The sequence below is a fragment of the Canis lupus genome, chromosome 24 (genome assembly GCF_048164855.1).
Source record: "Canis lupus baileyi chromosome 24, mCanLup2.hap1, whole genome shotgun sequence".
NCBI classification, from domain to species: Eukaryota; Metazoa; Chordata; class Mammalia; order Carnivora; family Canidae; genus Canis; species Canis lupus.
The window spans coordinates 25,423,318-25,697,660 of NC_132861.1; the positions used below are offsets into that span (position 1 = coordinate 25,423,318).

Sequence of the window (274,343 nt, forward strand, 5' to 3'; positions counted from 1 at the left end):
GAATTGCTGCTTCTCCATAATAAGAAATGGTTTTGCCAGAAGTTAGAACATAGTTAATTTTATATACCCTTATGTATTTAGTGAGGAAATGCTACGCTGAAAAACAATTGTGAACTAAGGATGGGATTTATACTTTGTTTCAAGCTGAATGGATTCCATGGTAATAACAATGCATTAGCTTCTATATCTATTGCTATTTAGTTAAAAATATGAATATGATCATGTGACTTTCTAACTGTATTCATTACAGAAGAGGCCTCAGTGAATAACCTAAATTCCAGGATTATTTTGTGGATTAGTAATACAGAACTTTGTGAATTAGTAATATAGAAAGAGATGCATAACATATAACAAACTGGATTTAGCATCAATGAAAGAGAGGTTTGGGCCCATTCTGCTCATGTTCTTGCAAAACATAAAACCGGGCACCTGGGTGGTTCAGTCATTGAGCATCTGCCTTTGGTTCAGGTCATGATCCCTGGGTCCTGGGATCAAGTCCTGCATCGGGCTCCCCTAGCGAGCCTGCTTATGCCTCTTGCCTGTGCCTGTGCCTCTGTGTGTCTCTCATGAATATAAAAAAACAAAACCCAAAAAACCAATGACAATACTTGACACCATTTCCTTTAGGGACAATTAACATGTTTTTTTTTAAAGCCAAAAAATATATAATGGGCACGTAAACATATATTTTGTGATTCTTGCCCTCACGTGGAAACCTTCTATTTCGATTCTTTCATAAGTAAGGAAATAACAATAAAGAAATCCTTTATTGGAACTGGGGCCGTAAAGTCCATGTCAGATACATCAAAACAGCCAAAGACATTTCAGTTATGAAGCCAACTGTCCAGTCAGGGAAGAAGGCCACACTCACCCACTGTGCGACATTTCCTGGCCCAGGCCTTGACATATCTGAAACCAGAACAGAGTTGACGGCAAGGTCTGTCACCAACTGCTTTTGATTCCCATCTTGTTACAGAATCTTTTCCAGGGATGGACAATCCCATGCCCCACCCACCCACATGCCTTCTAATGCTTCCAGATTACATTATTTAGAATTCAGAACCATCCTAATAATATGTGATTATTGTGAACACTGATTTATCCCTGAGAACCTCCTTTGTAAAATCTCTTTAGCTTTCTTCCCCTGGCAGAAATAGAAGGCTACAATACACTTTCCTAAACAGATACTGAAGACAAGGAAATAAGGCATGTCATATAAATTCTGAGAAGGAACACCTCGCAGGGAAAATATTTTTAAGTCGTTCTCCACGATTCTGAGAGTAAACACAAATGGTGAGAGGTAAATTGTACCTCTAACATGGGTGTGTGTGGTGCTCTCCATTCACCTCATCAACAAGCTCCATCCTTGCCATCATAATTCTCAGATGACACCACTGACTGTAATTACTCTATGTGCGAAACTGTGGCGGAGAACACCGAAGCGTGACAAGTGGCCAGTCCTGCCCACACGGCCGATGTCGAGAGATTGCTCTTTGATTTATGTCTGTAGCCTTTGCTTGCAGAACCGGGAGCTGTTTGCAACTCTATTTGGTAGACTTGACATTGGCCTGAAGCTTTTATTCACAGTCACTCATCTCTCCACCTGACACACCAGGCTTGTGTCTGGTACTGTGGCTTCTCAGCAGACAACAGCTCAGGCACATGTTTGATACTTCACTTCACAGAAACCTGGGAACATTTCGTCCACCCCCCCCCCCACCCTGCCAGAAGCAGCCCCCTCTGGCTCACCACACAATAGCCCCCCTGGGTTGCCACAGTCTATCACTCTCCACCTTTGTTTCAGGTCTCCCCCTCTGCCCCCCTCCCTCAACCAACCTCAACTAGTCTGGCTACATTGCAGAATCATACCATTAATGTTTTCTTTGTTTTCTTTTTTTGTTTGTTTTTGTGTTGTTGTTGTTGTTTTTACCATTAATGCTTTTATTCTGACATTTCTCACCTTGGTGGGGGGGGTTGGGGGAGAGCTGAGGGGGAAATGTTTATAACTAAGTGATAGAGGTCCTGGTTTATGCCTGCTGTCCTGTGTATGAATAGTGCCCTTTTTCCTCTTAAAAGTATCCTTGTTTGGATAGCAAATTAGATGGTCACTATAAACCACTGCCTGCTTCCTTGATTCCTTAGGGAAAGTTAAAATGTCCTGTATTTATTGCTTAGAGTCTTTTTTAAAAATTATTTATTTAAACTCAATTAGAGGAATACCTGGGTGGCTCGGTGGTTGAGCGTCTGCTTTCAGCTCAGGTTGTGATCCTGGTGTCCTGGGTTCAAGACCCACATCAGGCTCCTTGCAGGGAGTCTGCTTCTCCCTTTTCTGTGTCTCTGCCTTTCTGTGTCTCTCAATAAATAAAATTTTTAAAAAACTCAATTAAAATTAATGCTTACAGTCTGCAAGAGACCAACTAGTCTCACTCTTTCTTTTCAAACAGAGCCAAACAGAAACCAGTTATATTTGCTGATTGCCTATTGCATTCATATGCGATAGGTTCTTTCCAGATTGCTTCATGGGAGCTTTTCAATTAAGAGTTTTTATACCCACCTAAATCTTTTTGCTAAGATAACTCTAATTGAATTTTTCATGATTTTAAAAATTTATTTGAAATCAACAAAGTCATTTTCGACTCCTCCAAACTAAAAACAGTTAATGATCACCATTAGCCACATTATTAATTCTCGGTATTATGGTACAGGATAGAAATAGATTAGGAAGGTAGGTAGATAGGTAGATACAGTCTTTGCATTACTGGTATTGTTTTTTGAAATGATTTTACATTTAACTCATCCCACCCTATCTCAGAGGTAGATGGTATTACCATCCTTTTTTTTTTTTTTTTTTAAAGATTTTATTTACTCATGAGAGGCACACAGAGAGAGACACAGGCAGAGGGAAAAGCAGGCTCCATGCAGAGAGCCCAAAGCAGGACTTGATCCTGGTACTCCTGGTACTCCAGGATCATGACCTGAGCGGAAGGCAGACGCCCAACCACTGGGCCACCCAGGTGTCCCGGTATTACCATCCTTATTAAATGGAAGGGCTCAAAGTCAGGAGGCTCGCTGGATTGGGGTCAACAGTTGATAGTGGCCATTTTCCATATCTGTAATTATTATTAACTTGTGATGAGTTAATGGCAGAGTCAGGACCAGAAGTCAGCCTCTGTGATGCTGAACCCCGGGCTCCTTCCACTCCCCGCGGTGATTCATACCTCACTATAGGGTCACTGGTTCACAGCAAAACCAAATATGAGACTATTGAGTGACCTCAAAAACACCTCCATTTTTAAACTTTTAATTATGTTTGCTTGTCTCTGCACCTGTTTTTGTTGTTGTTGTTGTAGCTATTATTTTCCACAAGCTTTATTCAAGTCAGAACACCAAAATGAATTTAGCATTAGTTCCCCTTCATGAGATTTTCAGGGTACTTTGAAGAAGTGATCCACTAAAGCTATTTGCATAGCTCTGGAAGAAAATCCTAAAGCAAATACTTGTACTTTGTGATTGTTAATGGGCTCAGCCCTGGGGTGAGGGGAGGGAGCCAGCCACCAAGCAGAAATTGTGCATTTATTTTTCAATAAGTCTCCCAATTGACCCTCTTTTGCTATTCTTACTTCTGAAAGGTTCTGTCCAGCTACCTCTCTTAGCCATTTTAAAACTCTCTAAATGCACTGAGGTGAGCTCTCTCTGCAGCACTGTATTTCTTCTGGGGGTAGTAAATCAGAATATCTGAGTAAGGCTGCTAGATACAGATAATTCTACAATTGAAAAGACAATGTATTGCCTTGTGTCACAGCTCTTAATGTTTTACCACTTGTAAATCCAAGTTAATTTTCTGACACAGTTGTCTTGCTCCTATGCACGGGCTACAGGAGCCTGAGAGAATGGCCCGCTGTGGTCCACCGCTAAACTTACATTGAGAAGAACATATCCAAAAACACTTTGCTTCAAAAATCCTCTTTTTATTAGTCCAGGGTTATTAAACCATAGCACCTGAGGGATTGGTAAAGTGCAGATTTCAGGGCCACACCCCCCGTAGTTCTGATTCATTCTATCTGGGATGGGGCCCAAGAATTTACATTTGTAATAAATTTCTAGGTGATGCTGATCCTGATGGTCTGGGATCCACACTTTGGTGTAGGTCAATAGTCTCGCCATTTCCAAAATACCTTTTTAAAGATAGTTGAGTGTATTTAGAAACCATGGTTATATTTAAAAGCCATCTAGCGGAAATGAGTAAACCCAACTCACTCAAAATCCAAATGAGTCTAACTCAGTTCAATAAATATTTATGCCTCTCTTACAGCTCTTTAAATCAGGATTACAGAGTTAGAAGACTAAGAATAGGCGGTATTATGGTATCGCAGTAAATATCTTTTTAATCACTTACATTTCTCAACTAAAGTGTAATGAATATCAAGACCCTTACCATTAAGTGCCTAGCATTGAGCATCCCATTATTTAGCCTAAACAGCTAGTAAACTTCATGCTACTATAGGATAGTATCAGAAATCAAAAGACAGCATACTATGGTTAAATAATTCACTTAACGTTGTTTTTCATTATATCATCCTGCCTGACCTAGACCATGCTTTTTCTTTAGTTCTGTCTTAGGAAAAGAAACGTTACTTTTTGGTGGCAAATACCTGGCCAAGCTCCTTTCAAAACCATTGTGCAGATAATGACTGAACCATGGTTCCTTTCATCTTTGAAAAATGCTGCAAGTTTAATTAAAAGTCTTTTAAGTGAAACAATATCCCACTATGTTCAACTCAGTTCAGTAACTTCATTAGAAATAGTTGCAAAACACAGAGAAAACCTTAGTACTTCTGCCATGTTGAAACTATGGTTCTCTTGGATTTGTAAACTTCTCTTCACTCAAAATAAATACTAAGATCTTTTTTTAAAGTTTATTTCTCCCTCATCCTCTGTCTCCAAAAATAAAAGTTAACGGAGACTACTTTTCATTTTTTTTTCTTTCAGTTTATTTGAATTTTAACCCCTAATGGCACACAGAGTAAATCTTCCAAATTCCTTTTTCTCCCCATTTTTACCGACCATTTTTCTGTGTGTGTGTGTGTGTGTGTGTGTGTCTACGCATGTGCATGCACTGTAGGTGCATGAAAGAACATATGGGAAAAGGTGTTTTGCTTTACTGATATTTGCTATTCAAATTTCTATCACCCAGCAAATTGTTTGTTACAGAATTTATAAAGTTGTCACGAGCCAAAGCTTCAAGCCACATGTGTTCGGATTTTATGGAGGAAAAAATACATTAGATGCAAAAACTTCTTTTAGGGCAAAATCTAGACAGTGAATCTCAAATCGAAAAGATAAACTTCCATCACCAGGACTTTTGATTCTTTTCAAAGCTAGTAGAACCAAGAACAGTGAAGTTCTAACCAATGCTCCCCTATCCCAGTAACAAAGGGATTAAAGGAGATGGGGAAGTGGCAGGGGGGTGATGTTAAGAGAAAGAAGGAGAAACAGCCATGCTTTATTTTCCTAAAGATATATATTTTTTTTAATGTCCTGGAGGAACCAGCAGGGAAGTGTCGGAGTGAGTGAGATGTCAATGAAATAATCTCATGAAAGAAATGCTGCACTGGAAGCAAGGAGCCACTTCTCATTAATATCTACCCACTGGCAAGTGGTGAGGGTCAGACACAGGCACACACACACATTCTCTAAAACCGCGTTGAGTCAAAGACAAGGATTTATAGAGAATGGGACCTCAAACAAGTATTAAATAACTATGCAGAGTCACTGAAATGTTTAAAATAAAACAATCTCTAGGGCAATTCATCTAGATAATAAATGCCTCTGCTTGAGAAAGGACATGGAGTGGAGGAGGTTCTTTTATGGTGAGTGACAGGAAAGCCTTCACCAAGGGAGAGCTAATGACCTTGTTTCTACATTCCTCAGACATCTGTTGGCTGCCAGAAAACCGCCTGTGGGGTCGAGGCAGTGATGGTTTAAAATGGCCAGGGAGAAAGGCTACAGGAAAAAATGAGCCCGCAGCTTTGGTGGCAGCTTCTAAAGACGTTGATGAATATCTCCACACTTGCTGCCCAGCTGAGCCATTGGCCAAGATGCAAAGATACTCGCAAGGCTCATTGAGAAATTATTCTTCTCCTTCCATTTCTTTTTAAATTCTCCCCTATTTCTATCAATCCTGAGTAAACTTCCTCCAAAAATGAAGTTAAAATATCAGGTGACTTGAGGAAGTCAGAGCATCTTTCTTGTTGAGATAGAGAGAAACTTTAGAACAGCAAAATCCCCCCATCTTCCTTCGCATCATCTTTTATGTTTTACTTTTCCTGGAACTAAGAAAAACTGTTTCAGGCAATGTCAGTAGGTTGGCCTCTTTCTCTGAGGACCCAATGCTCTCTCTAAATTTAATTCAATAAATGTTTGTTGCGTACCAGCACCAGCAAGACTTCACTTTAGAACAAAACGTACAAATAGCTAGGGAAAAAAATGTCTCATTAGTTGTCCAAAAATTCTGTTCCTGCCCTAGCTGTGGCCCTTTCCTCCCATTTGAAACTAGGTGAATCTTCAGCCCCTCTAAGTCTTCTTCTTCATGAGAATGATGAAATATGATAATGAATAAGAAATTGCCATGTAACTTGAGGCAAAATGTAAATGAAACAAGTTAATATTAATGAAAGTCTGTCCTTTAGCAGCTTACAGTGTAACAAAGTGATTCTTAGCATGACTATATTATTCATCGTACAAACCAGATAATTTCTGAGAATGAAATGAGATATTAATAGTTGTGGAAGAAAAATTTGAGAACCAAGGGTGGGGAAACTAGGACATATGGTGATCCTCTTCTTAATGATGCTAGCAAAGGATTTATGGGTGAGATGAAAAAAATTTTTTTAGAACTAGGGGGGAGGGGCAGAGAGAGAGAGAATCTCAAGCAGGCCCCACCCCCAGTGCAGAGCCCGATGCAACAGGGCTCAATCTCTTGATCCTGAGATCCTGACCTGAGCCATAATTTGGATGCTTCCCCAACTGAGCCAGCCAGGTCCCTCTGAAAAGATGAAATATTTAAACCAAACCCACATAGCCAACATTTAGGAGAGGAAAAACATTTTCTTCCATCCTCTTTTGTACAGTTTTGAGGACCTATGAATTAAAGTGATAAAAGACAGATGAGTAAGGAAAAAAAACAGATATAATTAAGTATTTATGTAAAGGAGTACTTAAAAAATGTGACTCAAAGAGACAGAATTTGGGGCTTTTATACCATCTGAATAGACGATGGAGATGGGTAGAGGGGAACTACGGAGAGAGTAAATTTCTTCTCAGAAGGGGAGTTAAAGAGAAGGGTACTTATGAAAAAACAGGTGACTTTTTGGAAATATACATAGGCCCTTAGGAGGATAGATGGCATATAAGACAGTTTGTGACAATGTTTTTTTAGGTGTGGTGCAAACTTCTTGTCTCTAAGAAGAGATAAGAACTTTTCCCCGAGTAGGGCTTTATGACAGTTGAGTTCTTTTGAGTCCTTTCGGGTGGCTCTGCTTTTGGCAGATAAAGGATTTTAATCCTGAAATGTCTTGGCTCAAAATAATTCTATGCCAAGGTGGCATATTTTGGGGTGGCATATCCTGATCCCCTTCAGGGTTCACAAAGTGGATTTGGGTTTTAGTACTTAGATTCTCTTATTGGGAGGTTCTTTGAAATCATGTAGGCTATGTAGTTCTGTTTGCTATTTTTAAGTTTGAGCATGAAGCTTTATCTAAAGTTAAGGTGTTCATGTGCTATTATAGCTAGATTATCATATCTAGGCTATTCGCTGCTTGAAAATGGCCTTAAAATCTTTATTCATCAAATCAAGGTATCCAAAATATCATCATAACCAGCTTAATTTAGAGAATATAAAAGTAAAGACCTTATAAAGAAGGTGCTTTAAAAAGGAAAGATAGTCTTCTCCTCTGTTTTGATATGCAATTATATATACTTAATTAAAACGAAAAAGCAAAGTAGAGCTTATAAAACAATTGAGTTATTAAATATCTCTCAGAACATTAAAGTTACTATTTTGTAGTTGCTTTATGTAGATAGCCAATAGCATTGCGGTTTTGATGAATGAGAATTTGGGATGGAGGTTGCTGTCAGAGACTCTAGCTATAAAATAAACTAGTAAAGAAGGCATTAGGTTTTTATTGCTAATTTACTTCCTTGGTTTTGCATTGCACCAGAGGTAATTCCTCTATCAAAATGTAGTCATAATGCCTGATAGACTTACCTGATATATGTGCCCCAGCTTCAGAATATGTGATGAGCTGTCTTTGTTCAATTTCATTGCATCTTGAGACAAAAGACAATGGGGAAAGGCTACTATGAAATGAAGCTATTTTCTACAGGATGTGTTCCTGACAAGCCATATTGCCTCCCCTACAAAAATAAGGAGACAATATATCATCTGTTTCATAAACCAAACAAACCAACCAAAACAAACAAACCAAACAAAACCAAACATAAGGTGCCTAAGTGCTACTCTAGCAATGGACTTGTGTGGATAGAAATCAGTTTATCTTAAACATGTATGTATTAGATGCCTAAAAGTTGTGTTGAATGATGGATGGATAAATGGAAAGAAAATGCCTACTTCCCTGAGCTATTCTCAATATTTCCCATAACTCAATCTTGAAAATGGAGAACAGAGACAAGAGACAAAATATGTGTGTGTGTGTGTGTGTGTGTGTGTGTGTGTGTGTGTGTGTGTGTGAGAGAGAGAGAGAGGGAGAGAGAGAGGGAGAAAGAGAGAGAGAGAGACTGGGAGAGGAAGAAAAGTGATATAAGTGGAGGTCTGCATTCGAAAGCATGAGAAATATACCTTTACTGGATATTTTGATTGATGTAGTGAGTTATTTCATAATTGCTGCTCCAAGAAAAAAAATGCGACACAATCAAAATATACCCCATTAGGCAGTGAATAGGGGGGAAAAAAGTCTCCAGAGAAGCACACAAATCCCTGCCTGCAGTGAGCCTCTAACAACTCTGAACCACTTAAACTCTCTCATGCGCCAATCCCCCTCTTGGAAGAAGCACATACCAGAAAGACTACCCTTCTTTTTCCCAGCTCATGCTGACACTTCATCTCTTTCTAAATGTACACAGCAATGATATGTCTGAGAGATCATCCGTTGTTAGGGAAAGAAATCTGAGAAAAAGAAAAAAGATCCAATGCAAGCTGGTAAGTATACACATTACATATATAGGGCTTCTTTCTATTCATTGATGGAAATGGAAAATATAGACACATCATATTGAATCCCTTGAAAGAGACATTCATTTTAATGCCTGAGACCTCAGTAGAGCTAAGGCAGAACCTTCCCATGGTGATACGGTTTTTGGCCTCTTGGCTGTTAACGGAATGAGCACTAACCTTTTCTGATAGAGCCTTGGGGCACCAGGTGCTCAGGGAGGGGAAAAAATGGTGGAAGCCATGTAAGTACATTTACCCAATAAATTCGAATTTATTTATTTGCAAGCAGGAATCTGTGATTTGGAAGCTTTTCAGGATAGTGACATTGATTCCTAAAACTAATTAAGCAAGAAGAAATGCATGACACTGAGAAAGGAGGCCAGTCTAAGGCAAACATCGGGCTATAACACAAAGACAAAGGCTTCAGAATTAATGGAAGAAGGTTTCCTGACTGTCCTTGACCTAAGAACTTCACTTCATTTGGCTTGTACTGCTGAATCACACAAATAGAAAATAATCAAAAGCAAGGAAAACAGTAATTGCTTTTTCTAATAGTTACTGTTTTGACCTGATGTGAATTAATATTCTTAAACTTCTCCAAGGCACCTTGCATTAGACCAGCTGTGCTTATTCTTCAAAGTCACCACAAGAACAACGCTTCCCATACATATAGAAAAGCTGGTGTTTTATTTTTGTTTTTGTTTCTAATCCCTCAGGTCACCAACGCTAATTTCACAGAAGTTAAACTTTGCTAACCAGCCCCATAACCCTGAGTGAATGGCCTGATACCTATAATTTGGAATATTCATTCCTAAATTGTACTCTAACATCCCTTATAAATGGAAAGTTCTGCGATTGCATAATAACAATAAAGTTTAAAAAAGGGATCCATGTTAAGCTACCAGAATACAATCTGGAGACTGTGGAACATATTTTTCCCTCCCTTACAGAGTTGGGATAAGAATAATCATTGGCAATGTTAGAGTAAACAAAGTAAGTTTATTCACCATAGAAAAATGAGATAATGAATTATAGAGCCCTTTGATATTACAAGTGGCTGAAGATGTATTAAGTCTATTGGCTATTGATTCATTCATTCAGCAAACATTTATGAAGTGAGTGAATGGTAGAGCTAATCAGACAAGCTCTCAAAAACCTATAATATTGCTTCATGGCAAAGCTTTCTCTTATGAAACTGTTTACATAATTGAATTCACAGAGAGGCCTGTCAGATACTCTCTAAACCTTGCCAGCAGGCTAAAAATCTGCTTATCGGATTACAAAACCACAGCCAGATGTAATGTTTCAAGGAAAACATTCTTAGTAGTAATCTTACTCTCCTTTCCTATTGTTTTGAATAGATGACTGGAGATCTCTCAAAGAATAGGATAAAAAGAAAGGAGAAGAAGATATGAGTACTTTGGAAGACTAACTTTTATAAAATAAAAATAGCTAGTTATCTTCAATATAGGAAGGAAACTAGAGAAAACCTCTCTCCTTCATTCTCCTAAATATTCCCTTCTGGTCCAACCAGCTGAGAGAACATTGCTGTTTCACCCTTGAAGTCCTGACACGGGAGCATGGGAAAGGCACCTCAACTCCTTGCTGGCTCTCCTCATGTTTCTTGTCACAATTGATTTATTAATAACATGCAAAGCTCCCAAGTTTCTAAATTTTGATTGAGTTAAAGGAATTTGAATTTTTCCTAAAATAATATCATTCTCACTCACTCCTCTGGTAGGCTTTCTCAATAGTGTGAGAAAAGGGTATGGTCACAGTTAGTCCTGACAATTGAAGGTAACCCCCGATTCTGACTGTGGGGAGACCACAGGGCATTTGAAGACTCTCCATCACTGCCAACAACAGCACAAAGACTGAGAAGAGACATCTCAGAAATTTAGTTACCAATCTTTCACTCTTATGTGTCTTAGGACCTCTCATCTCTAAGGGTCAATTAGAGATTGAGGCAGAGTAAATGCTTTCCCACCCAAGGCAGGTCCTGAGGAAACAGCATAAGGCTCTAGTGAAAGTTGAGGAATTCACTCAGTTCCAAATTGACAATAAAAAAGCCACCCAGTGGGGACGCCTGGATGGCTCAGTGATTGAACATCTGCCTTAGGCTCAGGTCATGATCCCAGGGTCGTGGAATCAAGTTCTGCATCAAGGTCCCCAAAGGAAGCCTGTTTCTCCCTCTGCCTTTGTCTCTGTCTCTCTTTGTGTGTCTTCAATGAATAAATACATAGAATATTTTTAAAAAGCCAACCAGTGAAGAATAATGTTTAGTCTAGTCAGGCACACATTTCTGATCAAATCAAAATCTTAAGGATCAAATGTTAACTAACTAGGTGGCAATTACTCTACCAACATGAAGCAAGCTTCCACTTTTCATTCACTGACTTCAAATTTCTTCCTAAAATAGATATAGTATAAGCATATCAAACAGCTCACTGGTATTTTCAAACCTGGCAGGAAATGTGCCACCTGTACCGCTATTGGAACGGAAAAACTGTTATCCCAATTGCCAGTATTTACCAATCCAATAAGTAAATAGCGTAGGCTCGATCTTTATAGGCAGTTAAACTGTACAGTGCTTGATAGATATGCCTGTGTGGCAGCCTTAAAGCAAAACAAAGGACAATGCTGGATAACAAGACAGCTGCAAAAAATTAACTTTAGATCCTGGAGGAGATCGGAGTTTCAGGATCACAGGAGCTCTCCCTGGCAAGAAAGATACCTGTTACAAAAGAGCGTTGGTTATTAAAAGAGCAATAAGCCACCGCAGATATATTTAAAGCATTCCACAATCAATGTGAAGATAAGTGACATAGCCTGAAGATGAGCACAAGAAGATAAGTGAAATCTGTGATTCTACTTTATATTTGAGATTCACAGCCTGAGGCAGAAGAGCTGTGCAAAATACAAACTCCGTCTGAATTTTTGTATCAAAGCCCTATGATTGTCTTCCCATTAGCAGCAACTTGGTATCGAAGGACAGTTAAGGAAGGATATTGGTCCATGCAATCGTGGAGTTTAGGGGGTTAGAACGTGGGTCTTCTAAAAAGCGTATAGCTTCTTTTTGCAACCATTTGCAAAATCCTTGCCAGAAGCAGGAAAAATCTATATGCTAATCATATATCCAATTGGGCTGAAACTTAAGAAAGTTAAGAGGAGAGCACAAATCTGATTCAGAGGGCAAAGGGACTGACATACGAAAAGAAATGATTAAAGGGTTCTAAAATGTCCAGCTCTGCTGAGTAGCCACCAAGAGAAGACGTGACTATCATTGGAAAGTGTCCACAGAGTGTAAACAACAGTCAGAGTCATTACTGAGCAGGAGAAGGAATAAATTGAGGTGAAATTAAGGACAGAGAAATTTTTACTTAATGCCTGTAATGAAAAAAAGCTGCCAGATAGTGAAACATCTCCTCGGGGGAACCATGAGCCATCTTCTCAGGAAGCTTTCAAAGGTCAGACTTCACCAAGAACCAAATGAGCATTTTTCCAGTCCTTTGGATTAGAAAAGCCCTTCATAAAAGAGTAGAATTCTATTTTTTTATAGAAAATAATTGCCTAAAATTCCTCTCAAAAAAGGAAAGATCTGTGATGGGAAGACATGGGGAGCTAGTTTGTTTTGCTTTGTTGTTTTTGGTGTTTTTTCTTTCCTTTTTTCTTTTTTTTTTAAATAGGCTCCACACCCAGCAGCATGGAGTCCAGTGTGAGGCTTGAACTCACAACCCTGAGATCAAGACCTGAGCTGAGATCAAGATTCAGATGCTCAAATGGGTGGGCCACCCAGGCACCCCCACAGGGGGCTAGTTTTAAAGGAAGTGAGGTAATAGCAGAATGCTTGGAAAAGAGGTAGGTTGTTGGCCAGCAGAGAAGTGGTAGGAGGCATCGCCAAACTAGACTCTCTAGAAAGACAATCACAGACCTATACTAGTAACGAACTTCTGCAGGGCTTATATGTTGAAGCAATGGCACAGGCATCTTCTTTAGTTCATCAGCACAACTTGATTTTTTCCTAGCAGTGGCCTAAACACTTGGTGGCAACCTACCATTTCAATTCTCTGTGTCCTTAACCTAAGAAGTGTCTAAAAATTCTAATAAGCTGGTCTTTGTAGCATTTTCTATTTTTAACTAACCAGAGTGGTGGCTCCGGATACAAGCTTGCCATCAAGCAGATCCGAATTCAAATTTCAGCTCTAATATTTCCTGTGTGACCACTGGCCAAGTAATATGACTTCTCAATGACCCAAGTTCTCAGCTGAAGATGGGATAATAATATATACCTCTACCAGTCAGTGTTCTTTTTTTTTTTTTTAAGATTTTAATTATTTGAGAGACACAGACAGAAAGGCAGACACATAGGCAGAGGGAGAAGCAGGCTCCCTGCGGGGAGCCCAATGTGGGACCCAACCCAAGACCCCTGAGCCAAAGGCAGATGCTCAACCACTGAGCCACCTAGGCATCCCTACAGCCAGTGTTCTTGGTTGTAAGAATTAACATGGGGAAACTTAAGCAGAAAAGAAATCTATTGGAAGGTTATTGGAAAGTTCAGAGAAGCAACAGTAGAACCAGGTGGAGAAAATGAATGGAAATTAAGTTGCTTCAAACTATGGGCAAGCTTATGGCACAGAAATGGTCTTGTTAGGTTGTCACTACATAAATTGCTGCCACCACTACTGCTGGATCATACACAACTAGACTCTGCTGTCACTCAATACTAGATACTAGTATCCTTTTTTTTTTTTTAAGATTTCATTTATTTACTCATGAAAGACAGAGAGAGAGAGAGAGAAAGAGGCAGAGACACAGAGTGAGAAGCAGGCTCCATGCAGGGAGCCTGACGTGGGACTTGATCCGGAGTCTCCAGGATCACGCCCTGGGCTGAAGGGGGCGCCAAACTGCTGAGCCACCCGGGCTGCCCAAGATGCTAGTATCCATCCACTCACCATGAGGTAAATTTTAAGAGATCTCTGCATCTTGTTTCTCTCACTTGAGTCTAATTCCCTACTGGGAGCATTTGAATGGCTAAATCTAGGACACATGCCCATTTCATAGCTGCCAGAGGAGGCAGAGAGGGAGTATCTTACCTTCTTCATCTTTTGTTGAAGACAGGGCTCTGCCTCCCATGGAGATTTCCTCCAAATTAGAAGGCAGATTTGAGTGCTGGGAAGCCAGAAAAAGGACAAACATCTATTCCAGTTCATGTCTTTGCCTGTCAACTTCGCCTAGGTTATTCTTTCTCTAATTAAGTTTCCCCCAAAGTTCCTACCTAACAAAATGCAACCACCCTTATAAAGTCAAAAGCTCACAAACCCTCTCCCAAAAGGAAGACAGGGCACTGGTTCTCACACCAGTTTAAATCCAGGCTCTCTCAATGTCAAGACCTCTTGTTCTATCATAATCACATCTCAGTATCCAGAAACCAATGACAAATCATAACATGAATAGCTCTACTGCTACCATGTTGGGAAGGCAGAGGAGAGAAAAAGGAAACATGCAGGGATCTGTTTAACTCAAATCTATCAGGTTCTGAGTTTAAAGGGGGAGAAGTCAGACAGCAAGAGATGTTCTTACACATTCACCACAAAGAAGGAAATTCAAGTAGGAAGGACTCCATAGTCATTGTATCCACAACTACATTGTATCAGTCTACGTGGTCATTGGGTCCTGGCTACAATTTGCTGTTCAGGGCTTTGTTTCCTGGTAAAGTCATTCAAATCTTTAAATTTCAGAGGGATCTGGGTTTGGGGTTCCTGCCTCTAGGCAATTGCAGTAGCACTCCATTCAACTTTACCTCTGGCTACAAAAGAAGGAGGAATTACCCCAGAACATCACCTCGATGTCACAACCACAGGTCACCTTCATCTTGACACCTAGGATCAAGATGGGTATCAACATCAAAGCCTTCTATTGCAATGGCAGGAGGAGATCAAAATGGTCAGGTCATAATCACAATTTCCCTTTTTTTTTTTTTTTTTTGTTTATAAACATTTGGAATTTTATTAAAAAAAAATCACAACCATGAACATTGTTACAGTTAGAGGCCCTCTTGGTTCTCCACAATGATACTGAGCATGCTCACAAGGGGTTCCCATTGTTCAGTCTTTAGTCAACTATCTTTAAAAGAAGGAAAAAAAAACTCGGCGCACTACCATTTAACTTGTTTTAATGTTTCTTCACAAATGGTGAAAAATACTAAAGTACAGACAAGGAATAATCATAATGTTGTGGCCAACATTGTAAATATGGAATCATAAATTTAAAACATTTTCTGGTTTAAAAAATAAACCTGGTAGTCCAGGCAGCTCTGTGGGGCCTCTGCGTCTAGCAGGGCTGGTCCCTGCGCCCCTGACGGTGCTCGCCTTTATCCAGTTTTCCAGGTCCTCCACGCCGCCTCTTCTTCCTCCCTCTGTTCCATCAAAGGTCCAGGGGGGGATCCCTGGGTGGCGCAGCGGTTTGGCGCGCCTGCCTTTGGCCCAGGGCGCGATCCTGGAGACCCGGGATCGAATCCCACGTCGGGCTCCCGGTGCATGGAGCCTGCTTCTCCCTCTGCCTGTGTCTCTGCCTCTCTCTCTCTCTCTCTCACTATCATAAATAAAAAAATAAAAATTAAAAATTAAAAAAAAAAAGGTCCAGGGGGGCCCACCAGGACCGCCTCGTCTTCGTCCGCCAAAGCCACCTCGGTCCAAGCCCCGGCCACCACGGAAGCCCCCTCTGTCTCCATCGCGGCCACCCCTGAACATCCCACCGGGCCCACCGCGGTCCCTGAGGCCACCTCTTCCTCCCGGCAGGCCACCAGGGCCGCCTCTGCCCGGGGGCGGGAAGGGTGGTGGAAGGAAGCCTTCAGGCCTCGGGGCCTTACCCTGGTTGCATTCTGTTCTCCAGGCGAAGTTCTGGTTTCCACACCCCGGATTGGGGCACTGCCAGTCCCCAGCTCGGCGCTGGACGGTTCCTCCTCCAGATGGGTTCTCTCGGGAACCCCGGGGTCCTCTTGGGGGAAGCCACCTCTGTCTCCTCCAAGGCCTCCCATACGACCCATGGGGCCCCCAGGACCTCCTGGGCCCCCTGGACCTCCAGGGAGTGGCGGTGGCATCCCTCTGCCCTCACGGGGAGGCATACCACCCCGCATGCTGTTCATTGGAGGTTTCTTCTGAGCAAGAGAAACCTTAAGTTTGCTTCCTTGGAAATCTTTCCCATCAAACCACTCCACAGCAGCCTTGGCAGTTGGTGGATCTTCATAGGATACCGTAGCATCACCTTTGGGCTTTCCTGTTTCCTTGTCCAAGTAGATATGGATCATGGGTTGTCCGGTTCTCTTGTTCATCTTAACAACTCCACACTGCTTAAAGAAGTCAGCCGGATCATCTAGAGTCACATTGTCATTTAAGCCTTGCACATAAATCGCACTGTTGTCAGAGTCTTCATCTGGATCTACAGGTGGGCCTAGATCAAGATCTGGTCCTTCATCCATGGGTCCACCAGGCTTATTGAAGCCACCTCGCTCTCCAGCGCCCATTCCACCGCATCCTCCTCCCCGCCCACCTCTGCTCATGCCTCCACGATCAAATCCCCCTCTTCCCCTGCCCCGGTTATCAGGGCCACTCTTGCTCCGGTTCTCTCCTGGTCCGGAAAATCCTCCAGACTCCTGCCCATAAACACCCATGCTACTGGGGTGGTCCTGTCGGAATGAACTCTGCTGCCCGTAGCTGCTGCTCTGTTGGCTATATTGACTTGGAGCCTGGCTGTAGGATCCAGTTTGGGGGGGATAACTAGTGGGTGGCTGCTGCCCATAGCTGCTTTGTTGACCATAGCTACTCTGCTGTCCATAGCTGCTCGGCTGCCCATAGGTGTTCTGCTGAGAGTAACTGCTCTGATCATAACTAGTCGGCTGTGTAGAGGAGTAGCTGGTAGGAGGATAAGATGGTGGTGCTGTGACTGGCTGCGTGGGGTAGCTCCCAGGTACCTGGGGATAACTGTTAGATAACTGTCCATATCCTAGGCTGGGCTGGTTGTAACCCCCTGTGCTAGATTGAGGTTGACTAGTCTCAGCGGGTTTGTTACCATCCTGTGGTCTTGCAGGTGCGGTGGCTGCTGGCTGCTCATAATCACAATTTCCAATTCAGTGGGACAATTGTTTTGTTTCCCTACAATCACATTCAACCCTTGAGTGTTTTTGGGTTCTAACCAACGGGACCCAGGGTCACATGAATAGAAGCAAAAATTCTGCATTAGTTGTTAGGTGTAGTTATTTATATTCCTTGGTTCTAAGGTTCGTGTACTCTAACCAGGAAAAGCACCATAAATTGGTCCAAGAGCATAAAATTGAAAACTTGCATAGAGTACTTTGCAATGTACCTATGTGCCAGCTAGCACCGTAAGTTAATCTTCAGTAGGTTTTTCTATAGAACCAGCTGCTTCTGGATTGTAGGGAACATGTCAAGATCAACAAATAACTGAGTATGAACCCATTGCCTTTGTTGATTCACTATAAATTGAGTCCTTGGTCAGAGCAAAGTTGTGTGGGAGACCATGTATAACTAAGGTCTTCAGTAAAACCTGTCATCAACCAAACTATTACTCATTGATTATAATGTGTAAAATGTTACATCAGGCCATTCTCCTTTCCAGACTTAAAAGATAAAAAATATGGGCTGCTCAGAGTTCCTCCCTGGGGAAGGACTAACTTTCATCACTCCTTCAGGCCAGCCTGCATGGGCTCAAATTGCACAATACACTTCTGACTCCTGCCAGCCAGGGGTTCAGAACACTAAGTCTAGCTCAAAACGCTTCTTCCTCATTAAAGCAGTCATGGGGAACCCTCATGAGGCCAAACATGTTTGCTCAGTTATAAAATGGGTTTTAGAAGTGTGTGAGGATAAAATGGGATAAGTATTCAAAGCAGTTAGTCCAGAATCTGACAGAATAAAAATCCTAAAATCCAAGCTGTTATTGTTGCCAAATCACATTTAGGCAGGAACCAATATGTGTGGGCAAGCAAATGAAATCAACTACATGTTTTTCCTAAGTCTACATACTTAAATAAGTATATTTATTTATAATGTTCAATAAATACACAGATGGGTACACGCTTAGCATTCTATTAGTATTAAAATTATGCATTTTAAACCAAATTAATGGGGGCAGCCCGGGTGGCTCAGCGGTTTGGCACTGCCTTCCGCCCAGGGCGTGATCCTGGAGACCCGGGATCCAGTCCCATATCGGGCTCCCTGCGTGGAGCCTGCTTCTCCCTCTGCCTGTGTCTCTGCCTCTCTCCCTCTGTGTGTCTCTCATGAATAAATAAATAAAACCTTTAAAAAAATAAACCAAATTAATGTACACACACACCAGTCTCTTTCTCTTTCTCTAAAGAATTACCTGGGGAAAGTAATACAGATCTGTGATATCAAATAAGATGAGAAAATTCTAAGCATTTCTGTACACAGATACTTTTTTACATAGATTTTTTTCTATAGAAAAGTTCACTAGTCTAATCCAGGAGGGTACCAGGGTTCTATTTCTTCCCCCAGATCACTAGCCTTTATCCAACTGTGTAACATTCAGCAGATCCAAACTATGGCATTGAAAAAAATAGCCATCGGCAGAGGTCACAGAGCAACATCTTGAAGAGTCAGACTGTAAGTGTCATCTGTAAAGTCTCCACTCTCAGACAATGTCATCATGACAATTCTATCTCTAGATCTTCACTACCAGATCATTCTTTCTCAAACACTAATATAATTACCATGGAAAAAATGAGCACAAGAGACATCTGGAGAAACTCAGAAACCTGAAGGTGAGAGACTGCTTGTTACACCTCCTCCTACATGATATATTCTAGACCGAAGTTTTTGAGTGTCTCTTATAGCAAGAGTGTTATTTAATCACAATTTCCCCCTCAACGATCAAGTTTTAAAATAACTGAATATTTAATTAATTCTCCAGAGGAATCTAAAATATGCAGAATTGATTAAAGAGTAAAAAATTTGCAGTTTCTCTGTAGCTGTAAACTCATTGAATGCAAACGAAATGCTCCAAAATGCTAGCAGCTTCCACAATCTAAATGATATTGGAAAGTAGAGTTGAATGTTAATTACATCTAGAGGACCTTAGACTAAGACTTCCAGACAGCCCCCATTCTGTTTTTCACAACTAAGCTGTCCCTGAATTTAAAGGAGAGGGGATTAATCATAATCCGTGATTCTGTGAAAATATGTCATTATGCATTTGAAAATGGTAGTTCACAGTCAAATTAAAAAGCTATGTGGTAGATGGTTTTAATGGGTACGTGATTAATTTTATATGGTAATTGAAAATTCCACAACAGGAAAAGAAAAATGACATCCTGGTTCCTACCTCTCTGCAATGGAGCAATTTGACAAAAAATTCACGAGACCCATGCCTTGGCTGAAATAGTGGGCAGCCTCAGACTGATTACTTATCAAACCAGAATGACAAGAATTAAGGCGTATCACCAGGTAACAAAATAGCCTCTATTCAGGTACTGATTCTGCTTGTTACAAGTTGTAACAAAACAATCTCAATTTTGAGATTCCCTGAAGATATGGCAATGATAACAGAAGAGGAAAGTGCAAAGAAGGATGTAACTAAGTGGTGAAATAAAGAGAATAGTGCTAAATTCACATGCTTTAGTCAAAACAGGAGTAGAAGAGTCAAAGAGGACACCCAGGTCCACAGGAGCAACTAACATATCATAGATGAGGCTATATCGGGATGGACCTTCAACATCCAGGTGGTCAAGCAAGTGTTTAAACAACCATAATAATATAAATATAATGTCACCTCTCTACATAAATGGCAAACAAAAGATTTTCCTAACAATTAGCATTTTCTTTTTTGTTTTGTTTTTTAATATTTATTTATTCATTCGTGAGAGACACACACACACACACAGAGAGAGAGAGAGAGAGAGAGGCAAGAGACACAGACAGAGGGAGAAGCAGGCTCCATGCATGGAGCCCAATGTGGGACTCGATCCCAGGTCTCCAGGATCACGACCTAGGCAGAAGGCAGCGCTAAACTGCTGAACCACCCAGGCTGCCCCAAATTAACATTTTCATATAAATGTAGAACATGCACATTGAAATTTGAAACACTGAACTTCTTGTTCTAAAAATAAAATGGCAGGGGCATCTGGGTGTCTCAGTGGTTGAGCATCTGCCTTTGGCTCAGGGTCCTGGGATAGAGTCCCTCACCGGGATCCCCACAGGGAGCCTGCTTTTCCCTCTGCCTATGTCTTTGCCTCTCTCTGTGTCTCTCATAAATAAATAAATAAATAAATAAATAAATAAATAAATAAATAAATAAATTTTTAAAAATAAAAATAAAATGACAGATCATCTGTCATCATTCATTGTACAGTGAACATTCCAAATTTACTCATCCTGAAAACTTGTTTGTTCCAAACTGTGTCAACACCCAGGAAGGTTGGGTTTTGTCTTAACTAAAATTTCTGGGAAGAAACATAAACCTAATTTGACCCCACAGCTGTCTGCATCATCCTGGTTGGTGGGACTGGGTGGTGCCCAGCAGGGGCAGCAGCCAGTGGATTCTACAGAGAAAGTGAGGTTCCAGCAGCTGAACTGGTCGCTGAGGAAATTAATTTACCCAGCACAGATGAAAGCAGCAGAAGCAAAAGACAAAGAGGATCTCCAGAAGAGGGAAGCTGTTTAGTGCAAAAATAACAAAAGCAGGTATGTGGGAGGTGGGGGTGGGGGGTGGGGTAGCAAAAGAGGTTTTTTAAGAGGGAAGGGACCCAGGAATAATGGGCAGAAACAGGAGGGAAGGTACAGTTTAAAACTAGCCAAAGTGGGTTCTTCACCATATAGGTCGGGGGCTGGGTGCAAGATAAATGGGGTAGAAGTGCAAAGCTGGACAGGATGATGTAAAAGCTCGTTACGAAAATTGCCTGTTAGAGAGCACTGAGTGGTATTAGTGGGAGAGTTAATGTGCTGCAAAAACACGGAGTCATTTTGTTTACTTCCCAAATGACACTTAGGAATTCAAGGTCAGGTTTAAATTTGTCTTTTCTTCCCTAAAACAGATGGAAGGGCAAGGATCTTCAGCATCAGTCTGGAATGCAGCTTGTTCGGAAGTCCTGCTGTCATGCTTACGGCAGCCTGCTTTTTCAAGGGAGGCCAGCCAAGCAGGCATTTGTCATGCAAAGAGCAGAGATAGAACAAGATCCACAAAAGGAACATTAAGAGCACAAAATCAGGCCAAGTGGCAATAACCGTGACCTGCTGGGAAGCAGTAGCAGCACCTGGGAGAAAGTGAGTCATTGTGAATACAGGAGCTGTGCGTCGTCCCGGCGGGGGGGGGGGGGGGGGGGGGGGGGGGGGGGCGGGGAACAGAGAACAGCAGGTTTTGCAAACAGCCACCACAGTCACCAAACCCAGGCCATACTGTAGATGGATCTGGGAAGGACTGCATGAAACACACACACATTCTCATACATAAAGAGCTCAGCACTCTTAATAGATATCTCAGAAAGCAAAGTCAGCAGGAAGAGAACTTTTGAATAATTGTATTTTATATCCACAAAGAAATTGTCTCTACTCTATTTTTTTAAGTGGGCTGCATGACCAACATGGAGCCCAACACAGGTCTTGAACTCAGGACCCTGAGCTCAAGACCTGAGTTGAGATCAAGTCGGACACCCAATCCACCGAGCCACCCAGGCATCCCAGAAATTGGCTCTATTTTAATGCTATTTTCTCTCTTTAGGAAATTTCCCCAAAATTTGAATAAAAAATGTTGAAGTATAAATTTAATAGGATTTTCAGGTTATGATTCTATATTTCCAAGACTACTAAATGGATAGATAAATAATAAATGAAAGACTTTCTCCACTCTTACATTCATTCACTCTATTTATTCATTCAACCAATATTTATCAAACACCCAGCACAAGCCAACACTGCAGAGACCTCTGAAGTACAGTGGTGATCCATGTGGGTGTGGTTTCTGTTCCCTTGGAGTTAACATCCCAACAGAGAAGTCAAATACCAATCAAATAATCTCACCATATCATAACCACAAATGGTATGGTTATTCTGTGGTAAAACCAGTGCAAGCTGTGGGAGCACGCAGTGAAGGAACTGTCTCCTCTGTGACCTCAGGAAAGATTTGCTCAAAGAAATGACATTTTACCTAAGTTCCAAAGGATGAGTAGAAGTATCCTTAAGACCTGCCAGTTGAGGCATCATTTTGTTTTTTTGTTTTCAATATAACATGATGTAAGTATCAGGGCCCAGAGAGAAAGATGAGTCAAAAGGCTTTACTGTCCCCTTTATGGTCTCTCAAAAAAAAAAAAAAAAAAAATACTGCACTCAGTGCTTCTAGCTCTCTGTCTAAAGGTGGGATTCTTCCAACATCTTTAAGATTCTGGACATCACTGCAAATGCCCATACCTCTGCAGTGCTGGTGGGTCACTGTATAAAGGAATGGGAAAGGCATTTTGATTCTTTTTATTACCTTCTCTAAGAATTGAAATTGCCAGCCTTTGGTGAAAATCAATCTTTATTCTCTTGCCTTATCCAGGATGCCAAGGAACAAATTTCTCCCGTTTTTTCTAATAATATAAAAAGGCAGGCAAGTGTAATCTCTAAACAAAACAAAACAAAAACATTTGTTTTTGAACACTTGTCTCTGAACAAGACATTCTTATGAAACAAAAGAATGGCTCTGAACAAGACATTCTGAGGGTATGATATTTTCTCTTCTGGGGAAGGGAATTACAGATCTTGGTATAACTTGCTTAAGAAAAACAGACAATAGACACTTTGGTTCCAATTGTTTTCCATAAGAAGAAAACATTTTTGGGGGGGCGCTCAGCGGGGAGCCTGCTTCTTCCTCTCCCTCTGCCCCTCCCCACCTGCTCGTGCGCTAAAATTCTCTCCTCCTCTGTCAAATAAAATAAATAAAATGTTTTTTAAAAAAAGAAACATTTTTTCATAGCAGAAAATGAAGGCCTTCAGGTTTATAAGAGTTATCCTGAGATTTTCCACAAAAATGAGTTATTGGTAAAGGAAGCAAGAGCAAGGAATGGGTATGAATATCCAAGGAATAAGAGATATACATTCAAAGGCCCTGGGGCAGATGACCATGGTGCATATGAGGAGATGAAGAGAAGTCATTGAAGCAGAAGAAATAACAGGATAAGTGGTAGAGATGAGGTTAAAGAGCTGTCAGATGTTACAGGGCTTTAAGGAACAAGGTAATGATTTTAATCTTTTCCTTAAAGCAATAGAGACCCATTGAAGGAGATTTAGCAGGAAAGTAATAACAAATGTATTTTTTAAAGATCACATTTTCTGTAACTTGGAGAAGAGATTCAAGAGGAGCAAAAGTAGATGTACGGAAGAGGTTAGGGGTATAGTAATAGCTTAGGAGGGAGATGATGATAGCTAAACCTAGGATGATGGCAGTACAGATGGAAGAAAATAGATGAAATTAACAGGATTTAGGGGAAGCTGGGTAGCTCAGTCTGTCAAACATCTGCCTTCAGCTCAGTTCATGATCTCAGGGTCCTGGGATTGAGCCCCATGTCTAGCTTCCTGCTCAGTGGGAAGTCTGCTTCTCCCTCTGTTTCTGCCTGCCCCTGCCTCCTGCTTGTGCTCTTGCTCTCTCTCAAATAAATAAAGTCTTTAAAACAAAAGAAATTAACAGGACTTAATCATAGATTGGTTTATAGGTGACAAAGGAGATGGAATTGTCAAGGATGAGTTCTTCATTTTGAGCTTCTTTCCATAAAGGAATGGCTAGTGACAGCATTCACCAAGAGAGTAGACCCTCATACAAATAAGCTGGGCCAGGGGGTGGTAGTGGGAGAAACAATGTGTTTAGCTTAGAAATGCAGAGTCTGCGGTGCTTTGGGGATATCAGGTATATATACATTGTTGGAAAGTAGCATATTTATCCCACAGCTGAGAAATATGGGATAAAGATATTGTACTGGAGTCTTGATGATAGAGACATAAGAACGGATGAGATTGCCTAGGGAGAGAATGTAAAGTGATGCTTTGGGAAGAAGACAGACAGGTAAAGGAGACAGAGAAGATAGAGAGATAGGAAAATCAGAAAAATGGCTTCACAAAGGCTGATGTTTCACAGAGAACTAAAAGCGTCTGCTGGATTAGTGACATGAAGGTTGCTTCTGATGTTAAAAAGAATCATCTCTACAAAAGAGCAGAAACTACTTCAGAGCATGTTGATTAAGGAGTAGAAGGGTGGATAAGTTGAGTGTAGACAACAAATCTTCCAAGAAGTTGGCTGTAAATGCAAGATGAGTACTGAAGAGAAAAGTGGAATGGGGTAGGTCCATAAGAAATATAAATAAGTGGGGCACCTGGGTGGCTCAATGTTGAATGTCTGCCTTTGGCTCAGGGCTTGATCCCAGGGTCCTGGAATCAAGTCCTGCATCAGGAGCCTGCTTCTCCCTCTGCCTATATCTCTGCATCTCTCTCTGTGTCTCTCATGAATAAACAAATAAAATCTTACCAAAAAAAATATATATATATATAAATGGGTGACATTTGAACATACCTCAGTGCTGAACAGAGGGATCCACTGAAAGAAGAAAAAGTCGATGGTACCAAAGGGAGAGTGGATTATGGAAGACATAACTTTTCTAAATCAGCAGAAGATGGGATCCTGACCACATGTGTAAGGACCAAACTTAGAGAAAAGGGAGAAGAAAGTTGAGAACATTCTCTCTGATGGATTCTATCTTCTTTGTAAAGAGTAGAGGTTACGCCCAGAGCAAGAGAAAAGAGGAGGGATTGATGAATTGAAGGTTTGAGAAGAATAGTGGCCTGAGATGGTAAACAAGTTAATCAGAGTAGCATTGATAGATTTCCAGATAATGTTTGAAAGACAACTGAAGGGCAGCCCCAGTGGCGCAGTGGTTTAGCACCGCCTGCAGCCCGGGGTGTGATCCTGGAGATCCAGGATCAAGTACCACGTTGGGCTCCCTGCATGGAGCCTGCTTCTCCCTCTGCCTGTGTCTCTGCCTCTCTCTCTCTCTCTGAATAAATAAATAAATCTTTTAAAAAAAAATGAAAGACAACTGAAGTTGTCTAGTCATGAATTTGTGGTGGTGAATATCTCCCCCACTGTAACATTTTCTCCCATAGTTCTTCAACCAGAATTAGAGGGACATGCATTGAAATGATAGTTCAAAATCTAAGCTAATATATGGAAGAAAGTAAGGATAAAATAGGCTTATGAGCAGAGAGAAGACAGAACTGTTAATAGAATTGATGCCCACATGAGTTTGAAAGATGATGTTAGTACAAGTAATTGAACAAAAAATCTGGCTTTAATCAGACAGAGTGAATGTCAGATTTGTGAGTTAGAATTTTTAAGTGTTGGGTGTTTAAAGCTCCAGGGTGTGACTCATGGATTGGATAGAAGTGAAATAGAGAAGAAAGTCATTGGACAGAAAAGGTCAAGAAAATGGAGTCCAAAGTATGGGGTGGGTCATGAGTTTACATATCATAGCAGAGATTGGGGTGAGATGATCACCATTAGAGCAATACAAAACTCATTAATAATCAGAGTAATGAGGAGGTCATAACAATGAATAGGAAGAATGGCTAGTAGAGCCAAAAGGCAAATGCCTCCATGAAGCATGATAATCAACCAAACTGTGGAAGTGATACAGAAACAGCAAGGAGGACACCAATCCTACCTCTAATCCCAGAGGCACATGGGGTATGAAAAATGAGCAAACTCCTGTTCTCCCCAAAATGGCCATGCCCAAGTCAACCCTAGAGTCTTAGCATCTACCTGTCTGGGCCATCTTCTCTCATTCTTCTAAATCTATCATTTCTGTCTATCAAAAGCCTCTGAAATGATGTAATCATTTCTTTAAAATATATACACTATTTATTGCTTGAAAGATTCATTTTTTATTTAACTAATTGAACTCTAAGATAGTTGATGCTCCCTTTATAGATCTAGCAAGATAATCTCAGAAGCAAATTGGGATAACGTTCCACTTTTTGCAAGTCTAGACTGGAGTTTAACTTTTAAAGTAAGACCTTCAAGGAAAACTCATCAGAGACTCATGTTCATAATCTATTCAGCTGGTATATCTGGATTTGATGCTCAATATGTCTGTAATAGCATACTTTCACACTTCCACATCTCCACAGTTACAAGGTCTTAATCATAATGAGTCATAATGAACTCTTCTTTGGTAAGTGGGATTAACATTCCCACATGAACTTGAGATGCTGAATTATTAATAGCCTCCAAGGCTTTTGGTTTTTTACTGCAATGCCTCCAATGCTTTCATAAAAGTTTAAGATCATTAAAATAAAATGTAGGCTCAAAACCTATTTTTCCCAGTGCGGAAAAAAAAAACTAATAATAAAAGGCTATCATGGGCTTCTCTGCAGGTAAATATTAAGGTAATGAAGTTAATAATACTTTAAAAATGTTATTGCATCAGGCGGGGAAAAAACAAAACAAAACAAAACAAAACAAGACAAAACCTCCAAACATTTTGTTTTCACTATGTGACATTTATGGCTCATCAGTATGACCTCTCTGATAGTTTGTGTTGGCATTAAGCTAATACTACTCAATGACAAGTGAAAAATCGAAGTAACTGTATAATTGCCCCTCCAAAAGACATGTGGCTTCACTGGGTTTTGCCTTTTTTTTTTTTTTTTTTTTTTTACTAGGTTCATTGGGTGTGATGGTGTAAGAAAATGTTCCTGAGAAACTTTGATCACAAAGAAGATGTCTAGGGGAACCCTGGGTGGCTCAATGGTTTAGTGCCTGCCTTCGGCCCACGGCATGATCCTGGAGTCCCAGGATCGAGTCCCACATCATGCTCCCTGCATGGAGACTGCTTCTCCCTCTGTCTGTGTCTCTGCCTCTCTCTCTCTCTCTCTCTCTCTGTATGTGTCTCTCATGAATAAATAAATAAAATCTTTAAAAAAAAAACCAAAAGACAAAGAAGATGTCTAAATGCTGAACATCATTAAAAAGGCAAAGAGGTGAGCCACCTGGGTGGCTCAGTTGGTTAAGCACTTGACTCTTCGTTTCAGCTCAAGTTATGATCTCAGGGTGGTGAGATGGAGCCCCACATAGCCTTCACACTCAGTGGGGAGTCCGACTGAGGATTCTCTCCCTCTGCCCCTGCTCCTTTTCACGTGTGCACATGCAGCACAGCTGCAAGTGCTCATGCACACGTATGCACTCTCAAAATAAATAAATAAATAAATCTTTTTTTTTTTTTTTTAAGGCAAAGGGAAAGGAGGGACTTAGCATAACTATGTTACCTTCTTTATCTTGGAGGGTAAAATGAAAATAAGAAGTCCAAGAAAAATAAAGTTTCTATGAAGGGATTTCCAGACGAGATATAGATTATTCACAATTTTTAAAAATGGACTTCAGGTTGTGAAAAGGTGAAATGTAACAAAATAGGTAAGGATGAGCTAGCACTATATTTACCAAAGAAAAGCAATCAAAAACATGTTTATTTCAAAAGAAATAGCTTTGCAACTGCTAGGATTGGAATGACAGGAGGTGAGGACATTCAGAGTAGTTGTAGAGAAAAAAAGAATAAAACAAGGAAATTAAGAATCCTAGATCTGCAGTGGATGGAATGCTCCAGAGGAGAAAGCAATGCCAAAGGCTATAAATTACAGGATAGAAATAAGAATGGGAAATACATCATCTTATGAAAAGGTGGAACCTGAGGAGTCAAAGTGGGGAAGAAAAGGGGGGTTCACAGAAAATCTAGGGGTGTAACAATGCCATACAATCATGGAAAAAGAAAAACTTTGAATAGCGAGATTTATTTTTTTTTAAAGATTTTATTTATATATTCATGAGAGACACAGAGAGGCAGAGACATAGGCAGAGGGAGAAGCAGGCTTCCTGCGGGGAGCCCAGTGAAGGACTTGATCCCAGGACCCCAAGATCATAACCTGAGCCAAAGGCAGATGGTTAATCACGGAGCCACCCAGGTGTCCCAAATAGGGAGATTTAAAACAAATAGCGCAAAAGCAGATAGGTGGCAAGACAACTACCATGCTCAAGATACATTTTTAAAACTAATTTTTTAAAAACTGTAACACTGACTATGAAAAGATGAAGTAGGAGGTGACTGGGTTCATCTTGGTGACTCTATTAATTTGCTAGTACTGTCATAAAGTACCACAAACTAAGTGCCTTGAACAACAGAAATGTGTTGTCTCATGATGTGGAGGCTGGACATTTGAGATCCTGGTGTGGATAAAATTAGTTCCTTTAGAGGGCTGTGAGGGAAGGATCTGTTCCCAGCCTCTCCTTGGCTAGTAAATGGACATGTCCTCTGTCTCTTCACCTGATTCTTTCTGTGTGTCTGTCTGTGCCCAAACTTTCCCCCTTTTATAAAGACACCAGTCATATCGAATTAAGGAACCACCTACTCCAGGATGACCTCATCCCAATTGGCTATCCAATTTCATCTGTACCGATCCTGTTTCCAAATAAGGAAACATCTGGAGGTATTGGGGATTAGGACTTCAACATGTGAATTTTAGGACACAATTCAACCCATAACAGCGGTCAACAGGGTTGCCAGCATATTGCCAAGCGGAATGAGATTTCCACATGACCTACACGTTACCTAGGGTCCCCTGCTCTTTGAAATTTAAGTATAATCATATTGGAACCCCCTCATGCCCATCAGATATTCAACCTTTCCCAATACATGAGTGACTTCCCTGGGAACTGATATCGTCGAGGCCAGCTCTTATTTCTGGCTCCTGCTCTGATGCATTCTCCATCCTGCTCTGCAATGATCCAGAAGCACAATACACCCCTTACCTCCTCGATGTTCACAAAAATAAAATAAATAAGAGCCCAGCTCTTAGTATCTATGAAGCTAATGGATGTTACTGGAGATCTGAAGGTCATTGGAAGGGAGAAAGGTGGAACAAATGGGAAACACACAGTGAACATATTAATTTTTCTGCTATTGAGTGTCCTTTAGACCAATTGACCACTAGGGTCCAATGACAAGGGTACTGCCTCTGATGCCTGAAAAATCTTCAAGCTGCCAAATCAGCCCTGTGTTTCCTGCAGTCCTCCATGAGCTAGAGTGAGTTATCTGAAGAAGAGGAGAGAGGCCCTGCTCCCTACTTGGTCACATTGCTCATGTTGGCCCCAGAGCAGAGCCACCTGCACCCCTGTATTGCAGTGCCCACCCCTTGTGATTACAGCTCTCTCAGCTTCTCTTTGGAGCCCCTCTCTCTGTAAGACTCATTCATGGGTGAGATCCTGTATCAAATCAAAGACATAAACCCTACTGCCCCCTCCATTCCTTTTCTCTCTCTCCCCAGGGCCCACCATAAAATGCCTTCACCTCATTTCATGCAGATAAAGTTCTTACAGCCCCACCTATGAGTTCAGGCTTGTCTGATTCCCAGAATAGACTCAAATAGGGACTTCTATTTCATTTATTGAAGTTCCTGAAATGGGAGTTTCAGCAATGAAAAACCAAAAAAAAATTCCTGTCAGAAGGAAATTGAAAATGTAAGAGAAATGATCTAAGGGAGTGAGGATCTGTCCTTTCAGTGTGTCAGAAAACGGGAACCTATTAAAATATGATATATAGAAAACTCTCGACAGATTGCACAAAGGCAAAGATTTTAAAGAGCAAAGTAAATATTCCCAACTGCTAGGATATTCAGCGCGTACAAGCTTGAAAATGCGAAGGTAAAATACTGGAGGAAAATATCAAAAGACAACATCCAAGAGACAACTCTGTCAACAGAGTCAAGACTGATAAGAGAAGAAAAGAAATCAAGCAAGATTAAAGACATTACCTACAGATATTTTAAGTATGCAAGAGGAGAATAAAGGATGATAGTAGGCTTAGGACCTAGAAATAGATTGAAGTTTAGCCAGAAGAAAAGAAAAAAGATTTTTAAAAGGAGCACTGCATGGAATTGTTTCCAGAACAAGTTTCAGAAGAGACTGATTGTAATGGAGCTGCGGTGGATCCTATGGGGCCCTCCCCAGATCCCCTGCAACTAGTGAAGCTACCTCAGCTCCCGGGAGCACTGCAGGTCTTCAGCTGGAAGCTCCTTCAAGGATTCCTCGGTTGGGAAGTGAGCCTCACTCAGGATCACATCCCTTCCCAGGACAGCCTAGATCCCATGATGGTTCAATGCAGGGGTAGAATGGCCCAGCCACTTTGACACAACTATAAAGGGCCGTTCCAGTTCCAGATCCCCAGGCAGAGGGTGCCATTAGGTCTGCAGCCCAACTCCACTTCTCCATCCACCATATTCTTTCCTCTTTTCCCTTTCTTATGTCCTGATACTAAAAAGCATTCCTTAATTAATAGTATGCCCACTAAACTCCATCTCAGAGTCTGTTTCCCTGGGAGTCCAACTTGTAAAGGAGGGTGATTCATTTATATGAATAAGCACATATAAATATAAACTCATTTGCTTATTTGAACAAATTTATATGAGACAATAAAAAATGATTGTTCTTAGTCTATTATGGTGCTATAACAAAACACCATAAACTAGGTAGCTATAGACAACAGTAATTTATTTTTCACAGTTTTAGAGACTGGAAAGTCCAAAACCACAGGACCACAGATTGGAGGTCTGATGAGGGCCAGCTTCTCCATCAATGGTGTCTTTTCCGTATAACTTCACACAGAGGAAAAGGCAAGGGACCTCTCTGGAGCCTCCTTACAAGGGCACTGATGCATTCACAGGGGCTCCACCCTTATGACCTAATTACCTCGCAAAGACCTCACCTCAAATTACCACCACGTTTGCAATTAGGTTTTCAACACAAGAAATTTGGAGCAATGCAAACATTTAATCTATTCCAAATGGTGGGAATAAGACACTAAGCAGTGGAAGAACTGTGTTCATAACTTCATTGTTTTATTCTTTAAAACTTCAAGAATTATCTGAGAAAACTTTTGGTTTTAATGTCATATGCAAGAAAAGTCAATAGTTTAAAGAAACAAAAGTATTCCAAATCAAGTGTTAAAGAGAGAGAAGGCAGAAAGGCGGTTAACAGCTGAGGCGATTAACACTGTTGATAATTTTTTTTTTTTTGGTTGATAAATTTCCTATCGTAAAGCCTAGTGTGTATGGTAGAAAGATGATAAACAAGGTGCAATGTTGTGCCCTACAAAGAGGATGGATCTACTATGTTGGCCTGAGGGAAATGCTAGGTTTTATAGAAGAGATTTGGTTTGAAGACTTTTAAAGAATAGGTGGATAATCAATAATTAGAAAACTGTTTTAGGGGCGCCTGGGCAGCTCAATGGTTGAGCATCTGCCTTTGGCTCAGGTTGCAATCCTGATCCTTGGATGAAGTTGTGCATCAAGCTCCCCGCAGGGAGCCACCCGGCTTCTCCCTCTGCCTCTCTCTGTGTCTCTCATGAATAAATAAATAAAATCTTAAAAGAAAAAGAAAAGAAAACACTTTTAAACTGGAGAAGCAATCTCTGGGGGCAGCTTCCTCCTTCCTCTGGTGGAAAAGTTGTTTTCCACCATTAAAAAAGTGTGTTATATCAGTGGCAAATTAAATTCGAATATTAAAAGCATGCTGTAGTTCTGCTAATAAACAAAAGAAATAGATGACATGAAAGATTTCACAATTGCATGTTAATGACTTCATTAACATTAAATACTGTATCTCAATATGTGGATTTATATACCCAGTTATCATTGGATCATGTGATTTTATTTATTTTTATTTTTATTTTGGATCATGGGATTTTAAAGGATATATTTTTTAAATATTTTATTTATTTATTCATGAGAGACACAGAGAGAGAGAGACAGAGACCCAGGCAGAGGGAGAAGCAGGCTCCATGCAGGGAGGGACTCCATGTGGGACTCGATCCCCGGTCTCCAGGATCACACCCTGGGCTGAAGGCAGCGCTAAACCACTGAGCCACCAGGGCTGCCCTAAAGGATATTTTATATATTATTATACTAGTTGAATTGTCTCTGACATTATGCATAATCCATATTATGTTTAATATTGAGGAAATTATGAAATCAAAGAAGAAGGCACAAAGAATCAGTTTTGAGGGAGATTTTACTGTGTAATAGAAATAAAAAAGCCTGTAAGTAAGAAAAGAGAAGAATTTCTCAAAAATGGTAAAATATAAAAGGATAGAACTTTAGGAACAACTTTATTAAAAAGGAATAAAATAAAGTTTTGAGAAATATAAGCTGTTGGGAGACAGTTCTCCATGGATTTCTTACCTTCCTGCTTGGCCTAAGCCTTCTGAGTAAAGGACAAGTTTGAAAGACAAGCAGCCTGGAAGCTACAGATTAAGAGATGTATCTCACCAGAGACATCCCAGGGTTGTAAAGATAAAGCCCTCTTCTTTTTCACCCAAAGACATTGGTGTACATTCGGGGATAATGAGGCATCTCTCTCCAGAGGAAAGAAAGGGATGTCCCAGCAATCCCATTTAGCTCAGAGTCTACCAGTCTTGGGACTCCTCTTCAGTGATGTCCCACTGAATGCACGGGTAACCTCAGTGCCTCACCACATCACCAGGTGGGGATTAGGGTATTGAGAACCAATACCGATAATGATGCTCTGACTACTGTTCTTGCTGTGAGTAAGAAATGGTCTGTTTCTCTGACCCAGGGTTCTTATATTCTTCTGTCAGTAGATACCTAAAGCTGGGACAAGCTAACTCATTATCTTTCAAGAAGAGTAAAATCTTAGACCCTTCACAGTTTTCGACTCATCAGAAACAAAATGTAAATTGTGTTGTTTCATTTTGTGTTGGGAAAACAAATGCAAACACTAACTCTAGGATAATCAAATATAAGTCCTTAAAGTGCAAAATCCTATGCAGATACAAGGAAACAGTTTCAGTATACAATAATTTCAAACTATGATGGATATTGGTAGCATGACATCCTTCAGATGTGATACATCCCTTACTGAATCCATTTTCAACAGATAGCTGTCAAATTTGATGTTTACACACATAAACACAAATTGCAATTGTATATGTCTCCATTCATATATTTCTTTAGCTTTCCTGTCATCTTTTACCAGATGTGGTTTGTTTCATTTTGTCCCTAGCCTTCCTGCCCAGGGCTCGCCCACTCTCTCTTTGCTGGGTCGCGAATGTTGCCTCCACATTTTTGGCACTTTCTCTAGTTCTGAATTTTGAGATGTTCCGTATGCTTTATTTTTCTATGAGGTGTATTTTTTTCAGCCCCTAAGTTTTATGAGTTTCGTCCTGTTTCGCAGGACAAATAACTGCCAACAGCTACCATTGGCTGATGAAAGGAGGTTGCTTGCCCTGTGTATCATCTAGTGACCCCTTTTAATTCTTCTACAATGACCTTACTCCAGAGACTATCTGGACCTTCCTGGTTTCCCCCAAATATCCCAAAAGATAGGGGCACTTGTTGGGAACTTGAATTAAATGTGAAGAATAGCTCTCCTGACAGGGCTCTTAAACTGTTCCAGATACTCTGGCAGTAAAAGCAATTGGAATTCTCTTTATCATCTTCATAGTTGGTCAAGCTGCCCCCTCTCAATTGCTCATTTTTTCAAGATGCAGTTTTATTATTCATTATCAGAACACTTTTGATTGCTTCATTCAAAAGGTCCACATCAAAATATACTATAAAAATGTTTCCTGGAAAATTGACTATTGTTGCTTAAATGCACATTTGTTGGAGAGCTCTGAAGAATTCCTAGTAAGTTTCCACACTTACATAAGATTAATTTGCATCACTGCTCTCACACTTTGAATGCCTTTAGTTTTTCTTTTTCAGTATTAATTTCTTAACCTCTTTTCTTCACTGCATTCTTTAAGACCCCTGCACTCTCCCCTCATCAGTGAAATACCTGGTGGAGTCTTCAGTAGATAATATTACATTTTTTCTAGGACTAGGGTTGCTCGCCCTTGCCTAATTAGGGTATCTTCCATTACCAAGTCTCATCCTACCCACACTAAATATGTTAAACGCTCCCTCCCTTGTTCTGCTATTTAGTTTAACCCTGTGCTGCATGGGAGAGTGGAAAAGGGGAGAAGGATAAAGAGTAGAAGTAGGTCACTGATGCAGTGAAGAAACTTGACTTGGACATGCAAGTGTTTGAAAGAGATAGTATCCATATCAGGATAATTCAGGGAACTTTGTCTGAAATATCTACTCAAGTGAGGCTGAGAAATGGGCATCTTGAGGGTTGGGCTTGGCAAAGTCCTTGAAACCTGAACTGAGACATCAGGGCTTTGGATCCTGGCTAAGAGTTAAATAAGATCTTCCTGTCCATCTGGACTTAGCTTAGGGACCAGCAGAACACTGGAACTAGTGAAGGGCAATGTTGAAATTCAAAGTGCTTTTGTGAGGTCTGCATTAGGATAAGATCAGGTTGGGTCTTGAGATGAAAGGGTATGGCCAACAATGCAGGTATGGTGATATGGGGATGGGGGGATAACCAGAGTAGGCATGGTAAATGGAGGCTGGGGGGCAGGTATTTTTATCCCACTTTTGTTGCTGTTGCTATTCTTCTAATTTGTTCCCCCCCCACCCCAGCTTTTCTTCTTATAGTTATTCCTCCAGTTAACAATCACAGAGCATTGGGATGCAGGGGACAATGTACCAGGCTGCATGCAAATTAGATAAGACCATGTTCCTACTAAGTAAGTACCCTGTTACAAGAGATCATAGTCTAGGCCTCTGTCTCCCAAACTATATGTAAAGAATCATTACTGTCCCATAAGCTATAAATAAATATTTTCTGACATTTTGTTTCTGTAGTCAAAGGAATTTGGAAAATGCCTATAATATTCCACTGTTGGACAATGACAATGTATATTAGCACAGAGAAGGTACTGACATAGCCTGCAATACAGAATTTTTCAACTCATTATTTTTTTATCAATTTATATGACCACAGAACTCTATTTTGTTTCTCATAATAATTTTTAATATCCTAAATGAGGGATAGTCTATGAACATACTTATAATAGGTGATTTAAAGTATTTGCTTAAAAAAATAAAATAAAGTATTTGTTTAAAAATAAATAAATAAATAAATAAATAAAGTATTTGCTTAGTAAGGCCAACATCTGGACTCAGTCAGGGACAATTTCCAGTTGTGAGGCTGTTGGGTTTCAAGGCTCTAGCAGAACTTGGAAAGAGGAACGGGATTAGGGCAAGTTAAAATGTCACCAGGCTTGCTCGGTTCTTAGGTTTTTTTGTTTGTTTGTTTCCTTTTTTGAGATTTTGCCATTTTTCTTGAATAAACATTTCTTAGGTTGCTACAAGCCTTTAGTTAATTTCTACAATTCTGAAAAGAATGATTCTGACAATTTTACTGCTTTGTTGTTGTTGTTGTTTAAAGATAGTATTTCTTTATTTGAGAGAGAGAGACAGAGATGGCAAGAGAGTACAAGGGAGCAGGGAGGAGAGGGAGAAGCAGGCTCCTGGCTGAGCAGGGACCCAGCCAGATGTGGGGCTCAATCCAGAACTCTGGGATCATGACCTGAGCCAAAGGCAGATGCTTAACCAACTGAGCCACCCAGGCGCACCAATAGTTTTACTGCTTTTATGAACAAGTCAGTGTTTGGAGGTCCTTACTCCACCATTCCCTCAAGTATTTTTTTTATTCCACTGTATCTTTATTCTTGTTCTCCATACTAGGCATGTACTTGTCCTCTGTTTATGCTGCTTGGAAAATTCTCTTTCAGGAATCAAATGTCCCATCCTTAGTGCAGCCTCCCTTTCTTCAACTCCTCCCATGCAGAATTAATTATGCCTCATTTGACTTGTTCATACATTTTATAGCTGTGATTGCATAGCCTTATGCTTAGTTGTTTCAGAGTTCCGCATTTGGTTATGACTGTTGTGTACTACACACCCCAGGGATCGCTATTCATAGCAATCTCAAATGTGCCCCCTGGCACATATATAATGAACAGTCTGCATGGCCAAATCTGGGTCCCTTGTGTCTGTCTCTACCAGTTAACATGAAATACTTAGATAGAAATAAGGTCTAATTCAATTTTGTTTGCCCAAGATTGAGTCCAAAATGCTGTTTGGACATACTCAATAATTTAACAAATGAATGAATAGAATATATTCTCCCTATCCTTGTTATAGGTCATAGACAGGCCCTTCCTCAAAAAAAAAAAAAAAAAAAACCCTCATGATGTAGGATATGAACAAGAAACTAAAATAACTGAACTAAATAGCGACCTATAACTGTCATGAGGTTAAGAATAAAATTCCCATTATTTCCGCAGCAAGAGAGAATGATTAGCAAATTCATGAATTAACCTTCTGTTTATTATGAGATTTCTACTTAATTCATGCTTTAGGCCTTAATTATACATGTTTCCATATGTCTTATTAAGAACTTCTTAGGTTGCATGAAACAAGCTGCCTAGAGGCAGCTGAAATAAAGAGGAATTTTTATAAAGAATTAGAGGTATTTCATGGAAACCAAGTGCAAAACTTGAACAGGACCTCTTGACACACTGCAGGTCAGAACTAGAAAGTCCATAGTAAGGTTCTTCTTTCATTTCTCTGAGACCACTCTCTCGGATTCTTATTTCTTCTCCCTGAACATCTGCTTCATTCTTCTCTTTCTCCCCAAAGACCTATTTTCTCTAAGTCAGCATGCACAAGGTCACCACAGCCTAGGCTTCAATACTCTCTCTGTTACACATCACATCAAACTAGCTAGAGTTTCTGAGTCCCTCTTTCTAATTCCCACAAGAGCAAATCTGTTGGACAAGCTTGGATCAGTTGTGAGCTGCTGGGATAAATGGCTGTGCACAGGGAGCAGGGTTATATCACTCGCTTATTAACAACTTAGTCAAGTCTGTGGGAACTTACTCACTAGAAGAAAATGGGCAATGGAGACAGGGCTATAGGTGATGGGGAGTTTAACTGGATAGCCATCTGTATTAGTCTGTTAGAACTGCCATAACAGAATACTATAGACTGGATGGCTTAAACAATGGAAATGTATTTTCTCACAGTTCTGGAGACTAGGAGTCCAAGATCAAGGTGCCAGTAGAGGTTCAGGTGAGGTTTCTTTTCCTGGCTTGCTGGTGGTCACCTTCTTGTTATGTCCTTACATGATCTTTCCTCTCTGGGCCCTGAAGAGAAATTTCCATTGACTCTTCCTCTTCTTATAAGGCTATCAGTCATATTGGACAAGAGTCCCATCTTTATGGTTAACTTTAACTATTTTCTTAAAAGCCCTACCTCCAAATATGGGGATTAGTGCTTCAACATATGTATTTTAGGGGGACACAGTTCAGTCCATAACAGCATCCCAAAAGGTATCCATAATGTCACTTAAAATAATATGAGTTTAATGCACATTGTTTTACTTGCTAATAATGGTTGTTAATGGTCTAGAACTGTTAAAGATGTGTTAAGGAATAAATAATGAATTAGTTTTTCTTCCTTATGACCAATATTCTCACATGTGTATATACATGTGTGGAATATATGGTCATATATATTCAGTTCTCAATTATCCATACTACTGAAGATGTAAAGTGAATATTCAGATGATCTGAAATAAAAAGTATTTTTTTTTAAATCAAAAATATTTTTGCACCTACTCTATTCTTGTAACCAAATGTCCTATAAGAAGTAATAGTAACATTCAGAGGACCAAGAGTGTAACTTTTCCATGACTTTCTATATAGATGACCATACTTTTAAAGAGTAGGAAAGACGCTTTCTGGAGTTATGTAGCTACCTCTATCCTATTTTATTTAGTAGGAGAGATGGTTATATAGCAAAAAGCATGAAACTGAGCCTCAAAATAATGAGTAGACCTAGCAGAAAACTAAAGGAACTCTTTATAGTATCCAATTTAAATATATTTATCCTGGCTCTCAGAGAATTATAACAAAATTTTAAGGGGGGAGCAAAACAATCCTCCTCTAAACAAATGCTATTCAACCACACCACTGAAATCCACTTACCCAAACACAATGATTTATTTAAGTACTATTTGGGTGCCATTCTAAAAGCAAAAATCCTAATATCACCTCAGCTTAGGGATATTTTTCTGCTCCCAACAAATAATTCTAAGTATTTTGGGTCCTCAGGAAGCTAGTAATATGGAAATATAGTTAAATTTCGAGTCATTCAGTGACTACTCTATTGAATGCTGCCCTAATGCTCCTGTGCCCATCTTGGCTGCCTATTAGGAGAAGGAAACTAACAAAGATTGAGCATCTACTATGTAGAAATACATACTACATAGAACATTTTATTTTCTGGTAATACTTCTGATAGTCAGGTAACTCCTTTAAATACAGAAATTAGATACAGAAAAATCTTCTGTATTTGTATAAATCACTATTTATAATTTTATGGTATAGAACTATAGAGTATATGCAGTATAGTATAGTAGTCAGGAATAAGGACTCTGGAATTAAAAATGTCAAGGTTCATACCCCAGCCCTATCACTTACTAACTGTGTAACCTTAGCCAAATCACTTAAGCTCTTCTAACTCCAGTGTGGATTACTAAAAAGGGATAATAATAACTTCTACTTCAAAGGATTGCTGGAAGGATTAGTAAATAACAAATGCAAATGTTTAGAGAAGTTCATGGTGCATAGTCAGTATGATGCTACTTTTTGCTATAATTACAATCTCTATTATTTCCGTGTTAGCTATGATAGCAAGCAGACTCTAAGTCTCCAATGACCTCCATTTGCTGCTATTCACACTCTTGTGTAATCTCTTCCCCTCAAGTGTGGGTAGAACCTATAAGGCACTTCCAACCAATAAAATACAGCAAAGTTGATGGATGTCACTTCTATGATTAGGTTACATGAAGCTGAGACTTTCATCTTGCTAGCAGACTTTCTCTGCTGCCTCCTTGGCTCACATATGTTAATGAAGCAAGCTACCATATTGGGCTTCTTTTTTTTTTTTAAGATTTTATTTTATTTATTTATTCGTGAGAGACAGAGAGAGAGAGAGAGAGGCAGAGACACAGAGGGAAAAGCAGACTCCATGCAGGAAGCCCGACTCAGGACTCCATCCTCGGACTCCAGGATCATGACCCGAGCTGGAGGCAGCGCTAAACCACTGAGCCACCCAGGCTGCCCCTATATTGGGCTTCTATTTCCAATATGACAATGTGACTATAGAGCGCACAAGCCACTTCTTCAGGAGTTGATTGAAGAGAAGCACAAGGCACCCAGCATCTCTTGAAGAAGCAAAACCAGACTAGTGACCTCACCTCTTCCAAGATTTGCAGAAGCAATCCTATCATGAGCATGCTATGAAGGCACATGCATGAGTTGTGTCTTCCCATAGTGTCAGCTTTATTCAATTATAAAGCAAGGTCTGTTGCAAAGCAAAACACCACACAAAGTCACACAACAAACAAGATAACAACCAAGAGTAAGAAGTTAACCAACTAAACTCAAAGTCAGCCTGTGAGCACGCAGTTGAGATGAGGCCTGTCAGGTCAGGGTCGGCTCTTGCTATGTGCTGATAATTACATTCAAGCAGTGGAGGATCTCTGTTATGTTGAGAGATCAATTGGGCAGAGCCTTCCATGGCAGTTGCCTTTTTGATGTGATCAGACCTGAAACAGTCAGTGTCAGGAGAGTCTGACAGTTTGCTGCCAAAATCCTCCTTCTATAAAGGAGTTTAATCAGGTTTGGGCCTTTGTAAACCTGCTCTGGTTCTACTTGTCATCAGTTCTGGGTGTCTTCCCTGTGCTGGTTTTGGTGCTTTCTGGTCTTAGCTGCACTGCCATTAGCTGCTCACACAACTGCTTGACATAAGACACTGCTTGACATGAGTGATTCCATCTTGCTCTCTATATCCACGTGTAAGTAGACCCACAGAGTTCAAACCTGTTGTTCAAGGCTCAGCTGTCCTATTTTTCTCCAAATACTATACAAAGACTTTCAAGATGTTATTACTCTTCTTTCTTCATTTTTTCACCTAGAAAATTCTCGTGCATCAATGACCATTTAATCTGGCCCTTCCCAGTGTGTTTACACTGCTGTCAGGCAATGCTCAGAAGGTCAGTGTTATATAGCTGGTGTCCTATCTTGGGGGACATCTTCATACGTAGCCATGTCTGAAAAAAATAGATAATGATTTCAATAGCTCACAGTCAGGCCAAATGCTATCATTACAATATGCAAAGGAGCCTCTCAAACACCCTTTTCTAAGTTAAGGCTTAGGCAGAAACAGAGCTGAGATTTATGCCCACAAATCTCAAGTTCAAAATTATGGTTCCCATGACAGTCATAACTTACCCTCAAGCACACAGGTAGTATTTTTAGTTGTTAGGTTATAGTAGGAATGTTGCAGCCTAAAATATATGTGTGATATGTTCAGATTACAGCTAATACAAGATTGGCTAATTTAGATTTCCTTTACTCTAAGGTTGTTTATATTTATACCTAAGCTGATTCACTTGAGTGTGATTTTTACACTTAAAGAAATGTGCATTTCAAATTCAAGGGGGTAATAATTACTTGAAAATTTAAATTAAAGTAGTTAGAGCTTAAAATAGGCAGTGTTTGAGCTCAGCACTCAATGACAGGTACTGGGAATAATATAACCTCAGAGCACATTCAAATATTTAAGTTAAGGAGACTCGGAGGAAGGAAGGCTGTCTTGTTATAAGGAAGGAGAGAGGCCTCAAGGTTAAAATAAACCATACAGGTTAGTACGTGTATTACATTCTGTGTCCTCCAGGTACACGCATACAAGTAATTCTTCTAAATGCATTCATGTATTTAGACTCATTCCCTAAAAACATACCATAAGGTGGATATGAACATTTAATCTTGAAAACCAGCATATAATCATGTGCTTGGGCCTGAAAATAAATTCCGAAGAAGAAAGGAGAAACAGGATATGAGACAAAAAGAAGCAGTATATATTTAGCATCCCCCTTCTGTTTGGATTTCTCAGGTACCAGTGGCTACTTTGGGAAAACTGTGAGTGGATTGGCTTCAGTAGATGGTTAAATTATCTGAGTCAGTCTCTGACTATACTGCAGATTGTGTATGTGGCACTTTGGGACCTTTACTCTTAAAGAAATGCAGATTTCTGAAATAATGTGTAGATATTCAAATTCTTTGTCCATAAATACTACATATTTATATATGCAAAGATATCTAAGTAGGCTCATACATACACACACCAACACACATACTAGGGTTTTGTTTTTTTTTCTTCACTTAGAATTTGAACTATGTGAAAACATTGAGTTCTGGAAGGCAACATTGGGTACAAGATTACTCAGGAGCAATAGAAAGATTTTAAATATTTTTAAATGGACAAGAAGCATGACGGGCATGATATAAAACTTAAAACTAGAAGGCACCTGGGTGACTCAGTCAGTTAAGTGTCTGTTGATTTCTTTTCAGGCCATGATCTCAGGGTTGTGAGGCTCATGTTGGGCTCTATGCTGGGTGTGGAACCTACTTAAGATATTCTCTCTCCCTCTCCTTTGCCCCTGCCCTGCATTTTTTCTCTCTCTCAAAATAATAATAATAATAATAATAATAATAATAATAACCTTAAAACGAGCATTTTACTTGGTCTGCCCCTCAGTTTTGAATATCCAATGATCAAAATATTAGGCTTTAGAAAATAAAATTTGTTTGAAATGAACCAAACTTCTGAGATTGGATTAATACAGTAAACTAATCTCGTGAACATGAACATACTATTCTCCAAAGTTTCATTAAACGAAAGGTATATTTTAAAGCAGTGGTTTTCAAAGTGTGGTTTCCTGAGCCAACAGTATCAGCATCACCTGGGAACTTATTAGAAATGCAAATCTCCCCTGCCTGTCTCTCCATCTACTGGAACACTGGAGGGGAGGACCCAGCAATCTGTTTTAGCAAGACCTCCAGGTGATTCTCACACAGACTAAGGTTTGAGAGGCCATGGTTTAAAAAGAATAAATCCAGATTAGCCTCAAAACAGAAGAAAGCACCATCAGCAGAAAAAAAATTGGAGACATTTTTGAGAAATAGCACACTGGACTGGATACTCAAATCTTATCACATGCAGGAGAAAATGTCCACTAGGGCAGAAGCAGTTCAAGGAAAAGATTACTTTAAAAGAAGGGGGGGGGACGGTTCAGGGTTGAGGGGGCTAGAAGCCCTTGGTGATTAATTTAGGTGGTTGCCTTGGAACACCTGGGCAGGGCTGACCACTCTCCTGCGTCTCTGCGCTCCTCCTCAACACTGTTAATGCCAAGTTCCAGGCAGCTGTGGCCCTTACTCATTATAACAGAGGTTGGGGGGTGTGCCAGTTAAGCAGGACTAGACCCCAGGTGACTCCTGACGGGAAAGATAAATGACCCCAGACCAAGGACATGTGGCTGTCTCTCCCCAGAAACAGTTTCTCTCTCCCCAACAATCATTATTGACAAAACAAAGTAATCCCTACAGATAGGCAAGCAGGGGTTCTTAATTAAAGAGATGAGTAGTCAAACAAGAATTATAATTACTTGAAGAGAACCCACACCATGAGAGGAGCACCAAACTCAGTAAGCAGAAGACCTAATAAAATTAATAAAAATAAGCTAGTGGAGCAATCAGTAAAGAACTTTAGAATCAGTTACATTCATCAGGGATTGCAAATGGTTTTGCATAATAGCAAATCCATCTAAAAGTAAACTGAAAATTAGGTTTATTTTTGTTCTATAAAGAATGAAGGGCGGTAGTCCAAAGCTAGTGTAGCATTTCACTGATGCCATCAGGATCCATACTCTTTCCACCTTTCTGCTTTCCCATTCTTAGAGTGTTGGCTTTTGTCCTGATAACTTAAATAACTGCTGAAACTCCAGACCATATATAATTGCATCCTCTGAACGAAAAGACAAGAAATAAAAAGACAGCACCAATAAACTTGGTCAGAATTACGGAAGGTTTTATAAATTACAATACCCAGAATAGAGAGAGAGGAGGTTGTTAACCTACAGAATATCAACCACATAAGTGTAATTATTATATTTGGAGAGGTTTAAGAAGATATTGCATCTGTGATAAATTTTAAATGTGGGGCACCTGGGTGGCTCAGTTAGTTTAGCATCTGCCTTTGGCTCGGGTCATGGTCCCAGGGTCCTGAGATCAAGCCTCAGATTGGTCTCTCTGATCAGCAAGGAGCCGGCTTCTCCCTCTCCCTTTGCCTGCTGCTCACCCTCCTTGTGCATTATTTCTCTGTCTCAAATAAATAAAATCTTTAAAAAAAAATTTTTAAGGTAATTGGCAAAATAAAAACTCAGTCAATGGACTAAATAGCAAAGTGGACAGAGCTGAGGAGCAAATTAGTGAGTTAGGAAACCAAACTAAAGAATGTTAGAAAAAATCCCAGAAATTTAGAAAACCACTAAATTTAAAGCAGAGAAATTGAAAAATATTCATGGAGAAACCATGGAGGAATTCCAAAGAACAAATAAAAAAAAAATCAAAAGAGCTTCTATAGATGCAAAGCAGGTTACTTCCTCATATTAGCTGAGAATAACCCCCCTCTATTGTCTGTTCCTTCACTCTTTAATCACCAAGTAAACAATGTAAGCCTCATAATCCAAGACTACTTGAACTGGTTAAAGACTTCCACCTTCAAGCTGATACCTGCAACAATGTTGTTACTACTTAGATATTACTTGAGCATTGCAAAGGATAGGAAATAAAGACTAGATGAACTCTTTAGCACATGGTGTTTTTCTTTTACTGCATTAACAAAATAAAATTTATGACATGAACCAGAGAGATGTAGGCAGCCCTGGGTTGGGCAGACATTAAAGCAAAAAAAAAAAAAAAGTACGCTAACAGGTAAAAAATAAAGTGATATAAAGAGATTTAACAGACTGATTATGACAAAAGAAAATAGATATTGCAGTATTATTTTAGACCAAATAAAATTTTAAAAAGGGGGCATTTATTGTTTTAAAAAAGGATATATTTTACATTTATAAAAGGTACAAATTGGAAAGAATATTTAACAGTAGTAAACTTGTATGCACTTATGAACACAATTCTGAAACTTATAAAGCAATCGCTAGTAGAAAAACAGTTAGAAATGTGACTTTGATACAGCTCTCTCTTAGAAATAGACTAAGTAGAAAAAAAGGTAATAAGTTTGATCTATATGTAGATCATATATATTTTATATTCTCCTTTTTCTTCTTAATATAAATAAAAGCTAATACTTCAAAAGATCAATAAAATAAACTTTCCTTTTTTTAAAGATTTTATTTATTTATTCATCGCTTCCTATGGGGAGCTCGATGCAGTACTCGATCTCAGGACCCGGGGATCATACCCTGAACCAAAGGCAGACACTCCACCATGGAGCTACCTAGGTGCCCCTAAAACAAACTTTCAACAAGAAAGTAAAAGAAAAGACACAAAATAAACAACATTGGAAATTAGAATGTAGCATGCTTCAGAAAAAAATTTTTTTTTAATTATAAGAGAAAATAAAGCATAATTTTGCTCCAATATATCTAAAAATCTAGATCACATAGACAATTTTTCAGAAATAGATTCAAAACCAGGTAAAAACATTAATACTGTAAGCAAAAACCATAAGAAAATATAAAAGACAAAACAAGAAAAACTGTTAAAAATCTACCAGGATTAGGATATTTTTAAGGCAAATCCATCAAATAAAGAACAAATCATTCTATATCACATAATACAGTCTAGAGTATAGAAAAGTATAAAAAACATGACAGTATGACAGTTAATTTTGACACCAAAGCTGGAAACACAATACAAATAAAAATGTAGGCCAATATCAGTTCTATTTTTTTTTTAAGATTTTATTTATCTATTCATGAGAGACACATACACAGAGAAAGAGAGAGAGAGAGGCAGAGAGGCAGGCAAAGGGAGAAGAAGGCTCCATGCAAGGAGCCCGAGGCGGGACTCGATCCCAGGTCTCCAGGATCAGGCCCTGGGCTGAAAGCAGCGCCAAACCACTGAGCCACCCGGGCTGCCCCCCATACCATTTCTAAATACAGATTCAAATCATAAATAAGGTATTAGAATATAAAATCCATCACTCTATGCATAAATGGAGTTTATACAAAGAGTGCAAGGATGATTCACGACACTAAAGGGACATTTGAGAAAAATAACCATTAAAAAAAAAGGAAAGAAAGAAAAAAAGAAAAATAACCTTTAAACTTGGAACCAGAAGACCTACCTTCTAGTCCTGGATCATGCAAAACACTTAGCCTATCTGAGTTACCTAATATTTATTTTTAAAATCTCTTCCAATTTAAAAATAAATGATGAAAAATAAGATTTTAAAGAATGGGGAAGACTATTTTATAATATTCTTATTAAGGATCATAAAGTTAGATATTTTATTTATTTTTTAAAATATTTTATTTATTTATTTGAGAGAGAGAGCGTGCAGGAGCGCACATGTGGAGGGGGGGAGTGGCATAGGGAGAAGCAGACTTCCCTCTGAGAAGGAAGCCTGAAATGGGGCTGGATCCCAGGACCCTGATCATGGCCTGAGCTGAAGACAGACACTTAACTGACTGAGCCACCCAGGCGTCCTAAGTTAAATGTTACAAATATACTTTTTTTTTTTGAGATTTTATGTATTTATTCATGAGAGACACGTAGAGAAAGGCAGAGACATAGGCAGAGGGAGAAGTAGGGTCCCTGTGAGGAGCCCGATGTGGGGCTCGATCCCAGGGCCCTGGGATCACACCCTGAGCCGAAGGCAGAGACTCAACCACTGAGCCACTCAGGCGCCCCATAAGTACACATTTGTGTAAAGATGAAAGTGCCTCCTCATTCAGAGGTGTAGGGCCATTCCTAAAACTTTAATGGCATACCAAGATTTCTGAAGGAGAGGCGCTCCTGAATCCGCACCTCGGCAAGAGGCCATAGCCAGACGTGCTGGAACCATGTTTGGCAACCAGTATGACAATGATGTCACTGTTCGGAGCCCTCAGGGCAGGCTTCATCAAACTGAATATGCAATGGAAGCTGTCAGGCAAGGTTCAGCCACAGTTGGTCTGAAATCAAAAATCCATGCAATGTTGATTGCATTGAAGAGAGCACAAAGGTTGCAGCTCATCCGAAGAAAATTCTCCATGTTCATAACGATATTAGTACCTCAATTGAGGGACTTACTGCTGATGCTAGACTGTTATGTAATTTTATGCGCCAGGTGTTTGGATTCCAGATTTGTATTTGACAGACCTCTTCCTGTGTCTCCTCCTGTATCTCTAATTGGAAGGAGGACCCAGATACCAACACAACGATATGGCCATATGGTGTTGGACTGCTTATTGCTGGTTCTGATGATATGGGCCCTCACATTTTCCAAACCAGTCCATCTGCCAACTATTTTGACTGTAGAACCATGTCCATTGGAGCCCGTTCTCAATCAGCTCGTACTTACTTGGAGAGACATATGTCTGGGTTTATGGAGTGCAATTTGAATGAAATGGTTAAACATGGTCTGTGTGCCTTAGGAGAGACACTTCCAGCAGAACAGGACCTAACTACAAAAAAATGTTTTCATTGGAATTGTTGGTAAAGATTTGGAATTTACAATTTATGATGATGATGATGTATCTCCATTCCTGGAAGGTCTTGAAGAAAGACCACAGAGAAAGGCACAGCCTGCTCAACCTGCTGATGAACCTGCAGAAAAAGCTGATGAACCAATGGGGCATTAAGTCACAAACCAGTCTATATGTGTATTATCAAATATGTAAGAATGCAGGGGCCCTTACTGCTGACACTAATCTATACTTTGAACCAAAAGATGCAGGGTGGTCTTATGGTATGTTTTAGGAATCAGTCCAGATGTGTTTTTCCAAGTAACTTGTCTGAACCATATAATCGTATGCATTTTTCTTTGAGAGGGTCTATATAATCATTTTCTAGAAAGTATAGTTATCGTACTACTGTTTTTATATGAGGAACATAGTGTGTGGTTTTAAAGACAACTGTGAAATAAAATTGTTTCACCTGCCTGTGTAAAAAAAAAAAATTTCTGAAGGAGAATAAGAATCAAACATTACTTACAATATGCTTATAGTTAAAAAATAATTATAGAAGGTAAATAACTAGGCTAGATCTATAAATTAGCAAGACCTACTCAAGCACATAATTCTCAAGAGTGAATCTACAAAAGCCATTTGAATCTGAAAACATTAAGTCAAGTAATTTAAGTCAAACACAGAGAAACAGAGCCATAGAGAGAAATATCTTTTCTTCTGACACCTTTTAATGCTTCCAGGTTATTCCTCTGTTGTTGACCTCTAGGAGACATTGATTGTGAAGTATTTTATGCAACTTTACAAAGCACCATGACATCCTATGACATCCAATAGATGGGATATTATGCAACCAATAAAAATAAGGTTTATAAAGGACAAAAATATATCTTTAAAGAAAATGCCTCTAAAACAATGTGAATTTTTTTAGCAAGCAGAATACAAAATTGTAAACACAATGCAATACTACTTTATTAAAAAATACACATAATCTTATATATAATTATATATATATATGATACGTAATATATATAAGCTTTGAGTCCTCAACATCTAAAGCCATCTGGATTCACTTTCTTTAAAAAAAAATAATGTCTTCGGTTTTTCTAAACATTCCACCCTTTCATTGATCACCCACTTTTGCACATAGCCCCTCCTCTGGCATTACCTTCTTTAAGCGTGGACACTCCTAATCACATAGCTCCTGAAAGTATCATTAACATAAGGCTATTAAGTGTGAAGATTTTCACTAAACATTAGGCTTAATGGAGGGGAATTGCCATAGCACATACAGGAAACTACTTAATAGTAAGATTTTCTGGGACGCCTGGGTGGCTCAGTGGTTGAGCGTCTGCCTTCGGCTCAGGGTGTGATCCTGGAGTCCTGGGATCGAGTCCCATGTTGGGCTCCATGCAGGGAGCCTGCTTCTCCTCTCTCTGCCTGTGTCTCTGCCTCTCTCTCTCTGTGTCTCATGAATAAATAAATAAAATCTTAAAAAAAATAGTAAGATTTTCCTATTGTGTATTGTCTATTGTAAAGCTACAAAAAGTAACGTTTTGTGGCACTGCATCCAGGATAGGTGGTTGGAATAAATACTATATCCCAAAATTAAATCCAATTTAAAATTAAATCCAAAGTAAGAATTTAGGGTATGCTTAAGAAAGTACTCCAATAAGAAAGAAGCATATTCCTTTCAGTTTTTGTTTTTGGTTTTGTTTTTATTTTTGTTTTAGAGAAGGAGAGGAGTGGGGAAGGGCAGAGGGAGAGAGAGAATCTTTTTTTTTTTTTTTTAAGATTTTGTTTATTTATTCATGAGTGATACAGAGAGAGAGGCAGAGACACAGGCAGAGGGAGGAGAAGCAGGCTCCATGCAGGGAGCCCAATGTGGGATTCCATCCCAGGACTCCAGGATCATGCCTTCAGCCAAAGGCAGATGCTCAGCCACTGAGCCACCCAGGTGTCCCAGGAGAGAGAGAATCTTAAGCAGGCTCCATAGCCAGCACAGAGCCCAACACAGTGCCCCATCTCACAACCCTGAGATCATGACCTAAGTCGATATCAAGAGTCAGCCACTTAACTGACTGAAGCACTCAGGTGTCCCAGAAACATATTCTTTAATAGTCAGCAAGACAACTGGCAAAATATTATTTTGGTGAACTATTTTTTAATTAGGTAAGATTCCCCACCTGACAGTGTATTCCAAGACGAATCTAAAATGGCCTAAAGATTTATATATAGAGGGGATCCCTGGGTGGCTCAGCAGTTTAGTGCCTGCCTTTGGCCCAGGGCGCGATCCTGGAGTCCTGGGATTGAGTGCCACGTCAGGCTCCCGGCATGGAGCCTGCTTCTCCCTCTGCCTGTGTCTCTGCCTCTCTCTCTCTATGTCTATCATGAATAAATAAATAAAATCTTTAAAAAAAAGATTTATATATAGAAAACTAAAACATTCAGTGTTGAACAATAATAAAAGTGAGCATTGATAAAATCATGGAGTAGGGGAAGGAATTTCTGAAACATGAAAGAAAAATTGGATATCTAGAAAGAAACGGGAGAGTACACTTACAAAAAGTTGTTCAAAGGAAATAATTACACACAAAAACAAAGGTATATGTAAAATGATCCTTGTGGTAGGGTTGTTTATATATCCAAATTATGTGAAGGGCACCTGGATGGCTCAGCAAGTTAAGCGCCCAAGTCTTGGTTTCAGCTCAGGTCATGATCTCAGGGTGGTGAGATCAAGCCCCACGTCCCACATCAGGCTCTATGCTCAGCAAGGAGTCTGCTTGTCCCGCTCCCTCTGCTCCTCCCCCACTCATGCATGCTCACTCTCTCTCTCTCATTCTCTCTCTTGCAAATAAATACATACATAAAATCTTTTAAAAATAATGACAAATAAATCCAAATATGTGAACTAATTTAGACATCCATCAATGGGATTTAGTAAAATAAATTACAGTTCTTCCATATATTACATTTAAAAATAATGTGTTTATATATATTTATATGAAAGGACATTCACAAAATGTTAATAAATGGGAAGGGGGAATTATTACAAAACAGTATATAAATATATATATATAAATAGTATATAATTTTTTTAATGTTCAAACATATAAGTAAAATTGCATCATTTCCTCAGTCAAAGCTTCCTATGTCTTCCTAATACCTACAGAACAGCCCAGCTTTCTAGCATAACATTTGAAGCTCCTACATCAAACATTCATTTTCCTCCCTCAAGAGAATGTGCTTTATTCACACAAATCTATTATCCTGTCCCAAAGGACTGTGTGCTGTCACATTTTCATGGAGCTCATGCTGTTCTCTCAACCTGGAAGGAGAAATCTTCCACATTTGCTTCTTAAGGAAATTCTCCTCATGTCTCAAGCTCTGCTCCAATGTCACCTTTTGCTGGAAACTAGCACTAAGCCCACCCCCACTCCCTCCCTACATTCCTACAGCACAATATTTAGACCATTCTTATACATCAGCATTTCTGACAAGCTTCCTCCATACACAATACTGAGTTTAATGCTCATAATGGAGGTTCCAACAAGTGTTTGCTTAAATACAAGGCTTATAAAATTTTAATTATTTGATCAAGTTCTCAAAATAAAAAATAAATCTATCCTTTTTTGGGCATTCTTGTTTCCACTAATTAAAGAAAAATTGAATGAAATGAAAAAATGTAAATAAAAGTATCTCGTAATTTGGCTTCACCCCCCTCAAGGCAACCTCTATTAAGAATTTAGTACATACACCTTTCACAATTTATTATGTGTGCTTCATTTTTCTGTAAAAGTGGCATCATAAAAGGAAATTTTTTATTGGATTAGCAACGTTCCTCTCCCTAACCTTCTCAACAGAAAAATGTAGAATATTGGTTTTCTTCAAAATTCTTCCTGCTTCTTTTTCCTATTAGACAAGCATTTGCTTTTAATTTTATTCAACTCCACCTATAAATCCTCAATTTGCCAGGTGCTTTCGTGATATGGAAGCAATAATTCACAGTGACTCTTCTGGTCTATCTGGACCTGTCTGTCTGTGTGTGTGACTCAGGCCTCTCACTTCATCTTAGAACCTACATTGGGCTGACTTTTGGGCTTTCTCATACTAGGTTTATTTTTTTTTTCATACTAGGTTTAAATGGTGCTAATAAAGTATTAATGGGGTACACACTGAAATTGCACAGCCACTATCTCCTGAGCTGTATCTCAAGGCTTTGCAGAAAAAGAACTCGACTGGTGGGCAAATCCAGAGTATCTCAAGCTCCGCTTCCCACGGTCTTTGTCACAGCAAACCTTTAGCCCTTTACATCTCTGGATTTCAGTTTCTTAATCAATGAGGGATTGGATGGACATCATCAGGAATTTACAAACTATGCTCCAAATAGTGCTGGAACCCTGAGAACATACCCCCAAGGCCTTCGACAGAAGGATAGAGAAGATAATTATTTAATAGGTAAATAATTAATAGCAAATCACAGTTACTCAGCCAAATATCTCATCTTAGTAATTCCTTAAAATGATAAGAAAATGACAAGAGACCTCTCCAGAACCCAGACAGTGTGTGGCATATAAGTGAAACAAAATATCGATTTGTTAAGGAATAGAACTTATGTGCCATTATATTGGAATCTTTAAGCTTGAAAACATATACTTTTATTGTTGTTGTTTCACTTTCTCTCTATACCCCTTGTGTCCGGTTCTCTTTGAGAGGAAGCTTTCACACCAGCTCAGCCTTGTCTGAGTATTCTGTTTCAAAGCTTGCTACAGGAACCCCTGGGTGGCTCAGTGGTTGAGCATCTGCATTTCGCTCAGGACGTGATCCCAGGGTCTTGGGATTGAGTCCCATATCCAGCTCCTGGCAGGGAGCCTGCTTCTCCCTCTGCCTATGTCTCTCTGCCTCTCTCTCTCTGTGGCTCTCAAAAATAATAAATAAAATATTTAAAAAACCAAACTTGCTACAAATAATGAAATAGGAAGAGCACTGGATTCGAACAGGCAGGGAATCTGAGTCTCAGGTCTGCCACTGATTTTTGACCTTGATCAAGTGACTTACCTCTCTGGGACTGTCCCTTTGTGCAACTACTTATCAGTCAATTTGCACCCCTTACCACACACCTGATACTAAACTAAAATATTAGGAAAACTATGACTAACATGACTCCACCCATTCTCCTGGAGCTCACATGGTGATAGGGGAAAGGTAGAAAGACAAATAAATACAGATACGTAAAAGCCAGTGGAACAGCCTCGAGAATGTGTGACCACAGGACTACCAAATCCGTTTCAAACCCCAAAAGTATACAGCTGCGTGGAAAGTAGTTCATGCTCTTAAATACTGTTCATGTTTCCTCCACAAATCATTGAAAAACGGGGATAGAACTTTGGAGCAGGTGCTAGTTGACCCACATTAACGATCCCTTCCAAGCTGGTCTGAAACTGCCAACAATCAGACAACAGAGGTGGGGGTCCATCACCAGCACCGGCATGTGGGAGGGGTTCAATAAATATTTGTTGATTTGTGACTAAGTAATGTCTAGCAGGCCGAGCAGGCCGGAGCAGAGGGAACCTTCCAGCTTTTCTCTATTGGTATGGATTCAGCCAAAGCTAAGACACAGAAAATGTGACCCTGGGGACTGGAGTGGAGCATGAAAGTCACTCCTCGGGACATGAACCTGGGCAGTTTTCATCCTGTTGTGCTTCCAAAGCTGATTTTCCAGCAAAATGAAAATAGTAGTAGTGATGGTGATGATAACTCTGCAAGATTGGAGATAATTACTGTCCTCATAGAATCATAGATGAATGTTTTAGCCTCCGACAGAGAAAAAATTTTCCAACATGAATATGTCTTTACATGAAGTAGGCAGATCTCAGGACTCTAACTCAACAAGGACGTTCCTTTTGGGCAAATCATTTGCAGATGCCTGTGAGCGGCAGGCGTGTAAAGGAAGGATGATAACAGATTTTCTGTGCTGTGCATCACTCAGGGTGGCTTGTCCGGTGACATTCTGGGCTTCCAGGTGTGGCCTCAAAGCCGGAGAGGGTTCCAGCAGGGCTGCGGTCCGCAGCAGCTGCCTGGTGAGCAGATTCAGAGCACAGCTGTTTGGCTCAGAGAATGGCAGATAGGAAGAACGCTCTGCCTGCCACAGAAGTCAGCTGGGACATCTGCTATTCTTGCAAATTGGTCTATATTAAATACGTAATTCAAGGGCTAAAATTAAAACCAAAATGAGCCCACAATTTCTAGAGCAGTCTTCAAACATTCCAGTCATAGCAGCGCTTCTTTTAATACAGCCAGCCATCTTCGGAGATTCAAAAGGAATTTCCTCTAAGCAGAAAAGTCGGAAGAGAGTTCTTCAAAGATCCTTGAGGGAAACTCACTCTGATAGCAGGAAAAGAAAGTTCAAAATGCCTCAGAGACTACATGCATGGAAAAATACTTTAGACTGTCAAGGCAAGAGGAGGTCATGTTAGATGATACCTAATACAGCATTGGGTTAGAAATCCTGCTCAAAACTGTAAGAGCAGAAGTGCTATTAAAGGCATAAGCTTGTAAAGCAAGGATGCAAGAACATAAATACACACTCAGAAAACATTATCTCCATTAATGTATATGTGCATACATACTGATGCAGGGGTGGTGTCCAAAATGTCTAACAACTCCTATGGCAGCAGAGGATGATCAACTATCCCAGTCTGTTTGGGACTAACGGGTTTCCTGGGATATGGAACTTCTAGTACTAACAGCCCTGGGCAGCCCTGGGCAGCTGGGATATTTGGTCACCCTTATTCAAGGGCGCTAAGCAACCTGAACAGCTATATACCCTGGTGGGGCCTGGTGGGTTCTCTATCTGATCTCTCATCCTTGGTCAAGTCTGAGGATGTTTTTGAACCAGATGAACCCTGGGAATCACACAATCCTGTATTTGGTTCCCCTGAATTTCTCACACTTTCTCCTGCCTCTGTGCCTTTGCACAAACCGTTCTCTCCACCTAGAAAATCCCTGGCCAACATCTGTAACTGCCTCCCAGAAGACCTCTTGACCCTTCCAAAACTGAATTAAATACATCTCTGAAGGTCTTCCCTAAGGACTCTATATTTACTCCTGTATTCAGAATTTGAGGGAAAACATGAAGCAGAAAGGCAGCTCCACATAGAAGCTGGATTGTTCATCTCAATTACTTATGAACAAGGAAGAATCAGTGAGCATCTCTCAAATTTCCACCCCCAAATTCCAAACCAAAGTAATTTTTATTGCATTTGATAACATTCTTCAGGAAGCCACTAAAAGCTATTATGGGTTTTTGTACATGCTGCCAGGACCCCAGATGGAGCAGAACATAATCTGAATCTGAGGGGCACCTAGCTGGCTCAGTCAGTACTGCATGTGACTCTTGATCTCAAGGTTGTAAGTTCGAGCCCCATGCTGGGTTAGAGATTACTTAAAAATAAAAATCTTAGAAGAAGAAGAAGGAAGAGGAGGAAGAAGGGGAAGAGGAGGAGGAGGAGACAGTGATTTTTAGGGTCAGTAATGAAGACCCACTGTTTGTGCAGATCTGGGCCACAGCTCTGCTAATAGGAGAAATATTCTTCTTCAGCTTTGGTTAGGCCATCTTGTCGCTGAGAAAATAAATTACTCTTAGTTCTTGAGAGGTGTAATTAGTTACTACGGCATCAGCAGTTCCAGGAGCCATCCTCGGTGGGGAGACCAAGTTGGAAATGGAGGAAAGCTTTGCATCTTCCCCTTCTCCCAAGGCCCACTGCCCTCCCAACTACTGAGCCTGCAGGAATCAGGAAAGACCCAGAGTTGAGCAATATCCTTCTATGGAAAGTAGCAGAGTTTACCCAGAGGGCACAGAAGTCACGGGTGTGAACTGAAGCTAGAACCAGGTCAAGGAAGGGGGAACACCTATATAGACTGGAGTTAGGGTCCCAGCAAGAAACAAATGGCATATTCATAGAGGGAAATCCACGGAGAGTTTGATGAAAGGTCTATTTACAAAGGTGTGGGCAGGGTGTAGGGAAATCACAAAAGATTAGTGTAATTCCTGGGGCTGGTACTATAGGTGTTACCACCCTTAGCTAGACAAAGTGGGGAAATGGTTACCAGATACTTGAGACAAAAAATGCTGAGTGGAAAGAGCCATATGACGAGCTTGGCATCTATGGTGGCAAGACTCGGCGAGTGGGCGGTGACAAGGCAGGAGAGAGCTGATTTCTCTTCCTTTCCCCCTCCAGTCTCTTGCTTATGTTCCCCTTGGGGCCAAAGGGAAGGGAGCTGTCCACATAATTCAAGGTCAACTCCTGGTGCGCAAGACAGGGTGGGGAAATGTACAGAAGATCTGGAGGGAACAAACAGAAGGTGTCCAGCACATGAACACTCACATTGTGAAACCCTGCATCTTGTGGTCATTTCCTTTAAATGCACAAAGAAAATTCCAAACTCAGGGTCCCTGACTGGCTTGCTTGATAGAGCATGCAACTCTTGATCTCAGGGTAGTGAGTTCAAGCTCCTTTTTGAGTGTAGAGCCTACTTAAAATAAGAAAAGAAAATTCTAAACTACAGTTGACTCTTGATCAACACAGGTCTGAACTGCCTAGTACACTTACATGTGGATTTTTTTTCGATAAATACCGCACAGCACTGTAAATGTGTTTATTTCCTCTTCCTTATGATTTTCTAAAAAACAATTTCTTATCTTTAGCTTACTTTATTCTAAGAATACAGTATATGACATACAAAATACGCACTAATTGACTATTGATGTTATCAGTAAGGCTTTCAGTCAATAATAGGCTATTTGTGGTTAATAATATGTGTGTGGATTTTTGACCATGTGGGGGTCGGGGGCTGGTGTCCCTCCACTCCCACATTTTTTAAGGGTCAACTGTATTTAGAACCTGAATCTTGGCAGTGATTAAGAGCATTGGTGAGACTGCCTAGGATCTGGGGCAAGTTGTTTCACGCCTCTACAACATGGTTTATTCACCTATAAAATAGGCACAATAGTAGTACATGTTGTAGAGTTGTCGAGATTCAGTAAAGCATCCAACATAGCAGATGGTAAATAGTAAGCACTTAACAAATGTTAATATTTATTTCCCATTTATTACTATCACTGGGTTTTGCTAAGTATTATATATGCCGTGCCATTTGATGTTTTCCTATTAAAGAGGCTACAGGGTCAAGGGAACAAGGGGAAGAATCAAAGTCTTCTCCATGCCGTTCTTTCTGGTACCAAGAGGAGAAGCCACCTAATCACTGGATGTGCTAAGACACAAAGGCCATCGTGTCAGGCAAGAAACCCAGAATGTCAGAGATACTAGAGACAATGTTTGCAAGAAAGATGGTAAAGCCAAACTCCCCAGTTGACTCATGTAGTTTAAAACATCCACCCTCAGGAAAGGGTTGGGAGGCTCATACATTCCTATTATACTTAAAAGAAAAAATAGACCAGAAAAATGAAATTGAGTTTGTGTAGAACAGTCTATGCACTACACAGAGAGATGAAAACTCTTCAGTGATTCAGTGGTGATTTTACCATGTGTCTGAGAGAGTGAAGAAAGTAGGATACCTCTGACAACAATAAAAGTCATGATCTGCATACACTTATTTTTTTCTTTGTATATAACTGGTCACAACTTAAGCCCACTGGGAGAAACTGATGCCATTCAAGTGTTCCCGACGGGTTGGAAGCACAGGATTTTCTTCTCTACATCCCACCACAAGTATAATCCTTTTGGTAAAATTTTCTGTTTGACAACTTGACATAGCTAAGTTAAAAACAGAGAACTAGTATTGGTGAGTCAATAGCATTCTATGGACTCATGAGTAACTAAGTTCAGTGTCAGATAGGAATGCAGATGCAGGGAAAGCAGAACAGTTTCAGCCGGGGTGATATGAATGAATTGGGAGCAAACAAAGGATTAACACCAAAAATATGCATAATACAATCCTTGGACTTCACATTTTAGTCTCTCATTATCTTACCTGTTTTGATTCAAGAAACTTGCTAAGACATTGGTAGGCTATGACTTTTTTTTTTTTTTGATAGTGGTTTTCAAGTTTATTTTTTTAAATAACACCTTTACTGAAATACAATTCACATACCATACATTTCAAGTGTACAATTTCAAGGATACAATTCTGTGGGATTTTATTTTTTGTTTTTGTTTTTTTTTTGTTTGTTTTTTTAAGTATAGTCACACTTATGTGCAACCATCAGCACAATTTTAGAACATTTTTATCATCTCAGAAAGAAACCCCACACCCTTTAGGTATTACTCCTTTGTCTCTCTCTTCTTTCCCCAGCCCTAAACAACCACTAATCTATTTTCTGTCAATATGGATTTACCTCTTCAGGCCATTTCTTGTAAATGAAATGAGATCTGTTGTTGACGGTCTTCTTTCGCTCAGCATAAGGTTTTCAAGGTTTATCTGCATTGTCATATATATCGGTACTTCATTCTTTTCTATAGCAGAATAATAATCATTTGAAAGATATACCACATTTTGCTTACCTGTTCATCTGTTGATGGACATTTGAGTTGTTTCCACATTTTGGCTAAGATGAATAATACTATAAACATTTACATACAATTTTGGGGAGGACATATGTTTTCATTTCTCTTGAGGGGATACCTAGGAGTGTAATTGCTGGGTTAGATGGTAACTCTATGCTCAACTACTTCAGAAACTACCAGACTATTTTCCAAGATGGCTGCACCAGTTTACATACCCTTGACTCCTTCATCTTTTTTTTTTTAAGATTTTATTTATTTTTGAAAGACATATATATAGAGAGAGAGGCAGAGACACAGGCAGAGGGAGAAGCAGCCTCCATGCAGGCAGCCTGACGTGGGACTCGGTTTCGAGACTCTGGGATCACATCCTGGGCCGAAGGCAAACACTCAACCACTGAGCCACTCAGGTGCCCCTCCAGAGTAAACATTTTGTTCTCACTTCCCCATCTATTCCCAAATGTATGCTGACCATCAATAGCAAGTCACAGTAAATCTTCTGAGGATTCTAATAAAAACTGTGTTGTCCATTGTAGTATCCCTATGAGATGAATTCATTTTATTTATTTTATTCTCAGAAAACAAAAACAAGTGAAATAGTCAGGAAGGGCATAGCTATTTCCATTAAGCTAATTAGGAAACAGAAACAGGAAAATTCATAACTTGCCCTAGGACACGTCTAGGTGCTAATGCTGGGGATAATATCATGTACTTCAATTTCTTCCCTCCAATTGGAATGATAAGATATTAACATCAAAACTAACAATGCAAGATGTATGTGCTATGAATTGAATGGGTGACAAGAGCCAAAATATAAGAAGTATTTTAAAGAGGTGAAAGCAGATGAGGATAAGGGTATACTGGGGACAAAGGAGAAAGACACAAGGGAGATTTCCTAGACGAAAAGAGAAGGTGACACTGGAGCTTGGCCTTAGGGAATGTTTAGAAGTTTGAGGGTTTGACAAGTCAAGTTGAGAGAAGACAGTGCTGGCCTGCAAAGCAGCAAGACCAACAACTTGGAAAACACAAGCAGAGCCAGGAAACAATGGGTAGTCCAGTTGCAACAAAAAATACTCCTTTATGTTAAGCTGAGTAGTAATAGGTTATGGATTCAAAAATAGTTATCGAATTAAAGAATCTGGTCTTTATTCAGTGGACAGTAGAGAAAAATCAACAAAATTTTATTAAAGGATTTTCATAATCAGTGTGGTGTTTTAAGGATATATTGTGGCAGTACTATAAGGAAGCAAGGTAAAAGGATATGTAATGAAAAAAGAAACACTAGTTAAAAGACTATCATAATAATCCAAGTGCGAGATAACAAATGTTTGTCTCAGAGGTTCTTAACTAGGGCATATGTTAACTCCCAGGAGACATTTGCAATGTCTGGGGACATTTTTGGTTGTCACATAGTGCAGAGTCCTTCTGGCATCTGTTGGATAGAGACCAGGGATACAGCTAAACATTCGGCAATGCATCCTACAGCAAGAGTATCTGGCCTACAATGTCAATAACGCCAAGGATGAGAAAACCTGGTCTAAATTAAGGTAGTAATAAAAAATAAAAGCAAATGACAGATAATAGAATTATTTTCAAGGAAGAAGTGATAGGGTTTGATGGTAGTTGGGTCTGGAGGCAAGAGATAGGGAGTAGGTGGTTTATAACATGCTTGACAAATTTCTAATAGCAAAAACAAAAAAAAATTTAAAGAAATTAGTAGGAGGAAGAAGGAAGAGTATAATGAGTATATGTTTTTATCTTCTTAGTATCCTTTTCTTTGGAAACAACCTACTCCTCAAACTGTAATGGCATTTGGATGGGAAAGATCACACCCTCAAGCCACCTACAAGCAGTACTTTTCTGATCTAGGTCTAGCCAAACAGAATCACCATAGATTTGGCCTTACTGAACGTTCTCTTAGTGAGCATGTAATCCAAGCAGATCAATAAGAGTTCTTTCTGAATTCTGCATGTCACAGATATGAAGCTAGCCTATCTGAGAATTAATGAGAGAAAAACCAAGAAACAGGCTCTAAACTATAAAGAACAAACTGATGGTTACCAGAGGCTAGGGTGAGGGGAGGATGAATTAAATAGGTGACAGGGATTAAAGAGGGCATTGGTTGTGATGAGCATCAGGTGCTGTTTGTAAGTGCTGAATCACTATATTATACACCTGAAACTATTATTACACTGTATGTTAACTATCTGGAATTTAAATAAAAGCTGAAAAAAGAATTAAACCATGGCAAGCATAGCAGAGTAAGGAAAGACAGACAGAAAACCATAGACAGAAACAGAGACAGAAATAAAATTTAAGTGATATCATTAAGTTCCTGGATCTAGCTATGCCTGAAATACAAGATTCAGATTTCCCAGTTAGATTTGGCCAACACATTTCCCACTTTTGTTATGCTAGACGTGGATTTCTATTTCTTTCAAATGAAAAAGTCTTAGCTAATAACAAAAGAATGAGATTAGTTTTCAACGTGTTAACAGATGGAAAATTTATCAGTGAGAAAGCAGCTAGAATGTAGAGAACTAAGTTAAGTATTTTGGAATTTATTTTTTGAGAGATGACAGATGCCAGTATAGTTGGGACCATTTTGGAACAGGCCAAAGATCAAAAGACTTGGTATTTCCTTTCTAATTTATAAGAAAATAAAAGGAATCAAATTATTAAGAAGTCTAAATTAATAAATCGTGATCATCTGGAAATAGTAATCCTACTAAAGATATTAGCAACTAGTTAGGAGTTATTTTGAACTATTTGTGGTTTCATCACATGTAGAATAGCTGCAGATTTGTTCAGTTCTGGCCTACCAATTGTTAATCATTTGCCTATTTGCTCTTGGATTTTTTTTCTCTGCTTCTTGTTTCTCTGCTTGTTCTGTACTACAGAGGTTTGATTTCTGCAAAACACATTGCCCAGGCTTCTTTGCCAATTGGCTTCTCATTAGTTTGGCTAATAAAAGTCATTAGCAGGAGTTTGGAGTATGGAAGATGGGGAGAAGCCAGAGTATGTCTCTCCTTCTTTCCTTGCTTGGGCCAGTATTTCTAGCAGTGGTTGTGTCTTCTCCATGGTCCCAGTTCCCACAATCAATCCTATTTTTGGTGGCCTCAGCTCCCACTAAGCCGACCCAGCTCCTAAAGACTGGTGAAAGCTCCTCCTCTTTCTGTCCCTCCAGCCCTGGAAGTGCTGGCAACTTCTTGCTATTACTAATCTCTGGCTTTATCATTTGCTGTTTGCCTTTTTAGCTCTTCCAACACCTTTGTAACCAGTTCCCCATGTTAAATTCTATTAAACCACTTGGTTTGGATTCTCTGATTTTTTTTTTCTGATTCATTTGCTAAGTATTTTAGTCAGTTTGGAATGCTATAACAAAAATACCATAGACTGAGTGACTTAAACAACATTTATTTCTTGAGGTTCTGGAGGCTAGATGTCTAAGGCTGGATGTCTAAGATCAAAGTGCTAGCATGTCAGATTCCTTGTGAGAGTCCTCTTCCTGGTTTATAGATGGCCACCTTCTTGTGGTGTCTTCATATGGTGGAGACACCCTGTCTCTTGTGTCTCTTCTCATAAGAGCACTAATCCCATTCACGAGGGCTCTACCCTCATGACCTATTTACATGCCAAATGCCCACCTCCCAATACCACCATGCTGGGGATTAGGGCTTCAACACATAAATTTGGCAGGGGGTAGTGAGGAAGGTTATGCAAACATTCCATTTATAGCACCTAGTCTTCAATTCACATCACCAGAACTGGGTGATGGACAAAGGAACAAAAGAAGCCCATTGGCAATTTTTAACCCTTAGATTCAATTAAATAAGATATATAAAATGATTATGTTGGTGGTGGATATAAAAGTATAAAATATAGTTCATAAGGAGCCTGTGATAGAAAGCCATACATAAACAAAATAAAAATATGACATAGTATAAGTTTCAGAGTTCAGAGGAGAGAGAAATTGATATTAATTGCAGGCATCAAAAGAAGGCTGGATGAAAGAAATAAGACCAGAGCTGAACTCTAAGGGATGGAAAGCCAAACAGCAGAAAGCAGGATTACAGACAGCATTATATGGGAAAACGGGTGGAGCCTTAGCAAAGAAGCGGGAATAAACACAGTGTGTTCATGGAAGGTCTGACTAAAGTAGAGGCATTTACGGGCAAATTGGTTCAAATAAGTAAGAAAAGGTCACATTGCGAAGTGCCTTTAATAGGCAGAGAACTGTGAAGTCTGTGGGATCAACTCCAGAAAAACTCAATGGAGGGAACATGTCCTTTAGAAGATGAAGGCTATTGCCCCTGTTTTATCTAGTCAATCAAACACAGAACAAAGAGTCTGAAGCCTGGCTTTTATTCCCATTTCCTGACCCATTTTATAATCTTAAATTTTTTTTTTTTAGATTTTAGGTCTCAGTTGCCTAATTACAAAGGAGTTAATACTATGTAAGATTCATCCGAAAAATGTGAAGATTTTTATTGTTTTTCAGGAAGCGGAATACTTTTTTAAAAGATATTTATCCTATATATAATCTTCTGTTAAGCCTAAGCTTATGAGGTCAGTTTTCTTTTTCCCAGTGCCCATTTTACCCCTTCATAATAAAGAAGATGACTTGACATTGCATAAGAGGAACCAGAAAGAAGGGTGTTTCTCCCAGCACCTAGTTCTAAGACATGCTGAATTTAACTCTGACCTTAAAAAACCAGACTGGAAGAAAGCAATAGTTTAACATAGTCTGTTAACTGCTTCTGTTTTCTTTTCCTTTCTTTTTAATTTTTATTTTTTAGAGAGAAAGAGAGAATGCATGTGCAGGTGGCTGGGCAGGGGCAGTGAGGGGCGGGGGGAGAAGGAGAGGGAGAGAGAGAATCTTAAGCAAGTTCCATGTCGAGTGGAGAGCCTAACACTGGGCTCAGTCTCACCATCCTAAGATCATGACCTGAGCCAAAAATCAAGAGTTGAACACTTAACCACTGAACCACCCAGGTACCCCTGTTAATTGCTCTTAAAAAGGAAAAGTATACAGAAACCCAAGAATGGGCATGGCGTTTGAAACTTGATGTGTTTTGAGAGTGAAAATAGAAAGAAACATTATTGCAAAGATTAATATTATTTTAGAACTTGTAAGTGGGTTCGCTTGACAGGTGGCTGATGAAATAAAATTCTACATTCCATTTAATATTAAGGCGAATTTGTTTTGTCATGTGTATTATAATTCACATTAGAAAATCTAGTCATCACTCTGCTGTTAACTTCACTTTCATTGTGGCAAGAATGGGCAAAAGCAAAATTTTAGCTCTTATCCAGTGCCAGGAATGAATTGCAGTTGGAACAAACAAAAGACTTAATTATAGCCTGTAAATGGAAGTGGGAATAGTACACATGGACCTGAAATCTTATCCAAGACAATTTTTTTTTAAGAAAATAAAAGTGAACCGGAATTTTAGCTTTTGGAAGAAGAAATCAAACTTAGCTTCTCCCCTTCCATAAATTGATATCAGTAAAAATTTGGTTAGCATTTGGAGTCTGTGAAAGGATTTTCAGCTGATTTTGAGTATGTTTTGTTGACTTCCCCCAAAATAGTTTTTACGTGCTGCTAAGAAAAAGAATGACACTAGATAAAGTCAATTTAACTTTATGAAATAAAGACATCTGTGACTTGAGCATCGTTTACCAGAACATACAATTTCATTCACAGCTTTAAGCTGGGGGCATGGGGCATTTAGGAGAAAACACATAAAAATAAACCTCTTAATAGAAAGCAAGTCAAATCCTACCAGAGTCACATAATCTTGTCATTTGGTAAAATGAGCAGGCCGGGAAATGAGGAAACATGAGTCCAAAGGGTGTTTTCAGTTCCGAATAACGACATGGCAGGGCAAGTCAGCTTAATTATTGTACTTCTACATGATGATGATACTGAGCAGTCTCCTGAGCTTAACAAGATTTTCAGCTAACCCTTAATTGTTAAGTCATTATGACAACTACTGATGTGTCATCCTTGCTATAATTGCCGTAGGCTCTTTCCAGCACCTGTTTTACATTTACTGTTGTATTCTGAGACTTAACACAAATGTAAAATGAGACTATTACTTCTGTCAAGGGCATATACACATTTGTTGTAAAACATTTTTGAACATGCACACAACACAACGGGAATAAATCTTTTAATGTTGTACAGATGAGACCAGCTGTTGGAGCTCTGAAGGTCAAAAATTGTGAAAAGAAAACAAAATAAGAAAAACAACAACAAAGAAATTCACACAGTCAATCCATGAGCAATTACAAAAAAAAATCGTGAAAAGAGGAGAAAGCAGCATAGATGATTTTCTGTCAGGAAACAGGATTTGCCTCAGTAGTCAGTACACACCCTCCATGTCTCCTAAAAACCCTGCTCACCAACATTGCTCATGTGGCCAAACCTGCTTCCAGCTCAGCCTCACGACCCATGAAAAGACTGGAACATGGAGGCTGAGAAGCCATGAAAAATGGGGCCCCTGGAAGCGGAAGTGAGCCACTTTCTTGCCACATCTGTTCATCTCATCCCACCCTACATACTGGCAAGCAGCTTGTAAAAAGAGAACCCTTGATAATCATCTTTTCACTTTCTTTTTTTTTTTTTTAAGATTTTATTTATTTATTTGACAGAGAGTGAGAGACAGCACAAGCAGGGAGGGGGCAGAGGGAGAGGGAGAAGCAGACCCTCCCCCCCCTCCCGCTCAGCAGACAGCCTGATGCAGTTGACCCCAGGACCCTGGGATTACAGCTTGAGGTGAAGGCAGATGCTTTACCGACTGAGCCACCCAGGCACCTGATCCTTTCACATTCTCAAGCTTTCTCTAAAAACATTGGTCCTTATCTGAATGTGTTTAAACTGAACTTTTGCAGAAAATTTACACACATACTTTGATCCCTACTGAGTGAAGTGGAGGTTTATGGGATCTAAGCAGAGAGCCTCAGTTGTCAAAGGCAAAATACTCTTCATTGGTAACAAAGAGTAGCTCATTACTATCACAGTATGATGGTACCTCTAGGAGAAGAGCCAAGTTATACTTGAGCCAGACCCACCTGAAGGACTTGCAGAGTTCCATCAACCAGTTCCATGCTGGTCCTCACCTTCACGTTGATGCTCCAGTGTGGGTGTGTAACTGATCATCTACAGAGGGAAGGTTTTGAAATCCTCCTGGTATCAAAACTACGCAGTGGCTGGCTGGCTTCCTCTGCACTGGAGCTGAAGTTATTTTGTTTTAAAGTTGATGTTTCAATTCGTTAACATAAAAGCACAGCAGATAAATAGGAGTTTTGAAAATCTTTACCAGAAATATTTATCAAGTCTAGTCCATTTTATCATTACTAGAGGGAAGTTTACAAGGTATACCTTCCAACATGAACACTCTGGAAAAGAAAGAAGTTGCAATAAACTGCTTAATAGGGACGCCTGGGTGGCTCAGCAGTTAAGCTGCCTGCCTTGGGCCCGGGGTGTGATCCTGGAGTCCCGGGATCGAGTCCCACATCGGGCTCCCTGCATGGAGCCTGCTTCTCCCTCTGCCTGTGTCTCTGCCTCTCTCTCTCCCCGTGTGTCTCTCATGAATATATAAAACAGAAATAAAATCTTTAAAAATAAAATAAAACTTTGCTATTAAAAAAATAAACTGCTTAATAGAGGTATTACATTAAAGAGAAACATGAAGGCCCTGCAGCTGCCATTTTTTTTGGGGGGGACACAAAAATATGGAATGATATCAGTAGCTAAAATAGTAGATACACAGGGACTACAAACATAAAGCTTCCAGATAACAGCCGATATCTGGAAGTAAATGAACTTGTGACCCTTAAAATAAAAAAGCCAAAAACACAAAACTTAAAATTTTTATAAAACACTAGGCTGAGAGTTCCCCAAGGTTTGTTTTCTATTCTTATGATAGTAGATAAAAGGTAGTGTATTTTTGCAGAAAGGGAAAACAAATCACAGGACACCAAGAAAATAAGAGAATTATTAGAAATCATACAGCAAGCCCATCTTGCTTTCTAGACTCCAAACGTGAGACTCTAATCCCATTACTGTACAGTTGTCTTAGAGGTGATTTTACATGACAGTGTGTTTTCTTTAGTCGCCAAAGAAAAAGAAACAGAGATTCCCTTAGATGTATCAAAGCAGGTTTAGGTATCAGATGGAAAAAGCCATGGATTGTTTGTTGTAGTTGACTCAATGCCCTATATTCCTCCTTTCTGGATGCTGCAAGCCACTAAAATATATTACTTAGCACCTTCTTGGGAAGCCAGATGAAAGTCAGCATATGGTTTCTTTCACAACAGTTGTGATAGGCACTTTTCCTGATCTCTAACTCTGTGATGGATGAGGTCTAATATTTAACACAGAAATTGTATGGCCAACTGTGAGGATAGAAGAAAGAAACAGGTGTCAGGCAATAGAAAGACACATAATATCAAGTTAGACTTGAAGCATGATTTCCTTTTTTTTTTTTTTTTTTTTACTTTAAAGCCAAGAAAGGGCCTAACTCCCTACAGAGAGGAGACTTTGAAGATGAAAATGCAAAGTTGAGGATTTCAGACTAAACCTGTCTTTCCATCATAGAAAAATGAATGAGTGTTATGGCTTTGGGAGAAGATTAAGGGAGAGAAGGGTCTCAGCAAAAGACCCGTTAAGAATGTGAATTGTTAGGATAGGACAGTACAAGTGTGGCAAATTCTTCTATTTTATCTGAACAGCACGGAAAGACATATAATTGTATCTGTGAACTTAAACGACTCTCTGAAGATTTATGACTTAAAATGAATGTAAAATATGACTCTGGCAATGTCTGCTTTTTTTTTGTAGCTACTGCAGATTTGATTTGCAAATGCATTTGATCCAGAGAAATGGAACTTTGTAATTTACCTGCTGGCATAATAGATGATCCAACACTCATTTAGTCTCTTTTGCCATACTGCTAACAAAATGTATTATGATTTAGGAAAATTACCTGGTATTTGGAGTGGGGGCTAGGGAGATTTAGAGGTGAGAAAAGGTAATATTACAGAATGATGTCTTCTAGGAAATAATCTTGCCTTAGGGTGATATAAAATAAGGAACTGGTGAAGGGAGTTACATATTTGTTTTTTTCAGCTGAGTCCAGTAATACTTGACGACTGGCATTATCAGTACACCCACATAACTATATTGCATTTCCCTTGGCTTTGCTCTCATCTTATTTAATATTCCTTCATAACTTTTCACTTAAAACATAGCAAGGAGATGTAGAAAGAAAATCATATCGGTGCATAAATAATTCATATGCACCTGAAGGCATAAAAATCATGCCAGACAAAAACAAGTAGTAAGGAAGGTGAACAAGAAGTTAAATTTAAATGTTGTTTTAAAAAAAGGAAACCAAAAAACCCAGTGGAACATAACTGAAGGAGTCTGAAAACTAATATAAAATGATATCTCTCTCAATGAGGATATATGTAACCCTGCTCTTTGGCCCACATCATAGTAATTGAACTAATTCATCAGGGATTGTCTTAAACTTGAATAACTTTAGTGACTGTGAGATTATTAAGGTACTGAACTGTCAGCTCAATACAAAGAGATTTGCAACTCTATTTACATAGTATTCTTCTTTACATTCTAAGATAATATTCTCACTCTGTCCCGGCTTCTCAGAAGCACTTGTCAATCCATTTACAAACTTTAATGGCTTTATGTCCCCAGACTTCAGAATAACAAAGGTTCTGGTACCAAATAAAAGAAAGAGACTGTGGATTCTTTTTTTCCTTTTTTTTTTTTTTTTTCTAGGTCATCTTTACACTGAAAGTAGGGCTAGAACTCACAACCCTGAGATCAAGAGTTACATGCTCCACTGACTGAGCCAGCCAGGCATCCCTGTCCATACTTTTTAGAGGTAGTATGTGTTTAAAACATAAGTTTCTTTGACGGAGTAAACAAAACCTCAACAGCTAACAGCTTTAGATTTGATAATACTTTACAAACCTTTTAATCATTTTGTATGTATTCCTGTAAGGTGGTAGGGTTTACTAGTTTATTTTCCCGTAAGTAATGAAGCATGTACAAATATAGAAAAATAATATACAGTAATTAAAATCCCCTAAAATTTATTTTTATTTATTTATTTAAAGATTTTATTTATTTAATCATGAGAGACAGAGAGAGAGAGAGAGAGAGAGGCACAGCACAGGCAGAGGGAGAAGCAGGCTCCATGCAGGGAGCCCGACATGGGACTCGATCCGGGGTCCCCAGGATCAGGCCCCGGGCTGAGGGCAGCGCTAAACCACTGAGCCACCGGCGTTGCCCTAAAATCCCCTAAAATTTAATTGCCAGATATGAGAGGCAGCCAAATTACCTTTTTACTCATTAGTGTTATACTTCCCTATATTTCTTTTTATTCTTTATACTGATAGATTAATGATAATAATAATGGTTAACATATAATATTTACTATATGTCAGATACTATGCAAAGTCCTTTATAAGATTTATCCCATTCAATCCTCCTAATAGCCCTTTGAGTTATTCTCAGTTTATAGAGGAGAGAACCTTGATAAGAAACTCACTCAGTGTGGTAAAGCTAATAAGTGATGGAGCTGGATTCTAGCCCTCTCAATCCTGAATATGTAGACTCTTAAACACTGTATTATTTTCTGCGCTCATTGAAAAAGCAATGATCAGGGCACCTGGGGAGCTCAGTAGGTCAAGATTTGGTAAGACTCTTCATTTCACATCAGATCATGATCTCAGGGTTGTGAGATTGAGCCCCTCATCATGGTCTCCATTCAGCAGGGAGTCCGCTTACAATTGTCTCTTTTTCTCCCTCTGCTCCTCCCCCTACACACACATACACTTTCTCTTTCTAAAATCAATCAATCAATCAATCAATCAATCTTTAAAGGAAGAAGAAATGATGGGATGCCTGGGTGGCTCAGTGGTTGAGCCTCTACTATTGGCTCAGGTTGTGATCCCGGGGTCCTGGGATCAAATCCCACATCGGGCTCCGCTTAGGGAGCCTGCTACTCCCTCTGCCTGTGTCTCTGCCTCTCTCTCTGTGTGTCTCTCATGAATAAATAAATAAAATCCTTAGAAAAGAAGGAGGAGGAGGAGGAGGAGGAGGAGGAGGAGGAGGAGGAGGAGGAGGAGGAAGAGAAATAATGATCACTGGCCCTATTGCAAAATTAGGCATTTTGAGTGGATCTACTGAACTGAAAGGACTTTCAGTTGTCGTTGTTTTTTAAGATTTTACTTTATTTATTCATGAGAGACACAGAGAGAGAGAGAGAGGCAGAGAGACAGGCAGAGGGAGAAGCAGGCTCCATGCAGGGAGCCTGACCTGGGACTCGATCACGAGTCGCCAGGATCACGCCCCCCCGGGCTGAAGGCGGCACCAAACCGCTGAGCCACGGGGCTGCCCAGGACTTTCAGTTTTAACAGGCAGTTATCTTAAATGGATATCAAGGATGATGAAATTATAATTACCTATACATTTACAATTATCTCTATCATTATCTCCCAATCACACTGTATCATTTTTTTATTCAACAATCGTTTTTTGATCAATTCCTATGTGCCTGTTTTTTTAAAAAATAGGAAGGGTGGGATAGGAAATAAATTGTACAGATATTTTATCCAGGTAGACATTGTTCAGCAAGTTTTATTGATATTGTTGTACTCACCTTCACTTAACAGGTGATTAACCAATGCTATTAATGACAAAATTGTCTGAAATACACATCCACTAGACATTCCCTTGCCTTTGATCATTCTTCCTTCCTTGTAAGGAAGGATATCTTGAGCCAAGGAAAAGGGAGATCGTTTGCAAGTGATTGAACAGTCACATCCCTATTTAGAATTTCCTTCCCTGTAATGGTTTAGTTTTGTCTCTTAACCACCTTTGGTTTGGGAGAATGAAGAATCGAGCGGGATAACATCTGCAGTTCCAAAATCATTTCAGACTCTTCGAGGGACTGGAAATTCAATGGGGCACCAAGCACTCTTGCCTAAAGAGGAGGGAGAGAAGGAGCAAAGACACAGGGAGTGGTGGGGGAAAGGGGTGGTATCAGCAGGAGTGCTGACTGGCCCTCCATGTTCTCTACACCAGCCAGTGGCATATATTTATTTTAAATCTCACGTGCCCTCTCAAAGATGAAAAAGACTCTTCTTAGAGAACCCTAGATTTATTAGAGTAGTTGCTATCCTAAAGCAAAAACTGGAAGTGTATTTGTGAAAAGATGATAAGGAAATGGCAAAGGTACTACCCTCTAAGAAAGTGGCTAAAAAAAAAAAAAAGGAGAAAATTTGAAAATATAATACTTTCTCTTATGCATATCAACAAGATCACATGAAAAATTACTTAATCCATTCCTCAGAGTAGGATAATCTATGGATTTCAAGATTTCTTGTTAGTCGATTCACTTCTTTTGGGAAGGCTTGTGGAAGGTAATGGGATCCTCTTTGCTCTATTGCAATCATGCCGGTGGTGGAGGTTTCAGATTGCATTTTGACTTTTCAGAATGAATGTACTGCTGACCAGACCTGGAAACTCCAGAATAATAGGGCAGTCTTCTAAGAAAGGTACTTATAAGCTCTTTGGAGTATTATTGATCCTTCTTTCTTGGATCAAGAGCTCAAATGAGCTCATTTGAGCTCTTGATCCATATGTAGTTAGTCTAAAATACAAATCCCTCCTTAGAAAATTCATGTAAGAGGGACAATATTGTAACAGAATGTTCTCATGCTTTTTACTTACTCTAATACCATACTCTTGACGTTGGAAGAAAGTAGAGGTCATCCAAGCAGGAGCCTCCTCTAAAATTCCCTAAGAAGTAATCACTTGTTAAATACTATCTGGGGTGAGAAGTTCTACCTTCATGAGATGATCATTTCTTCTATATTCTTAAGTAAAACCTGTCTTCCTTCATGATTCCACTCATAGGTACTAGCTTGACCTCTTAGAGTATTAGAAATTTCTATTTTCTCTGCCACAGAAGAGTCAGTTACTATTTGAAGACAGTGATGTACACATAAGCTCTTTATGTCTCACTGTTTGCAGAGAGAACATGGGATTTGGGGTCAAAGATTCAAAACCTGGCTCTGACATTTACCACTTACAAGGACCTGGACAGGACATTAAATGTCTCTAAGCCTCAATTTCCTTGATGGAAAAGAGAAGAAACAAACCCATCCCATGTATTGTTAAATGGGTTACATTAGCTAATGTATGCAGAGTACCTTTTATTGGAGGTACTTACTTAATTGTGGCTAGTATTATTACATACTGTGGCTTCAAGTCTTCTCCTTCGTCTCAGATGTTTTTCTCCTGACACAATAGGGCAGAGCAGATGAGAGAAGCACCCTATTGGTTTTTCTGTTCCCTCCTGGGTATCAAAGCATTCTTTAACATTAAAAATGTCTTTCTCCCTTGTCATGGGAGTATTCCTTCATGATCAGCATTTAAACAGCAACTTTTGTTAGAAATAAAAGATTCTTTAAGAAAATATGTTAGTTCTTAACAGTGTATTAGCACCTCAGCCCTCAATGTGGCCCAGCAAGACTTTTTCCTCCCGACCTGTATCCTACAAATATTGTCACTTTCTGGGGTCACCTTGGCATAAAAAAGTTAGGGCAGCACAGCAACTGAGTTCATTAATGTTGTCTTGGTGTGTGGTGGTTGAATTTAACTAGATGCTATACTCCAGAAGATAAAGAAGAGTAGAATGGATTATATTCTTCATTTGTCTTACACATGTTACAGGTTCCTCTGTTGTAGGAAAGTAGAGTGTACCCCCTGAAACCTTGCATTAGCCAAAATGACAGAAAGCGGAGAAGCAGTTATCATTAATTTATACAGAAAAAAATTTTTTTGAGCCTTCCCAGGTCTGAAAAATAATCTTTCTTAAGCTTTTCTGATTCCTCAGGACACACGTTGCTAATGGATACACAAAATAAATGGAGATAAAACAAATGCTCACAGACACAGTTCAAAGCTGTTGTGGCTTGATGCTGTGGTGCTGAGTGCAGGTTCCCTGGACGGAGCCTGGGTGCTGGGTGCAGGTCCCTGGGAAGGAGCTCGGCGGGGCAGGGGCCTCTCTCTCTGCTCAGGGTGCACGCTGCCCACATAACTGCAAAATAAATGCTGAATGCTGTCTTCACTCTCCACCTTTTTTGTAAAAGCCAAATTCCTCCTCAGATTTCTTTCAGTGAATGAAAACAGTTACTATACTAAATAATGTAGGTATTTCATAAAAGAATAGAGGGACACAAACTTTCACAAAGCAGAGGATACCTGTACTTTTTTTGCTTGAAGCTTAACATGGCATTTGGGTCTTGGGAAAGCCGTTTCAGACTGTTAACTAACACTGACCTTGCAGTTAATGAAAACTTCTAGCAAAAATATAGATTCATTCACTCATTTAAAAAATACTTGATGGGACACCTGGGTGGTTCAGTGGTTGAGCATCTGCCTTTGGCTCAGGGTGTGATCCTGGGTCTGGGCATGGAGTCCCACCATCGGGCTCCCTACAAGGAGCCTGTTTCTCCTCCCTCTGCCTGTGTCTCTGCCTCTCTCTCTTTCTCTGTTTCTCTCATGAATAAATAAATAAAATCTTAAAAAAAAAAAAAAGCTCTTAAGTCTATTACTTTTACTATTCTAGATACTGGGGACAGAGCTTTGAACAAGATAACAAGGTTCCTTCCCTCATAAAACTAACATAATTAAAAACATTAAAGTCAATGGTATCTAGAATATGACTTGAATTTTAAAAGTAAATAAGTGCTTTTGGCTTTCAGCTCAGAGGAGGCTGAGGTGCAAGCCTCTTCAGTCGCCTGGGTTCATCCAACACCCGCTGCCTCCACCATGCTGCCTAAGCTCAACTCTGTCGCAATCAAACTCATAAACCTGACAGTGCACCACCAGTAGGGAGGTCGGTGCCATGTCTGCTCTGGCCCCAAAGATAGGTGGTCTCGGTCTGTCTCCAAAAACATTTGGTGATGACATCGCCAAGGCAGCTGGTGATGGGAAGGGTCTGAGGATGACAGTGAAACTGACCATTCAGAACAGACAGGCCCAGATTGAAGTGGTGCCTTCTGCCGCTGCCCTGCTGGTCAAAGCCCTCAAGGAACCACCAAGAGACAGAAAGTAGCAGAAAAACATTAAACACAGGGGACATATCACTTTTGATGAGATTGTCAACATTGCCCGACAGATGTGGCACCATTCTTTAGCCAGAGAACTCTCTGGAATCATTAAAGAGATCCTGGGGGCTGCCCAGCCTGTGGGTTGTGATGTTGACCACAGCCACCCTTATGACATCAGAGATGACATCCACGGTGGTGCAGTGGAGTGCCCAGCTGGTTGAGAACTACAAAGGAAAATATTTCAAAAAAGGACCATTTGGCAACCATAAATAAATAGACTCCCAAGTTGCTACCCTGGCTCATTTCTAGTCAGGAGGATAAATCCCAGAGCCCAATGGAATGGGAATCAATTCCTTTAAAAAATAAACTCTTACTACTTTTTCCTATTCATTTAATAGAAATAAATGCAAAAGAATGCACAATAAGCAGCCTGACATGGCCAACATTTTCCCTTCTATTGTGTCTTATAATATCTATTGTGTCTATCTATCCCCCGACTCTGCCAGCCACATCTTTGTTATATTCCAACAAACTGACACAATTTGGAATATCTTTCTCTTAACAACTACTAGTGGTTTTTCAAACAGAATAGAGGCCAAAAAACCTCTTTATTTCACTCTTGATGATAATGTTCTTGTATACTTTTGTATATGGTATTGTAGCAAGATCGGTTACGTTGTGACACAGTGACTGACTTCAAAATCTTAGTGGCTTAAAGCATAAATTTTACTTATTTTTTCTTTTGCTCTATTTCTGTCGCAGGTTGGAAGTAGGACTCTGCCTTTGATAATCTCTCAGGCCTCCCAGCTGGCTGAGCAGCTGCCATCTTAAATATGGTCAATCACAAAGCCAGAGGGAAAAACGGATATGGTGAAGGAGACACTGCCTCTTTTCACTTTGTCTTGTGAGAGAAATCACTTGCCACACGTAATTCTAAGTGCCAAGGAAACACAGCCCTACCATGTGTTGTGAAAGAAAGACAGCCTGGAAAATGCAAACCACCATAGTGATTATCACAGGAGTGCTATTTACTGATTATATTCTTCCCTCCCAAAGTAATATTGCTTTCAGGTATTCAGAATCTTACTTTGACATTTATGCTAATATGATCAATTGGTACAATTTATAACAGTGCATTAAGTTTGGGAAGTTCTTGTAATATCTGTCAGGTGTCATCATAAATCTTGAATATATTCTCTAATTAGACATTTCGCTTTTTTAGTGTCAAAGAAGTAAATCACTTAATACATTTAAAATAGAGTGATATTGATATAAAATACTTAGACCTCTGAGAGGCAGGAATAAGTCTAGAATGCTGTGGGCTTTTCACCCCGGGTTGGAGTTTGCTCAACTGCTCTAATGACATGAATTAACTACAACAAGTGGTTATTAAGAAATCTGTAGGTTTTTTCTAATATACCTTCATTCATAATCCATCCCAACCCTAATATTTTTAGAAAAAAGTATGAAGTACTTATGAATTTTCAATAAATTAGGTTTTAGTGATTTATTGATTGAAGATGATTTGGATGGATTTGCATTGGCCTGAATATGCCAGGGGCAGAATATTTTTGTGAACTCCTGCTCGGTTTTGCATGTGGCACTGCTGGCGTCCTTATGACTTGAACCACTGTCTGAAACTCAGTTTATGAAGAAGTATCTAGCTAATCACAGTCGATTCAGATTTGACTTTCTTTTATAAAATTTCTTTTGCAAATAACATTGCATTTTCTTTCTACCATTCACCTTTTAAAGAATCAAGTTTTGATCTTCTTTCCATGGTTTTCTGCAGGCTTATGCCTGTTTTGCTCGTGTTGGTGCTCTATCGCTTGCACCTTTGATAGAAGTGAATATTTTTCTCTTATTCTTTGTTTAATACAGAAGGCTGCACTGTGCACTCTCCTCTGTTACTTGAACGAATTTCAAACAGTCTTTCAGAACTCCCACATGGGGATGACAATGAAAGTAGTCAGTAATTGTTGATGAAAGCTTTGCAACTTCTGCATCATATAACAAAATTGAATTGTAAAGAACAAAAGCTGGTCTCTCATCCTTCTTTGTGTTCTGAGAAGGCTTATAGGAACCTCAGGTAAAGTCTGAGTGGTTATTCTTCTGTTTAGCAAATGCAATATAAGACACAAGCTGATAAAATTAATGAGGTAATCTAACAAATTGAATCTTTAGATGAGTAGGAAATATCTCTTATGATACGTCTGGTATTCTGTATCTGAAGTCATAGGGAATCCAGATATTCCAGAATTTAGTTTGTTGGAGACAATTTACCCATAATTGTATTCATTGCTGCCATAAAGTCTCCATAAATTATCCATTGTTCATTATGAAATTGTTACAATTTTTTGAAGACTTGAGTTATAAATGCTTATTTGTTGGGAGCATAAATTGAATCTGATGGTTTGTTCAACTTATTTATTTATTCCCTACTTTATTAGTTTTTGATGTAACTTACAAAGATACTATGGTATGAAAAGAAGACAAAAATTAAGAAAATTCAGAATATAATTGAGACAAATATGAATGAGGACAATAAGGCTAGGACAGGCACAACAACCAAGAATCACACACACAAATTGATCTTGGAGCCAGATCCTCGACTCTGTATTACTAAGTTTTGTACCCAAGTTGCAAAAATAATGAAACTAATTAAATCACATTGCTCCCCTTAAAAAATCTTGTTAGTAATATAACATTTAAAAGTAAAAAAGATGGGATGCCTGGGTGGCTCAGCGATTGAGCGCCTGCCTTTGGCCCAGGGCCTGGCCCTGGAGACCCAGGATGGAGTCCCGGGTTGGGCTCCCTGCAGGGAGCCTGCTTCTCCCTCTGCCTGTGTCTCTGTCTCTCTCTCTCTCATGAATAAATAAATAAAATCTTTGAAAAAAATAAATAAAGGTAAAAGAGAGAGAGAATAGTTTATGATATAGCTACATTTTCTAATCTTTTCCTTTGTGATTTGCAATTTTTATATTTTGATGAAGAAATTCTTCCAAGGTCATAAAGATAATTTTTACATTTGCTTTAAAAATTCTTAAAGATCTGCTTCTGCTTTTCTTATAAAAGCCCTTGATTCCTGTGGATTTTTTTTTTTGATTGTGAAATAGGGATCCAAGTTGATTCTTTTTCTACATGGAAAAAAATCAATTGCCCTTAGTCATTCTAGTTGAAGGAAAACAAGTAGGAAAACCTGTGACCAAGAAATTACCTTCCTGGCCAACATTAAGACAATTTAGTACCAAAAGCTGAATTCCAACCTTAGTGGAGCACAGAGAACACTGGTGGTGTAATCTTGGCAAGGACACAACCTGCTTGAAACTATTGCCTTGACTCATAACTTGGGATTTTAGCCTTTTCCAGTTCCCTTACATAATAAATCTTCATTATGTGGAACTTCACTAGTTCAGAAATTGTTAAAATTCACATAGGTACTCTACTGAAGTTTGATTTTCTATCAAGAATAATGACAGAGATTGCAAACCATCTTAGTAAAATAAAGGAGGATGTTCACAAGAAAAAACTATTTTCAGATACTACAAAGGAACTTGTTTGTCTATAATATTATGCTTAAATATATGTTAAAGTCAATCTATCTCTTAGGAACTTCCACTAAGCAATTATTATATTATTACACATTGCTAGAAAGAAATGATAGTTCCAGACTAATTTGCAATAGGTTTTCTCCCAGAGTCTAATATCATGTTTTTTAATAGAAACAAATACACTGCAATACTATTTAATGAGCTTAATAAAATGGAAAATAATGCTGTGGTTACACTTTAGTTCCCAAAGCTAATTGTCAATTTTTCTAATGTCGTGTTGGGAACCACTCTTAACATGTTTTACCCAAAGGGATTACTTTTGGGGCCAACAATGAAGATGAAACAGAAGTATCAAAACCTGTCAAAGCATCTAACTTACTAATCATATACCCACATTGGTTTTATTGATTTTATTTACATGCCATGTGTTTTAATTATCTATTGTGTAACAAATTACTCCAAAACTTAGCAAAGCTGCTTAAAACAACAAACACTTATTATATCACATGGTCTCTGAGAGTTAGGACTCTGGGAGTGGGAGAGTTGAGTAGTTCTGGTTCAGTTGTCACTTGAACTACAGTCATCTGAAGGCTCAACTGCAGGAAGATCCACTTCCAAGCTCACTCCCTTGTTTGTTGGCAGCCTTCACTGAATTTCTGGCTGTCAGCTGGAGGCCTTGGTTCCTAGTCTCATCGGGCTTCTCCAGAGGCTGTTCCAGAAGGAGCATCTTCTCCTACTACAGCCCACTTCCCCAGAGCAAGGGATCCAAAAGCATAGGGTGGGGATACAATGGGAGCCTTTTTGGAGGCTTTGCCATAGCACTATGTTTTTAAAATATATATGTAGAAAAGAAAAGGAATAAAACAGAATATAGGGAACATGAGATGTTCACTCAGAAGACCATAAACATATATACTTATATATGCTTTTGTATACATAAACAGGATACAGAAGAGTGACATATGTCATATACAGTTGAATATGACCCAGAAGAGTCTTCTATGTCAATCCATTGATCTGTCTCTTGCAGCATCATCATTGTTCCGGTTTTGATTACCATAGCATTATAACATACTGCAATATCCGGTAGGAAAAAAACAGAAGGAAATGCTAATTTTTAACAATAAAATCATGGATTAAGTCCCGCATCAGGGTCCCTGCCTATGTAGGGAACCTACTTCTCCCTCTGCCTATGTCTCTGTGCCTCTTATGAATAAATAAATAAAATCTTTAGAAGGGGGCCACCTGGGTGGCTCAGTGGTTGAGCGTCTCCCTTTGGTTCAGCTTGTGATCCTGGGGTTCCAGGATCAAGTCGCACATCAGCCTCCCCACAGGAAGCCTGCTTCTCCCTCTTCCTATGTGTGTGTGTGTGTGTGTGTGTGTGTGTGTCTCATGAATAAATAAACAAAAATTTATTTAGAAATTAAAAATCATGATTTTTAAAAACTAGCTTTTATTTCTATGTGGAAATAATTGATTCTATCTCCCCTTCCCTTCTTGCAAATTCATTAATTTCAAGAAAATGGTTATCAACAATTTATGAAAAGCAAATAATTTGAACAACTGGAAAAGGAATCCAGGATAATGGAGTGACATAATCAAGAAAGAAGTGTTGTGAGTGGAAAAATGAACAACCAGTTCCCAAGGGAAAGTCAGCAGCTATATATGTTTGGGGAAATGTGACACAGATATGCAGAACTTGGTTGAAGGAAAACAAAAAACAAAAAACACCAGACCATAGCAAGATACTCAACTATATTTGAACCTTAATATGGTGGTTTGGTAGGGCCCGGGTGGCTCAGTAGGTTAAGCATTTGCCTTCTGCTCAGGTCATGATCCCAGGGTCCTGGGATGGAGTCCTGCATCATCCCACCTTCTTGCTCAGCAGGGAGTCTGCTTCTCCCTCTGCCCTTCCCGCTGCTCATGCGCTCTCTCTCACTCTCTCTCTCTCTTCCAAATAAGTAAATAAAATCCTTAAAATACATATATTGGTTTGGCAACTTTTTGTTTGGTTTGGTGCTTATATCATATGGTTTTGCTCTTGCTATATTCTTTCCACAATTAATAAAGCATTAATGTCAAACTATAAAGCAAGGATATTTGCTTTCTCATTCTCCTACCCACCATTTCCCTTTACCAGCTGTATTATACATAGGGTTTTTTTTTTTTTTCGTTTTATTTCTTCATGAGAGACACAGAGAGAGACAGAGACATAGGCAGGGGGAGAAGGAGACTCCCTGTGGGGGGGAGCCCCATGCGAGACTCGATCCCAGGACTCTGAGATCAGGACCTGAGCCAAAGTCAGACACTCAACCATTGAGCCACCCAGCCTCATTTCTTGCTCAAGTCACAATCTAATGCAAGTGCAGTGGGAGGAAAAGGAGGAAAACTCTTCCACAGACTCCCTTGGAGTGCCTCCTCCATCTCCCAAAACTCAGTCTTTCTTTGAATTCTGTGCATCGGATGCTCGAAAGGCTAGACAGAACTTGCAGACCTGTGCAAGATGATTTTTAGGGGCCAAACCAGCAAGTGGTGTACATAATCTCCATTGGCCAGACCCTAGTCACGTGGCCCTGATAAGAGACTCTGGATAATGTGCTAAAGCTGTGTGTCCAGGAAGGAAAGGGGATGGAGTGGATTGGAGTGGGATGCCTAGATGGCTCAGCGGTTGAGCGACTGCCTTTGATTCAGGGCGTGGTGTGATCCTCAGGTCCTGGGATAGAGTCCGACATCAGGCTCCCCACAGGGAGCTTGCTTCTTTATCTACCTATGTCTCTGCCTCTCTGTTTCTGTGCCTCCCATGAATAAATAAAATCTTAAAAGAAGGAAAGAAAAAGAAAGAAAAGAAAAGAAAAAGAAAAGAAAAAAGAAAAGAAAAGAAAGAAAAGAAAAAAGAAAAGAAAAGAAGGAAGGAAGGAAGGAAGGAAGGAAGGAAGGAAGGAAGGAAGGAAGGAAGGAAGGAAGGGAGAGAGAGAGAGAGAGAAAGAAAGAAAGAAAGAAAGAAAGAAAGAAAGAAAGAAGAAAGAAAGAGAGAGAGAGAGAGAGAAAGAAAGAAAAAGAAAGAAAGAAAGAAGAAAGAAAGAAAGAAAGAAAGAAAGAAAGAAAGAAAGAAAGAAAGAAAGAAAGAAAGAAAGAAAGAAAGAAAGAAAGAAAGGAAAAGGGATGGAGTTTGATGCACCACCATTAGTCTCCCTGCGGGTTGTGAATGTGTGCTTTGCAGAAACTCCCCACAAAAATCTAGTATTCAGCCCTTCAATTTACACTTTTCTTGTATTTTATGCTTTGAAACAATTATTCTTCAAATTTATAGAAATAAGAAAGGATTTTTACCAAATCTTAGTTAAAACTACAATAAGGTCTGAACTGGATGGTGGACGATAGGCTCCAAATGAAGGCAAAGGGCTGGTTAGGAGCCTCTGTGTTACTGAGTGGGGTTGTCATATTATTAAAATCACTTGTGCTTAAACTCTGGGTGATCAGTAAATGCAAGTTTATAGAAACTCTAAATGGTAGTTTCTCTTTTAATTCACTAATCCTAACGTATGAGAATGTATATACAAAATGACGGACAGTTTTTAAAAGTGCCTACTACTGTGCAGGCATGAATTCTTATTCATAACACTTTCTATCTGTGCAATCAACATTTTTTAAAGCCTATGAAGTAAAGCAATTTGCACTTTAAAATTTACATATGCAATACAATGAATTCAATAAACTGGCACTTGAGACTGAAGGAAAGAAAAACAAAAGTAATGAACAATTCTGATTTGTAATGCTGAGATTTCAAAAAGAGAGCAGCAAAATCAAATCTAAAACTTAAACAGATTTGAACTATTTTCCCCTTGATTGATTTGCTTGCATTATTAAACATTAAATAACTTATGAAATCAGACATTACATATTATTCTACAATGAGTTATTTTGACCTATTTCTGGGCAAGAAACATAGATAGTTCTAGTCACTTGGTAGATCTCACAAGGGCAATTGGTGACTGAAATTTAATGCTGAATTAAGGAATTGCAATAAGTTATTTCCTCTTGATAACATCTGATTTAAGATCTCAGTCCTTAGCTTATGCAATTGAGGATTTTCTTCATATTGTATTGATCACCTGTTTTCCCAACTTTGGTTAACAATCAACCTGATTTGTTGTACAATGCTATTTATTATATTTTACTTTTCCTTCTTTCTATGCTCTCAAAGTGCTGTTCCCCAAAAATTTTGCTTAATTTTTTCCCCTTTTCTTGTTATACATTATCCAGAAGGAGCTTCATGGATAGCTATGCTCATTAGCATTTTCTTCTTTTCTTTCTTCTGTTCTCTCTTTTGCCCCCTTACTCTCTTCTCCCTTCTTTCCTTCCTTTTTAAACATAAAGAATTAACTAAGGTGAATCATGGCAGTGAATCTCCTTGACAAAGTCATGATGTGAGCCTTTATGGCACAATACTAAATGGAAGATGCCCAGAAAAAAAGAGCATTTTCAAACAGTTCTAATAGAAAAAAAAGAGAGAGAGATTTGAAAATTTTATAAAATGTAACCTTAATTTTTTTTATAAATCTTTTATTATAAAATATCTTCTCTATTGAGAAAAAATGGCTAAAAATACTTTCTATAACCTTAATCCTCTCATTCAGATTTTCAGGCTATAAACTCTTAGAAGAGTAAGACTTTGTATATCCTCAGGCTGGTATAGCTAGGCACTCAATATTTGTTGAATGCATATGTCAATGAAATCATTTATGAATGGTAAGACATGATACTTTGCAGGTTTGAAATACAACCAGAAACCTGTTCATGTTGAGATATGAAAATTGGTGTGTAGCATGTAAGAAGAAAGCTCTACTTAATGCCATGAATAGGGTATTTAAGTCTTTTTTAAAAAGAAAGCAAACTGGACAATCTTATAAAGTTTTCTGGGGCTTCATCCATTATTGATTTTCTTTAGTCTGTGTTGATAGAAAACCGCCTCATCACTTAAAATGTCTCCTTGTGACTAAAACAATTTCATTTGTAGAGTGCAATTTGCTAACTGTTCCTTCTCTGATTAACAAAAGATTAATTCCCCAAACAGAAAATGGTTCATCACTTTTATAATTTTATTAGACCTCTTGCTCCAGTCAGAAAATTTATTTATTCATTCATTCATTCATTCATTCATTCATTCATTTATTTATTTTAGAGAGAAAGAGGGAGGGATCATGAGCAGGGAGTGGGTGGGGGGGTGGCTCAGAGGGAGAGAGGGAAGCAGACTTTTCACTGATGTGGGACTCAATTTTAGAATCCTGGGATCATGACCTGAGCTGGAGGCAGATACTTAATGGACTGAGCCATCCATGTGCCTCATTTAGAAAACTTTATTGTCCTTTAGAAAATTTTAGAAGAAAACAGGAATGTGTTGGATTTCAACCGTTTTATTTAAAATTATGTCAACAGAAAAAATTCAGGAAAGGCATTCCTCTCATTTTTGCAGTGTGAAGGAACAAATTAAGTAGGTACAAAGTTGCCCATGTTACCTTAACTCCTTTTCAGTAGGAGTTATTATATAACTATAATGTATTTGCTCATTTGTCTATAGCTTCCACTAGCCTATAACCTCCTCATAGGCCAGGAACAATGACTTCCATTTGTATCCTTGATATGTTGCCTGGCATATGGTTTGCACTCAGATCTTAAAACAAAAAGTAATTTGGTAGCATGAAACTGAAATCTGTGGCTAATCTTTTTTTAAACAGCAAAACCCAAAAGTTCTCTTATCCTTGGATATAATCCTGAGATCATCTCAGTTGTTTATGAAAACATTTAGCCATCTGTATAATATCTGTTTGCAGAAAGGCCATCTTAGTTTGTTTTTTCCTCTTTTCCTGTCAGATTACTGTAAACAAGCCCTCCCATAACCACAACTCAGAGAGTGTCACGTGTAAGCAGACACTCAACACATATTCATTTGCCCACTGAATCTTCAGTAGTGCCTGGTACAAGTTGTGCATGTGCCTTTGAATACAGCAGCTATTCATGGACATATATTGAGTAAATTGAAGGATAGCATCAAGTAGGAGAGCCTTGGCTTCTCTTTCCTCCAGTCTGCCCTTAGGAAAATAAATACCTGTGCATTCTTCACATTATCAGATGAGATGATGCAGGGACTCTAAGCTGATGTATATTCTGGGGTATTTAGCCAATGATGCTAAGGCTCTCTGTGACTCTTGATCTGTACTCACTGGCAGTCTGTTTCCCTGTCTTTCGCATTGCCTTCGGGATCGCTTCTAGAATCTTTGGTTTGGTTTCGTTATTGCCCATCTGGGAATACTCACACCAGTCATAAAGATTTCTTTCTCTTTCTTTACCAAATCTCAGGCATTCCACACATGCTCCATCCCATGCCACCTTCGTGGCTGGATATCACCCATTCGTCCATCAGCCCATCTTCTCTTAAACACCATGTCTTTCAGGAGGCTGTTTTGGAAACACTAGGTTAGGGAGCATTATGTGCCTTCATGCAACCAGGTACTGGATCTGAAGTATTTCTTATCTTAATACACATTATATAATTTACTGTGTGTCTTCCCTCTGGGCATGTAAGTTTTGAGAAAGGAGGGGATTTTTTCTATCCTGTCCGCCACTTTATCTCTAGCACCCATGTTCAGTTTACAACTACTTAATTAAAGTGAACAAATGAACCAGGTCTTCAACTTGAAGTGGAAGTAAAGGGAACTGTAGACTAGAAGTTTGTAGAAATGGGATCAAACCAGCACAATGTGCTTTCAGGACTACTTTGACCCTGGTCCCTCTCTTCCAACAAAGCAAGTAAAATAGTTTAATTTAGTTTGCTCACATCACAGTTTATGAGGCAAAGAGACTCTTGCACTGTGATAAATCAAGGAGAGGTGCTTTGGTGCAATGCGGCTACAAAGACCAACAATCAAACAATAGTCTTCGCCACAGAGCAGTTAGGACTGCCTTCACTGCAGTTGGAACCACTCAGTGTTAACAGGCAGGTCTGCAGCTCCGCCTCTTGGGGATGCACAGCCCAGTGATTCCTCCAGCTTCCTGACCAGAGCAGGCCAAGGGGTACATCTCTGTGTTGTTTCCCCGGCAGTACATGTAAGAGAGAATCATTTCTGTTATTTTATTTATGAACTTTAGCCATTACTCCTCAGCACCAAAATAACTAGAATGTACATTTGTGGGTCTCTCAGATTCCCATTTAAAGTCTAATGAGGTCAGTCAAAACTGAGGCCAAATTCATCATTTATTATTTATAATTTACATCCAACTTCAAAATAGATGAAGTAATTTAGAGTAATACATGAAACAGGCTGTTTAAATCATGCAGGAAGAACAGAAAAGATCAGATACTGTCAGAGGAGAGGGAGCACAGTACATGAGGACGTCTGAGCACTGGAGCTATCTATATAGGAGTTAGGGTCCAAGGATGTAAAACATAGGGTACATGGGACATCTTACTATGGGCCCTCAATCCAGAATGTTACATTCCTCTATATTCTTGCTCTTTACCTTTGTTATATATATATATCAAGAGGGGGACAAAATAATTTATAGTTCCTTAGTGGTAGGACAATCCAGAAGAATTGGTATTTCTTCTTAGGTGTCCTCCTTTCCAATTATTCATGTCTTGGCTCAATAATTAAAATACACCCAATGGTCAAATCACATGATGGAATGAGTTATGTATAATAGAAACTCTGTCACATCTAATTCGAAATAATAACAAATAGCTCAGCTAGGTGTTTACAGTCATCAGTATTCAGGAAAGGGCTTATTCCAAAAGTCTGTGCCTCACAATGAATGCTAATGTTCATCAATCAACTGCTGTTCTACAAAATCCTCCAAAGTCTTTGTAGATGGGATTTTTGCTGGAGACTCTCATTTTCTTTTAAAAACACAGGGAAAGAAAATAATGTAGGTTTCTCACTTAACCTACCTTATGTAACCCATAAAGTCATTCTGTTTGGCTATGCAACTCAACTATTATTTTACTGACTTTGCCCTGTCTTGACTTGTTTCCATTCCTTTCTTAACACTTGGCTTCAAAAAAACAAAAAACCCCAAGACTTAATAATAATAACCACAAAGCCAGAAATAACAGAGACCACACCCCTACTTTTGGACAATGCATAAATCATCCCAAACAGGTCTCTATCCTAAGGATTTCCCCACACATGGATTCTATAGTACCCTCTGTATTTTTTATTTAAGTGTCAAAACACCCAGTTTGTTTTTTCTTTGTCATTCAAAAGGAAACCTCACATAAAGTGTAAAATTAATGACCAGCTTCTGTGGCTCTTGTTACTCATCATCTCTGGGAATAGGATTACAGTCTCAAGAAACAATAGATATCTCTTTATTTTACTCATTTCAGCTACATGCAAACCAAAGAATTCTGGTCTTTAAAAATATTCTATAGAGGGGGTGGCTGGCTGGCTCAGTTGGTAGACTTTTGATCTTGGGATTGTGAGTGTGAGCTTCTGGTTGGGTGTAGAGATTATTTAAATAAATACTTTTTAAAAAATATTCCATAACTTAACTAACATTCTATTTGTCATAGAAATATTCTATGGAATTCCATTGAAAATGGGGTGGGTATAGGGGAGATAGAGTATTCACTGTTTTTAAAAAATTGTTTAAAAAATGTTAATTTATATATACTACCTATTAAAGATTCACTTTTTGGTACCTATATATGAACAAAGTCACAAAATTAGATCATAAATCATAAAACTAGATATTCTCTCTGGTGGGAAAAATTTTATATTCATGGTCCCCAAACACATAGAAGCTTGAACCTAAAACATGCAATAGGTAAATATAACATATGATAGGTCAGCTATTTCTAAGGGTAATAGGCTTAGAGATAAAAGAGATGATTAAGTAGAACACAAATATATTTGATTGTTTTTAAGATTTTACTTTTAAGCAACCTCTCTACAGAACATGGGGCTCAAACTTGTGACCCTGAGATCAAGAGTCACACGCTCTACTGACCGAGCTAGCCAGGTGTCCCATATATTTTGATCTTGGTAATTATGTATTTATTTTAATATGTATAGAAAAATCAATACCACAATCCTGTGATTTTACTGATATTGCTTAAAAAGCTAAATTTACGTTTATAAAAGTATCCCAGGATCCCGGGATCATGGCTTAAAACAAAGGAAGATGCTCAACTACTGAGCCACTCAGGTGCCCTGGGTGATTTTAACGAAAATACAAAAGCAATAATACATGTATTACTCCAAGTATGACTAAAATTGGGGTAAGTAGTACCAAGATAAATAAGGTTCAGGAAACACTAACCCAGATTATTCCCTAGTATTGGTATCACATCTAGTATATGATTTAAGTCATAGAAATAAAATCAAGTTATCCTGGAAAGAAAGTATAGTAATTTGGCTTATCAGTTGCCACATTTAAATAGCATCACTAGGGAAATAACTGCCCTTAATGTTTTGTTCTTAGGCTTTTCCATTTAATTATTCTATTTGGTTGTACTAGTTCAGTCAATGAATATGCATTAAGTATCTACTGTGTACAAAGCCTCTGATAGGTAATTTCCAGGAATATAGAAATCTTTAAAGACACACCATTTTCTTTCTTTAAAAAGTTGTGACAATATTTATTTTAAAAAGTAACACTTCTATTATTAATAATTTAGATAAGATAGAAAAATGTTGAGAAGATTCCCAACAATCCTACTATTTAGATAGAGATCAAAATGCTAATGAGTTGTTTCCTTATAGTCTTTTTTTTTTTTTTAAGATTTTATTTACTTATTTGAGAGGGAGAGAGTGTGTGCATGAGTGGGGGGGGGCAGAGGGACACGGAGAAGCAGACTCCCCATGGAGCAGGGAGCCCAATGACACAGGACTCCATCCCAGGACCCTGGGATCAGGACCTGAGCCCAAGGCAGATGCTTAAGCAACTGAGCCACCCAGATGCTCTCCTTATAGTCTTTTAAAAGTGAAAAATATGTTATTTCTCTTATTAACAGCGTTGGAACAAGAGTACACTTACTTTTATATCATGTTTTTTTTTCCCACTTCCTCTATTTTTTCCATTTTCCCATGTTACCAAATATTTTCTAAAACATGGTTTGAAGGACCAAATACACCATTTAACTATTCACCTACCAATAGACATGTGGCTGAATTCTAGCCAATAAAACGGGCAGAACAGATGTTCATCACCCCTAAACCTGACTTTTAAAACACTTCCTGGACATCCTGTATGTGCTTAATTTTTTTTTCCTAAACTGCTAGCTAGATACAAAGAATATAGTAGAGAACTTGGATTGTTCAGGGGGTGGTAGATCCACTGACTAGGAAGAGCCTGGGTCTCCACAGGAGACTTGAGTCTCCTCAACCAACCTACTGAGAGAAATGTACATTTTTATTGCATGAAGCCCCTGAAATTTGGAATTTTTTGTCGTAGTTATTAGCCTATCCTAATTCATGTATGTTCTTCCTCTAAGTCTTGAAAACTTCCAAACTCGTGTTCCCTCATTTTGTGCCACTTTTTCTATTGGCCTTATCTTGACTTTTTCAGTTTAGTTAATCCCAAAGTCATTTGTCAATTTGTTGTGAATGTATTTGATTTCACTTACCACCACTTCTCACATCCAAATCAGGAGAATAGATTGCTGTGAATGAATTTTCCCAATAAGACATATTTTCTCTCAAGGACTTAACTAGTAAGATAATACAGGATCTTCTCCTTCTCCACCATCTATCTAGTTTTCTAACATGCTGTGCCAAAAAGTTCACGAAACATACAACCTTCAGGATGTATTCCAACCAGATCACTGACACTATGCTTTACTACTTTATCTGGGGGGATTATACCCCCAGGATACAATGGATTACCACCTTTATGGGTGAATTACTAAAGGTTTTTGTTCCAAGAGTGATATGATTGAACTTATATTCACTTATTGAACTTATATTTAGAAAAATAATTCTAGTAGTGGTAGGAAGAATGGTTTTAAGAAACAAGAGATTGGAAGATGGGAACATGATAAACTGCAAGGGACACTGAGTCATAGCAATGGGAACAGATGCAAAAGGAAGTATCAGTAATAGAGTGGTCCTGACTTGTTAATACCTGTATCTGGAAGGAAAATTAGAAGAAACTATGGAATTTGTCTTAGAAATTCTTTTTAAAGTGTCAGTAGAATCAGGAACCTGGGAAAAATAGATGATTTAGTGAGAAAACAAACAAATTACACTCTGGAAATGTTGATTTGGAAGCTCTAAGTAGGAAATGTCCTGTGGTCTAATGCTTAGAAAACAAGTCTGAGCTAAAAGGTTAGGTGTGACAATTATTAACATAGGTAAAACTTTGTGAATGGGTCAATTTATGCAAATATTAAAAACTCCTAGCTCTTTTTGTTTCTGAAATTTATTAAGTATGATTTTGTAGTGTCAAATAATTCCAACTGCTAAATTTTTTAAAGATTTTATTTATTTATTCATGAGAGACACAGAGAGAGAGAGGCAGAGACGTAGGCAGAGGGAGAAGCAGGCTCCATGCAGGGAGCCTGATGTGGGGCTCCATCCCGGGGCTCCAGAATCACATCCTGAGCTGAAGGCGGATAACCACTGAGGCATCCAGGAATCTCAACTGCTGATTTTTTTAGCAGTGTATTTTGCAGTACATTGTTTCTGCTAAACACTCACGGTGCCTTGGGTGTTCAGTGATTTTCAACTGTGAGCAACTCATTTTCTTAGGGACCACAGGAACAGAATATTTTTCAAAGCATGAGGTAAAAAGAGTTATTTCAAAAAGGAGTTGTATTTGCTTTTCAGATGCCTCATAACATGATTGGTCTGGGACCACTTTAAGTTCTTGGTTTGAGGGTTTTCTAGCCATCCAGGTGGTGGATTTTGGCTACAAATTCCATGAGTGCCAATTTAAATGACTAATTTCTTAGATGATGTGGGGTATGTGCAGAGGAAGGTTTCTCTTTAGGGGGTAAGGGGAATGGATTATTTTTAGTTCTCACTCACCTTGGGGATGAAACCCTTTGTAGTCCTAGTTTTGGAGGTACTATTAGATTCTCCACTTGAGGCGGATCCTGAATTTGTTTTCTGTTCCTAAATCCTTAAACTCAGAATATAAGTGATACTCAGGTATCTGGGGTTTGGAGAAAGCCCTTAAACAAAAAACTAGCTTTGGTGTTTAACTGATCCTCTCTACTCCATCTTTGATCTTAGTATTCTTTATTTTCTTGTTATCCATGGATGCATTTAGAAAGACTTAAAAAATATTTTACCTGTCATTTTTAGTTATTTTTGTCAGATAAATTGATCCTGGCATCCAAACTGTCATTGTTGCATGGGAGATTTTATTTCCAAACAGAAGTTGTTCCTTTGAAATTATACCATATATATGAAAATCTAGAACAAATTGTCGAGTAATTGCTTACACAGCTTCTTAAAATAATGTGCTGCCAGAGCATTTAAAGAGTTTGTTTTACAGACTATTAATTTAATTACTTATGGAGACTCTGAAAGCAAAACAAGAAGTTTGATTATTCGGAACCATAATAGTTGAAGAATAATAAAAATATATCCATATTCTGACCTATTTTAATCACTTCCATTATCCTAATCCTAGTCCATTTTACCATGACCTGCCATCTGGATTATTAAAAATACCCTCCTAACTGGCCCTTGCTTTTATCTTTGTTCCTTCACATATTAAATCCAGAAGCTGGAGGCTGTGATCCTATTTAAATGTAAATTAGATCATGCTGCCCACTCCCTGTGCTATCAATAGCTTCCGATTTCACTCTAAATGAAAGCCACAGTCACTGCTTTGCCCTAATACTCTCCTCACTTTATCAGCTATCAGTCTCTCTAGTCCTTGGTTTCCCTAAACCAGGCAGGAATGTTCTTGCCTAAGGGCCTTTGTACTTGCTGCTCCTTAGGCCTGGCTGGAGCCATCTTCCTCTGATAGCCATTTGGCCTGTTCCTTCATCCCTTTAATACTGTCTTTTCAATGAGACCTTCTCAGACCACTGGTAATTGAAAACTTCCTCATTCTTTTTTTTTTTTTTTTTTTAAGATTTTATTTATGAGAAAGAGAGAGAGACAGGCAGAGACACAGGCAGAGACACAGGCAGAGGGAGGAGAAGCAGGCTCCATGCAGGGAGCCCAACGCAGGACTCAATCCTGGGACTCCAGGATCATGCCCTGAGCCCAAGGTAGGCACTAAACTGCTGAGCCACCCAGGCTGCCCAACCTTCCTCATTCTTATCCAGTATTCCAAATCCCACTTCCCTTCTTTATTTGCCTCCCTAGCATTTATCTTCTGCTATACTATCTAAATAAGTGAGTTAACCTTGTAAACTCTTAGACCAATGCCTGGCCCATAAGTGATATATCAGTTTATTTGGTAATAATAGATAATGATTTACATAGCTTGTTTATTATCTGATTCCATGAGAACTGAGATTTCTGTTCTTTTAGTTTACTGCTGTATCCCATCATCTAGAACAATGCCTAGCATGATACATGCTTTAAAAGTTGAATAGAAATAGCTATACATATACAATAAAAGATCATAAAAGTGGTTTGATTTGTTAAAAATCATTTTACCCAGTTTGAAAATAGATGACATCCTATGAGACCAAGTCCTCATAGACCATTCTCCACAAAGAAATATAATTAAATTTCAAATTTCAAAACTCCTTGCAATACGCCAAAAGGTCATTTATCTAAATGACAGTATATTGAGCTTCTCTGAAGATCAGCACTCTTGGCTCACATCTCCCTGATGTGGTTCTCCAAATATAGTCATTTAACATAGGGCCACATGTTCAAATAAAGAGAAAAATGTACCTGTTCATTGTTCAGTTGTTAGAAAATACCTGCAGAAAAGAGAAAGCATTCAGGCCTCAGCAAAATGCAGTATGGCCCACTGGGGAAGTAGAAGGTTTGGAATTGCTAGATATCCTCTCCCTGCCCAGGCGCTAATTCCATCATTTAGGATAATCTTTTTGCATGTGTCTCAGGAATCTATACTTCAGTTTATTTGCATGCAACTTGGTTTATCTCCTTCGAAATGTCTGAAATAGCTTCAAGGCACAAGTCCATTACTAAAAATCACCCACTTACAATTAATTAAAAAAAAAAAAAACATTCAGAAGGTGGCGCAAAGGACTTCTTTGTTGTTCTCATCATGTGCCTTTTAGGCTGTAGTTTGCCTTGGACATTCACAAAAATGTCTCTTCCTCCTGGTTTACACATCTTACATCCTTCCAGAGATTCTGTTTATCCAGCTACACCTATCACAGTCAGGCCAGAGATTCAGCAAAACACATAGCCCAGAATCTCACCTTCTTTAATATGGGAATCTGATACCTTCAAGACAAACTAGCCTCTCTGTTTCTAATACTGATAATCTCTCTGAGCATCACTTTGATGCAACAGAGTGGAATGAAAAGAAACTATGTCAGAAGAGGGACAGAGAACCCCATCTGTCACATGTAAAACAAGAGATTTGGCTAGGCTCTTAATTTCTAATTTCCCTCCAAGTGCTAAAATTTCATGAAATTAAAATATGAAATTCAATGAATAAAGACTCAAGTTCTCAGCAGAGTGTGGTTAAAAGACATGAGAAGTCTTTAACATTGACATTTGTTGAGGTATTACTGTAAGTCCTGTTAGAATTTGTGCATATAAACGTCTGCATCAGTGAGCAGATAGGTAGTTTCAAACAGCTATCAGTTTATTATCTAAGAATTCAAGTACTCATTTTGGTCAGTAAAAACTTAGAACAGTGTACTCTCCTATCCCAGCTCCTAAAAAAGGCCAAAGCCACTGAACTCTAAAATACTTACGTAAAACATTTAGCAATTATCCCCTCTTAAGATCTGTTAATTAGAAATTACTAAAGCATGGGGGAAGAAAATGTATCTCCATTTCTATACACAATATCAAGCTGTAGAAAGACAGAGACTCATAAAGATGAAGGAAAAGGAAGGCAAAGAGTTTCATAGCGGGGGGGCACCTGGATAGCTCAGTGGTTGAGCATTTGCCTTAGGCTCAGGTCATGATCTGGGTGTCCTGGGATCTGGGTATCCTCTCCCTCTCTCTGTGTCTCTCATGAATAAATAAATAAAATCTTAAAAAAAAAAAAAGAATTTCATAGTCGAGGTGGAGTGGGAGTAGTGTGCAGGAAGAAGGGAGCTTCAGTTCCTAAGATTTTTAGTTTTTAGTGGCAGAACTACCTGACACATTTTTAAATTAGTTGTAAGTAAGATTAGGTTATTTTTAGTGATGGACTAGGTCTAGAAGCCTTTTCAGACATCTCAGAGGAGATAAGCAGAGGTGCACATGCAAAATGAAACAGAGATACAGACTACAGAGAGATTATACATAGACATCACCATAAATGATCCAGAAATGAGAGGCTGGACACGACTCCATATCCAGGAATGAATTCCAGACCTCGCATTTCCCCACTGGGCCTTGTATGCAATATAACTTTTATTACACAATGCTTCCAAACTTCTCTATGCTTAAAACACAGGGTGAATGTATGAGCAGTGAACATAGGAAATCTACTTTTAATCATTTACTCTCAAATATTAACCATCTCCTGTGGGCTAAGCATGATGAACATCCAGGAATACAATCACAAATGAGAATATGACCCTTACCCTTAAGAAATTTGGTTTAATGGGGGTGACAGACCACTGAAGGAGCAATTAGAAAGTGGAACTCTATGTGCCACAGTGGAGAGTACATGGGGTGCTTTGAAAGCATGAGGCAGGGGCTCCTAACCTCACAAAGGATGGGGTCTGAAAAGAACATTCAAGAGTTTTTTTTTTTAAGATTTTATTAATTTATTCATTCACGAGAGAGAGAGAGAGAGAGAGAGAGAGAAGCAGAGACATAGACAGAGGGAGAAGCACTCTCTGTGGGAAGCCTGGTGCGGGATTTCATTCCAGGACCCCAGGATCACGACTTGAGCCAAAGGCAGGTGTTCAACTGCTGAGCCACCCAGGTACCCCCATTCAGGAGGTTTCTGAAAGAACTGAAGTATAAACTGAATTGAAGGATGATCAGGACTTAGGTAGAAGAGAGTCAGGGCTGACATAGGGTGTTCCACGTAAGGGAATAAGATGCATGAAGGCCTTTCTAGAAGTGAGAGACCTTGGCCTCTCTCCAGAAATGGAGAGGTCATTGTAGCTGTAGTTTGAGTTGCAAGAAGTCATTGACCAGCCATGAGGCTGTGGAGGTAAGCAGAGGCAAACTCACAGAGGTCTTTGTAATAAATTGAGAAATACGGGTTTAATACTAAATTTGGGTTTAAGCAGTGGGATGCTGCTGAACAGGTTCCACACAAGAGTGGTTACAAGATAAAATTTGCTTCGATCACCTCTTAAATAAGTGGTTAAAATCAGGAGAGAGTGCTTCTGAATCATGGGAGTCTGAAAACAGTGCTGAATTATGAGGAGGTAGTGCTCTACAGCGTTAAATCTAAGAGGGCTTTTAAATAAGCATTTTTGCCTTCAAAACACTGTAGGAGACCATTAACCTCATCAAATGGAAGCCCTAGTGACAAAAGTCTTTTATTCCAGATGAGCACAATTTAGGAATTATCCATCTCTCTTAAGCTTATGATAGAAACAGTAATCCATGTCAGAAAAAAAAGTATAAAGGCAGAATTTTACTTTGCTGTATTCTACACAAATACAGCAAGGTAAAGTATAAATTTTAAAGTTTCAGTCATACATTAACATCACAAGAAAGTCTTAGAATTTCAGTATTGAAAGGAATTAAAGATCATTTGCTCTAACTCCTTTATGTTATAGTTGAAGACAGTAGACAGAGTATTTCTTTGCAAGGTATCAGAAATAAGCAATGATTTAAGATCTGGATTCTTTTTGAAAGATTTCAGCATATTATAACAAATACTACATAACTGAGTTAACACAAATAAGAAATAAAAAAACTAGTATTCTGACCCAGATACTGGATTCCCAATGTTGTTCTTAAGCCTCCAAAGACACCTACCTCTTAGTATCCACACCCTTGTCTAGTCTCCTCCTATATTGTACCAGACTATAGCTTCTGTTCTGAGCTGTTTCTCCTCCCCCCAGATCTTTTTACTCTGGAGGAAGCCAGCTGCCATGTCATAAGCAGCCCTGTGGAGAGGCCCTAGTGATGAGGAACTAAAGTTTTCCACCAAGAGCCAGTGAGGAAGTGAGGCCTGCCTGTTGGCTTTGTGAGTGAGCTTGCAGGCAGATTCTCTTAGCTTCGTTGAACCACGAGATGACAGTAGCCCCTGTTGATGGCCCGGCAATAATCTTGTAAGAGATCTTGAGCCAGAACCTCCCAACTAAACCACTCCTGGATTCCTGACTCTCAGAAACTATGTGAAATAATAAAAGATTTTTTTAAAATAATGTATTTATTCATGAGAGACACAGAGAGAGAGAGGCAGAGACATAGGCAGAGGGAGAAGCAGGCTCCCCATGGGAAGCCTGATGCAGGACTCCATTCCAGGACACTGGGATCACAACCTAAGCCAAAGGCAGATGCCCAACCACTGAGCCACCCAGGTGTCCCATAAGTTTATTGTTGTAAAGTGCTAAATTTGGGGGTAGTTTGTCATGCAGTAAGACATAACTAATAAACACAATACATATTAATATATTCTCAATAAACTTAAACTATCAACACTTTAAAAGTATCTAAATAGTAATTCTTTACTGAAAGATAAAATACATTTTTGACTTAAAAGTACAACTATTGGTGTTCTTTTTTGAAAAAAGGTGATTAAATGTTTACAGAATAGGTAATAGGAGATTTACCCAGTAATTTATAGGTCACTGATTCTAATTTAACCTGAGTTCTTGGCAGCCAGACATAGCTAAAATTGAAATTTAGTTGTAGATAGTAATTGCCCATGGCTACATGTTCCCATTTCAATACAACTTAATTTCTTTCTTTTTTTTGGCAGAGGGCGGGGAGTGGATTCTCAGGAAATACAAAAATCTAAATTTAAATTAAACTATTATTTTACTTTTTTCCTGAGTAGCCCTAGAAGGATGCAGAGTAAAGGGGAAAACAATGGTCTACCAGCTGCTGCTGACAACATGCAAAATAATCACTTTTCTAATTAGATACAACCTCTAAAGTTTTATCCTCAGAAGGAAAACCTCCACGTAAGGAAGAAGATCAGTTGACATAGCTCTGAGCCCTTGTCTACCTTTCATCTTCACTTTACAGTCTCCATCCAATTATTCATTAAGCATTTCATTGACAAAATACTGAATGCTTTCTACACACTAAGCATGAGAATATAATGATGAGCTGGACAGACAAAACTCCATCCTCATGTACCTCTTGATCTGAGAGTGGAAAAAAGAAATTAAGCAATTACAACATAGTAGTAATTAGAAGAGAAGGAAAAGTGTGGGGTGCAGTGGTAGCACCCAGCAGGGTACCCATCTATTCCAGTACATTGGTTAGGGAGGACATGGGGGGAGGGCGACGGGGTGGGAGTGCGGGGTAAGTTTTTTGTGAAGGTGTCATTTCAGGCAAAAAGAACTCCCTATACAAAGGCCTAAAGGCAAGGGAGTTCTAGATACGTTTAGCAACTCAGGTTCAGCCTGGTTGCAGCATAAAACAGAAAGGAGTGGCGAGAGACCCCAGGGAGTGCACTACATTTCTAAACTGCAAGCCAAGCATGGACACAATTCCTTTTGGTGGGTTCTCCTTTAAAAGTGCAGGCACCAGAGAGAATTAAAAACCTAACGAATCTTTAGGCCTTGACCTTTTGCATCCTGTCTGAGAACACTTATTTATATTCTAGGTCCAGAAAGCTAGCACAGCTTGGTGAGGAGTCTGCATGCAGTGGCCAAGAATTCAAGGCTAGAAAGATCTGCTTTGAATCTCAGCTTGAGGACAATAGTATGCCAACCTTACCCAGGTTGCGTCGATTAAAATGAAGTAACAAATGTGAAGCATCATGCACACATTAGGCATTCACACCAATTCTCTCCCGTCCCGTCCCATTCCCTTGCTTCTGAGCCCTCTGCTGGCCTCCTCCACCACATGCGACCCCATACCTGACAGAGGGCACTGTTCTCTTGGCCATGCCCGACGTCCTTTACTATAGTTTTAGTCTCTATCCTCTTCCTCGGTAAACCCGGGATGAGACAAACTAGAAGTATTCCAGCATAAAAATCCCTGTCATACAATAACTGTAGCACTCATTAAAAAAATTATATATATATATGCCCATACACAACTGAGACTTGTTCCACCACACTGTCCTTATATTTTATATACTTACATATATTCTATTGCATAAGTACTTGACCTCCATTATTCCTTCTAATAATAATGTGAAATGAGTATTATAATCACTATTTGGCAGAGTGGTTAAGGGACTAACCTTGTCATAAACTTTGCATGTACCTCATTCTCTAAGTAGAGTTGTGTCAACTCTACAGAGGCTGCCTCCCAGCAAATATTGCAATGAGCATATATCTTAAGTATACTTTTAGTGTCTTTCATTGTTAGGACTCAGAGAAACGGCTTTTACAACTACATACTCATTTGTCAATTTCTAACTCTGTATCCTTTGACACAATTTTAAGTTCTCCAAATGCAAAACTAAATAAAGGAGGATGGCCTGATCTCTGAATACCATTTCTAAGAATCATTCCTATTACTTTAAGTGAGTAATAAGTACCACTTAAATTTGCATACCTGCCCAACTATGCTCATAGCAGTAAAAATGAAGCTTCCTATTTTCTTAATAATAAAAAACAAAACCTGTCTTCTCTGTAAAAGTGAGAGCACAAACGAGAGGTTTAACTTCATTCAGCTGCTGATTTGAAACGGAATTATTCTCTCATGTGATCAGAATAGGATTCCTTGAAGGTCACCTGTTCTAAGCCCAGTCTTTGTCTAGGGAACTGACTACTTTGCAAACGTGTCCTCCTCCTCCCTTCTGAGCAGCTCAAGTTGGGTTCACAAAATGATCTTATTCCTGCCTCCGGAGAATATCCAAGTTAATCTTTCTCCAAGCACCCCTTCCCTTTCACTGTTTCTCCAAAGGCCCCACACAGCTTATCTGGATCAGAATCACCTGGCGTACTTAGGAACAGGCGATTTCTGGGATCCAACATTTGACCTGAATTGACCCAGCCGTGGGCCATTAGCTTTCTCTGTTATGCAGCAGGTTCATACTTAATCAGTTAAGTATTCAGGTCCTTTTCACCAAAGAAGTCTTCGGCAAAATCTCCCTCATTTTATACTAAAAAGAACTAGTTTTTAACCTACGTGGCTGATAAAAATGCTGAGTCAGATAGTTTTTTGTGTTCAACACCTGATATCCCTCCTCCACGTGCTCTATATATCTAGCTTATATTGCAACTGTGTACAATTATTCAGCCAAACAAGAATATCCCTACCTATAACTGTCACCCATTCTACATTTCCCTATGTCGTTCACAAGGATATCACTTCAAATATTTTGTGGAAATTCTGAAATTATGGCATCTACAGAATTCCCCAATATACCTGGTAATGTAACCCAAATTATGAAGTACATGAAGTTAGTTTGGTACAATTCTTTATCTGGAGAATTCAAACTCTCCATATCATTTAAAAAATTTGAATAACCAGGTTTTACTTTTTTTTTTTTTTTTAGGTTTTACTTTTCTTAAAGTCCTTTTAGATATGAGACATCACCATCCTAAATATTAGAATATTAACCATTCCATTTAACTTGAATTAGGCAGTTTAAGATACGGTGCACTGACAACGTAATCCCATAACCTTGGCAATAAAGTGACTGGCATCTTTATTGGAGATACGGCTGTATAATTATTCCCCTAGGGTGAGGCATTTGGCTACACATTTGCCAATATCCTTTCCTGTATAATTTAGGTCTCACGGGCAGAAAAGCGGTTGAAAAACAGAAATCAAGGAACCTCCATCAAGTGGCAAAAATCAGGTCTGAGGGACGCAATGAAGGTAGAGCATTGTTTTAAAGACCCCAAATCCTCGGTCCATGAATAAGGTTGGTGTTATTGGGAGACAGGCATTCTTCGAATTCGCCCCAGAATAAGTGAAATCTTGGCTTTCCAGGCGAGCCCCTCCAGGCCAGTGATACGTGCACATCACACCTGGGCCTTTCAGTTACAAATCCACCTCCTTAAGGAGCCGTGTGAAAAAGCAAGAACAATCAATAAGAAAAAATCCTCCCAGCTATAAATCAGCCACGTGGAGCTGCTGCGGCGGCGGCGGCCCTGACTTCCTGGTTGGCTTCCTGGAAGCCTGGCGGCTGGGGGGCTCCGGGCGGGGGGGCGGCCGGGAGCCGCTCCGGGCCCGCGGGAGGGGAGGGGAGGGGAGGGGAGGGGTGTGGGGGGCGGCGAGCCGCGGGATCCCGGAGGGCACGGGCCTTAGGGGCAGAGTTACGGCCCGTCATTAGCACAAAAGTTTGGGAATCTGGCAGCTTTCCGAGCTGAGCAGTGGGGCAAAGGCTAGGAGCAGCCCCGGGGAAGAGCGAGTTAGCTACGCGGGAACAGGGGCCGGGGAGCGGTTCCTGGGCGCCGTGGTCAGCCGAGAGGCGGGCTCGGGCCGGGAGGGGGCGGGGGAGGGGCGGCGAGGGGCTGCGAGCGACGCCGGGCAGAGCGCGGCGGCGGGGCGGTTGGAGCGCTGCGGGGGCCGGGGCCGGGGCCGGGGCCGGGGCCGGGGGCGGGGGGAGGGGGCGGAGGGCAGGGCCGGGAGGTAGAGCCGAGGGGAGTTCCGGATCGGGAGCGGGAGAGGGCGGCAGCCGGAGCGGCAGGGGTGGGGGAGGGAGGAGGTGCGGAGCCGGAGGAGGGGGAAGGAGGGAGGGGAGAGCGGTGGCGGCGGCTGCGCCGGGCTCCGTGTCTCTCGCCGCCGGAGGAAGATGAGGCTGAAGATTGGGTTCCTCTTACGCAGTCTGCTGGTGCTGGGAAGCTTCCTGGGGCTAGTGCTGCTCTGGTCTTCCCTGTCCCCGCGCCCGGACGACCCGAGCCCGCTCAGCAGGATGAGGGTGAGTGACCCGCCCGCCCCCTCCGGCGGCGGCGACCTGCAACTTGTTTTGTGCGCGCGCGCGGCGGGGGCAGGGGCAGGGGCAGGGGCGCGGCGCGGCGGGGCCGGGGTCGGGTCGGGTCGGGTCGGGTCCGGGCGGTCGGGGCGCCGCAGCTCCGCAGGTGGTGCCGCTCGGGGGCGCCGAGCCCCGCGCACCGGCTCCCGGCCGCCCGCCGCCGGCCCGCCCCCTCGCCGCCCCTTCCTCCCGCGCTTCCCCGCCCCGGGTCCACGCCGGGACTGCGGGGCGGAGCGGGAGGGGAGCGGGGCAGAGCCGGTGGCGGGCGAGCGGGGCTGGGCCGCCCGGCCGCCCGCTCCTCCGTGCGGGGACCGCCGCGGTCGCGGCCGGGGCCGCGGGGTTGGTCCAGGCTGCGGCCTGTGGCGCGAGCAGGCCTGAAGGAGGCGAGACGCGGCCGGTGCCATCGCCGCCGCTCGGGGCCGGGCCCTCGGAGCCGCCCCCCCTGCCGCCCCGCCCGTCCGGGGATGCTCGCAGCCCCGGCTCCCCCGGCCGCCTGCCCGCCGGCCCGCGGGGAGGGAGGGAGGGAGGAGGGAGGGAGGGAGCCGGCGCCCCGCCTCCGGCTCGTACGGACAGCGCCGCCCCCCGGCGCCGGCGGCCGGGAGCCCGGGTGGGTGTGCGGCCTCGCCCTCGCCCTCGCCCTCGCCCCCGCCCCGGACCGGCTCTCCGTCCCGCTTCCCCGGCGGGCAGGCGCGGTGGCCCGGGGAGCCGAGGGGCGGCCCGGCTCGCAGTCCACGCTGCGGCCGTGCCCGGGGATGGGGTGTGCGGCCGGTTCCTCCGCCCGGGCTGCGGCAGGGGCTGCCCGCGCCGGAAAACTAACTTGCGCGGCTGGGCTTGGCCGTCTGCTCCCCGGCCGACCCCGAGAGGCGCCGCGCTGCGGACCTCGGGCGGCTCCGCCGGGCGCACCTGCCTGCCGCCGGGGCCGGGTGTTCGCCGGGACCCCACCCCCCCCGCCCCTCGCGGGGGACGGTCTAGCCCGGCGCCGCGGCCACTGCGGCTCCTCACCGACTCCCCCACCCCCCTCCCGCGCCCCGGCCCCCGGCCGGCATCTCCCTGAAAAACGAGCCCTCTCCCCCCGCCCCCCTCCGTACGCCGGGGCCGGGATGCCCCGGGATGGCCCGCTGCCCTGGGGGTGCCGGGGGGGGGGTGCGGTGCTGAGTTCAGAGCCGCCCAGCGGCCCCGGGGCCTTGGGAGGACTTGGCCGGGTCGTCAGGTGCCTTTTGCAAATATTATCTACGTTGCGTCTCTGTGATCTCCTTTATTAACTTCCCTTGACATTAGCATCAGGAAGTTGAGTGGGAAGGCATCCTTTTAAGAATCCTGGGAGACTTATCAGTTTCTGTCGATAGGATGAAATTAGATTTTACTCTTAAGACTTAGTATGTGAGGTCTTAACTGAAGTGGAATCTCTTCGAGAGACCTGGGGTGGCGTCCCATCCAGGTCACCTAAGGTAATGATAATAAGAAGTACTAAGTTTTCCTTTTAGCGTGTTTGTGGTTTGAAGCCTCCTAGGTGTCACAGGCTGATGGTGACCTCTGATTTTTTTTTTTTCTTGCTTTCAAAATGATTGATAAAGGATAACTGAATATTGCAATTGGGAGTATTTAAGTCCTCAAATGGCCTTTTACAGAGAGCTAGAAGTGTTAAAACTCCATTTTCTAGGAGAGAAACTGAGGAAAGTCTGACAAAACTAGCCATATTCAAAATGTCCTGCAGTTCCGTGACAGGTCTTTTAAAGAGATGGTGGAGCATCTACACCAAGACTCCTCTCTTTTTGAAATACTGTATTAGGGTGGCTATTATAAGTACCAAGCCACAGGGCTGATTATTCAATAGCAGGTGGTGATATCTTGATTTTTGGTCCAACTTATTTGATAGTTTGTCACTGGGTCCAGTGTAATTTCTATCACTTACCAAAGAGAGAAGCTGGCTTCTTACATGTAATGGACGTTGACAAGACTGCTTGTGTATCAGGAAAGCCCAAACCTTTTATTACTCTTATAGGCAAATGTTAAGTAAGCAATTTAAGGCATAATTTATGAATCCTTATGAGCATAAATAAGAGACTTTTACCTCCTTTTATTAAAAACTATCCTAAGAACTTCTGAGATCTAACACTAGAACATTTCCTTTAGGGAAGGTTCTGCTAGTAAGCAGATTCAGACTCCTGAGTCTCCCTTCCGCCTTCCAGTTCTTTTCATTTGATTATGACTGCAGACTCCTTCACCCACTGTGAGACACCTGCCTCTTCTTTCATGCCTATCCACCTGTGGATCTGTGGTTTTTTTTTTTTTTGGGGGGGGTCCCCTATAAATCCCTGTAAATGGCTTGAAATAGGCTAGAACAATCTACCAAATAAAGGTTCTGCCTCTACCCTGGCAGGCTTGTACTTGTGGCTTCACCCTGTGCCACTGTTTGTCTTGTACTTTCAATGTTCCGGGCAATAAAATCTGTAGCAACTTGCTCCTTTGTTTTTGCTTTTGTTTTAAGCCAGGACTACTACTTTATATCTGGGGGTATCGAGGTCCATATTATAAAACCTAATACCCACGGTCAAGATGAGAAACACATTTGTTATCTCCGTCCTCTCGCAGGGCCTTTTGCTGTTTTTCTGAGGTGAATGATGTGAAAGATGATCTTACTGTTCAAATGGTACTCTGTTGTGTATGATATTTATTCAACAAACATTTTTGAGTGCCTGCTATGTACTAGTGCTACTTATTTTTTAAAAATATTTTATTTATTCATGAGAGATACAAAGAGGCAGAGACACCGGCAGAGGGAGAAGCAGACTCCATGTAGGGAGCCCGATGTGGAACTCGATCCCGGGACTCCTGAAAGCAACCGCTGAGCCATCGGGCATCCCTAATGTTAGTTATTGAACTACTTACCTCTAACCTCATGGATCTTACAGCCTGGGGAGGGGGGGAGCACTCCGCATTAATCAAGACTCTACAAATCAGCAAATAAAAATTATGCTAGCTGGTATGAAAAAAAGCCATAGGGGATAAAAGAACGGGAATTTGGCCATAAAAGTCTTACCTGAAGAAATGACTATTGAGTTGAAAGCTGAAGATTTGAATACAAATAGTTGTTGATCTGGATGTGGGAGGAAGGCATTCCTTAAAGGGAGAAGTATGTGTAAACGTCCTGAGGTTGGAAGTGGTATGGTGAACTGAGGAACTGGAAGAAGACCAATATAATTAGAACATGGAGAGGGAGGGGTGGCGTGGAATGAGGATGCAAATGTGATATGGGTCTTTAGAGCAGTAGGAAGCCATTGAAGGATTTTCAATGAAGGGGAGATGTGATCAGATTTGTGTTTTAGAAGGATCATTCTGGTTGCCTGCAGGGAGTATAAATTGATTTGGAGCAAGAGAGCAGATAGTAGGAATCCTATTGGGGGTTATAATAGTTCAGATGGGACATGACGTTGCTTGGATTGGCAGGGTGACTGGAAGTGGAGAATTGATTCAAGAGCTATTAAAGATGCAAAGGTATCAGGACTAGTTGATTAGATGTGGGAGTGGAGAAGAAGGTGTCAGGAGGTTTAGGTTGATTATTTGTCACATTGAAAGTTCTGAAGACAGACATTCACACATTTTTATGTTCTATTTTATGGTTATGGGAGGGCTTACTTTTTTAGGCTTTATCCTCTGGATATTTTCAGGTCAACATTTATTAAGACCATCTGTTTAGTACTTACAAGGTGCAGAAAGTTCCTTTTAGTTAAATAAATTATAGTAACTCTCAGACCATATATCCCAAATTTTAGTCCTGAATTTAAAGCTGAATTATAAGCCTCTGACAATAAAGGTTTGTAATGGAAATGTTGAGAGATCTTCAGTGGTTTTATTGTACAAATCCAGTACTGGATCTGGTGAGAAGCTGCTGGTAAACTGATGATTCTTTGTAGGTACAAATGTGACCTTAGTCAAACCATTAATGCCATTTGGGTTTAGAGCATACACAGCAGGGCTAATTCAGGAATCCTCCTAGGCAGAGAGGTGTTAAGCAATAAGCAAACTAAGACCCGTTGAGAGGAATATTTCTTAAATGAGGCTGAGTAACTGAATTGATTACCCTGTCACATTCGAGTTCCACCTTACCAAACCCTTTTTATCTCTGTGATGATTGATTGCAACCTGAAAGACTCTGCTCTTGACCTTAAGATTTGATTTCAAATGGAAGCTCCATTGATATCATTAGGAGTAGAGCTCTATCACTTAGCAAAAGTGTAGTGCCTTAAGTGGTCACTGTTGTCTCACTTCTCCAGTTGAAATGCCTCAGGATTTGTTTTTGTTCTGTGTAACTGTCCTCCCTCCCACCTGTAATGAAAAACTCCCATAATACCAAGTCTGGGAACTCTGGGCATTATAGATCTCCTGAAATTAATGCAGACTTTTTTTTTTTTTTTAAGATTTTATTTATTCATGAGAGAAAGAGAGACAGAGACAGGCAGAGGGAGAAGCAGGCTCCCCATAGGGAGCCCAATGCGGGACTTGATCCCAGGACCCCAGGATCAGACCCTGAGCCGAAGCAGATGCTCAACCTCTGAGCCACCCAGGCATCCCTAATCTCTTGAAATTAATGCAGACATCTATGTATATGTGCTTTTTGGCGGGGAGGGGATTGAGACTCAGAAGCTTTTGCATTTTACTGTAAACCACTGACTGAATCCTTTGAAGGCAGGGTTTATGTTTCTTGGAGTAGCTCATGGAGTATCTACCCCATCTACCAAGGTGCTGAAGCCTTCATTCATGTCTCCCCCTTAGGTCTGGACACCCTAGAAATGCAAACCTTCCTAAGAATCCTAGATCTGTGGATTTTGTGGAAGGGTTGCCCATCCAGTGGTCAAAGGTGAGGCATCAGTCCTGTTACTGTACCACACTTCTTCACCTTCCTTCTAGCAAGACCCCATTGGAGAATACTAAGAACACCTTAAATAAAAGATCCTGCTGTAAAGAGATCTCCTAGTTGAAGAGCTATTCAATACATGCATGGCCTGGGTTCCTTCTTTTCTTCCTAATCCAGTAGCAATATAGGGAAACACTGAGAGCTGTCACAGAATATTTTGTCAAGAGCCAAATTATAGGTGGAGAAGGTGGAAAAGAGCCATCCAGAGAGTGCGTGGTTATTAGTAAAGGAGTGAAAAAGTGTTAAAGAGCCAGTTGAATTTGGGTAACTATTTTGTGATTGAGACTGGCTGTGTGGAATGGGAGATAAGGTGTGGGCTGCAACAGTTTGGTGTTAGTATAAGCTGCATTAGATCAGCCAATCCTAAATTGGAGGCAGAAGGAGAGAGAAAATAATGCAACATGAATGAAAAATCAGAATTCTGAGCTTGGACCATTTGTAAACAGACTATTTGTAAATTCTAACTCCAGAGTTCTAAAAAAGAGTTGGTCAGCAAGATTTGAGTGGCTCTTGAATGTAGGAAAATGATTGTGATTATCTGACTTCAACCTAGATCATTGTCTTTGTTCGTGTTTTGAATTATAATTTTCTTTCCTGAAGAATGAATGTACAATCAGACAGAAGGAGAGAAGTGATTAAATTAAGAATTTACAATTTCTATAATAAAATGAACATAGCTTGAGTCTATGAGAGGAATGATTTTATGGTTGGCTTTTATATGGCAGAAGATGAGGAAGGGTGAGAGGGTGAAATATGCCTTAACATTGTGGGCAGAATTCTTTGTAAAATTGGGAGATATATTTTTATTATAAGCATGAGTCACTTAACAAGTGTCAAATATTTGAGTGTTTACCAAATGCCACCCTGGCTCTAGGCATTGGAGATGCTGTTCTGGATGGTGGTGGAGATGAAAAGTGTTGACCTAATAACTGCACAGATGTTTATAATAATAACTGCCATAATAATGGCAGTTTTCTTTTGATATATAAAGTTGGGTCTTTTTATAATCCCTCCCAACCTCTAACTGCCCATTTGCTCAAAATAATATATCTGGGGCTTGCTTTCCACAAGGCACTGAGCTGGGCCCTGGAGATGCAGAAGTGGCAAGAACACAGGCCTCCTCTCGTAGGCGAGATGATCTGTGTCAATAACAGTAGTAAGAAGCAGGTTTTTACAGAGCTGGAGAAGGTGCATGTGCAGAGGCAGGAGCGTGGCATTTGACTAGACCTGGAGTGTCGGATCAGGGAGAGAGATAAGGAAGAACATTCTACACTAAAAGGATATGGTGAGAAGAAAGTTTTTTTTTTTTTTTTTTTTTTTTTTTTTGTTTTACTAGAACAAAGTGATAAAAGTTAAGATTGGAAAAGTGAATTTGGGCCACATTTTGAAAGGAATTAAATGGTACGCCAAGGAACTGGGTTGGGGCTTTATTAAGTCAGGACTTCGAGAAGCTTTTTGGAAGCTTCTGAAGTAGAGTTGTGGGAGTAGTAACATCGATTCATCATCAGCTCTTGGTTCACTAATTCACTCAAGTATTTCAAATATTTATTGTCTGCTGAGTACCATCCATTACTCTAGGCATTGGAAATCCTATAGAGCAGTAAATAATAATAGCAATGATAACAGATAACATACCTTGACTCCTATGTGGCAGGTGAGCATTCTATTTGTATTATGTTTAATTGTAACAATAACTCTCTAATGCAAGTCCATTGTAATTGTCACTTTATAGATGAGACCATTGAGTCTGAGAGGTGAACTCTTTGCCTCAGGCCATTTACTTAGGGGTAGAGCCAGGTCAGTCTCGTTTGCTCTGATCAAACACTAAGATTTTTAACAAGATAGACCTTCTCAAGTGGACTACACTGAAAGGAGGACATAGAGACAGTAGGGAGGTAATTTCAAATAAAACACTGAAGACAATAAAGGATAACATGAAGGAGAAAGAGGTAGTGGGGACCATGCAGGGAAGTTCAGGGGGCAGTGGCTGAGCTGAGGCCAAAGAATGAGTATATAATACAATTCTAAGGGAAGAATGTTCCAGGCAGAGGGAAAAGAAAGTGCAAAGTCCTTGAGTCTAATGTTTGAAAAATAGAAGGCCAGTGTGACCTAGAACATGGTGAGTTTAGAGGGAGTACAGTATTTGCTAAGCTTGCAGATATAAATGGGCTCTGGGTTGGATGATAAATTGTATGGTCCTTGATAAAATGAGTAATGACTTTGTTGTTGTTGTTTTAAACCTGTTGCAGTGTTAAGGCAGGAGCTGTATTAGCTAAGTCCACCAGATCCTGTGGAATCAGAAAAGGCAGTATCTAGTCTGTAAGGTCTAGGTGCTGTCAGAAAGCTCTTTAGAAAGCTTTCTGTATATGCAAAGGCATAAATGGTTATAGCAAATCCCTGGGGACTGCATGGCTGGAAGATGGGATTGGGGAGTGGAAGAATGGGAGAGAGAACTCTAGAAAGCATCTGAACCCTGAAAGATTGAATACTGTGAATGGCAGAGCTGGGCTAAAAGGAATAATCTGGAAACCGTGCAGGCTGGATTTCAGTGAGAAGTGCCTGCTAGGACATGAGGCCTAAAGTTAGGAAAGGGGCCAAGACAATTAGTATGAGGAGAGAGAGAGAGAGAGAGAGAGAAAGATTATGAAAGTAGAATTAGCTGGTGTTGCTGGTAGGAGGAGGAGCCCTCTGGATACTGGAAGGGGAGTATGCTGAGACCTTAGAAGGAACAGAACTATCTAAAATGGTGGCTCTCAAACTTCAGTAGGCCTCCTAATCACCTAGAGGGTGTGTTAAAGCAAAGTACTCCAGCCTCCCGCCTAGAATCTCTGATTCAGTAGGTCTGAGGTGAGGCAAGGAATTTGAATTTGTAACTAGCTAGCTCCCCAGTTGGTCCAGGGGTCATACTTTGAGAGGTGCTGGTCTAGAGGATGGGTAGATTGGAGGGGAATAAAACAAAACATTGGTTTGCTTTGGCCTGTAGTTATTTTGGGGGGTAGGGAGGGCATGTAATATCTTACAGACAGTGTCTACTGGGTGGATGGAGCTCAGAATAGGATCAGTACCAGATGCAAAGTGTGCAAATCATTGGCAGGAATATATGTCTGAAGCTTGAGTACCGGATTGGTGACAAAGGAACTATGTGTGGATAGAGGAGAGAAATAGGAGTAGGAAAAAAGAAACCCAGAAAAGGCCTTCTTACCTGAAAGAAGGGAGGTAGAGGGGGGTGGGAGATGAGATGAAAGGAGGCATAGGCAGAAGTAGAAAATTTAGAGAACATCGCCCAGTAGAAAATATGGGCAAAGATAACTTAAGAGCAGGACCATCAGCAATTTCAAATATTGCAGCATTTGAGCAAGAATTGATCAAAGTTAGGGACTCTGTAAGTGGCTGTGGAAGCGTGTGCCTCCCTGCCTGCTAAACTCACCTGCAGCAGTTGGGTCCTGGTGAGGGGCTACAGTGGCATCTCACGGGCATCTCAGTAAATATGATGACCCAGGGGAGCTGGCTCGGAAGAAAAAGTTCAAGTGGTGAATAATCACCTTCACTAGAAGAAAAATACAAAAAGAGGAAGAAGGGTTTTATTAGAGAACTTAATTATCAAAGGGAGAACTAACATGTTTCGGATTCTGTTTGTTCTGCCTGAATCAGGTGCCTCTCTAAGCCCCACCCTGTGTGTGTATAGAGACACATCTGTACATACATATTTTAAGCTAAACCATAATCCTGTGCTTGTGGAAATATATACTTTATATGCTATACACATTATATTAAAATGATTATAATGCATAGTAGGTTTTTTTTTTTTTTTTTTTTTTTTTGCATTCTTTTGGTCTAAAATCCAGTAACTTATAAAAGGCTGCGACCAGAGCAACATTCTCATATTTGAAGTTGGAGAAGAAACTTTATCCACAGAGTATTAGGCAGTTTTTAGCTTCTAACACATTAATTTGCCTGACGTGTAATTACAGGAAGAAACAGAATAGCAAAATCGCCTGCTCAGCATTTCAGGTAAAAAATTTTTTTTTTTTTTTTTTTTTTTTTTTTAAACAGTGAGGTCTACCATTTAATTCTAGTTCAGTCCTGTGATCCTGAAAGCAATGCTGAGGCAACATAAACTGCAGTACCCAGGGCTGAAGTCTGTTTTGGAGAGGGAAGCAACCTTTCAGTTGCTTCATTTGCTAAGAATCCTGAATATTTCAAAATGGGAAACGTTCTCATTTCTGCTCCATTATAAATTCCCTTTTGGGCTTGGTAGCATTTTAAAGCGTTACTCCAGAGAAACATTTAAACATGCCAATAGGGAGATCTGATTCAGTTCACTGAATATAAGAACTGGTACACTGAAACTTGAGGAAAAAAATTAACTTTGCATTATCTAATTAGGTTTATAGAATTGCTGCAGAGCAGCCTGGTTTCCCAAATCTAGAAGGTACAATTAACTGTAGTATTATATCAATACCAACTAGTCTGCTAATAGGCTTCTAAGCAAAGCAATTGGAATTTGTTATTACCAAAGATATTTTAAACTGGATGAATTAAAATTAAATCATATACTGTTGGGAGCAGTTCTGTATGAGAATAAAATAAATGACCTAATCATTTTTTAATCTTTAATCTTTTATTGAGTCCCTGGGTTTAAGAATACATCTGGGCCTCAGGAAGTATACTATTTTTCTTTAATAGTAAACATAGATGCTTAATGATTATCTGGCTTAAACATAATTTTAGCATTTGTAGTTCTTTTATAAAATATCTTACAATATGCGATAGCACTTCAGTATTGAAGTACTTTGAGAAGTACTTTGTATTCACTGGTAATGTGTACACTTTACTCTTTAATACCAATTCTTATAAAGAGCACTGAGTGTTAATATGCAACTGATAAATCACTGAATTCTTTATCTCTGAAACTAATAACACACTATGTTAATTAATTGAATTTAAATAAAATTTTAAAGAGTAAATCTTAAGTAAACATTAACTGAGAAATTCCCAAAGCTTTTATTTTTTTTAATCACTCTTATGAGAAAGTGGGTGGGCTGCCATTTCTGTTTTTTAGACTGTAATTATCCTTTGACTCTTGATTTTCTTTTTTTTCCTTTTACTAGAAACACCAAACACGCACTCTCACACACTCACAGTGATAAGATACTCTTTGATGTGAGGAAGGTTTGCAGATAGCTTTTTACAAATGTGTGAATGCTTAACTCCTCCAGCTGGAACTTTTGATTTCATACTAAGCCATTGAGGCTAGCTATTGAAGTGAAACTGTGGTCTCAGGTTCGCAATGTAGTATGAGATGCCTGTGAACAGTTTTATAGAATCTTCAGAATTAACACTTGAAGTATTATCATAATACCAATATATCTTTATGCTTCTGAGAATTTTTTTTTTAAACTCTAGAAAGGCTAAATAGAAAAAAAAAGTTCAATTTACTATTAAAAAGATAAGTACTTAAGTCATGATATTTGAAGTGCTCTGGAGGTTCTTTATTTGTCAGCACTTACTACTTCATTTTAAATTTTATTCAATTTAACTTAAATATTTTATATGCATTTCATTAGCATGTTATTGGAAAAATAGTTCCTTAAGAAACCAAAAATGATCGGTATACTTAAAAGAGTCATGTAAATTTGGTTTTGCCAGATTATATGAAAGGTAGGTAGGCTAGATAAAAGAAAGAAAAAGATGTTCATACACAGAAAACTAGGAAGAAGCATGATATGTAGATTCCATTTCTATTAAGGTATAGTTTGTCAATTGTATAAACATTTCAAAAATGACAGGAAAAAATCTAGTAGGGGTAAGTCAATTAAATTTTTGTCTGGTTGATTGTTAAATGCAGCTATGGCAAATACATCTTTGTGATGGGAGATATTTGCCTAGAGAAAATTGCCATGCAATATATCCTACCAGCTGGAGTTTTTTGGACAATAACAGCCCATGTGCCTAAGTGAATCTTTGATTTCATAATATAGCCATTTCAAAACTTAATATATTTTCTAAAATAGTTGGCTTATTAGGTATAAGTTTCAATTATGCTTACTTGGGAGGACTTAAATCCAAACCTCTTGCCCCAATATTTCCTTGGCAATTGAATATTTTACTATGCAATTCTTATTAGACAATTTAGTCATTATGCTTCTTAAAATTTAATCTGACAGGATTAGTCTTTTAATCTCTAATACAGTAAGGTGTCTCCCATGTAAGTCAGTATTTGTTACCTCTACAATCTGTTTGCAGGGTTTTACATCTTTTCTTTTGAAAGAAAGCATTTAAAACCTCCTGTTCAAAAGTCTGCTAACTCTTGCCAGGGTGATTTAAAATGAATAAAAAATCCATTAGATTTTTGGCAAATAAGCTCTCAATAATGATACAGAATAAATGACTACAAAGTGCTTTTTAGAGTAATGGAATGGAAATGACTGAAATCTTACTACTTTGCACATGCAGATTTTTCTACTATTGTTGAATGTTTGGTTTAAGCTAAAAAGATCACTGTCAAAATTGGAAATTTTGATCATTTAAAATATATAATTACATTTTAACATTTAAGCAAAGGATTGGTGGAATGCAGAAATATATGCATGTAGTTTCATTTACTGCTGCTCTCTGTGTGATGGTCCCAGAGGAAATTTGAAGTCCACTGTTTGTAAAAGAAGGCTTGGAGGAGAGTGTTGCATTGTGGTGGTCAATTAAAATAAATCTGCTTACAGTTCAGGGAGATCCTGGTGGGTGGCAAAGAGAAAAATACTTCTAGCAAATAGCTTTCTGAAATTCTGTCTTCTAAAAATTAGCTAAAAAGGGTGATTTCCAAGTGCCTTGGTATTTTAAAGAAATACATTTTCTTTGTGAAATTAGGATAACTCTTGGTTTTTCTTGTAGTTTAATGTTTAGACTCCAAACCATGGCACCTATAACTTATGTTTTAAAACAAATGTAGCATACATGTGATCAGTTGTAAACTGAAAATTTTGAAGAGTGATATCATACCTGCAAAGGTAATATACCACACCTTTTCCCAGGTCCTGCTTTTTCCTTAGCATAAGAAAAGAACTGGTATCATCTGAAGTATGGGTATTCTCAGTTTTTTTTTTTTTTTCCAACATCCTCTTTGATATCTGAGGAAAGTTTTTAATAAACCAGGACTTCATTTCACTTTCCATGAATTACTACGGAGGGAAGAGTGCCAGCCAGTCTTTCTCGAGCAGGCCCACACCTGTGAGTAACCCGAAGAGAATCTCAGCCAGAGAGCCTAATAAATAGTTTCACTGTGGCACAATCATGTTTTGTAAGAGGCAGTTATCATCCTTGACCTCTGCTCAATTAACTGGTAACTCTAAGAGAAAAGTAAATGTTAAAAAACTTTCTTAAGCGTTGGCAAAAATCACTTCCTGAAGATAAAGTGAATGGCTTGAAATGTACTCATTTGCATCTCCTTCTCTAGTTTAAATAACAGGTGCTTGTGTTTAAAAGCAAGTATGTTTTGTGCAATGATTTATGACTCAGAAGAGCTGATGAAGAGTAGCTAAAAGGCAATTGTAAGTGGAAATTAAGGAGTAGGTTTTTAATATAGAATATTGGGAACTTAAGGTAACAGTAAAGGCAACATATATTTGGGATTGTTTTCTAATGAATTGTAACTTTCCTAGTATTTTTTTCAATTTTCCATGAAAATAACTGAAATCTATTTTTTATCTCCTTGGGACATAGGATTCCTTTTGTTGATTGTGAGACATTTGTTGAGCAGTTGGTCCGTTGCTTTGGGTCCCAGTGGGTGCTAAATGTGAGAATGATTCCTTCAAGGTTAAAAAGGTCAGCCATATATTTTATTGACCTCGAGATAGCTAGAAAAACCAAGACTGCCATTAGGACACACAGCGTGTTCCCTCCGAATGATGAAGCTCCAACTTACTCCTGATTTTCTAACACAGGCAGGGGTTATGTTTTCTGAATATACCCAATTCTTTTTAATTAAAGATAACCAAACCTTCACAGTTCTTTATCATACCTGTAACTCTTGTGGTGAGTCTAAACTAATGAAAAGATAAAATTTCATTTCTAAAATACAGATAACTTTTTAAAAGAACTTTTTGCTCTTTCTATAATCTCTATATGCCCCTACCCACAATTCCTCTTACATGTCTCATTTTAACCAAATGCTCTCAGAAGCTGTTGCATCCTATGAATACTGACTAGAAATGGAAGAAAAATTAGAGTTTTGGTTTTCTTGCAAGAGAGTGCTTTCTGTCAGACTGCAGATTTTCCTTGGCATGGGCTTAATTTAAAATTGCCTCATATATGCAGTGATGAAATTGAATCAAACTTAAAATACTATGTGGAACATTTTCCAGATAATGTTTTTGAGAAATAAAAAAGATCTAGAATAGTGGTGTTGAGATTTTGAAATGTTAGCGTCCTAAAAGTAAGTTTCAATCTACTTTCATCAGGTGGACTATAGGCAATGGTCCATTTCAGAGTTTAAGTGGTTAAAAAATAAAGATTAGAAAATATACAAAGCCTTATTCAGATTCCTGTTTTACTTCTATTGCCTTCCCTTCAGATGTAGATTTGATTTAGTTATTTCCTAAATTCATGGGCCAGTACCATTACTCATACTTGTTTTTATTTAGGATATCCCAAGTGTCTATTTAAAGACATTTGTGATGGACGACTGACCCTCAAAAAAAAAAGTACAACAATAACCAAAACTGTCATGCTTCAGCTGGTTTATGGTGAGGCAGAAAGCATGAGAAATTTGCTGTGTTTCAGTCGGCTCATTATCACTGGGAAATCACCTTTGCCTTGCTCAGAGAAGACTTAGGTCGGTCCAGTCTCTTCGCTGTTCTGTGAAAGCATGTAGCAGTGTGTGTGCCTTCATTGAATGTGTTTCAAGGGTGAATGGTACACATAGTGGCACCTGAAATCTGGAAAGGGCAATGCCTCTTATATGCCTAATTTATTGCTAGGAGTGAAGCTGAGCAAGTCTCAAAAAGAAAAATGGAAAAGTTCCTTTTGGGTACGGGAAGCTAATATCCTCTAGGATTTGGATCACCACAATTTCACTGCAAGAATTCCTTGATCTTCTAAGAATACGGGTACTACATTTGTATGATTTTTGTGATCCTACTTCCATGCTTCTTGTCTCCGGCAGTGTAATGAATTAAAATGTACTGGATATTTGGCACGGGCTACAGCTCAGAAATACTAAATGTAGAATTTCGTTTACTGTAGGCTAGTTATCAGGAAGTAGTTGAGATCGAATCTGTGCTGCTGGGAAAGTTTATTTCCTTATGTAAGCCTTAGCGCCTGCCCCTCTTGTATTTGCTGTTTTGTGAACTGTGACAGTTCTCCTTGTTAGGTAAATGACATGCTAGTCCAATAAGAGAGGGAAACTGTAGGTTTAGGAGATTCAGCAACCTCATGGTTTTGGGATAATCTGATAGGCTAGTGGTGTTTTCTGTCGCTGCCTCATTGAGATTTTGAAAAACTGAAGTCCATAATTAATTAAAAAAAAAGATTCCTGGTGTGTCCTTGGGGAAAAAAAAAGATTCCTAGGGAAGATACATTCAAGTGAATTACAGTATCCTTTACTAGGAAAGGTAGGGAGTTTGAGCTTTAAGGTGTAGGAGGAAGAGAAGGTGTGCCATCGAAAAGGAGAAGGAACGTTGAATAGTACAAGGTCATGGTTTAGACCAATCATTTGTGTAGGGAGTGGGAAAGAGGGATTTTAAGCCACTAAGTGTGTTTTTCTTTAAAAAAAAAATAATCAAGTTGATAACTGAATATTAATCTCCATAAATACTAAATATTCTGGGGAAGTTACATTGATGTTTAAAATTACTGTGTGGATATAGCTCCTCAAGAATAAGGTGGATTAAAAATAAAAGCTGACATCATTGTTCAGTAAAAATACAACGGACTCTGACATTAGTTGTCCTGTTATAAATACTGTCTGTTGATAGCCTTGGTGAGCTTGGCCTAGCAACTTGACTTCCCTCAGCCTCCTTTCCCTCATCTGTAAAGGAGGCGAGGCATTGTTTCTGTGTTTGCATTGGGGTTACGTTACCAGAGCTCCTAGGAAAGCATTTGACTTGAAGTTTTACACCCCGTTTCCCCTTCTTTCTCTTCCTTCTTGGATGAGTATAATAATCTGTACGTGGTTTCAAAAGTGCTTAAAGGAATGAAAATACTTACATGAATTTATGAATTTGCCATTTTGAATTAGAAACGGAAAGGGGCTGAATCTTCTACACTGTGGCTTTTGCCTTAAAAGTTCTGTTCTTCAAGGAACCAGTGTTTTAAAACAGGGAAAGAGGAAAATGACGTTAGGGTTCAAAGCCTACAGCCGAAAAAGAATTCTTGAGATATCTTTGGTGCAAAAAGGTGGTTCTGTTAAAGCATGGGGACAGGACCTGTGGGCAGAAAAAGCTGCACTGGGGTCATGAGGAGTGATTTTCAAGTTGGGAGGGGATGAGGGATACTGTAAACAGCCTCCCAGGTATTTTGGAAGCAAGGTTACCAGGACCTTGAGGGGTCCTTGAGCTGTTGTTAGGAAAAGGTCATATATTACTACCTAGTGAAATCTGAATCATGAAACCCTTCAGATGTATATTGGTGGGTCATATGCTTAGGGATGATTGCCAACATGTATCTTGGGGGGGCGGGGTTAGAGATAAATGACATTTCTAGAGGAATTTTTATATGTTGAAGTAGGGTCAGGCCAAGATTGCCTTTTGCCCTCAGCAAAGTATCAATATCGAGGCAACTGAGTTCCAATGTCCCTCTGCCTTTTCAAGGACTTGTCAATGGGCTGTAGGGAGTGAGAAAATTTAATAATTTCTCTTCTGCCTTTGTTTCTCACATCAGAAAATGCTGTTTATTTCTGAAATATACTCTTTTTTGGAGGCCCCTGGGTGGCTCAGTGGGTTAAGCTGCTGACTCTTGGTTTTGGTTCAGGTCATGGTCTCAGGGTCCTGGGTTTGAGCTCCATCATGGACTCTGCATTTGGCAGGAAGTCTACTCAAGGATTCTCTCCCTCTGTTCCCCCCCTTCCCCAATAAATTTTAAAAATTTAAATATATTTTTCTCAATATAAATATATATTCATTGTAGAAAATATTAAAAAATGAAAGCAAGGAAACTAAAAATCACCTATAATCCATCTTACTCAAAGCTAATTATGATCTGTTTGGTGTATTTCTTGGTATTTCTTGCCTGAATTTAAGAGTAGACATGGACTACATATATACTACTTTGTGGATTGCTCATTTTATTTTACTGTAGAAATATCTTAATTTACGTATTGTTTTTAGGACATTGTCTTGTACACTCATCTTTTAGGATCTGGTCGTTTTAGCACTGACATGGTTTAAGGGAAGAGGACATTAGGAAGAAGAAAAAAAAAAAAAAGAAATACAAGTGTGTTGGGAATTATAGGTCCTAAATTGTCATGTACACTATATTTAACAAAATTGAATTGTTTTCCCACCTGCCCCTTGGAAACAAACCTATGCTTTTAATTTTTAAGTTTTGATGTTTAAAATAATTTTGGGTGCCTCTGGCTAAACCATTAATTAAATGGAGCAAAACAAGTGATCTGAGGGAGAACAAAACTGGAGGAGCAACTACTGAAGTTACTTGTTTTTACTGTCTCCTCCTTACTCGTCCCAGAAGCCTAGTCCCCAATTTAATTTTCAGTTGTGGTTGCTGAACCATTCTAAAGCTCTTAAGCCTTTGCTTAGTAAGTATTAAGAAATCAAAGTCACTGCCATGGGGTCAATTATGAGGTGTGGTAAATACATTGTCTTCTTAATTTTATTTATTAACTTTGTTCCTATTGGCTCCCTGTTGTGAAGAATAAGTTTTCTTCCTGCAGATTCAGCTCAAGGACTCCTGGATTTTCTTAAATGCTATGTTCCATATTAACATTTAAAAATGAAAATTATGCCCTTTCTTTTAGTCTTTGTGTAGTTGGGCTACACCTGTGTCACTGTGCAGTGATAAGGCTGTTTTCCTTGAATCTTATTTTAAACACACATATATTTATGCTTATAATTGTATGTAATAGCACCATGGGAGCAGAATTCTAGTGTGAAAATTGATTGAACATCAAATGACTAATAAGGAACTTTTATTGAATTCTTACTACGCCCTCTGCTAGGTGTGTTTAAATTCTTAATTTAACCTTCTGACATTTTACAGATGAGGAAATTTGTGGCTTGGAGAAGTTAAATACCTTCCTTGTCATCTGGCCTCATAGGTAATAGAAGCAGAGTGCAAATCCAGGCTGACAGCAGAGCCTGCCCTCTCAGGCCAGATTCAATACCACCAAGTCCCACTTCTGAACTGTGTTCTGTGAACAGAGTAGGGGTTACTTTAAAAGGGTTCTTGGGTCAGTAAGGTTGAGAAATGTTGCACGTTGTATCACCCTCTCAGAGATTCACAGGGCACAGTGGTATGTTAAAAGCCCTGAAAAGTCTTACAGGAAATAAAACTTAAAAAATTTTTTTATTAGCTTGTCTTTCACAAGTTGACCTGGTCACTGATTCTGTCTGTAAAGAACTCTACTGTCCTGAAAGAACGGTTTGCTAATAGCCGAATCAAAGTAGGGCGCTGTCTGGGTTAGGTTACTGTTTCATGTCTGTGGACAGATGCACCGGTCTCCAGAGGAAGAATCTAACTGCCCAGACTTGCTGAATTCTGCAACTAGCCTGTTACATGTTCGTGTTTGGCATGTCCTCCTCCAGCTGTCTAAATCTTGCCGTCCTTCAAGATCCATCCAGGTTTTACCTCTATGAAGCTTTCTTTAAGTATAGTCCACTCGGTATCTCCAATCTCAGAAAGGCTCCTTGTTATGGGACAGGACTATGAATGACTGTAATACTCCTTAGTATGGAACTGTTTTCCCAGTTAGTCAGCTTTTTTTTTTTTTTTTTTAAGATTTTTATTTATTTATTCATGAGAGACACAGAGACATAGGCAAAGCGAGAAGCAGGCTCCCTGTGGGGAGCCCGATGCGGGACTCGATCCCAGGACCCTGGGATTACACCCTGAGCCTAAGGCAGATGCTCAACCACCATTCAGAGTTGGTCTTAAGCTCCTTGAGGGTAGGCCCTGTTTTATAGTCTCTCTCTTCCTGTTGTCCTAGAGAGGAGAGATCCACATTGTCCTAGTAGCCTTTGTTCCATTGACAAGTACTCCTTGTCTCCTGGCCATGACCCCCACCCCCCACACACACTGGCATGCATTCCTAATCCTCCAACTTGAACCCCTGTTTGATACTGACATCCGTAGTCCTGCTCCGCGTTGCTTTCCAGTGGGACACAACTCACTGATCTTGCTCTTTGTCAAAAATGACCGTAGTAAATTCTCAGACACAGTATTTTACAATGACAAAAAAAAAAAAAAAAAATCCTCCTGATCAGTTAAAATAGGTTTCTTAGGACAGCCCCTGCTTTGCAGTCACCTACATCTTTCTCTGTGGTCTTAGTAGCCCAATGAATCCGACAAATATTCATACTGAGGAATTTTTCATATAGGGAATCCCAACACAGGTTGTTCCTTGACTTTGGTTGTGAGACAAATGGTTTTAAGTATAACCCATGTTCGGTTACTGTTCACATGGAAATAGATGCCCAGTGCATAAATTCTCAGTTACTGAAAACTTTCACATCATGAAAATATCAAAATAGGTCCCCCAAACCAAATAAATGCTTTTATATAAATATCCTGTAGGCACATAAAGCCAAAGCCCTATCACATATGCTATGTGGATCAATTTTTCTGCATAAGCAAGATTGAGAGGTGCTTCTTAAAATAGGAGTCTAATAAAGTTCACCCTGAAAGTACCACCTTTTCTTTAGAAACTCCCTGTAGTAATTATGGATGTTCTTCCTTCGCTCCAAGGCTCTTGTGTGTACAAAATTAACATCATCTGTCTTGACTATTTTCACTCTGTATTTAGTGTACCTAAATGTCTCTGGAAGTCTTTGGATGGTATCTGCTGGGAAACAGGTGATTTCTACCACCACCCAAATTCCTTTGGGAAAATATGAAAAGGGCAAACCAAAGGTCCAGTTATCAGTTGTATTTGTTGCTCTGTGAATTTTAAGGGGTAGTACTAGGTATTTGGAGTTTATATCCATTAGAATACAGATTTGACTATCACAGAAATCTAGAAAGTTAGATTTTTTTTTTTTCTCTTATGTAATTAGCCAAACTAATCTGGCAACTTTCATAGACCATGTGACATCATCAGGGATCCATGTGCCTTCACCCTTGTTCTTCTGTTATTCCTATAGAGTTGCTCTCATCTGTGTGGTCTGAGATTTCACCACCCTGTCCACATTCTCGCAGTAGGAAGGAAAGAAACTGCAAGGCGAGTTTCCTTCTCTTCATCTGTTACAGATCCCATTCAGCTATACTCCATTGGCCAAAAGGTAGTCACTCTGAGGGAAGTTGGAAATGTGTCTTTATTCTGGGTGGCTATCTGAATAGCTAAAAGTAAGAGGTTAGGGGAGGTGCTTTTTCTTTATTTTATTTTTTTAAGATTTTATGTATTATTCATAAGAGACACAGAGAGGGAGAAGCAAGCTCCATGCCTGATGTGGGACTCGATCCTAGGACTCCAGGATCAGGCCCTGAGCCAAAGGCACATGCTCAACCACTGAGCCACGTGTCCCGAGGAGGTGGTTATTAAGAAAGAAAAGGAAGAATACAAAATACTTTTGTCTGGAGGTACAAAAGTCTTTGCTACAACATAACAGCATGTAAGTTTCTTAATAAGGTTTGTAAAAGTCTCTCTCAAAAAAAAAAAAAAAAAAAAGGTGTAAAAGGAAGGGTGAAAAGTCCCTTGTAGCCCAACTTTTAGTTCCATCCAACTTCTTCCCTGGGAAAATCAGTATGGTCTTGGTATCTGGTAGAACTTTGTTCTTCTCACTTAAGTAATGCAAAAATAAATTTTATTCTTAACTGTTGACCCAAATGCTTTTCAGACTTGTCTGCTAAACTCCAATCAACAAGACCAGGTTTTAAGTTTCTCTTAGGCACTTATTATCACCAAACAGTGATATGGATGTTCAGTAAATTTATATCACATCGAATCATGGATTATTAAAATTTTGCCTCATTTGCCTCTTTGATAATAGATTTAGTAGTTTCTTGGTTTTGTTTGTTTGTTTGTTTTTTTTCCTGACAACTGTTAACAGTCCGTACTCTTTGTATCTGAGCTTTCTATCTACTATCAGAAAGATAGGCGGTATGGAATTTTCAGGGTTGATGAAGATGTGTTACCAGAAAGTCATTCTCAGACCTCTTTGCTATTGGCAATCAGGGGACCACAGAAGGGGCATATGTCATTGGAGGAGTTAGCAAAAGTCTGTGGTTTTGCATAGTAGCATAAAGAGGTAGGTCTTAGAGTAGGCAAGATGTATTGGAGAATTAAAAAAGCAAAATTGGGATCTAGAGTAAAACAGAATAGTTATTGAAAGAGCTTCCATATCTAGGACAGGTCGAGGGGTGACGGCATGGCAAAAAGGAAGAGGTTGGGATCGTCAGAATTTAGAAACTCCCAGGAAGGCCCAGCAAGCTGGGGTTCAGATCTCTGGGAGTGGCATGATGGGACCCTGGCCAGCTGCCTATTGTATCTCTAGAATACAATGAGAATGTTTTGGGGGGAATCTAATGGAGCTGGGTTGGCTAAATGCTAGAGGCTGGAGCCACCTACAGCTGTCCTGGCAAAATGTCTGAACTTTAACAGCAAGCAAAGAATGAATCTCTTTTGCGTCCCCTGTTGGTGAAGCCTAACAGAGGCGGTTGGCAAGGAGAAAGGTTGGCAGGGTTCCAGACCACAAAGCAGAATATAGAAGAAGGGGGAGGAAAACAAAATGTATTATAACAAATTATATAGTGGATTTGGAGCTGAGAGACAGTAGTTTAATAGTCAACATGGTACTGGATATAGAGTCTTCCTTTGGAAGTTCATGTGAGAAAGCTTGGGGCCGAATGGTATTGTGAGAAAAATCAGACCTGGACTGGATGCGATAGGGATGACTTCTTAATATAGACAAGAATAGTCTTTCTTTGCCAAGTGCCACTTGCATACTAAGTAGAACAGCGGTCCGCCCAGTCTGATACTCTGTCTTATACCCATACCAGAGCTATTTTTATGCAGGAAAGCATGATTTTTATCCTTCTATCCTCATGGGTTAAGGATGCAGCTGAGATTTTCCTTTCTTTCCTTTGGAAACTCGTTATGAAACTGTTAAACATTTCCTTGAGGCTTTCTTGAGTTTATTTCTAGTATCTGTGACTCATTAAAAAAAAAAAAAACTACTTAGACTTTGTAGGTGTCTTGCGTTGTGTTGGGCCTCGAGGATACGAAGATGACTAAGATACAGTCTGTGTCCTCAGGAAAGTGACAACCTCCTTTGTGGTACAGGGCAAATGGGAAGACAGTAGTATTATATGTTAAATATTAAGATAGAATGAATTGTACCTGGAAAGTAGAAAAGAACAGGTCCTTGGAGGAGAATTAACTTTTGGGCTTACCTTCAAAAGTAGGGCTTTGGCAGGCTGAGGGAGGAGTGTGTGTAGGTACGTGTTGTAGGGGAAGGCAGCAAGTAGAAACTAGAAATTTGAGAGGAAAGAAAGAGATAATTATTGTAATGGCATTTGGCATGTATTTACCGGTTTCTGTATGAAGTAATATTGTTCAGTTAGCCCTAAAGATGTCCTTGTTTTGGTTTCAAGGGATTCTCCTTATTTCAGAATTTTGAATTTGATAGGCATCCTCCCTCCTGCCCCCATGTATTATGATTTTCTATATTTCAGCCATATTCTTGCTAAGATAGCCACCTTTATAAACTAAAGATTCCTATTTTACTTCACTTTCAAATTGAAGCTGGCTCATCTGTTTTTATATTAGTTACCCTCACGGAACAGTTTCTAGTTTCTGTATGTGGAGCCTCCCCACTTAGAAAAGGCTGTCTTGAGTATCAGAAATACTAACCAGTAAAAGACTGGCCCTGGCCACCATATCATTAGAAGAGGCAGGTCACTTTTATATTACAGTTGAGTTCTTGAATTGTCATCATTGTCTTGAAAGGGAGAAGAATTGGAGCACCTGGGTGGCTCCGTGGGTTAAGTGTCGGACTCTTGCTTTTGACTCAGGTTATGATCTGAGGGTCATGGGATCAAGCCCCACATTGGGCTCCATACTTCGCAGGGAGTTGGCTTGAGATTCTCTTTCTCCCTCCCTCTCTCTCTGTCTGCCCCCCCTGCCCTGTTTGCGCTCTGTCTCTAAAGTAAACCAGTCTAAAAAGAGAGGGGGTAGGGAAGAGAAACTATACGGAAAGAATAAAAATTCACCTGCCTGATCCTGTCTCCTTCAATGTTCCTGTTTGTGCTAGTGGTTAATATCATCCTCTGTATAACATAATTCAGTACTTCTTTTGTAACCTCTCAAGCCACATCCTGGTCTCAGTTCTCTGTCTATCCCATAGATACAGGTAATTGGAACAGGGGTATCTAAGCTAGATCAACTGTTTTCAGTCCTGGGATTTTTGAATCTACTCAAAAATGGGGTGTTGTCTACTAGAGATGATGGAGAGTTGGTCCGTAGGCCTGGCACCACAGTCAACTCCTTAAGCATCAGAGTCACATAAAAAGTAAAATTGAGGGGAGGAAAACCTAGAAGTCTTTCTGAGGAAACCAGTCATCAGAGAAAGGAATGAAGTAGACTTTGTTTCTAGAAGCAGAGAAGAAAGATGTTATGGAGAGACAAAACTCTACTTCTGCCTTAAGACCTTCTAATTTCCATGAGACCTGCCCGTTCTAACTGCAGATTGAATTCTGTAACATTTGCCTGAATCCTTATAGTAAGTGCCCTTTGGCTTAAATATGTTTCTATATCTTGTATAACGAATTGTTAGAGTAACATACAGAACCCATCTCTTACTTTTTAACCTTAAAGGCATTACCATCATAGAAATTTCATATATAAACCAGAGAGGAAGATTTTGAATAGGGCTTTCAAGACACATAGAAGAAATTGTTTTGTCCAGCATCTTATGTCTATTGCTGCCTCTGTCGTGTCTTTCCCCCCCACTTCAAATTTGTTTTTGAGGTATGGTGATCAAAGAAGATAAAGCATGTTTTTGTACAAAAGTAAAACTTGTTTTTCTATAGTTTAAGATGTCTGACTTTTTATCGATCTTTTTTGACAGTAAAGAATAACTATGATATGTAGCATGACTCTGTATAGTATGTATAATATGAAATTTGGAGAAATTTCTGTGTAAATGAATGATCACCCAGAAAACAAGAAGATAGAAAAAAGGAATTCATAACCTCTCAAACTTGTTAGTATTTAGTTTTAGTTTATTGCTGATGGAGTACTACATTTTATTTAATCAAAATCCCAAAACTTTATATGTTCATATACATATATATGTATGCATAAACATATACATCTTTTTGTTTGTTTTTCTGGCTAAGGAAAAGTATCATTTTAACTTGGTTTCTTTCTATTGAAAGAAATCTGTCATTTACTAGGGAAGTACTGAGTGGCTTATAAAACAGATGATTGGACCAAAAACTGTAGACTACTAAATTAAAAAAAAAAAAAAAAGGCGTTAACATATTCAGTTGTTAACAACACTAAGAATTTATTGCTGTATTTACTGAGTTTTGGGTTAATATAAATCTTGTTCATATGCTATATAGTTATAGAATTGTACTATGAAAGCGATTAGACTTAGTTTTCAACTTTCCTATTTGTAAATGGATTTAAGTTCTTTTTGATAGTCTAGGAACTAATTAAATATTTCTTTAATGGTTCAACTAATTGCTTCATGACTTTATTATTTTACTGTGTTCACTTTACAGAATGTTAAAAGCATTAAGAGATAATAGAATGTTAAGGAGACTTATGATATAAACTAATTGGAGTTCTTATTGTCAGATTTAATAGAACATGTTAATATACAGTATTTATAGAGGCCTATTCTGTACGTGCCTTGAGTTGTTTTAAGGGCATTTAAATTTAAAGTAGGCAATTTACTTATCATCGTGGAAAGCCCGTCTTATTGCCTGAGGGTTAGTACACAGTACATTGCAACTCTTAGAAACTGGAAAGCTGTTTGGAATTTTGTTTGCCAACATTTGCACAATTCCAGTAATCTTCCGTAGTTTTGAGTGTAAATTTAAGAATTCATTATCTTCAAAAACAAGGGAGAGATGATTTGCTGATAATAAAATGAAACTAATATCAGGTTTTGAATCTAATTACTTTTTGGGAGGTGGTTTCATGTAAGTCTTTGATTAAGATTATATCTTATAGGAGATGAATGTAATCTGGCTTTTGGCCACAGGCGTATGAAATCTGAAACCTGAAAATGTCCTCTCCATCTTTTGTTATGGAAGAGATCAATGAAAGGCTTGTGTAACCCCGAGAAGCTCCGTCTTACTTAGATCTCCTTAGCTAAATTTCAACCTAGACTTGGGTTAAGTTAGCAGATGTTAATTTTCAGCACTGGTTTAGTAATGAAAACTCGTTCATAAGATTTGGTTTCATGCATAAGGTATTTATGAAGCCATTTATTTCCTTTGGTCTTGAAATTAAACTACAAAGTCTGCCTTTAGGTTTTGGAATCTCTTATAATTATTTTTACTTGTTCAGCCTCATTTGAGTATTTGTAACTAAATTTAGTTATTTTTTAAAGCATACTAAAATGGTGAATAAGCAGAACAAGCTTCTAAAAATGGAAGGGGGGATCTGAGGGACTGGGTCTAGTTCTAGACTTTGAAGTGAGTTTCATATTTGGAATCGTACTCTGAACTTCATACCTTTGCATTCCAGAAGACCTTTAAATTCTTGAGTTGGTTCTCTACCTTCTCTGGGGTAAACTTGATAACTCTTCCAGGATCCTAGGATCATTCTGCAAAGGAACTAAAGTGGCATAAAAACACCCCCTTCCCTGTACCCTCAATATCTGAGTATAATCCAGAAACCTAGGTCTTTTAACATTAGATCCTGAAGACAATTTCTCAGTGTAGGAACAGAGTTGTCCTTATCCTCATGAGCCTCTTTGGGCAACCTCTAATTATCATTAAGAATTTCTGTTCCAGGGACGCCTGGGTGGCTCAGCAGTTGAGCGTCAGCCTTCCGCTCAGGGCGTGATCCCAGGATCCCAGATCGAGTCCCATATTGGGCTCCCTGTGAGTAGCCTGCTTCCTCCCTCTGCCTGTGTTTCTGCCTCTCTGTCTCTCATGAATAAATAAATACAACATCTTAAAAAAAATTTTTTTTTCTTTCTAAAAAAAAAATTCTCTTCCAAAAAAAAAAAAATTTCTGTTGCATGCTTATTGTGAAAGTTGTTCCTCTTAAACAGCTATTTAGATTAAATTGATGACTTAGATGAGATAGGTAAAGGAACTTATGTTTGGTTTATTCAGATGTGTAGTCTCTTAAGACAGTAGACAAACCATAGATCTGGCATAAAAACCAAAGATGCTTTCAAAAATGTCACATGGGTGGGCCTTAATAATGAAGAAAAAGAATACAGTTACCATGTGGCTTTGATTGACAGTTTTTTTTTTTTTTAAGATTTATTTTTTCATGAGAGAGAGAGGGGGGGGGGGCAGGCAGAGACACAGGCAGGGGGAGAAGCAGGCTCCATGCAGGGAGCCCGACGTGGGACTCGATCCCAGGACTCCAGGATCGCGCTCTGGGCCAAAGGCAGGTGCTAAACCGCTGAGCCACCCAGGGATCCCCTGATTGACAGTTTAAACCCTAAAACTGGGGCAGCCCTGGTGGCTCAGCGGTTTAGCACCACCTTCGGCCCAGGGTGTGATCCTGGAGACCCGGGATCGAGTCCCACATCGGGCTCCCTGCATGGAGCCTGCTTCTCCCTCTGCCTGTGTCTCTGTCTCTCTCTCTGTTTCTCATGAATAAATAAAATCTTAAAAAATAAAAATAAAAATAAAATAAACCCTAAAACTAAAATGTGCCTCTTGTTGATGTTATACCATCAAAGAGTAACTGTAACTGTCTTCAAATTAATAATGGAAACTACTAATAACTACAAACTGCTTACTCTCTTTGCTTTCAGGTGTGAATGAGATACTTAGTTATTTGATAATTTCCTAATTAATTGTAAAAAAAAAAACCTTTTGGGTGGTGCATTACATCAAATTATATAAAGCTGCAATACAGTTTCCTAGTTCATATTTTAATGATGGAGAGCCAAAAGTTGGAATGTATTCAAGTTGTTTAAAATGAAAACATCTTATGTGTTCTATAAGACTTTCTAAAAAGAACTTGAAATTTGGAGCAGGGATAGGCACTAATAATTGGTAATATGAAGATTATTTGGTTGTCATGAAAACAGATTAATCTGTTGATTATGGTGCCATTGTGTAATGGCCTAACCTCTGAGCCCTTTCCATGTTTGTACTTTGCTATGCTTCCTGAACATTATCGTCCTTTATTCCTGTTGTTTAAATATCAGATTAAGGCATATCAAAGTTAAGTTCTTTGCCCAGGCAGTCAGAGTACATTTGAGAGGTATATGTGTTTCAAAGAAGGTGAAATGTTTAGATCTTTTTTTTTTTTTTTGGGGGGGGGAACAGAAGGAACTATATATCATTTAATATTGTCAAGATATGGATAGTGGATAGTAGGGATCTAATTCCGTGAATGCCTTCTTTTTACAAACTCTGGGAAGTAATCAGAGTTTCAGACTGTTATCACTGAAATTATACTCCTGTCTTAAATCAAACAGTACTGCTATGCAGGATTTCCGTAATCTAAGTGTTTATAAATTTATGTTGCATCTGGAACCTATTATAACATGTTCTCTTAGAACAGTAAAGAAATTTCAAGTATATGGGGGAAAAATAAAACAGGAGGATGGCTTTGATAAACCCTGGACCAGACTTTTATGATAAAAGTAATTTATTTCCCAGTCAACTTAATTCAGAAATGTGGAGAAGACCTTTCTCTTCTTCCTCAAATCTTGTCTCCTAAAGGGATGAAAAATGGTGAAAAATGGTTATTTTACTTGTCAGTTTTTTTTTTTTTTTTTTGAGCTTAGGTTCCATAGTACTTAATGTTGTCAAATATTAAACTCTGGACACAGTTTATTCTTGTCTGGGACTCGTACACACCTTAGCATAAGCCCAAGGGGGAGATACGTGATTCTCTACTTCTGCTCCATCCTGGCTAGCCACCTCTCACTGGGGCTCATCCCAAAGCCCAGACCCCGGCATGTCCAAGCCCTGGTTGGAGAGAAGCTGGGAGATGAAGAGATGGTGTATGTGATAGTGGGAGGTGGATGTGCTTTAGATCCTGACAGTTCTGAATTTGAGTCTTGGTCTATCCTTTTCGTTCCTAGGTGTAATGGAGTATATTACTTAATTCTTCAGAGCCTTGCCCCCGTGATCTGTAAAATGGAGCTTGTACCGCCTCTCAGAGCTGTCAGAAGGATTCAAACACAGCTTACTGCATGTTTCCATGTTAGGATTCCTGGCCTCCCTTACATCCCAGGTGTGGTAGGGGGAGGAAGAAGCACACATAGTTGGGTGTAGCAGAAGCCCAGGGCTCTGTGCGTGTGAGGAATTAGAGGGTGGTGGGGACTGAAAAGTTGCCTCCAGGAATATAAACGCTTGTTTAACCCTAGTTTTCTTAACCTCACAATTGTGAAAAAGAATATAAAGAAGTGGTACGTACGAGCTGATACTTTGAGTTGAGAGTAAAATATTCTTTCCCAGATTTGGCTACTATTATTTGTTCTCCTTAAGAAAAATATCTAAAGGCAAAGCTCTCCTCCTTTCTTTGGTTGGTTTTGAGTTTTCAGACACATAAAAATATGAGAAGGGGGGAGGTTTATCAAAGCTAGGTGGGAAGTTTTTCAAGTGGGAGATATATAAATAAGTTAACTGAGTATTCAGCTTTGTGATCACGAATTCTCTTCCTTACATTGCTGCTAACTTGCTTCAGTGATTGTCCTGAACCTGTTCTTTAGTGAAAAAAGGCTTGGGGAGAAGGCCACTTTTTTTTTTTTTTTTTTTAAATCATGAGAGACAGAGAGAGAGAGAGGGGCAGAGACACAGAGAGGGAGAAGCAGGCTCCATGCAGGGAGCCCAACATGGGACTCGATTCCGGGTCTCCAGGATCACCCCCCCGGGCTGCAGGCGGTGCTAAACCGCTGTGCCACTGGGGCTGCCCAAGAGAAGGCCACTGCTTGAAGCAGTGTCCAGAACCCTCTCCTAGAGTAGATACATCTCTGTGGCCCTTCCCGGAATGCCCTCCTGTGAGGGGCTCCATTAAAAAATAAAAAATTCTCATGGCTGGATAAATTTGGTAAAAACTGTTTACTATGCCCTCATCCCTTTAAAGAGTCACAAGAATGGGCACCTGGGTGGCTCAGTGATTGAGCATCTGCTTTTGGCTCTCAGGTCACGATCCTGGGGTCCTGGGATCAAGTCCCACATCAGGCTCCCTACGGGGAGCCTGCTTCTCCCTCTCCCTATGTCTCTACCTCTCTCTCTGTGTCTCTCATGAGTAAATAAATAAAATCTTAAAAAAAAAAAAAAAAGGTCACAAGACTGAAAAGTCTTGAAAAATGTATTTAACTTTAACCCTGTTATTTCAGTAAATAATGTTTGAGAACTTGCTGTGTGCTACAGACACTATCCTAGGTTGCCTCAGAGCTGAGGGCAGGTGGAGACAGTAAAGAGATTGAAATAATGATAAAGACTTTGGACATCTTAGAGCCATGTGAGTGCTGTGGATGAGAGGTGAGAACTGTTTTTGATCGATGGTCATAAAAGGCCTCTTGAAAGGTGATATTTGAGCTGAAATCTGACTGGTAAATGGAATGATGCAACTGAACTAGATTTGCAAAAAGTCTCTGAGGGTAGAAAACCCTCTAGGCAGAGAGAAAATCAAAAAAGGAGTTCATGTTTTCTGGAGCACACTTTGAGGAGAATAAAGGCAAAGAAATGTGAGAAGGATTTCGTAATTCCAATTTTATACGTATGATATATAGTTAATCTCTATTGAGCATTGTGTTCTAGATACTCTGTGCTACAGACAGAACACAGTTATGTTTTAAAGAATAGAGTAGTTCAGAGGAGAAAGATCCAACATTCAGGGGACAAGTGCTAAGCGGTATGATGGAGGCAGCATGCTGTGGTGGTTGAGGCTCGGCGAGCCCAACTGCCTAAATTCCAATCCTAGCTTGGCCTCACACTAGCTTTAAAACCTCAGCCAAGTTACTGAGCCTCTGACTGAATTTTAGGGGACCCTATGGTGTCTATTTTCAGTGGACTATTAGTATATTCGGAGTTGTTAAAATAGGGTCTGTAATATAGGCTCTGCTTGCTAAAATAGATGATGATGATGTGATATTCCTAGTACAAGCATTGTCATGTCATTGTCACTATCATCAGAAGGTAATGATGGCATCACCATATAAGACTGACCTCATGCCATGGCACAGTTCAGATGCCTGGATAGCTTTCATCTCCTCCTAAGAGGACCCAGGTTTGCCTGTGAGAGTCCTGTATGTGATCACCCACTAGGTATGAACTATCCTTACCCTGCAAAGGAGATTCTACTTCTACTTTTTTTTTTTTTTTTAAAGATAGATTTGTTTGTTTGTTTAAGAACAAGAGCAAGCAAGCATATGTGAGTGGGGGGAGGGGACGAGGGAGAGAATCTTCAAGCCAACTCCCTGCTGAGTTTGGCTTCAGACCTGGGCTGGATCCCACCACCTGTGAGATCATGACCCGAGCTGAAACCAAGATTCAGTTGTTTAACTGACTGAGCCACCCAGGTGCCTCTCATCTACTTTCTACTCAAGTTAACTTTTTTAACAACAAAAAGTTCTTAAGGATTTATAAACCTTAAGTCTGATTGTCTTTTATTTTGGGTAAGGGGCCAGTTGGTAACAAGGTGTATTTAGGGTAGGAAGGAACAAATGAGAATCTGTTGGAAGGATTAGGTTAGATGAGAATCCTAGTTCTGTAATAATGATGCATTCTCACAAGTGACCTTCAGGCACTATAAGATTCACCGTGTTCCTTCTGAATCAACAAAAGTTGAAATTTACTTTGAATTGTCTTAGCATTTTATTGATTTCTAATTCTTAGAAAATTGGCAATCCGTGTATAGAACAAGAAAGTCCCAGTTGCTGCAAACATTCATGGCCTGAAGAATTCCTTCCCTAACTATTTAAATAAAATGAAATATTTTTATAAAGCTAAAGAAATTATTAAGCTATTTTGTACAGGGAAGAAGCCATTTAGCTAACCAATTATATATCTAACTTCTGTAGCAGCCCTTTGGAATTAATCTAATTGCATTCTATTGAAAGTCACTCACCTTTTGCAACATGACAATTTTATGCCAAGAGAACGAAAATGTCAGGTCTTTCCATTACAGAGAGCCAGGCTTTCCCTTGATTATTCAAGGTAGAAAGAAAGCCACTGAGATTAATCTATTTTAAAACTATTTTTAAAACATGCTGCCATGTTCTAAGACCACTTTGTTCTTGGATACTGCTTTCTAAAATCTGTAGGTTTCTATTCTTTCAAAAAGAAAGGAAAAAAATGAGTATCTCTCTTGACATACCATTTTATTCTAGGGAATCCTAATTAACACACTAATATCAAAGAGCTGACAACCTCCTACAAATTATTTTAGGATTCCATGTGCAAGACCATGTTATTCTTGTTATTTGAATAGTGTATATTCTCCATAGCTTGCTAATAGTTTTTTGTATTTTTTTATTTAGGGCTATCGTGTCTTTAGAGTATGCTAAGGAGTGGGAGGTAAATGTGTACTCCTAAAGGATGTTACAGGAAATATATTTTGTACGATACAGGTATTTCCATTTTTTAGTACAAGATTCTATAATTCTGAAATTCTGTAAGGTAGAGTGTGAGTGCTGCTTTTTATTTCAGTGAGACAAAAGTAATGTTCAGAATGAGAAAAAGATTGGAGGAGCATTTCTCAAATACCATTTTTGAACCTCATTAAAATAGATGTATCACAGGAAATTTTGAAGGAAAGTACACTTATGAGACAGATACTATATGCTAGATGTTTTCATAGAGGATGTAATTCCTGCAATAAAACTTTAAGATCTGTGATCCATCCCAAAATTGTTCAGATTGAGTAGTTGCCTAATGGCTTTGTAAATTATTATTTTGACTTTGTTTTAAGGTTTTTAAAGTTCAGAGCCAAAGTTTTTACTTTTTTTTAGAAATTGTATAATACTTTTTATTTATTTATTTTTTATTTTTATTTTTTTTAATTTTTATTTATTTATGATAGTCACACAGAGAGAGAGAGAGGCAGAGACACAGGCAGAGGGAGAAGCAGGCTCCATGCACCGGGAGCCCGACCTGGGATTTGATCCCAGGTCTCCAGGATCGCGCCCTGGGCCAAAGGCAGGCGCCAAACCGCTGTACCACCCAGGGATCCCTGTATAATACTTTTTAGAATGAAAATTTTAAGTGATCTCTACACCTCAGATGGGACTCAAACTCATAACCCCAAGATCAAGAGTCACATACTCCACTGACTGAGCCAGCCAAGTACCCCTAGAATGAATTTTGTATTTATCTTTTCCCCCCTCATTTTCTTGCCTTCATTTCTCCTTTTTGCCTAATATTTTTAAAATTATTTTTGGGATATGTTTTTAGATAGACCATCTCCTATCCTTTTCAGTATGTGGTAGAATTAACTCAATTAACTACAAATTTGGCCAAAGTTACCCAGATAGGAAATGGAAGAGCCAGGTATTAATACAAATTCACATATGATTAATTGCAAAGTACTTGCTGTTCCTAATGCACTTTGCTGCCTATGGAATCCAGATAAAGAAGAAAACTTAAGTGCTTTGAATGAATTCACAGCTATTTGTATGACTAAAATACAATCTATTTTGAGCAAAGAGAACTGGGTTATATTCTATTTCTATATTGAGCCGAACTAGTACGTCATCTTCAGTCTATAGGATTCAATTCAACATTGTTTTAACTTAATGAAAATGCCAACTCCCATTCAGGCCATGTGACCAACAAGTGATATCAAGGAGGACATCTTAGAAAGAGCACCCTTTTTCTAGTAATTGCTGATTGTGTCCTACAATCTTCCATGTTAATTGGCTTGGAGTGCCTAGTAATGCTTTAGCCAGGTTGTCCAGAACCCTACAAACATCTTTTTATCAGCTCATTAGGAAGCCATTTTGCAGCCTTTCCTTAATAGGAAGGCAGAGAACTTTCAGACTTCTGTGTCTCCTAGTGGGTTTTGAAGTTTTGAGAAAAGTGGCAGCCCTATTGTAAAAGGGTATCTGATCTTACACTTCTAAAGCGAGGAAGAGAGGAAAATCTTTCTAAAAGAAAACATAGCAGATCCTATCTTTGAATTGTTTATTAGGAAGTCTGATTTTCAAGTTCATAATATGCATTGATTTTTTTTTTCTTCTGACAGTGATATTGCTCTTTCATAGCAAGCTTAATATTGTATGATATCAACTGTTCATTTTGCCAAGGGGAAACATTCCTGTATTTCCGAAAACTTGAGAAGCAAACGTTATTTAAAAAGTGCTTCTCCTGATTCATCTCTGGCTGCTCAGACAGCTGGGGTGAATGAGAATTCTCTGAAGGAGGAGCACAGATCACTGTGGGTCTAGCTGCACCAGACATTATAGAAGGCAGAAACCACTGCCACCTACTTCTTTCTAAGCCCGTGAGTTCCCAAGCCTAGTGCAGATCTACGGTGGTTAAAGCCCAAAAAATCAGTTAATGAGGGGTTGGATCTGTCTTCCTGCCTTTGATCATGCAGTTGTCTTGTCTTGGACTACCCCCTCTTTACTTTGCTTCCTGCCTCTTCAATCTTTACCTAGATGTCAAAGTCTAGTTCAAATCCTCTTCTTCCAGGAAGCCTGGCCTGCTCATTCCCGCTCGCAACCTTATCTTTTCCTGGCCACTTACAGCATTTGTTGCACCATCTGACATGGCCCTTGATTGGATACTGCCTGGTATTTCCTAATAAAGGCTGTCATTGTGTTGGATACGGATTAGGTAGGAGCTTGTTTTTATTTCACAACATCTCCTTGAGATAGGTACTATCATGATCCTAAATTTACAGACAAAGATGACCTCTCTTGCCAGTTACAAAACTGTCAAGCAGTAGAGCCAAGTTTGAGACCTGATCTTTCTGGTTCAGAGCCCGCTTGCCTCTTCTGTGTGGACCGAGACTTTCCAAACTCCTTGTTAGGTTCTCCAAGAGTTTCCTGCCTCTCTTATGTTCTAAGAAATGGGAAATAGAAGGGAATATGGCAGGATGAGGGAGAGTTACCCTTCTTACATCTGCGCAGTGTGCACTGGCCCCAGGAAGCCTGTCACTGGAGGGGCAGGTGGGGTGAGGAAAGATTGTCCTACTGTCCAGTCCAAGGTCTTCCTCCTGCTAAGTAGTTCTGGATTTAGAAAACTCAGCTTGCAGCCAAGATGTGACACATCCTCTGCTGCCACTGTCTTTGGAAACTGCCTTTGTAGCTGTCTGGGCACTTTGGTGTCCATCACTGTGGCCATCATCAGCTTCTCTGCCTACATCTGCATCTGCCTACATCTCCTGTCCCTGTCTGCTGGGGGTCACGGTCCAGTAAGTGGACTGTGTCTGCTGTCTTCCGGTGTTGCCTTGTATGTGGACATGAGTCCAAAAGTCGTGGTAACTTGTCTTTTCCTTCCTTCTTACAGCTATGTCAATTAGAACTATTTTTAGTACCTGGGACTGTCGGGACTCTAGAGTTTCTCCAAAGGGGCCTGCTGCCTTTGTCACCCGGGGCTAATCATGTGCCTGCTACCCCAAAATGAAAGTTGATCCTGCCATGAGAGTTGCCCCATCATAAAGGGTTTTTTTCTTTTTTTTTTTTTTTTTGCAGTTCAAAAAATAATAAATTTTTGTAGAAAATGCAAAGAATAAAGAATGATTTACCACCTGAGGATAACTTGCTAAATTTTGGTATTTATTACTCTAACATTTCCCCACATCTGCTTATGTATTTTTTCATGTAAAATCTATAAACACTTTTGGAAAAGGTGTGTAAGGCTTATTTTACTTCTGTAGTTTAGCAGTCTGACTTTTTCTCTAAAAACTATCTCTTCTGTATCTTCTGAATTATTTAGAAGTTACTAAGTCAAACCTCTATTTAGGTTGCATCCCACCTCTCTGCTATCATAAACAGTTCTGTGATAAGAAATATAGCTTATTTTGTGTGCACATTCTTAAATACGGTATTTTCACCTTTTCTTCCTGGTTTATCTTTAAAGTAATATATGTACATGAGAGGAGTAACTTAGGTTGTTAGTCATCCATAGCCTTATGATTTCCTCAGGATAGATTTCTAGAATTGTCTTTCTTTCTCTTTTTCTCTTTCTCTATTTTTCTCTGAGAAAATAGAGAAAAACAAGCTCAGGGCTCTGGGATGCTCAGTTGGTTGTCTAGCTTTTGATTTCAGTTTAGATTTTGGTCTTGGAGTCATGAGATCAAGCCCTGCATAGGTCTCCTTGTTCCTCCCCTCTACTCCTCCCTTACCCCTGTGTGCACACTTGAGTGCACACTCTCTCTAAAATAAATGAAATCTTAAAGAGTAGACTTCATGCCCAACATCGGGCTCAAACTCGCAACTCCTAGATCAAGAGTTATACGCTCTACTGACTGAGCCAGCCAGGTGCACCAGATTTCTAGAATTTTAATAGTTGAGTCAAAGGGTATGCCTTTTACAAAGTTTACTCTCTTACTAATAACTGAAAACCTCATTGACCCTGATATGAAATTATCATTTCGTATTTTGTCAATTTTACAGGTAAAGAAATCTTGTTTTTAGCTAGTATTTAAAAAATACTAATGAAGTTGAGCATCATTTTTGTTATTAACCATTTGAATATCTTCCTTTGTAAATTGCCTGCTTATGTTTTTCTCCATTCTTTTCCATTGATGTGTTTTTCCTAAAAAGTTGCAAGAGTTTTTGGTTTTTTTTTTTTTTTTTTTTTTTGGATGGGAGGGATTGGCTGGAATTTTAAGGATATTAACACTTTGGTTGCCATATAATTATAAATGTTTCCCCAGCTTTTTGTTTTTCTTTCTTTCTTTCTTTTCTTTCTTTTCTTTCTTTTCTTTCTTTCTTTTTTTTTGTATTTTAAATTTAAAATACTAATCATGGTTAAAGATTTAAGTAGCTAAAAGTGAAAAGCTACTGTCTGTACTGTTTCTCAAACAGCATTAGAAAATAGGCAAGTCTTCCTAATTTTGATTTAACAATGGAAAGTTTCTTTTTGCTCCTTGATATAAAAGATGCAAATTTGGCCTAGTTTTTTATGTTTACCTTTCATTCTACCAAAAGTAGAGATTTTTAGATGTTCTTGTTTTATTTAACCTTTATTGGCTCAAAATAACACACATCATCATCTATATTTGTATTTCATTATCAGCCTCTCTTGATCCTCGCTGCTTTATAAAATGAGAATATCAGCATCTTTACCCTTTGGGCCCACCTTCTCTCTCCTTTGCCCATTTACACCTGGGAATTTAGAGACCAGAGCTTTTCCAGAAGTTTCCGTCTCCTCTGTAGTCTTGACAGGACTGGCATCCATCTCCACTACCTCTCTTTAGCCTGGTTCATCTCCCAGCCCTCTGCCATTTGCTTCTTCTAGAAAGACTCCTTTCTGCTTATGCCTTTCTCTTGCCTGTTACAAGTTTCCTTCCTTGTGCTTCTATGTTAAATTGAGTTCTCAGAAAGATGAGACCATGCTGAGCCTGCCATCTCCCCCTAAATCTTACAGTGGCTTTGGATATAGAGAATTAAACACTGTTTTTTCCATAATCAAACCTACAAATGAGTTCTTTTGGTTTCTATCTTTGGTGCCATGTGTAGAAAGTCCTTTTTCAATTTGAGTGTTTTCTTTCAGTACTTCTATGAATTGTTTCTTACGTTTAAATCTTTATTAATTTCTAGAATTTGTTTTGGTGAGTGGGATGGTTTAGAGATCTATCTTTTGTTCAAATGGTTAGCCAGTTGCTCCAATATCATTTATTAAATAATATAAAGTTTTGAAGTACTACCTTTTATTAAATACTTACTTGGGTTCTTTTTTTGTATTTGTTTTGTATTTTAGAGAGTGAGAGAATGTGAGCAGAGAGGGGGGCAGAGGAAGAGGGAGAGAGAGAAACTTAAGCAGGGACCACACTCTGTATTGAGCCCAGTGCATGACTGGGCTCATGACCCCTAAGATCATGACCTGAGCTGAAATCAAGAGTCAGATGGTTAACCAACTGAGCCACTCAGGCGCCTCTGAATACTTGGTTTTTAATATATATTTGTGTCTGTTTGTGCACTTTGATTCAATAATCTGTCTCTTATCTATACTGGTGCCAAGTTTTAATTGTTGTGATTTCAAAATTCATTTTAATATCTGGAGGGTAAGTCTCCCCCCACATCCCTCTACCATGGTTGTTCTTTTTAAAAATATTCTTAGCTGATATGTTTTATCTTCCCTTCTCCAGGAAGAAAAGTTTGCTTTATCATTCTACATTTTGAATAAAGTTGCATTGGTTAACCCATTTCTTAGCTCTTTCAATATTTTTTTCCAGCTGGGCTGGAGAAGAACTTCTGTGTTACAATAATTCCTTGTCCAGAGCTGTTCTCTCTTGCTCCCAAGACTAGAATTGGAAAATGCAGTATGTTGCCAATAACCCTAACTCTTCTGATTCTGTGAACGTATGTAATGTCTCGTTGACATTTTTGTGTAGTTACTTGGAGCCCAAAGGAAAAGAATCACTTAGCCAGATTTCACTATCAATTCTGCAGGTGTGCTTCCACTCCCTGGCACCTGCCAGTAGTTCCCCGGCACCTAATCTGCTCTCCCTATCTGTAGCAGTCTTAGCCTACATCACTGCTTTCCTCAGCAATGTGTACATGCCTTGAGGCCACTTCCTCAGGTTCCTTTCTCGCCCCATCTGCCAACCCATCCTTAGCCTTCGTCCATTGGGTACCAGCGCAGAAAGTTCCTGACTTTGCATGCCTCTGTGCTCAGGCGGAGCTGGGCACCTAACAATTCAAGAAGTATTTAATTATACTTACACAGAAACATTGCAGCATAAACATGACTCATTCCAGCCAGAAGAATGAGCACTTGTTTCCTGGTAGGAAAAATGCCAGGAAACCTATGCTTTGGAGTCCCTATGGGCATGGAGCATGTGTTTGAGGTAGATAGAATTTCAACAGTTGGAAAGTCCTCTACACTGACTCTTTCGTGAGCCCATCTAGAGCAAAATGAAAAATGGTAACCTGTGCACAAACCTTTCCAGGAGCCAAGGAGAGTAGAAAATCACCTTTATTCCTTTTCCTTTTATATTTGCTATATTAATCTCATTCCTCTTTTTTTGATAATTCAACAGAAATTAAAATCTTGAAATGTTTTCTGTAGAAGATACTTTATTGAAACTCTATTCTGGTGCTGTCCAACAGGAAAATAAATGCAAGTCATGTGTATAATCTAAAATTTCTGGTAGCCACATTGAGAAGTTTTGAAAACCCAGGTAAAATTAATTTTTTATTTTTATTTTTTTAAATTTTATTTTTAAAGATTTATTTATTCATGAGAGACACACAGAGAGAGACATAGGCAGAGGGAGAAGCAGGCTCCATGCAGGGAGCCCAATGTGTGGGACTCAATCCCGGGACTCCAGGATCACACCCTGAGCTGAAGGCAGGCACCCAACCACTGAACCACACAGCCGTCCTGGTAAAATTAATTTTAAAATACTTTATTTAATTTACTATATTTAATATCCTATCAGCTTATAGTCAATATAAAGAGATTGAGATCTTTTAAATTCTTTTTTCTTTTGAAATATGGTTAGATAGCACATCTTAAGTTAGACTGGCACATATTTTAAGTGTTCAGTAGCCACATGAGAGATCATTTTCTAGGTTTTGGATTATCTTACTTTGTTTTTGTATTCAAGTTAACCATTTTGAGGGGTTCTTAGCCTGATGATGCTTGTCTAGAACCACCTCAAAATTTTTTCAAAATATGCATTTCTGTTTGTACCCTCACAAGATCTACTGAGGCAAAAATCTGTGTGAGTCTGGGCACGAAAAAGGTACTTAGGTGATTATAACAAGTACCTTTAAAAACTAGCTAGTTCCATTTATTCATTTTACCTATGACTAAGCGTACCCAGCATGATGAGCTTTTCCAAAGAGTAATGATAGAGACCTGAGTCTTTCAATGACAAATCTGGCATTCTTTTTGTCATACCACACTGCTCGTCATTTCTAACATACTGGATAAGAAAGTCTATGCATATTCTATGTGGATTTTTTAAGGTGAGGGAGGGGCAGAGGGAGGATTCCCAAACCGACTCCACACCCGGTGCAGAGTCCGACATGGGGCTCCATCTCACAACCCTGAGATCATGACCTGAGCTGGAATCAGGAGCTGAAAACTTAACCAACTAAGCCACTCAGGTGTGCCTATATGGATTTTCAATAATAAAAGACACAGGCAACAAAACAGATTTTCAGATTAATCTTTAGTTTTTGAGGAAATTAAGTGTAGAATACCATAGTGGTAACAAGTGCAGGTGTGACTACACACACATTACCTGAATGCTTTTGTTGAATGAAATTGCATTGTGATGGGCCTGACTGGATTTTATATGTACTTCCATTCTCCATGTCTTTTAGATATTAGTGTTATTTAGCATTATGGGCTCCTATTTTAAAATTACTTTTAAAAATTATTTCAAAATAGCAGTTGGGTTTATTGCAATTATTTTAATGAATCTCTGGATATCATGATCTGATATGAGTTCTTCAGCCTATCAATTTTCAAAGTGTGAAAAACACATTCAACTTCTGAGTTTTCAGGTTAAAATTTCATATCTTTAATGACAAGACTGCCGCATATCAGCAGGTAGTATGGTTGGCTGCTCTGTAATTTTATGGGAATTTTTTTATAGGGTGAGTCACAATGGCTTGCTTTCTTTTACATAGAGCTGACAAGGGCAGCACAAGTATTATACTGCAAAATAATAAATCTCAGAGAGGTCGTCCAAAGGTAATGCCAGGATTATTTTAGATTAGTTGAAGATATGGAGAAAAATGTTTGCTTTTAACACTAATTTTACACAAAGTGACTGAATTTTAAAGTTAGATAAATTATAGGCAGGCAGATTTAAGAAATATTTTCAAGATGTTTAATTGATAATTCTTTTTTCTTAAAAATAATTTTAAGTCAGAAAATACAAGCAATTAACAAGGTCTATTAAATAAAGGAATGGTATCCATAGTGCCCTACAAATAACTACTGGATGCTTAAAAAGCTTTTTAAAGTTTCAGATCATTTAAAGTCTATTTAAACAGATTTTTCAACAGTGATCAGGAAGGTGATAGGACTCAGTTGAGTGTCTTGAGTTTACATTATCTAGGTTATAGATAGAGTATATATAATCGAGATAATATGTATATTATATATATATATATGTTTTTTTTTAAAGACTTTAAGAATAGTGTTAGGTTTACAGCCAAATTGAGAAGATACATTTTTCCTGTACCCTCTGCCCCTACACTTACATAGCCTCTCCTGTGACCAACATCCCCCACAAGTACATAGCCTACATTAGGGTTCAACTCTTGATATTATATATTCTTTGGATTTGTACATTGTACAAATCCAATGTATGGCTGATTCTTGAATAACAGTGTTAAGGGGTCCCAATCCCTGTGCCGTTGAAAAATCTGTAACTTTGACTCCCTAAATACTTACCTACTAATAGTCTACTGTTGACTGGAAGGAAGCCTGATAACAAGTACTCTATCAACACATATTTTCTATGTTATATGTATTATATACTGTATTCTTAAAATAAGCTAGGGAGAAGAAAATGTTAAAATCATAAGGAAGAGAAAATAGTTGCCCCACTGTACTGTATTTTTTTTTAAGTTCTTGTATACTTGGATCCACAGTATAAACCCTTATTGTTCAAGGATCAACTATATAGTGACATGCATCCATCATTATAGTATCGTATGGAGTATTTTCACTGCCCTAAAAATTCTGAGCTCTACCTATTTATCCCCATCCAACCCCTGGCAACCACTGATATTTATTTTATTTTTAATATCTAGTTTTGCCTCCCTCTCTCTCTTTACAAACAAAAAGTTCTGACTGAGATCTAAAGAGATTAAGGGATTAACTCCAGGTCACACTGGTCTGCCACTATCTTCTGACTCCACTGACTTTTCCTTTTTTATTGGCTATGATGACCTCTTTAGTAGCTGTAATAGCTTATTAAGATGTGATTTGCTATAACAATTATTAAAAATATTTTGAGATCTATTAGACTTATAAACACAAGACAATGAACATAATAGCGTGAATTCGGTGTTTGAAAATTCCTTCTGAAAAAAAATTCCTTCTGTTTATCATTGGGCATTAAATAGAGAATGATTATTTCTTCAAAAATAGGTTTCTTAAAATTGAGTACAGTAACCAAAATTTTGAAGTGTTTTTATGGAAAATACTAAAACTTGAAACTGCAACCCTGATTTTCTTTTTTTAACATACTTGATCACTTCAGGAAAAAATTGTACATTGGGCATGTATGTATAATTGTATATATAATGTACTGGGACATAAGGGTTTTCTAATTGGCTTTTAATGTATTAAATATCTGAGAAAATGTGCATATTAATAATTTCCAGTCGACCAAATGATAAATGGAAGACTCCTTATTTGAGTGCTCTGATGGATTCTTAGTATTCAAGATCCTTAAGCTAAATAAGAAAAGAATATTTGTTTGCAGTCTCTTCTTATCCAATGGTATTCTTCTTTTTAATACTGGACAGAGTTTTTACTGCAGAATTAAAGCTGGTAAACCTGATCCTCAATTCTGTGCTCTTCAGGCTGCTTCAGTGAGGAATGGTTCCCCATAAACCCTGGGAATTTCTTAGAAGCTAAGCATTTGCCATTTGAGCATGTAAAGGAGAACTAGATTGAAAGCCAGTATGAAAAAAGGAATTATTTTTCTGGCAATGTTTGTAAAAACTGATCAGGCAATGAGCAGCCATCTCTAACACATTTGAATTGTGATGAACAAATATGAATAATCATACATTGTCTTAGAAGAGTCCTGGATTGATATTTTTATTATGCACTGTACTTCACAATCAAATAAAGGAGCCTGTTTGCACATATCCTGAAAACTATAATTTGATAACTATATGGTGATTACTTCTTAGTAATTTTTGAAGGTCTGCCAACCAAAAAATTGTAATAAAATTCAGTCTTATGAAATTAAAGATAAATGACAAAAATACAGCTGTTTTGGTAAATATTAAAGCATTGCCATGCATACAGCACATCAAATGTAGCTGTTTTTACGAACTTTGGTTTTAAGTCTCTTTTCCTTAAGTGAATTACACAAACATGCTTTCCTATTACTCCGAAGGATTCTTCTTAGTTTTTCTAGTAACTTTGATTTTTGAACCGAGAGCTTTTAGATATTTAAATGGGTTCTTCTGTACATTTTCTGAAATGTTGACTACTGCACTTTACTAATGTATATTTTACTTTATAAAGTTAATATATGGACTTTAATATTGCTCCAGTTAAATTCAGTAAATCTCAGTCTCTGGTTTGCAAAGAAGATCAGGACACCTCTGAAAATAATATACAACCCAATATTACTTATTTTTTGGAAGACCTAACTAGGATGTGATCATTAGATTATATCCTTAATCTTGATGTTTTAATAGAAAGTTGTGTTTCCTTTAAAGTTCATTTTGAAAGAGTACAAAGCTCTTTAAAAGCTCTTATGAGTCCACGTTGCGATAAGTATTTCAGCCTTTGGATTTTGATACCAAAGACGCTTTCTTTAGAGAAGTCATTAACTTGTGATTTGACCCAGATCACTCTGTAAGGTCATAGTGGCTTCAGGCTTCTTATCTCTAACTAGCTTGCTCCGCTGGGACACAGAGTGTGTTCCAAGAGAAAGAGCAAGATCTCTTTGTGATTAAATTGAGTCCCTAGGAGACCAAAGGCACCTAAGAAAACACCAGAGTTTGTAAGAAATCTTCAAACAGAAAAGAGACACAGGCCAGATGAGCCTTAAGGAAAAATGAAGCATTTGGTACATGTACACTTATGTGCACACTCGGTGGACCTGTTCCAATCAGGAAGCCAAACCCAGATTCTCAAGCCTGGTAGAATCAGATTACTAGCCCTTGGCAGCAGAGAGTTTGTAGAATGCCTTGGTGCATTCCAGCAGTAAGTAGTAGCCTGTCACCTTTGCTTTTCACTTGCTCCCAAATTTGCAGTTTTATGAATTTCTTTTCCCATTATATTCCCTTGAGCCCCAGTAGTTGGACAGCATTTTCCAAAGTGTTATTCAACACTAATACCAGAGGCAGTACCCACGCATCCTGGCATCCAGCCCATGTTCATACTTCGGCTGCCTTGGTGATGGCCAAATGCCAGTTCGTGTAGCCAAGTTGTGGTTTGGACACGTGGACCCATTCCTTTCTGTAACCCTATCAGAATTGCCTGCTTTCTTTCTCCCTCACCAGAATCGAAGCTTGTTGGAAGGCAGATACTATGACTTTCCTCTCTGTTACCTCCCAGAGGTGAGTCCACCAGGACCATGGTGGGTACACAAAGGTGGTTGGTTGAAGGAGCCAATCCAGTTATCCAGGAGTTTCTGAATTAACCCACTAAGTCTGTTTTTCTGTTTTTAATACACTTGAAGCCTAGGGGAACTGAATTAAATAAGGATCAGAGCTGCTAGCCTGTGGAAGGCCCGTTGCTGACCTGAGTACCTGAGAAGTCCAGGATTTGGAGATGTCGGGCTCAAGGGATCCTTTCAAGAAGCATTCTGGGATCACTGTTCCAGTGGCAGTGACATTAGTATCTTTTTCTAGCTGTGAGCACAGTAATCTTCTATTTAAAAGAAACAAGCAGAACAGAAAAGTCTGTGTGAATTTGTTTCTCTGGACATTCTTACAAAGGCATGAAATTAAAGCATGCCTGTGCTTTCATTTGTGAGAAGGGTAAAATTACAACTGAAATCGATATGAAGAAATTCAGGAAGTAAGGTCAATTATAGAAAATTTAATACTGCTTTAGAGTTAACTATATTGAGAGAGAACAAGCGCGCCCGCACACACGCAGACGAGCAGAGTCGGGGCGGGCAGAGAGGAGCAGACTCCTGCTAAGCAGGGAGCCCAACACGAGCTCCACCCCACTGGGATCATGACCCGAACCGCAGGCAGATGCTTAACCGACTGCGCTACCCAGGTGCCCCTAGGTTTAACTATTTTGACAGGGTGCCAGTCTCAAGAATTCTTCAGTTATGTGACAGAATAAACCTTTACCTTTTAATATTAACTAAGAAGCTCATTTGTACTTAGTGAAATGTTAGAATTACAGAAGCATCTAAAAACTACAATTTTTCTTGTCAGTTATTTTGAAACTGTTTTAGTAATTAGGTTTGAGATAGACAATAACAACTGCAGTTTTACAGACTTTCAGATCTTTGAAACTGGCTTTAATGATTACAGAGAATGATGTCTGGATGCTGTTTCTAAGATGATTCAGTGTTAATTCTTTCCCAGTGCATATAAATTTTCTTTTTTAAGATTTTTATTTATTTATTCATGAGAGACATAGGCAGAGGGAGAGCAGGCTCCATGCACCGGGAGCCCAATGTGGGACTCGATCCCGGGTCTCCAGGATCACGCCCTGGGCCGAAGGTGGCGCTAAACCGCTGAGCCACCGGGGCTGCCCGATTGCCCAGTGCGTATAAATGTTATATTAACACCATGCTGTAGTCTGTTGCGTGTTCAATAGGATCACGCCAAAAAAAAAAATGTACATTAATTTAAAATTTCTTTATTGCTAAAATTTGCTAACCTATTCTGAGCTTTCACCAAGTTGTAATCTTTTTGCTGGTGGAGGGTCTTGCCTCAGTGTTGATGGCTGTGGGATCCCTATGGCAGTTTGTTAAAATAAGACAGCAATGAAGTTTACCGTATCAGTTGACACTTCCTTTCATGACCGGTTTCTCTGTGGCATATGATGGTGGTTGATAGCATTTTACTCACAGAAACTTCCTTCAAGATTGGAGTCCACCATCTCAAACCCTGCGACTGCCTTATCAACTAAGTTTATGTAAAATTATTCTAAGTTCTTTTATTGTCATTTCAACAGTCTTCACAGTACCTGCACCAGGAGTAGGTCTGTATCTCAAACTACTTTCTTTGCTCATCCAGAAGAAGCAACTCCTCATCCGTTCGAGTTTTATCATGAGCTTGGGCCAGCATAGTCCTATCTTCAGGCTCTGTTTCCAATTCTCGTTCTCTTGCTTTTTCTACCACATCTGCAGTTACTTCTTCCACTGCAGTCTTGAACCCCTCAGAGTCATTTGTGAGAGCTGGAATCAAATTCTTACAAACTCCTATAAATGTTGATATTTTGACTTCTTACAATGAGTCACAGATGTTAATGGTACCTCGAATGGTGAATCTTTTCCAGAAAGTTTGTTTACTTTGCCCAGATCCATCAGAGGAATCACTATGCAGCTAGAGGCTTACAAAGTAGATTTCTTAAATAAGACTTCTTGATCTGTGGGTTGCAGAATGGACATTGTGTTAGCAGCTATGAAAACATGGATCTCCTTGTCCATCTCCATCAGAGCTCTTGGGTGACCAGTAGCATCGTTAACGAGCAGTCATATTTCAAAAGGAATTCTCTTTTCCTGGGTGGTTCTCAACAGCAGGCTTAAAATAGTCAGTAAACCATGTTGTAAACAGATGTGTTGTCACCTAGGCTTTGTTGTTCCATTTACAGAACAGACAATATATTCAGGGTGATTCTTGAGGGTCCTAGAATTTCTGGAGTGGCCCCTCACAAGAGAGCCTGTGCTTTGAAGCCAGGCATTGACGTCTCTTCTCTAGCTATGAAAGTCCTAGGTGGCATCTTCTTACAATAGAAGGCCACTTCAACTACGTTGAAAATCTTCTGAGCGTAGCCGCCTTTATTAATTCTCTGAGCTAGGTCTTCTGGATAACTGCTGCGCCTTGTACATCAGCACTCCTTGCTTTACCTTGCACTATGGAGACGCCTTCTTAAACCTCATGAACCAACCTCTGCCAGCTTCCAGCTGTTCTTCTGCAGCTTCCTCACCTCTCCCAGCCTTCATGGAATTGAAGAGTTAGAGCCTTGCTCTGGATCAGGCTGTGGCTTAAGGGAATATGGTGGCTGGTTTGATCTTCTGTCCAGGCCATTAAAATTGTTTCCCTATCAGCAGTAAGGCTGTTTCACTTTCTAATTCATGTGTTCACCAGGGTAGCACTTTTAATTTTTTTCAGGGACTTTTCCTTTGCATTCAAAACTCTGCTTGGCACAAGAGACCTAGCTTTCAGCTTGTCTTATCTTTCAACATGCCTTCCTCACCAAGCTTAAGTAAGTCATTTTTAGTTTTTGATTTAAAAAGAGAAATGTGTGTCTTCCTTTCACCTGAACACTTGGAGGCCTATTAAGATTAGGGTAATTTATTTACGTATTTTCAGTATTGTAGTGCCCGAGGCCTGAGGAGAGGGAGAGATGGGGGAATGGCTGGTCAGTGGGGCAGTCAGAACAGACCACATTTATTACGTGTGCCCTTATATGGGTGCAGTTCATGATGACCTCAAATGATTACGGTAATAACATCAAAGATACATGATCACAGATCTCCATAACAAACATAGTGAAAAAGTCTGAATTCTTGTAAGAATTACTAAAATATTTTATGAAGACACAGAGTAAATGCTGTTAGAAAAATGACACTGATTGACTTGTTCATCACTGGGTTGCCATAAACCTTTAATTTATGTTTAAAAAATGCAATGTCTGTGAAGTGTAGTAAAGCAACGTATATTTGTATCTGACAAGGCTGAAATGAATTCATGTTAATTTTGTGGAAAGTTGTTTTAAAATGCACAAAGAAAACCACCCAAATCCCCTTGCATAGCCTTTTTATTTAAATTGGGTTTAACAGCTGTATTGCCCAGAGATTCAGGGTTTTGACTTCTCCTTTTCTTTACCTAAATGACAGGAGATGGTTTTGCTATTTGTATTTTTTCTTAAATAAACCCTTCTACCTGTTTAACCAAATGCACTTTAAGATACACAGTGAGGGGGAAATTTAATACACATCGAACTAATGTGCAGGTTTGGTGAGGTATAGATATTTTGCAGCCTGACTTCCCTCCGTGGGTCATTGACGGTGGGGCTGATAAAGCTGCAACCTAGCTTATTGAAGGTAGTCCCTACTATTAGATACTCTGTGCTATTTTGAAAAAAATGCTAAGGATGCTGACAGTTGTTTATAAAATACCACCATAAAGCCATCAGGCTCCAGAGAGTTCTGATTACATTTCCTAATAACCTTAATTTCTTTGACTGAATTGCTTCAGTACATTTACTCCTGGCTTCTGGAGACAGGGTAGGAAGACAGATTAAATTCCAATACCTTATATTCGTTGGTTCTGGCAGAGTTTCTTTAAAGTTTATATGATAATATAGATGAACAGACTGATTTATCCTTAAATCTTAGCATAGACGTTTTCTGTAGGTTGGAAGTCCTCTCATATGTGAATGAAATACAGCTTCTTATATAAAAACAAATCTTATGCAAATCCAGGCTTTTGAAGCAATTGTTGGAATTTGGAGGTTGGGTGAAGAGTTTTGTTTTAACTCTTTTCTAATTGAACAAATGTGAGAGGATTTTGTTTTTTAATTACAGGGATTGAGATAGTATCGCACTTACCTAGAATTCTCTCTGAATATTTTGTCTTTTGCTGTGGAAACAACATCCGGCAGTAGCCATTGAGAAGGGTGTGTGTATATTAGTAGTATTTATTTATTTATTTATTTATTTATTTATTTATTTATTTATTTATTTATTTATTTATGATTTTATTTATTTATTTATTTATTTATGATTTTATTCATTCATGAGAGACCAAGAGAGAGGCAGAGACACAGCAGAGGGAGAAGCAGGCTCCATGCAGGGAGCCCCATGTGGGACTCCATTCTTTCTCCAGGATCAGGCCCTGGGCTGAAGGCGGCGCTAAACCCCTGAGCCACCCGGGCTGCCCTATTAGTAGGTTTTAATTGGTGTTTGAAGGGAATTATATACACATACTCTAAGAAAAAAAAAAAAAGGGTTCTCAGCCACTTAGATTTTGTGTTTCTTTTTAGTTTGAGCATTACTATTCACATTGTGTTGATTGTAGAAGGAATGACAGTATCCAGTATAAATAATAGCAAATATTTACTATTATTAATATATTTACTATTATTAAATTACAATAAATTATAAATAATTTATACTTCTATTTATTAATAGTAAATTATAAATTACTATTATAGAGTAAATACTAAAATATCTTAAGTAGAGTGAAAAGCATATTCTTTTAATATATTTACTATTATTAAATTATAATAGTAATAGTAAATTATAGATTATATTAATAGTAAATTATAAGTAATATACTATTATTATAGAGTAAATAAATACTAAAATATCTTAAGTAGAGAGTTAAAAGCATATCTTTTAAGTATTGGCAGTTGCCCTGTGCTCCCATTCATTCATTCATTCATTCATTCATTTTATCCTACGAGCATTTATTGACCCCTGTTGTTTCTAGCAGTAGCTAGTTGCTTGATGTGCAAGGATGAATGAGTCATGATCCCTCATTACAAGGAGCCACCCGCTTTCAAGTGCTTAGTCATATTGGTTGTTTATAATTTTATTTCTTTTCATCAATATCTGCCTTCCTGGAGATCTACTTAGGAAGGGATTATAGCAGGAAATATAGCAGGAAAAAAAAAGACAAGAATAGTTGCTTCCTTTACAGAGTTATTCTCTAGCCGAGTCATAGTCAACATGAATGAGATAAAGCAACCAGAACCGAGCTGAACTTTTCAAATAGAGTGAGCTGTCAATCATACTAGTATAGAGACAATCCTTTCACGAGAGGCTAATTAATAAATTAAATAATATTAGAGGGTTTTTTTATTAGACCTTATTTTTTTAAAGATTTATTTATTTATTTATTCAGAAAGAGCGAAAGAGAGGCAGAGACACAGGCAGAGGGAGAAGCAGGCTCCATGCGGGGAGCCCGATGTGGGATTCGATCCCGGGTCTCCAGGATCACACCCTGGGCTGCAGGCGGCGCTAAACCGCTGTGCCACCGGGGCTGCCCTAGACCTTATTTTTTAGAGCAGTTTCAGGTTCACAGCAAAATTAAGAGGAAGGGACAGATTTTCTCATATACTCCCTGCCCCCACTCATGCACAACCCCTACTGTCAACATCCCAATGTTGAATAATTGCAACAGAGAGAAAAACAAACAAACAAATGGGAAAAGGGTTGATGGGGGAAGCAAAAAATGAATAACTTCTTGTATTTTCAGAGTCCCCTTCTTTACAACATCTTATGTTTCTTCAGAAGGTTTTAAATGGTAATCCTGATTTGAAAGACATTTTAATACTTACTTAATCATGGCGTAACATTATATTGCATATTTGGTGTTGCTAGGAACTCAGTGTTTTATACTTTACCTCATTTAATCTTTGCAGGAACTCTATACTAACATATTATTCCAATTTTGTAAGTGAGGAAATTGATTTAAATATATATATATCTGCTTATGGAATGTTTCAAGGAAAATACAAGTCTTGCCTTCTGCCACGGGTCAGGCAATCTAGGAAGCCAACTCTGAGATGGAGGGGAGGATGCAGTTTCTATTGGAGAGAGGATCTGAGGATCAACACCTCTGAAGGGAGAGGTTGGAAGCACAAACACCCAGAAAAATTGAGCCTTCCGACATCTCCCCCCACCCCTTCTATAAAGCAATAAGCTGTTAAAAAAAAAAAAATTGAGCTGTGAACCAACTTGACGCAGTCCTTAGCCAACCCCATGGGCTCCTAGAGCTGGGATGGTCCTTCAGAGTTGTTCCAATTTGGAGTGGAGAGGTTGGGCCTTTTTTACCTCTACAGCGATCAGGGATTTGTGCACACTGTCCCTGAAGGAGGCTTGACTTTGGGCAAGGCAGTTTCTTTAGCAGAGGTGATCCCAACAAAGGCTGACAGCCATCTCCACCAGCAGGCGGGGCAGAGGGAGGGGTGGGTAAGTCCTTTAGTTCTGGAGCAGAGTTGTGGGTGGTTACCACAGCACTCACAATCTCTGCAATGGATTTGCTGTAGTTTCTCCAAAACACATTGTTCTTGACAAAGATCATTTTTTTTCTATTGGTTATCTCCTATCTTTCCTGTTGAAGAATCCATGTTCAAGGAGGTTCGTTCTTGTGCCATTCATCATAAACCTAAAGTCGTCTTCCTTTTAACCCAGTTGAATCACTTTTAGCTCCTTGCCTTGTATGATATTGGCTGGGCCACAATTTTTACATGCAGCTAATTTTGTGCTGTTTTTAGACATCACGTGTTTATTGTTTCTATCCAGTCACCAGAATTGTACTCTACTTCACTTTATAGCCATGCTCGAGGAGGTTCTTGACGTCCATGCAAGAGATAGTCTTTACATTAACTCAAGCTTGGAATCTCCTGAATTTCAAACCCTTCTTTGTTTAAGCAGTCTCTTTACACTCAACATGCATCCTTCCTGCCATGTTTTTTTAAAAATTTATTCATTAGAGAGAGCGAATGAGAGTGAGCACAAGTGGAGGTAGGGACAGAGCCGAGAAGCAGACTCCCTGCTGAGCAGGGAGCCCAATATGAGGCTCAATCCCAGGACCCTGAGACTCATGACCTGAGCTGAAGACAGATGATTGACTAAGGCCACCCAGGCACCCCCATCCCATGATTTTCTGGTGAAGAAAATGACTTGCTCTCTTAGTCTGCTCCCCACTGGTTTTAGCAGTCTGTCCTCCATCTGTAGTTGAAGGGGGAAAAAGCAATCTGGTTCATGGAGGTCCACTTCCACCTGTTGGTTTAGATCTGTGGATAGTAAGGGCTGGAATATGGTGACAACTGACTGCCACATGCCTCCTACCTGGTGTACTGCATCCCTTGTGGGATGGTGGATGGGGGGTAAGTGTTCTCAACAAAAGAAATGCTTGATTTTCTTTTTCTCTTTTTTTAAAGATTTTATTTATTTATTAATGAGAGAGAGGCGGAGACATAGGCAGAGGGAGAAGCAGACTCCATGCAGGGAGCCCGATGTGGAACTCGATCCCAGGACTCCAGGATCATGCCCTGAGCCAAAGGCATACTCAACCACTGAGCCACCCAGGTGTCCTATGCTTGATTTTCAAAATTTGAATTAGGTTAGGCTGCATGTTGTAAATGTACTACTTGTTATCTCTTAGGGGTATAATAGTCTTCATTTTTATTGGAGGATCTCAAAATACTTTCAATATGTTCTGTAATTTTTAAAACTTAATCACTTCTCATTGCACTGAATTTTGGCACCCAACAACTTAATTTCTTTGTTTTATGATACTCTGTATCCTAGAAATGAAATGCTTTTAATTTAACCTCTTTAATTTTTTGACTTAAACATTTTTAAAACTTACCTCCCTTTAAAGAAGTGTCTTGAGGATGAACTGGGAGCAGGTGTGATAAGCAGGAGAGATCAGTCGAGAATATAGTGTGAAAAAGTATTCTTTTTGAAAAAAAAAATGTATACATCGTCATATAAAGCACTTGGGCTTTTCTACCCCATGAATGTCTTGTTTCAGAGGATGTCCTACAATGTAATTCTCTCCTCTTTGCTTTTAAGAAATTGATAATTGATGACTGAGTGAGTCATTGAATTTACTACAATGTTTTTTGTACTTTTTAAAAACTCACTGAAGCTATTTTTTGGTTTTGTTTTCTTTTGTTTTTTAACGTCTAAAGTCAGATAGCATACTCAAATGAAAAATGTTCCTACCTATGCTCTGTTTGTGAACTTTCTGCTTAATTTTCTTGTGGTTGTACATATTATTTCTCTGAGCCTTCTCTCAACTGCGCTTGTTGTATATTCTCTTCATCACTAAATTATGTACGGTGACCTCTATGGCAATCAACAAACTTTACAGTTTATTTTTTATTTTTTTATATATTAATATTTTTTTTATTGGTGTTCAATTTACCAACATACAGAATAACCCGCAGTGCCCGTCACCCATTCACTCCCACCCCCCGCCCTCCTCCCCTTCCACCACCCCTAGTTCGTTTCCCAGAGTTAGCAGTCTTTACGTTCTGTCTCCCTTTCTGATATTTCCCACACATTTCTTCTCCCTTCCCTTATATTCCCTTTCACTATTATTTATATTCCCCAAATGAATGAGAACATATAATGTTTGTCCTTCTCCGACTGACTTACTTCACTCAGCATAATACCCTCCAGTTCCATCCACGTTGAAGCAAATGGTGGGTATTTGTCATTTCTAATAGCTGAGTAATATTCCATTGTATACATAAACCACATCTTCTTTATCCATTCATCTTTCGATGGACACCGAGGCTCCTTCCACAGTTTGGCTATTGTGGACATTGCTGCTAGAAACATCAGGGTGCAGGTGTCCTGGCGTTTCATTGCATCTGAATCTTTGGGGTAAATCCCCAACAGTGCAATTGCTGGGTCGTAGGGCAGGTCTATTTTTAACTGTTTGAGGAACCTCCACACAGTTTTCCAGAGTGGCTGCACCAGTTCACATTCCCACCAACAGTGCAGGAGGGTTTCCTTTTCTCCGCATCCTCTCCAACATTTGTTGTTTCCTGCCTTGTTAATTTTCCCCATTCTCACTGGTGTGAGGTGGTATCTCATTGTGGTTTTGATTTGTATTTCCCTGATGGCAAGTGATGCAGAGCATTTTCTCATGTGCATATTGGCCATGTCTATGTCTTCCTCTGTGAGATTTCTCTTCCTGTCTTTTGCCCATTTCATGATTGGATTGTTTGTTTCTTTGGTGTTGAGTTTAATAAGTTCTTTATAGATCTTGGAAACTAGCCCTTTATCTGATATGTCATTTGCAAATATCTTCTCCCATTCTGTAGGTTGTCTTTTAGTTTTGTTGACTGTTTCCTTTGCTGTGCAAAAGCTTCTTATCTTGATGAAGTCCCAATAGTTCATTTTTGCTTTTGTTTCTTTTGCCTTCGTGGATGTTATCTTGCAAGAAGTTACTGTGGCCGAGTTCAAAAAGGGTGTTGCCTGTGTTCTCTAGGATTTTGATGGAATCTTGTCTCACATTTAGATCTTTCATCCATTTTGAGTTTATCTTTGTGTCTGGTGAAAGAGAGTGGTCTAGTTTCATTCTTCTGCATGTGGATGTCCAATTTTCCCAGCACCATTTATTGAAGAGACTGTCTTTCTTCCAATGGATAGTCTTTCCTCCTTTATCGAATATTAGTTGACCATAAAGTTCAGGGTCCACTTCTGGGTTCTCTATTCTGTCCCATTGATCTATGTGTCTGTTTTTGTGCCAGTACCACACTGTCTTGATGACCACAGTTTATTGATATAGAACCTCCTAATGGAAAACAAAATCTCAAGTTACTATTATAAATTGTTTTCTAATGGAGTTTTGTTAATAAATTTCAAAAGTTTAGAGGAAGCTTATAATTCTAAAAACTTCATACAAACTGTATGCTCAATATAGGGAACTAAGGAAAAGCAAGAGATGAGAAAATATCAGCTAACTCTTCCCCATTAGAGACAACTACTACTTTTCTTTCTTGCTAGTTATTTCTGGTTTGTTTGATTTTTTTTTTTTTTTTGTATTTGGGACTATATGGTATAAGCAATTTGTATATTCAATGCATGTATTCTACTTTAAAAAAAACTAACATAAGACATTTTCCCAAAAATTATTTTTTCTTAAATACTTTTATAGTTATGAACTATCCAATTGTATAAGGGTAACATCATTTTCTTGGTTGTTTTCTTGTTATAAATAAACATTCTATTTGTTTCTAGTCTATTTGCTAGTATATGCTGCGGTGAACATTTATGTATTAATATCTTTTTCTGTAATTAGAATGATCTCCGTAGAATATATTCCCAGCTCTGAATTTTTGTAGTCAGAAAAAGTGAGTGTTTTTAAGGATTTTGGTACATACAGCCAGATGGCTCTACAAAGAACTCTACCAACAATGTACTATTTGTATTTTTATTTTTTTTAGGAGAGGATCCAAGATCTTCATGACCCTAAAAATGTTGAGAACCACTGATACTATAAAAAGAGATTTTATGATTCTTGAAACCATCACTGACTTTTAGCTTTCTAGAAGGCTAGTGAAGGCATACCCTGAAGAAGCTATGCAAGAAATTGTTGAAAATGTGATCTTTGTGAGACTGCATATGGTCCCACTGAGGATGTCTTTCAGAAATACTCTTGCACCTCAGGGAATAGAAATGGGGGTAACTCTTCCTTAGTGTCAATTTGAAAAGCCCTCTTTTATTTACTTCATATTTGTCAGTGGCAGACAAATAGAAGATATTTGAAAACCCTTCTGTGTTTCTGTGAAATCAGAAAAGCAAGCTTAGCAGCTCAGTTTAATGGTCTCCTGTGCCATAGTTACTAACTGAAAATAATTTCTTTGTTTTTCTCTGTAGAAAAAATCATGCGAATGCATCATTCTCAGGTATATTGCATTTATCTACATCCTGATATTCACCTAGACTAGTGGGCCTCATAGTAAGTTGTTACTGCTTTTTGAAGTACGAATTGATTTCTGGAAATTTACTTCTTTGAAAAAAGCCCTTTCTGAACTATCTTATTACAAATTCTTGTTAATAACATTATATTGGTTTTAAAATAAAATAATTTTTTATTAAAATGAACTCTGAAATTCTAAGGAATATATTTTTGGTTTTGGTATTTTAAAAATCTTAAAGCTGTCAATTTATATAGCTAAAAGTTCTGAAAACCTTGTGGATGCCTTCCCTGCTGGAGAGAGTAATGCTTAATTACATGGGCTCTGGAGCCCAGAGAGCTTGGATTTGAATCATGCCCCTACCACCTCTTGAGTGTCTGACTTTCAGCAAGTTACTTAAACTCTGTGCCTCAGTTTTCTCATCTGCAGGATGGAATAATGATGGTACCCAGCTCAGAGGGTTACTTCAAGGATGAAAAGAGTTAGGTGGAATGCACTTGGAATAGTGCTGGTAACCTTGTAAGGGCTCTTCTACATCTTCCTTACCCTACCATCTTATCATCATCATCATGAATGCATCATCAGCATTCAATAAAATACTTCTAGTGATTTAAACTCTTTCCATTTTTCTGTTCAAGTCTTCAGGGGTTCTTTGCTAATTTTGCTAACTTTGACAATGCTTTGACTGACACATTGGCAGGTTATCTTTGGCAGGCTATCTTTGGCATGTGCTATAGTAACAGTGAGCCTGTTTTTTCCATTCATTCAGAGATATAAAGATAAATGTTTTTCTTAATTGTGCCAGGTAAAAAGGAAATCTTTTTCATAGAAAAAAAAATACCTAAGTGACTTAGGGTCATCAGAAAATTATGTCAAAATAAAATTGAGGTATTTGGTGAGACTTGACCATCCTAAGCACTGTACATATTTTTTGTTGGAATTTCACCTTTAGTTGCAAAGGGATTTTAGATTTCAGTTCTACTACTTCTTAGCTTGTGTGAGACCAAATGAAGCTGGTTGGAATGGATTAGAGTGGCTAAATTTAGCATATATCTGATTGACTGGCTTCTCTCCACTGATAGAATTGCTTCCTATTTCTCAATAGCTGCTGTTCTTCCTCCTCCTCCAGTGCCATTTTAAGATATTCTAGAAAGAGATGTCAGTATTATAAACATAGTTATGGTAGAGTTAGAATCCTACTTTTAATTTCTAAAAGGTGGTGGTTAGCAAGATTAAGAAATGGAACTGGAAAGAACTGGAAAGTTAAGGTTAATGTCATATTTTTAACATTCTGATGTTAAGTATAAGCTACTTCATGATATGTCAGACTAGATTAGGAAAACACCTTATATTATTCTGTACGAAAGCAGTATCTTGATATGCTACTCCTCACCTTCCTTTGGATTTCATAGCACCCTAGTGTATCCTAGAAAATGGGCTGTGGCATTTGTGGGTATATATTCTGGGAGGCTTTTTCCTCCTTTCCCTAAGTGATATCTCTTATACCATGAAAAGAAAAAAACTGGAGCTCTGGTCATGTATATGAGCAGCACGTTCTGAAAAATGTAGTAAGCTCCTGTGACGATGTAATTCTCTTCTATCATCTTTATGGAACCATTTTAGAGTAGAATATTTAGTGAATTCATAATCACAGGCTTGTGAATAATTTGGTTTTATTCCGTGGCCTCTGGAATGTTTTTAGTAACAAAGAGGCAAAAGTATTTTTTAGCGGGAGTTTGAACAGCTTGGAATTCACAGCAAGTACATCAGTTAGAAGAGTCAGCTTAACAGGACCAAAAATATTTTAGTCCTTACTTATGGGAGAAGACTGACTTAATTCTTTGTATAAAATTAGTTCAAAATGTCCTTCCATTATTTCACATGCTGTCAGAGCAAATCATCATCGAACACATTAGACTGAAAAAACTGTTGACAGGGCACATCTCATTGTTTAGATTGCCAGAATAGGCTGTTTCTTTGGTGTAAATACTTGCCAAAGACAGGCTTTGTAAAATATGATAAGAAAGAATAAAGAGACATGAAAGTGTATACTAGATGAACATTTTTAAAGGCCTCTCAAATCTTTTGTAAATTTCTAGAAAGTAGAAGTCATCATCAAGTAGTTGTAAGTCAAGTGGCTTAGCATTGTGGCTAAATGCTCAGAATTCATGATTATGCTGACAGGTTCAAGTCCTAGGGCAGTCCCTGCTGAATTATGTGATATTGGACATGTTATTTAGTCTCTCTAATCTTTGACTTCCTCAGCTATAAAATGTGAAAGTAAAGTTATAGGACCGATCATAGGATTGTTGTGAGCATTGGAGAATGTAACATACTTAACAATGTCCAGTTATTTTATTTTTTAAATCAAACTTTTCACTGCTGTTCCCCCAAGATCCACCTAAACAACACAAGGGCAGACTTCCCTCTAGAAATATGGAGCTCAGGGGCCATCGTGTTTCTTATTGAATAGGTGTTTTTTTACATAGGAGGATAAGAATAAAGAAATAAAAATGTCAGAGAATTTAGGAGAACGAAAGATACATAATACAAACTCCTACTGCACAAAAGGAGTATAAGACTAAGACTCTCCTCAGCAAGAGCTTTTAGTCTGGGGGGAAAATAAAACTAGCACGTGGGATAGTTAGAGAATTATAAAAGTATTAAGGAGTAGAAATTCATGAGAGGGAAAACTTTACTGGAACTAGAACAGATGGCAGGGCTGAATCTTTATCAAAGGAATTGGAGCCAAATCTAGAAAGAAAGAGGTGAGCAACAGGACAGTTCTCTAGACTAAGGCTGATAGCAGGAGCCAAACTAGAGGCCAGGCTGAGAATGTGTTTTTATGATCTCCTGAAGGGGGCCAGCTGAATAGAGTATGGGGACAGCTTGAGTGTGTATTCAGGGGTGACAGAAAGCCAGGCAAAGGATTTTGAACCTGACATGTTAGAAAAAGTTGAGAAGACTTTTTCTTTCTTTCTTTTTCTTTTTCTTTTTCTTTTTCCTTTTTCTTTCTTCTTTTCTTTTCTTTTTTCTTTCTCTTTTCTTTCTTTCTGAAATCTCTGATATGCACTGTGAAAGCATTGTTTAACAGAGGTAAGTCTGATTCCAAGAAGTTAGAATAGGTTAAATTGCTGTTGGAGTAATTTAGACAGCAGTGGTGAAGGTTTGCACCCCAAGGAAGAGCAAAGTACATGTGTCTGCACCGATTTCATACTTCCCATTACAGCAGAGGGCTTGCCCTCCACCTGACCTGGCTAATCTCACCTCTGCTTTGGCTCTCACCCATCCCCTTCTCAGGAACTTCTCATTTGATTATTCCTCCTCTGCCATGTATTTGAATATTTTACCCTTGCCTTTCTTTTATTTTTTTTTAAAGATTTTATTTATTTATTCATGAGACACACGGGGGGGGCGGGTTGGGCAGAGACACAGGCAGAGGGAGAAGCAGGCTCCATGCAGGGAGCCCGACACGGGACTTGATCCCGGGTCTCCAGGGTCCCACTCTGGGCTGAAGATAGTGCTAAACCGCTGAGCCACCAGGGCTGCCCTTGCCTTTCTTTTCAGGTGTTCAAGACTTTCCCATTAAAAACAAACAAAATTCCTCACCTCACCTCTTTTCCTCCAGCTATCTCGCCATTTCTGTTCTCTTTATGGGCAGTTTCACACATGTGCCTACTTTGGCTTGCACCATTTCTATACCTTCCAACTCCACACCTCAAACCCACCGGCCCTGGGCTCCTGACCCCATTATACCATTAGAATGGCTCTTGCTCATCCCAGTGCTCCTCTTACGTGCCTTTAACCAGCATTTAACACTGTTGACCATTCCTGTTGTCCCACACCTACTGTCTTGGTTTGGGTTTCCTTCCTACATATTGGGCCAGTCGTCTTTGTCCTTGATAGTCCTACTCTCTTTCACCAGTCTTCTAAGGGATGGATTCCCCAAGGCGAGATCAGTGGATCCTCTCCTATTCTCACTTTATGGTCAGTTCATAAATAGCATCCAGGCCCTTATGTCAGTTATTATCTATATAAAGATGTCTGCCAAATTTATCATCTCTAGTCCAGTTATGGAGATACAAATTCTATGTTTCCATCTTCTCTTGAATGTTTCAGAAGCATACTTCAGAGTCCGCATGTCCAAGAAGGGCCTCACCATCTTCAATCTCAGTCTTTTCTAGTGCTTCTCTCTCAGCGAATAGCGTCCTCTTGTATGGTAGACACCTCAGAGCCATCCCTGACACCACCTGAATCCATCCTTCAGTGTGTACATTTCCTGATTAACCCTCATCCACTCAGGCCTCCTTCCAGTGTCTTCTCTTACTCCTCAGCCAGTAGGCTCTCTTCAGAATGCTCCTGTCTATGGTAGGAGCATCAAAACTATGAACTGGCTGCTCAGGCTTCCATATTACAACGCAAGTCATTACCATACCAGAGCCCTGCTTAGTTGGGCCACTATTCACTGTCTGCCTCATTTGGCACCAGACTTCTCCAGGTCTTCCCCTTCCAGCCACATTTAGTTCTTTCTGCTTACCACAGAACTTCTTGCTGTAGCAACTCTGCACAACATGTTCTCTATCCCTGAATATTCTTTCCTCTTTTTTTAGGAAAAGATTTATTTTAGATAGTGAGAGTGTGTGAGTGGGGGGAGGGGCAAAGGGAGAGAATCTCCAAGCCAACTTCCTGCTGAACACGGAGCCCAATCTGGGGCTCAGTCCCATGACCCATAAGATCACCATTTGAACCAAAACCAAGAGTTGGACTCAACCGACTAAGCAACCCAGGCACCCCTCTTTCCTCTTTTTACTGACTTAGCTTCTTCTCATCCTTCAAACCTCTGCTCAGCAGTCCTTCATCCTCAAGGACGCCTTTCCTAGCATCCTACATTAGATCGACTGTCCTCAAAAGGCTTGTAGAGCACCATATTTGTGTGACTGGTTAATTGTATGTTCCCCCCCATTGGACAGAGAGCTCACAAGAGCAGGGATGTGTTTGCCCAACATCGTATCCCTGTAGCCTGTACAGCATTAGGTGCTCAACACATATTTGTCACCTATCAGACTATTTCAGAACAATGTCTAGGGCAGAACAGGAGGATCACAGAAATGCCTCTGGCCTTCTAGATAATAGCAAATAAGATAGTTCCATCTGCAGCTGGGTAGGAGGTAATTATGAGGACTCCTGAGGCCCTCTGGATCCACACTCCTGGGGCCTCTGACAGCGTCACAGAGCAGAGAGCTGGTGAGTGAGTCACACTGCAGGACTGAGACTAAAATACCTCCCTTGCCTGTACCTTTAGACCTTGGAATTCTCATTAATTTAACAACTTGCCTGCAGTTCTTAGCTGTGTTGTCCACTCCTTGCAATTCTCTCCTGCATTGCTTTTTCCCATATTTTCTAAGTTCTTTTTTTCCTTATCCCATTGAACACATCTTGGCGCCTCTTTCCATTCATTTGCTCCATCAGAGTACTCATTCCACAATTCAGCTCTGATCTGGCATGCTCCCCTCTCATGGCTCCCATAAAGTCTGAACTTCTTGGCATTTCTTAAGAGGCGCTTGGAGGCACTGCCAGTATCTCAAGTCTCCTCTCCTGCCGCTTCCCCATATGTCCCCTGCACTCATTACACCAAACCATTTGTTCTTTTATGCTTCTGTGCCTTTGCCTCAGTCTAGACTAGCTGCCAAACTCCTTTCTCCCCCCACCTCCTTACCTACCAGCTATTTACCACCTATGTGCTGGGGAGTGTCTGCTGCTTCAAATCAGAGATTCAGTCACTGCCAGCCCACTCAGACATCCCTTCCTGCATCCTACCACCCCCTTTGTGGTAGGGCACACAGCACCTGGCAGATAGTAGACCTGTAATATTTGAAAAACTAAAAGGACAGTTCTTTTGCCTTAAATGATACATGTAAATACTAATCTCCGTGCCAAAGAGCAATTATGATAAACTAGAGTATCACTGGATGAGCCTTCCTCTTGGAATCCAACCTGTTGATAGTTGAAAAGTAAAATGTCCAAACGTTTATTACATAAATAACCTCAATCTACCCTGAATGTATTTTTTCTGTCTCAAAGGGTTAAGTTCCCTTGACACACCCTTCTAAAGTGGATTTTTAGTCCTGACACGGTAGCAAAATGTTGTTCTACACTTTTTAAGATGATAACTCCACCCTGAAAACTGAGATACTTTCTTCCTTGAGATTTTTTTTTCCTTAAGATTTACAGGAAGAGATTCTTACAGCAATCAAAATGTATGTGTTCTGAAGCCACACATTACAGTACTTTTTCATGAGCTGTTATGAAAGCCAAGCTTCAGGGCAAAGCAAGGAAGCAGTAGAGGAAAGGCTGTTTTATGCATTTCCAGCTGCAGAGAGTAGTAACACTTTATGTGGGAGTGCTGTATTCATTCTAGAATTTCTCCCCTAGAGGGATAATAGGACATTGCTTTTTCAGCTTTCAAAAGGGTATTACAAACATTCTCTCCCAACACAAATACCACATTTGACCTCATTCTTCTCTCACTCAGTAAAACGTTTTCCTTAGTATCATAAGAATTATTAATGGTTGTGCTGGTGACATAATTTCCAATAACATTTTCAGGAAGATTTGGAAATCATTACATGCTTTCACTGGGATTGCCAAATGTGAAGGAGAATTAGGAATTAAAGTGTCTGGCTTTGGCAGGTATTAGATTACAAAGCGCATTGTTGCACTGGAAAAGAGAATCAAAGGATAGGACTAAATAGACACTTGTCCTGGGTTTAAGAAAGAGTGTGAACAGTGTGATCACCAAGGAATGGTGTTAGGATTGCTCTTTTGAAATATTTTAAAAATGATCTAGGAAAGAGAGTGAAGAGATTCTTAGCTCTTCTAGGTAAAAAGGTAGAATTGATTGGCTTAAACCGAAAGAAGGTTCCAGAACATCATGTGAGTGGGCCAAAGAGGAGCTGATGGGACCTTATTCTCAAGCAATTGAGCTTTTAAGTAGTTTCTCCTTTCTCCTCCTGATGAAATACCATCAGTGTTCTTTTGAAGGGTCCATTCAGCCGGGATAATTTCTTACTTCTTATCCTACTAAGCTGTCTGGTCTTTAAATGTGCATTTCCTCTCTCCATGTGTGTATGTCATATGTATGCATACGTAAATTATTCATGTGTTAAAGAAATCTTCACAGATTTTATTTTATAATCTTTCTCTCATTGCTTTGCTTTCATTTTTTCCTCCTCTTTAATACCTTCTTATTTTCAGACAGGTCATTTTGTAGGAATAACATGATAGAATATTTATTGTAAAATATCCGCAATTTTATTAAAATATTTTGCATAACTTATATGCTATTTTTAGAATGAAAATGCCTCTTAGCTTTTTTTTGAAACTCAGTAATTGCTTAGCCCACAAAGAGAGTTAAAAATCTACCCACTATATCCATTTATGATTTCTAAGAGGTATTATATCTGCCTTTTAATACCCATGGGAGTTGAAGCTTTTAAGTGGCGTTGGTCCACCTTGTATTTATAGCCTTGTCTTGTCGTTGGTACTCTTACCACTGAAATGATGGCGTAAACTTTGACAACTATGGCTTCTCACCTTTTGGAACCTACTACAAAATGAATTATTGACCATTATTTGATATGCGTGCTTGATTCTTAAAATTCAGTTCAAATCAGTTAAAGATTTAATGCTAATTATTCACAATAAATATTTGTTAAGCCTATGAAGTATATATGTGACTCAGTTCATGAGCTGAGGCATGCATTTTTCATAAGGTCTCTGGAAAATAAAAAATTATTTGGATTGCATAAATATGTTTAAATTTCATGTTTCATAGACCCCATTAGTTGTCTGTGATATTAACTTTTATCTGGGCCATTAAGCAGTCTTACAAATAGAAGTTTTTTTATGTAAAAGGATAACCAGTTATTTTCCTATTGTAGGCATTAACCTACATTTTGGTCATTTAGTGGCTTATTTCTCCTTTTAATTTATTCCCCCTTGAGTATTATCTGATATTTTTCTGACCCGGTTTAGAATCTCTTATCTTATGACTGTTTTAAAACAAGCACCAAATTTAGTATGAAACCATTTGCAAGATAAATTGGCTTGGAGGACTAAGATGAACACCAGCAGATTTACTTTCTCATGTTTAAATAAAGTACTCATTTTCCATGAAGTAACAAATTTCACTCGCAGACATGATTTATCCAAATCTGAAGAAGAGGAGAAACTAAAAAAAGGATTATTCGAATTTTAGATTTGTAGGGAAAGCAATGTTTTTAGTAGGGAAAATAATGTTTTTAGTGATTTCATTTGGATTCTCAAAATGCTAGCTTAAATCAAGCCAAGCGGTGGTAGAAGACAGTGGCCCCAAAGTCAATTTAGATTCCAGCAGCATAAGAGATGACCCATAGGTAGTTCTCCATTAACTCAGTCTGTGAAGAACCATGCGCTGAGTCCCTGCTGTCTACCCCCTGGGGGGACACACAGATACACTCTCACTATCTTCAAAGATCCCTCAGCCTGGCTGGGGAGAAGCCTGTAAACAGATACTAAGGTAATTCAGGTAGAGCAGTGTTAGAAATATTCATGGGGCTGCTGGAGGAATATACTTGGAACTGATTGCTGAGTTTAGAACTGCTGGCATGAGCTGCTTAATGGTAATTTCACATTTACAAAATAGAACATTAGAGATCATGGTATTAATAAGGGGAAGGATTTTGCATGAAATCTCCCTGTTTTCAATAAGGGGAAGGATTTTGCATGAAATCTCCCTGTTTTCAATTATAGTTTTAACTTAGATGTTGAAAATGGAAAATGTTTATTACTGAGGAATTTATAGTTTAGTCTGATACCTTTAAAAAGGCATAGCCTTGACATGGTTTTTAAAAAGTAAATTTTATGGGGCGCCTGGGTGGCTCAGTTGGTTAAGCATCTGCCTTTGGCTTGGATCATGATCTTAGAGTCCTGGGGATCAGCCCTGAGTTGGGCTCCCTGCTCAGTGGGGAGTCTGCTTCTCCCTTTCCCTCTGCCCCTGCCTCGACCGCCCCCCATGCTGTGTGTCTCTCTCTCTCAAATAATAAGATCTTAAAAAATAATAATAAATTTTGTAATCATAACCCACTCGGTCATTTACTTTGGTTGAACTAAATTTTGTTTTGAATTTTGAAGAGCCCAAGACTTAAAATTTGCCGTATCTAGATATTCTATAGTTGACCGTGATTATTCAAAATGTGCAGAAATCTTCAGAAAATTGTGTCAGTGCAGATGGATACTTCTCTTAAGAATACCATATGATATGTATGAAAATCCAAATCTGCAAAAACCAACTAGTTGCACAACTATGGGATTTATTGGGAGCCTCTTTTATAATGGAAATCTCTTTTATTAAGAAGACTAAATGTTCAAAATGTGACATAGCTAACTTTTTATTTAAGAAGACACGTATTTCAGTAGTACTCACAATAGTACAGGATCTGTATTATATATTGTATTTTCTTACTTGATTAAGGAGAAGTGGCATTTAATTGACTCAAAATGCCCCCATATGAACCTGGTAAATTCTGTAGGTGGTTAAAACTATAGCACTAACTTGCCCATTTGAAACTGTGGTTGCCATAGTGTATTATAAGTTATGAGAGAAAATAAAAGGACTGATCATTAGGTATTATGTAATAGGCCCCTCTCCACCTTCCAGTCTCGGTGTTGCAGGCCCTGGAAGAAGTCTGGGTCAATCTGGCTTACTGTGTAGTACTTAGCCTTTGAGTAGTGGCTACCCTGCCAAAGTTAATTTCTAGTACCAGAAGTGCTGACCTAGATTTCTTTTAGTGGGGCAATTATTATGATGTCAACCATGCTGTTTTCTCCATTCTGTTACCTTTTGGTTTATCACCTGGCCTTTGTAGAGAGGGGGGAAAGGAGAATAGAAATCCCTGCTATGTGAGTCTATTTCTTCCAGGAGTTATTTCTTCTATCAGAATGTAATACTGATAAGCCACACCCTTCCCCATTTTCAGTTCTGCCCTAGTTGCTAACAGAGGCCTTGCCATTGGCCTTCAATCTCTTTCTAGTTTATGGATCTTTATTTTAATTTATTTTTAAGGATTTTATTTATTTATTCATGAGAGACACAGAGAAAGAGGCAGAGACATAGGCATTAGGGAGAAGCAGGCTCCCTGTGGGGAGCCTGATGTGGGAGTTAATCTCAGGACCCCTCAGGATCACGACCTGAGCCAAAGGCAGACGCTCAACCACTGAGCCACCCAGGTGCTCCTCTGGATCTTTTTTTTTTTTTTTTTTTTTTAAATTCTGTTTATTTGAGAGAGAACACACGCTTGAGCAAGGGAGGTAGAGGGAAAGGGAGAGGAAGAAGCAGACTCCTTGCTGAGTGCAGAGCCCAATGTGAGGCTTGATCCCAGGGCCTCAAGATCATGACCTGAGCCAAAGTCAGATGCTTAACCGACTAACCTCCAGGCACCTCTTGGGATAGGTCTCTTTTCATAAGGGAGAACACCTTAGATATTCAAGGACTGGTAAGGTCTCTGTTTAATCTTGGGTTTTTCTATTTTCAGCTCTAGTTAAACACAGACAAATCACTTGACCCCAACCCCTCCTCTTGTGACCACTGACCCTCTAGTGCAGTGATTCTCAGTCCTCTGAAGGAGCAGGAGTGAATGGTTTTCAGCCAGCACAAAATGTCAGCAGAGATGGGTTGGCTAAGAATCCATCTCCAGCTAATCAGAGAGAAACCAAGGTACTGACGGTGGAGCACTTGCTCTACCTCCCAACTTCTGCCGCAAGTTTTTAAGACTCTGGGGAGGCGTGGCCTACTAGCACACCCTGTTTCTCCTGGCACCTCCTTGTTTTGAGTACGTCCTTTCCTGACCTCTTTGTCCCTGTTGCTCATTTACCTAGGAAGAGCAGGTGAAAGTGGAGCTAGAGAAAAGATACTGGTGTGATTTTTCTAGTTAAAGGTGTTTCTTGGGGTACCTGGATGGCTCAGTTGGTTAAGCCTTGGACTCTTGATTTTGGCTCAGGTCATGATCTTGGGGTTGTGGGATCAAGCCCTGCAGTGGGCTCTGCTTTCAGTGCAGAGTCTGCTTGGGATTCTCTCTCCCTTTCCCTTTGCCCCTCCCCCCACTAAAATAAAAAAAGAATCTTTTTTTTTTTTTTTAAAGATTTTATTTATTTATTCATGATAGTCACAGAGAGAGAGAGAGAGGCAGAGACACAGGCAGAGGGAGAAGCAGGCTCCATGCACCGGGAGCCCGACGTGGGATTCGATCCCGGGTCTCCAGGATCGCGCCCTGGGCCAAAGGCAGGCGCCAAACCGCTGCGCCACCCAGGGATCCCATCTTTTTTTTTTTTTAATGGTATTTCTTATCAAAGTATTTTTATTTATTTTTAAATGTGATGTCAGCTGAGGAAAGGGATGTAGGAATGATTGATGTAATCTGGTCGTGATGCTTGGAAAAGAATGACATAATCCAGAAATGAAGGTGGAATGATAGGTAGACATCTAAAAGAACTATAAGGGACACCAGCAGTGCAAGATTAGACAAAGAACTGTTAAGTCAAAGAAAACATCTAATTAATATGGAGGAAGATAAGCAGGAAGTTTAAATCCATTAAATATTCTCCTGGTGAGGTGGGTAAATTTGAGAAATACTTAAATTCGCCAAGTTTTGCATTAGCATAGGCCAACCTAAACTATAGCATGTCTTACATGTGCTATAATTTCATGTATTGCTATATTCTATACTCTTCCAGTATGCACTTTGCATTTTATGGAATTTTAGGCAACCCATGGTAGATGCTATGGTTTTGGAAGTTGACATCTGATGACCTGTTTAATCTGCTTTTCTGTATTTATTGACCTTTCCTTCCCATCATTTTTTACCTCCCCAGTTACCAATTCACTGGAGCCTTGATGTGAAAAATTGAAGTGAGGGATGTCTTTCTTCTTTATGTGTTATGCTTGGTTCAATATCAATATCTTGGGTCCAGTATATTAGAGTTTTGCAGTGATTTTTCTCTTTTAATTTGCTTACCACACTGCCACAATACTTCTCTTTTGGAAAGAACCAGGAGATAAATTGGAGAGACATATACTTTTTCCGTCCTCAAAATCAGTAAGGCTCACAGGTTAGGCTCCAGCTAAATCCTTGCTACTGTGGTGTGTGATGATAGAAGCCTGATTCAGAAGTGTTATCTACCTTATAACACTTGCCTGAAGAAAGGTATCACATTTATATAATCAAGCTGAGTGTTGCATTTTATGTTTAGTTTTGTGTTAGTGAGGAAAATTGTGGGAAAACTTTGAAATGGACCAAAAAGATTATTAGGTATATTCTCTGATTCACTTTCTGGTTATCTTGCCCTTTCCTTATCTTTGAGCTATTTTATAGTGCTAGAAATGATAGAATACTGATGGTAATGCAAAAGATTCTCATCCATTGAAATGGAAATTGTGTACAGTGTGGTGCAATTGGTTATTGCCTTGTGGATATTGACAATGTTACTAGTTTTGCAACTTTTTATAAATCCTTTGCAGTATTCTTGATCTTTAGATATTTGTTCTTTGGATTCACCTTTGGACCACTTGTATCATCATCAAGTTCCCTTTATAATTCATGAGTCAGTTAAAATTGAAGTCCCCTGTTAAGAAAATTGTTTTGTTACATACACACGTGTATGTTTATACGTTCCTTTAACATCTCTAGACAGATTCTCAAAGAGCTGTGATGACCTCTATAAAAGGGGAAGCAGGAGAACCTACCTTTTTCAACCCAACCCTCCTTCTCCCCGCCCCAATCAGTCCTTAGCTAGCTAGCCCTTACCAAAACTTCAGCTAAAATCACATTTGAATTAACTGGCTTTCTAAAGAGAATCTTTGTTTCTCAATCAAGTACCAGCAGATAGCAACTTACACCTAGCAGTTTACTTCTGTGCTCTTGAAAATCAAGTTTTTAACTTTACTTTTCTAGATAGTTCTACCACTGTAGACACATTTTGGTCAGACGGTACTCATTCTATTTTGAATCTCTGGAGGACCCAGATGGTCTCAGTGTGGTGTGAAGCGGCAGGACCTATTCGCCTGTTTTGTGGTTCCAAGTTCACCTTGCCTCTTCCCAGCTGTGCATATGCAGTAATCCTCTTGTCTAATTATAGCTAGCAGCTCTCCCTCTGAGCTAGAGGTTCTCAAGCTTGGATGCATATTAAAATCACTTGAGGAGCTTTTAAAACTCAGAATGCCCAGACCAATTAAATCACAAAGTCTGGGGGTGGCACACAGACATCAGTATTTTTTTTTTTTTTAAGCTGCTGAGGTGACACTAATGTTGAAAACCACTGCCCTGTGCAAAGAATGATACTGATTTAGCAAAAACTTCACATAGAATGCCTCAGAAGCAAAAGCGCTCAGGATTTCTGATGGAGGGATCTGCATAGGTGATGAGGAGGGTCTCCACAGTCTCAGGAGGCAGCCCTTACAGAGTATCTGCACCCACCAAATCTGTTTCTACTTGGGCTACCTCTGGAATGGGGCCAGCTAGGTATTGGGGGTAGCTTAAAAGCCAAAAGTGCCTTGGGTAAGTCTTTAACATTCTGTTTTTGTGTGTTTGTTTTTAAAAATAGTCCTGAATTCAGCTAAACTCTCACTGTGTAGAAAATACCGACTGTCGAGTGCATGAACCTGCCTTTTCCTCTGCCCTTAGAGGCACAAAGCCAGTGTCATGGTGGGGGACATCTAATACCACGGCCACCATATGGCTGTATTACTGACAAACAGTTATATTTATCATACACCGGACATCTGGGAAAACCACACACTGTACATGGCCTATTAAATGTCTGTTTTTGTCAGAGCTCCTAAAAATCCATTGCTTTAATCCATAACAATGTGCTTTATTACGAGGTCTTTGATAGTTAGTTTTAAAGGAGAGAGATGAAAAAAAAATCCATTTATTTGGGAATGGTAAGGCAAGGAAATAGTCTCTTTCTTGGGATGTCCTCCTGCCTCTCCACAAAAGATATCTTTTAATGGGAACTCCTGATTCTATTTAAAATTTTAAATCATTTTAGTTGCCTCAGTCTTCTATTAAACATGAAAATCATATCATGAACTCTGCTGTGGTTTGCCTTCATGTACTCATTATATGTCCCCCTCCCTTTTGTGTAGGAAGACAGAGATGTCAATAACCCCATGCCTAACCGAGGAGGCGATGGATTAGCTCCTGGGGATGACAGATTCAAACCTGTTGTACCATGGCCTCATGTTGAAGGCGTAGAAGTGGACTTAGAGTCTATTAGAAGAAAAAACAAGGCGAAAAATGAACAAGAGCGACATGCTGGTGGAGATAACCAGAAAGACATAATGCAGAGGCAGTATCTCACATTTAAGCCTCAAACATTCACCTACCGAGATCCTGTGCTACGTCCAGGGATCCTTGGTAACTTTGAACCCAAAGAACCTGAGCCTCACGGAGTGGTTGGTGGCCCTGGAGAGAACGCGAAGCCATTGGTTTTGGGACCAGAATTCAAACATGCAATTCAAGCCAGCATTAAAGAGTTTGGATTTAACATGGTGGCAAGTGACATGATCTCACTGGACCGCAGCGTCAATGACTTACGACAAGAAGAGTAAGCACATGTCCTCTTCTTTCTAAAATTGGGGCAACTATTGTTTTGATAGATATTTAGTTAGATTATTAGAAGGGAGAAAATATTTTTGCCTTTATTTCAAGGAAATAAAAGGCTCTTCAGTCTGCAAAATGGCCAGGAAGAGGAGATCGCTTCATTTATGCCATTAGATTGAAGGTATGACATACAAAATTCTGAGGTTTTTACATCAGTGCTACTCAGATGTGGTCCCTGGCTGGCATGAGTCTGTGAGTTTTTGTTCCCAGTCCACAATGAGACCATGAACTTGTGCCAGCATGTAAACCAACTATTAAATACTTTGTTTAGTACCAGCGACAATTTTTTAATAACAAGACTTCCTCAATGTGTTGATTTTCATTCTGGATCAAGCTCCTTGTCTTGTTGTGGAATAATAACAAGTAGTAAGGCTACTTTAGATGTCTCCTATAATTAACTAGATACTGATGTTTCCCTTAATTTTTTTTTCTCAGTACTGCACCCGGACACTGGAACTCTCTATGTAAAAGAAGTGCCCAAACTATAAAACTATGGCCTAAACTTTCAAATTATCTTCTTGTAGTTTGATTTAAAAAGAAAGGATTTCTGACCCTTACCTTTTGATAGACAGTGGTTATTTAGTGAACTCAAAGCTTTTCTCTTTCAGTTTCTTTAATAACTGGTTCTATTCACATAGGATCTAAATAGCCTCCATTAACATGAGTGCAAATTTAATTCCGTGCTACCAGAAAACTCTCAAAATGTATTCTGAGGATGTACTGTTAATATAAACACCTTTATGCAACCCCACAGCAGCATTCCTTATGACCACTAAGAATAATATAGTATTACTCAATAGATTTTTTTTTTTTCTTTTCAAATTTTTGTTTAAATTCTAGTTAGTTAACATACAGGGCAGTGTTGGTTTCAGGAGTAGAATTCAGGGATTGGTTGCTTACATACAACCCCTAGTGTTCATCACAACAGGTGTCCTCCTTAGTACCCATCATCCATCCAGCCCATCCCACCCCCACTTCTTTCCATCAATCGTATTTGTTCTCTATTGTTGAGAGTATCTTATGGTTTGCCTCCCCGCACCCCCCCCCCACCTTTTTCTTTACCCCTTCCCATATGTTCATCTGTTTGGTTTCTTTGTTTTTTGTTTCTTGAATCCCAAGGCTTTGGGTATTCACACAGTAATTGGTAAAAGTGAGAGGGGATGAATGAAATATGAAAAGAAAGAAGGAATAGAAGTACAGAACCATGATGGTGAGAGGAGTTAGAGCGTCTCAAGGGACAGTGAGCAATTTATTCCAAATCAAAGTAGAGGCTTGTCTAGTCATAAGGTTGCCAGATTTAGCAAATAAAAATAGAGGACACTTGGTTAAATTTGAATTTCAGATGAACAGTGAAAAACACTTAGTATAAATATATCCCAACCAGTGTTTGGGACATACTTATACTTTAAAAAAATGGTTGTTTATCCAAAACCTGAATTTATCTTGGAGTCCTGTACTCTTCCAGTCACGGGGTAAGGGTGGCCATTACAGAGCTAGAACCACCACTCGAGTACTCTTTAGGACCTGTAGGAGGCTCTGCAGTCCCTTATCCAGAGTGTGTCCTAGTTATTTAAAATATAGTACTCAAACATAACTCTTCATCTCTATTATAGAAAGTTCTTTGAAGACCTATTGATGGCATTCTCATCACTGAGAAAGGAAGGGAAGGGGAGAGTAACATGGATCGACCTTACACTACATACTGGGACTTATTATAGGTTCTAATTTCTTCCGCCCAAACTGTGAGAGCTTTTACCTGGGTAGGTAAAATCTGAAGCTGGGAGCTCTGACATCTTTGTATTTGCCCAGCAAAATGGCAAAGTTGTGGTTCAACCCAAGGTGGTTTGGTGAGAAAGCCCTATCTTTCCACCACACCTCACCTCAAAGTATGTCTTCCCCTGGGTGCTATGCCTTGGTATGGTGTTACAGTCACGGCATGAACTTAGTGTCAAAACTGAGATTTTTAGCACATGAGTTATTTTTTAAAGATTTTATTTATTTATTAATGAGAGATACACAGAGAGAGATAGAGAGAGAGAGAGAGAGGCAGAGACATAGGCAGAGGGAAAAGCAGGCTCCATGCAGGGAGCCCGACGTGGGACTCGATCCCAGGACTCCAGGATCATGCCCTGGGCCAAAGGCAGGCGCTAAACCGCTGCGCCACCCAGGGATCCCCAACACATGAGTTATTTATAAAAGATAGATCATTTAAAATGCCAGTATAAATCTAGCTCACTTTTCAATATAAGAAATAGGCTAAGAAAACCAAGAAGAGAAGTACAAGGGATTAGAGACCACCTTTCTCCTTGCCCTCACCCCCACACATCCATCCAGTCTGTCTGCAGGGCGTTTAGCTTCTGCCACCAGAATATGTCTCAGATTACTTCTGAGGCGCATTCTCTCATCCCTGCTGCCACCAGCCAAGTCCATGCCACCATCATCTCTCTTGGAATCCCACAAGAGTCTCCTTCATGGTTTCTCCACTTTAGCTTCTGCCTCCTGCCTTTTCACACGGAAGCCAGTGTGGTATTTGAATCTCACAAATCTAGCTTATCTGTAGTGATTCTTTGTCTTCCTGATGCACTTGAAATAGAACCCAGACTCCTGATCAGCAGCCACAAGCCTTTCCTGCCTTGACAGCCTCCTCTTGCTACTGTGCTCCTTGCTCCCAGTACTCTAGCTGGGCTAGCCTCTCCTCCTCTCTCTGCATATGCTCTTCCCTCTTCAATGAATGCTTTCTCCCTTCTTGTGCTTGGCTCTGTACCATTCTTTAGGTTTAGAACCTCTCTAACCACACTGTCTAATTTGATAATACCCTGCTTTATTTTTTAATGCTGCCCTCTGGCCATTTCATTCTCAGTATATATCTAATTTTAACAGTTTATCAAATTTATAGAGATACCAGTTTACTTAGTCGTTTATTGCCTGCATTTCTTACTACATGATAAGGTCCTGAGAGCAAGGAATAGGTCTATTTTCTTCACCAGCTACTTTCAGTAGCTGACACCCAGTTGGTAAATATCTGTTGAGATAATGAATGAATAACTCAAATGCCTGGAATCTGCTAGGGTTCAAACCTTGGCTCCATTACCAGAGGTGAGATCTTAGACCAGTTATTTCCCCTCTCTAACCCTCAGTTTTCGGATCCTTAAAATGGGTCTAACAATACCTATCTCCCGGGATTGGCATTAGAATTAAATGACCTAACAGGCTGAAAGTCTCTTGTCATAGGCCTAGTGGTTAGAAACTTAAGTGTTCTTGAATATTATTATTATTATTATTATTATTACTACTACTACTACTACTGCTACTGCTGTGGCACTTTCTTGAGGTCACATACCCTCTTGTCAAAATTTTAGTGTTTTGAGTTACTATTTAACTTTAAGGTCCTCTTGCTTTTTGAAAAATGTAAATGTTATGCACTGCCTTATCTTTACATCATCTTGCTTCTACTGTACCTTCCGTGATGGCAAAGCCTTCACCTCTCCTTTGGTAAGTATTTTAGACCCGCCAATTGCCACCTGAAACCCCCCCCCCCCCCAATCTCTCTGAGTCCTCCTTGGTCTCCTATAATATCCTTCCTTCCTCTCTCTCCCCTGTCCTTTCTTTCTTGCCTTCCTCGTTGCATTCCCCTCGTTCTTTCTCTTTCCTCTCCCTCTCTTCCATGCCTTGCATAGGCTGATCATTTCCCATACTCTTTTCTCTTGCAGAGTATTTAGAAATAAGACATTGCATGTGTCTGTGTATCATTCCTGTAAGTATGGTGTTCCCGCTCAAACAAAAGGATCCAAGGCTATCTTAGCAAATGCTCCTAAGTCCCTCTTTAAACTTCTTTGCTAGTTAGAAAACTCTTATGCTTCAAAATACTTAAACATTATCACCCCCAGAAACCTTTTTTTTTTTTTTTTTTTTTTTTTTTTTGAGAGAGCGAGCGAGCCCGTGCAAGCAAGCGCATAGGGGGAGGGGCAGAGGGCGATGGGGAAGAGAATCATAAGCAGGCTGAGATGGGGCTCAATCTCAGGACCCCAAGACCATGACCTGAGCTGAAATCAAGAATTGGATCGTTAACCAACTGTGCCATCTAGGTGCCCTCACCCCCAACTTCTTTAAGGCTGAATTCAGAACTTTTCCCCCAAAATTGTCTTTATTTAGAGGGAGAGAAAGTGCAAAAGCAGAAGGAGAGGGAGAGAATCCCTAGCAGATTCTGTGCTGAGCATTAAAGCTCAATGCAGGGCTGGATCCCACAACCATGAGACTGTGACCTGAGCCAAAATCCAGAGTCAGTTGCTTAACTGACTGAGCCACCCAGGTGATCTGAATCCAGATTTTTTTTTTTATTTTTTTTTATTTTATTTTTTATTTTTTATTTATTTATGATAGTCACAGAGAGAGAGAGAGAGGCAGAGACACAGGCAGAGGGAGAAGCAGGCTCCATGCACCGGGAGCCTGATGTGGGATTCGATCCCGGGTCTCCAGGATCGCGCCCTGGGCCAAAGGCAGGCACCAAACCGCTGCGCCACCCAGGGATCCCTGAATCCAGATTATTTTTTAAACTTGATTCTTTCTCATACTTAAAAAAGAGAGGGCATCCCGGGTGGCTCAGAGGTTTAGCGCCGCCTTCGGCCCAGGGTGTGATCCTGGAGACCCAGGATCGAATCCTGCATCGGGCTCCCTGCATGGGGCCTGCTTCTCTCTCTGCCTCTCTCTCTTTCTCTCTCTCTCTGTGTCTCTCATGAATAAATAAATAAAATCTTAAAAAAAGAGAGAAAGACTTCATTCCTCTTTGAACACAGAAAATTCAATGCAGAATAAATAATTTCTAAATAGAGTAATTCATAAGTTAGGATGTAGATAGTCTTAAGAAATTAAAAAAGTCAACAAAACATTCCTAAATTTTGCATATTCTCTAATATGCATATTAGCACTTTTCTCCTTTTACTGGAAAACATAGCATGCATCCATATCACACACACACAGCCTCCTTCATGCCCATCCCACATGGAGAGTGTGCTACACAGAGCCTACCAGAGACTGGCTTGGTATTGCTGACTTTTTGCAGCTTTGGAAAATATAGGCCTTATCCGCCTTGTTCTCTTGCCTCCGTCAGACATTTAAATGAGCAACCTGCCAAGCTTAGAAACAAAGCTTTGGGGCTGTTTGTCCAACTGTGACATCTGACACTGTGGTCAACTTGTTTGTTCTTGTGGCTGTTCCATAGCCTTTTCAGATGAATGTTCTCTACCTTAGAAGCAAGACAGAACTGCCCAGCTGCCAAGGTGACTCATACTTATGTATGTTACAGCTTTGAATTACATGCACTGGCTGAGTAATTTACTGGCTGTTGATTGCTTGTTAAAAGAGTGAGTAACTGTATTTTGAGTGAACTGGAGGCCTATTTCTTTTTTAGAAATCTGATCCAAGAATGATTTCACCTGCCTTCACACAAATTTTCTATAAAAAACACATACAGTTTTTTTCACAGTTCAACAGATACCAAGAGTCTCCAATAAGCAATGCACTGTGCTAACCCATCAGGGGATGCAATAATGACAAAATACAGCCCCTGCCTTTAAGGGGCTCCCCATCTGCCCCTGAGGATAAGGGAAAGAAATCTATACCGTAAGATCATAGGAAAGGGATGAACAGAAGGATGTGGTTCAGAGGGAGGAGGGACATGTCAAGTTACCAGGAGGGTCAGAAAAAGATTGAGAGAGGGAATACCAGGGATGAAGCCTGGAGGATGAGTAGGGTTTTCCCAGGAAGAGTTACACATTTAGAAGACACGCATTGACTAGGAGAAGGGCAGGTGGTATAGTCTACTTGGATCAGGTAGTTTGTGTAGAAAAACTAGTAGGATAGTAGGGTCATGTTTCAAAGACCACAGGCCTATTGCCAAAGTCTATGCTGATTGGTGGTCAGGAAAGACCCACTGAAGGTTACACAGAGAACTTTAGGAATATCAGATTGGAAAGCATGTAGAAAATGGATTAGGGGATGGAGACCCGTTGGAGGGGTAGTAGCATTTGAGTGGGAGCTTCAGTGAAGGTTACAGAACCAGACAAAGGAGACTCAGTGTATGTAAGAGAACTGAGGAGTTGGAATCAGTAGGCCTTGGCAGCTTGATGGAGTGGAAGGAGGAATCAAAGATAAATCCAAGGCTTTGAAGGGAATGGTGCTATTAACAGAAAAGGATGGTTGGGATACAGCAAGCTGCTCTGCCCACAGCTCAGTTACCTAAGCCACTTTTCTCCCCGGCTTTACATGTATTCATGCAGAGCCCAGCAGGATGGGGACCCTGCTTGTGGGAAAAGGTAGAATGATCTGTTTGTGAATATGTTAGATTTTCTTCAAATAAAGCTCTGGATTTTATTTCCCCTGCTGTGAACTAACTGCTGATGCAAATGCATGGAAATTATTCTTGCCCTTTTTTTCTGCCCAAGAAGGCAGACAATCAGAGGTATATAATCCAAGCTATTTTGTTTCAAACAAATGAATTAAATATTTTGACTTCTTGAGCACATTCATCTGCTTCTAATATTTAACCTTTCCTCCTACCTACACACCGATTGCATTTCTATTTTGTAGAAACCTATCTTCATTGCATTTACAAAGTGAAATAATAGATGTTTAAGTACTTCAAAAATTCTAAAAGCTATGCAAATGTTAATATGATTAATTGTTAATAACTTCCTTAAGCTTATCTTTGGGAAATTGAAGGGTGTTTTTTTAAAGATATTTACATTTACACTCATATACTGGACAATTCTCTTCTTACCTGATTCCAAAATATTTGTGTTTATACACTGATTTTATTTAAGGTGAATTGTGATCATGAGCTTTTTTGTTTTTCTATTCATGTTAAAGTCTGATACATCACTTTTAGAATACAGTGCTATAATTTATAAAGCAGATGCTATTTTCAAAACTTTTATTTAGTTGAAATAGTACAGTTCCTTTTAAATTTCAGTTTCTATATATGACCCATAGGTTTCGGTTAGAGCTAACAAAAACTCTAAGGAGCTGGTCATAAAAGGTTAAAACAAATTATTGGAATAATGTATAAACCTTATATACACATATGTATTTTAACACTTTGTCCCAATTTCTATTATCAGAATATATGGTGGACCTCCAAACTATACCAATCACAGTTACTAACACATTGTCCTTTCCTCTCATGGATGGCCCAAAGTGTGTCTTATTTTTCAAACTACAGTTTGGCACCTTAGATCTAATCTGCAGGAAGCACATTTGAAATTGGTTTCAGATGACCCATGATGGACATCTTGCTGCTTTTTTTCTCCCAAAAGTATTACTTTCTAACTGACTTGAAAACTTTTACTCTTAGAAACCACTTTTTTGGGGAGTTCAGAGGTTTTTCAGATTAACTTTAAAAATAAATTGTGTCCTAATGCCTAGTTTCTCTTTTTCCATTTCTTCTGGACACACACATAGGAACTTGCGCACGCTTGCGCGCACACACACACACACACACACACACACACAATTTTGTACTTTGGAGTTTTCTCAATTATGGTGGCAGAGCTGATTTTTGTTTAAGGTCCTGGCTGACAACAGGAGATGTATTTAGCCAAAGTGGAATTATTACAGAGATCAGGGGGTAACTTAGATCACCCCAATTTCCATGGCAATTGAGAAGAGGACTACAAAAGTGAGCCTACAAAACCTCGAAATAGAGGGTATTTGCTCTAAGCCACCATGAGCAGACTAATAGCGATCTGGAGTGCCGCTCTTTCCTTGGTGGTATTCTGGGATGGCTCATTTCCCTTGGTAGAAACAGTCTTCTCTGCCAAGACTTCATTTGGTTGGTAAGGGTTCTTCCCATTCTCTAGTCACTTTCCAAGTTGCTCTATTGAAAAGGGACTTAGCTTCATTTCCCTGCCTTATCTGCCTCTCCATTCCCATCACCAGCATTACAAAAGTGTAAGGTGTGCCTGATGAAAAATTATAAACTCAAGTGGCTCATATTTGTTTTTTTTTTTTAAAGCCCTCCACCCCCCACCAGGGATTTAGAGTGAGTTTCCTGTGGGCTAGTAGGGGGGGAAAAAAAAATATATATATATATATATGTATGTATGTATGTATTTATTTATTTATTTAGATCTATTCATGAGAGAGAGAGAGAGACCGAGAAAGAGAGAGGGGGGCAGACACAGGCAGAGGGAGAAGCAGGCTCCTCACAGGGAGCCCGATGTGGGACTCAGCCCCAGGACTCCAGGATCATGCCCTGAGCCAAAGGCAGACGCTCAACTGCTGAGCCACCCAGGCATCCCAGAAAAATATTTCTAGAGGCACCACGAGAATATACCATAACATCCACCCCCAAAACAGACAATTTCAGGGGAAGGAAAATCTTTACTCTTTTTAAAAATTTTTTCCTCTTTAGGATAACTTTCCCACCTGTGGGGAGCACTGCCATGGAGGTTAAGGGAATTTTTTTTTTTTTTTTTTGGTGCCTTTTCCTACTAGAGCATCTCAATTTTGGAGCTAACAATCATTTCAAAGTGTTTAGTCCTTGTCCTCTGCTAAAAGGTTGTCAATTCTTCCCCAAGGAGAGCTCCAAGCATAGACCTAGGCAGCCACAGTGCAGTGTGGACGTCAGAACACACATCCCTTTCCACGGGGCTTGGCTCGACTTTGGTAATTTAGCAGCTCCGACCAGTAGATGCGGCCAGGACCATTAGACACAGCCTGTTTATTCCAGTGTGTGTTTCCTTAATGCATATTGGCTCTTGTGTGTTTGGGGAATAAGAGCAATGATATCAATTCAATGTGGAAGTCCTAGGGGTTCCTACATCTCCTGCTTGTTAATGTTTGGCAGTGATCATGGCACGATTTCTTGCAAAGTGACCGCTGTAACAATATATTTATGAAGACCTTAAGAAAAACTGACAATCCTGCAGAAATACTTTTTGTTGTTGTTGTTGTTTTTTACAGTTCAAGAGAGGGAGGGGGAAGGGTAGTGGCTTCAGGACCCAGAAACTACATTTACTACTCTGTTAAGCTATCTGGGGAAGCTGCTAGTGCATCCAGAGAAGCTGAGAAGAAATGGATTGGTGGAGAGGGGTATCTCTGGGTCAGACTTTTCATTTTGGTGAAGTTGCTCTGTATTGGAGGCAAATGTCCCCCAGGACCTACAGGAAGGGAAACACAAGCCCCTGGGTTTAAAGGTTGTGAAGCATGGCCTGTGGTACAAAGACAGATGTCAGTGGTGATTTTAGCTATACTGACAAATTTTGTCCTCCTCAGAGCTCTGGTGCCAGCATTCTCTAAGTTTAGAGTAGTCTGGTCCTATTCCTATTTTTTCTTTAAATCCTATTTTTTTTTTAATTTTTAAAAAATACATGATTTTGCAAACCAGATATTTACCTTGAGATATCTTCATCCATCTATCTATCCATCTCTATTTGGTGTTGTAGCAGAAGTGTCTGAATTGTACCTAAATAAATGGTAGTTAAAGCCAAACTTCTGGACATAGGACCATCGTATGACAGCAAAGTCAAAGTATAAGGTGTTTTCCATGTTTAAAGATTAATTGTGTACATGAAAGTGGTTAACTGTTGAGCCAAGCATAAACAAACATTTAAGGAAAAGAAGAACCCATTCCCTTATTTATTCTGGAAGCCCTGCAACCATTCTGGAAAGTAGTGCTCGGTAAAGGAGTACTCACGTTGGCCCTCACACTTGGGAGAAACTTGGGCCAGGTTAGAGCCAGGTCTCAATACTGTAACAATAGGTCTGGAAAAACCCAAGGTGACAGCCTAACTGCTTCCACATATGCACATGCAGATACCTCTGGGATATCTGGTAGAAAGGACTAGTTTTGGCGAAGAGCACAAAGTAGGGTCTGGGAGAGATGGCAGTCTTTAAAAGTGGTTGAACCAGGTCAAGCCTTCCTTCCTTTTGGTAAATTGAGTTTCAGGCTGACATCCACTCCTCCTCAATCTGTGGGGCAGTTTTGACAGCGTTAGCCGTGGTGAATTGGCGGAGAACTGTTAAATCAGGATCACCAGTACCATTTTATTTTCTCATAAGCAAGTACTGTAGAAGTAGTAAGATGAATAATTTGTACAACTTCTTGAATGCATTTGCAAATTACTTGTCTTTGCTCACTTCGAGTATGTAAAAAAAAAAAAAGTGACTTAGTATCTTACAAATAGAATTACTCATCATTCTTGCAACATACAAGGTGAACATTTGTAAAAAGGTCAACCTAATGGCATGAGTCAAAATTATGTTAGAATACAGTTTAAATTCAGTAATATCTTTCAGTGTATTATAGGAAATGGCCCATAGTTCTGCTTTCCTCTTCACGGCATCCCTGCAGGGAGATTCCACTCTCCAAAATGTAGTCAATGTGTGGGAGGGAAAATCACGTTTTTAATAACCTAGCAACTTTTTTTTTAGAACAAGCAGTGCCATTTTAATCAAAAGAAAATATTGGCTCCTTCTCCAGAATAGCAGGTCCCAGTGTGCAAATCAAAAACCAGGATAAAGGGCTCTGGAGAAAGATTGGAGAATCCAAAAGGCATGTTCTTCCGACCCTGGAGAGGCACTGCTGTCACTTTCAAGGAAAGAGTTGTGAAGTCTTCACCGCAAGCAAATGTGAACAGCCAACTGCTGTCTTGCCTTTCGTGAGGCAGGAGCTCCCTCCTGAGCCACAGCGTGCTCTGCTGCAGGGCTGCTGGCGCAGGTGCCTCCTAGGAAGAGCTTCTGTGCTTGTTTCTTCTCTGAATGAGAGGGTGGGAAAGGAGCAATGAAGGAAGGCAGATAAGCTCTGCTGAAAGTTTTTGTCAAGGCATGTGTGAACCACAACTTAGTGGGAAAGTAGTGTCAGGTAGTCAGTCTTCTTTAAAATCAAGCAGAGGGGCGCCTGGGTGGCTCAGTCGGTTAGGCATCTGCCTTCGGCTCAGGTCATGATTGCGGAGACCTGAGATTGAGCCCCACATGGCCCTCCTTGCTCAGCTCCTCTCCCTCTTCTTCTCCCTCCCCCTACTCATTCTCTCTCTCTCTCAAATAAAAAAATCTTAAAAAAAATAAAATCAAGCGAAGAAGAATCTGTCTTCTAAGTAGACAGTGAAACAGCTGAGATTGGGTTTGGCTGCTGCTTAATCATCTTCAGCTTCTGTCATATGGCACTAGTGTCTGCCTCCACAGTCAACATATGTCGGACATTAGGGGTAGGGGCAGGACAGGTTGGAGTTAAGGGTGTGCTAGGGGACGTATGCCATAGATCTAGAAAGACACAGAAGGGTAGGTTCCAGCCCTAGGGCATTTATTTATACTTTAGTATGTGGTTTTTGGGAAATATTTCTCTGTCACTTTAAATGCAGTTTACTACTACTTCCATGGACTCAGCTCTGTCACTGTGATGGTGCTTTGTGTTCTTCTCTGATGCAGGTAATGAAGACAGAGGGTCCTCAGTAAGTGACAAGATCAGTAGCATCGTTGTCCATTTTATTGAGCACCTACTCTGGCAGTATGCTGGGGTCTTTAATACACTGTCTCTGATCTTTATAATCACTGAGACAGTGCATACTTTTTTCATTGTATTTTTAGGTGATGTACCTGAGGCTCAGAGAAATAGGTAATTTGAAGGTCCCATAACTATAAGATGGTGGCGATCGATTTCAAAATCTGGCTTCTAGAACACATTGCCTTGCTAGTGATGCTAAACTAATGGCCAGGGGGGGGGTACACTACAGGATATTACAGCATGTTAACTTTTTTTTTTTAAGATTTATTTATTTATTCATGAAAGATACACAGAGAAAGGCAGAGACATAGTCAGAGGGAGAAGCAGGCTTCCTATGGGGAACCTGATGCGGGACTCGATCTCGGGATCACACCCTGAGCCGAAGGCAAGATGCTCAACTGCTGAGCCACCCATGCATCCCAGTATGTTAACTTTCTTAAAAAGAAAAACAGAGATAGGAAAAGGCAAAGGGCTTTTTATCTCGTTATTGCAGATTTTTTTTTTCTGCCTCTAAGACAGGGTTTCTCGATCTCAGCACCTATCACATTCCTTGTCATAGGGGCTGTCCCGTGCATGTAGGATGTTTTATCAGCATCTCTGTAATCTACCCACTAGATGCCAGTAGCACACACACCCCTGTCCCTGGTTGTGACAACAACAACAATTTGCCACGTGTTCCAGGTAGGGCAAAATCTCCCCTGATTAAGAATCGCTGCTCTAAGAAGTCAGTCAAGGTAATGTTTCAGTGGGTAGGGTGAGGGTGGTGGTAATACAATGGAAAGAACAGAGATGGGGTTTATAGCACTGTGGAAAAGAATAAGCAACAATAAGCACAGATTGATTGAGCCAAATAAATAGGAACATCAGATCCTTGGTGTAAAATGAAGTTAGTTATTCAAAGTGGAGGTTTTTGTCATGAGTCTCAGGCTACATTGTGGCAGATAATTCAATGGGATCACAGTAATCATTCATAGATACGTGGATATCTTTCTCATTTTTTTTCCATGCTACAAATACTTGGGATGTAATGCAAGGAGCTGTGCTTTACTCCACTATCAAAAGAAAAAAAAGACCCAATCTTGCCCTTGATTTAATCCCACTTCGCAGTTAGTGGTGGCCACTGATGACATTTTCAGAATTGAGTACGTTTGGTCTGAACTTCATCCTAAGTTATTCAAACCATTCTTCTCTTGAATTATCTCTTATTTCTATTCCACCTCCCTCCTTTTTAAATCTGAATGATCACTAATACTTGTTGGGGAGGGAAATTATTCTAAGTAATAAATATTGACAATGCTTAGGTTATTAGCCTGCAAAGATAATTTTATAGTATACTTATTAGTTTTTTTAAATCAAAATTTTTTAAAGATTTTATTTATTCATGAGAGACAGAGAGATAGGGGCAGAGATACAGGCAGAGGGAGAAGCAGGATCCCTGCAGGGAGCCCGATGTGGGACTCAATCCCCGGACTCCAGGATCATGCCCTGGGCTGAAGGCGGCGCTAAACTGCTGAGCCACCCAGGGATCCCCTAGTATACTTATTAGGACCATTGTACAGCAGTGATATTTTAGTTATATACCAGCAAATATCAGAATGAATTATGTAAAGGTAAAACCGACAACAAAATACCTGTTTAGCGAATTGGCCTGTTCAGATTCTGTGGGCCAGCAGTTTTTCACCTTTTGGTATCAGGCCCGCATTACATGCTTAAAAATTATTAAGAGCCCCAAATTATTAGACTTTGGTTTATGTTGGACCCATCTATAAAAATTTACCATATTGAAATTTAAAGCAGAAGTTTTATATTACTCACTAGTAATAAGCCCATTAAATGTTAACACATTTTATGAAAAACAAATTTTCCAAAATGAAAAAAAAAATGTATGGTAAGAGTAGACTTATTTTGCATTTTTACCAATTTCTTTAATGTCTGGCTTATAGAAGGTAGCTAGATTCCAATATCTACTTCTGCATTCAGTCTATGCCCATATGTTGTTTTGGTTGAAATATATGAAGAAGGGATCACTGGGTGGCGCAGCGGTTTGGCGCCTGCCTTTGGCCCAGGGCGCGATCCTGGAGACCCGGGATCAAATCCCACATTGGGCTCCCGGTGCATGGAGCCTGCTTCTCTCTCTGCCTGTGTCTCTGCCTCTCTTTCTCTTTCTGTGTGTGACTATCATAAATAAATTTTAAAAAAAATTAAAAAGAAAAGAAATATATGAAGAAAATCTGGCCTTGCACAGATATGTAATTGAAAAAGGGGTATTTTTAATAGCCTTTTCAGATAATTGTGGATATTCTTCCTTGATACTGTGCCAGAACACAACATGTAGTAGTTTCGGAAAAGTAGTTGCCACACAGAATCTGCAGTCATACCAAGGAGCCCTTAATTACCCTGTTGCTACTCTATATTGCATGTTAGTATTTTTCCCCTGAATGAAGTAACACCTGCTCCTATCCCAAGTAATGTACGTCTTCCCAATATTGACCATTTCATTATATATATCATCATCAGTTCTCATTAGAAAAGGGTTTGAACTCCTGGGAAGCGGTCATAATTTCAAAATTGCTTGAAAGCTCAGGTTTTATCATCAGAAATAAATGATGTCAGATGTTTTCCTTGAAGTGACAGGTGCCCTTCACCTACAGTTGAGAAAAGGCCAAATAACCAAAAAGGTCATTCTATGAAAAAATTGGCTAACTCAACTTGGAACTCAATTGTACAGGTGCTTTTCCTTGAGACAACCATCATAATATAGCAGCATATTTTTTTGCATATTTCCCATTTTTGTCTCACAGAATATTAAAAAGGTATGTACTCAAGGGCAAGATTTAATAAAATTAATAACTCTTAATCAAGGAAGATTTATTGCTTCATCAAGGATATTTGGCATAGATGACATTGTTTTTGCTTTGAGTGTGGGACAATGAGAAATACATTAACACAAGTACCTTCTGGTGCTGTTACCTTGACTTGTCCTAAGGCAACAGTGGTTTTACCCACCACTGCTTTTGCCCCATCAGAGTATCAACAAAATGAACAAAGGTATTAAGGCCTTAATATCATGAAAATAATTTCAACCTAACAAAGCTCCTGCAAGAATCTTGGGGATCCCAGGGATCTGTGAATCCTACTTTAAGCATCACTTACAGATTTTAGAATCTATTAAATAATAAAAATGAGACTTCAGAAAAAATTGTCATCTTCAGTCTTCGTTTGATCACTGACAAATTTTATTATTTTATAAAGCTAGAATTGTTATACCTGATCCTCTGGTAATTTCACCAGATTCAATGGTTAGTGATGATTTAGATCATTAAGACACTTACCTAATCCAAAATTTAATTGGACCCTATTTTAATTAACTGATAAAGAAGAACTTTATATTACAAAAGTGCTAGAATATCTGCAAAACGGTAGATGACCTGATAGTATGAGATTCTATCACTAGACTAATTACATGGGACTGATGGGTAAAGCAACACACAAAAAAAATGGCCAGCCTTAATATTCCTGGGACAGAAATGTTTTAAATGGTATGGTGCAACAAGTCTCCAAATTTGGAGTATTTTATTCTTATCATAAATAATTTAAGTGATTCAGGAAGAATCTTGTGGGAGTAAACAGGGATTCAACCCCAAGGATTCAGAGCTCAACGATTTTTTGGCCAGGTACTTTATCGTAATAATGTTTTTGTGTTGACTATTTTTGGTATTTCAGGAATTCACAGCAGAATGCTCAAAAGTTATGTTTACTAAAGTCTAGTGCTAGTACTAGAATATCAATACACCATGCAAATGCATCATAAATGAAACTAATAGTATTAACATGACTTTTTTTTTTTAACAGATTTTATTTATTTGAGAGAGAGCCAGCATGAATGAAGGGAGGGAGAGGGAGAAGAAGACTCCCTGCGGAGCAGGGAGCCCTTAGTGAGGCTCGATCCCAGAACCCTGAGATCATGTTCTGAGCCGAGGGCAGACACTTGACTGACTGAGCCACCCAGGCACTCCTTAGCATGAAAATTTTTTATCAGACAGTATACAGATAACCTGTAAGCTCCCAAACTGCTAGCTCATTGGTTCAGGACATCTGCAAAGCTACTCCTTTCAAGATCTCTTTAGCAAATTGCTGGACACCCCCCCCCCATGCTATTTTATTGGTATTTTATCATATGTATAGTTTATATAGACAAAATAAGTTACAAAGTTAAAATTAGTCTTAGGACCAATTTTTTTTTTTTTAAGGACCAAATTTTTAATAAGAAAAATACAGCAACTTGAGGTGATGTTTTGATTTTTTTTTTCGTTCCACCCCACCCTTCCATTTTCAAAAAAGATCTCCTGTATAACACCTGAATAGTCAGAAGGTGCTTATATTTCTAATGATTGTAAAACTAAACAGATACACAATAAAACCAGAAAAAGCCAGCTCTATAAGACAGTCAAATTAAGTCTTATATTTCCCACCAGTGTCCATAATAAAGTACGTTGTGTTTGTACACACTTTGGTTGTTAATTATGTCTCAATCTTGATACGAGTAGGAGTTCTTTGAGAAAATACTCCCCATAGTCCTCTCTGAGTCTCAATTTCCATATCCGTAAAAAGAAGGTGTTTTTAGCGCTTTTAACTTGTTTTGCCACACGATCCCCAGAATCCTTTCTTCAGATGACTTCCTTCGTGACTCTATGCTTTGGATCTGTGCACCTCCTTGAAATCCTGGGCTCCTTAATTCAGTTTGGAAACCACTAGATATCTTCCAAGGTCTCTTCGATTTGAAAATTACTTTTTCCTATGTTTCTGCATTCTCCCCTGGGTCTTCCGCAACGCTTCTCTAGATACAAAAGCTGAATAGAACCGGCCAGCAAGCAGCTGGTGTGCAGCTGTTACCACTCCAGCTTAGCAGAGTGCTTTCTGTTCTGGCACTGCCGCCTCTTCCTGGAAGAGCTAAGGAGCCTGGCAGCTCCTGGGCCGGTGCCAGGCATGACAACGCTTCTTGGAAAGTAACAATAGATGCAATATCTATTAACTTAGCTGTGCCATATCCAGGCAGAGGCGAGTACTGCTTTGATCCCAGCCCGTTAGCAATTCGCACTGTTTGGCAAAACCTGCACTTGATGTCCAGCCCCTCAGCGCTGTGCCCGACCTGGCAGAGAGAACATCAGACTGGCTGCCAGGATACCAGGCTCACCCTTCTTTGGTTTCCCCAGGAGCAGGAAGGGGAGCAGAATGAATTAGCTAGAAGACAATCAGCCACTTTATATTGCCAAGCTAAACCCTGCTGGTATCTCTCAGATGTAATCCTGCTGTGAGAATGTCTCCTCTTGTTAACCATTGTATGTGTCAGCTCCAGGGAGTGGAGGAAACCCATTTTGGCACATTAACCAAGAAGTCAAAGTCCCTGCTCTCCCATTCCAGAGGCAGCTACTGTTTGAATATTCGTCAAATTCTTTCTCCCCATCCATTTATGTACATACATACATGCTATCGAGAACATAAAAAACTTGTTCTGTAAGCTCATCACTCCCTACACTGTCTTCTGTACCTTATGCTTCGGCCTCACCAGCCTTTCCTGTGTGACCTAAGGCTCGTGGCATGCTTAGCACCCTGCTAGCACCAACGAGGCAGCAAGGATGTGCTGTTTATGGTGGTAGTGATGCCCATATTCTCCTACTCCTCCCAAGCCAACGGGTTACCTTGAGTTCTCACACACTCCCACCCACGGTTTCGCCTCATCTGTCCATTGCCATCCTACAGCTGGTTCTCTGCTTTCCTCTCATGCCTCAGTTGGCCCCGGTAAACCGCTGATCACAACGGATTGGAAACCAGGTGCCGAAGACTGCACTTGCAGAGCCACATGGCAACTTTTAAAGGGCATGGCTTGGGCACTTCAAAAACCTTGCTCATAATGTATGAAGTGTTTCATAGACTCAAAATTTTAGAGCTAATTGGAGCCAGAGAGGTTCCTGATACTGTTTCCTCATTTTGTGGCTAAGGAATCCGAAGTCCAAAAAGTAAACAACTACCCAGGATGATGTGGCTGCCAGGAGGTGTAATCTAAGCCTCTGGGATATTTTACCACACCAGGTAAAAGATCAGGAAAGTCTGTTTATCAGAATAGCCATTCTAAGTTTGAGACATTTTTATAGTAAGAACATTTTTTTTCTTAAAAAAGAGAATATGTTATCAGAATGATTCTCTTTAAATGTAAGCATTTAAAATCCCAACTATTTGCAGCAAAGGTCTCTGCTACTCTAAGTTGGAAGAAGCCAGCATAAGGATTGTGCAGAAAGGCCCCTGAGTGTGGTCCCAGAGCAGAGGATCAGTGTTAAAGGAATGGGCACATTTGTACAGTGCCTGTCAAGTTAGATCATGCTCCCTGCCAGGCCCCTGAACTCATCCATACCCAAGTACCAAGGAGATGCTATGAAAGAACTTCTCACTAGAATGTCTGCAGAACTCTGGGACAACAAATTCTCCTACTTAAAGGTACATCAAAGTTGGTAGTAGAGGACCATCCAGTGAGTTCTGCAGCAACAGAAAACCATGGCCTTAGCACAGATTGGCAAGTGTCTTCAACATAACCCTGTCTTATAGCAGGTGCAGCAGTGGGGCCAGCTTGCTGAGGCCCCTTTGTTGCAGGGTTCCTGAGCTAGAGGGAAAAAATGGGTACTACTGGGTACCTGAGAGTACTGAGTTCATGAGTGTACATGAGGTACCTCTTGGGGATCCCACACACAGTTGAAAAAGCAAAGGATGATAACTAATATTTAGAGAGCCTTGCTTGCCCCTTCTAACAAATGTGGGGGAAATACTTGGCCCATAAAGTCACTGTGATGATGAAATGTGATGAAGAACATAAAGGCATATAACATGGTAGGTAATGAGAGCCCTGCTGGTTGGAGGTCCCAGTGATTGGAAGCCACCCTTGTCCCTGGTGTGGCATAGAGAAACCTACAGAAGCTCTTTCTCCTATATAGGTCTCTCCTCGTACTAGGTGTGTGGTATTTAGCCTCATCTTTGTGTTTCATCCCCCACATTCTGCTACTTAGGAGGAATAATCCTGAAGTCAGAAAACATAAGGGGGTCCTTAATGTCAGCACACAGTAAAGAACCACTTGCTCAAAAGTACGGGGTGATCGAACCTGTAATTGGCATCAGTAAGAGAAGTGAAGAAAATATGAAGATGAGTCAGGGCTGTGGGGTTAAGATGGGGTTTTTTTTAAGATTTTTTAAAAATTTTATTTAATCATGAGAGAACACAGAGAGAGGCAGTGGGAGAAGCAGGCTCCCTGCACCCGATGTGGGACTCGATCCCAGGACCCTGGGATCATGCCCTGAGCCAAAGGCAGATGCTCAACTGCTGAGCCACCCAAGCATCCTAGCTGTGGGGTTTAGTATGCAAATATTTCATAATAATGAACACCTTCGTCATTTCTAAAAATATAAATGTTTTCTAATTTAACTTTGCTTTTCTTTTAACTCTAAGCATCTCTTTTTTAGTGTTAGACTGTCATTTAAGCAAGAGATCACACTGTCTTTCAGAGGGTAGGTTTCTCTGTGCAACAGACTCCCTTCTGAGTGGCTGGCTCTTGGTTAGGTTACTACCAGGTTCATGGTAAAGACCTCTCTCTCACTCTGTCTCTGTCCTGTTTCTCTCCTTTTTGCACCTTCCTGTAATCTTCAGGGCACATGTTTTATATAAGGTATCCCTGTATGATTTACAGAATGTTCCATACTTACCTTGACATTTTATGACCCTGCTGGTTAAAGTCCTGTTCTCTGGCATAATAATAATTGTTTTCAAAGCATACATTTAATTTTAATTGGGAGAATGTCTCTATCTCTTAAATTTTTGCAAGTTACTTTGAGTTACAATGCAACCAACAGCATTTACCTATAAAATAGAAATTCATTCACCTGTCATGCTTCCCCTTTGCATTAGGCAGTGCAAAGGAGTGACAAACTTTATAGATGACATTTTTGTAGCTGTCCTTATTGGTGAAATTGAATTTCTGTCCATGTGTATTTTGCTGTGCAGTTGATCCTTGTTATCCAGGTAGTTGTGTTCTATACGATCACTGGGAACATGGGGTTAGAAATACAGAAGCATTGCTCCTAGGGGAGACACAAGGTTAGATTCTTCCTGTAATCTTCCTGTAATACGAGTCTCTGGTCACAACATTTCATTAGATGACCAATACATAGCCTTGATATATGTGTGTTTCTAAGAATTTAGCATGTATTTTTTTTTTATTAAACATGATTTATTCCTTTGGGAGAGGGGACAGGGGAGAAATTGACAGACCAATAAATATTGCACAGGCCACTGGTAGAAGAAAGATCCAGACCTAGGTAGTTTCTGCAGAAAGAGTAAGGGACCTGGGCAGGGAAGAGGTTGTTGGGGCCTGAGTGGACATGAGTCTTGAAGTGAGGATGGTCTCTGGCTCCTCCTGACCCACGGCCGTGTGCCTGACACAAGGCTCCCAACCCCTTGAGCCTGGACCAGCTGATCAGCAGTTGACCTGCCTTTTGAGCAGCGGCAGTTGACAGAAAGATTAGGTTTCCTTTTTTCCTATTTAACATGTATTGTTGAATCTGAACATTGAACTCATGGCCAGCTGCACCAGAACTCATGCCTGAAGAAAGCCAATCTGACACACGTGTTTTCTCCAGAAGGCACAGCACTGCCTTCTCACACTTAGGAACGCTAGACAGCACTAGGCTTGGGAACCATTTCAAACAGTGAAATCACCAACAAAAAGCACAAAACTGAGGAGAAGGTGACCCTAAATAGACTATGAAAAGGACCCTATTTACAATTGTCAGAAACAGGAAAGTAGAGTATCCTCTTGTGTCTGCATGTGGGCAGCTCAAGTCACAATTCACATTTTTGTTTTTTTGTGGGTTTTTTTTTTGCTGCTTTGCACGTGTTCACAAATGACTGTGTCCCCAGTATTGATTTTGGGGTTACAAACAAATTTTAGGGAGTGCATAGGTTAACAAATACAGGCTCCAGGATTTATAAGGACCCACTGCATTTTTGTATATTTGAATATGGTGCTCAGGTTAATTACAGAAATACATATTTTTAAGATTTTATTTATTTATTCATGAGAGACACAGAGAGAGAGGCAGAGACACAGGCAGAGGGAGAAGCAAGCTCCGTGTAGGGAGCCCAGTGTGGGACTCGATCCCGGGACTCCGGGATCACACCCTGAGCCAAAGGCAGATGCTCAACCACTGAACCACCTGCTTAGCCCAACTGCTAAGCCACCCAGGCGTCCCAATCACAGATGTATTTAGTATATAGTTAATGAAAATAGTGCCCACCACCCTATTATGGTAAATGCAAATTTCAGGAACACTGAAAATGGTAATTCTAATAAACCGAGTCTTTTTTACCTTGTAATTTATGCCAAAAAAAGAAAATCCGATAATGGCTTTTAGAAATATCAAGACCAAAAAGTGTAGAATATTAAGTTTTTCTATTCAAAGAATGGAAATAAACTGGCCTAGTTATTATAAATATACCTCCATAATTAATCATTCTTTTCTCCTTCCCACCCCTACCTCCCTCCCACCTCCATTACTATATCTTATTACTAAAATGGTCTTGGGAAGGAATTAGGAATCATGCCAGAACGTGCTCAACAGCGGCTGCTGATGACTGTGGCATGGACAATGAAACACAGGAGGTTTTCTGCAATGTTTGGAATATTTATTAGATTCAGTGATGAAGTAGTCTCTGTTGATTAGCACACCTAATCTGAATTTCAGAGGTACCAATGACCATTTAACCTGATAGGATCTTGCTCTCAGGTCCCAAGTGCATTACCTTACCCTACTGGTTAGATCCTGTATTGAATCTGTTTAATTTCCTATAACTAGCCTAGGCTTTTATCAGCAATACTTACTAATTATAGATTTTATCGTCCCTCTTCAAGAGAAGTGATTCAAGTTATTTCCAGGTAGCACATAAATAAAAGGATATCACACCTGTTACTTTAGTCTTGGTCTCAGAGAAACAGACAAGAGTCTAATAGACCTCGGCCATGAATTCCAATTGTAATAATGGCAGGAGAAGAAATGTGGCTTTTGAGGATCAGAAGTTGCAGGCGTGATGCTTGGGAGAGTTTACATACTCCTGGGGCCCAGTAAAACTAGAGAGACCTCATCCCACAGCTGATTATGGGAAAGTTATTTACAAAAGTCCTGTGAATAAAAGAGCAAGACAATACAAATGTGTATATACTTCTAGAACCTGAACATATAAAATCCTAATAAAATGTGCTTTGAAGTGTAGCCACTAGTTTTAACAGGTTGCAGAGGTTCAGAGCTGCTATGAGTGCCAGTGGGAAAGGATATGGATGATTTCATAGAGAAATTTTTAAAAATTAAGATGGGAATAATTTGGAGGTAAATAGAAGAGTGCTTTTTTTCCCCTTTAAATTGTGACAGTAACCCTTACAGTTAGTTGTCTGTTGTTCCCCAGAATAAAGCTGTCAGAGATTGCTATCAGCTTCATAAAGTAAGACTTTAGGTACAAAGAGATTCAGTTAAATTGCTCCTGTGTGGTACTGAGTTTATCCACTTGGAAAAAAAAATGCTTTTTATTTTGGTAACAAGTGTTTTGTGAATACAAATTTTAGGGGGAAATGATGTCCTGCCTTCCAGTGTCTAGGGTAATGAAGAAGCTGCAGAAGACAATTCCTTTCTTTCATGAAGGCTTTCATATAAGAGATCAGCATGGCCCGCGGCACTCTGACACAAGCAAACTGGCAGCAAATGGCAGGGCGGATCAGAAGGGCCCTCAGAGAGCAGAGGAACTAAAAAGTCAGAGTATTAAATCAGTACGGTTCTTTAGATTACTCTGGAGTGATGTCCACTCATTACTCCCTGTAAAGGAATTTAAAAGTCAGACCTTTTCACTCTTGAAAAACATAATTGGACATTCCTGAATTGCTTCAGAACATCGAGGCTTTCTAAGTCTTTTGGTGGATTGTAAAGAGGTATAATTTTTCCACCCTATGAAATCCTTTATTTCTGAAATGGTGATAATTAAGCCTACTTGCTTAGTGATATCTGAAATACAAAATTGGAACTCAGAAGCTCTGGTTTTCCTGCTTGGATTTATGAACTTCCAAAAGTTGGCAGCTGGCCCTCATAAAAGATTTCTTCCAACAGAGCTCTTATATCTTTGTGTTTTCTTTTCCCACTTCAGCACGTTTGTCTTTTCTTCTAGCTGCTCTAGCCCTGAGCAACAGTAGTCTTCTTGGCAGCTCTGTTCTGAGGGTGCTTTTGATCCATCCCAACAGGATGGCAACTTTCTGGAAGGCTTTATAATCAGGTGGAATTAAGCAGAGTAACCAGGTGGCTCAGTCTGTTAAGCATCTGCCTTTGGCTCAGGTCATGATCCCAGGGTCCTGGGATTGAGTCCCACATCAGGCTCCCTGCTCAGTGGGGAGTCAGCTTCTCCCTCTGCCTCCCCCTCCCCCTGTTTGTGCTCGCTTTCGCTCTCTCTCTCTCTGTCCAACAAATATAATAATTTTTTTTAAAAATTAAATTAAAAAAAAAAAGTGGAGTCACCAGCTAGTATCAGGAAGGAAGAGACTGGCAGAAATGAAATGCAGAAGCACCGTAAGTATGATTTGCGAATCCCTCAATTATCCTGTTACTGAACCAAAAAGCAGATGAGTGTAAATAGTAATGTTCTTTAAAAATGTGCCCTCACTTCTTAGATGCATTCCAGCCAAGCCGTCTACAAAGCTGATGCCAAGGCTTGGTCTAATTCCGTTACTAAGGTAAAGGCTCTAGCTCCAGGGAAAGCCTTAATGTGATAGCTTTAATAAGAAAAGAGTTAGGATAGACTCTTCCCCAGGGGTTGCTGCTTACCAAAGCCGCCTGGTAATGCTCTTTTCACTTGTAGTTGTCTGAAGTAGCAATTTTAAAGGTTTCAAAAGAGGAAAGCATATGTTGATAAGAAAATGAAAAAAGTAAGAATCACCTACTGCCAGGTTGAAATTCTGTTTTGTTTTGTTTTTAATGAAGATATTCCACTACATGGATGTATTTCCCCAGTCCTTCATTTGAGGACATTGGGTTTCCAATTTCTCACTATTATAAACGATGCTGCGATGAACAAGCTTGTGGCCCAATCATCGTGTCCACTGTTGATTTCTTCAGTAGGACAGATTTCTTAGTGGAATCACTAGTTGAAAGGATTAATAACTATTTCCTTTTACTAATTTTTTTTGACTCTGGAACCTCCCCTCCACTGTCTACTGTATCCTTGGTCTACACTGCTCTGCCAAACCTCCACCTCACAGAGAACAGATTTGTTTTGCTCTTTGGTTTTCTTTTGTTTTGATAGTTGGTTTCTCTTGTATATGACCTGTCTCTAGACCTACTAGAAGCACAGGGGCTCTGAGGAGAGAAGGTAACACATTGATCATCTACTGTCTCCAGATGACAACTGCCTGTACGTCACTTCTAGAGCTGACATGTGTTCTTGGGTTTCCTGCCTGATTTTAATGAACCAAAATGTTTTCCAAAATTATGGTTTGAGATTTCCTGTTCTCTGCCTTCTTCAGAGGGGGAGTTAGCATATCCTTTCAGTTCTTACCTTATAAATTCCATCTCATCTTTGAGCCATAAACTTTTTGATAACTAACTTCAACTCACTTTTGGGGACTCCTTAGCCTCCTAACAGAGGATTTGATTTCCTGGAGAGTTACAAGGAAGCAAAGATGTAAGAGAGAGGTAAAGGTAATTCAGTTAATGCAGGAAAAGAGGTAGACTGCTTTAATGATTTCTTGAAATAGTATCACCAGATTTCTTCACCACCATATTTATTAAACATCTCATATGTGTCAATTATATTACATGCTAAATGAACAACCTGGCTTCCTAATACCTTAAACAAGATGAATTACTGAACAGTTAATATATTCTTATTAGCCCCAGAAATTGTCTGCTCTGTGAAATAATAAATATCAACTGCTGTACATTATGTACTATTTTCCACATCTGTGATCATAGTTTTATAATTGGGAGTCTTTAAAAAATGATCTAGAGCAGCTCCTCATTTTGCTATAGGAGCATTAGCATCAGTCAGTGTTTAACTACAGAAGTAGGGGCACCTGGTGGCTCATTGGTTGAGCGTGTCTGCCTTTGGCTAAGGTTGTGATCCCAGGGTCCTGGGATCAAGTCCTTCATCGGTCTCCCTGTGAAGAGCCTACTTTTCCCTCTGCCTATGTCTCTGTCTCTCTCTCTGTATCTCTCATGAATAAATAAATAAAATCTAAAAAAAAAAAAAAAAAAGACTTCCGTAAGTAAATATTACACAGCCTCTATTGATATCTCACACTTCTTTTTGGGAAGTTATTTACTAACTCCAACCTAAAGTTACCATGCTATCATTGTAAGCTTATACCCCTTTCGTCATTAGCAGCATCAAAATTTGCTCTTAGAAATATGAGTCCTCCATATGGTAGATGTGATTTCCTTCTTGTAATGAGAGTACATTGAGAAGGCACACACTCACTTACTGAGTGATGAAACATGGAATAGGAGATGACTCAATAAACATTTTAAAGAATGTTTGCAAAGTGTGATTTTCAAATCTGTGTTGAACTTAAATTACCAAGTTTGTCTCTGCACAACTGTTTTTACTAACTTGTGTTTTGGTGTAATGCCATTGGTCTCCATTGACAGCCTTCATGAATAACAGCCCAGTGAAACTCACTGCTGCATTTGCCATAAGGAGGACCTCTAGAAAAAAAAAAAGTCCCATCTGGTCCTCACACCAAGATTATTATACTTCTCCTGAACAACTGGTTTGCTAAACACACAGATCAGACTGGGTTTCCCTGCTAGGAAATGCAAGCCAAATTATGGCCTCCCCACTAATAAGTAGGGGCTAGAGGGCACCCAAAGCTACCATGTTGCCTAACCCAGGGCAGTGGTATTTGTAGTATATTATTTGTGAACGATATCTCAGAATTGTGCCCAAGAGAGACCTTGGGCCCACTGGTATGTAGTCTTAACACCTCATTCTCAATTCCTCCTTTTTTTGTCTTCATTCTTTCTTTATCCATCTTCTCCCCCTCTTATTTTTAATTTTCATAATATCGTTGCATTCTCTGCGTGTTTGTAAGTTGCCCAAAGTCCTTTGTGGAATAAGATGCAGCATAAATTAATAGGTGCAGATCTGTGTTCATGCTGTTAGTGTCATTCTCCATACCATGGCACCTTACTTGATCCTTACTTCTGTTAGTGGTCATTGTTTCAGCTCAAATATGGTGCTATTGGATGAGCTGGTGCCTCTGTAACATCCGAATATGGCACGTAAGCTCATATTTGAAATGAGAGTCCAATATAGCTATAAACATATGGTTCACACTGTGAAATGTTCATTTTCCCTTCCCAGGGAGTTTTGAAGAAATGCACATGAACATATGTCCAGTCATAGATTCCCTGCCAGGTTTTTTCTTAAATTATGGTTTGACATTTCAGATCATTAAGTGGGCACATCTGTCCAAGGATGTTTTCCTTTTTTTAAAAAAAAACAAAAAACACATAAATTTGAATACATTTAAACAATCACAGTTCAGCATTCTTAGTTTGCCCTGATGTATTATTTAGTATTCTCAACCCTTAAAATCAGGCAGAGAAATCCACAGAGCTGTGTGCAGTCATTCTGTTAGTGGCCATGTAGGATTGAGTGAAAGTAAGGAATTCATTTTCCTTTTTTTTTTTTTTTTTTGAGGGGTATATTATATAATTCTTAGTAAACCTTTGGTTTAAGAGAAAGGGTTCATTTTTAAACCTCGCCTCCATTACTGAGTGTGACATTGAGCAAATCATATAACCTAATGGAGCCTCAGTCCCCTGATGTAGAAAGTGGATAATACTGCCTGTCCTAGAGACCCCAGAAGGCTCCTGTGCAACCCAGAGGAGTTAATGCGTGAGGAAGTGCTTTGGAAACTCTGAGAGCTGTTACAACTGCCTTTCCCCAGTCTGGGGTAAAATGAGATCACAGTAACTAAGAGCAAAGACACTATTTGGCTCACATACTGTCCGTTCTGCTAGAATTTTAGCTTCTTCAGATTCTTCCCACCTAGTTCCGGGAGCCAGCTGGGGCTGTTGAATACATGTTTGGGAAAGAATCATCTTGGGTTCCTCAGGGGTTATTCAAGTTCCTTCTCTGTGATTCACTGAGGTGAGGGGCTTTCCACTGCTGCTCACTTAGGCAGTGCTCTCTAAATCCATGGCCTGAGCTCCTTGATGCCAGTAGTGTCTTCACCAGAGGGACATAAGTCACCCTGTGTGACCACTCTTGATACCTGTCAACTGTGAGCTTCTCTCCTATGTTACTTCTCAGAGTATCTCAAAATGGAGAAAGTGCCCTTCACTGGTTGGTTTGTCAGGACACACACACCATGAGAAGGAGCATCAGTGGGATGGCTGAGACAGAGGTCTTCTGTCAAGCCAGACTCGAAGATTTCTGTCCCAGACTCATGCACGTTATCTAAGGTTGCTACAGAGACCCCAAGCTGAGGGACCCAAAAATGTTGTAAGCTTTAGGAAGCCTCTGGTGTTTTGGAGCTGTGGAATCTAACCGTACTGTGGCTGTGTTTTGAAGATCATGGGTGGGTGAGCTGTCATGGCTGATGACTAGACAGTTGTCTCCCACTAACTGGGAGGGGGCAGGGGCAGGAAACTGGTTCCCTCACAGAAGATTAGAGAGAATGGAAACAAATACAGATACATGCTTTTCAGTTAGTCCTGGGTTTCAGGAGGCCACAAGTGCTCTGGGCTGTAAACAATGGCCCTGCTCTTTGTTACATAAACTACATAAAGCAGTGGTATTTACTAGCTCTTTTTGTGGCTTCTTCCTTAGGAATCCACTGTGATGAGCTAAAGTATTTCTGGTCCTAGTTATTATGCTCGGCCAAGAATTTCCCCCCTTTCCTCTAATACATGAATTGTTTGGACATGAAATAAACCCATACACCTCCGCTCTGCCCTGGAAAATGAAATCCGGCCCAGGAAAAGTTTAAACGCAGCTACTTGGGTAGAACTGGGGGGCACCTGTTCTAGAGCCTGGCACACACAGCAAGCATGTGTTTCTTATTTAGATCAAACTGATTGGGAGGGTGGACCTGACAGAGAGTATGGGTATGAGCTAAAGCAACCCATTTTCCCTTCTTTCAAACCCTTTCTGGTATCCCGCCTTCCAACTATGGCACCATACACTACACCCTGAAACAAGCATGACAAAGCTGTTTTCAGTTCCCCCGCTTAATCCCAAAAGGTGGTATACTTGAAACACTCTTGTACACCCAACTAAATGATTTTGACATTTAACCACAACAGAGCAGAAGCTAAAGGTTATTATTCTCTTTTTCATTGATATTTAACTCATTAATGAAGAGAATGCATGGTATTCTTTGATAGAGTACAAAATTGAGGTGTATTCCTAAAAAAGTTTCTGAGGTCAACTTAACCAATATATATTGAGTATTAATGTAATACATGAAAATTGTCTTCTGGCTAACAGCAGAACTTCTAACAATTAGCTATACTGACATTTTCACCTTGTAGATAGTTAAGGAAGAATGAGTTCTGTTATTATAGACTGAATTTTGACCTTCAAGGGAAGACTGACCAATAAGAGGAATTGATAAGAATAAAGAAGAACTAGATCATCTTAGAGCTTCTAATTATCAAGGAAAGGAATATAAACTCTTAAAGACATCGAGAGGTAGAATTTTAATAAAATAATTAAATTTTAAAAAAAAGCTTCCTTTTATTGTGCCTAGTAAAAGAATATATTGTCAAGAAGGAAATAGTCTACATGGGGATAAGAATAGAGCCAAAGGAACCCTCTGATCATTGTACCCCCAGCTATCCATGGGAGAGGGGACCCGAGTCAGCCAGCTTGAATTTACTCTGTTCAATCAACCCTTTTGTGGATGAAGATGAATGAGTTTTCAGAACTGGTAAGACTGTCAAGATTCCATGCTCACCAAGCAACATTCCTATTGTAATTAGAATTTGTTGGGACGCCTTGGGTGGCTCAGCAGTTAAGCATCCGCCTTCAGCTCAGGTCGTGATTCGGGGTCCCAGGATCGAGTCCCACATTGGGCTCCCTGCATAGAGCCTGCTTCTCCCTCTGCCTGTGTCTTTGCCTCTCTTTTTCTGTGTCTCTCATGAATAAATAAATAAAATCTTAAAAAAAAAAAAAAAGAATTTGTAGGCAAATTTTGTAGTGATTACTAGGCTACATGAAAACTTTGTGGGGTTTTTTTTTTTTTCACATCAATTTAACATACCAGCCGTCTATTTGGTTATCATGTATAATTCTCTTAAGCTCAATTTTGTACATTTATAAAAATTATTTTAGGACCTACCAAATAATACTAGCCTCTGGTAAGGCCACCTCTGGTTCATCTTTCTGTAAACTTCAGCAGTGATCATTGAAGAACATCTCTGTTAATCTCAAATTTTAAGAGATAGATTGATTAATTGATAATAAAAATCTCTAAGTTAAATTCTGTTGGAGACACATACATATTGAACTAAAGTTATACCAGAATATTAAGAGTCGCATGTTAAACATGGATTATTTGCCAGGAACACTACTACTCAACTAGCTTAAACTAAAAAAAAAAAAAAAAAAAAAAAAAGGTGGAAGTTGTGAGGTCGCAAGCAATTAATTGAAAAGATATAGGAGTATCTTCTGGAACCTAAGGTCAGGAAGTATACTTGACTGAACCAGGAAATGAAAAGTTGTATGTTCTTTCTGCGGTTCATAGACTCTCATTTCTACTTCTCTCTCTCTCTCTCTGTTTATCCATGAAAGTAGCTGCCCAGCCTTTGCCTCACAAGATCATTCAAGAGTTTAATGGAAATCAACTAGAATCTCAGGAGCTCAGAGTTCAGGAAGGGGGCTTGTGGGCCAGCTTGAGCAAGTGTTCACTGCTAGGCCATCCAGCTAGCCAGGATGACTTCTACTCTGACTATTATTGAGGGAGACTCTTAGAGAAATGCACCTGGGCATTGTGAGTGATGGGCAGCTTTTAGAAAAGCAGGTGACATTCCAGGCATGTATCCCCAATGGTGTCTGCCAAAGATAACCAAGGAAAAATCATTTAAAAAATCTGTTTGGAGTAAAATTTCTTAAAAAGCAGAGTAGGCAGATTATCAGGGCATATTATGTGGTTTTACATGAGAAAAAATAGACGTGTGTGTGCATACTCTTTTGTTTCTTTCTTAGATACAGGAGTGATCTCCATATTGAAAGTTTGATAACACCACGCTAAAGAGGGAATTAACTTCCAAGTATAATGAGCATGGGAAAGGAAGCACCTGAATACTTAAATTGTTGAGGTTTTTAAAGCCTTTTATGAGTCACCTAGGTGGCTCATTTGGTTAAGCGTCCAACTCTTGATTTTGCCTCAAGTCATGATCTCAAGGGCCATGGGATCAAGCCCCATGTTGGACTCTGCGCTCAGCAGGGAGTCAGCTTGAGATTTTCTCTGCCTCTCCCTCTGCCCCTCCCCTCACTCGTATGTTCACTGTTTCTTTCTAAATAAATAAATCTGTAAACAAATAAATAAAACCTCTTATAGCCTCTTATAGGTACTGAGGAACTTAGCAGATAAGTTTGAGAGGAAGTGCTGTCAATAATACAGAGGTATTGTGAAGAAGAAGAGAGATTGTAGAAAGCTGGAGGTGGAAAAGTATTGCCTTACATTTATCAAAGAGGAGAAAGAAATTTTGGTTTTGGAATCTTGACACTGATGTACTTCTGTTAAGATCCTAGGAGAAATCACTTATGCATACTTAAAAAAGTAACCTTCACTAGGTACCAGCTTGGGTCTATGAAAAGGAGTCTAAATAGTAATTGTATCTAAAAAAAAAATGAGTTTACACTAGTGGACCAGGAGACTGTGGGATACCTAATTCATATTGATTTAGCCAGATATCTGAGTAAAGTTTTCAGATCCCTGTGGAACTAGGTAAAGAAATGTAGTCTGATAGTGCAGTTAGATGAATTTGATGAGTGGAGTGATAGCAGCCTCTCAAGGATTACACATAGCTTTCAACCACTATATTTCATCTTCTCATATTCATCCATATTAGATTCATCCAAACATTAGATACAGAGATAGAAATTCTACTAATCCAATTTTCAACATAGAAAACGAAGAGAGATAGTTATATACACCAATTGACAAAATCATCAAAGAGAGCAGAACCTGCTGGAGCACGCACCCAACCCAAAAATGTAAAATGCAGTGAAGTGTAAACAAGGTATTTTATGTTGAGTTCAACTGCAGAAACACAGAATGGAAAAGAGTAGGCTTAACGGCTTCTCCCCTTAATTAGGGGAGAAAAGTTGTTGGGGTTTGTGAACTAACAGTATGATATGGTTGTAGAACATATACCCAGTGCAAATGTAATTTTCAATTGTATTTGTAAAGGAATTGTATCCAAATTAAGGGTTGTAATATTGCACCATTATGTTGACAAGTCTACGTCTGGATTATAGCAAGCTCTTCTGGGAAAGACATTGACAGAAAGGAGCCATATCCAGAGAATGGTGATCAGGAAATATAATTTATTAATTTCTTTGATGCCTAGGTTCTTTATTTCAGTTTGTGTAATGAACTGTAAGGAATAAAGTCTACCATAGTATATTCTCAAGGAGCTTATTTCGTGTCATTCCAAGCAGAGTGCATAGCACCTAAATACTTGGGTAAAATCCACTCCTCCCAGTCTGTTGAGCTTGAGTGATTTGGCTTAACGGTGATAATTCTTTCATTGAAAATGTATATTGGTTTCTGAATGCTAAGTTAAATTTTATATTCTACATTACTAATTTATTCAGCCATTGGGTGTCAGCGCTGTTTCATGTAAATCATAAGCAATTTTCTACTTCTATCATGGGGATGAGCAAAAAAGGTTTTAGATGGAGACAGGAAAGGTTCCTAATTTATTTAAAAGTAAAAGTAGATAGTTAAAAAAAAAAAAAGTATTCCCCAAGTTGAGGATTTGTTTCCTATGCCAAAAAAAGTGTGTGTATGCATGTACACACACTACCGTAGATTAATGACCGTATATATGGGTCATTAATTATGTTATGGGGTTTACAGCCTAAAAATGTTGTTTTTCATAGTCTGCTGAATTAGATATTATTTATTGATAAAATCTAAATACAAGAGACCATATATCAAGCTACAAATCTTAAAAACATAGCTGGTACAGAGAGAATACAAGTAAATTTTACACATGCATTTCATTTTTGGTTTTGAAATCTACTTCTGTAAATTATGGAAAAGTCACTGTGAAAATTTTTATTCCCATCCTTTCTTCTAATGCCCAGCACCTGGCCCACATAGCCACCACGAAAATACTGTTAAATGACTAAGAATAACTAGAGCTTTATTAAAGCTATTAAACTAGCTTTAATCATTGCAAACCTGTCATCTGAATGTGAATATTTGTGTCCTTGATTTGTCCTTGACACTAGAGGATTTATAAGCTCTCTTGGAAAATGAAGTGCCAGAGAGCAGAAATTAGTCAGAAGTCTGTAATAAAACCCATCCGTTTAAATGTGGCAATCTTGTTTCAGCTGGCCTTCCTCATTAGAACTTACAAATTCTACACTAGTAAAGTGAGAGAAATGATGCAAAATAGGGGGTTTTACCTCAATACCATGGGTCCTTCTTTCAATGCTAAGGCTTTTGTATATTATGAGTTCTGTTTCTGTATGTTTCACCCGATGGGTTCATGTAACAATGGAAAATCAGAGAACCTTCCCAAGAGCTAAACTTTCTTGCGAGCCTACATTCAGGCTGATGGTGGCCAACGAAAGCTAGTCATTTAAGGAGACCCAATCTGCATTAGTTTAAAGGTCTCCTTTGGGGGATCCCTGGGTGGCGCAGCGGTTTGGCGCCTGCCTTTGGCCCAGGGCGCGATCCTGGAGACCCAGGATCAAATCCCATGTCGGGCTCCCAGTGCATGGAGCCTGCTTCTCCCTCTGCCTGTGTCTCTGCCTCTCTCTCTCTCTCTCTCTCTCTGTGACTATCATAAATAAAAAAAAATAAAAAATAAAAAAAATAAAGGTCTCCTTTGGGCCAGTGTCCAAGCAGCCTAAAGTTCAAACTCCCTCTCTGAGCTATTTCTTCTCCATGGTGTCTGGTCTTTTCTCTTTCTTTCTTCTGTAGCATCCTGGTGATAGAAAGGTCTTGCATTCTTGAGGTGTTGTGGGCAGTAATGGACTTGTTACCCCCCACTTCTGCTGCTGCTTCCCATCTTCCCAGGAGTGCTGACCTCTTTTCATTTGCTGCTGAAGGAACCCCTGCTGCAGTGATTTCTGGTCACTTCTGCTGCCCTTGGGACAGATGGTCCCTTCTCATGCCTGCCCCACTCCGGGGATTCACCTCTACTTTGGCTTTCACTGGTACTGTGGATCCTCTGAACCCTGAGGGCCAGTCCTTGGCTTAAGCCTTCTACCCCGTAGCTTTGCTGCATATCCTCTTACCCCTTACCATGGTGACTCCTGGCAGGCCCCTAGATCTTAACACTCAGCTACCTTCTCTGTTCGTCCTGAAAGCATGTGGAAATTCTAGGTACTCTGGTTCCATCCTAGAGCCAAGGGAGACTGCAAAGAAGAGGTGGGAAAGGGAATTGTCTTTAACCCTCTCTGCCTAAATACCCCTTAACATTATTTCTCTTCTGTGGTACAGCCACACCTGTTGCTCAAGTTCAGAATTGGAGGCCAGGTGCATGTCCTTTCCTCCATCTGCTTTATTCCCATCTTGTTCCCTGTAGATTTTCTACCCTTCCCCATTAGAAATGCTTTTCCTTCTCCTTTCTGTGTCCCCTCCTCCCCTACCATATGAACTTGTTCTTGAGGGTGCCTCAAAATAAAAGGGTTGTAGTATGGACAGTGAACATTACTGAGAAAAGAGAATACATCAAGAGATCTTCCAAAAATATCCCCAGAGCAATTCAATAAATATTTATGGAGCAGCTATTATGTGCTGGATTATGGTGAGCAAAATAGATGAGACTCCTATCCTTAATGAGCACACAGCCTTGAGCATGAAAGATGTCTACGCAAAGGCATAGAGATATATGCATAAGGATGAGCATTGTAACATTATTTTTAGAGTCCAGTGAAATGCCCATTGATAAGGAAATGGTTAAGTAAATTATGGACCAGCCATACTATGGAATATTATGCAATAGTGAAAAAGAATTAGATAATAAGATAAATCTGTACATATTCACATAGAAGAAGAATTTATACATACTAATCTGAATATATGTTGTCTGTATATATACACACATGTGTCTGCGTGAGTATAAGTATTTTAAAAATTCATAGCCAACTATTAATCATGATTTCTCTTAGGAGGTGAGATTTGATGTAGATGGAAAGAGGGAAAGGAGGGAACTTTCACCTTAATAAACCCCTATGTTGTATATTGATTTTGTAATTTTTTAGACAGGAAAAATAAACACTGAGACTTGTTACTGGCACACAATCCAATTTACATCTTTGGAGGTTTTTTTTTTTTTTTTTTTTTTTTAAAGATTTTATTTATTTATTCATGAGAGAGAGAGAGGCAGGGAGGCAGAGACACAGGCAGAGGGAGAAGCAGGCTCCATGCAGGGAGCCTGACGTGGGACTCAATCCCAGGACTCCAGGATCACACCTGGAGCCAAAGGCAGACGCTCAACCACTGAGCCACCCAGGTGTCCCTCTTTGGAGTTATTTCCAAACTGTACATAGGTAAGAGGGGATGAAAGGGTGAGATAACACACTCTACTCCAGCTCACTCATCCCCTGTCCTGTGGAAGAAGGCAAAGTAGTGTACTCAGACCTTTAAACTGTCTGCACATGCAGCGTTCCTAGGACAGTGACGATGTCCCTCCATGCACACTGTCCCCTGGTGCACTCTACCTTCCCCCTGTCCCCCGCCCCTTCAGTCCTTCTGTGTTTTCAGCTCCTTTATTTCCCATACAAAGTCCCTGTCTGCTTGTTTTCCCAAGTTTGTCTTTTTTTTTTTTTTTAAGATTTTATTTATTTTAGAGAGGGAGAGAGCAAACGCGAGAAGGGGGAGGAGTAGAGAGAGAGGGAGAGAGATTCTGAAGCCGACTCTTCTCTGAGCACGGAGTCCCATGTGGGGCTCAATGCTGCAACCCTGAGATCACTACCTGAGTCGAAATCAAAAGTCAGACGCTTAATTGACTAAGACATCTAGGCACCTCCCAAGCTGTCATCTTTTGCCTTAGAAAACAGTAAGTCCCAAATGTCCTCCCATGTTTTTTTTTTTATTAATACTTTATTTATTTAAAGGTTTTATTTATTCATGATAGACATAGAGAGAGAGAGAGAGAGGCAGAGACACAGGCAGAGGGAGAAGCAGGCTCCATGCAAGGAGCCTGATGTGGGACTCGATCCCAGGACTGCAGGATCGTGCCCTGAGCCAAAGGCAGGCGCCAAACCGCTGAGCCACCGAGGGATCCCCGTCCTTCCATGTTTTAAATATTTTCACCAACTGTGGTGTGTTATAAATCAAAATTGCTATCATGCCATCCAGTTCTGCTGCTATAAGACCAATGGTTAGAGAAAGAAAAAGGTTGCCTGAGCCTCCATCATGGTTAGAGTTTGTTTTGGGGGACTATTATCCTTACCCATCTAATACTATACTATCTGCCTGGGCTGGTTTCTCTCCAGAAACACCCGTCACATCTTTCAAGATATGTATTCCCCCCACTACTGTATTTTTTTTAAAGATTTTTTATCTGTTTATTCACGAGAGACACAGAGAGAGAGCCAGAGACACAGGCAGAGGGAGAAGCAGGCTTTATTCAGGGAGCCCAATGTGGGACTCGATCTTGGGACTCCAGGATCACGCCCTGGGCCAAAAGCAGGCCCTAAACCACTGAGCCACCCAGGTGTCCCTGTACTTTTTAACTTGTTATTCTGAAAGAGCATTTGGCCCATCTCAACTTTGGGTTACACTAGAAAGTGCTCTTGGTTTAACTGTTACTAGAGGGAGCCATACCTCACCACTCCTTCCCCCATTACTGGGGCCATTTCCTGGCTGCCAGGGGCAGGGAAGAAGGCTTCCATCACATAACAGTATACTTCATGGGTGCCTTGTATGGAAATGATCATCAGTTTCATCATCAATTCTTAGATCTTAGATCACTTCTTAGCCATTCATACATAGGTATAGCTAGTATTTTTTCATTTGTTTTATATTTAACAAGATTTCTTATAAATTCAAGATAGTCTAGGTTTATTGCCTGCCTGTAGGCAAATCATTTCTCTTTGAGCCTCAGTCCCCTCATCTGTAAAATGGGGACATTAATAGGATGAACCTCATAGTGATGTTCAGAGATTAAATAAGTTAATAAAGTAAAGCATTTAGAACAGTGCCTGGCACATAATAAGTACATGATGTTATTTGTTATACTGCAAATGCCTTTCTTTATAACTTTTCCTCTTTAACTTATGTTTATTTTTCACATTTTAATTAATTATAAGTATAGATCTTCCAAGTTCTTACAATATCTGCATCATATGCACATGAATCATTCTTGTGCTTTCATCTTTTCCTCCCCCCTCTCTCCCCAGTTCTTGAGGCCCAGTACTTCCTTTTTTTTTTTTTTTTCATCATCTTTCTAGTCTCACCCTCAAATCACTGGCTCTAGGAGCCCTCCCTGACCACATGTCTTGAGGCTAGGTGAGGTCCACCTGTCATATGCACCTTGGTTTTTGCACTGACACACTCAGGGAAAGTATAGATATTTAGTTTGTGTCTTGATTCCCCTGTAAGACCATGGCTTGCTAAGGGCAGAGACTGTGCTGACCCCTTCAATGCTATAGCTGTAGCGCCTAACCTAGAGCATGGCATAAATAGGTAACTAATATTCATTTAATGAGAAAATGCACATATAGGAAATAAGACTTAAATGGATTACTAGATTCAGTCTGCATTTCTACAGAGACCACTAAGAACATAGACATTTAGAACAATTTTTGAGAGGAAAATAAACACCTGGACAAAAGTCTGTTTCCAACTATATCAGGTCAGGCCCTATTTATTTAATGATTATTATTCTAAATGCTGCTATAGATTATCAAGCTGATAATGTTAATTACTGCTTTTATGGCTTTAAGTTTAATATTGGGAACAAGATTATTTGCTTATTTACTTCAAGAAAAGCTTTGGGGTTAAGAAACATAAACAGAAATATAAATGTGCATGAATACACACATACACATACACACACACACATGTATATATATCTGAGGACATTTTAAAGTAGATATTTTGTGAAACTCACAACCTTCCCTGGCTCCTTGAGTATTTATCAGGCCTCGTTTTGAGTTTCCTTTCAATCAGAAAAAGGCTTCTGGCAACTTTATTCCTACTACAGTTGTTTCAAATAATTTTGTATAAAATAGCTAAGTATTCTTTAGCTAATCAACTAACATTACTAGAACCTTTAAAATTCATTCAATAGTTAAATTCTTTCATGTCTGCTACATTGCTACTTGTCAGCCTATTTAATTTTTTTTTTCTGAATGTTTTAGCCACCTTAGAACAGAACAGCTTTCAAACACAGCTACATAGTGGTTTGTACACAGCAAGTGAAATAAATCCTTTGCACTAGAAAGTCAAGCTTTAAAAAAGAAAATAAACTGAGATCTAAGTCCTGGGGGAAAGAACCCAACCCAGCCATGATAGCTGTAAATAATATCTGAAGCATCCCCAGCTGGGAAGCATATATTCAGAAATTAATTCTCTTTATCTGCACAGCAAGTGCCAGTTGGTTAGGAAGGAACTCTATGAGTCACTGCATCTCATAGCAGCTTCTCTCTTCTGTTTTGTGTTTCTGTTAAGATATAAAAGGTTGTATTTCATTCACTTAACGTTGGTTAAGTCCATAATATTTAATCCAATCAGAAAACATAATCACAGTAAGCTTGAAACCACGCATTATAGATTACCTCTAAATATAGTGAAATTTTCCTTTTGCAGATGCAAGTATTGGCATTATGATGAAAACCTGCTGACTTCCAGTGTTGTCATCGTCTTCCATAACGAAGGATGGTCAACCCTCATGAGAACAGTCCACAGTGTAATTAAAAGGACTCCGAGGAAATATTTAGCAGAAATTGTGTTAATTGATGATTTCAGTAATAAAGGTAATGGTTATGGAAAATTGCCATTTTGTCTATGAAAAAGTTAATTATGAACAATTACAGAATGTAATTTTAAAACAATTAGCCTTTAAAAATTAATAATTAGCATCTATTGATAGCATCTGTTATCAGAAGTTGGCACTATGCCAAGCATTGTATATGAATTATTTCGTTTAATTCTAAAACAGTCCTTGAGCCTGGTGTTGATATTATCTTTATTTTACACCTGAGGCTCAGAGATGTTAAATAACTCGCCAAACATCACAGAGTAAGTAGTTAACAGATGGATCCAAATCTAGAGGCTCATAAATCTGTGTATTTAACTACCATCTTACACTATGTCATTCTTTGCGCCTTGGATTTTGCAAAAATTTGGTCATGGAGATAATTTATTGAAAGACCAAAAAAATGCAATTGTCTATATAGTGTAATACCACCCGATGGTCCATCTATGGTTGTCAACTGAAATCTATATACCTATTTAATAGCCCATATTTTGCCCTTCAATAATGATGCAAATACTGAATTTGACCAGAAACTGAGGACCATTGTTATTTATAATAGAAAGTACCTACTAAAGCTTATTTTGTTCTATATTTGATTTAATATGTTGAATAAAAGGAAATTGTGTTGTATTTTTTTTTCTTTTTAAGGAGTCAGCTGTTATAACATTTAGAGAGGTATTGGTTAGTCTTGGCTCAACTTGGCAAGAAAGAGATTGAGCAGTGGTTTTCCAGATAAGTGGGTTTTTTAAATTAACATTTTTTTCTTTAAGTAAATCCATTATTGTAAGCTGAATGTATCTTCTTAATGGCACAAGTATTAGAAGATAGATAATCCTACAGTTCAGACCCCATATCAGCATGCTAAGTTAAAAATGTAGTTATGCTGCTGACACCCAGATGTGGATGTTTCCTAACTCCTTTTTGTTTGTCATAAAAAACTGAATTGAATTCTTTGGAAAATTGACCAAAGAGCTCAGGCTACTCAATAACGACAGAATATTTGCTTTTTTGGCAAATAAGTTTTGCAGAGAATTTTTGTGTAAGAATAGTGATACCACTGAATATACATGCTAGAGATGAAGACAGAACATGAGTAGCATGAAAATACCATTCAGAACAGCTTTACAAAAGCTTTCTCCAAAACTTAATTTGTAACTCTTGAGGTCTAGATAAACCTCTGCTGTTTTGGCAAGGACGTGACTAGAATCTTGATCTCCGTGCTAACATATGTTAGTAAGAAATAGCAATATGGCCTGGGTTTTTTTTTTTTTTTCATAATCTTTGAACAACTAATCACTTTTTTCAAATAATCACTTTTAATTATGGTAAAGAACATAAACTTTAAACTTTTTAGTCCTGTCAAATGCCCTTTAACTCAGACATCTTACTTTGGTTGTAATTTTCTGTGACAGGAGTGTTTTAATTAAGAATACTATTCCTGGGCAGCCCCAGTGGCTCAGCAGTTCAGTGCTGCCTTTAGCCCAGGGCCTGATCTTGCAGACCTGGGATCAAGTCCCATGTCGGGTTTCCCTGCATGGAGCCTGCCTCTCCCTCTGCCTGTGTCTCTGCCTCCCTCTGTGTGTCTCTCATGAATAAATAAATAAAATCTTAAAAAAAAAAAAAAGTACTATTCCTGGGGTGCCTGGGTGGCTCAGGGTCCTGGGATTGAGCCCTTCATCGGGCTCCCTGCTTATCAGGGAGCCTGCTTCTCCCTCTGCCTGCTTGTGCTCTCTCTCTCTCTCTCTCTCTTTCCCTCTCTCCCTCTCTCCCTCTCTCCGTCTCCCTCCCCCTCTTTGTCAAATCAATAAATAAAATCTTAAAAAAAATATTCCTGTCTCAAGATAAATATTTGAAAATATGTTTTAAAGTGATACTGTTGATACCAACTATATTTGAGATTTAGGAAACCTACATCTACAAAAACAACTGAGAAATCTCATGTATGTGATTATGCTGTTTTTAAGAAGCCCTATGTTATTAATGCAAGTAGGAGCTTAGTATATCCTTAAAAAAAAAAAAAAAAAAAACTAAAGATACATTAAAAATGTGTTTCCCATCCTAAAATAACTGCTTGGCTTCAGAAAAGGAGAACAAAATTTTGGACCTGTTTTTGTCCATCTTTCATTTTTTTGTGATCAACGTTCCTGTTGCTACAAACCTCTAATATTCAGCCTTTTAACACATTTTAATAGTAATCAAGTGCAAGGCCCACTCAACTTCCAGAGCTCAGAGAGGCATGTGTTGGGGCTGCCCATGATTAGAAGAACAGAAAGTCTTTAACTTTCCCAATTTCAAAACCACCTTAAGATATGTCAGTCCTGTCCTGTGAGTGAAAACTTGGTTTGTTTTTTTCCCATATATTCAGAAATTGAAAATTTGAGTTATAATTTTTCTTTTAATGACAAAATACTAATATAAAAACTTGCAAAGGAGCTCGCTGCTCCCAATACTTGGGTTTCTGGAAAATACAGTTTTCTCTCTAAACAAAGTGTGGGAAACAGAGCACACTCCTCCATGCCTGTCATCAGCCAGCGGAGGCTAAGTGGGACCAAGGGAAAATAGGACTCCACGCTCTCAGTGTATGCAGTTCTCCGGTTTATACTATGTGTTTTCTGTGGCTGAGCCTCGGCTCTGCCCCACATCTTCATTGCAGGGCAGCCCAATCTCCTACATTGCTGGCTTTGTGCAGAGGAAGAGGTAATGGTGAAGCACCAGTGGGATTTTAACACTGCTGCTCCCAAGTGCCTCATGTCATTTTGTCCTCTCATTGACCAGGGCAAGGCACATGGTCTAGCCTGCCCTCATGGGGTTGGAGTGAAGAATTATTCTCCAGGGAGGGGCGAATATTTTGAACGTTATTAGAGTCGACCACAGTGTGAGATCCCAAAGAAGCCAGAAGTCATTTGATCAACCAATAAATCTTTTGGACCACATGAACTAAAAATCTGAATTTGAAGAAGAGGCCATCAACTCATTTCTGGCCATAACAATTTATTTTAGATTTATTTAGATTGCATAGCCAAAAGAGCACTGAGATACTATTCAGAAGGGCCTTTTAAAAAGTAATTTAGGATTGGGGCACCTGGGTGCCTCGGTTGAGCATCTGACTCTTGATTTTGGCTCAGGTCATGATCTCAGGGTTGTGAAATCAAGCCCCACATCAGCTCCCCATCAGCGGGAAGTTTGCTTGAAATTCTTTCTCCTCTCCCTCAGCCCCTCCCCCTACTTTCTCTCTCTCTCTCTCTCATCCTCTCTCTCTCATAGAAATAAAGTCTTAAAAAATAATTTGGATTGTACTGAGCTGAGAAAAATGAGAAAGTAAGACTTAAAAACAAAAAAATCACTTAAATTGAAGGGAAAAGTACCTAGATTTTCTGGGGAAAAATATAATTTCAGCATGCGAATTTTATTTGTAATACTCATTCAAATTAGATGCCAAAATAGAAAAAGGTAATTTTTTTCTTCTCAATTTTGAATACCAATGTGTAGGTGTATTGCTAATTATAAGCTCCCTAAAAATGAGTCAGGTATTAAGTGCACAGCCTGATTTGACCACTTAACCACCAGCACATCATGAAATATAGCTTCTGGGTCCCTGGATGGTGCATTTGGTTCAGCTTCTGACTCTTGGTTTCAGCTCAGGTCATGATCTCAAGGTGGTGAGATCGAGCCTCGCATTAGGGTCTGTGCTTAGAGTGGAGTCTGCTTAAGTTTCTCTCTCTCTGCCCCTTCTTCTCCCCCCACCCTGGCCTCTCTCTCAAGTAAATAAACCTTTAAAAAATAAGTAAATAAATATAGCTTCTTTGTTGTTTATATATTCATGGGTCAATATTTTAAACAACTTAAAATAATTTTTGTGTCCCCAGGAAACCTCTTTAGAGATCCAAGAGCGAATTGTGGCTGTGACGGGCCACTTTCAAGGGCTCATTGTGACACAAACAAAAACTATTCTCTAGCTACTGGGAAACCAAGGTTTGAAACTTTGGCAAATGTGTCTCATTTTTTTGTTTGCTTGTTTGTTTTTGTTAAAGATTATTTATTTGACAGAGAGAGTACAAGCAGGGAGAGCAGCAGGCAAAGGCAGAGGCTCAGTCCCAGGACCGTGAGATCATGACCTGAGCTAAAGGCAGACACTTAACCAACTGAGCCACCCAGCACCCCGTGTCTTGTTTTTATAGCAGTTTCCTCTACCAGATAGCAATATATACATGTATATTTATTAATCATATATAAATCAGTATTATATTTAAATACATATACATATATGATACATATTTTATAAACCTCTATATACACATACATATATACATACATGCATTTGTCGATACCAAAAATACAGAGAAAATTGGATCCTTTCATTCTTATTTGCCAACTTAATGGGAACTATATTTATAATACCAAGACTGCAACCTTCAACACTGATTATAGCTGGAGGAAGATGGCCCAGAAACAAATGTTAACCTATACTTTATGTAGATTCCAATAAAGTCATATAATGTTATTTATAGTCCGTGTATCTTCAGAAATCTGGAGCCATTACTTCTGCCGAAGCAAACAAAATGTTTGCCTTAAAGCTTTGATACGACATTAAATATGTGAATTAAAAAAAAAAAGATTTCATGTCACCTGGCCTAGTCATAATATATCTAATGTTTGGAGAGATGTTTGATCACTTTCAGGCTCACCAGTTCTCTGTAGGCATATTAAGTTCAAAAATTCACTCAAGTAATATACTTTGCCTTACTTCCCTATAAACATTCAGTCTGTTTAAAATTGACTGCCCAAAGTACCTGTTGCCTATTCCTGTTTCTTGAGAAAAATAGTAGTATAAGTAGTTGGTCTACATAAATAAAATTTATAATGTTGATTGAATATTTTTTATTCATAGAACACTTAAAAGAAAAACTAGATGACTACATTAAGCTGTGGAATGGCTTGGTGAAGGTATTTCGAAATGAGAGAAGGGAAGGTCTGATTCAAGCACGAAGTATTGGTGCTCAGAAAGCCAAACTTGGACAGGTAGGAAACACTGGAAATTTACAATGTCAACACCTTGGATTTGGTAACCGAATGATCATACACGTTTTTAAGTACTCTTTAGATTCCTTTTTTTAATTAATGAAAATGCTGGCTTTATTAAATGGTTAACTTATGTCAGAACTGACTCTTGTGCTGATTTATAGTAGCATCTAATTTTAAATTGTGTGTGGTATACAGTGTGCCATATATGAGGAGTGCTCTTTCACCCTGCCTGTTTTTTCTTTTAAGGTTTTGATATACCTTGATGCCCACTGTGAGGTGGCGGTTAACTGGTATGCACCACTTGTAGCTCCCATATCTAAGGACAGGTAACGTTACCTTGCTTTTTTTTTTTTTTTTTTCTTTCCTGGGTGAAAAGTAAACCTTGCCCTAGAGGGACAAATACAATTTTCATTCTTCAGATTCCAGTTCAAGCTTTGTGCTTTAATCGTTAGCATTCAGCTAGTTGTTTCCTGGGGTGGAGCTAGACTGATAAATTTGGGTTGATCCAGACGCAGGCAGTCAGGCATTTGGGATGAACCTAGGGTGTCTCACTCCAGAGTTGTCTTATGGTTGGGATATTGAACAGACATCCTCTAGCTCCAAAAGTTTTCTCCAAAAGTAACAAGCAATTTTGCTCCCTCTACACTGTAGTAACAATTCTAAATACTTGAAGAGACATGCTTTGAAATTTTACCTATTGGTCCTTTATGCCCTTTTGAATTCTTACTTCAGATAAAAAGGACCAGTTGTGACACGTGTCAGGGTTTTGGGTTCCTATAGAAACTTTAAGGTTTAGAAATAGACAACTAGTCCATGGAAATGTGGCCATCACCATTACATTTACAAAAATGTCTAAACAATAGAAAGCTTTTGGTCCAGAATTCTATTTCGGAATCAAGGGAAATAAAACATGTCCTTGTGAATGACATGAGTCAAAGGGAGAGCTTGGGGGGTTTCAGTCTTCGGAAGATTTAGTATGAAGGCCTATCATAAACATTTTTCACATGCTGATTTAATCCTCATGGCAACCCTGAAAGATAGATATAGCTCCGTCATACCGAAAAGGATATTAAAGCCTAGAGAAGTGAATTGATTTGCCCCAAACAGCTAATAAACTATCAAACTGAGACACTTCACACTATTTCTTTAGAAATCTGAGACTCATGAGAAGTAAAGAAAGAGAACACACCCTCACCTCTCCAGATGAAAGCTAGTGGTCTTCAGGCATGATGAGGAAGTGGTTTTTCAGAGAGTCCTGTGGGAATCCCACACGTATCCCCCAGTGACCCCCACCCCCACGGTCCCCTGGGAATCTACTGGTTGCAGAGAATAAAGCACTTATCTCAATTCCACTTCCCCCTATCAGAATTCTAAGCCCTGTAGGTTTTTCTCTTCTCCTTGGTTTCTAAATATCTGAAAAGCACCTTAACATGGTTATGAAAAGCTGCAATCTCTATTTCAGGAAATGCATTTTAAAATCCTGTCTGATAAGATGAGCATTAAAACAAGCTGGGTGCCAAAATTATCTTTGTTTTTTTGTTTTGTTTTGTTTTTTCAAAATTATTTTTGCAGAGTTTATCCTTAACCTAATCGGTCATAGAGTAGTACTAGCATTTTATGAAGCCCAAATACAAGGTATTTTTTGACTTCGAGTTCTCAGGCCATTACTTAAGTTCTTCAGCAGGTTTTGAGGGAATTTTTTCTTTTTTTTTTTTTTTCTTTTTAAAAAAAGCAGGAATACAACACAGTACTTTGTGTGTGTGTGTGCAATGAAAGCTGTTTGTTGCAATAAAAGAAGTAGGAAAAGAAGATCAAGTAAAGGAACAGAAACAGATTTTCATTAATAACTTTTTCCAAAGGAATAGAAAGCAACAGGGTTAGGAGAACCTCTAAGAATGTAGCGGGTATTATTTCTGTACACACACACTTGCTCATACACATTCACATCCACAACCACACTCAGATTCTCACCATGTTCATACTCACATTACACTCAGATACACACAGTCTCACGTTCACACATTTACACATGTACATTCTCATGCTCATTCATACTCACATTTATACACTCCTATTTATGCTCATTCACACTCACACATTCATACTCATTTTTTTTAAGGGAGGAATAAGGAGGGAAAATAACAGGCAGGAAAATCTCGTAAATAGTGCAAAATTACCAAGAAAAGCTGTCTGTAGGACAAAACTAAAAATGAGAAAGCACTATTAAGTTCAAAGACATGGCTCTTTGTCCCTGACCTCTGTCTGTAAGCTGAGGGAAAAGTCTCCTGTGTCCTCCTCTTACAAAAAAGGGCTCCTTGGCTTTTGAAAACATTCATTTACTTCTTTTTCCCCATTAGGTATTAAAGTCTCCTGATGGAAAAAGAAAATCAACAATAAAAAGAGATAATATGGTTAGGCATACTAAACTAGTCAGTTTTGGGTTCTTAAATGCTTTTTCATTTTCTGTAAATGTTTCAGAACTACATGTACTGTGCCTCTAATAGATTACATAGATGGGAATGATTATTCCATTGAACCACAGCAAGGTGGGGATGAAGATGGTTTTGCCAGAGGGGCCTGGGACTGGAGTTTACTATGGAAACGTATTCCTCTAAGCTACAAGGAAAAGGCCAAAAGAAAACATAAAACTGAACCTTATCGGTAAAGATTATTACTTCATTTTCTTATGTGGAATGTCTATCTAAGTACTTTTTTTTTCCTTCCCCATGTACTTGTATAAATATGTGGGTTCACACATACCCTTCCATTTCATCTTTGCTGCCATCATCAACCCAACACAGAACCATTTGCACTGTGCCGATTATAGATGTCATAAATGGCAACACATATGAAATTATACCCCAAGGGGGTGGTGATGAAGATGGGTATGCCCGAGGAGCATGGGATTGGAGTATGCTCTGGAAACGGGTGCCTCTGACCCCTCGAGAGAAGAGAATGAGAAAGACAAAAACTGAACCATATCGGTAATCACTAAATCACTTACGTTTTTCTTTTCTGCTAACATATTAACCTCTTGCCAAGCTAAAAAATGTGTTATTAAAACTATAGATGCTGTCACAGATTCTGTAAGAGTTTCCTTTGCATTCATTGCAAGATATGAATTCATGTGCGCTCCTTTGTAATTGCTTTTTCCCTAAATGCAAGCTCCATTTGGCATGGGGTGGGGGGGTACACGGGGGTCTGGGGGAAGGTTATATGGCATTGGTTTCAAATACGAGTGAAAGAAATCTTTGCCCTCTTGTCCTACTAGACTAGAGATCACATTTTATTCTTTTGACCATAACTTCATTCTGTAAATTTAAAATGCATAAATTATTTCTAATCCACGTTCTATGTCCATTTCGATCCTTTGGCTATAGTGTTAACAATAAAAGGCAAATGGCAGGATATTTCTTGTCTTTTCTTCTTTTTGTTTTGTATTCTAACTCATAAGTACTAATTTTGTACCGGTTAAGTCTGATGCATAAAAATCCATGACTTTGAAAAATCTTACATAGAATCCTTATTACTTTCTTCTCAGAAGAGTATTTGATTAAAAGGCAACTATATTTCAGATCGGCTTTTGTCCTTTCTTATAGGACCAATAGAACAGTTTATGCTACTCTATTCTTTTGGTCGTTTAATTGAAACATTTACTGTCTTTTCAAGAGTGACTCCAAGTGATATTGTTTGTCTTATGTTAGTATAGCTTCTAATATGTCTAATTTGTTCTGATCTTACGGTTCTGCTTTTGGTCTCTCTCTCTTTCTTATACTATTGATGTGTTAGAACTCTGTTTTGGGAAGATGTTTCCAATGTCGTGCAAATGCTGGCGGGATATGGGCATTTCATGATATCCAGATAGTAAGATGGCAAACATAAGGAAATTACAGAATTTTAAGCTTTGACACTTTCCAAATTTCCCTTTGAAGTTCTTTTTTTGAAACAGTCCAGGAGGGGGCGCCTGGGTGGCTCAGTGGTTGAGCTCTGCCTTTGGCTCAGGGCGTGATCCCAGGGTCCTGTTATCAAGTCCTGCACCCAGCTCCCCGCAGAGAGCCTGCTTCTCCCTCTGCCTACGTCCTTGCCCCTCCCTCTGAATCTCTCGTGAATAAATAAATAAAATCTTAAAAAAAAAAAAAAAAAAAGAAAGAAAAGAAAAGAAACAGTCCAGGAACTTACTGCTTACTTACTTGATTTACTGAGTACTTCAGGGCATAAAAAATAAAGGGCAATGGTTTTATTTGTATTTCTGCCAATTCCATGGGTTTGGTTAGTAAAGCAATTTTTTAAGGGGACTAGAAAACTTTGTGAGGCTTTCCCTTGAAATAACTCACCAGTTTTCATATTAAGATGCATTTTAAAATATATACTGAGATAAACAGGAATACATTTTAAAGATCAAAAAGGCACAATTATAATAGAGTAGTTTTAAATGATAAATAAATGTGACATGAAAATAACCAAAGTTGTAATAGTTCTGCCTACCGAGTTAGGCAGCATACCTTAAGAAGAGGCTAGGAGAATGACTTTCACTTGATGCGATTTCCTCTAATGTTGAAAGTATTACTTAATTTATTACTTATCCACTCAACGGATATTTAATGAGTGCTTCCTATGTGTCAGGCATTGTTTTCTGGGGATACATTTTTCAAAGATATGTTCTCTTGTGGCACTTAAAATATAATGGGTGAGACAGAAATTAAACCGATCATTACACCGATAACTGGAACAACAACCGCAAAAAGCAGTTTGAAGAAGAATCAGAGGGTCCGTGGAGTTTATGGGAAGGAGAACCTAATCCAGCTGGGAGGAGCCAAAACAGCCTCCCTGACAAAGGGTCCTTCAGGCTGAGACCCAAAGGGCAAGGAGTCAGCCTTGTGGAAGAGGAAGACTTACTTCAGGAGAATGATCAGCATCGGTGAATCCCTGAGATAGAAGAGAGTTTGTTGTGTTCGGGGCATGAGCAGAGCAGTGAAGAACCCAGGCTAAAGCAGCTCCCTGAACCTCGAGAGTGGGGAGAGGTTAGCATCACCTGGACCCATGTTGAGTCTCCTCTGTCTGCCATATGATTAGACTTGGATGGCCAGAATAGAAGAAGACACAATTGGGGTGTTACCATAGCTGTCCAAGTGGTGGGCGCTTGGTCTGGGATGGTAGCAGCAGTGACGTTGAACAGCAGAAGACAGGTTTAAGATACCTTCTCGAGATAGAATCAATAGGAATGTGTGACAGATTGAGTATTAGGTGTGATGAGGAAGGAGAAGGAGTTCAAGGAGTCAAGAATCATGATGCATCAATAATTAATTATGGAGGAGGGATGGGGAACAGGATGAAAATGATTCCCCTTATCACTTCCTCTAGAGATACGAGTGGCTTGTCCCTAAAAAGCATCCAATTCAAGATTCCTTTCAAGAAGCCCCAGAGATCACCCTTTTGCATTCCTACCCCTGACACAGTAAATAGCTAACGTCTAATTCTCCTGTGTCATCTCTGTGCTACATTTGCAAACTCTGAATGAACTGTGACTATTCTACCATGATTTACACCCTTATTTGGCATGCCTCTGAGCTATAAAATTAAAAAATGACAGACTACTTCCATGGTCTATGGTTTCGCTCATCCTAGAATGAGTCATAAATCATTGTAGGAGCAGTTAGCAGACCATGGCTGTATGGCTCGGTATTTTTAGAGTGAAAGAGAAAATTCTATCTTAACTAACTCTCAATGAGAGGCTAAATTATCACACCAATAAAGGACCTGAGGCGCCCTCTGATGGCAAAATGATGCAATGCTCTGTAATGAACTATAAATTGGATTTCAGATCGAAATCAGTAAATTCATTAAAGAATTGTAAACAGTTTTGTGAAGGCTTTGTAATTTCCTAATGTTTGGCCATAAGTTTTGTCTCTTCTATGCTTTATTTAGACTGTGTTCCAAAAAGGCTGTTGTCTGTTGGTGGAGGTGTACTAGGGGTTTCTCCTTAATAGTTATTGCAGTGTTTCTTTTCTTAGGTCCCCTGCCATGGCTGGTGGATTATTTGCCATTGAACGAGACTTCTTCTTTGAACTGGGTCTGTATGATCCAGGTCTCCAGATTTGGGGTGGTGAAAACTTTGAGATCTCATATAAGGTAATATTTCATTTAAACAAATGTAGTTCTCTAAGTAGTTACTGACTTTTGTCACTTTTGGATAAGGCTGGTTTCTTTTGGGGAAAAAGCTGTTTAATGCATTTGTCTAAATTATAAAGAATGACTAACAAAAATGCATGCTTTGGTGAAAAATAGCTCAAAATGCAAACTCCAGACTTCTTACATATTTACATGGTTCATCTCACCATTGGATCCAGCAAACTTCAAAAACGAAAATACCAGGTGCCTGGGTGACTCAGTTAAGTGTCTGACTTGGTTTCAGCTCAGGTCATGATCTCAGGGTCCCAGGATCGAGTCCCATGTCAGGCCCCATGCTCAGCAGGGAGTCTACTAGAGGATTCCCTCTCTCCCTCTGCCCCTATTTAAAAAAAATAAAAATACCTCTCCTCCTCCCACTCCCCACCTTACCCTTTAGGCTTTCTGTACATTGAAGCCTTTTGTTATAAAAGCCCTTTGGAGAATCTGCATGTATGGGGGCCACATTTGACCATCCACTGACACAGTTATCCTTTATCACATGATGATTCGGGATTGAAGCAGATCCCAGCTATGAATGTGCATCCTCAGACTGACATTGGAGCTGCTTTCCTGCAGTACCCACCCTGTTGTTAATGCTCCAACCCCTTCCTCCCATTGCCCAAAAGAAAGAATGAGAACTGTAATCACAGTTTGAATTAAACAGATACTTATTGTTTCTTGTGTTAAATGGCCAGATACAGAAGAAGAAGAATTCAGTCCTTGCTGTCAAGCAACGTAGGGTTCATAAGAAGAGATTAGAATTTTATTGAGATTCGTAATACGATAAGAAGGTAGTTGGCATTCAACTGGTGTGATTAAGAAACAGCATCATATTGGAGGTAGAATTTGAAGCCGACTAGAAAGGTGGGCATGCTATCGATAAGCAGAGATAAGGAGAGGGAAAGGAGACCTCAAAGCAAATAGAATGGGGAAAGGTACAAAGGTAGGAACATGAAGAACACATTCAGAGACAGTGAGGAACACAGTTTAGCAGACTCTGATGGCATGAGTAAGAAAGATATCCAAGAAGAGGAAATGGACAGGTACGTTAGGACTGTATGGATGAGAGCCTTTAATGCGGAGTCTAGAGATTTTTACTGAATTTGATAAGCAGTGGCAACCTATTGAAGACACTAAGCAAGGGACTAACATAACCCAAAGCTGCCCTTCAGCTAGAATAATCTCTTACTATAAATATAAGGATAGCTCTGAGTAGAGAGAAGCTGGAGGTGAAGAAGCCAGTTTGAATCACCCAGGTGGGAAATACATTAGCAGTGGAAATGGCGAATGCTATCAGGAATGAAGAATCTGTGTAACTTTGCAAGGTTACACTGGGAAGAGGGTATTTAAAGCTACAGATACACAAAAGGCACTTAGAAGCATAATAATACTGCATTTCCTGTTGCCTTGTTTGTTATTATATGAGTTTGAAAAAGGCCCTATTTTAAGATGTGTTTAGTTTATGAATTCCCCATGGACCCTGTATCTAATTTAGATTTTATATTCTATCTATAAGGCAAATTTTCAACTATAATTTATTTTGATCTTTGAAACAACTTCCACATATATTTTTCCTTGATAGATATGGCAGTGTGGTGGCAAATTACTGTTTGTCCCTTGCTCTCGTGTTGGACACATCTACCGTCTTGAGGGTTGGCAAGGGAATCCTCCACCCATTTATGTTGGGTCTTCTCCAACTCTAAAGGTGAGTTTTTGGATAAAAGGAGAGCAATCCCTATCAAAATACCATGAGCATTTCTCACAGAGCTGGAACAATCTTAAAATTTGTATGGAACCAGAAAAGACCCCAGATAGCCAAAGGAATGTTGAAAAAGAAAAGCAAACCTGGAGACATCACAGTTCTGGACTTCCTGCTGTATTACAAAGCTATGATCATCAAGACAGTGTGGTAATGGATAAAAGGAAAGAAGCCGAGGGAACTATGAACACCACATGTGCCACATTTATATACCACATGCCATGGTAGTCACTTAACTGTCAGCTTGCTGAATGGGATAAATCTTTTAAGCAGTCATGCCGGCTCTCCCTTTTAGCTTAAGCTGCACTTATTCATGAAACACCTTATGTTTTTGTTTTGTTTTGGTTTTATTTGAGGTATAGTTGATACATAATATTATGTATGTTATATTACTTAACAGGTATACAGTACACAAGTGTTCAACATTTACATACATTATGAAGTGACCACCACAATAAATCTAGCTACAATCTGTCACCATAAAATTGTTACAATATTAACTCTATTCCATATGCTGTGCATTGCTTCCCCTTCCCCTATGACACCCATCTGCCTATTCCTGTCCCCTCTTGCAACCATCAGTTTGTTCTCTGCATCTATGAATCCGTTTCTGTGTTGCTTTGTTTGTTTTGTCTTTTAGATTCCACATAGGAGTGAAATCATATGGTATTTGTCTTTCTCTCCCTTATTTCACTTAATGTAATACCACCCATGTTGTCCATCCAGGTCCATCTATTTCTCCCAATTGGCAAAATTTCATTCTTTTTTATATCTGAGTAATATTCCATTGTGTGTGTGTGTGTGTGTGTGTGTGTGTGTGTGTCTATATACCCCACAACTGTCTTATCTTTCAGTATTATCATTGGACACTTAGGTTGCTTCCATATCTTGGCTATTGTAAATTGTATTATAAATAATGCTGCAATGAACAAAGGGGCACATACATCTTTTTGAATTAGTGTTTTTATACTCTGGATAAATACTCAGAAGTAGAATTGCTAGGTTGTACGGTAGTTCTATTTTTAATTTTTTTAGGAATCGCCATACTATTTTCCATAGTGACTGCACCAATTTGCATTTTCAGAAACAGTACAGGAGGGTTCCCTTTTCTTCATATTCTCACCAACACATGTTATTTCTTGCCTTTTTGACAATAGCCATTCTGATAACTGTGAGGTGATACCTCATTGTAGTTTTAATTTGTGCTTCTCTGATGATTAGTAATGTTAAGTATCTTTTCATGTGTCTATTGGCCACCTGTATGTCTTTGGAGAAATGTCTATTCAGGTCATGTGCCCATTTTTTAATTGGGTTGTTTGTTTTTTAATGCAGTCATATGAGTTCTTTATATATTTTGGTATTAACCCCTGTTTGGTTGGATTATTTGCAACTATCCTCCTATTCAGTAGGATGCCTTTTCATTTTATTGACGGTTTTCTTCACTATACAAAAACTTTTTAGTTTAATGTAGCCTAATTACTTATTTTTCTTTTGTTGCACTTGCCTGGGGAGATAGACCCAAAAAAAAATGTTGTCCAAGAACTTCCTTCCTATATTTTCTTAGGAATTTTATGGTTTCAGGTTTTATATGTAAGCCTTAGTCCATTTTGAGTTTATTTTGTATATGGTATAAAAAAGCAGTCTAGTTTTATTCTTTTGCAAGTAGCTGTCCAGTTTTCCCACATTTTTTGAGGAAACCATCTTTTCCCCCTTTGCCTTCTTTAATAATTGACCATATAAGCCTAGGTTTATTTTTGGCCTATCTGTTCCATTGACATATGTATCTGTTTTTGTGCCAATACTATCCTGTTCTGTTTACTATAGCTTTGTAGTATAGTTTGAAAGCAGAGAGCATGAGACCTTCAGGTTTGTTCTTTCTCAAGATTACTTTGGTTATTCTGGATCTTTTGTGGTTCCACACAAATTTTTAGATTATTTGTTCTTGTTCTATAAAAAATACTATTGGTATTTTGATAGAGATTGTGCTGAATCTGTAAATTACTTTGGGTAGTATGACATCTTAACAATATTGATTCTTCCAATCCATAAGCTATACCATAAGAGTATGGTATATCTTTTCATTTATTTGTATTGTCTTCAATTTCTTTCATCAGTGTCTTATAGTTTTTGAGTATGGGTCTTTCACCACCTTAGTTAAATTTATTTCTAGATTTTTTTGATGCAATTATAAATGTTACTGTTCTTAATTTCTTTTTCTGATAGTTCATTATTAGTATATAGAGATACAACAGACATATATATATATTAGTTTTGTATACTACAACTTTACTGAATTCATTTATTCTAATAGCTTTTTGATAGAGTCTACAGGGTTTTCTATATAAAGTGTTGTCATGTCATCTGCAAATAGTGACAGCTTTACTTCTTCTTTCCCAATTTGGATACTCTTTATTTTTTTCTTGTTTGATTGCCATGGCTAGGACTTCCAACATTAAGTTGAATAAAAGTGACAGGAGTGGGAATCCTTGTCCCAGATCTTAGATGGAAATCTTTTGGCTTTTCATCATTGAGTATGATGTTGGCTTGTGGGCTTGTCGTATATGACCTCCATTATTTTGAAATATGTTCCCTCTATACTCATTTTATTGAGAATTTTTATCATAAATGGATGTTGAATTTCATCAAATGCTTTTTCTGTATCAATTGAGAAAATTATACAATATTTATCTTTCTTTTTATTAATGTGGTGTATCATGTTGACTAATTTGTGGATATTGAACTATCCTTGCATCCCTGGAATGAATCCCCCTTGATCATGGTGTATAAACCTTTCAGTGTATTGTTGAATTCAGCTTGCTGATATCTTGTTGAGGATTTTTGCTGATATCTATGTTCATCGGGGATCTTATTATTTTTTAAGAGTATTCATTGTATCCCATTCCAATTAAGATTTCTATATTGAATGTTCTCCATGAGAAGACATTTCAAGACAAAAAAAAACAAAAACAGGGTTCCCTGGGTGGTGCAGCGGTTTGGCACCTGCCTTTGGCCCAGGGCGTGATCCTGGAGACCCGGGATCGAATCCCACATCGGGCTCCCAGTGCATAGAGCCTGCTTCTCCCTCTGCCTGTGTCTCTGCCTCTCTCTCTCTCTCTCTCTGACTATCATAAATAAATAAAAATTTAAAAAAAATTAAAAAAACAAAACAAAACAAAACTGCCACTCTGTGGGAAAGTAGTTAAAAGGAAAATATCGGCTTCTGTTACTTACACAAAGTAAAATATTATTTTTTTTGGTCTGAAAAGTTAATCATATTAGGAGTTTGTGTATTAAAATCAGTTTTGAACAATGCTTGCAAAAGATTAATATCTTTTGTTCCTCAAACCAGGGGCAAACCAGAAAAGCTTCACACAGAGGCTAAATGTCCTACTGCTAGGGATATGAAGTCCTCTATTCCTGACTGAGCAGCTTTAAGTTTCTTTAGTTGGGCTGCTTTCATAAATTCTAAGAGCATAGGAGTCTGATTCCATTCATTTTCTGGAACCCTTAACCAAGTCAAAAGCAGAAGTTTATTATTTGATGCAGGTACAACTCAGGACAGTTCCTTAAGGGGAAGTAGATAATAGAAGCAGAGATGGAAAGACCTTAGGAATGAACACAGCTTCCTAACTAGCCAAATTGTCATAGAAATGGCCAAATGGAGCCCCAGCTACAAAAGGACATGAGATTAAAATATTCACAATAAAACCAAGAGCACCAAATTAACAACAGACCTGACTGGCATGGCAGGAAAAGAGTGCCCTTGGAGCTGGACTCATAATCACGAAGAATTCATGAAAAGTCACATTGATTCATGAAGGTTTGTGCTATAAGGAAAAGGAAAATCGTTGAGAGGGAAATCTTTATCCATTCTGAAAATTAACTGTACATATTGTAAAAACAACCCGATAAGTGTAACATTCAGTTTACACTTCATGAGTGCCTAGAGTGTGCCAGGCACTATTTTTCCCTCCAGCTCTAGTATCATCCACTTCAACCACTGTGTGCCAGTGGTTTACATTTATTTATCCAGCTCATCTGTCTTCTCTGAGCTTCCGACTTTGATGGGCAGTTGTCCCCTAGAATTAATCTTCTCAATGGCCCTCCAGCATGTCAAATTCAATGTAGTCAAAGCTGAACTTTGGAACTTCTTCTCAAAAGCAATATCTTTTCCTATATTCTGTTTGCCCATGAATGAACCTGAGGGGGTTGTAAGGGTAGTCTTCTCCCTTCCCGCCCCCCCCCCCCCCCCTTACCAAGTCGTGAAGATTCTAGTTCATACATATCTCTGAAATCCATTCCTTTCTATGCTCTGTGCAGGTCCCCAAGTCTCTCCCACAGGTATTAAATAGCCTCCTACTTGGCTCTCTGCCATCGGATGCCACCCCTCCATTCCATCCTCTGCCCACTATCGACATCATTCCCCTGAAAATTAAACTGGTTGTCTGTAGCTGCTTAAAATCTTTTGAAGACTCTCAGCTAAAGGATAAAGTTAAAAATCCTTTAAAAAGAAGCATAATAGGGGCATCTGGGTGGCTCAGTGGTTGAGCGTCTACCTTCAGCTCAGGTCATGATCCTGGAGTCCTTGGATCGAGTCCCACATCAAACTCTCCGCAGGGAGCCTGCTTTTCTCCCTCTGCCTATGTCTCTGCCTCTCTCTGTGTGTCTCTCGTGAATAAATAAATATCTTTAAAAAATAAAGAAGCATAATAATGATAGCTAACACTTTTTGAGTGCTTAGTGTATATCAGACACTAAATGTTTCTTAATTTTCACAAAACACAACAAAGTAAATTGTGGAAAACTACTCCTAGGATTCCAAATGCACCATGATTTGTCATACTTCTTTTGGGTTTCTCTTTGCTCTTAATGCTATTCCCACATAATTAACCACTTCCTTTAAGACTGAATTGTCCCATGCCCCTGCATGGTACCCCTCTGGCCCTCTCCATCCCAAATGCTTTAAATGTACCTTCTTTTTGTTGCTGTAACCTTATGTGTGTTCATTTAATTCTTGATGTTCATTAGTGTCTAGAAGACAGGGGCTGTGTCTAGTTTTGGATGAATTTGCAAAAATTAAAAATAGCTAGCAATAATATATGTGTTCTCAGGACACCTAGGTGGCTCAGCAGTTGGGCACATCTGCCTTCAGCTCGGTGTGATCCTGGAGTACTGGAATCAAGCCCCATATCAGGCTTCCTGCATGGAGCCTGCTTCTCCCTCTGCCTGTGTCTCTGCCTCTCTCTCTCTCTCTCTCTCTCTGTCTCTCATGAATAAATAAAATCTTAAAAAAAAAAAAAAATATATATATATATATATATATATATATATATATATATATATATATATGTATGTGTGTTCTTTTATGATACTACCACATAAAACTCTTCCATGGGCTTTTGCAACAGCATGCCCTTGTTCACCCATGTTCACTCTATGGTAGTTATAGCCTAGGAGAATTTTAATTTTCTACTCCTGCTGTAAAACAGGGATCAGCAACTATGGCCTGTGGACCAAATCCAGCCCTTTTCAGTAAAGTTATATTGGAGCACCACCCCACCCATTTGTTTGCATATCATGTTCAGCTACTTTCTCACTACAACAACAGAGCTGAATAGTTCCTTCAGAAACTGTGTAGCCCACTGTGCCAAAGATACTTACCCTCTGGTCTTTAATAGAGAAGATTGGCTAATGAACCATGTAGAAGACCAAGGGACTAGATTGAGGATGTACTAAATCTGTTATATTCGTGCTTGCATGCATTCATTCAGTTAAACCTTAGAAGATAGATCTATGTCAGTTATCACAATGTCAGCTTATTTTATTGCTTTTCCTTAAAGTACATCAACTGTGGAAAATATCCAACTAATTCTGGGTTATAGCAAAATGGTTCTACTATAGTTGGAACATGATCCAAAAAGCCACTTGCAAAAAAAATGTGTTTTATTCAACAGAGTTATTGTTTTTTTGTGATGGTTTTCGAAATGAGCCTTTTCCCCACACATTGCTGATAGTGCGGTTCTAATAGAAAGAGATTGTTGTAGGTGAGTGAGCATCAGTGTCCAGCCAGCCTCTCCTAAGCTCTTCCTGGGCTTCATCTTCTTCCTCTAGAAGCAGAATAGAACATGTGATCTTAGAATATATGATCTTAAGCTCAGTGATGTCACATTCTGTCCATCCCTTCTTGATGAACATGGATGACATTTTATCCTTAGCAATTGACGTGGTAGAGTCCTTAGCTCACTTGCATTTGTTTGATTAAATATCAGGTGCCTTTAATAGGAGTTTGTTACATGTTGGTCATATTTTGTGTGTCTAAGATGGGCTGTTTATGGCATTGCTGATAATTTTCTTTTTCATAATGATATTTTCTTTTTTACAGAATTATGTTAGAGTTGTAGAGGTTTGGTGGGATGAATATAAAGACTACTTCTATGCTAGTCGTCCTGAATCAAAGGCATTACCATATGGAGATATATCTGAGCTGAAAAAATTTCGAGAAGATCACAACTGCAAAAGTTTCAAATGGTTCATGGAAGAAATAGCTTATGATATAACTTCACACTACCCTCTACCTCCCAAAAATGTCGAATGGGGAGAAGTAAGTACCATCCGGTATTCAGATCTCAAAATGTGTGTGTTTTTAGAGGCTCAGTTTGGGTGAAGGCAGAAGGAGATTGGAAAATATGTGAGTGAAAGAGAATTCTTGGGGCAAAGTTTCTCTAAAAACTGTCTGGTAACCTACCCCACCTTTCTATTGGACCATTAACATCTCCCCTGATGTCCCAACCACTGTGTCCCCTGCTCTCAGCTTTCAGACTTCTGGCTCTCCATCGTAGAATGCTGTCCACTCCCTGCAGCTCCTATCCTTTCCCTGCCCCTTACTCCAACTCCCTTTTCCTAATTCTAATTTATCCTATTGCTCTCAATTTAGAGATATCAATTCTGAAAAGCCTTTCTTACTCTTCCCCACTCCATTAGAAAGATTGAGTTCTTGATCTTTCCATGGGTTCTCAGTAACACTCATGATTGCCTATCCCTCAGCCAGTCTCCATGCTTAACACCTGGTTCATGATTGTGTCCCAGTGGATTAATGCGGAGACCCCCATATACAGTAGGGACTCAAACAGTGCTTGTCAAATGAATGAATGAATGAATGAATGAATGGTAACTGAGAAGAAGTAAAGTCAGGCCAAGGCATTGATTGGTGGTGTCATTTGTTTCTTCAGACTTGTTTTTATAACCTCATTTCTGATTTCATTCACCCATGAGCCTTATGCTGCTGCCTCATGGGCATATTAAACATGCCATGAACTTTCAAAACTAGGTACTGTTGCTTAATAATGTATTCAGCAACTAGTGGTCAAAGGCCTGCTATGTGCCAGTTGGTCTTCTACACATGAAACAAAACAAGCAGGTCCCTTTCATTAGGGGAAAGGTCTCTCTCCTTGGGTGAGTGGGGGAAAGAGACAACAACAGTGAAGACAAAGAAGGTAATGGTGGATGGTGGTAAGACCTACAAGGGAAATAAATGGGTGATGTTCAGGAGGATGCAGGGACAGATTAAGGAAAGCTTCTTTGAAGAGGTGACATTTAATCTGAGATCTGAATGACAAACCAGAGAGTCAGGAGAAAGTGTTCCAAGGAAAGAAAATGGTAAGGTTGGAGGCTCTGAGCCAAGAATGCTTTGCCTTTGGGATAATCAGAAGAGAGGAGATTAATGAGGAGGGAGGCTTTTATCCTATGGGTGTAGAAAGCCATGGAAGGGTTTTAAGCAGGTAACATAAGTTGATTTATGCTTTGCTTTTTAATTACCCTGTCATGAGAGCCTGGAGTAGAAACAAGGATGCCAGTTAGGAAACTAGTAGGGTAGTTCAGTGAGAAGCAGTGGTAGCTGAGACCAGGATTGTCAAAAATGGAACAGAGAGAAGCAGACAAATGAGATACATAATTCATCTAGAGGCAATCACTAATGGATGGGGATGTGAAGGATATGGGCCAATTTTGATTTTTGTGGGGTATTTTTTTTAGATTTTATTTATTTATTCATGAGAGACACAGAGAGAGGGAGGCAGAGACTTAGGTAGAGGGAGAGGCAGCCTTCATGCAGGGAGCCTGATGTGGGACTCCATCCTGGGACTCCAGGATCACACCCTGAGCCAAAGGCAGACACTCAACCGTTGAGCCACCCAGGCGTCCCACCAGTTCTGTTTTTTATTTGAGTAGCTGCTGAGGTGGCAGCCGAGATGGGGACGCTGGTAGAGGGGATAAGGGGGAAGCGTTGGGGAATGGCAAGTTCTTTACTGGTGTTCTGGTCGTATGAAGTGCCTGTGAGACACCCAGGGGCAGCTGTCAAGTAGTTATTAGACTAGGTGATATTGAAGCCCAGAGATGGAAGTACATTTGAATCCATCAGCAGGTAGATTGTTTCATGAAACTGAATGAACTCACTTAGGGAGAAAATATAGATAAAAGAAGACAGGATCTGTCCCTAAGGAATTCCAACATTTTGGGTTTGGAAATAAAAGAAGCCAACACTTAATGCTGTGCTCCTCTTGGTTTAATATCTTTCCCCCCACCCCTCATACTCTTACTTCACCTCTGTTTCTGTTATAGCAAGTTGTGTTTGACTCCTAACTAAACCATGAGCACCTGAAGTCCAGACCACATTTTGGTTATCTTTTAATCTCCAAGGACTCCTGATTAGTACAGTGCCATCTACATAAAGAGAATGAATCCTCTTGGTGATCTTGTTCAGTCTCATAGCCTTAAAACCGTCTTCATGCTGATGACTCTCAAATTTCTATCTCCAGCCCAAATCTCTCTCCCAGAGCCCACACAAGTGCATTCAACATGCTACTTGATGTCTCCACATGAATGCTAAACTGTTGTCCACTTTTTGGTTCTTTGTTCATTTTTGTAGATCAGAGGGCTTGAGACTGTTTACTGCATTGACAGCATGGGGAAGACAAATGGAGGCTTTGTTGAACTAGGACCCTGCCACAGGATGGGAGGCAATCAGGTGAATAACCACACTTCTATGTTTTCATAGTCTGCTGCATTGGGGCAGCCAGTCTTTATGATCACAGGATTTAGTATGCTTTTTAATTTGCTAATTCTGTCTGTAAAAAAAACTGACAGTGCTAAAGCATTTACTTAGATGAGGGAGATGATAGCAGTATTAGGTTTTCACATAAGCAATCCAAATCTAGAATTTGTATCTGACATAAGAGATTAGAATATAGTCCTATGTGAGTATATAAATAACCATGTATAGCCTAGCTTTCTAATAATTTTATTTGCAAGTACTCTTCAGTATTCCACATTTCCCACTAATAAGCTGGGATGTTACTGCCAGGAAGGCATATTTCACTAGTAATATTTTCTTATTTCCTTATGTGGGTATATTGTTCTTGTTTCTGATTAGGATTATGAAACCTCATCAGCATTGTTTCCACTTTTTCATCTGCTTACACTGTGGATACATAATAAATATGTGTTAATGACCCATTCTATATCTAAGAGGCTAAAGAACATAATCTTTTAATATTTTAAGTGTTAGCAGGAGTCTTCCCTAATATCAAAATGAATATAGTTTCTATCTTGGGACATAGAATTCTAAATATACAGAAAAATTATTTAAAAATAAGATAATCATTGAGTTTAATTATGAGTTAAGTTTTTAAAAAAAATAATGTATATAAGCAGAGAGAGTGCCTTGTTATTTTCTTTTTTTTTTTTTTAATAGCTTTTTCGAATCAACGAAGCAAATCAACTCATGCAGTATGACCAGTGTTTAACAAAGGGGCCTGATGGATCAAAAATTATGATTACACACTGTAATCTAAATGAATTTAAGGAATGGCAGTACTTCAAGGTATTGTGCACTTCAAGTCCTGAAATAATATTGTTTGCTATTTCATTTTAATACCATCTACCATCTGGAATTTAGATGTATAAATCTGAAAACCTGCATTCAAAATGACTTGCATTTGCCTTTCATTTAGCCATTTGTTTCCCTGAGCACTGAGTGACTCCTTCTTTCCATAAAGAAACATCACTTTCATTCTCTGGTGCAAGGTTGTCATGTAATGAGGTCACAGAATATCAACCAAGACCCACTGCTAATTTCAGCAGCATGGGAAAACCTGTTCTGTGATGCAATTATCACCATTGTTCTAATATCAAAATCTGATTTTTTAAACCTAAATGAGTCATTCATTAAAGTAAAATTATTAAAAAGTTATATATATTACTGAAATTATATATGTATAAAAATTTTTATATATTGCATTTATATTTCATGTTGTCCAGCAGGTGGAGATAGAGACAAACAAATAACACTTAGAAGTCTGAGACTTCGCAACTTCTTTATTGCAACTGGGTAAATACTGCCTGTTGCTTGCTTTAAAGGTCATGTTTAGTTTTTCACTTGACATCAGCCACAGGAGCAGTTTTTCTCTTTTAGCTATGAATATTCAAAGTTCTTTGCCAAGTTGAAGATCCCAACATGTAAATGTATTTATGGATAATTTTCAGTGTCTAGACTTGACTAAATCAATTTATTGTGAGATGCAGAGTTGAGAAAGCTGCCCCAAACTGAAAGAACCTGGCAAACCTCAACTTTATTTTCTCATCTAGTAGTTGGTATCATACTGTGTCTGTCTTACAGATGTCTTACTTATTTGCAATGTAGTGATGTTATTATGACCCAGCTTTATGTTTTCAGTTATCATCATTCATAAGTACTTATTATGAAGTGGGAAGTATGTGTCAGTTGCTGATTTTTTTCTTATAACAACTTAGGAAGGAGAAGATTAACACAAACCCGGAAGAACAGAGCATTTATTTCCACAAAGAAAGATGAATAATTAACAATAAATGATGGCAGTCAGTGAGAACAGTATTAATAAAATAGTAAAAGAAGGCTATTGCAGACCAGAAACTATCATCCAGAGTAATTCAGTATATTTTAGATATTTCAAAGGCCACAGCATTGAATATACATTTGTGCCTCAGACATTACTAAATATTCCTTAGGGCCCGATGATGTGGTGGCTTAAAAAAGAAATCAAAGCACATCATACTCTAATGGCAGAGGGACACCTGGGTGGCTCAGCAGTTGAGCATCTGCCTTTGGCTCAGGGTGTGATCCTGGGGTCATGGGATTGAGTCCCGTATTAGGCTCCCTGCCAGAAGCCTACTTCTCCCTCTGCCTATGTCTCTCAAGAATTAATAAATAAAATCTGGGATCCCTGGGTGGCGCAGCGGTTTGGCGCCTGCCTTTGGCCCAGGGCGCGATCCTGGAGACCCGGGATCAAATCCCACGTCGGGCTCCCGGTGCATGGAGCCTGCTTATGTCTCTGCCTCTCTCTCTCTCTGTGTGACTATCATAAATAAATAAAAATTAAAAAAAAAAAATAACAAAAAAGAAAGAAAACATTTAAAAATAAATAAATAAAATCTTTTTTAAAAAAATACTGTAATGGCAGGGCAGCCCTGGTGGCGCAGCAGTTTGGCGCCGCCTGCAGCCTGGGGTGTGATCCTGGAGACCCGGGATCGAGTCCCACATCGGGCTCCCTGCTTCTCCCTCTGTTTGTGTCTCTGCCCCTCTCTCTCTGTGTCTATGAATAAAAAAATAAAATCTTAAAAAAAATATTCTAATGGCAGAAAAGAAAAAACCACAGAAATGAAAATAAGCAACATGTCATAGGTTAACAAAAGAGAGATTAATAGGAGGAATTATTTAGGATGAGTTTCATAGAGGAAGTATCATTGTACCAAGTCTTGAGATATAAAAAGTCTTTTAATAAAGGATAAGTAAGAAAACTGGGTGAGCAAAGGCACGGAATGAAAGTGTGTAGAAAACTCTGGGAATCATGTTTAGTTTAGTCTCCCTAAATTGTAGTCCACCTGAAAGAACACTAGCTTCATTTTGTAAGTTTTGGAGAATGCATGACTTTTTTTGAGCAACACAGTGAAACAATGGATACTTTTAGGAAAATAACTCTGGGAACATTGTGAAGTATGGACTGATAAGCATATAGGTTCATTCAGCAGTTCTCAAACTTTGCAGTCTCTAGATTATCTCCACACTCTTGAAAATTATTGAGGACCCCCCCCAAAGATTTTATTTATCTAGGTCATAGCTAAAAATATTTTCTGAATGGAAATTAAGCCTGAGAAATTTTGTAAATATGTATTTATATGGTATTCTGTTTGTATCTGTATTAATTCATGTAAAAGCTACTACATGTTAATAACATGAATAACAAATTACTATTTTTCAAAAAAAAGAAGAATGGCATTGCTTTAGGATATTGTAAATCCCCTTAAATGTCTGGATTAATAGAAGATCACTGGATTTTCCTACTGCTTCTGCATTCAGTTTGATATGTTGTTTTAGTTAAAGTATATGAGAAAAACCTAGCCTCAAACATGCAGTTAGAAAAGAGAGGGTTAATAGCCTTTTCAGATAATTGTATTCTTTTTTGATGCTACTCCACAGCTAAATAAGTGGTAGTTTCTGAAAAGTTACTTGCAATGTAGAATCTGAAACTATATCAGTGAACATTTTGCCCTAAGTTACATTAAAATCCATTGGTCTGTCTAATGCTCTGAATGGGTCTCTTACCTATGTCTGCTTTTGTAACATCATGCATTGCTTGTTTGAAAAATATTGGCTCACTAAGTTATATAGATCTTCCAGATGTTGACACGTTTTATTATACAGTGTCAAAAAATTACAAATTTAACAACTGATTTCATGGTGACTCTGTCAAGTTCATGGTGGGTACAAGCTTTCTACAACTCTAATTTTGTGAAAAGTCAAATCCTATCAGTGGCAGCAAGTACTGTCAGGTTAGTGTTGCTGTTTTTAAGTGATAGGCTTACTTCATTTTCTAGAAAATGTCTACCCAGTCCCAAGTTTGAATAATCATGATTTGTCTAGAGTTATCCTTTCAAGTCAAAATGACATTACATGAGAAAAAGCACCTAATTGGACTCTCAGGTCAAACAAGGGTATATGTGCTTTCCTTTAAGAAAACCACTGTACCTCACTATACCAAAGTGTTTTATGCATACTATCCATTTCATCTCCGAATATTTTTTTTAAGATTTTATTTATTTATTCATGAGACACAGAGGTAGAGATATAGGCAGAGGGAGAAGCAGGCTTCCAGTAGGGAGCCCAGTGCAGGACTTGATCCCAGGACCCTGGGATCATGACCTGAACCAAAGGCAGATGCTCAACCACTAGCCACCCAGGCATCCCTCATCTCCAAATTTTTTTAAAAGTATATTCATGGGTAGAGGTGCCTGGGTAGCTCAGTTGGTTGAGCATCTGGCTCTTGGTTTCAGCTCAAGTCATGATCTCATAGGTCATGAGACCAAGCCCCACATTGAGCTCTGCACTCAGTGGTGAGTCTGCTTGAGATTCATTTCCTCTGCCTTTTCCCCTACTAATAAGTTTTACTGTTTCATCACAGACATCTTTAAGTAAAACTAGCATTTTAGCTGTGGCTGTATGGCCATGAATAATGAGACTCCTAGCACACGTATGTCACTGCTTGATTTATGCTCAGGGCCCAGCACTTCCACCTGCCATTTCTTTTGTACCATCAGTATAAACATCAGTGCAACGAAAAAGGCAAATGGGGTTATTATAAACATAGTTTTGACTTTACAAACTCAATCATAGTCTAAGGATTACAGTATGAGAAGCCCTGAGCTATACTGAAGATATCTACAACAGAGGATGAGGGCTAACCTAAGCCATATGCAATGGGCCTGGGGAGGTATAGATCAGAGACATTGCAAATATCAGTCCTCGGTGACTGCTACAATTTGAATGAGTGAAGGAAAGTGGAGCATGAAATGTCTCTGTCCTGAGGACTGGAAGGATGATTTGCCATTAACCAGGATGGGAATTGAAGAAGTAGGTTTGGAGGAGAAGACAGAATTGAAGTTTTGTATACCATTGAATCTGAGGTACCAGGTACCAGCGGTACATTATGATTTAACAATAAAGGGGCTTACAAGACTGACAATCAGGAAAAATCCAAAGTCTGAGGTATGTTTGGTTTAAGCCACCCGATTTGCTTGGATTATCTTCTTGGGAAAGCCAGGTAATGACTTCTAATGTCAGTGATACCAAAAAGAGTACAAATTTAAAATTCCTTTGTCCTTTGTTTTGCAGAGTCTGCACAGATTTACTCACATTCCTTCAGGAAAGTGCTTAGATCGCTCAGATGTCCTACATCAAGTGTTCATCTCCAATTGCGACTCCAGTAAAATGACTCAAAAGTGGGAAATGAACAACATCCATAGTGTTTAGAAAAAATAAAAGGAACCAATAACCTACCTACTGACACGTACATTTATACAGGACTGAAAATCGCCTGAAACCTGCTGCAACTATTATTAACTCTGTACAGCTCCGAACCCAGAACCTCCTGATCAGTTTGAAGGACGTTGATAAACTGTGATTTTACAATAACATTATCATCTGCAGTTACTGTTTACAAAACTGCTTTTACCTTAAACTTTGTAGATGTTTACATCTTTTTTTGTTTTAAGATGATGTTGGTAATTTGTGCATTTAGCTCTGTTTTATTTAGAATAGAGTTAAAAGCATTGTTGTCTTCTTTGGGATTACACTCAGGGGTCTGAAAGGCAGTTTGATTTTTTTTTTTTTTTAACACACTTGAAAAAAGGTTGGAGTAACCAGACTTTCATATATAACTTGGTGATTATCAACCTGTTGTGTCTTTATTTAATTTTACATCCTTATGAAGCACTGCCACAGGTTCTTAGCCAAGGTGGCCTTCCTTCACAGTCATGCTGCTTTTTTGAAAGGTGAATTTCAACACATTTAGTGCCTCTTTCATTTCTCAGTATATATTTCAAGAGCTTTTGATGAAATTTATAAGACAGTAATGATGGAATTGTCATCTGTATGAGGAATATTCTTACTTCTCAGAAACGAATTTATGTGCTACCATTTGCTCTGAAATTGAATGTTGTATGGCTTGAAAAAGAAAATACAGTATAGAACATCCAAGGCTATTTCATAGGGTTGAAGATTATATGGCATTAATTCCCTTACTTGTTGGCATTCCCAACACTGTTGATACTGACTCCTAAGATAGCAAAGGGGAACTATCAACTAGAGAAAAATTGTCCACTAGTATCTGGGATTTACTTTTCTCCAATATCTATCACTACAGAAAATTAATCCTTAATTTTGAAACCTTGAAGTGTGCAGGGGTAACAGAAACAATAAAACACCGCTGTAAACACATCAAAGGTTCATTCTGACCAAGGTAAGAATTCCCAAGCCCTTGTTAGATTAAGCCTTACAAAACTCCTGTGCATTATAACCTAAGCTGTGCAGCCTCTGAAGCCAAGAGTAAATGGGTGTTTCATGTATATCTTCATCCAAATGAAATTCCCTCTACATTTTTTTAAATAAAAAAAGGCTATTTAAAAATATAGTTCATTAATAAATATGAACTTCTGTTAAGTTAGCTGTTAGTCCCCTAGTATTTCTTAATTTTTTTTTTTTTAGGAAGCATATTTCTATTAGTATTTTTCCAGTGAAAAGAAGACTTGTCTGGATTTAAACACTTATTTAATAGTAGCTACTATAGGAAAACCAAATAGTGCAACTGGTCAATTCAATTTTAATCTAAATAAGTCTTTTGTTACCCAAAAGATTAAAATGCTACAGAGTACAAAAAAAAAAAAAAAAAAAAAAAGGAAAGAAAGAAAGAAAAAGGAAAAAAAACCTGATGAAGTGGGGAATGGCAAGTAAATTAAGCATTTTTGATCTTGTAATCATGATATCATTACAATGAAAGGAATTTCACAAACTACTGCCAGAGGGAACTGTTTCTAATTAAAGCTTAAAAAAGGAAAGAAAAAAAAAATCTACATTTGTTTAGAAGAAAAGCCTACAAATTTGTTTCTTCCAAGCTTAGCTCCTAAATTTGGAGAGTCAGAGTTAAACATCCTGAACAGTTTTATTTATGATTTTGAATTGTCAATTTATATTTTGCTACTGATCTGTGATCAACCATTTTAACTTTCATTCATCTCTAGGGATGTTTAAAAAGAATACATTTATATATGCTTATATAATTGCAAAATAAATCAACAATAAAAAGGAAACTAAGAGAATTGGTACTTTAATTACTTGTGTCTTTGCAAATAGGCTCCATTTTCCTTGTTGAATAGATTATAACTTGTTAACTATGCATAGGCCTAAGAAAGGTGGCACATAAACTGTGCATGTAAATTTTAAATGGGTATTTTGTGCAATTCGTTGATACTCTATGAAAATGATTCTATATTATTGAAATCAGAAACCTTACCAAACATGAAAAACATCAGAAGCTGCTGCCATATGACTATTTTCTACTGTAGCCTGCTTTGGAAATAATTCACATATCCTTGCTTTGTAAGTTAATAATATCACTATGCATTTCTACACATTTTATAAATTTGATTTATGCAGATTTTGATACACTGTATGTTTCTGTAGAAATTGTATAAAATTCAAATTTTATTAGGGATAATTTTGAGAAGTTTATGTATATCTTAATTCTGGGTTGCTTGTTTTTTAGGTGAGAAAAAATAAAATACTGTATTTTAATCCATGAATTTTTTTTCAGTACTCGTAATCATTTCTAAATTCAAACACTGCATGCTTGAAATAATTTGATTTTAATCTTTATAACACTAACATAATAGCTAAAATATCATATAGTTATATGTTGAATATATGCTTGAATATTAATTATAATTCTGCTTAAAATGTGCTTGGAAAACTTGGAGCTTACATATCGTAGGAAGGTAACATAACATAAAGGTTTATTTTTGCCTCTGGTTGCCTATGTATAGCAATTTTCTTTTTTAAAGTCACTTATTCAATTATAAAAAAACAACTCAGCAACATATCTTTTTTGGCAACGCATTCTTCTATAAAATTGCCCATTGAAAGCAAAAATTTCTTTAAGTCAAAACTCTTTACAATCTGACCAATCAAGTGAGTAGAGAGAAAGGAAACCTACCAAAAAAATAGAAGTAGGCCATAGGACCTTGTGGCACAGTATTCACCATCTCAAGAAAAGATATGGCCGCTAATGTTCCAATAAATGACAGTATTGATTTTAGAAACTTTCAGTTGACTTGGCTATTGTCACATCTTCTAATTCTCAGCTGCTATACCAAAGATCTGAAAAAGTCACATAGGACCAGACTGGAGTAAACGTCTCATCTGTTAAGACACAGTCTTATAGGTATCTTGGGATATATTTTATTTCAGGACAGATTCTAATAAAAAAAAAAAAATCCACTTATAATTCAATGGTAAGTACTTCATCTGAGCCAGGTAACTAGTAGGCCAGCCATTTAGGTATGTGAAAATTAATCTAGGTAAAAGCAGATTTAAAATATCAAGCACTATGAAAATGCCTATCATTCATTAGAATCAGTCAGTTGCAGGAAAATGGACAGAGAATGGTGTTTGTAGTGCACTATTTCCTGGAATTGAGATTAATGGAACGATGGATTCTAAACTAAATCCAATAATTGTTTTGCAATTGTTGACGATTTTGAAATGCCCCTAATTGAGCCCACATCCGAGCAGAGCTGGGATGGGGAGGACGCCTCATTTTCACAATAGAATGATGCTACAATCTGTTCACCTGAATAAATATAGTATGGTGGACTAGTCTGTGTCGAATCTCTGTTCCACTACAAATTACTCATGTAACCTTGGAAAGTTATTGAACCTTTGCACCTCAGTCTTCCCATTTGCAAACTGGGGAGAATAATTGTGCCTATTTTGTGGGATTTTGCTAATATTGTATGAATATATATAAAGTGTTTAGGATAGCTCCCAGCATATAGTCACAGTAATAAATATTAGCTGTAATGATCTGGTTTCAAAGCCTTAAATTTTGTTTTTAATCAGAAGACAGGGACACTGCAAGCTCTATATAAAGGCTACATGTGTGTACCTATGTTTCATATGTGAGAGAACACTACCCACACTTTACGAATGAAGCTCAGAAGTTAAGCTGCTGCTTAAATTGGGGTAAAATGTTTATCCTTAAGGGAATAAATGATCTCTACTTCACATCACTTACATAGCATGTGTAAAATATAGTTTTTAGCAGTCTGATTTAACCCTTGGGTAGAACTAAGTGCATCTTGAAGAATGTTTAAGAAAATGTCTTTAAGTGGAATATCTCAGGTTTTTTATATGGGCAAATAAACTCCAATTTAATGTTTAAATGTACAAAGCAAAACTAAAACTTTTCGTAGAAAATACAACTGGACTTCCATGACATAGTAATTGGTATTGGGCTTACCCTGCTATCCTAAACAACTATAAAGTATAAAATATATGGGCTGTTTTGATGAATTGGATTAAAGGCAAAGGAGACAGATACTTTCCTTGCAAAGGAAACATGCAAGGTGAACCTCAGGTTTACCATGTCTGTCTGTCTGTCTGGGAGAACTTTCATGATCATGGTACAGGAAAATGGAGCTCAAACAGAGGTGACACTGGTGAGCTGAGGAGGCAGACAATAGAGTTAGGTGCTGCTGAGACAGCTGGAATTTACAGGGGTTACCAGAGGGAAGTGCACTTGAACACCAGGAGATTGGTACAGGAATTTTTATAACACTGCCATTTACAATGGCAAAAACCCCAAGAACAACTTAAATACTCATAATCATTACACTGCAATGAGCATGAAGTACTTATAAACAAGTCAGTCAGGATAATGTTAACAAGTCAGGATAATGTTAAGTGAAGAAAGCAATTCCCAAGACGTCATTAGCAAATATTTTTTGTAAAATCAAAGGCAACTAAAACAAGAAGTCACATATATATATATATATATATATATATATATATGTAATAGATTAAATACCTTGTCCAAGTTCAAATTTAGTGTTAAGAGTCAAGGACATAAAGTTAAGGACATAAACAACTCTATCAGTACCTCCGGAACCATGTGGGAAGAATTTCTATTTGTGTTTTACACGCAATGTAGTTTTCCTTTCTACCTTGACTTTCAAAAATCTCAGAATTGGGTTCCTCAAAAAATTAAAAATAGAACTACCCTACGATCTAGTAATCAACTACTGGGTATTTACCCAAAAAATACAAACACTAATTTAGAGGGAAACATGCACCCCTATTTTTATTGCAGCTATTTACAGCTGCAATTTATTGCAGCTATTTATTGCGTTATTTACAATAGCCAAGATATGGAAGCAGCACAAGTGTCCACTGATAGATGAATGGATAAAGATGTGTGTGTGCACATGCGTGTGTATATAAAATGGAATATTACTCAGCCATAAAAAAGAAAATCTTGCCATTTGCAACAACATGGACGGAGCTAGATAGTACAATGCTAAGCAAAGTAAGTCAGAGAAAGACAAATACCATATGACCTCACTTGTATGTGTAATTTAAGAACCAAACCAGTGAACAAAGGAAAAAACACAAACCAAGAAACAGACTTAAAAAACTAATGGTTGCCGAGGGGAGGTGCATAGGGAATGGGTGAAACAGGAGATGATGATTAAAGAGTACACTTATCATGATGAAAAAATAAAATGATTTTAAAAATCTCAACTGAAAAAAAAAATCTCAACTGAATCAGATACTCCTACCACAGCAACTATCTTAACCCATACGTATTGGTATGTATATTTTTAGCTAATATTTATTATTAATTATCTCTTGCCACTCAGGTAAGTGTCTTATATTACTGTATTTAATCCTCAAAATTTCTAACTTTATAGATGAGGAAATTGAAAGGTTGTATGACTTGTCTGATGTTACCAAACCAGTAAGAAACAGAGACCTATTCAAACTCTAATCCGAGTCCCAAGTATAAACTCTTCATCTCATCTCATTCTTAATCTTTATAACCTTGTTTTTCCCTTTGTCTGTTTGTACTTTAAGTAATCTCTATGCCCAATGTGGGGCTCAAATTCATGACCCCAGAATCAAGTGTTGCATGCTCTATCTACCAACCGAGTCAGCCAGGTGCCCCGTCTGTATTTTAATTTATCCTTTGTATAAGCCATCTCATTTTTATTGGAAAAATGTGAAGAATCAAAGAATAACAAAAGTAAATGAATTAGTGTTTTATTATCTTACCTGATGTCCTAGTTGACTGCCACATCTTCCTGAAGGAATGAGACTGGATCAGTTGACATAAAAGATCAATTCCAGTTCTTAAGTTTGATGCTCCATGTTGCTTAAATGTTTCTTTTCTTCTAATATAACGCTCTGTGTTCCTAAGCCTACTATTCCATAGATATGCTAACTCCTAGAAGAAGCTCTAAGGGAAAAGTCTGCACTATAAATCCTGAAGAGAGGCTCAGGAGCACAGTGAAATTCCATTAAGATCTCAGAAACAATGTCTATACATACATTTACTACAGGATAAAAAATTAGAGGAGTTTCCAGTTAGGGTGAAAAAAGTTTCTTATACAACTATCAAAACAATGCTGCTTAGCTGGAAAGCACACATAAACTTAGCAACAGTCCTAACGGGTAAATATTAATCATCTTACATTTACCTACTTAATTTATATAAGTGGCAAACTCGCATTCCTTGGGTAGAATCTTACCTGTAGACGTTTTCTTTGAACCTGACATTTGAATTCATTGCTAATATTTGATTCAGATTTCACTTTAAAAAATACAAATCTAGATTTTTGGTTCCATTTGAAAATTTGGGGTACTTGGAAATCCTAGACCTATATTTCCATCCAACAAGACTGAATTAAATAGTAGCTGCCCTCTTTATCAACAGTATTTTTGTTTATAAGTATTTATAGAGTACCTAACTATGTTTCTGGCACAGGGTATAGAGCATTATACAAAAATAAAAATTCATGACCCTCCTAGATCTTATTTTTGTGTATGCTCATCACTTTACCACTCCCAGCCCTTTTCCCTGTCTACACTCTATGGATCTTTGCATTTCCTGCCAATATTCTACTTTTCTCTGAAAATGCCATAGTGTCCAACAAGAATACCATGAGGAGTCTAAAAATGGGTTATTTCTAGAGAAATGTTTTAAAGGGATTGGATCTAATGCAGTGGCCTAACAGCTCCTTTATCTTTCTTCTTGCTATTCTCCAAGAAATAAGATCATTACTGCTTTATAAAACATTTTTAGTGGCATATTTGTAATAGTCGGGTTTAAGATAATGCTATATTTGTACTAGTCTAAGACAAGCTTATAATCTACTACTTACAATAAATAATGCTGTTAAAAAGCAAAATACTTACAAAAAGGCATACTATCATCTAATGAGCAAGTTCCCACTTGACTGCTTCAATATATAAGAAAACTTAGGATCTTCTAACCCAGCTTTACCAATAAAAAAAACAAAAGTAGTAGCTGCCATCTGGAAAGAAATTTGAGCCCCTACCTGAGTCCTTGACCAAAATAAATTCCGGAAAGATCAGATTTAATTAAATAATAACATTTTTTAAAAGAAAGTGGATAATTTTTATCATCTTTGGGTGGGAAAGGCCTCCCAAAACCACTAAAGAATTAATAAAATTGCCTACATAAAAATAAATTCTCGCATAAAGAAAATATCATAAAGTCAAAAGGCAAATGACAAGGAGAAAAGTATTTACAATGCCTGTCACAGTCACTTCCCTTACTCTCCACAGATTACTATTACAAAAACCTGAGACAGACCACAGGAAATAAATGGCCCTTAAAAATATGCTCAACTCTTAATAGTAGGAACCAGTTTTTGTAAATTAAAATAGATTAAAAAGATTAAAAAGTTTGATAACTATTATGTTGCTGAGATGAGGAAATCGATACTCTAAAACATTCACTGCTGTTGAGTATGTATCAGTACAACCTCTATCGAGAGCAATTTTGGCAGGCTTTAGTTAACAAAACATAAGAGGTTTCCAGCATATACCAAGAACAGTTGACCTTTCAACAATGTAGGTTTGACCTGTGCACTGTCCATTTAAATGTGGATTTTTTTACGGTACAGTAAATGTATTTTCTTAGTAACATTTTCTCTTCTCTTACTTTAAAAATACAATATAAAATGTAACGGGCAGCCCGGGGGGTGGCTCAGCGGTTTAGTGCTGCCGCCTTCACCCCAGGGCCTGATCCTGGAGACCCGGGATCGAGTCCCACGTTGGGCTCCCTGCATGGAGCCAGCTTCTCCCTCTGCCTATGTCTCTGCCTCTCTCTGTGTCTCTCAGGAGTATATAAAAATCTTAAAAAAAAAAAAAAAAAAAAGACTTCCTTTAAAAAAGAATAAAACACATATATAACATGCAAAGTATGTGTTATAATCAACTATATTACGATACAGGTTCTAGTCAACAGGCTATTAGTAAAGTTTTGGGGGAGTAGAAATTATATATCAACTGTAAGGGCAGGATTTGGTGTCCATTAACTCCCATGTTGTTCCAAGGGTCAACTGTACAGGTTCTAGCAGTTACAATCATCAAATCTTAAAATGTACAAAAAAATTTTAGAGACTTTTTGGAAATCACAAACAAGGATATTCATGGCAATACTATTCATAAAAAAAAATGACAACTTTTAGGGAGCTAATTACGATCCAATGGGATACTATGCAGCCATTGAAATGTGTCAGTATTTTGTACAGTACTGATCGAACATTCTCTAAAATAGGAATAAGGGGAAGAGCAATCAATACATATAAAATGTATGATCGTTGTGTGTATATATATATATTAAGCTTAAGTCTCTCTTGAAGGCTAAATTATTGTGGTTGCCTCCTAGGAGAACCAGGCAGTTGGGAATCAAGTATATAGACCATCTACTACATAGCTCTTTTACATTTTATATTACTAAGATGTGTTATTTCTTAAAGTAAGAGTTCTTATAACACCTCCATGTACTAGCTGGTCTGGGGTGGAAACTTAATTTTTTTTTAAATTTTTATTTATTTATGATAGTCACAGAGAGAGAGAGAGAGGCAGAGACACAGGCAGAGAGAGAAGCAGGGTCCATGCACCGGGAGCCCAACGTGGGATTCGATCCCAGGTCTCCAGGATCGCGCCCTGGGCCAAAGGCAGGCGCCAAACCGCTGCACCACCCAGGGATCCCTGGAAACTAATTCTTATTCCCATTTCAGTGCTTTCCAACAGAACCCAATCCTTGAAAAGTTACCTGGTCTTAAAATTTTACTGATACAATTTTTCAGAAGGATTTGAATTTTGATCCACACTTAGAAAATATTAAATGGGATGATTCACTCTAAATCCTCAACTTATTCTAGAGCAGTTCTTAATTAAAAGAAATGAGTCATTCTCACAGCTTAGATGTGTTATGCTCTATACAAAGAACATTTTAAGCAATCACAAAAACTCCCCAAAAGATGACAAGAAATCTGATAGGTCTGCCTCATGGGGTCTAACTTACGAGATTTAGAAATCCTTAAGGAAACAACACTTTTGCCCTATTTCAATTTTACTAACTCTTAGTTAACATCCCTTTATGCACCAATTTTGGATAGCTGTAATTCTCCTTTAACATGGAAAAGCTGTGAAGCACGTACTGACCCTGTATTACAAATGGGAAGCTGTAAGATCAAAGTTCATAAAGCTAGTATTTATATAGAGCTGGGAAACTGTTATTCAGACCAAGGTTGTCTCTAAAACATATTACCCTAATTTTTTCGCGCTATTCAGCCACTTAACACTAGAAATTTTTTTTTAAAATAAAATTTTCATTTTGATCAGCAACACTCCATATTTAAATGTGCAACTACTGGGATAGGATTAGGAGGGCAATCAGAGGTCTGCAGATTTTGATTCTTTATTCTGGTAATCATGCTAATACCTGACTCACTCCCAGTTAACCATACTTACCCCAATATGGCATAAGACAGACAACAAACTGCCATGGTTGTTTAAGACTATTTTAAAATTTGATAGGTAATCAGGATTATCAGATCAAGTTTAAGTATAAAACAATCAACAAATAGATTTGTTCTGTCATCACTTGGCCAACAGAGGTCGATTTTCACTAGAAGCCTCTGATAACTTCAAAATAGTAATCTTAATTCAAAGAGGAGCAATTGCTCCTTCAATGGAGCATTTCTCAAATAATGATTTACCCAGTAAATATAAATCCTAGTGAAATTTAGTCATGGCAGACCATAATAACTACCTCAAATGCTTTAAGGTTATCCAAAATTCTAAAGTTTAATAGCAATGCTACATTTTTAAAGATTTAACTCAAAATGCATTCTAGTATTCACCTTGAACTAATTCACAATCAACAGAAAATTTAACCTGTTACTAATGATATTTTTAAGTTTTTTTTTTAGGTTATGTACTTGTTTTAGCTCCTCTGCCTTTTATTAAAGACAGTTTCCCAAAAAATAGTGTCAGTTTAAAAAAAAAACAAAAAAACCAACGGACAAGTTAGTAATAAATCAATAGCAATGTCAAGAAAAAAAAGTTACTCACTTTGTAAAACTGCACCAATTGTAGAGGTTCATTCAATTCCAGGTCTATTTTTTAAAGAACACTTTGTAAATTAGAATAAGGGCATGTTTTACTTTTAACCAAACATTTTACTCAATCAACTCTAAGAACTATTAGGCAGAAATTAACAAGAAAATCTTGACATGGCTCCAGACTCTAAGAATTTTTAGGGTGAAAACTAACCTAGCATATCAAGACAAAGACAAAAGAAATAATATACATAATTTTATTACAAAATTTTTTTTAAAAAACAAAATGCAACATTCTAAAAAACCCAAAATTTACTATTGATACTAATTCCTACAAGTCTGCTGTGCTACAATACACAAGTCAAGAAATTAAGAAAACCATTAAATATTTAGAAACATTCAACATCAGAAGCTTTAAAATCTAACTGTATGTAGTAGCCCCTCAAAAAGCTACAACCTGCATTTTTAAAAAAGTATTTTCTCTACAAAGAATCTTATCAGCTATACAAAAATCTGTACAGTTTTTATACTGAAGCTAATATTGAGCTGCACTTGAATTCACATTCTTAGCAAAACAATTGCCTGAGCACACACGCACACTCCACACATATTACAAGATAGCCATTTATTCCTCATCTTCCTCCTCTTCCTCATCATCTTCATCTTCTTCCTCCTCTTCCTCTTCCTCCTCATCCTCTGGTTCATTCTTCTTCTTTGAACCCGTTGGCCTGCCAGGGCCCTTCTTTCCCGCTTCACTTTTGCCCTTGGCGCGATATGCAGCAATATCCTGAAATATTGTTGAAAAATAAAATCAGCATCCGGTGTCATTACTCAACTGTGAAAACCACTAAGTTGTAAACAATCTAAGATCATTGACCAATAACCCTGATGACTGTCTAAAAAGGTATGCAGAATCTAACTCAAGTTTTGAGAGCATTTATTCCCTCCAGCTTTAAAAAGTCAATGGTATAAAATGATGGGGCTGTAGTAGATGTCAGAACTTTCACTATCAATGTCCAATTATCTCACATTATCTACTCCCCTCCACTTCTTAAATATATTTACATAATACAAAATAAATATTTGGCCTTCCCTTTCTGAAAAGTAACAGACCCAGAACTGTAAGAGTCTATGTAGGAATCTACCAATGCTACAAACACTGCTTTCAGTCAAAACAAAGGTAAGTTTCAATGAGCTTATAACGTACAATTTTCACTAGACTCTCCAAATACAGCTGACAACCATAAGGACAAGATTAAACTTAACTCCATAGCTGATACCTATTATCTAACAGTCTTTTTCAGAAAATATGTCTCATTTTAACCTTGGCTTTAAAAAGGGAAGACAACGTACCTTTTCATATTTCTCCTTTAGCTTAGCTGCTTTCTGTTCATATGGTTGTTTATCTTTGGCTGACTGTTCAGACCACATTTCACCCAGCTTTTTTGCAGTGTCCCCGATGGATAAACCAGGGTGTTCACTTTTGATCTTTGGGCGATGTTCAGAGCAAAACAGGAAGAAAGCAGACCTGAAAAGAAGCGAGCGACAGTGTTAACAAACTAAATGGAAAATTAAGGGGCAATCTGACCCATCTGAAGACGAACTTACGGAGGCCTTTTAGGAGCATTGGGATCTTTCTTCTTTCCTTTCTTGTCACCTTTGGGAGGAACATAATTTTTCATCTCCCTGTCATAGCGAGCTTTGTCACTTTTTGCCATATCTTCAAATTTCGACTTTTCCTTTGCAGACATGGTCTGTGGACATGAGAGGCGGTATTAAAGTACGTAAGCAATGTGAGCCACAGGCACCCAAACGGGATCAAGGTCTTCCTTTCGGGCCGCATTTTACTTTTTGCAGTCTTGGAAGTAAACGAAAACCTCAGGTAGTCTGCCCCAAACTCAAAATATCTGGGCGAATCACCACCGCGGTAGGTTACAAGTCACCTCCGTGTTTAAGGTCCTGGCCCCAGAAAAACACATCCGAAAAGCCCTCAGCGCTGCCCGAATTCCGCTCTCACCTTCCATCTCTCCGAACATTTCTTGGAGAATTCAGCGAAATTGACCGAAGAGTCCGGGTGCTTCTTCTTGTGCTCTTCCCGGCAGGTCTGCACGAAGAAGGCGTACGAGGACATCTTGCCCCGCGGCTTGTTGGGGTCTCCTTTACCCATGGTGCCGGGCGGCGTCGGCCTGGTGGGAGAGGAGCGGTGGGCGGACGCCCGCGGGGCCCCGCTTCCCGCCCAAATACGCGCCCGCCCCCTCTCGCGAGGAAGGCGACCGGCGCCGCGGCTCCCCCACCAGCCCGCCCGGCGGCCGCCTGCGCGCACACGCCCTCCTCCCGGCGCCCGCCCGCCCGCCCGCCTCACGCGCGGCCACCACGTCTCTCCGGAGGCCCCGGAGCGCCGCCGCCCGCCCAGGCCCGGGCTGAGGCAGGAACGCCGGGCGCGCCGTCGAGGCCCGTTTCCTGACAGAAACGTCTTCCCGGCTTCCACCTCGCCAGCCCGATAAAGAGTTGTCGCCTCGCGACCGACGTTCAAAAAAACGACTGAAGCCGGGCCCGGACGCCGCTTCCCGCCCTCCACAGCCCCCGGCCCTCCCCGGCCCTCCCCTCAGACTCCGCTCCCCGGCTCGAACCCCGAGAGCCGCAGTGCCCGGCCCGGCTAAAAGGCTATGGGGAAAGGGAAAGCGGCAGGCCCACGAACACGAAGGGGCTAAACGGGGTTCTTGCCTGGTGGCGGCTTTTCCTCAGAGTCCCGCGGAGAGGCCGGAGCCAGCAGAGACGCTTCCTTCCCAGGGCTCCGGCGTGAACTGGTTTATCGCTAACGCAATCCTCTGCCTCTTGTTTTGCAGAGTTCTCCGCGCCACGGCAACTTGACGAGCCGGGCCACAGGCCACACCCCCGCCCCTCTGATTGGTTCTGGTGATTATTCAAACTCCCGCAGGCCCCACCCTGTCGCCAGGGAGGCCTCCGATTGGTCGGTGTCTCAGCAGGCCCGCCCCTCCAGCCCCAGCCTAGCAGGTTCGGTGGGTCGCCCAGGTCGTTAACTCCCAGACCCGTTAGAACCGGTCAGGAGAGGAATGTACTGCTCGATCCTGATTGGCGGCGGGAAAAGGGTTTGAAAAATGGCGGGCCTGACGGTGACTGGCTGGGGCGGTAAACGGGGGGAGTGGCTGGCCTGAAAGGGAAAGCCCCGCCAGATTTAAAAATACCAAGTCGGGGAAACAGGGTGGTTCTCGAGGGGCCGGCGGCGGCACGGTTTCCCGGTACTGAGGTAACGAGCAGCCCGCCGTACCCGTTTCCCGACCACTGTCCAGGTCCTGGCTCTCCTCGGCCCCGCAGCGTTGTCTCCTCCTGGGGCCGCAGTCCCTCTGCCGTGCGACCCCGCAGAGTCGCCTTGGTCCCGTCCAGAGAGTCACGAATGGAGAGGGGCTGAGGAGCTTGCCTGGATGGCCGACTGCCCAGCTCCGCCCGTTGTCGCCGAGGCTGGGATAGAACCCCAGTAAGGCCAGAGGTGCGGGGAACCTGGGAGGGGGCGCGGGGGGCGCGGGAGGGCGGCTGTTCCCGCCTCTCGTGGGGGTTACAAAACGATCTTCCAGTCAGGCGTTTCCCGCCGTGGAGTTTCCCCCAGAAGGCCCCTCCCTCCCTTCCCCCTTTGTCTCGGGTGTCGGATACCCGGAGGTAAACAGGGGCGCCCTGGGGTTCCCGGAGGGGCGGGGCAGGGGGCACGGTCTCCCTGGCCCCGCCCCCTGTGCGGGGCGGGAGGCAGGCCTGGGCCCGCCCGCACCAGCGCAGCGGAGGATTCGGGGTCCTGGCCACCGTCCACCTCTGGCTCTCGTGTCCCGTCCCTCATTTATGATAATGTAAGAACTTTTTAAATTCAAAGATCCTTCTGAGACCCTCATAAAAGCAGTGAATGCTCTCCGCCCCCCCGCCCACTGCTTGTATTAGCCGGTGCGTGTGGCGGCACTTTACAGGCTCCTCCAGGCCCAGGTTAAGAACCCTTGTAAGACAGCACTAGAGCTACCTTAACTGCTTACCAACATCACAGAGCTGCTTTTCCCAAAGTAGCGTGGCTTTCACTGACATCTTAGAATGCTATTTCTTTGTTGTATTTAGTTTCGAGGTCTATTTTTTTCTATTAGCCCAGGTGTAGCACTGACAGTTTCAACAGATTTTAAATATTCTTATTTTCTCAGTAAATTCACTGGCATTTGTTAGACTGTGCGTTACCTACTTGGTTTGTATTCAGTAATCATAGTCAATAATAACTCAAAACCGGCAGCTCTATCTAGATTTACTAATAAAAACTAGGTTTTAAAAATGTATTTTCCTTGGAAATAGATGTTGGTTGCACAACATTGCGCATGTATTAATACCCCTGAATTTAAAAATAAATTTTATAAGTATAATGTGTATTGCCATTTGAATAATGTAGTATGATTTGTCAATCTGGAGTTTTATGTGCTTTTTATAGCATAGCTGTAACTGGCCTTATTTGAAAATAGGGTCACTGCAGATGTAATCAGTTAAGATGAAGTCAGAGGGGGTTGGGTAGGCCCCTCATACAATGACTGGTCCTTATAAAATTTATAGGGGAATTTGGACAGAGAGAAAGGCAGAGGTTAGACAACGTGAAAAGATACAGGGAGAAGTTAGCCATCTACAAGGTGAGGAGAAAAGTCCTGGAATCTTCCCTCACAGCCCTCAGAAGGAACCAACCCTTTCCACACCAATTTCCATTCTTTATTCCATCACTGTGGAAAACAGGAAAACATTTCTGTATTTAATCTGCTTTTACCTTGGATGCTAAAACTTCAGTTTAGGCTGTACCTCCTGGCCTAGAAGTAACATCAAAAAACACAGTGAAGTAATAAATAAATTTTAAGTGAGATCTAGACAATTCTGGTTACAGAATCCCCCTTTTTATTTATTTTTTTAAATAAAGATTTTTTTATTTATTCATTCATGAGAGACACAGAGAGAAAGAGAGGCAGAGACACAGGCAGAGGGAGAAGCAGGCTCCATGCAGGGAGCCCGACATGGGACTCGATCCAGGCTCTGCAGGATCATGCCCTGGGCTGAAGGCAGCACCAAACCGCTGAGCCACCCGGGCTGCCCGAATCTCCCTTTAAAAAAAAATTTTTTTTTAAATAAAAAAACTATATACAGAATCAGGTAACACAGACAAAAAAGTCTAGTCCCAAATGTGGTTCTGTAAAAATGGGTTAAATACACAAGAGGTTTGGTTCACTATTATGAATTACCTGGCATACTGTTAGGACTTTATCAGAAAACTAAAATGTCCTATAATGATATAATACTAAAGATCTTTTTTTTTTTTAAGATTTATTTATTTACTTGAGAGAGAGAGAGAGAGACCAAGCAGGGGGTAGGAGCAGAGGGTAAAGGAGAGAGGAAGAGAGAATCCTCATGCAGACTCCCTAATGAGCAATGTACCTAACATGGGCTCTATCCCAGGGCAGTGAGATCATGACCTGGGCCAAAATCAAGAGTTGGATGCTCAAGAGTCAGATGCTCAACTGATTGAGCTACCCAGGCACCCCTAAAAGTCTTTCCCTTGTTTCTATTATTATGACTATAAATGGAAAAATAAGACTGTTTTCTAAAATTCAACTTTAAAGCCATTTCTTTTCAGGAACATACTAATTTCATATATCCTAAAAATAATTTTCCAAATTTATCATTAGTATGATGCATCTTCCTAAAAGATAATGAAAAGGAAGGTATTTATGTTCTTTATAAAGAATGTATAAATTAAGAGGCATCTGCGTGGTGCAGATGGTTGAACATCGATTCTTGGTTTTGGCTCAGGTTATTATTTCAGGGTCCTGGGATTGGGCCCTGTGTCTGGCTCTGCCCTGGGGAGGGGGGAGGTTGTCCACTTGAGGATTCTCTCCCCCTGCCCTTCTTCCTACTCACTTGTGCTTTCTCTCTAAAATAAACAAATCTTTAAAAATAAATTAAAATCCAGCAAGGGCCTGTGATTTTGAAGTACACTTAACATTTCTAGGCTTTTGATTGACAAACTATAAAATGAGGTGTGGGGGATAATCACTAAGTTACCATTCAGCTTGTAAACTATATGATTCTATAATTCTGTGGATGTGTTCATAATGTGGGAAATATTTCAACTTTGCTATTGTTAGGTATTGTTGAAAAGAACTCAAGTTCTAGGAAATCCTTTGGTTATAAAAATGCCAATTAATTGTGAGCCTAGTTATTTCAAAACAGTATTTGTTAAAGAGTTTATAGCTATTCAAATATAATAAATCATATAGACTAAACTATAGATTACAAAATATTACTCAGTCATCTTAGTCTTCTAGTAAAATATTAGTCATCTTAGTCTTCTAGTAAAATGATTTAACCAAAGGATCCTCCTTCTATAATGATACCATTATAGAATTTTATTTGCCAAACTTTGCCTCAGTTCAGCTTCTCACAAATTGTAGCAATGTAAACATTTAGTAATAAGGTAATTCTGAGTAAGACTGAAGTTGCTTCCAAAGTAGGTCCCAAATCCTATATGTATAAATAGCTATTCTGTAGATAAACTGGAATTTATCTATGATGTCAATCTAACAGGATTGTGTAGAAATGATCTGAGTTGTGCTAACTATTGAAATTTCTATCATTTTTCTCATTCAGTTATCCTTAAAAGTTTGGATTTTTTTTGTAATGTGATCATCAAACCAGATTGGAAAACCTTGATAAAAGAGAGTATTACATATCCTTTTTTCCTTTTTTTTTTTTTGTAAATTCCCTCCCCCACATACAAAGCAATAAATAATAAACTCAATAATTTTTTCCTACTATTTTGTTATTAATATAGTTAGCTACAATATAAGTATTCTCTAAGGTTAGTCTTGTTCTTTCAAGTTGCCTAGTTAATGTAAAAAACTGAAAACCACTATCCTGCATACATATTAGTTTCTCAAAGATTAGTCTTATATTGAAATTTAATATTTTTAGGTTGTTTTTAAAGGAGTGAGAGGGGAAGGATAAGCATACTAAGAGTATTATCAAACAGGCACATCCACTTCTGGGGACACCAGTGGATCTGAGGCCTAACTGTACATAGACTTCAGAGATTCAATTTAATGATGTAGTTCAACAATATATTTCTGAAGAAATGAAAATGCAGGTTAAGAAAAAACAAAAACCTTTAATTCTACTGCTAGGATTTTCAATGAAAAATGGTAAGACAAAGGTAGTCTGTTTTCTTCAGAATAACCATTTACTATTTTTATGAATAAATTTGAACTAAATGTCCACCAAAAAGTTACTTACTTTCTAAAAGCCTTCACTGCCACAATCAGGAAAAAAAAAAAAAGGACAAGCTGCAAAAATCATGTTTTAAAAGAACAAGCTGCAAAAATCATGTTTTTAAATACATTGTAGATCTATGGAAGCAATCAGAAGATAATCCAAACTAAAATTCCAGACAGGTATGCTGTCTGTCCTAGGTGTGCTGATGATTTTTTGAGAAGAATTTATATATTTTAGATGTGGAACTGAGGCTCAATCAGACCTTGTCCCAGATAGAAGGACTTTTACTAAGGGAAAGAGATCAATCCAGCAAGCTTTTGGCAATTGTGTGGGGTTAGCAAAATCAGTTGGAAACTAAAGGACCCATAAATATACATAATAATTTATTTTTCCACCTACATGAGCTGAATTCTGAAATGGTATAGAAGGCTAGAAGATTGTACCAGAAGGTTCTAAAAACAAAGCAAAATCTCCCAAGGTTTCATAGTGCTTAGGGGACAAGAGTCTGTCTGGAGGGAGAAGGTCTATCACAAACATAAAGACCGGTCTCTTCCCAGAGATATTTCCCACTTTTTTTGAAGCTATGTAGGTGGTAATGTAAAGAGACAAGCTCAAAACCATCAAAAAGCAGAAATGAATTTTCTAGTGTTTTTGGTCTAAGGAGACAGAGACAGACCACCAAGCCCTCAATCAAAAGCCCATGAAACAATGTCTACAGAACAGGAATGAGCCAGAGGTAAACTGGGTCTTACTAAAACTTTACAGCCCAGCCTGAATACATACAACTCATTCCTCCATTGGATTAAGATAATTCCATATCCTTCTACTTATTACAGGGGTTGATTCTGTCTAATAGAGGAAATGCCACATCCTCTCTATTGTAAGATATCAGCTGGAGCACATCAGAATAAAAAATTTGAAAACTAAAGACAGAGAAAATCTTAAAAGGACCAGAGAAAAAAGACATAGCAAAATTTAAAAAGCAGTAAGTGGGTGCTGACCCTTCAACAGAACCATGAAATCCAAGACTAGAGAATGACATCTTTAAATTGCTAAAGAAACAAAAACAAAAATGCTAACCTTAGGTTTTATATCCAGGGGAAAAGCTTTCAAGATTAAGGCAAAATAAAGATGTTTTTGGACAAACAAAACTGAAAGAGGTCATTGCCAGCAGTCCTGATTAAGGAAAATGATCCTAAATCCTCAGGAGGGAAAAAAAAAACCCAAGCAAGAGTAATTATGTAAATTTAAAATGACTATTACCATTACTTGTTTAAAACCGCAATAATAATAATGTCTTATGGTTGTTGTTTTTTTTTTTTTTTTTTTTAAGATTTTACTTATTTATTCATGAGAGAGACAGAGAGAGAGAGGCAGAGACACAAGCAGAGGGAGATGCAGGCTCCATGCAGGGAGCCCAATGTGGGACTCAATCTCAGGACTCCAGGATCACTCCCTGGGCTGAAGCGCTAAACCGCTGAGCCACCCAGACATCCCTATCTTACGGGTTTTTAGAACATGTATAAGTAGAATATATAACAACATAAATAGTAAGAAGAATAAGGGTCTTCCGTCATTCAGAAAGTGCTAAAAGTTAGTAATTAAATCATATGCCTAGCATGCTGTATTTGGGGGTACTAGTTACATAGATATGTTTATATATATATAAGTATATATGAGATATATATATGTATGTATGTGCAAAAACTCACCCTTTAGGAACACAGGTCCTAAATTAGTCTATGCTAAAAAAGACAATGATGAATGGCTACTAAGCATATGAAATATGTTTAATATTATTAATCATTAGGGAAATACAAATTAAAACCACGGTAAGATTACCACTTCATACCCACTAGGATGGCTTTAGTTAGACAAAAAACATCAAGTGTTAGTGGAGACATAGAGAAAATGGAACATTCATTCATTACTGGTGGGAATGTAAAATAAGTACAGTTACTATATAAAATAGTTTGGCAGTTTATAAAAAACTAGAAACAATCCAAATGTCCACTGGCTGATAATTAAATAAACAAAAATGTGGTATATCCATACACTAGAATACTATCTATTAATAAAAAGGAGTGGAGGAGGAAAAAATAAACACTGATAAAAGCTATAAAATGGATGAACCTTAAAAGCATGCTAAGTGAAAGAAGCCAGACACAAAAGACAACATATTACATGATTCCATCTCCATGACATTTCTAGAAAAGGCAAATATATAGACTCAAGGGTAAAGAGTGTTGGCCTAGGGCTTAACGTGGAAGCAAGCCTTAAGCAGGGCCTTGAGGTAGAAGCATGATGGAACTTCTTTAGGAAATGAAAATGTTCTAAAGTGGATTGTGGTTGCACAACTATATAAATTAACCAAAAAAATCATTAAACTGCACACTCATAATAGATGAAATAACTGTACATTTTATCTTAATAAGGCTGTATTTTTAAGGCCAGTGATTTATTATTCCATTTACAGAGCTCTGTATCAAAATGTTCAACAATTTAGACTTTAACAATGAGAGCTGCAGAATACAATATGAAAGTATAAGGATCACTTGAAAGGAAATGAATACTCCTTTTCTATTTTAAGAAATGGTAGTTAAGAGTGTCAGCAGCTCTTGAATTGTAATAGCATTGCTAGTTTGGCCCATATTTGGCTAAATATCTATTGCTTTCATACAACAGGAAAATAATTCATTTGTAGATTCTTTTCAAATTATCTACTTTGTATTCAGTTAAAGTAAATTTGTAGTTTACTTGGTTTGGTTTGGTAATGACTAAAAATTTCAAATTCTGATGTAAATATTAACATGAATATAAAGATGGCATAACTTTGTCCTCTAATTTTGTTACTATGCTTAGAAGTTTGATTGTATTTAAAAATATGTTCCAGGTGCACCTGGACAGCTCAGTCAGCTAAGTGTCCATCTCCTGATTTCAGCTCAGGTTTTGATCTCAGGGTCGTGAGTTCAAGCCCCCCAGTTTGGTCATGGAGCCTACTTTAAGATACATAGATAATAGATAGATAGATAGATGATAGATAGATAGATAGATAGATAGATAGATAGATAGATAGATAGATAGATATTCAAAAGCAATAGGAGATTTTCAGATGTGCTCTTACAAATATCCATCTAAATTTAAAGCCTAGAATTCTAATTTGACTAAAAAATGTACTTACGCATAGTTGAATATTGAACTAATTAATAAAGAAAAAGAAGTACAGGTTTCCCGTATTATCCAAAAGTAAAACATTTCTATGAAACCTTTCATAAGTTGAAAAGGCACACAGGAAAAAATATCCCTACTTTCCAAAAATTCAAGTTTTACCACTATACTTTTATGAAAGGCTTATGGTATAGTAATGGCTTTTTCTGTAAAGCAAAACTCCTCTTTGGGTTTCTTTTGGTCAGTGAAAACAGATACTAATGTCTTTCCTAAAAGTGAAGTGGTGTAACAAACTTAGGGTAAGTGAGAATACCTATATATAATATGTGCCTAGTAGGAGAAGCTGAAAGTTTCTAGGACAGTAAAAATTGAAGTGACCTCAGTTTGTGGAGAACTTCAACGATCATTCCAGAAGTTTCTATAACCCGTTCTCTGGACAATGATCCAACATTTGTATAGACACAGCAATATTCTGACTATACAGTAGCCTCTAGGTCTGATTACCACATTTATTTTGTTTTGCTTTCTGGGGGGTTTGGTCTCAACGATCTTGGAAATGGAGTAAATGTAATCTTAAAATCTGAGTCTGCTTTTCTTGTTGAGTATGAAATAAAAAACAAGGCTATTCTCAAATCCCTAAATAGTAGCCAATGAAATAACTTCATACACATTTTTCATTACTATTATTCATGATAGAGAGAGAGATTGAGAGAGAGACAGGCAGAGAGACAGGCAGGAGGAGAAGCAGGCTCCATGCTGGGAGCCCGACGCGGGACTAGATCCCTGGACTCCAGGATCATGCCCTGGGCCAAAGTCAGGCGCTAAACCTCCGAGCCACCCAGGAATCCCCCATACACATGTAAAATAGTTTTAATGTGGACAAGATTTAAGCAAAAGAATCTGTTTTCTCAAGCATTTCTGGTACAAGGCCTCAGACATCCCACTCAAGATTCAGGATATATCTTCATGTTCTAGTACTAGTCTTCCACTGCCAGTGCTGCTTCCCACCTTGCATACCCCTCTCACCACTTCACTTTCTACAATACAATGACTTCATAAGAACACTTAAACCTATGAGCCTCCAATGTCTCTATTATGTCTAAAGCAAATGAGAAAAAGAGACACTGAAAAACATGCATACCGATTTAATGACAGGAAAGATGAGCAAAGAAGACAGAGCACAGAGATCATAGGTAGGGAAGTGATAATGATAAGCAGTAATGACAAGGGAAGATCATGGGGCTGGTGGCTCAAAGTGATATATGGAGAGGGATATTAGATTTCATAAACTCAATGTCTAATACCATATATATTTAACAATAGAATACAATACACAATACCATTTCTTTAGCAAACATAGTGTCTGCTTTGTGCCAGGCACTTTCTAAGTACTCTAAAAACATTAATTCATTTAATCCTAATAATGTCAATAAGATAGATATTCTGTTATTATCTATCTTCATCTCATAGAGGAAGTAACCGAGGCAAAAAGGTACTTGCCCAAGGCCACATTATCAGTCAGTATCCAGTAAGGAAAAATACTTTAGGTATTTCAGAGGTAATATTACCTTTATTGTTGAGGGAATCTTTATAGAATGGCTGGAGGAGCAAAAAGGAGGAAGGCATAATCCAAAGGCAACTGCAAACAGAGCCAGTATCCTAACACTAGAGGAACAAAAGAGAAACTAGTATTACCCAAAACCCACAAGTACTGTGGTTTGGAGGCTTTTGGAACTTAATATTGCATTATTAGAACTATTACTGCTACCTCCTTTGCAAGAAGCCAGCAGCCTTCAAATGGTCCCCGTGCTTCCCACTCCTGGAGCCAGAGTAGAGGAGCTCCGTGTTCCTGAAGCTGCTGGATCCCAAAGAAAGGAAAAATGCCTTCCATCCTCCTCCTGCCTTTTAATCCATTAGCAGAATGGAACTGGAGACCACCGGCAAGTGAGTCTGGGAAATGATTTTTACCACTCCAGTACCCATATGATACAGAGGAGATGGTAGAGGAGCTGGGAGACAGTGGATATAACCAGCAGAGCCCAAAAATTGGCAACTGGCAGAACTTAAATCTCAGGTAGTCCAGCTCCCGAGTCCGTGCTCTCAACTGCTATACCATGCTGTAACATTATGATCTACTACAATAAGGGTATTTCATTTGTCTTAAAAGTAACATCTGATCATACATACAGTTGGCAGCAAAGAAATTACAGGAATTGTATTTATTAAATATCCAACAAGTATTTAGCAAGACTCTACTTTATGCCAGGCACAATTCTGAAAATACAATGATGGGGAGGAGAAAAAAAAAAAAGAGGGAAGAGAGCTCCTTTCTCCCTGTTTCAGACTGAACAAAATTACCTGGGAAGGATTCCAACTGGCTTGGCTTGAATCATGTGCCCACTCATTGAACTAAGCATTTTAGCTAAGGCGTGGGTATTGGGGAAATAACCTGGGGGAAATGCCCACTATAATCCTGAGACAAGGATTTGAGTGCAGGTAGTTTATCTGGAGGATTCAGGAAACACCAGTAGGAGGTGGGAAAATAAGACAAAGAAGGGAAGGCAATAAATAAAGGGTACCTTATCAAGCCAGCAGCCACATTGGTAATGACTGGAGCATAATCCCATGGGAAAACTGTGGGAAATGGTATGAAACACACACCTCAAAGTATCCACCTCAGGGGCAAGAGGGCTGGGATACCTATATAATAAATCCCATCAGTCATTTGGTAAGGGCTGCTGAGATGGGAAGTTAATAATTCTCAGGCATTTGTAAATTGCCCTGACCACAAAGGGAAAGGGCTGCCTCCCTGCTTGGGAGAAAAGAGATGCAAGTCCTGGCAGCTAGAAATCTGCCTGAGAAGTGGTAAAAGCCAGGGAGGTATAGGCAGGAGTCTAAAAGGCCTACTACTCTTAATTTTTTCATCAAATAAAAACTTTCTTTGCACATTGTCATAATTTCAAAAGAAATAATGCCTCTGAAAGAGCTTTATAATGTAGAAAGTATCATAAAAAGAATTGTTTAGAAGTTTCTTGAAGATGGGGAACAAGTATCAATGTTTTATATCTCTCATAGGACCTAGCACACTGCTATATATATGGCATAGGTTCAAATATTTACTGAGTGAATTTTTTAATTTAATTAATACCTGAACATATTATTTTGTAGGTTTACAAAGATAGAATTATTTTTAAACTGCCATTATGATCAGTAAGTCAAATCTCCATCCTGTTTCAAGAATTTTAGGTAGCATGATCTTGTTCTATTCCTTCTTCTGTCATTTTTCTTAAATCTAGACCATTGTAGATAACCCTGTTAATTGCCTACCCAATAACCATTTTCTTCTTCCTTTAAAAAAATCTTGATTACAAATAGGGTATTGATACTGCTAGTTTAAACCAATCATGAGAATGCTACTCTGATTAGCATGAGGAAAAGGCAAGAAAATCATAGATGCCACCCCTGACATTGTTGAACTACTGAAGTGATACCAATAGCAATCTTCCCTCAGCCTTATTACATCAGAAAAATAAATTCCTACTACTACCGTTAAACAGGTATTTTGTTACACAAAGCCAGTGATTCATAACTTTTTGAATAGTATTGTTTCCATTTTGCATAGCAACCCCAAGACAAGTCCTTTTATTTCTGGAGTAAATTATTTAAGATAGTAACTCATCATAAAACCCAGAGGACCAGTAATTGTTTGGCCACGCTGGTTTTAATCCTTCTGGATTCCCTTCTAAGGAATGATCATAGTATTCCTCACAGCTCACTATCTGTGCTCTCCCCTTCACTTTGATATTCACTTTGATATTTTAAAACTTACATCTAAAGAAGCTCAGGAGGGCTATATCACGGAGAAAGTTGTAGTACAATGATGGCCTTTCAGATACAAGTTAATGTAGCATAGCCACTTATGTATGATCTCCTCCTACACAGCCCCTTTACTTGCTCAGCTATATTAAAACACACACACACAATTCTCTGTCCTCCCTCCAGAATATATTCTGAATCTCTCTACTTATTTCCACTCTACTATTATCACACAAGTTCACAAGTTCAAATTCAAGCCATAGTAATTTCTTACCTAGATATACAGCAATACAACAACCCTCCCAGGACCCCTCCCTCTTCAAGTGCTTTGTATTATCACTTTACTATTGCTCAATAAACCTTGCTTAAAAAAAATAAAAAATAAAAAAAAGAATAGAGTAATAGACTCTGAACTGATCTCCCCGGTTTCAGGAACCCTTGACCTTAACAATCCATCCTCCACAGAATAGTAAGAATGATCTTCTCAAAACATAAATCAGATTAGTCACTTCTCAGCATAAAACATTTCAAAGGCCTAAATTTACATAAAGCAAAATCTAACACCTTATCATTGAACAGTGTCCTGCATGATTTACTCTCTTCCCATTCCTTTAACTTCGTCCCCTACCACTCTCCCTCTCACTCACTATGCTATATAGCTGTATAGACAATCTTTCAGTTCCCCAAATATATCATAATATTTTTTGCCTCAAGGCCCTGGTACAAGCTATTCCTTCTGTCAAGAATGTCCTTACCTTCTTTTAAAAAAAAAAGAAAAAAAAAAAAAAAAAGAATGTCCTTACCTTCTTGCTCATCATGGCTGGTTTAAGCTTAAATATAAAGTCACTGCCCAACTTTCTCTCATAACACTGATAACATTAATCACTACCTGTAATAATATATGTATTTGCTTATTAGTTTAGTATATATGCTATCAAGTCGATCTCAAAGGGCAGAGACGTTTTCTCCTCTTTTAAGAAAGCATTTTGGGGGAATCCCTGGGTGGCTCAGCGGTTTAGTGCCTGCCTTTGGCCCAGGGTGTGATCCTAGAGTCCTGGGATCAAGTCCCACATCAGGCTCCCTGCATGGAGCCTGCTTCTCCCTCTGCCTGTGTCTCTGCCTGTGTGTCTCTCATTAATAAATAAATAAAATCTTAAAAAAAAAAGAAAGCATTTTATAATTAATGAATCAAGTAATTATTAGCAGTGATTTTATATGAAAGCAATCTCCACATCCCAAACTGAATTATTTACATCTTCCATATAAAAGAGGGACATGTGATTGCAGCTTTCAGCATTATGATAAACTAGATATTTGGGTATCTTTACAATCCTCCAAAAATTAGTTCTCAAGTAAATTATTCTTTTTAATCCATTAGGATAGCAAAACTGAGGGAAATATCTAAGATATTCCCTCCTGCCAGCAAAATAAGAGCCAAGGAGAGACACCAACCATGAACTAAACTAAGAATTGCTGGTTTTAAGTGGTAAGTAAACCTGAGGGCCAGGTTTGCCACGAGAACAAATGCCCTTGTTTACAAAACAGGTAAGGGAAAATGAACTGGGGACAACATTAAATTGGGCCCTTTAAAGAAACTGTAATGGTAGATGTTAGTAGCCCACTTCGTCCCTTGGCAGAAACGTATGGAATTCCTCACTTTGAAAAAATATCCCAAATTAATCTTAACAGAAAAATCACAGACTGATTGATCAAATAAACATAACTACAGAATCAAACATAATCAAGCAGATGAAGAAGAAAGCCACCACTGAACACCCAAGGAATTCAGATATTAATCTTTAAATTTAAGAATATAAAACTCTTTAGGAAGAAAAAAGGTAAAATTATAAAGATGAGGAAGCAACAGCTGTCTATCATTGGAATGATAAGAAAGGAATGATAAGAAAGATCTGAAGAATGGAAGGAGGAATGATAAGAAAGATCTGAAAAATAACCAAACTGATTTTCCAGACATAAACACAATTGTTGAAACCTTAATGATGGACTAAACAGATTAGAGCTAAAAACAAAACTGGAAGATATTATTGAAACTACCTAGAATGAAGTACATAATGAGATGAAAAACATAAATTATGAAATTGAGAAAGTTTGAAAATAGAACAGTATTCATCAATATGCCAAAATGGGGACTCTAGTGGGGGAGGAGAGAATAGAGAAAAACAAAAAATGGTATTATTTTAATTTAGTGGCTGAATTCTTAAATAATAAATAACATGAGCTCAAAATTAGAAGCATAAGGTAACTCAAGTAGTTTAATAAAAAGATACTGCATGATATCAAAGATAAATGATTTTTGAAAGAAGCAAGAGACAAAAGAAGCTAACCTACAAAGCAAAACAGACTTACAGCAGACTTCTCAATGATAACAATGGAAGCCAGAAGACAGTGAAATAATACCTGTCAAGTGCTGAGAGAATGACTGTCATCCTAGAACTGTGTGCAACAAGCAAAACTATTTTTCAAGATAAGGGCAGATAAAAATATTTTAAGATTAAGGAAAATTGTGAGATCAGCAGACTAGCTCTAAAGGGACTTCTAAAGAATGTACTATAGGAAGAAGGAAAATAATCCTAAAGATACAAGATTCACAAGAAAGAATAATGAGCATTGCAAAAAGAAAAGAAAAGGTAAACAGAGTTGCCAGTATGAGAAAAAGATAAGAAAACAGAAGCACAGAGAGAAAAAAAAGAAAAATGTAAGATACAGAAAACAGCATGAGAGATAAATATGACACAGTGAAAAAGTCTAACATTCATTTAACTCTAGTCTCAAGAAAATTCCATCAAAATCCTAGAGGAGAACACAGGCAACACCCTTTTTGAACTTGGCCACAGAAACTTCTTGCAAGATACATCCATGAAGGCAAAAGAAACAAAAGCAAAAATGAATTATTAGGACTTCATCAAGATAAGAAGCTTCTGCACAGCAAAAGAAACAGTCAACAAAACTAAAAGACAACCTACAGAATGGGAGAAGATATTTGCAAATGACATATCAGATAAAGGGCTAGTATCCAAGATCCATAAAGAACTTATTAAACTCAACAGCAAAGAAACAAACAATCCAATCATGAAATGGGCAAAAGACATGAACAGAAATTTCACAGAGGAAGACACAGACATGGCCAACAAGGACATGAGAAAATGCTCCACATCACTTGCCATCAGGGAAATACAAATCAAAACCACAATGAGATACCACCTCACACCAGTGAGAATGGTGAAAATTAACAAGGCAGGAAACAACAAATGTTGGAGAGGATGTGGAGAAAGGGGAACCCTCTTGTACTGTTGGTGGGAATGTGAACTGGTGCAGCCACTCTGGAAAACTGTGTGGAGGTTCCTCAAAGAGTTAAAAATAGATCTGCCCTACAACCCAGCAATTGCACTGCTGGGGATTTACCCCAAAGTTACAGATGCAGTGAAACGCCGGAACATTTGCACACCAATGTTTATAGCAGCAGTGTCACAATAGCCAAACTGTAGAAGGAGCCTTGGTGTCCATCAAAAGATGAATGGATAAAGAAGATGTGGTCTATGTATACAATGGAATATTACTCAGCCATTAGAAATGACAAATACCCACCCACCATTTGCTTCGATGTGGATGGAATTGGAGGGTATTATGCTGAGTGAAATAAGTCAATCGGAGAAGGACAAACATTATATGGTCTGATTCATTTGGAGAATATAAATATTAGTGAAAAGGAATAAAGGGAAAGGAGAGAAAATGAGTGAAAATATCAGTGAGGATGACAGAACATGAGAGACACCTAACTCTGGGAAACGAACAAGGGGTAGTGGAAAGGGAGGTGAGCGGGGGGTTGCGATGACTGGGTGATGGGCACCGAGGGAGGCACTTGGCAGGATGAGCACTGGGTGTTATGCTATATGTTGGCAAATTGAACTCCAATAAAAAAATTTAAAAATAACTCTAGTCTCAAAACTAAAAAAATTGCTCAGTGGAGAACATTAAGACAGGATGAAAGGGAAATTACACATTGGGAGAAAATATTTGCAAACCACGTATCGGACAAGGACTAATATCTATATTACATAAAGAACTCTAAAACCCCAACAATTGAAAAGAATCCAGTTAAAAAATGAACAAAAAAGATGAATAGGAACTTAAAGCAGGTATACAGATGATGAATAAGCACATGAAGAGATGTTCAACATGATAGCCTTTAGGGAACTGCAAATTAAAACAGTAATGACAGATCACTACATATCTATCAGAATGGCTAATATAAAAATTGTGACAATACTTAATGCTGATAAGAATGCAGAGAAGCTGGATCACTTATACATTGCTGGTGACAGTGTAAAATGGTACAGCCACTCTGAAATCCAGTTGTAGTTCTTAAAAACCTAAATATGAAACTACATACAGCCTAGTGATTACACACCTGGGAATTTAGCCCAGAAAAATGACCTGTATTCACAAAAAATCTGTACATGAACGTTTTTAGCAGTTTTATTCATAAAAGCCCCAAACTATAAACAAACCAGAGATGCCTCATCAGGTGAGTGGTAAAACTGTTCTACGTCCATACCATAGTACTTAGCAAAAAAGAGGAACAAATTATTGATATATGCAACAACCCCAATGAATCTCCAGACTATTATGTTAAGGAAGAAAATACCAGGGATGCTTGGGTAGCTCAGTGGTTGAGCATCTGCCTTTGGCTCAGGATGTGATCCCAGAGTCCTGGGATCTAATCCTGCATTGAGCTCCCTGCGGGGAGCCTGCTTCTCCCTCTGCCTGGTCTCTGCCTCCTTCTCTGTGTCTCTCATGAATAAATAAATAAAGTTTTTTAAAAAAGAGAAAAATAATTCCAAATGTCACATATTGTATACTTCCATGTATTTTTGTATATTTTGTTTTGAAATGACAAAATTATAGAAATGGAGAACAAAAAAAAAAATGGAGAACAGCTTAGTGTTGTCAGGGGTCAAGGAGGGACAGCTATAAAGGAGAAGATGGAAGATCCCTGTGGTGATGGAAACATTCTGAATCTGACTATCAATGTCAATTCCCAGGGGCAAGGTTGTACTACAGTTTTGCAAGAGGAAACTGGATAAAGGATAGGTATACAGAACCTCTCTGTGATTTATCTTACAATTGTATCACAATCTAAAGTTATCTCAAAATAAAACAAGTTCATTTTAAAAACTATGATAAGCTAATGGAGGGAGAAATGGAATAATAAAAAATATTTAATTGGTTAAAAAGGGCAAGAAAGAATGGTAGCATAGAACAGATGGAACAAATGCAAAACAAAGATGGTAGTTTTAGTAATACATTTAGTAAATATACTAAATGGTTCAGGTAAAACACAAAGATTATCAGACTGATTACAAAAGCAAAACCCAATCACTGCTTAAACAAGATATATCATAAGTATGGCACAGAAAAAGTAAAAGGATGCAAAAAGGTACATCAGAAAAACATTAACCAAAGAAATCTAGTATAGCTATTCAAATGTCAAAAGTCAAATTTGTGTTATTACTAGAAATAAAAAGAACATTTCATAAGAACATATCAAGAGGACATAAAGATCTTATACATTAAAAGATTAAAAACAGTATGGGAAATCAACTTGAAAATTTATATGAATTGGACAAATTCTTTGAAAACACATCTTAGCAAAACTGACAGTTGAAGAAATAGGTATCTGAATGTTTATCATCTATTAATAACCTTAGTTCATATTTAACCTTCCCCTGAAGAAAACTCCAGTTACATATTGTTTCACCACTAAAGTCCATCAAGCATTTAGGAAGTTCACAAATTCTTCCAAAGAATATAAAAAGAGTTTGTGTGTTGTGAAGTAAACAAAACCTTGATAGCTGGGGGTGCCCAGTTAATCTGAATTTCAGGTAAACAATGAATGGTGTTTAGTGTAAAATATTGCACAGGATATACACATATTAAAAAATTGTTTATTTGAAATTCAAATTTAACTGAGTATGCCATTTTTTAAAAGACTTTATTTATGAGAGATCCAGAGAGAGAGGTAAAGACATAAGCAGAGAGAGAAGCAGGCTCCATGAAGGGAGCCCAATGCAGGACCGGATCCTGGGACTCTAGGATCACACTCTGAGCCAAAGGCAGACGCTCAACTGCTGAGCCACCCAGGCATCCCGAGTGTCCCATATTTTATTTGCTAAATCTGGCAACTGCATTGGTAACAATATCTGATAAGGGTTTTCCAAGAAAAGTAAATTACAGGTCAGTATCTCATGAATATACAGGCAGCAATCCTAAACAAAATATTGATAAATTAAATCCAGCAACATGGATAAAGGACATAATCATGATCAATTTCTCATTCTTCACAAACGCAAGATCAGTTTGACATTTAAAAAATAGTAAAAGAATTAGAAACAAGTGTAACATGTATAGTATAATTTTAAATATTGTTTAAAAATCCAAATTGATTTGTAGATTCAATGCAATTGCAATATAATTCCCAGCAGGGTTTCATGGTAAGGAGTCCTACTACTGTTTATTTTGTTCCCTCAAATTTCTAAGAGAATGGTTTCAGAGATAAGATGATGCCAGAGTACAGTTTAAAGGATGGATAGAGTAGATAGTATAAGAGAGGGCTGGCAATTGTCAAAGAAGGAAATAGCAGGTGAACAGCACAGATGCTTCAAAAAGTATGGTTTGTTCTGGGTGGCTCACTAATACAGAAATGTAGAGTGTAAAGTGAGAAGTGATATTGCAGAGGCTACAGAGACAGGCAATGGCCAATTTATAATGAGTTCAGAATTCTGTAGGTCATGGGAAATAATGGGGGTGGGGAAAGAAGGGAAGAAGAGTTTTATGCATGGGAAGTAATGGAAGGCAAGGAAGTGGATGTAAGTGTACATATGCTACGCTTTTAAGGAGCTTGACTATTAAGGAAATCAGAGCTTAGATAAATATCTAGAGGGCCTCCTAGAGTTAAGGGAGGGTGCTGGTTTATATGAGGTGTTGGTTTTAACATGGGAAAAGTTGCAAATTGTAGAAAGAGACTGAAGATATAGGAGGGAGGGAAAGATAAATAATGGCACAAAAAACTTTGGGAGACAAGAGGTAATAAAACAAACAAAATAAAATAAAACAAAGAAGTCTTCGTGAGATTTGTGAGAATGCAGATTGTTTTGCTGGTAGACACAGACAACTAGGGAATTTTTGACAGCATCAATTTTCTTTGTTAAATAGCAGATTAGTCTTTGGGTTAAAACAAGAGGGTAGATGGTGGGATGGGAAGTCAGATAAAGTACCAACAATTCAATCTTGGCTAGGGATGGGTTGAAGAGGGACCTGCAGTGAAGCACCTTGGAGAAAGGGGCTCTCAAATAAGATTGGACTGAAATAGGGTTGATTTTTGCCAAGCAGGTGAAAAGGAAGGTTTTCAAGGGAATTGAAAATAATGAAAGTGGGTAAAGTGACAGAACATAAGAACAGGAAAAAAACCCTGAGGATTCTCATTATGTCCATATCCTGAAGTCACTGTTGCTAGCTATAAGAGGGATACTTTCTCTAGTTGGACTCAATTGTGTATCTTACATACTAATGGCAAAAAACGGACCTAGTTATTTTGTCTTTTTTCCTTATGAGAACACTATCAATTTGCCCTCATTTTTAAAACAGGAAAAGAGGCCTTTTTATGGACCAAACATATTGTGTAAATTAAAGATAACATAAGATTAAAATAAATGTAGCAAGAACTATCAGTATTAAAAGAAGAAATTCACAGAAGCACATGAATAGTCCACTTCATGTGATGAGTCCACATACACTCATCACAGGTCCTTCTGTATAAAAACAAAATATACCCTATCGACTAGGCACGACTTACAAATCCAATTATATGCTTTGTCGCAAAACTTCAAAAATTTCCTGCAAAGTTAAGGAAGCAGTCCATATGACACCATCCTCTCTCTGACACCAACTTCATAACTCATAGTTTCCCAGGATCACTCTTAGATTTGATAATTTACTCAAAGGGCTCTGAAAACTCACTGAAAGCTTATGGCTATAGCAAGAGGATACAGATAAAATCAGCCAAGGGAATTGGTACAAGGGGCAGAGCCCAGGAAAGTTCCATTCATGGAGCTTCCAGCTGTCCTGTCCTTGTTGAGTTGTAGACAGTGTTACCTTCCCAGAAATTATATGCAACAATACATAGGAAATATTGTCAACAAGAAAGCTTCTCTGAGACTTGGATTCCAGAGTTTTTATTGGGGCTCAACTATGTAGGTGTGGTTGACTGCCCTCCTGGCAGATTTTTAGTATCCAGCCCCTCCTCTGGTACAGATGATTCTATGTAGCCCAAAGGCCCTATCATAAATCACATCGTTAGACTGTCCAGTGTGGCCCAAAGCATCCAAGGCACTCTTCTTGGAGATCACCTCCTAGAACATGAGAACAAAGACCAAACCTCTCTTTGGGTAAGGTTAATTCTTTACTGTGCATTCCTAAAATGTCAAAATAATCAATTCTCTGAATTCTCATAAAAAGCAGACATTAATAACCTGTTTTCTGGCTCCCTTCTACCTGAATCTTACATTTATTACTTTTTTGTGATTTTTACTTCACAGGATGATTGCTTCAGTAAGTTTTTCAAATTCATGTTGTAATGTAGTTATAAATTTCATTTGTGATAATAATTTTCTGGTAAATTTTCATCTACCATAGGAAAATTGTCTACTCTATTTCACAGTTTTCACTGTATTTTTTAGTGGGTGTTGTGCATATGACTCTCATAATCCTCATATTTGAATGAGTTGAATTTTCCTGGACTATACCCAGGAGTGGAAAGAAAGGCCAGGGTAGCTTTACAGAATTCATCTCTCATGGGTTCTCTCCTGTTGCTATAGCAAAAGACTATTTCTTTAAAATAAGGCAACTCTAGGAAGCCACACTCACTCTGCTTCTCATTACCTAACCTAGTTCTGAAAAGATTCTATACAGTCCTGGACTTCCTGATTTATTCATAGGCCACAGGGAGCCACACTTTGCCTTCAAAGATATTATTGCTTTTAGAAAGTTACTTTACTCGTGCTTCTAAGATCTGCTATCTCTGATTACACACTTTCTATCTTCTCTCTCTTCCTCTTCAGTTTTTGGATTCTATTCAATATCAGTTTTCTCATAATGCTCTCTTGACTTCCTATATGGGCTTCCTGCCCAGTGCTTCTGGTCTCATTCGCCTATTGTACATTCACATGTGATTTTTGTAGTTTAGGGGTTTTCTGAGTCAGCTGTTTGCTGAAAATTCAGTTTCTTTGAATTTATTTCCATTCTCCTTTTTGCTCTGGATTGGTCAAAGGAAAATGAATGAAGAAGTTTAGGAGTAAGCAGACGCCATGTTCTTACAGATGCTAATATACTTAATTTTTCTCCCCTGTTTTCAAAAGATATGAATAAATCCTCTGAAAGTACTATGATTATTGGGTTCAGATAATGAGCAAAAATGTTATAGTTGCCAGTTCCCAAATCAGAGCCAATTATTTAGATGTTCACATCTGCTATGACATTAAATTATGTACAAAAATAATGTAACAAAGTAGTTTTAATGAAAAAACATTTGAGGCATACAGTGTTGAAAAAAAATTTAATGGAAGAAGCTTAGAGAGAAGCAGCACTTTATTCTGATATGCTAAAAAAAAGAGAATTTTTAATAAACTATTCCTCCTGAACTTACACAACTAAAACATTGTACAGGAATGTTTGAGAGGATTTTACTGGATTATTCTTGAGGGGATGTCCAAGAATTCTTTTTTGATCCTGGAGATTTAAAGCTATGTTCAGTTTCTTTTTGATGATTTAATACCATTCCGTCTTGGTAGTCAGCCACAAATAGTAGTCAGAGAAAGCTCCAGGATGCTGGAGAACTACACTGGGAACCTGGGAACTACATTGCTTTTTGTATGCTTCACACTCTGATGAGAAGAAAATTACAGTGGAAGAAGCAGAGATATGCCGACCAAAACGTTACACTCTGGACAATATCAGAACGTGAATGTTATTTTAACATAAACAGTACTAGTTATAACCAGGCAAAGGAGGTGAGAACATTTGGCAGTCACTCGGATCTAGGGTTGGAGTCCAATATGTATTAACCCTAGTGAAACACTCCCACTCTATGACAGACCCCAAGAAACAGCCCAAAAGTGGGGATATAGACTGGAATCATTTGGTTGGCTCAGAAATCCTCAAGCATTGATTCAGGACTGTTGGTGTCCTTATTAGGGACTTGAGAGAAGGAAATGCAATTCTTCTCTAGAGGAACCTAACATTATCCAATGCTTCAAATTATTTCTATCATTAATTTTTAAAACGATATCAACAGCAAACAATCAAAGTAAATGGATGCAAGAAGAATCCAGCTGAGCCAACATCAGTAGAAAAAACAGACAAAAGAAACGGACTTAATAATGAACATAATCTAAAAACCACTCTACTTGCTATGGTCATGGAAGAAAAAGTCAAGCTTTTAAATTTTGTCAAGGAACTAGAAATGACAGAAAGTGGCACATTTTAACCAAATATAAATTATAAAATAAAGAAAATAACTAAAAGCATAAATATTATTGATGAATTTTAGAGCAGATTAGGCATACCTAAAGAGAATGAATAACTGAAGGGTAGGCTAAAAGAAATAATCTCCAATGAGGGACAGAAAAATAAAAATAAAAAATACTGAAGATGGGACACCTGGGTGGCTCAGCAGTTGAATGTCTGCTTTCGGCTTAGGACGTGATCCCAGAGTCCCATGATAGAATCCTGTACTGGGCTCCTTGTGTGGAGCCTGCTTCTCCTGTCTCTGCCTTTCTCTCTGCCTCTTTCTGTGTCTCTTATGAATAAGTAAATAAAATCTTTAAAAAATATATTGAAGATGGAGCAAGAGACAGAGGATACAGTGGGATGGCCTAATGTATATTGGAGTTCCAGAAATGGAATGAGAGCAGAAATTATATGTGAAGAGATAATGGCTGAGAATCTCTGAGAATTGATTAAAAATATTAATCTATCATTTAAGAAGCCCAAAGAAGTACAACAGGAGTTTTAACAATAAAAAGCATATTATTGAAGTAAAACTGAAGAAAATCAAGGAGAAAGACTTAAAAGAAGATGGGGAAGTTTGGGGGAGGACATGACCCTCAAAAGAACCTTGCACTTTCTGGAAAGAAGATGAAATAAAAATTAATATTGGACTTTAAAAAGTAAGGATTTATGCTGTACATTTTAAGATCAGAAGAATAGAAAAAAGACTTTATAACTTCCAAACTAATAGCAAAGAAACTGAACTGTTTTAAAATACTCCAAAAAAAAAATGCAGAAAAGTAAAAGGAACATAGAAAACAAATAGAAAGCACAAAGGATGATGGATAGCAGGTCTAAACCCAAGTATATTAATAATTCATACCTATAAATAGACTAAATGTCCTAGTTAAGGCACAAAGATTATTAGATGGGACTTAAAAAAAATGCAAAGCCACATTCTCTAGAAACTCATTTAAGTTAATCAGGATACAGAAAGGCTGAGAGTAAAAAAATGGAAAAATATAGGTGATCCTTGAATAACATGGGCTTGAATGTCACAGGTACAATTATACGAGGATTTTTTACAGTACATTGTTGTAAATGTATTTTCCTTTCTTATAATTTTCTTAATGACATTTTTTCTTTAGATTACTCTATTGTAAGAATACTGTATATAGTACATATACAAAATATGCATTAATCGGCTGTTTATGTGATTGATAAGGCTTCTCGTCAATAGTAGGTTATTGGTAGTTAAGTTTTTGGAGAGTCACAAGTTATATATGGCTTTTTAACTGCAGGAGGAGTTGATGTCCCTAAACTCCACATTGTTTAAGGGTCAGCTGTGTATCATGCAAACAATAAGTAAAAGCCAGGTGGTATAACTACATTAATACCAACCAGACAAAACAGAATTTAAGGCTAAAACTATTACAGAGATAAATAAAGTCACTTCAGAATGCTGAAATATTCAGCTCCAAGTTCATATAACAATTCTAAATTTGTGTCAACCAAGTAACACGGTCTTAAATATGTAAAGCAAAAACTGACAGAATGAAAAGGAGAAATAAACAAATTTATAGGCCAGATATTTTAACTAATTTAGAGAACAAGTAGACAAAAAGGATACATAAAAGTGAATAGCACCATTAATAGGACTCAGTAGACATAGATAAAATACTAACCTAACAGGAGAATATGAATTGTTTTTAAACACAGAATATGTTCAAAAATCAATCATGTTAGGGGCACCTGCTTGGCTCATTTGGTTAAGTGCCAGATTCTTGATCTCAGCTTAAGTCAGGGTCTCAGGGTTGGGAGGTAAAGCCCCACATTGGGTTCCCTGCTCAGCAGGGAGTCTGCTTGAGGTTCTCTCTCCCTCTGTTCCTTACCCAGCTTGGGAATGCATTCTCTCTCTCTAAAATAAATAAATCTTTAAAACAAACAAACAAACAAACCATGTTCTTGGTTAAAAAGCCAAACTCCATAAATTTTAAAGGATTTAAATCATATATATTTTTATAATGACAATGCAAATGTGTTAGAAATCCATAAGGGTAGGGCAGCCCTGGTGGCTCAAAGGTTTAGCGCTGCCTTCAGCCTGGGGCCTGATCCTGGAGCCTGCTTCTCCCTCTGCCTGTGTCTCTGCCTCTCTCTCTCTCTCTCTGTGTCTCTCATGAATAAATAAATAAAATCTTAAAAAAAAAAAAAAAAGAAATCCATAAGGGTAGCAAATCATCTGCATATGTTTAGAAATTAAGAAATTTGTACATCTAAATAATTATGCATCAAAAATAATCATGAGGGAATATAGAGATTTCCAACTCAATGATAAGAACAATACATATTAAGATTTGTGGAGGACAGGAAAAACGGCATTCATAGGGAAATAGATAGCTTCTAAATTCACATATTTATAAAAACGTTAGTAAAAGAACAGTCTGGAGTCCTAGCCAGGTAGTAGAGTAAGAAAGAAAAGTAAATAAATTAGGAATGAAGGAACAAAACTCAATATTTGCAAATGATGTGACTGGGTGCACTGACAATCCAAATGAATATAGAGATAAATTATTGTGAGTAGAAAACTTGATTAATAGGAAAGTTTGCTGAATTTAAGCATTATTTTGGGGAAAAATTAGCTTGATTTCTACATATTGGCAAAAAATGGAATATTAAAATGATTCCATTTACAATGGTATCAGAAATATCAAGTACACGTGAAATATCAAGTCTAATAAAAGATATGCAAAACTCTTGCAAAATGACAAAATTCTGTTATGAGACATTAAAGATCTGAATGAATTGAAAAATATATCATGTTCATGGATTAGAAAAACATGAATATATCATGTTCATTATGTAAAGATATCTATTCTCTCCTAGGTTAATGTGTGGATTCAATACAATGTCAACCAAAAATCCCAAAAGGTTCTAATGTGGTTGTATTGTTTGTTTTGTTTTCTTTTTCCTGGACTTGGGTAGTAGTAATACAGATGTTTGTTTTTCCATAACTACTGACACTGGACATTTATGTCTTATGCACTTTTTGTATATTTGCTTTATTTTAAACTAGGTAAAATTAAGCATGGTATAAACTATAATAAGGGGATCCCTGGGTGGCTCAGTGGTTTAGCCCCTGCCTTTGGCCCAGGGTGTGATCCTGGAGTCCCTGGAGTCCCGGGATCGAGTTCTACATCAGACTCCCTGCATGGAGCCTGCTTCTCCCTCTGCCTGTGTCTCTGCCTCTCTCTCTCTCTCCTCTCTCATGAATAAATAAGTATTTTAAAAAAATAAAACTATAATATAATAGAATTACATAGAGAGATGTATATACTGAAATATATAATTTTTTTTCTAGCAAGAAACACAAGAAATTGTTAACACTGGTTGCTTTTAGGGACAGGGATTTGAGAAGATAAAAGGAAACAGACTTTTTGCATATTGAACCTTTTGCATTATTTGAATTTCCTAATCATGTTCATGTTAGGATTATGGGTCAATTTGTACATTTTTACAAATTAAATTATTTAATGATTTATTTCAAAGTAAAACCAGGAAAATTCAATCATGTTAAAAGCTCCAGAGGGAAAGAAGGCAGGGAAAACTACTTCTTAAAGAATCAATACTAAATAAATAAATAAATAAATAAATAAATAAATAAATAAATAAATAAATAAAAAAAAAAAGAATCAATACCTATAAATGACAGGGCAGTCAAAACGGTTAAAGACCTGATGAGAGTTCCTTATAATGCAGTCGGTAAGAAACTTTGATTATTTTTTGTAACACACAGCATTTTAACATTTCAAATGTTGAGTGATGGCACTGTACCAGGACATGTTACAACTTTAGGAATTTCATTTCATTTTTGGAACAGCGACAGCATTCATGCATCCAATATAATATAAAAGGGCTTATCATTGTTGTTTGACAGTGCTTCTCATGTGACTTTACATAGCAGGTAAACTACATTAATTAGTCAAGAGACTCTATTTAGGGTTTGATTTTCTGGGAATCTGTTGAAAATCAATGAACGAATGAACAAACAAGAGAACTGCCAGCCAGCCAGCCAGCCAGCCAGCCAAACCAACCAACCAACCAGCCAACCAACATACCAACATCTCAGAAGGTTTCAAGGCATGTGCCTACAAAGGATCACGGATCATTACAAAACTGAAAACTTCAGTATCTGTTTCTCCAAGGTGGCCCTAGGAGATTCTACAGGAGGTTATAGAGTCACCAAAATGTAGCTCCTTTAATCTTGAGAAGTTTTCACTCTCTTACTTAGGTAAAGACCGGATAAAAATGAATATAAAAACCTTGTTGTAATGGGCAGGTAAAGGGAAAAAAAATTAAAGAATCATGTTACAACCATTTCAGAAAGCAAATATTTTAATGATATTAACAACCTCTCTATAACTTAAGTTTCATAAATCTGTATTTCCATATCATCTACTCTGAGGTAGGATTACCATGAATTTAATGGATTTAAGCTTCAGAGTCCCTCACTTGGACAGGCCCTTTCATTTTTATTTATTATTATTTTTTTTTCGGACAGGCCCTTTTAAATGCTTGTGCCTAATTTTGTATTTAAATTTTAAATACTTTTTCTTAAGGGAGACTCCACAAATTATATGTTTAAAGCTCCCCAAAGTCTGATTCCAACATAGGCTATGAATTACACTTAAAGGAAGGAATTCCTACCTGCCCTGAATACGAAGATGTGTAGAAACAAACGAACTATGGTTGCTAGGAAAATTTCTGTCTGAACAATAGATTCACTGAAGATATACTTTACATCAGGCATTGAAAATTTTCAGTTCACCTGCAACAGAAATGCCTTCTATTTGCCAGAGGTGAATCATTGCCTCTTGTGCACTAAATCTGTACTTTTTCTCTAATGTTATTGAGGCATGCATTTTAGTCTGTTTGCTATAATAGAACACCATAGGAATGCCTGGATGGCTCAGCAGTTGAGCATCTGCCTTTGGCTCAGGGCATGATCCTGGGGTCCTGGGGTCGAGTTCCCCATTGGGCTCCCTGCAGGTAGCCTGCTTCTCCCTCTGCCTATGTCTCTGCTGCTCTCTGTGTGTCTCTCATGAATGAATAAAATCTTCAACAAAACAAAACACCATAGACTAGGTAGTTTAAAAACAACAGAAATTTATTTCTCACAGTTCTAGATGCTGGGAAGTTCAAGACCAAGTTCAACCTGCATTGGCAGGTTTATATCTGGTGAGTCATCCTGCTAGTTCATAAACTACTGTCTTCTCACTTGGTCCTCACATGGCAAAAGGAGTGAGGGAGCTCTCAGAAGCCTCTTTTATGAAGGCAGTAATCCTATTCAGTACCTCTCTACCTCATGACCTAATCACCCTCCAAAGACGCTACCTGAGAATACCATCACATTCAACATTTGAATTTTAGGAGGGAGGACATAAACATTCAGTCTTTGGCAGCCTGTATTGTGTGCTTGTGAAGCTACTCTACCAGACAGTGAGCCCCAAAATGGCTAGGACTCTGTTTCAATAATTTTTATATCCTAAGGCCTAGAAAAAATCCTAGTAAGCAATACATGTTTAATTGGATCTTTTAAAATACTGTATTTTGTGTACAGGAAGCCTAGCCACAATTTGTCACTTTAGTAAAATTCATATGAAATGGATACCTTGCTAAACCATTAACATATACATGAAGTAATTTGTTCATATTTTGTAAAAGATACATTATAAACTTTTAAGAGCAAGGACCAAACAGTATTATGAGTTATTTTAAAAACAAACAAAAGCACAAAAAATATGGAAGTCCAACATCCTAATACTACATTTGTTTCAGATTTTCCTAATAAATAAAAACTTACAAATACAACGGACTCCACCTTTAAACCATTCCCAGATACAATTCCTTGGCCTCTCTCCTGAGATAGGAACCCCACCCTGAAGTTGGACTGTATCCATCCTGTCCATATGTTCTCCTTTTTCACCACTTAAGAAAATACATGCACAAACAACAGATACTAGTATTCTGTTTAAAAGATTAAGCCAGCATTATCTAACAAAAATATGTGAACCACATATGTAAACATTTAAACGTTCTTGTAGCCACATTTAAAACAACAGGTAAACTTTAATGTTATATTTCATTTAAACCAGTAAATTCAAAATATTATCATTTCAACATATAATCAATATAAAAAGTATCAATGAGCCATTCATTATAGTTTTTTAAAAACTTCTAGTACTAAGTCTTTGAAATCCTGTCAGCAGTTCTTACTTGCAGCACATCTCAACTTGGGTTCTAAGTTTAGATTTCACAAAATTTAGATAGAAAAAAAAATGTATTCATGTATCTAAGCTGTTCCAAACACACTTGAAGTCTTTACAATAACTGAAATCTGTTTTTTAAATTTAAAGTTAAATTAACAGTTTTTCAGTAGAAATAACCACATTTCAAGCTTTCAATAGGCACATTGGGCTATCAGACACCCTACTTCCAGTAGGGTGCAGCTTAAAAAACAAAACACAAGACGCACCTGGGTGGCTCAGTGGTTAAGCATCTACCTTGGGCTCAGGTCACGATCTCTGCGTCCTAGGATGGAGTCCCGCATGGGGCTCCCTGCAGGGAACCTGCTTCTCCCTCTGCCTGTGTCTTTGCCTCTCTCTCTCTCTGTTTCTCACGAAGAAATAAAATCTTAAAAAATAAAAAGGGTAACACAACATACTTACCATGCAGCATCTTCCTTTTGCTCATTCAATTTACGTAATAATATCTTAATGTTTTGTTTTTGTTTTTGTTTTTTGTTTTTCCCTTTGCCATAGCCTAGAACTGAAAAGCACAGACGGAATGGATGGCTTTGAATTTCAGGGCAGATGACATTTAGGTTTTTTTAAAAAATCATCTATCACTAAATTCACTCAGCAAGCCTGAAAGAACTTGCAAAAGAACCTGGTTCGTATTTTTATTTAAGCCAAAGGACGGCTAAACAGGACACATCCGATACAGTCACAGTGACGCGCAGCAACCGGCAAAGGCGCACGCGCTCCTATCAGCCGCTCCATTCCCCGGCCCCGCCCCCTACAAGCACGCGCCCACGGGCACGCACGCGCACTCACGCACTCTACACGCACAGGCGCGGGCGGATACACACACACACACACACACGCACGCACGCACTCTACACGCACAGGCGCGGGCGGATACCCCAGGAAATGCGGGTTCTTTCTGGCCTTTCACTCCGCAGAGAGAACGCCGGGAAGTTTCCGAGGAGCACTCACGCTAACTGTATCGGGGCTCCACGTCCCCCTGGACAGGGTCCTGGATCCCACTTTTCTCTAGGGCCTTTAGAAGAGAAACGGTGAAGGTTGGGTGGGGGTGGAGGCGGAAAGAAGCCGCTCCACCGCAGGAAGCGGCCAACTTTGATCGCCCCAAAATGAAACCCGATCTTCGCAGGAACGTGCAAGGATTTAAAAACGGCCTTCAGCTGAGGCACTTGGGAAGCGGCCCTGTCACGGTCGAGGTCGGAAGGGCGTTTTTGCCTCAGCTGGTGTGTCAATGAATGGAACTGTGATCCGGGACCTGCGGCATCTCCCGGACCCGAAGAGCGCCAGCTTCCCCGAGTTCTCCTTGGTTTGGGTGTCCCACAAAAGCATGGCCACACCACAAATTCTTTTTCCACAGTAAGAAAACGGCCCCGAAACTTTTTCACGCCGCACCTTCCCTCCTAGCTTCCCGCCCAGAACATTTTGCGCCTCGCCTCAGGAGCGGGGTGGCCGCTTTGTCTAGTAGAACGCCAACACTGCAGAATCCCGGTAGCGAAAGA

General features: G+C 39.0%; 3 protein-coding genes and 1 long non-coding RNA gene across 10 annotated transcripts; 2 read left to right on the forward strand and 2 right to left on the reverse strand.

Annotated features, from left to right (window-relative positions):
• Nucleotides 1-11,901: 11,901 nt before the first annotated feature.
• Nucleotides 11,902-17,925, reverse strand: LOC140616583 (RNA-binding protein EWS-like). The gene is made up of 4 exons (XM_072797194.1): nucleotides 17,920-17,925; nucleotides 15,882-17,330; nucleotides 14,323-14,398; nucleotides 11,902-11,963 (listed from the first exon to the last, which is right to left on the reverse strand). Exons 1-4 carry the CDS (start codon nucleotides 17,923-17,925, stop codon nucleotides 11,902-11,904), a joined length of 1,593 nt encoding a protein of 530 aa, XP_072653295.1.
• Nucleotides 17,926-20,685: 2,760 nt separating this feature from the next.
• LOC140616457 (uncharacterized) lies at nucleotides 20,686-27,199 on the forward strand. Its single transcript, XR_012016936.1, has 3 exons — nucleotides 20,686-20,946; nucleotides 21,297-21,525; nucleotides 26,947-27,199. It is a non-coding gene; the product is annotated as an uncharacterized lncRNA (long non-coding RNA).
• Nucleotides 27,200-97,777: 70,578 nt separating this feature from the next.
• On the forward strand, nucleotides 97,778-233,839 carry GALNT7 (polypeptide N-acetylgalactosaminyltransferase 7). Of its 7 annotated transcripts, XM_072795990.1 has the most exons (13): nucleotides 97,920-98,081; nucleotides 148,285-148,432; nucleotides 165,962-166,422; nucleotides 204,057-204,223; nucleotides 209,114-209,244; nucleotides 209,494-209,573; nucleotides 212,049-212,231; nucleotides 215,259-215,376; nucleotides 216,998-217,120; nucleotides 223,557-223,775; nucleotides 226,098-226,196; nucleotides 226,923-227,051; nucleotides 231,375-233,839. In XM_072795990.1, the coding sequence occupies exons 3-13, from the start codon at nucleotides 165,986-165,988 to the stop codon at nucleotides 231,510-231,512; spliced, it is 1,824 nt and encodes a 607-aa protein (XP_072652091.1). In that variant the 5' UTR covers nucleotides 97,920-98,081; nucleotides 148,285-148,432; nucleotides 165,962-165,985; the 3' UTR covers nucleotides 231,513-233,839. The 7 variants fall into 7 exon arrangements, with proteins under 7 accessions (XP_072652089.1, XP_072652088.1, XP_072652091.1 ...); XM_072795988.1 differs by lacking the exons at nucleotides 148,285-148,432; nucleotides 212,049-212,231 and adding an exon at nucleotides 211,726-211,908 and having other exon boundaries at nucleotides 97,778-98,081; XM_072795987.1 differs by lacking the exon at nucleotides 148,285-148,432 and having other exon boundaries at nucleotides 97,778-98,081.
• Nucleotides 233,840-241,933: 8,094 nt separating this feature from the next.
• On the reverse strand, nucleotides 241,934-244,582 carry HMGB2 (high mobility group box 2). The gene is made up of 5 exons (XM_072795994.1): nucleotides 244,415-244,582; nucleotides 243,708-243,876; nucleotides 243,299-243,444; nucleotides 243,044-243,218; nucleotides 241,934-242,477 (listed from the first exon to the last, which is right to left on the reverse strand). Exons 2-5 carry the CDS (start codon nucleotides 243,855-243,857, stop codon nucleotides 242,316-242,318), a joined length of 633 nt encoding a protein of 210 aa, XP_072652095.1. The 5' UTR covers nucleotides 243,858-243,876; nucleotides 244,415-244,582; the 3' UTR covers nucleotides 241,934-242,315.
• Nucleotides 244,583-274,343: the final 29,761 nt, after the last annotated feature.

Coding starts and splice junctions, on each gene's coding strand:
- LOC140616583 (XM_072797194.1), bottom strand. Junction 14,399..15,881: donor ACGAAGACGAGGCGGTCCTG/GTGGGCCCCCCT, acceptor CTGGCTTCCCAG/CACTCAAATCTGCCTTCTAA. Junction 11,964..14,322: donor TTCAACAAAAGATGAAGAAG/GTAAGATACTCC, acceptor CTTTTGTAACAG/GTATCTTTCTTGCCAGGGAG.
- GALNT7 (XM_072795986.1), top strand. CDS start 140,607: ATGCCAGTTCGTGTAGCCAAGTTGTGGTTTGGACACGTGGACCCATTC. Junction 166,423..204,056: donor AATGACTTACGACAAGAAGA/GTAAGCACATGT, acceptor TTCCTTTTGCAG/ATGCAAGTATTGGCATTATG. Junction 227,052..231,374: donor AGGAATGGCAGTACTTCAAG/GTATTGTGCACT, acceptor TTTGTTTTGCAG/AGTCTGCACAGATTTACTCA.
- HMGB2 (XM_072795994.1), bottom strand. CDS start 243,857: ATGGGTAAAGGAGACCCCAACAAGCCGCGGGGCAAGATGTCCTCGTAC. Junction 243,445..243,707: donor AATGTTCGGAGAGATGGAAG/GTGAGAGCGGAA, acceptor TCATGTCCACAG/ACCATGTCTGCAAAGGAAAA. Junction 243,219..243,298: donor AATGCTCCTAAAAGGCCTCC/GTAAGTTCGTCT, acceptor GCTTCTTTTCAG/GTCTGCTTTCTTCCTGTTTT.